Source organism: Cnephaeus nilssonii (genome assembly GCF_951640355.1).
Source record: "Cnephaeus nilssonii genome assembly, chromosome: 17".
In the NCBI taxonomy this organism is placed as follows: Eukaryota; Metazoa; Chordata; class Mammalia; order Chiroptera; family Vespertilionidae; genus Cnephaeus; species Cnephaeus nilssonii.
This window is the reverse complement of record NC_137088.1, coordinates 56,351,689-56,640,046: the sequence shown is the minus strand read 5'-3', so window position 1 is coordinate 56,640,046 and position 288,358 is coordinate 56,351,689. Positions and strand designations below refer to the sequence as shown.

The 288,358-nt window shown below is 42.0% G+C and overlaps 1 protein-coding gene across 2 annotated transcripts; it reads left to right on the top strand.

Moving 5' to 3' along the window:
• Positions 1-133,061: 133,061 nt before the first annotated feature.
• On the top strand, positions 133,062-253,867 carry MDFIC2 (MyoD family inhibitor domain containing 2; the record flags this gene model as incomplete). 2 transcript variants are annotated; one of them, XM_079794965.1, is made up of 3 exons in its annotated part: positions 133,062-133,149; positions 246,045-246,266; positions 253,608-253,867. In XM_079794965.1, 3 exons carry the CDS (start codon positions 133,062-133,064, stop codon positions 253,865-253,867), a joined length of 570 nt encoding a protein of 189 aa, XP_079651091.1. The 2 variants fall into 2 exon arrangements, with proteins under 2 accessions (XP_079651091.1, XP_079651090.1); XM_079794964.1 differs by having other exon boundaries at positions 246,012-246,266.
• Positions 253,868-288,358: the final 34,491 nt, after the last annotated feature.

Below are 288,358 nucleotides of genomic sequence, written 5' to 3'. Positions count from 1 at the left end.
AATTGAGGATATACTATGATCCAAGCACTGTGCATGGCCTTTAGCTGGTCACACACTTGAACTTTAAACAGAAACACTCCCTTTTCTTTAACGAGTATTGTTACCCTGCTTCACCCCGGAGGACCTTAGACCCAGACCCTTCCTTTGCAGCACGAGCCCTTCCAATCCCACACAAAGCATTTCTCAATCACTTGCACCTTGAAACAAGTTGTAACAGAAAACAAAGGGTGTTCTGTCCTTGGACCCTAGAGCAGCAAGAACGCCACGCATGTCTCATCATCAGCTAAGCAGGGGCCACGGCCAAGGCCGGTCCTGGCAGCACTGGGCAGGTTTTAAGCATGAGCAGGACTTCAGGAAACAGGATGAGAGGAAGATAACTGTCTCCTCCCACGCCCTCAACACGGAGTGCTGAGACATACGTGCTGAATCACCCACCCCTCTCCTTTCTCCCTCCTGGTAATTTCTGCTGTGTTAGGTTTGAGTTATGTTTGGGAAATAGCTTCTTCATGGGTGGAACTAAATATATCAGTTACCCTCCAATGCAACTTAGATGTTCTTAAAAATCCCTACTTTGTGCAAATAAATCCACACAATAAAAACCACAAGGTTTATGGGGGAAATAGGGTGAGGGGTACAACACTCAAAAACACAAATAAAGAAAATAAAAATACAACGAAACCCAATAAAAGGGATGGCCTAGTTTTACAGGTTTAACGAATGCATAGCTATGACTGTAAATAGGGTACCTTACAATGGAAACAACCCTGAATTTTGCTCGTGAGAGTGGGCATGAGGAGGGCTGCAGCCTGGGAGTTACTGGGGGTGGCGGGAAGAGGGCTATCTGGAACTGGCTGCGATGCTGTCACAGCAGATGTGAACGGAAAGGTGCTCAGCCCATGTGGTGAACTGATGTGGCTGACTGGGGAAGCGTGTGCACCTTGCACGTACCTCATGTGACTCTGCTTAGCTAGGTGCATTCCCTGCATTTCCCTGGTAGTTCTGGAAGATAAACGCATACATATGCCAGTGCAATATCCACGCTTTGCTCAAATTGCTGCCCAGTGAATCATTCATGTTGTAACATATCACGTTTTCAAAACTAGTGTTCTAGCAGCATTGCTGTGGGTTGGATTGGCTTTGAACTTAGGGTTTAGACAAGCCTTACCCAGACAATTGGTTTGTTGAAGTCTTGACTAAACCCCTTCGCAGCTGATGCGCTGTCACCAGCAGGCTTATGTGAGGGATGGTGCCTTTCGCGGATTAGAAAACAGTGCCCTCTCTCCAGGAGCTGCCTGCAAGGGAGGGCGGCTGAATTTCAGGCATCTTCCGACTCGGCCAGGTTGATATTATGCTAAACCAAGGTGAACTTTAAAGGGTTTATTAGCCAAAGAGTCACCAAATGCTTTGCCAGAGCTTCTCTAGTTTAACGTCAAAGTTCTGCTCCTTTTCAGTTGCTATAGTTGTTTGTTACAATGGCTTACAAAAGATTGATGCTGCCTAATTTTTATGGCTCCAAAACACGATTGTTAAAAAGCCCTCACCTACTTAATGTTATTTTATCTTCTACTAATGAAAAGGAATCCCGTTAAAAGGAAGCATTGATACAAAACAAAAAGCAAAACCAGAAAGAAAAACTGATCAATGAAACTTGATCAAAAATACAATTTCAGCTCATAAAAAGACAGTTTTGCTTGAAAATCTATTATTGTCCAAAGCATCGCATCAACAGACTAAAAAAGAAAAACTATATAATATCAGTGGAATCAGAAAAAACCTTTGACAAAATCTGAAACCTGTTCCTGATAAGAACCTCAAACAAACCAGGAATGGGGGGACTGCCTCATTGAAAAAACTGCTATAAAGTACTCACAGTTGACATTGTACTTAATAGTGAGAAACTAAATCTCTTCTGCTAATAGATGTCCTGTCTTACCACTCCTATTAACATCATAGTGGAAGTCCCAACTAATGCAAAAAGACAGGAAAAGGAGATAGAAGGATCACATATTGGAAAGGAAAATGTAAAACTTTGTACCCAGAGACATAATTGTCGCTGTGGAAAATCCCAGTCACCAAAAAATCTCCTATAATTAATAAGTGATTATAGCAACATTGCAGGATATAAGATTAATAGGTAAAAAAAAAATCAATCACTTTCTCATATGCCAGCAATATACAATTGAATTTTAAAATTGAAAACATAATACCACTTACATTAGTACCAAAAAAGTGAAAGACTTGGGTATAAATCTAACAAATTACAAGATGTACATGAGAAAAACTGCAAATCTTTGATGAAAGAAATCAAAGAAGAGCTAAGTAAATGGAAAATATTTCATGTAATGGATAGGAAGACTCAAAATAGTCAAGATATCAATCCTTTCCAACTTTGTCTATACATTTAACACAATCCTAATCAATCAAACTCCCAGCAAATTATTTTGTGGATATCTATAAGCTGATTCTAAGGTTCATATGAAAAAGGAGAAGACCTGGAATACTCAACACAACAATGAGAGAGAAAAACAAAGCTGGAGGATTGACACGACCTGGTTCTAAGACTTACTCTCAGCTCTGATGATCAAAACCGTGGGGTGCTGGTGAAAACATACATCAACAGAGCAAAAGGGAGAGCCTAGAACAGACCAAGAAAATGTAGTCAACTTGTATTTAACCAAAGAGAAAAAGAAAACAAAAAAGCCTGTTCATTTTTCCACTGTTAAATACATTTTAAATTGAATATATTGGGGTGACATTGGTAATAAGATTATATAAGTTTCAAATGTACATTTCTATGATACACCATCTGAATATTATATTGTGGGTCCACCCCCCAAAGACAAATCTTCTCCCATCACTGTATATTTGACCCCTTTACTACCTCCATCTGGTAACCACCGTACTGTTGTCTGTCTGTGTGCCTGAGTTTCAGTTTTATATCCCACATATGAGTGAAATCATACGGTTCTTAACTTTTTCTCTATGACTTATTTTGCTTAGCATGATATTCGCAAGGTCCGTCTATGTTGTCACAAATGGCAATATTTCATATTTTCTTATGGCTGGGTAGTATTTCGTTGTATATATGTACCATGGCTTCTTGATCCAATCATCTAGTGAAGTACACTTCCGCTGTTTCTATGCTTGGCCACTGTGATAATGCTGCAGAGAACACAAGGGTGCATATATCTTTGTGAATAAATGTTTTCAAAATTTTGAGGTAGAGGAATTGTTGGGTCATATGGTAACTCTATCCATACTTTTTTGAGAAGCCGCCATACTGTTTCCCATGGTGGCTGTGCCAGTTTACACCCCACCAGCCATGAATGAGGGCTCCTTTTTCTCCACAACCTCTCCAACACTTGTTATTACTTGTCTTTTTGAAAATAGCCAATCTAACAATTGTGAGGTGGTATTTCATTGTACTTTTGATTTGCATTTCCCTAGTAGCTAACGAAGTTGAACATTTTTTCATGTCTTTTGGCCATTTTTTATTTTATTATTATTATTATTATTATTATTATTATTTTGTCTTCTTGGAAGCAGTGTCTGTTCGGGCCATCAGCCCATTTTTAAATTGGGTTGTTTGTTTGGTGTTGAGTTATATGAGTTATTTATTTTGAATATTAACCCCTTGTCAGAACTGTTGTTTGCAAATGCCTTCTCCCATTCTGTTGGTTGCCTTTTTCTTTGGTTGGCGGTTTCTTTTGCTGTGCAGACGCTTTTTAGCTTGATGTAGTCTCATTCATGTATTTTTGCCTTTACTTCCCTTGCCTAGGGGGTTATATTCACAAAATGTCCTCTACGACCAAGGTCCATATGTTTAGTGCCTATGTTTTCTTCTATGTACTTCATTTATTTCTTTTGTTATTTTATTTTATATTTTTATCAATCCTCACCTGAGGATATTTTTCCCACTGATTTTTAGAGAGAGTGGAAAGGAGTGGGAGGGGGAGAGAAAAAGATGTGAGGCCACTGCCAGCGTGGCCTGGGTTCAAAGACCTGGAGAAAGGGCTGACACACAAATTAATACACAAGACAAGAAATATAAATTTGGAAATTATGGGGAAGCCAGTTATGAACTTGGTACAAGGGACCAAGTTCCACTGAGTCTCCATTCCCTTCTGCCTTTTATTTACTAGAATACACAATTGCCTTTTAGGAATGCAAGCAGACATATCAAAGGTGATGTTTAGTAAACAGTAAAGAGATCACCAGGTTTGGGGGTTGCCTTTGGCTATTGAGTCAGCAGCAGGTAATAAAATGCAGATATTCAGCCCTGTGAATATCAAAGCCCCATTCAGCCTTCTCACTGGACTTCTCCCATTTATATTAATTACTGTTGATCTTGGCTTCCAGCAGAAGGAGAGAGAAACATCAATGTGAGAGAGACACATGGATTGGTTGCCTCCTGCATGCTCCCCGACTGGGGCCAAAAATTTAACCTGCAACCCAGGTACCTACCCTTGACTGGAAATCGAAACAGAAACTCTTTGGTGTGCAGACACTCTAACCACTGCCCCATGCCGGCCAGGGCTGTGTAATTTATTGTTTCAGATTTTATATTTAGGTCTTTGATCCATTTTGAGTTACTTTTTTTTTTGTATCTAGGAACAAACAGTAATCTAGTTTCATTCCTTTGCATGTGGCTTTCCAATTTTCCTGGTACCATTTATTGAAGAGGCTTTCTTTTCTCCTTGTATGTCATTGGCTCCTTCATCGAAAAGTATTCGCCCACATACATGTCGGTTTATGTTTGGACTCTCAGTTCTGTGCATTGGTCTGTGCATCTGTTTTTCTGCCAATACCATGCTGTTTTGATTACTCTCACTTTGTAGCATAATTTGAAGTCAGGGAGTGTGATACTTTGGGATCCATTCTTTTTTTCTCATGATTGCTTTGGCTATTTGTCATCTCTATGGTTCCATACAAATCTGATTATTTTTTGTTTTATTTCTTTAAAACATGTCATTGGTATATTGATAAGGATTGCATTATATCTGTATATTGCTTTGGGTAATATTTGCATTTTAATTATGTTGATTCTTTTAACCCATGAACATGGAAGATCTTTCCATTTCATCATGTCTTTTCAATCTCTTTTGATAATGCTCTGTAGTTTTCAGCATATATAGGTCCTTCACATTCTTTAAGTTTATTCCTAGGCTTTTTATTCTTTTTGTTGCAATTACAAAAGGAATTATTTTAGCCATTTCTTTTTCTGAAATTTTATCATTATTATATGGAATTCAGTGGATTTTTGCACATTAATTTTGTATCCTGCAACTTCACTGTATTTGTTTACTGTATCTAAGAGTTTTTGGTGAAGTATTAAGGGTTTTCTTTTTAAAGAATCATGTCATCTGCAACAAATGACGCTTTTACTTCTTCCTTCCCAATGTGGGTGCCTTTTCCTTCTCTCTCTTGCATGATTGCTCTGGCTAAGACTTTCAGTACCATGTTGAAATGGAGTGGTGAGAGTGGACATCCTTCTCTTGGTCCTGACCTTAGAGGAAATGCTTTCAAGTTTTCACCATTGGATATGGTATTACCTGAGGGTTTTTCATATATGGCCATAATTATATTGAGATGCTTTCATCTTAAACCCATTTTATTGTATTCTAATCACAAATGGATGTTATAGCTTATCAAATGCCTTTTCTACATCTATTGATATGGTCATATGATTTTTATCCTTTATTTTGCTAATGTGGTGTATCACATTGTTGGATTTGTGTGTGTTGAAGCATCCTTGTGCCTCTGGAATGCACCCCACTTGATCATGACATAATATTTTTAAAAGCCCTTTCAACAACTGGTGCTGGAATAACAACATCCATGTGCGAAATGAAAGTAATCTAGATACTGATCTTACACCTTCACAAAATTAACCCAGAAGTGATTATTGACTAAAATGCAAAACTATACAACTCCTAGAAGACAAAACTGGAGATGATCTAGTGGCCTTGGAATTGGCAATAGCTTTTAGATACAATACTAACAGTGTTGCCCATGAAGTAAAAAATTGGTAAGTTGGATTTCACTAAAACTAAAAAGTTCTCCTCTGCAAAGGACAGTTAAGATAATGAAAATACAAGCCACAGTCATAAAGAAAATGAAGAAAATCTTTGCAAAAAAAAAAAAAATATATATATATATATATATATATATATATATATATATATATATATATATATATAAAAGCCTAAGCGACTGAACGACAGGTCAACTGGTTGCTATGATGCACACTGACCACCAGGGGGCAGATGCTCAATGCAGGAATTCCCCCAGGTGGTCAGTGTGCTCCCACAGTGGGGGTGCAGCTCAGCCAGAAGCCAGGCTCACAGCGAGCTGCCGTGGCACTAGCCTCTCCTGCCTCCACTGCAGGGCTACCGAGTGGCAGCAGCAGCAGGCACAGCGGGGCTGAGATGAGCGGAGCGGCACCTGTCCCAGGCTCGGGCTCCTCCCCAGCCACCTGCTGCTTCACACACCACTACATCCCCCGAGAGGTCCTGGATTGCGAGAGGGCGCAGGCCAGGCTGAGGGACCCCACCAGTGCACGGATCTGTGCACTGGGCCTCTAGTATTTAATAAAGAAATGATATTCAAAATATATAAAGAATTCTTAAAACAAAGTAAGAAAAAAAGCAACCCTACTTAAAAATTGGGGAAAGATCTGAACAGACACCTCACCAAACATGCAAATGCAGATGTCAAATAAGCTTATGAAAAGATGTTCCACATCATATGTCATCAAGGAAATGCAAATAAAATAACAAAACACCACCGCACACCTATTGTGATGGCCGAAATCCAAAACACTGACAATACCAAATGCTGACAAGGACATGGAACATCAGGAACTCTCATTGCTGGTGGAAATGCAAAATAAAACAATGACTTTGGAAGACAGCTTGGTAGTTTCATGTAAAAATAAACATACTCTTACCATATGATCCAGAAATTGTCTTTCTTTTTGTTTACCCAAAGAAGCTGAAAACATATCCACACAAAAACCTTCACACAGATATTTATAGCAACTTTATTACTAATTGAAAGCAATTAAGAAGTTCTTCAATAGATAAATGAATAAACTGGCAATAATATACAATGGAATATTATTCAGTGATAAAAAGAAGTGAACTATCAAGCCACAAGAAGACAGAGAGAAATCCAACTTAAATGCATATCACTAAGTGCAAGAAACCAATCTGAAAGGCTATATACTGTATGATTCCAACTCTATGACAATATGGAAAAGCCAAAACTATGAAGATGTTAAAAACAACAGTTGTCAGGGTTTGAGGTGAGGGAGGGATAAATAAATGGAGCACAAAGAATTTTAAGACAATGAAAGTATTCTGTATGCTACTGTACTGATGGATATGCAATTACTCATTTGTCAAAAGCCATAGGATGTACAAATGTGACCATAGGATGTACAAATGTGAACCTAATGTAAACTATGGGCTTTAGTTAATAATATTTTATCATGGAGTCATCAATTGTACAATTGTACCACATGAATGCTGGATGTTAATAAGAAGAGAAACTGTGAGAGGCTGAGGAGTATATAGGAAGTCTTTGTTCTTCCCACTCACATTTTCTGTAAATCTCAAACTACTCTAAAAAATACAGCCTATTAATTAAAAAGAGATAACTTAAGAAAAATGAATAAACAAGCTACAGATTGGAATATATATGTACATATTCCTTTGTTAAGTACTTGGCAATTCCTGTGCATATACATATTCTCAGTACTTTGCGTATGTACTGTGAATACAAATATACACATGTATATGTGAATTCATATATATATGAGTATAGAAATGAATATATACATTCACAGTACATATATTTGAAAAAGGAATTATATCTAGATATATAAATAACTCCTAAAGATCAACAATAAGAGATTAGCTTAATGCACAATGAGCAAAAATGTTTTAACAGATACCTCATAAAAGAAAATATTTTAAGGGCCAATTGGCATATGAAAAAATGCATAATAAGTTAAGAATTAACATCCACTAGAAAAACTAAAATAAAAAGCTGATAAAACCAATTGTTAAGAATATGGAGAAATTGAAACCCTCAGACATTGCTGCCAGGAATATAAAACAATACAACCTATTTGGCAAACTGTTTTTTGGCTGCTTCTTGTAAATATTTTCAATTCTTGACTACCATGACCAAGTATTCTGCTCCTTGGTATTTATGCAAAGAAATAACAATGTTTATACAAAGACATATCTGACTCTTCTGAGCGGCACTATTCATAACAGTGAAAAGTGGAAGACACACTGGTTATCTATATAATAAATAACCACTTCCCAATATAGGATGAATAAACTACTTACACGTGCAAAAATATCAAAAACAGTCTGTTAAGCAAAAGAAGCCAGAACCTAAAGAACACATGTTGTATGATCCATTTATATGAAATCCAAATGTAAGTAAAACTAATCCATTGTGATAGAAATTAGATAACAGTTGTAAGGGAAATTGCCTGGAAAGAAGCATACGATAAATTTCTGAAAAAAAAAAAAAAAAAAAAAAAAGCTTATCTTGTTTGGGGTGACCTTTGAATACAATTTAAACTTTTGGTGCCGAAAGTGTCAGAGACAAGCGTGTGCTCTACCTGAGGAGGTGTCTCACAGACTGTTCCCATCAAGTAGACAAAGCAATGAGCTTTTGTAATTAGTGATGCCGCATTCTGACCAATATTATCTTAACATTTGAAATTTAAAACTCATAAAAATTAGCAGGTTAGTGAGGGCTTTATTTCACTGAGAAGGAAAACTTTTTAAAAATTTAAAGTATTTTGAGTTCTTCTGAGTACCTTACATATTTTTGTAAGTATTTTTCAGTCCTTGCCCCCCCCTCCACCCAGCTCCTGCCCCATCTCAGGTCTTCATCACACTATTGTCTATGTCCATGGGCAATGCATATCCTAATATATAAAAAGCCCGGGGCCGACATGACCGAAACAACTGGACAGATGACCAAACAGCAGACTGCGTGGGGCGACAAGGCTGGCAGGGGGGTTAGTGAGGGACAACCAAATGACTGAACAGCAGGCTGCATGGGGCGAACAGGATGGCAGGTGGGGCAGTTGGGGGTGACCAGGACAGCGAGGGGGGGTTATTTGGGGGTAGCAGGCTGGCAGGGGCTCAGGTAGGGGTGATGAGGCAGGCAGGCAGGTGAGCAGTTAGGAGCCAGCGGACCCGGATTGTGAGAGGGATGTCTGACTGGCGGTTTAGGCCCGATCCCTAGGATCGAGCCTAAACCGCCAGTCGGATATCCCCCGAGGGGTCCCGGATTGCAGAGTGTGCAGCCTGGGCTGAGGGGACCCCTCCCCATGCATGAATTTTGTGCACCAGGCCTCTAGTATGCATATAAGTTGATTGGTTAATCTCTTCCTCCCTGCCTCCCCACTTCCCTCTAAAACTTATCAGTTTGTTCTAAGCTTCCATGCCTCTGGATCTATTTTGTTCTTCAGTTTATTTTATTCATTAGATTTCACATGTAAGTGAAATCATGTGATACTTATCTTTTTCTGCCTGGCTTATTTTGCTTAGCATAATACTCTCCAGGTCCCTGCATGCTGTCTCAAAGGGTAAGAGATCCTTTTGTTTTACAACTGCATAGTATTTCATTGTGTAAATGTACCATAGCTTTTTTTAATCCACTCATCTACTGATGGACACTTGGGTGGTTTCCAGATGTTAGCTATTATAAATAACTAGAAGCCCGATGCATGAAGATTCATGCTAGAATGGGCTTTCCTTTCCCTGGCTGCCGGCACCGCCTTGCCACTCCGGCACAGTCCCTTTCCACTCAGGCCCTGGAGCCGCCTCTTGCTGCTCCAGGAGCCACTTCTTTCCACTCTGGCCCTGCCTTCCCACACTGCCCAGAGGCCCTGAGAGACCGAGGATGGGACAGAACGCCTGCGTCGTCACCATGGCGATGATACAAGAGTCCCGCCCCCATCACTGGGCGCCTGTGTATGCAAATTAACCTCCATATTTGTTCGGTTAATTTACATACCACTCCTGATTGGCTGGTGGCGTAGCGGAGGCATGGTCAATTTATATATTTGTCTATTATTAGGTAAGATGCTGCTATGACATAGGGGCACATACATTCTTTCTGACTGGTGTTTCAGGTTCCTTAGGATATATTTCTAAAAGTGAGATCGCTAGGTCAAATAGGAGTTCCATTTTTAATTTTTTGAGGAAACTCCACACTATTTTCCACAGTGGCTGCACCATTCTGCATTCCACCAGCAGTGTACTAGGGTTCCCTTTTCTCCACATCCTCCACAGCACTTGTTGTTTATTGATTTACTAGAGGCCTGGTGCACGAAATTCGTGCACGGTGGGGGTTTGTCCCTCAGCCCAGCCTGCATCCTCTCCAATCTGGGACCCCTCAAGGGATATCCAACTGCCCGTTTAGGTCCGATCCAGGTAGGATCGGGCCTAAACGGGCAGTTGGACATCCCTCTCACAATCCAGGACTGCTGGCTCCCAACTGCTCGCCTGTCTGCCTTCCTGATTGCCCCTAACCGCTTCTGCCTGCCAGCCTGACCACCCCCTAACCACTTCCCTGCCAGCCTGATTGATGCCTAACTGCTCCCTTGCCAGCCTGTTTGCCCCTAACTGCCCTCCCCTGCAGGCCTGGGTCCCGCCCAACTGCTCTTCCCTGCAGGCCCAATCACCCCCAACTTCCCTCCTCTGCCGGCCTGTTCACCCTTAAATGCCCTCCCCTGCAGGCCTTGTCCTTCCCAACTGCCCTCCCCTGCTGGCCTGATCACCCACAACTGCCCTCCCCTGCTGGCCATCTTGTGGTGGCCATCTTGTGTCCACATGGGGTTGGTCATCTTTGACCACATGGGGGCAGCCATCTTGTGTTTGGAGTGACAGTCAATTTGCATATTATTCTTTTATTAGATAGGAGGATTAGATAGGATAGAGGCCTAGTGCATGGGTGGGGGCCAGCTGGTTTTCCCTGAAGGGTGTCCCCGATCAGGGTGGGGGTTCCCTTTGGGGCGTGGGGTGGCCAGGGCAAGGGGCCTGTGGTGGTTTGCAGGCCAACCATGCCCCCCGGCGACCCAAGCAGAGGCCCTGGTATCTGGGATTTATTTATCTTCTATAATTGAAACTTTGTAGCCTTGAGCGAAGCCAAGCCTCCTGCTTGCTCTGTGGCTGCAGCCATTTTTGTTGGGATTTATTGAAACTTTGTAGACTTCAGCAGAGGCCAAGGCAGGCCAAGGCTACAGGAGCTTGGCTTCCTCCATCGCTGGGGGCAACTCAAGCTTCCTGCTCTCTCCAGCTCCATGGCTGCCGCCATTTTTGTTGAGATTTATTTATCTTCTATAATTGAAACTTTGTAGTTTTAAGTGGAGGCCAAGGCAGGCCAGGGTGTGCATAAAACTTGGCTTCCTCCATTGCCAGGGAAACCCAAGCCTCCTGTTCTCTGTCTGTGGCCACAGCCATCTTGGTTGGGTTAATTTGCATACTCACTCCTGATTGGCTGATGGGTATAGCTTGTGGGTGTAGTGGAGGTATGGTCAACTTGCATATTACTCTTTTATTAGACAGGATTGATTGTATCCATTCTGGAAGGTGTTAGGTGATACCTCATTATAGTTTTAATGTGCATCTCTCTGATGATTAGTGATGTTGACCATTTTTCATATGTCTGTTGGCCATTTGTATGTCCTCTTTGGAGAAGTGTTTATTTAGGTCCTTTGCCCATTTTTCAATTGGATTGCTTGTTTGTTTGCTGTTGCATTGTATGAGTTCTTTATTTATTTTGGAGATTAACCCCTTATCAGATGTAACATTGGCAAATATGTTCTCCCATACAGTGGGTTCCGTTTTCATTTTGATGATGGTTTCTTTAACTGTGCAGAAGTTTTTTAAGTTTGATGTAGTCCTATCTGTTTGTTTCCCTTGTCCTAGAAGATGTATCAGTGAAAATTCTGCTACCTAAGATGTTTGAAAATTTTCTGTCTATGTTTTCTTCTAGTTTTTTTATATATACTTACATTTAAGTCTTTTATTCATTTTAATTTATTCTTGGTGTAATTTAGTGGTCTAGTTTCTTTTTTTCCCCATGTACTTGTCCAATTTTCCAAAGACCATTTATTGAAGAGACTATCTTTACTCCTTTGTATGCTCTTGCATCCTTTGTTAAATATTAACTGAGCATAATAGCATGGGTCAATTTCTGCGGTCTCTGTTCTGTTCCATTGATCTACATGTCTGTAGTTGTGCAGTGCTAGGCTGTTTTGATTATAATGGCTTTGTGGTATAATTTGGTATCTGAAACTTTGTTCCTCCAACTTTGTTCTTCTTTCTCAAGATTACTGAGGCTTTCTGAGGTGTTTTTGGTTCCATATGAATTTTTGGAATAATTGTTCTAGATCTATGAAATATGATGTTGGTATTTTAATAGGATTTGCATTGAATCTGTAGATTTCTTTGGTTAGTATGGACATTTTAATGATGTTAATTTAATTTTTCCAATCCATGAACACTGTATATGCTTCCTCTATTTCATTTTTCAATGTCCTATTGTTTTCTGAGTATAGGTCTTTACCTCTTTGTTTATACCTTCCTCTATTTCATTTGTTTATACCTTCCTCTATTTCATTTTTCAATGTTTATACCTTCCTCTATTTCATTTTTCAATGTCCTATTGTTTTCTGAGTATAGGTCTTTACCTCTTTGGTTAAGCTTATTCCTAGATATCTTAATTTTTTTGTTGTAATGGTAAATGGACTTTTTTTTTTTTTTAGTTTTTCTTTCTGAGAGTTCAGTATTGGTGTGTAAAAATGCCATCAATTTCTGGATGTTAATTTTGTATCAGGCTACTTTGCTGAATTCATTTATTAAATCGAGTAGTATTTTGGTGGAGAAACCACATAGTTTTAAGCCTTCAACTTTTTCTTCCTCAAAATATTGTTGGCTTTCTGGGCCCTATGCATTTCCATATGAAGTTTAGAGTAAATTTCTATACAAGCCAGCTAACATTTGAATAGATTGTATGAAATCTATAGATAAATCAAGGATAATGATCATGACAATATCGAGTCTTTTGACCCATAAAAAGTATATATTTCCATTCTCTTAGGTTTTCTTTAATTTTACTCAGCAGCATTTTATAGTGTTCAATGTGATGAATTCTCATATATTTTGTCAGATTTATCCCTGCGTATTTCATGTATATACCACTGTAAATAGTATACAATTCTTTATTTTAAATTTTATTTTCTGATTGTTCATTGCTAGTATGTAGAAACACAATTTATTTTAAATTTTGACATTATATCCTTCCACCTTGAAAAAAAATTAAAGGATCTACATTGATTGATAAAGATGTCCTTGAAGTTCACATAAAATCAATACATTCTACAGTATTTCCAAAGCCAGGACTTTATAATTCACACAAATCATAGAGGCATTTTTATGATAATTAATGTCTAGGCATTACTACACTTGTATCAAAATAACATTTCGTTCAGTGCTTTTTCTTAAGTGAGAGAATAGAAGTTGTGTACATTTAAACTTCAAAACTTTATATAAATACCAATTAGTAGAAGCTATTTCCAAATTCCATGTGAACAAATGAATGAACGGATAACCACCACAATGAGTGCTTGAAAGATCAACTCTGACACAGAAAATCCTGAACTGTCTGCCACCACAGGCTTCACATGTGCCTGCCATCTCAGTGAGAACTCAGAATGTGCAGAGGCTGGTCACATTTTATGATCAACAAAATGAATCATGTGATTTCTGTTTGTTTTAAACTGAGTATAGATAGAGTGAACATTGGAGTAACTTTCTGAAGTATGTAAACTGTTCACAAATTGTAATGTCTTTATTGTATATACTTTTTAAGTAATAGTATGAACTTCACTCATAATTTCCTTAGACAATCTGAATATAACCTATTTTGAATGTGGAGGTTATGGGAAGTAAGATCACTTACCCAGTTAATGTGTGTTCTGGATGGTCCCTCCCGTCAGGCAGTGTCAGCATTTTTCCCTTAGTTTCCCATTCATCCTTTCTGCATTTGAGCTCTCAAAGATGGCAGGAACCTGAGACAACGGACTTATGTGTGTCAGGACATACAAATAACTCCACCGTCTATGAGAACTTCGGTCTGGGAATGGCTAAAACCTCTGTCTACCGGCATGGATGTGAATCTGATACAGGAAGATTGCTTTGTCAGGGAGGGAGGAATTCACACCGTTTCTTGCCACACTTGCAGAAGGGGAGGGATTTTAACAAAACCCCTGCCTTTTCATTTTGTGTCTAATCTTAATAGAATCGGAAGCCTCAACCCAGGAATCTTTGTTGAAAATCAGATTTTCAAGTATATTTCACACAAGAGAACCTCTTGACCAGGGTAGGTTTCCACTTCACAAAGGTTTAGTGTTTGCATTTCTCCTCAAAATCTCTGCTCCAGTCAGCACTCACACCAATTGTTTGCAACACACAATTGTTCCTAATAGATTTGCTCCGCTGGATTTAAGGAATTTGGGGACAGGAACTTCATTCAAGCTGTCACATTTGGTGTCTTCATTGTCAGGCAGTTCTCAAATGGCCAGCCTCGAGAAAAAGCCTTTGGATGGCATAGAACAAGAGGCTTGCCAAGTTTCTCACTATTTGTTGTGTTATCCCATGTTTAATAGAAAGGATCAAATGCTACTGAATTAGTAAGTGATGTATGAAGGTTTAAGCAAGCAGTTACCAAACAACAGAAATTTCTAGAAGCTACATTTCTGAACATTTTCAATCAATCAATATTTCTTCTGTTACATTTTCAGCAGGAACTATACATTCAGACAAACATAGGTTCTTGAAAATGTCACTGAGTTTAAAGAATCCTGGCAGTAGATGGTACAAAAATAACTTCAAAAATACTTATCTTTTTTTAACTTAATTAGCCCCAATAAAATTATTAGAAATGTTTTCTTTCAAATAATGTATAAATTAGTGTTCCTAGATATTTCTGCCCTTTAATGTAGGAGATAGACAATTTGAAGTAGCCCTCAGTCTACTTGTGAAGAGAGTACATTAGCAAAATTTGAAACTATGTTGAGGAGCTTCTTGGTTCAATTTCTTTTGTGCTCCTAACAGAGAATGGTAGTGCTAAAGGTGATGCTGGAATCACTGAGTTAACATTTTTATTTGACAAATGAAGAAGCTGAGAATCAAGGAAATTAAATGTATGTGACCATATTGTCATTGCTTATTCCAAACAGGGCAGTAGTAGAACACTAATCTCTTGACACATGGTCTAGTTCCTGTCACATCGAAGTGCCTCCTGCAAATATTCTTTGTTCTCCTCCTCCTCCTTCTTTTTCTTTTCATTCCTTCAGCTCAGTGGTTCTCAACTGGGGCCACTTTGTTGTTTAGGGGTCAATGTCCGGAGACAGTTTTTGGTTGTTGGAATTGGGGAGTGGGATGCTATTAGCATAGTAAATAGAACCCAGGGATGCTGTTGAATATCCTACAATGTAAGGGAGTAGACAGCTTCCCCCCAACAAAGGATTATCCCAATCAGAATTCCCATAGTGCTGGAATTCATAAAGCTTGCTCTAGTTACATTCTGCAGTTATTAAAAGTGGATATAATCTAGAATCGTTTTTTTAGAGTAGAATCTTTTATATTCTTAATGACCTAATATGCATAACTCCATATGCAAATAGAAGCAGTAGTTTATATATTTATTTTATGAGCTCAAATCCATAATTTTTACATAAAATGAAGCCATTCAATGGAAACGAAAGTTAATGTGTCAGTGACAGCCAGTGTGAGAAAACTTGGTATTTAACACATTTTAGTACATTTTGTTGTTTTTCATTATCATTTTAAAAAATGGAAAATGTGTTTAAAAGTGAACAAACAAAACATTAGGGATTACCTTTACAGAACACCGAGTTCTGTGGACCACATTTTGACTGATATATTCATTATAACTCCAAAATAATATATTCAAGGCATTAATATATGAGTTTCTAAAAAATTAAACACATACCTTTATACAAATATAAAATTAACATTTGTAAAAAAGTATTTTATCATTTAATGAGGGAAACCATGAAACATTAAAATTGGTTCAGAGGAGATTATGAGTAACAAGCACACACACACACACACACACACACACACACACACACACGGATGTTGACAAAGCAAAGCTTGGTACTGTTCTATAGGGCAATAAAGTGTAACATTTGGGGTCATCTTTCAAAAGGATGGAAATTAATTATATCTCTACTGAACAAAATTAATTTACTTTCCTATGAACAAAATTATTGCAGCTTAACCTCTACCCCAATAGACTTGTGAAATAGCTTACATAATAGACTGTCGAAGGTACATGCCCCTCAATAATCCTAGGCCAGGAAGGCTGGCTAAGCAGTGCCCAGCAGTCCACTGAAAGATGCCTACTAATCTCTTTGCCCATTTCCAAGTCATTAACAATTTTCTCTGACACAGGTCAGTCCTAAAATTTCTATGATACGAAAAGCACTGATCAAAATTCATTCATTTCCAGGTTTTACTTGTAGATCTCACTCCTCCATTCTGCCCACCTAACCCCCAAAGACACACCGAGTTGTGTCTCTAAGAAGTCCTACATAGTTAGGTCAGCTGAGCCTGTACTTTATAGACCTCACTTTATAGTTAGAAAGGAAAATGTTAATTACCTAATGTAAAAATAAACCAGGAGAACACGTTTTTCTCACTGATTGCCTGACTGTTTTCTGGTACTTACAGCTGAGGGGAAATTAAATGATCATCCCTGATTAGAAGTTCAGTGCTTGTTTTTATTTGGGGAGCAATCTGGAAGGGAGACGCCATCAGCGGGTGTAGATGTGATCCCCATGCTGAGTGCGCGTGCTCCCGGGAAGGTGCAGCAGCGTTTCTAGAAGAGAAATTCCTGCAGAAATAAAACCACGTTGGTCCTCTTTCTCCCCGGAAAGGCAAAGAAAGGGAGCATTTTATAATATATTACCTGACTCAAAGAGAAACACATTTATTCCCCAAAGCTTGTAAAATACAGGAGAGTACAAAGAAGAACACAATATGTACCTTTAACCCCCAGACCTACAGGGAAACTTAATACATTAGTATGTTTCTTTCCTTCTGTTTCTCTGTCTTTCGTACAATTTATCTCTGTCTTCCTCTCTTTCTCAGCCCACTGCTCTTCCTCTTTTTATATACATATTTACTTATTTAAATAATTTTTAGTTTATACCACATACGTAATTTTTAGTAACTTACTTTTTCATGTAATGATACACACACACACACACACACACACACACACACACACATATATATATATATATATATATATATATATATATATATATATATATATCCTTCCCATATACTTAAAATTTTTTGGCAACTCCTAAGTGGGTATGTGAATTTTATTATAACTACATAAAACAAATGTTACTAAACATTTTAATAAAATAATTATGATTGCTTACTTTATGTCTAATTTTGGAATCTATGAAAAGTGGGATGATTTTTTTGTATTTTAATTATTGTTTATTCAGATAGGTGCCAAATGAAGGGGAAAAAACATACTTTATTAATCAAATTTCAAACATCATTTTTTGTTGTAAACTTTCTTAAGTAACTGGCTTCATTATCACACTTGTTAAAGTTTTCATAGGTGAATCTAAGGGCAATGAAATGAAAAAGTCTTAAGTTTGTTAGATAATTGACAAAAAATGTTATGTAAGCTACACAGTACAATATGACAGTATTTAATTTTCTAAATTCCAATGGTATCACACAAATTTGTGCCAGATAACTGAAATTGTACTTCTAGTTCAAATTCCATTACCTGAAAGATTGTTCTATATCAGAGGTCACTAAATAATGTTACTTATAATAAAGTATTTATTAATAAAAAAGGAAAGGAATTACATAATGTGTTAAAGTTAATGGAGATAAAAACAATTCTGACTCTAAAAACACCATATTTGGTGCTGATAATCACTTTGTTAGAGGTAAACCTGAAGGTGGGGGCTTAGGGATGAAGCAAATGGGAACTGGGGAAAAAAATAACCTAAGAATAACAAACAACACTTTTCTTTTTTTCCTTTGCTACCTTTATAGTATGAATTTTGCCTTACATAGACTTTATTAAATACACAGACTGTCTCTGACTTTTTTTAAACCATTTCAATTGAACCTCATACTCATCTAACATAATATTGGAAAATTACAGCTTTATAATTCTTAGCATATTAAATACAAGGTTTTTCTTAATTTGCTCACACTGACTTTCTCCTTTATGATGTTTGTGGGTTGCATTTTTTAAGGAACCTGGAGGAGGCATGAGTCAATCCATCTACATTTTTTCTGGTGTAAAATACCGGCATAATTTATTTTAATCAATGTAGCCCTCAGCCATTTCAAATATCTTAAGGGAAAGGAATGAAAACCTCTAGAGAACAAGAAAACTGAAAAGTGTGAATCACCTACATTTCTCATTTACCCATGCTAATTAAGACCAAGCATTTGAAAGTTACCATCTGAAGGAAAATTAAGCCAATTAACCCACTGATGAAGATAATTTTCAATATTCTATCAAGAGGCAAAAATCTTCACCAGCCCCTCTTATTCCTACTGTGGAAATAATTTGCGTGCAGTCTCTCAGCACTAAGAACTTAAACGAGTGTCACGCCAGTTCTGTGGGTTCTAATTGCAACTTTTATTTAAATTCTGATTTTCTGCCCCACAGCTTGATTTCTCATTGGTGGAACCTGATTGCTTTCAGATCTGATTAGATTTTATTTGTAGGGCCTTGGAAACGTGCATGGGTAACATTCTCCCAGTTTAGGAGGAAACCCTCCAATATCCAGCTTGTCTATGTCAACTGGAGCATGAGAACCGCTGGAGGTTCTTGAGGGAACGGATTAATTTGGGAGCATTAATTACCAAGTAATTACATCCTATGTGTAAGTTACTCATAAAGATGTATCTCAGGATCTAAAGCTGTTTCTCAGATGAGTATATTTCCCTTTAATTTCATCATATGCAGCATTTTGTCTTTTATTGTTTTTCCTATGCGTAGAGTCAGCTAGCATTTTACAGTAAAAATGCTTTTACTAACTGAAATAAGCATTTTACTTTGTAAGATCTTTCCTTGCTCTGGGGAGGGAAGATTGAATGGACCAAAGAAGATAAATATGTATTTTAAAAAGCACCTGGAGTATTTTTAGACATAAATTTCAGTTGTAATTATTGTCTATCTAAATATCTAACTATTTTTAGTATTTCAAACAGTAATGACCTGGCTTGCACAGAGAGAAATGAAGTAAAGTGAGTTATCTGCAGGGCAACTCTAGGTGTTTGAATTTACACGCCTTGCTCTAGGTCTCTGGTCAGCAAACTGCTGCTCGCGAGCCACATGCAGCTCTTTGGCCCCTTGAGTGTGGCTCTTCCACAAAATACCACGGCCTGGGCGAGTCTATTTTGAAGAAGTGGTGTTAGAAGAAGTTTAAGTTTAAAAAATTTGGCTCTTAAAAGAAATTTCAGTCGTTGTACTGTTGGTATTTGGCTCTGTGGACTAATGAGTTTGCCGACCACTGGTCTAGGTTCTCCCTCACTTCTTCATAGGCTGGCCTGTTTCCAGCTCAAATACTCTTGGAAAATGCTAGTACCTTTCCCTAATGAGGAAAATAAACCAACAAGAGTCTCCTTGGACATAGAGCTAGAACATTTCAGGATGATGTTTTTTTTACACAACAAAAATCTGCTTTGTATTCATTTAACATTTCGATAATATAGAAATATTATACCGTTAAAAGTAAAAAGCATAAGCAATTTGATTATAATACTACTATATTAGAGATGTTCAAGTAGATTTTAGAATAACTGTTTTCCTATTTAATCATCATGATCATATGTCAATGGAAATAACTATATTTCGTCCAGCTATATTTACCATTGATGATAATTTATGAAAATAGTGTCTCTCATTGTACATTGATTCATGGAAAATATGCACTAAAAGGCAGGCACACTCTCCACTTCAGCGGGATCAGGGCCGCACATGCGCCAGCACACTTCTGGGAACGAATGGTTTCTTCTCCTCGAAGCGTGCTGTGCTGCGTGTGGAAATGCCTGCGTGGGTGTCTTTCTTGCTTGGGGCTATTGTAATGAAATCTGTGACACTCGGTAGAAATAATTGTGAAAGCACAACAAAAGCCACCAGGTCGGTAAGAGAACACATGAGACAACTTAACTGTTCTGTTACTAGTTTATTACCAGTCAGCTTGCTGAACTACCTGGGACATGGACAATGAGCCATACAACCCAGAATCCAGAGGTCGCTCATCAGTGAAGCTCTTCGCACAAGACATGTGCCTTTCTTCTGTCTCTCTGGCTTCTCTCTCAGTGAATCTTTAGAAAACTGTTAGACCCTTGTTTTTTAATCTTCACCCATGGATATGTTTTTATTGAATATATATATATATATATATATATATATATATATATATATATATATCAAACAAACCAAGAAATTGTTCCCACTGAAATTACTGTGCAAGATATGAAATTAATTTTACATATTATATATACACTAGAGGCCCAGTGCACGGATTTGTGCACCAGTGGGGTCCCTCAGACTGGCCTGTGGGATCAGACCAAAATAGGCTCTCCAACATCCCCCGAGGGGTCCTGGATTGCAAGAGGGCACAGGCCAGGCCAAGGGACCCCACTGGTGCACAATCAGGGCCGGAGAGGGACGCAGGAGGTTGGCCAGCTGTGGAGGGACTGCAGGAGGGCTCCAGGGCATGTCTAGCCCATCTCGTTTAGTCACAATCGGCCGGACCCCAGCAGCAAGCTAACCTACCAGTCGGAGCGTCTGCTCTCTGATGGTCAGTGCACATCATAGCAAGTGGTTGAGCAGCCATAGCATATCATTAGCATATTACACTTTGATTGGTTGAATGGCTAATCAGCCAGCTAGACACTTAGCATATTAGGCTTTTATTATATAGGATAAAATTAAATATATATATATATATTTATATAATTACATATATGTATACATATATATACATATATAGTGTGTGTGTGTGTGAGAGAGAGAGAGAGAGAGAGAGAGAGAGAGAGAAACATCCATCAGTTGCCTCATGTATGCTCCCTGACCGGGAATTGAACCCACAACCTGGGTATGTACTCTCGGAATCAACCCATAACCTTTGGGTGCACAGGATGATGCTCCAACCAATTGAGCCACTGGCCAGGGCTAGTTCCTTTCTTTAATGAGGACTCTGACAATAAACCAAGTCTATAGGACAAGTGGTATTTACGCATAATAAAGTTTCATAGAGAGAATAATTGTGGTTGGGTTTCTACATGTTGAGGAATCTGTTTTTATTTCCTACACTAGAGGCCCAGTGCACAAAATTTGTGCACAGGTAGGGTCCCTAGCAGCTGCCAACCGGGGCCTCCCTTCCCTGGCTGCCAGCTGCTGGTTGGGGCCTTCCTTCATTCTGCACCACCCCCTGGTGGTCAGCGCACGTCATAATGAGCGAGCCAACTCCTGGTCAGTCGAACTCCTGAGGAGACACTTTGCATATTAGGCTTTTATATGTATATAGATAATCTATATCCTGGAACTGACTTTTTAAAATTTATTTTATCCTCACCCAAGGATAATTTCCCATTGATTTTCAGAGAGAGTGGAAGAGAAAGGGAAAGACAGAGAAAAATTTGATGTGAGAGAAACACATCAATTGGTTGCCTCCTGCACACTCCCTCAACAGGCCCCCTCCCTGGGGAGGAGCCTGCAACCGAGGTACGTGCCCTTGACCTGAATCAAACCCGGGAACCTTCGCTCTGCAGGCCAGTGCTCTACCCACTGAGCAATAATGGCTAGGGCTGGAGCTGACTTCTTAAACCCCATCTTCTCATCAGCGCCAGATTGGCAAACACAGAAACATCTCGTCATAGTGCTGACCCAAAGGGCTGATCAGACAGAAAGGACAATAGTGGTGCAGCAGGATAAAACAGGTCTCAAGTGACGCCTAGCCTCATGCATTACCTCATTGATTTAATGGAGAAGATAAACAGACCAAAGAAAACAGAATCCAGCTCTTGTGCTGTGAGCTGTCATTATTTTTTGATATTCAAAAGAAAGAGGATACTTTTGACTTTTAAGAAGAGCCTGGCTATGTGAGAGACCAAAAATGTGTTATGTTACAGAAATCTCGTGTTGAATATCAAAAGTATGCTCAGAAAAACCCAAGCATGCCTTGTATTAGCTTCCCTAGCCATAGACTCCCATCCAGATGTTGCCTGCGAAGGTTTGTTAGGGAGCGCTGGGGAGACGCAGCCTCGGGCAGTGCGGAGGGGGCTGGCCTGAGGGGCTGACCGCAGGGGCTGCGGCCGAGGCCTGGCTCCCCTGCGGCCGAGGGTCTCCCCCTGAGTCCAGTCCGAGGAGAGGGTTTGGTCTGTTTGCATCCCTTTGTTGGTCAGTCACAGGCTAGCATTGCAACTAAAAGACTTAACCCTTGGTTCATAACTTGCTTATGGGACATTATTATTATGAATTTTACTACATGGAAAGGGGCTCTTCTTGTGATATGTATTCCTTTAAGCAATTTAAAATGAGGGTGTGGGGTGTGGAGGATGAGTAGCAATTCTATTTAAAACAACCAGAGAATTGTGTGGCTGGTTAAAAAAACAACTGATCAAGGTCTGCACAATACGTGCAGAAAAACCACTTCATATTGTATTTAGATTGATTTGGATGACAACAGAAGGAGAAATGTAATGTAAATACCATAACTTTCCCAGCCATTCGTGAGAAATGCACTGCTATATATAGCGTATTTACAGTAGAAAAAGGAGTCCAGATTTGTCCCAATTAACCTTGTAGCTAGATGTCCTCCAGTGCTTACAAATGACAGTAATGAGATGCAGACAAGACAATGCATTAAACATCATTGGCATATAAATTAAATTCACATACAGCCTAAAAGGAATAGATACCTTTATGTACTGGACACGCAGGGAAATTATTAAGAAGCTATTTCATAAGAAAAAGCTAATTAGAAAGAAAATTCAATACTTTCTCTAGTGCTCATCTCCATCAATGTTGGAAACAAGTTTGACCACGAACTAAGAAATTGTTCCCACTGAAATTACTGTGCGAGGTATGAAATTAATTTTATGATTGTCCCAATGGAAGCTACAGTAGCTACAAATACTTATATGCCCATTATCATTTTCCTCTATATTGGCCTACATTTTAATTTGCTTAGGTTTCTATCTAAAGCTTATGAATATTTTAAAATAGATCCATCTTTACAGCAAAATAATGATAGATAAAAGAACGAGATAGACATTTTGCTGTGCACAGAATCCAAACTCAACAGCAAAAAATGTGAACTCTATACAAGAAGATGGCTTTTAAAGGCCATTTGTGAGAGTATATTATTAAAAGGTAGCTCGGGGCCCAACATGTGATAACATGTGATAACATGACTCCTGTCAGGAGCTTGGCAAGGAGCTCGGAGGGTCGGGCAGGGCGGGGTGCTCTCTGATAGAAGACAGTGGCCGCATCTGAGAAGGAGCATCTGCAAGGTTTCAGCACTGAAGACAGTTGAACTTTGCTGAGGACAATGGCCTTTCCTGACAGTTTCTAGAAAATATTACCATCGTGAAGGCTGAACACAAAACTGGGTCTTCCCAGTTGTCACAGGCTAATAACTGCTGCTTTGTTCTGCCACTTCTGACTCAAAGCCACATCCAGGCTTATAACAATAGCAGCACCAGGAGGGAGGGGGCGCTCCTCCCACCCACCCATGTTCCAAACATCAGCCCATCAGGCTGGCTCCGACGTTCAGTACAATAGTGTCGGAGCCACCATCAGAAATCAATCAAAGACATGTTTCTTTTGTGAGTTTTTTTTTTTTTAAATCACAACAACTCTGAGAACCAAGGAGGAAAAGCAAGCTTCTAAACAAAAACGAAATTAGTAACAGCAGACCCATTGCCAAGGGCAACATGCATTTGACAGGAGATGCGAGGATGACAGATGAGCCCGCGTTCTCAGTCTGAATTTTGTCTGAGAACGACTTCCCGGCATCTCAGGGCTGATCGGCCTGCGCTCACCTCTGTGGTGCGGAGTGAAGGGACTGTGCTGGCAGTCACAGAGGTGTGATCCCCTCCCCCGCGACCCTCCCGTGTGCACTTGACAGCCATTGTTCCAGGCTGTCCCCCACCCCGTCTCCTCGGCGTGCCTCCGCATTCGTGGATCTCTTCTCCTTCCCTCTTCTCCTCTAACGTGGCAGTTGTCTGTTTTCTGCCACTGGGACCATGAATTTTTTTTTAACTGATTTGAAATACTCTTCGATAAAAATCATGTTTTAAATTTTTTTCCTTTGGAAAATATTTCTTTTCATGGAATTCAATTTAAATAAGTTTATTTTTTAGCACTCCAATCTTTCTATGTTTATCCAGTGCAACCTTCTCATTTTATAAACGAGAAAACTAAGATCCAGAAAGCTATGTGGCTTAGCCACGGTGACATTAAACACCTGTTATTGACATGGTTTCTGGAACTATCTAGCAAGCTGTTCTCAGTTGTCTTTTGCACTCTAACTTTGATTCTCTCCAAACCTCCTGGGAAAACCAGGCATTCCTCACCACCGCTTCCGCAATAAGGAAAGGCGGCTGGGCTCAGAGATCAGCAGTTCAGCTAAGACCATGCAGCAAGTTGCAGCCATGCTGACTGCAGGGAGAGCCACCTGCCTCCGGGGCCCCCCTATTGTGAGAACGTGAGGGTAGGTTATGTATAGAAACAGAAATCCCCGTTTTGTATTTAATTTTAGCGGCCTTCCTTTCATTTTCAGTAATTTCCTCCTAATGCACAAGGTGATAAACTGATCACTTTGATGAAGACTATTTATGAGCTCTCTGAATTTAGTAAGAACCGAGCCAGAGGCTGCTCCTCAGTGCTGTCAGGAGGCCAGTGGCCCCGGGCTGGCGGGCTGGCACATGTGACAGAGCAGAGCAAGCCCGCTGCCAGCTGGTCAGCCATGCCCCTCGCACAGACTGGCACGTGGTCTCACGAGCCGGCACTAGAGATTTTCAGAGAGCTCTCACAGCTCACAATCATCTAGGACCAATATGGGACAGAGATCAAGAATTAGCCTGGTATTCTGTTTATTAAGCTCGTTTCTACAAAAGGCTGGGACTTCCTTCCCTCGCCTTGTCTCTGCCTGAGGAGCTTCCCGCAGCTTCTCCCGGCCAGGCCCGTGTTTAGACAGACTGTCCAGGTGACACGAGGTACAATGAACAGAAGCCACCGAAAACCATCAGTGGCAGAGCTACTTATTATTGAACCATCTTCCTCTAATTTTAGAAACTGAAGGAGCTTCGTTCTCTATTGTCCATGTTTTAATTAATGCCTATTATTTCCCCTAAATAGTGCCCTCCTTTGACATGCTATTTATACACACAGTTTCTGCAAATACACAGGATTTGCACGGCAAGCAGAATCCCCACAGAGGGATTTTGTAAGAAGTATTTGGGTCCCTTTTGTCTCAGGAATGTCTTGAGGACAAATCTGTAGCGTGCCTCCTCCGGGATATTCCAGCTTTCAGTGTCTTTTTATGTGATGTTCATACATTTGATGTTGTGTTTGATTACTCTGCTAACATTTTCTCTCCTACAGTTAATTTGGCGTCCGCAGGACAGGGGACCGGCACTTCGCTGGGTGCTGACGGGGCTCTTTCGGGCCCTCCGGGCCTCCGCACAGCAAGCCCCGCACCGCAGGCCCGGGTTTTCCCAGGAGAGTTCCCGGGGAGCCGCCAGCTGCTCCCCACTGAGGCAGGGGCTCAAAGGCCTCTGCATGGAGGCAGCTGCACAGCCGCTGGGGCCGAGGGGCCTGAGCCCCAGGGACAGGGCGGGGCAGAGCTGGGAGGTGACTGAGCTGGGAGGTGACTGAGCTGGGAGGTGACAGGGCTGGGAGGTGACAGGGCTGGGAGGTGACTGGGCTGGGAGGTGACAGAGCTGGGAGGTGACAGGGCTGGGAGGTGACTGGGCTGGGAGGTGACAGGGCTGGGAAGTGACTGAGCTGGGAGGTGACAGGGCTGGGAGGTGACAGAGCTGGGAGGTGACTGGGCTGGGAGGTGACTGGGGTGGGAGGTGACAGAGCTGGGAGGTGACAGGGCTGGGAGGTGACAGGGCTGGGAGGTGACTGGGCTGGGAGGTGACAGGGCTGGGAAGTGACTGAGCTGGGAGGTGACAGGGCTGGGAGGTGACAGGGCTGGGAGGTGACTGGGCTGGGAGGTGACAGAGCTGGGAGGTGACAGGGCTGGGAGGTGACTGAGCTGGGAGGTGACAGAGCTGGGAGGTGACAGGGCTGGGAGGTGACTGAGCTGGGAGGTGACAGAGCTGGGAGGTGACAGGGCTGGGAGGTGACTGAGCTGGGAGGTGACAGAGCTGGGAGGTGACAGGGCTAGGAGGTGACTGAGCTGGGAGGTGACAGGGCTGGGAGGTGACAGGGCTGGGAGGTGACAGAGCTGGGAGGTGACTGGGCTGGGAGGTGACTGGGGTGGGAGGTGACAGAGCTGGGAGGTGACAGGGCTGGGAGGTGACAGGGCTGGGAGGTGACTGGGCTGGGAGGTGACAGGGCTGGGAAGTGACTGAGCTGGGAGGTGACAGGGCTGGGAGGTGACAGGGCTGGGAGGTGACTGGGCTGGGAGGTGACAGAGCTGGGAGGTGACAGGGCTGGGAGGTGACTGAGCTGGGAGGTGACAGAGCTGGGAGGTGACAGGGCTGGGAGGTGACTGAGCTGGGAGGTGACAGAGCTGGGAGGTGACAGGGCTGGGAGGTGACTGAGCTGGGAGGTGACAGAGCTGGGAGGTGACAGGGCTAGGAGGTGACTGAGCTGGGAGGTGACAGGGCTGGGAGGTGACAGGGCTGGGAGGTGACAGAGCTGGGAGGTGACAGAGCTGGGAGGTGACTGGGCTGGGAGGTGACTGAGCTGGGAGGTGACAGGGCTGGGAGGTGACAGGGCTGGGAGGTGACTGGGCTGGGAGGTGACTGGGCTGGGAGGTGACTGGGCTGGGAGGTGACAGAGCTGGGAGGTGACAGGGCTGGAAGTTGACAGGGCTGGGAGGTGACAGAGCTGGGAGGTGACAGGGCTGGGAGGTGACTGAGCTGGGAGGTGACAGGGCTGGGAGGTGACTGAGCTGGGAGGTGACAGGGCTGGGAGGTGACTGAGCTGGGGGGTGACAGGGCTGGGAGGTGACAGAGCTGGGAGGTGACTGAGCTGGGAGGTGACTGGGCTGGGAGGTGACTGAGCTGGGAGGTGACTGAGCTGGGAGGTGACAGAGCTGGGAGGTGACAGGGCTGGGAGGTGACAGGGCTGGGAGGTGACAGGGCTGGGAGGTGACAGGGGTGGGAGGTGACAGGGCTGGGAGGTGACAGAGCTGGGAGGTGACTGGGCTGGGAGGTGACTGAGCTGGGAGGTGACTGGGCTGGGAGGTGACAGAGCTGGGAGGTGACAGAGCTGGAAGGTGACTGGGCTGGGAGGTGACAGAGCTGGGAGGTGACTGGGCTGGGAGGTGACTGAGCTGGGAGGTGACAGAGCTGGGAGGTGACAGAGCTGGGAGGTGACTGGGCTGGGAGGTGACTGAGCTGGGAGGTGACTGGGCTGGGAGGTGACAGAGCTGGGAGGTGACAGAGCTGGGAGGTGACTGGGCTGGGAGGTGACTGGGCTGGGAGGTGACAGAGCTGGGAGGTGACTGGGCTGGGAAGGGACTGAGCTGGGAGGTGACTGGGCTGGGAGGTGACTGGGCTGGGAGGTGACAGAGCTGGAAGGTGACTGGGCTGGGAGGTGACAGAGCTGGGAGGTGACAGAGCTGGGAGGTGACAGGCCTGGGAGGTGACAGGGCTGGAAGGTGACAGAGCTGGGAGGTGACTGGGCTGGGAGGTGACAGAGCTGGGAGGTGACAGGGCTGGGAGGTGACTGGGCTGGGAGGTGACAGGGCTGGGAGGTGACAGAGCTGGGAGGTGACAGAGCTGGGAGGTGACTGGGCTGGGAGGTGACAGAGCTGGGAGGTGACTGGGCTGGGAAGTGACTGAGCTGGGAGGTGACTGGGGTGGGAGGTGACTGGGGTGGGAGGTGACAGAGCTGGGAGGTGACAGAGCTGGGAGGTGACAGGGCTGGGAGGTGACAGGGCTGGGAGGTGACAGGGCTGGGAGGTGACTGGGGTGGGAGGTGACAGGGCTGGGAGGTGACTGAGCTGGGAGGTGACAGGGCTGGGAGGTGACAGGGTTGGGAGGTGACTGAGCTGGGAGGTGACAGAGCTGGGAGGTGACTGAGCTGGGAGGTGACTGAGCTGGGAGGTGACAGGGCTGGGAGGTGACAGGGCTGGGAGGTGACTGGGCTGGGAGGTGACTGGGCTGGGAGGTGACAGAGCTGGGAGGTGACTGAGCTGGGAGGTGACAGAGCTGGGAGGTGACAGGGCTGGGAGGTGACAGGGCTGGGAGGTGACTGGGCTGGGAGGTGACTGGGCTGGGAGGTGACAGAGCTGGGAGGTGACTGAGCTGGGAGGTGACAGAGCTGGGAGGTGACAGAGCTGGGAGGTGACTGAGCTGGGAGGTGACAGGGCTGGGATGTGACAGGGCTGGGAGGTGACTGGGCTGGGAGGTGACTGGGCTGGGAGGTGACAGAGCTGGGAGGTGACTGAGCTGGGAGGTGACAGGGCTGGGAGGTGACAGGGCTGGGAGGTGACTGGGCTGGGAGGTGACTGGGCTGGGAGGTGACAGAGCTGGGAGGTGACTGAGCTGGGAGGTGACAGAGCTGGGAGGTGACAGGGCTGGGAGGTGACAGGGCTGGGAGGTGACTGGGCTGGGAGGTGACTGGGCTGGGAGGTGACAGAGCTGGGAGGTGACAGAGCTGGGAGGTGACAGAGCTGGGAGGTGACAGAGCTGGGAGGTGACTGAGCTGGGAGGTGACTGGGCTGGGAGGTGACTGGGGTGGGAGGTGACAGGGCTGGGAGGTGACTGGGGTGGGAGGTGACAGGGTTGGGAGGTGACAGGGCTGGGAGGTGACAGGGCTGGGAGGTGACAGGGCTGGGAGGTGACTGGGCTGGGAGGTGACAGAGCTGGGAGGTGACAGAGCTGGGAGGTGACAGGGCTGGGAGGTGACAGGGCTGGGAGGTGACAGGGCTGGGAGGTGACTGGGCTGGGAGGTGACAGGGCTGGGAGGTGACTGGGCTGGGAGGTGACTGGGCTGGGAGGTGACAGGGCTGGGAGGTGACTGGGCTGGGAGGTGACAGGGCTGGGAGGTGACTGGGCTGGGAGGTGACTGGGCTGGGAGGTGACAGGGCTGGGAGGTGACAGGGCTGGGAGGTGACTGGGCTGGGAGGTGACTGGGCTGGGAGGTGACTGGGCTGGGAGGTGACAGGGCTGGGAGGTGACAGGGCTGGGAGGTGACTGAGCTGGGAGGTGACAGGGCTGGGAGGTGACTGGGCTGGGAGGTGACTGAGCTGGGAGGTGACAGAGCTGGGAGGTGACTGAGCTGGGAGGTGACTGGGCTGGGAGGTGACTGAGCTGGGAGGTGACAGAGCTGGGAGGTGACTGGGCTGGGAGGTGACTGGGCTGGGAGGTGACAGGGCTGGGAGGTGACTGGGCTGGGAGGTGACTGGGGTGGGAGGTGACTGGGCTGGGAGGTGACTGGGCTGGGAGGTGACAAGGCTGGGAGGTGACTGGGGTGGGAGGTGACAGGGCTGGGAGGTGACAGGGCTGGGAGGTGACAGGGCTGGGAGGTGACTGGGCTGGGAGGTGACTGGGCTGGGAGGTGACTGGGCTGGGAGGTGACTGGGGTGGGAGGTGACAGGGCTGGGAGGTGACAGGGCTGGGAGGTGACTGGGGTGGGAGGTGACAGGGCTGGGAGGTGACAGGGCTGGGAGGTGACTGGGGTGGGAGGTGACAGGCTCCAGGAAGGCTCTCAGGGAGGAGCGTCAAGCACACCACAGGTTTCCATCACCATTTGTGTGATGTTCTCATTGCTTTCTGGCCAGTTTTCTTAAGTAATGAAAAAAATAGGTTTAAAGGACTTATTGTTAGGATGTTTTAAGATTGCGGATCTGTGTTTAAACAATAATAATAAGCTGCGCAGTGGAAGATGCTGCCATTCCCACGGCGGCTTTCCAGGCCTCAGTTTTGACTTGAAATGTCTTCGCTTGTGGTTGGTCAAACTAAGACCCTCCCCTGGTTTCCAGACGTGAGACCGGAGATACTGAGGACAGTTAGCAACAAGCGCCTTCATTCAGCTGCCGCTTCAGGGTTATTTCATTCAGGGTGTCGCCCACTGCGCAACTGGGGTGCATAACTGAGGCCTCGCCTGGCGGGTCTGAGTCTCAGACCTCTCAGCTGGTGCAGCGGCCTTGCCCTCCCACAGGCCACCCCGCGGGCCGCGGAGCCCGACTGGCTAGACCGTGCGCTCAATTCCCATTGGAACCCAGCAAGCTATCTCCTCACACCTTATTTTACAGCAACAGTCCTGCACCTTCTTTACTGCATGAGCACAGGGGCCATTTAGTAGACTACCCACACGTACACATTTGAATATTCTTTTGCCTCTATCACTGTGCATACATCAAAACTTTTTCAAATGTTCAAAAATAGCATTTCACTTTTGCATTTGTTTTAAAACTACAGTAATGATCAAGTGTTTTGCTAATATACCAGGTATTATATATTCAACATATAATCACAGGAAGGCTGTCTGTCCAATAGGGTTGAACCAGAATGGGTGTGATATAATGTGGGTCTGACCCGTCCGCTACATCCCATTCAAAGACATGTCAGGTCACTTTGGTGAGATCAGTCTAGAATGGATAATATGTTTTTACATATTCAATTCATGCAGTTTAACTACTTCTTTTAATTGCTTCAGTGTTGAATTAGTCTTTTAAAAGCTTCCCCTCATTAACGTGAAAGGAAATTGAAAGGGAAAGTGAATAGAATGGGTTCTGAGACCATTAAAATTATTCAAAACCAGGAGGAAATGTCTTTTTTTGCTTCCAAACATCCAAAGTACTTTTTGGTACATATTTCATGGGTACATACATTTTCCATCATTATGAAGCATAAGCAGGATCATTCTCATGATTGTACAAAAACTGTCCCATCCTCTTAGCACAAGAACCAAAATTAAATTGTCTAGAAATAAACAATGTTGAAAATGATTGTTGATTTTGTTATAATGAACTTGCTGGATGTTTTTTTTATCTAACAAGGTTACGATGGGTGGACGAAAGCTCTGAACTGAAATATTCAATGAGACTCTTCCATAAAATGAAATTTCTATCACAAATCAAGAACTATTCACTTAAAGACCTTACATCTTGAAAGACTCAGATCTAAGTAACCTAAAACACATTAAATTTGACCACCCTCCCCAAAAAAAGGAAAATGCCCATTTGAAAATGGAGCCTAAATTTCAATAAATCTTACTCGCCTAACCATTCTGCAATATTCCGGCCCTCCTGGGTTCAAAGTGCTACCGGCATCGCCTTTCCAGCCTGCACGTGGGCCACTTTAGGTAGATCCACCGCAGCCGCCACAGGAATGGAATCCAATCGGGAGGTGGAACAGAGGGAAATTCAATGCCACAAACAGTCCCCATGGTCCCTGCATCGTGGATGTAACAGTGAATGAGAGTGTTTGGGCCTCAGGAGGTACACAGCCTAGTGAGTGCTTATAATACAAAGACTTGAGGCAGACAATGAACTCCGCGAGTTCTCCGGAGCTCTGAGAAAAGGAACATTATATAAGTCATTCCTAGGCCTTGGCCTTCCAAAAAGAGCCCTTCAATGGTTTCATGGCAACTACTTTCATCTTTTCATGGCAGTATGGACAGGGTTAATTATAATTGCATAAATTAAATTTGTGGCTTTGTTTTAAGCTACAGTTTCACCAAACTGAAATAAGAGTACAAATTATAAAATTGTGGAGCTTGAATTTTATTTTATTGCCCCTTCACAATCCTCATTACCATATGAAAGGTTCTGAAAGTCCTGCAGTCAGGAAATCTGTTTTGCCTTAATTAGTCCAATGTCCCTCTATCTCGTTTGCTCCTTTTTTCTTCCTAAGTACCTTATATCTGGACTTTCTGGAGTCCTGTTTGAAGCACATTTTAGAAAACAGATGAGATACTTGCTTTCTCTGTTCCTAGTGCTGACGGTCAATGTCTATACCTGCTTTCTCAAAACTATCTTCATGGATGAGCAGCCCAGGAAAACGATGAGAGAGCAGGGTGCTTGCCAGTCACAGCATCAGGACGGAGGGTGACAGCACCTTCCTTTCTGCAGGTGTAGACAAACAGGCCGCCCGGGTCACTAGAATAGGCGTCCAGCTTGGTGGAAGGCAGGTTGGGGCACAGATCCACGGGCAGGACCTAGAAACCAGGCCAAACATGGCTGCCAATAGCACAAGGCAAATGGAGACGCGCAGAGACATTTGAAAATCCCATGGCGAGTAGTTCAGGGAGAAAAGCCTGATGCTTGGTATCAAAAGTCAGGTCTCTGAAGGACGTGGCAACACCAGGGTTACCTATATCTCAGCTCACCGTGGCAGACTTTACCGTCCCCATTCTTGAAGCCAGACATGTTAACAGAAGCAGAGATCCATTTTAAAAACAAGGTCGTCACTGATATATTGTGCATTCACTTGATCTTTGGTCCCAAAGGTACGTTAACAATACAAAACACCTCCTCATTTCACAGAAGAGGAAACCAAACGTCACAGAGGTTAAATGACAAGTTACTTGGGGACACCGGGTGACTCCACCTTACATGATCAGCACTTAAATGTTTAAATTTTTCTTTCAATTTTTTCTTATAGGAAAAGAAGCTTAGTCTTTTGAAACCTTTATTCTCTGTCTTCTGTGAATTTTTTATGCATAATAAATTTTGTGATGATTTTTAAAATGTAATCGTATTTCATGAAATTGATCTCCAAGAAAATTAAAACTTACTTCCCAAATCATTGTGTCCTCATGTTTTACCATTAGTGTAATACAATGACATGTATTTGGGGGAAATGTCACAGAGGAAAACAATGTTTGCCAACAACCGTTATGCGGGCTCATCAGAGGCTTGCTGCCAGCATCTGAGTCACTTGACCTTTGTGGCTACTGTTACAATGCTGCTCTCAGTTTGTCACCTGCCATTATTTTCTACTTGTCGCATCTGTTCTTTATCCTGTTTTTCCTCTCTTCCTGCCTTCTTTTGATTTTCTCTTTTTAAGGTTTCAGTTAAGCTTCTCCATCAGCCTACTACCTTCCTCAGTGCACTCAGTGATGGCTCCAGGGTCACAGGCGCATCTGTAACTTCTCACCAGCTACCTCCTACCCAGGTAATGGCTATTCCTAAAAGCAGAAGTCCTCTTTGATTTTTCAGTTAGCAAAAGCAGGTACTACTAATTAGGCTTTTGTAAAAGGGAAGTGGTATAACAAAACAGAAGTATCATCTTTGCTTTACGCTGCCTCCGCTTACAAAGGTTTCTTACGCAGCCTCTACTCCTGTAATATTGCATCAGCTCACATACAAGTACAATGTAAAATCTCTCCTTTCTCTCCTATCTCCGTTTGTGCTCATTGTTGTCATAAATTTGACTTCTACACATGTTATAAACCTCTGAATGCATTATTGTTATTTTTACTTTAAGCAATTAATTTGTAAGACATTTTACAAACCAAGAAAGCAGTCTTAAATGTGCCCCGCATGAATACCGCCAGGGAGCTCCTTCAACATGTCTTCACATACAAGTCTGTTGGCAACAAATTCTCTCATATTTCATCTTTCTAAAAATTGCAGGACTTTTATTTTTTAGGAATATCTTCACTGGATATAGAATTCTGGGTTACCTGTGTAATTTTCCTTTTGGCACTTTTAATTATGTTGTTCCATTGTCTTCTGGTTAGAATTGGTTGAGATAAGAAGTTACAAATTCTATCTTTGCTCCCCTGTATTTAATATGCCTTTTCTTCTGGCTGCTTTTGAGATTTTCATCTTTATTAGTGGTTTCTAAAATTTTATTATGAGATGCCTTGTTACAGCTTTCTTTGTGTTAATCCTGCCTGTAGTTTGTTGAGCTTCTATGCAATTTGGGTTAAACTTCTCATTAAATGTGGACAAGTTTCGGCCATTATGTCTTCAAATATTTCCCTGCCTTCTCCTCAGCGCTTTCCTTCTGAACCCCATTACGTGCATGTTAGACTGCTTGGGGTTGTTTTACAAATTACTGTCTCCACTTATTATATATATATATTTTTTTGTGCTTAAGCTTGGCTAGTTTCTGTTATATTGCATGTATTCAAACTTGCTGATTTTTTTCTGCAGTGTCTAACCTGCTCTTAAATACATCCAGTAAATTTTTTACATTAGTTATTGTATTTTCATCTCTAGAAGTTACATTTGTTTGTCTTTTCATAAATTCCATTTATCTACTTTTATGTTCATGTTTTCCTGGAAATCATTTAACATATTCATAAGAGCTATCTCCAAATCCTATCATTTCTGCCATTTCTGGCTCTGTTTTTATGAAATAATTTTTCTTCTGGTCATGGGTCACATTTTCCTACACTTTGTATGTGTAATAATTTTTATTGGATTTTGATAATTTTAAATGCTGTTGAGTGAATGGACTTTTTTTTAAGTGTCAAGAATTTTAAACTTTTTTCTGGCTAGCCGTTAAGCTTTATCCTTTGAGTCTTATTTTAAAATTTTGCTACGGCAGGTCTGGAACAGCCTTTACTTCAGGGTTTGTTTGGCTTACCTACCGGCATCATGTGACCTTCTTTGCTATCTACCAAACGCCCCCTTGCTGAGTGAGGCTGTGTCACGTTCCCAGGTTGACACTGGAATGTCCCGCCTGGGAGAGCTCGGGGCGCTGGCTCTCTGACAGGTACTCTTTCCCTGGGTGCTCTCTTTGCCAGCCTCATGGATCCTCACCCTCCGCGTGGATGTTAGCTACCGTGCCAAAGACTCAAGGTGACCCTTGGCAGTTTCTGGAGCTCTTTCCGGCACAGCTCCCTTTTCCCTGTACTCTGCCCACCCACTCCAGCTGCTTCCGCTCACCGACCTCTGACCTCTGTAACCTCGGGAGGCTGTTGTGCTGGGCGGAGGTTCCCCTCCCTCATGCAGAAATCCCAGGCAACATAGGCTTGCTTCTTTGTTTCCCTTCTCCTAGGGATCACAGTCTTGCACTGAATTTTATCTAATTTCGTTTCTTATATTTTGTTCAGATTCTGCTTGTTTATGACAGGAGTGCAAATCTGGTCCCACCACCCCATCATACACAGAAGCCGAAGAGAATCATACATATTTAAAAAGAGAACATCTAAACCAACTCAAACTATACAATCCTTACTATGATTTGCATTCTTATGCTTGAATCCCAAGAAGATTAATTATATCTAGTCAGTTCAGCTCCTTCCCATCTGGTCTTCTGCGTCTACCGGGTATCTCTGAATCTTGACAAGATCAAAACTGCCATATGGAAGGCTATCTACACGGGTCCAGGTCAATATCAGGTTCAATCATGTCTTATATGGGTTACATGTCATGCACAACATACCTTTGTCTCAAAGTCATAGATAATGAATTATTTCTTGATTGCATGACCTTAAATATCAACAAATTCCCCCCAAAATATAAGCAAACATTGTGATGACTGTATTGATGCCAGAAAAATAAGAAATCATGTAATATCCATAGTAATTACATGCTAAATTAACTTAAATGTAATAGCAATAAAATGTTTTAATCACTGGATATTTTAGATAGAACCAAAAAAAAAGATCCATTCACAACTCATTTGAATGTTTCAATATAATCACTATTTTAAATATTATTTAAAAATTACCTCAGACTGCTTTCAAGTAAGTACCTTGTAGTTTGAAAACTGTAAGCTATAGGTCAAAACAGGGAAATTTTCTATAGATCCTAAAAGTGAAATTTGATAAAAAGCATCACATCTGTTTTTTTATCAAGGATAATTTTTAGCAAATAAAAGGAAGTTTCTACCAAAATACTACACACACGTATACATGAATCTGTATACCTATATCTGTGATCAGAAGAGCGAACTGAGGACATTTGGTATCCTTTTACGAGGTTTCTTTGCAGTGGGAGTCAGCAAATATTTTATGAAAAGAACTCCATCATGAATTATTTTAGACTTTGTGGGCCACAGAGTCTGTCACAGTGCTCAGCTCTGCCACTGCCGCGTGAAAGCAGCACAGGAAATGAGTCAGTAAGTGGGTGTGGCTGTGCTCCAATCAAACGGGATTCACAGGAAGCCAGGAAGCCAGATTGGGCCTGTGAGTCATCGTTTGCCAATCTGTGACCTGCAGCACAAGATTACAAGGTCCTAACGCCACCCGAAGAAAGATGAATTATCTAGAGTCAGCCTGGAACCAATTAGACAGTCAACTTGTGTACTCACCTCTTGTGTGTGTTCCAACAACAGGGTACCGGAACACTCAAGGACTACAAACAACCCAGATACTTTCCTGTCTGTTCTCATTCCAGTCCATTTTTGTGCTTGTTTCCATCTTCATTTCTGGCCCCCACTCCTGGCTTTAGAAATTCTCCAGGGAAAAATTGACTGGACTTCTAGCCCCTGGCTTCTCTGCTTTGGTCTGCTTGAGGAAGGATAATCAAACATGAGGTCGTGTCTCTCCCAAACCAGAGCAAGGTGAAGAGTGGGTACATGAACTCTCAAGATCATCATTTGAATTTCGCAGGTCATTATGCGGAATAACACTATTCAAACCATCTCTGTTGTCTGTACCTCCCTAAACTAACTTCAGAGGCAAAATTGAAATGATTTATGAACTGAGCATCTGTGACTATAAATCAGAAGTCTTGGCTAATACCATGTGATTAATGAAAAATGTCCATCATACACATAGTTTATAATTTTTAAATAAATTATCCTAAGAGACTATTCTAGACACCACCAATTTTGTTAAAGTATTTATTAAAGCTTTCAGAAAAATATGCTAACTTAATCTATGTATGATGAACTTCATCAAACAACATTGAGTTGTTTTGAGATTTTAATTAGAAGAACATATATAAAACACCATGGCAGTACATGGCCTATGGTAGGCATCCAAACATTAATTCTTTTACATATCAAACAGAGAAAAAAACACCAACTGAACAAAATCAACTTATGAACAGGTATGCATATTTCAGATGATGTTTCAGTAAGAAATATGTGTTTTATTATTCCTCAAATTTAGTTCTATTGCTCCAAAATGAATAACAACTGAAATTATAAAGCAATCAAAACTATGTCAATAGCCACACATACCCGAAGAAGGCACTCTATGTAAATATGCACATTACCCCTGTAGAACAGATTTGAGATGATGGATAATATTGAAAGACAAGGACAGAATAGAGCAGGATTTTTGCAGAGTGTACAGGGTCATTCTTTTATGTAACCTGGAAAAATGAGAAGGGTAATTATCTGTTGAGTTTTAAGCATTAAAGACATACTAAAGAAACATGATTAGGAAGAAGAGAACAAGAAGTGCTTTAACAGAGGTTTATAAAAATAAACTTCAGTATGAAGAAGAACCTTGTAAATGTTTGCTCATGGCTTGCAAAAAAGCAAAATAAAATATTTAATAATCTCTTTCATATGGCATAATTTCACTAGGCTTTGCCTCAGGCAAAAGGGAGATTTTTGCCAATAAATGTGCTTTGAGCTTTTTCAAAAAGGAAAAATCTAAAAAGGTATATTTCTTTTAGCAAGAAACAAGTCCTCAGACTAAATCTTAGCCACATTTTCAATAATATTTTTGAGTTGCAAAAAGTGAAAATAAATAGGAACATTTTTTTAGAAAATACTAGAACAAAATTATGGAAAATTATAATTCAGGATTAGGAAGAAAAATTTCATTGCCTAAAAACATAAACTGATTTGTACTTTATATTTCATTTTTGTATTATTTTGAGAAAACAATAAACTGATAACTGAATTATTTTATCCAAATTACTAGGGATTATTTTTTATCAAAAGAACATTAATGAGAATTCTTTTTTAAAATATATTTTTATTGATTTCAGAGAGGAAGGGAGAGGGAGAGAGAGATAGAAACATCAATGAGAGAGAATCATTGATCAGCTGCCTCCTGTACAGCCCCCACTGGGGATCGAGCCCACACCCTGGCATGTGCCCTTGACGGGAATCGAACCTAGGACTCTTTAGTCCCCAGGCTGAGACTCTATCCACTGAGCGAAACCAGCTAGGGCAATGAGAATTCTTTAACCCCAAATATTAATGACTGCCTCATGGAAAAGTAAGACAAGGGCCTAAATTGACACTTGCATTCTGGGAGTGTCTAGAATTTCTTTTGTACTGCAAAGTTGAGATTTACCCAAGTTATTGTCTGATCTGGAAATGAGTTTTCACTGTTCATTCTTAGGTTCCTACCTTGGATTAAATAATGACCTGAGCACTACCCAGAAAACCTTTATTCGCCTGTTCTCTGGTGTTTTGTAATGGAAGATAAATCTTTTACCTCTGGGGAGAAAGCAAAATATCTATTATATAATTTACCAGAATAAATAAGAAAAAAAGTAGGCTTTAAGAATAAAGAAAACAAAAGAGCTAAAGAATAAAGTCTAAAAAAAGTTTAAAATACTGGTGGACCACATTCTGACATTAATCCTTAACTATAATATAAGATGATTATATATTCTTCTTTGAGATTCTCAGTGACAATCATATTTAATTCCCTTTAATATCCTCCTAGGTTAATGTTTTCCAAATCAGAGGGACTCATGTACCAAATTCATAATTCTTGCCATTTTTGTATGCAATGTCTACTATTATTTACTAATTAAATTTAATCAACCTTATTTTTTCCTGATTAAATGCATCTTACATATAAAAGGCTAATATGTAAAGTGACCAAATGGTGGAATGACCGGTTGCTATGACACGCACTGACCACCAGGGGTCAGACACTCAATGCAGTAGCTGCCCCCTGGTGGTCAGTGCACTCCGATAGGGGGAGCGCCACTCACCCAGAAGCTGAGCTCATGGCTGGCAAGCACAGCAGTGGTGGCAGGAGCCTCTTCCACCTTTGAGGCAGCGCCAAGGACCAGGCCTAAGCCGACATCCCCCGAGGGGTCCTGGACTGCGAGAGAGCACAGGCTGGGCTAAGGGGACCGCCCCCCCGCCCAGTGTACAAATGTCGTGCACCAGGCCACTAGTTTAAAAAGAAAATTTGATCTCAGAGGTGCTGGGAGAAGGCGGGACCAGCCTGAGGCAACTTCAAGGGTGGGCGGTGCCTCGGGAAAAGGCAGAAGGGAGAAGGTGAAAAGGCCAATGCTGTGCATGAGAAGGCAGAAGAGAGAAGGGAGAAGGTGCCAGTTAGGCAGGGTGATCAGGCTAGGAGGGGAGGCAGATAGGCAGTTAGGGCAATCAGGACAGGATGGGAGAGCAGATAGGCAGTTAGGGAGATCAGGCTGGCAGGGGAGAGCAGTTAGGGCCATCAGGCCAGCAGGGAGCAGTTAGGGGCATCAGGCAGGCAGGCAGGTGAGTGGTTAGGAGCCAGTGGTTCCAGATTATAAGAGGGATTCCGGATTGGAGAGGGTGCAGGCTGGGCTGAGGGACCCCCCCCCCTCCCCACCCCTGTGCACAGATTTCATGCACTGGGCCTCTAGTTATTACATAAAATTACCATATACTCTTTTTACCCCATGTAAAGAAAAACGACCATATATTAGAAATGTTTACTTCACATTAATGAAAAAACTGATATCCATCAAAGTGTTTTTATAATCATAAACATTGTGCTAAAATGATATCAATAAATAAGATACATTTTGGGGGTTTTCTTTTAAATGCATGGACCTTTGTTGGTCTACATCCTAGGGGAAATCTAACAGAAAAGAAGTCAACTTCTTTTATTAACTACCATCACACTTACTAGCATCAGATCAGGCTCTTGACTTAAATGCAGTTTTTTCACATGATACTCAATGACTTTGGTGCTTTTGTCACCACCATCCTCATTTTACAGATGAGGACATGGTTTCAGAAAATTGAACGAGTTTGCTTAGGAGCGTACGGCTGGGATTTCCCACTAGTCTGTCCCACTGCGAAGTCTCCCTCTGAAAGCGAGAGCAGCACGGACGCTGTGGAACCTGAGTGGGGGGCGCGCCAACCAGCAAAGGAGAAAAGACGACGCGAGTGAAAGTGGACTGGCTGCCTAATCCAAGTAAAACATTCTGTCTCTGTGCCCAGCGCACATTTCTCCGAGACGAAAACCTGAAGATTCATACATTATCTTTCAGAGCTTCTCGCTCTAAACCAGAATGAGTCTAAGACTCACATTTATTGGTTGCTAAACGATGAATTAAGGGATACTCCTAATTTGCCCATGTCCATTTTTTTCAGTCTATCAACTGGTGTCTATGGAGGTCCTAGTTTCACAAAGCAATATAAATCAGATTTTGTCACATGCTCATAATTTTGGAATTAGAACATCTTGGCTCCAAAAGCCTCTCGCTGACAAGATAGCTGTAGTCATTCCAACAAATCTCTATTTCTGTGTCTCCGCAGAGCCTGGAGCACTGGCATTTCCTACCGCACACTCCCTGTGTTGTTGAGGAAGTGAAAAGTCAATTTGAAGGGGTGAGTAAAAAATTTACAGGATATCTTTAAGGTTCTAAAAAGTATGAAGAGCGACTTCAGGCCGTTCAAAGCTATTTTATAACGTACTTCTTGAACCTGGAAATTAGTGCTTCAGAAACATCTTCTGTCTACTTAAACTTGTCAAGCAAATAGTTTAGTCTAGGATCCCAAGGTGTGTGCTGTTGAGAAGGAAATTAGTAATAAGAATGTGCTATGTTTACTTGAACTGTTAAAAAAGAATACATTGCTTTAGAAATTACTCTGCTGATTTGCTAAAGAAACCAGTTTTTGTAATTTATGGAAACAGCTAGAAATACATGTTAAGATGTAATCTACAAAATTATTTTAAATTCATTTTGAAAAGACTTTAATTTGATTTAGTCAAAAATATACAGGAAACTTTATTCATTTTCTATTTAGGTTAGAAAAATGGTTTCAGGATAAAACTAATATGAGTAAATATCTCTCTTTTCAAATGATGAACATATTCAAATCATCCAAAGACATGCAATTTTATAGTTTTCTTTTAACATCTACACTAGAATTCATGTAACTTTCCCCCCAATTGCTCTCTTATAATTGTTGTGTACCATATATTTGCTTGCAGAAATTTTGCTCCTGGCCACGGGCCACTATGACCATTGTTATAACTATAAGAAATAAGGAGATAAAATTATAAATATTTGCTAAGATATTAGAAAAGCTAAGAAAACCAGAATCCATAAGCACATTCCATATTATTTATAATAAAAATGCAAAGAAAAGATTGTGATGATGTATTTTGTCTAACAAATTGGCAAGTAATACCCAGACATTCCTTTGTGAGTGCTGTGAGATGAGCTGTTTTCGTGGATGCTGAGAGTGTAAATGGCATCATCTAACTCAGGTATATAGCTAGATCATGCATTTTAGTATATTTATACCTTTTGACCCAGTGATTTTACTTTTAAGATATTTTTCTAAGAAAATTAGTCATACATACATCCACATATATATGTATATACATGTATTTGTTTACACACCTATTGCTAAGTAAAATGTCAAACATTTACCTAACATTAAAAATAATTTTTCTAAAGATGGTTAGAGAACAAATGCTGAAAATTAAAGGATCTTCTGATAGAACAGTAAGCTAAAAATAGAATATTAAACTTAATATATAGCAGCACTCAGGTCTTGGTTAAAATTATAAACATTGCTTATAAGAAAGAGACAAGGAGAAACTATCTTAACCCTGCAATAATGATCTTTCCTGGGGGGATCTCTTACCTTTGGGATCTGTTAGTGATGGGGTTTAGGGTGATTGCTGTTTTCTTCTTTATCATATTATCTACTAAAGACTATTTACATAATAATTTAGAATATTTTAGTTGTTTTATGTTTTTATATAAATGGACCATAGTTCAACTAAATGACTCATTAAACATTAACTAAGTTTATAAAATTTGCTTTTTCACTCAAAGCCCAGAGCAATACCCTCTTCCTTTAATCAGATTATCAACTCACGTGACTTCTTTTTCTCTTCCTCAAATTCTCCCTGCCCCAACATTAAAGGATGAAAACAGGAGATGATCTATTTATTTTCATGTTTCTTGCAAGAGGGAAAAAAAAAATTGGACTTGGGGTTAGAATTACATTTTAGGATAATGCCAAGCTTGGCCTTGTGTAACATATATATTCCGCTTATTTCTCAACTTATATCTCCAAGCCGGCTTCCCTCTTCCTACAACTATGGTTCGTGGACATCTAGACATCTATGCGCTTTTCATAGTCACTATAGCCAAAGCCTAAAATATTCTGCATTTGGTTTATTCACTGCCCCATACTTCTAGAACAATGCCAGACCCTGCTTCATACAGAGTAGATGCTCATTAAATGGATAAATACTACATGGATTGTTGCCCAGTGGGCTTGTGGGCTCCTGCAATAGTCACAGAACAACTCAACATGGCCGAGAATCGTTAAAAGATTTGACTTCTGAATACTCTCCAATTATGGTTATTCGTCACTGAATGATACTTGGAAATCATTGCAAAAGAATCCCTTATATTGGCCTAACCCTTTATAATATATAATACCATTTCTTCATACTTATGACATCACTTCAGTCTTTCAACAAACTATGAATCAGCCAGGGATGATATTTGTTTTTCTGTCATAAATGGAGAAAATAATAGCTGCCATTATTAAACACCGACTCTATGCCAGGCACCATGCCTGATGCTTTGCATGCAGGATCATGTTTGACTCTCAGTGCCAAATATCACATTTTAAGGATGAGGGAATGGTCTCGGGTGAGCTTGGTATTCTTGTGAGCTAGGTGCCTTGTAACCTGGGGATTATAATTATTAGGAAGTGTAAAGAAGAGAACACAGGCTTAGGAAGGTGAAGTAATGCCCCAGTGTCTCCCAGGAGGGGTGAATGCGCTGGGGTTCAGACCCAGGTCATCTGATTCCCACGCTCATGCCTTTAACCAGCGAGAAGGTAACGTCCTAGTGAAGAAACTGCCCTTCCTGTGCTGGTCGCCTGGACACCAGACCCTGGACTCCGGGACCTCAGGGGCATATCTGGCTATCTCTGCCATTCCAGGCTTCTTGAACCCATTATACTCCCCTAACCCTTCAGCTGTTTCAGGGCAGCGGGGAAGGGGGGGTGGTTCATAAAGCCATCACATACATTTCTGAGTGGATTTTGTGAAATTATAGCAGATATAATAACCTAAATGCCCAAGTGCTCTTACTATGCAAAACTAGGTACTTCATGGAGAAAATGAGTTTTGCTTGCATTCTTAAAACTTGGTTTGACTATTAATACCATGATTTCAGAGGCCCTAGAGCACAGAATTCAAACCATAGATAAATGGCATGAAGTTGCCTTCTGGCCACATAGGAAGAGATACATGTTGTTTATTGGCAGGTGGAGGTACATACGTGATGGTGGCAAGAAGGAAGAGAGGGCAGGGAGACAACTGATGTAAACAGTAGTTCCTGCCTCCTCCCACCTTGGCTGTGTCCTGGGGAGAGAGAAGAGTGGAATGGAGGGCAATGACCGGCATCCTTGACAGGATCAGGAAGGCTTCATAGCAACCAGGGACAACATGTCTTGTTCTCCAGGGTGAGCCTGAAAAACAGCATGTTTCTGAGAAACACTTGGTCCGCTCAAGACTGCTCAGATAACACAGACGCAGAGAGGTGAACAGCGATAGTACTTACAGCACAAACAAAGAGGTGAGCCAGTGTGGCCTGGGACACAATAGTTAAGGGGATACCCAAACCACCCAATAGAGAAGAGATAAAGGTAATTTGTAGGCAGGCTAGAGGTAAAGCTTTGTGTTGCCAAACAGTCTCAAGATAAATAATATTTTCATGCATGATTTCAAAAAATCAAAATGAATGCAGAAATCAATGATGCACGAAATATCAAAATATTAACCAAAGACTGACTGTTGCTGGCTGTTTGTTTTACACGCTGCATTATTGCTACTGGTTCAAAGGCCCCGTGCCCAATGCTCTGACAGGCCAAAACTCAGAGTTTGGAGTAAGAAAAGATGTATTGATCAGGAAGGTGCCAACCAAGAAGATGGGGGTTCTAATTCTCAAATCCATCTTAAGAAGTTCAGGCTTCTTTTCTGTCAAGAAAAATGGAGGGGCTGTTATTGGACAAACGCAAGCCCCCGTCAGTCTCTCCAGTGGTTAGCATGTCTGAAGCAGGAGCCGTTAGGCTGAGGCCAGGGCTATGCAGGCTTGAACGAGATGGACTCAGACACAGAGCATTTCACTCTGCCACACTGCTGAGGAGCAGAAATACCATTTTCAATCCGCCTGGGCTCCAACACCTCCGTGCCTCTGACAGGGCTTTCTAAGGATTGGTGTGGGAGTTCGAGACTGTTTGGGAACACAAAGCTTTATATACATATTCATTTCTTTTTTGGCAAAATATATGGAACAAAATTTACCTTTTGAATCACTTTTAAATGTATAGTTCAGTAGCATTAAGTACAATTATGATATTATACAAGCACCATCACCATCCATCTCCGAGAACTGAAACTCCGTACCTATTAAACACTGACTTCCCCATTCTCCCTTTCCACCAGACTCTGGTAAATGCCATATAATAATATTGTTTGGTAAATTAGATTTTTTTTTTTTTTTTTTAGTTCCACTTTCTGAGAGATCACTGTTGGTGTCTAAAAGTGTCATTGATTTCTGGGTGTTCATTTTGTGTCCTTCTACATTGCCAAATTCATTTATTAAATCTAGTAATTTTTTTTGGTGGAGTCCTTAGTTTTCTATGTACAATATCATACTTCCTCCTTTCCAATTTGAATGCCTTTTATGTTTTCTTCTTGTCTGATGGCTGTGGCTAGGATTTTCAGTACTATGTTGAATAAGTGGCGAAAGCAGGCATCCCTGTCTTGTTCCTATTCTTAGGTGTAATGGTTTTAGTTTTTGTCCATTGAGTATGACATTGACTGTATGTTTGCTATATATGGCCTTTATTATATTGAGTTATGATTCCTCTAATTCCATTTTGCTGAGAGCTTTGATTAAAAATGGGTGTTGGATTTTGTTTAATGCTTTTTCTGCATCTATTGATATGATAATGTGACTTTTGTCTTTCAGTTTATTTATGTAATGTATCATGTTTATTGATTTGCAGCTATTGCACCAGCCTTGCATCCATGGAATAAATCCCACTTGGTCATGGTGTATGATCTTTTTAATATATTGCTGGGTAGGATTTGCCAGAATTTTGTTGAGGATTTTAGCATCTATGTTTATCAGGGATATTGGCTTGTAATTCTCTTTCTTTGTAGTGTCTTTATCTGGTTTTAGAATTAGGATAATGCTGGCCTCATAAACATAGGTTGGAAGTGTTCTTTCTTTTTGAATATTTTTCGAATAGTGTGAGGAAGATAGGTGTTAATTGTTCTTTGGAGGTTTGGTAAAACCCCTCTGTGAAGCCATCCCAACCAGGACTTTTATTTGCTGGGAGATTTATTATTATTATTATTATTATTATTATTACGGTTTTAATTTCATCAGTTGTTATTGGCCTATTCAGATTTTCTGATTCTTCCTTATTGAATTTTGGAAGATTGAATTTTCCTAGGAATTTGTCCTTTTTTTTCCAATTTGTCCAGCTTTTTGGCATATACTATAGTTGTTCATACTATTTTCTTGCAATTCTTTGTATTTCTGTGATGTCAGTTGTTACTTCACTGCTTTCATTTCTGATTTTATTTATATGGGTTCTATCTCTTTATTTCTTGATGAATCTGGCTAAAAGTTCATCAATCTTGTTTATCTTTTCAAAGAAAATTAGTTCTTGATTTCATTGACCTTTTATATTGTTTTTCTTTAGCCTCTATATCTTTTATTTCCGCTCTGATCTTTATTATTTCCTTTAGTCTACTTACTCTGAGTTTTTCTTGTTGTTCTCTTTCTAATTCTTTAAGTTATAGGGTTAAATAGTTTATTATTATTTTTTCCTGTTTTATGAGGTAGGCCTGTAGTGCTATGAACTTTCCTCTCAGGGCTGTTTTGCTGTGCCCCATATATTTTAGGTTGTATTAATTTTCATTTGTTTCTAGGAAGTTTCTGATTTCTTTCTTGATCTCATTGGCAACCCATTTATTGTTTAATAACATGCTATTTAGTCTTCATGTGTTTGAATGTTTTTGAGGTTTTAACTGTAGTTGATTTCTAATTTCTTGGCTGTGTGATCTGAGAAGATGCTTGATATGATTTCAATCTTCTTGAACTTGTAGAGACTTGTTTTGGGTCCTAACATGTGGTCTGCCTTTGAGAATGACCCATGTTTACTTGAGAGGAATGTATTTTCTGCAATTTGGGGTGAAATGTTCTGTAAATGTCAATTAAATCCATCTGATCTAGTGTGTCCTTTAGAGTCACTGTTTCCTTGATGATTTTTTGTCTGAAGATCTATCCAGTGAAGTTAGCAGGGTGTTAAAGTCCCCTACTATGACTGTGTAGCTGTTGATCTCTACTTTAAAGTCCTCCAGAAGATTTTTTATATATTTAGGTGTTCCTATATAGCAGTGATTGGCAAACCATGGCTCATGAGCCACATGCGGCTCTTGGGCCCCTTGAGTGTGGCTCGGCGTTAGAACCATTTCTTCAAAATTGACTCGCCCAGGCCAAAAACTGACTTCTGCACATGGGTCACGAAGTTTCAATTGCACTGTACATGCATGCCCACACGTGGTATTTTGTGGAAGAGCCACACTCAAGGGGCCAAAGAGCCGCATGTGGCTCGTGAGCCTCGATTTGCTGACCACTGCTATATAGGATTCATATATGTTTACCAGGCTTATATACTCTTGGTGGATCAACCCCCTTAGTATTATGTAGTGACCTTTATTGTCTCTTGTGATGGCCTTCATTTTGAAATCAACGTTGTCAGATATGAATATTGCTACACCAGCTTTTTTCATTTCCATTTGCATGGAAATTTTTTTTCCCATCCCTTCACTGTCATCCTGTGTGAGGATTGTGCCACTTATCAGCTTAAACTCACAGGTGACTATCCTACATGTGTAACCCTTGCACTGCCTGGTCCCAGCCCATTTCTCTGAGCCCAGCCCCTCCCTCTCTCTTAGGCATTTGTATTGCTCAGAGGCAAATCAGTGAAGCTTTTCCCACCTCCACACCTTTGCACTTGCTGTTCCCTCTGCTCTTTGCCTGGCTCACTCCTTCCCATCCTTCAAACTTCAGCCTGTCTCTTCTCTCTACAGAAGGGCACCAACTTATTCTTTCATGGCATAGTTTTGAAAGAAGCTCTTGTCACAAAAAATCTGCAATTATATCATCTTATTATTGGCTTATATAGTTATTTGTGTTTATCTCTAGACAGTAAGTGCTGCTACTTCAGGGACCACTCTCTACCTGTAGCAGGTACCCAAACAATGTAAATGAATGACTAAATAAGTGACAGAGCTTTTATGAAAAACAGTAAAACAGCCACCATTTGTTGCTATCAACTGAGTGCTAAGCATTGCACAAAGAACTTTCCATATACTGTCTCATATTACAGTCCCAATGTAATGTGAGAAAAAAGGTGGCTCATAGCATTTTAAGGACTTTGTGGTGTGAATTAAAAACTGATGTAACAGTTGAGAATGCGTCACTGTGGAGTGAACATCAAAATTTACCAGCGATATTAATAGTACAGGTCATAAAATGTCAAACTACTGAAGAATCTATCAAAATAATATCCAGATAGTTGAGCTTTTTATCAAAAGCATTCCAATCAGTCCCTACCCTATTCCTGCTTGAATCACATTTCTTCAGAAGTACCTTTCTTAAGCAAAATCTTCTTGGAGATACAGAAAGGTAAAAAATTCGTTTTGTGATGCGAAGTAAAATCTGCCTGGCTCCAAAGCCTATGCAGGTGCACCTGGTTTTATTGCGCCTCGCTTTATTGCGTTCCACACAACGCCTATCTCACAAACTGGATGCAAGACCCTCCACTGGCCCAAAGATTAGGACGGGCTCTGGTGGGAGACTGCTCTACTGGTGGTCTGGAACCCAACTGCAATGGCTCCGAGGTGTGCCTGTATTTTTCCTCCATCCCATGCTCCCCTGGCTTCTGCTATTTGAATCCTCAATTAGCTAAATATTACAGAAACATCACCTACTAACCAGAGTCAAAATTATCAAGTTTGATCTCATTTCATACCTCAGCAACCCGATGAGGTATAAAGATCATCGTTATTTCCACTCTCCAGGTGGGGTAATAGGAGTCAATTCTTTTAGTCACGATCTTGAAGCTGGTGGTAGAAACAAACTCAGACAGATGTGACTACTCCAGAACCCCCACTTTGAATTCCTTGGTCCCTGTCTGACATTCTTCAGAGAGCTCTGGGGACTGCCTCAGGACTGCCCTGGCCTTCGGGAGATGCACGGCCGGGGATCTCAGGGGCTGCAATCCCAGATGTCTGTGCCATCAGTGGATCCTTTCTCAAGGGTGGCCATTTGCACATTACTTACTTGCAGGGGCTTTACGGTCACGTAAACCTAGGTTTGTGTCTTCTGCCACTTCCCATCTGTGTGACCCTGGATAAGTTACGTAACCTCTCAAATTCATGGAGACAAGACAGTACCTACCCACCCCCTATGGAATAGTGAGACAATGAGATAAAGAATGCAAAACACTTTGATGGTGTTTGTCACAAGTTAGTGTTAAAAAAGATCAGAGCCATTGTTATGGTTAAGATCATACACATCTTTTAGTCCTCTATTTAATTTTTCCAAAAGAAGAAGGTTTCAAAGGCAAAATTTTTATCTATTTCCAACCTTTTAAGCTAGTAACCTAGGTGGTGATGTACCCACTGTGTCTATTGCTTGACGAAGGAAGCTTGGCATTTGTGAGCAGGTGAGCTTATCACTCATGGAGATAAATAACAGGCTTCTCATGCTGTAGTGGAATATTTGGAATCTACTAAGAACTAGCCATTAAATCTTATAACTGTTGTTTCACAGACCTATTCAAAAGTCAGAAGACACTATTATTTTATAAAAAAATTATCCAATTTTTGCCATAGATATTTGCCTTTGTGTAACAAAAAACAAAGAGAAATTTTGATTGATATCATTATAAGTCCCATTCTTTTTAATCGAATACATTTTAACTTAACACCAGGAAATTGAATCAAGTGGGCTTGGAAAAATATTAAACATGAAACTATTCCAAATCCCCTTTATTAGAAGGAAATGTAGTTAATTATTGAAATACAAGGGAACCAAAACATACCACTCAACACTGCTGACAATCACCTAGGCTATCATGAGCACAGACAGTTACGCATATACCCTTGGACTCCTGACTTGCAATTATAAGAAGATGTTCCCTACAAAAACCTCCAAAGACACCATATAAACACATGACTGGCACTAGCCTAAAACACATGTTATGCTATTAAGAACCCAGAAAACAGTTGCCAACATAAGATGAACCTGAACTTGCACACAAAATATTAGGGCATAGTTCTAAAGAATGTGTCAACATGATTACAAATATTTATTTAGTTAATTTGAATTATTTAGTCTAAAACATCATACTCACTTATCCATTCCTGCTTTAATTACATTTTTGTCAAAAGAGTAATAGGGATTTATTTCCCAAAACTACTGTTTTCACAGGTGATCTCAAACAAAAAAGAAACAGACACATACCTGAAATTCCCAGGACATTGGCTTCCACGGCATAGCTAAGTAAGGAGAGTCTTTCCTGATGGCTCTTGCTTGACCAGTGTAGATTACCTCCAGTCACTCTACCCAAAATGTGGCCTAACCATGATAAAACATACTAACACATTTTTTTACAAATTGTAATGACACAACATGTCAACTTAATACAAATTTGTTAACCGACTATCTTGCTGGAATATAATAAGCAAGAAAAACTCTTATAGTTTTGTTTATATATTTTCATCTCTCACATATAATCCTCCAATATTTTAACATTTTTTCTACAAAAATTTGGGGAAATCACAGAACAGATATTTTTTTAATTTGATATCTTATTCCACTATAAGGAGAAAAATTCTTATTTATTAAATTAATATTTCTTGACATAATTTTTTATATTTTGTTCCAAGTTCAAATAGAACAATCTGGAACAATAACTATCAAATTTCAAATGACAAATGATGAAATTTTATCTAGGCAATTACTCTATAAAATAATCATTTTTATTCATGTTAAAAATGAAGACTGAAATACAAGGAAGATAATTTGCAAAGATACTATGTGCCAAGCATTAACCTTGCTTTTAGAAATCCTGTTTCACAATAAGATCATACTATCTTTAAAATTGTAGGTTAAACCTTACAATTTACTTGGGATTTAGATAACACTATTTTTGCTATCTTAAAAAATTGCTCTTGCCATATATCATCATCCTTCCTTCAGCTGCTCTTAGATTTTCAGGAAGAGATGAAAGAGTTACTTGTACTCATTTGTACTCATTTCTTCCCATTTTCCTTGAGTGCACTTTAATCAGGACTTGGCTCCAAACACTCCACAGAGATTGCTGTAACCCAGGTCATGACTGCCACCCACCGCTGCATCCAAGGATGAGTCCTGGTCCTCATCCTACTTGAGCTATCAGCAGCATTTGACACAACTGATTACTCCTTCCTCCTTTAATCACTTTTTGCTCTTGGCTTCCAGAAAAATCTTCCAGTCCTCTTAAGATCTGGGCCTCCCTGGCCATTTCTGCAGCATATAATTGGTGATGGCAAGTCAAAAAGAAAAGCCTCGCTTCAAGGGAGGGGACACAGGCTCCACACTGTGAACGCACAGGGAAGAAGGAATTGTGGATATGTCGGTAGCCATCTTCGGAGACTAGAACATAGAGCGGAAAAAAGGGGGGAGGGTTAAACAGGTGAATGAAGGTAAAGGGGATAGGAAGAGAGAAAAGGAATGATGTCTCATTTAGACAGAATAGTCATAACTGAGTACAGTATGTTTACAATTCAGACCACCAATTTTTATTTTAGATTGAATATGTGGCAACTCTCCCTCTGAATTTTATTTCCTGCCCTTCCCCCAATTGAGATTTATAATATTTCAATTTATAATTTTATATTAGATAGGCTTACTTGTTATTGTAATTAACCAAAATCAAAGATATCAAGACCGGCACTTTCTGCTGTTTCCTTGGGTTTTCCCTCATGGACCCACTTCACTGCTCCAACTCAAGGCTTCGTGTTCACGTTCCGGGCAAGAAGGTGAGCATGGGGCGGTGCTCTTCCCGGCTGCTCCTCAGAACCCCGCAGACCTTTGACCATAAAGGCAACTAGAAAGCGTGTGGGTTCCCAGACTATGTTTCAGATTGCAGTTGAAAAGATAGACTAGCTTTTGTATTTGTGACTCTGTGGTGATTACTACATTTGACAGGGAAAAAAAAGGAATAAAAATATATTTTATAGCATGAGGTGGAAGACTTCTGTAAAGAACCAGATAGTAAATATTTAGGATTTGAAGATCATATATCTCTGTTGAAAATACTCAAGTCTGCCCCAAACCGGTATGGCTCAGTGGATAGAGTGTTGGCCTGCGGACTCAAGGGTCCCAGTCAAGGGTCCCGGGTTCGATTCCGGTCAAGGGCGTGTGCCTTGGTTGCGGGCACATCCCCAGTGGGGGGTGTGCAAGAGGCAGCTGATCGATGTTTCTAACTCTCTATCCCTCTCTCTTCCTCTCTGTAAAAAATCAATAAAATATATTTTTAAAAAAAAGGAAAAAAAAGAAAATACTCAAGTCTGCCATTGTAGTGCAAAGGCAGGCATAGATCGTATGTAAACTAAAGGGTCTGATTATGTTCCTATAAAACTTTATTTACAAAAACCAGCAGTGGGCCAGGTTTGTCCCATGTGTCATACTTTGCTCACCCCTGCTTTCGAACAATAATTTGAATACACATATGTGCAATCCATGTGTATCTTCAGAGTCCTCATCTGAAATGGTTTCCACTGACACTAAGAACCGCACTTCCTATTTGTGACCAATGTACTAAAAAAAGTATTTATCACTTCTCAGTTTTGTGGGTAAAAAACTAATAAGCAATAACACAATTAATAAACAAAAATAGGCTCAAATGCAGCAAATGTTTGGTCAGGATTTCATTGTAGTAATAAACTATGTTTTATAATACATTTCTGTCATGTTCTACAACAAAACTTTTGTATGCAGACTTTGAGTAACTCTGTCTTAATAATATTAAGCCATTTGAGAGGTAGAAGAAGCACTTAACACAGTCTGTAGAGTTGTTATGAGGAGGCTTATGTAAGCATAGCCATAACACAAGAAAGAGCATATCTGTAAGAATTATGTCCTCAAACACTTTGCCCTTGACATAAACAATTTTGAATGTTATTGTGAAATTCTTCATGTGACATGATTATTACCTTTTGCCCTTAGGTATTCAGAAACTCTTAAACTCAAGAACATTTTCCCCAAGTATGGTATCATCATACTAGCTGAAAATGAAAATGATTTTAAAAATAACTTAAAGTTGATTGTTCAGGTGAAAAAAAATATCCACCCACAGATTAACCAGTGCTAAATTGTCTGAGTGAAAATATAAAAATCTGAAGAGAGGGCAACTAAGCCTACATTTAAAAATATGCCACAATGTATTTAGAACACTATTTCCTATTACAAGCACCATCATTTCAAGCCTCTACTGAACAATCTCCTTCACAAAAATTACATCAGCAAAGGTATTTTTTAAGTATGCAAAGATGATTTGTGCAGCCTCCTCTAGCTAATAGAGTATTTCCAGGCATTTCCTATATGGCATGAGGCACTCATGAATCTACTTTGTCTTATATCCACCTTCTACACTGTGACAATAACTGCTTAAATATTTTTTAAAGAGTTTAATTCTTATGCTAAAAAGAGCTCTTTTGGTGATCTCCTGAGACCAACTTCTGGCCCAGAGTTAGATACAATCTCTACTATTTCATCTCCTTGCCATGTCTCCCTCCTTGTTTCCAGAAAATCTATAATATGTAATGATTTAGAATTAATATCCCAATTCCCTAGATCTTTTAATGCATTCACTTACACTTGGGGATCTGACCAAGGCATCTGTTCATGAATAGTGGAATGATTACCAAGTCCTGATGGGGAAGGCATGATGCCATCTCTTCCTGAAATACATCCCAACTGAGAAATCAAATGCCTCATGCCTGGGTTTTTTTTGTTTCAATTTTTTTTTCATTAACTATAACAGTCTTTTGGACATTTTCTTCCAAAATACCTCTCTTTACCATATTATATCTTTAAAAGGTAGAGAAAAAGGTCCAATATGTGAAACTTTCCTCATGCATCTATGCCAGGACTTCATATGAGAATTTAGCATCTGAATCAATTAATAGCCATTGCTTTTCCAAATCTAAGAAATAATTTTTAATTACCTTGGGCTTAACTGACACCTTCAAATCCTCCATCTGCCAAAAACTTAATACGAGATTCCTCTAGTATTTCTAGTTAAAGTAGTTGATATCAGAGGACAATATACAATCTCTATTTCACTGGTATGTTCTTCACTTTTCAAATATTCTACGCAATAGAATATTTAAAATTTAAAAACTAAGTTAAGCCCGGCCAAAATTCGTGGCATAGTGGTTGAGCATCGACCTATGAACCAGGAGGTCACAGTTCCATTTCTGATCAGGGCATATGCCTGGGTTGTGTGCTTGATCCCCAGTAGGAAGAATGCAGGAGGCAGCTGATTGATTTTTCTATCTCATCATTGATGTTTCTATCACTATCTCTCCCTCTGAAATCAACCACACACACACACACACACACACACACACACACACACACACACACACACACAGTTAAATCCCTTTGTGAATGGAATATAATCTTGACAACTCCTTTTCTGTCTCCATTGCCTAAAGTAAATCAGCTGCAGAGTAAAGTGACTCCTAACCCAACTCCCCTCTTGAAAGCAGACAGCCAGGCAGAGCTGTTGACTTTGAGATGGGAGAAGAGGGCATGCCAGGGACCTTGACAACCAGTGGAGCTCTGTCATTGTATGTCTGGCTTGAATTTAAATTATTGACCTGATAGCACAAGGCTGAGATTTTCATTCACGTTTTCCAGGCTGCTGCAAACTCTTGCCAACAGTGCTGTGCAGCCTGCTCCCTAAGCATGGAGGCAAGCAGCCAGCCCGAGGCCCACAGCACATACTTTCCCAACACTCAGATTTATGACCCTCAGTCTGGATATGTGTTCAAAAGCTTACCTCATTTGTCCTGGGCATTATAGTGCTAGTTTGAAACCAGTGATGGAAAATCCCTGCTGAAGAAAGACTGTTAATAGTGTACTTCAAGCATTGTTTGACACTTGTTAATCTTTACCATCATCCAAAGGAATCTCTTGAAAACAGAATGTGAGCTCTGCCACTATGTAAATCAAGTTAAGACAACATATCTGTCCTTTAGGGACTTGAAATCAATAATGGACACGACTGAAGGGAAAAGAGCTATATTGAGTTACTGCCACTAAGCGGGTATCTCTGTTTTAGACATTCGTCACTGGGTAGGTCATGCCATTAGTCAAAACTGTCACTGGGACAGACTGCAACCTCCCAACTCAGGTAATCACGGATTGTCCTGGACTACATCCCTGAGAACTCAGAGCTGAGCGTGCTCTTAGTGTCTCCCATCACACTCAGTGCCTCGCAGAATGCTAAATGCAGCCTGTCACTAAAATAAACATGAATGGGATGAATCTAACTTCTGATGAGTTTACACATTTTGGCTGGTTTCCCAGGAGTCCACCCGAACCTATAATGATTAGCTGATGTGCCCAGTTTAGGCCTAGGTCTTCCATCATCAGCATATTTGTAATGATTGTGAGGAAGTGTTAACATTTGATGAGTACTTCTTACATAGAAGGTCTTGCTGGTTGTCCTAAGAACATTTTTCTGTTAATCTTCACAACAAACTAACAAGGTATTATTACTTTTACTAGAGGCCCGGTCTACAAAATTCGTGCATTGGAGTAGGGGGGCGGGCTCCTCAGCCCAGCCTGCACCTTCTCACATTCAGGGACCCCTTGGGGGATGTAGCAGTGTGCCAAGCTGCAGGTGGCCAGGGAGGAGCCCAAATTGGGTCTGGGCGCTGCTCATGTTCATCCTGGCCCACTGCAGAGTTGAGAGAGGCTCCCGCTGTGGCAGTTGCACTTGCCGGCCATGAGCCCGGCTTCTGGCTAGTGGTGCTCCCCGTGTGGGAGCGCTGACCACCAGGATGCAGCTCCTGTGTTTAGCGTCTGCCCCCTGGTGGTCAGTGCGCATCATAGTGACTGGTCGTTCTGGTCATTCTACTGTAATGGACGCTTAGGCTTTTATTATACTAGAGGCCCAGTGCACGGGATTCGTGCACTGGTGGGGGCATGGCCTGTGGGGATTGGCCTGCTGTGGGAGTGTGCTGAACACCAGGGGACAGCTCCTGTGTTGAGCGTCTGCCCCCTGGTGGTCAGTGCACATCATTGTGACTAGTCGACTGATCGTTCTGGTTGTTCGGCCTGTTCGGTTGCTGGGATTTTATTATATAGGATAGGCTAGAGGCCCGGTGCATGAATTCGTACACCAGTGGGGTCCCTTGGCCTGGCCTGCAGGATCAGGCTAAAACCGATTCTTCGATATCCCCTGAGGGGTCCCGGATTGTGAGACGGCACAGGCCAGTCCGAGGGACCCCAACAGTGCACAATCAGGGCTGGGGAGGGACGCAGGAGGTTGATCAGCTGGGGAGGGACTGCAGGAGGGCTCCAGGACGGCCTGACCCCAGCAGCAAACTAACCTACTGGTCAGAGTGTCTGCCCCCTGGTGGTCAGTGCATGTCATGGTGAGCGGTGGTTGAGCGGCCTTAGCATATAATGCTTTGATTGGTTGAACGGCCAACCTGTTGACTGGACACTTAGCATATTAGGCTTTTATTATATAGGATTTTAAGAAGTTTGGCCTTAAAGAAAAACTTGTGCAAAGGGCAGTATGCCAGGACTGGAACCAGACCCTCAGACCCCATCACTCTGCTTCTCCACCACCTTGTCTGTCAGAGTGCATGGGCCCGGCCTTTCCTTAGAAAGAACGGGTACATGCTGGGTGGAGGTGCCTACCGTTTTGGTTAACTCATTCCTTTGATGTCTACACTGTGTTATCACTGGCTACTTGGGGCCATTGAAACTACATAGAATTAATTTCCAAGGGGCTCAGTGGCCCCAGGGGGCTAGTGGCCACCTTATTGGACCACACAGATGTAGGTTATTTCCACCATCATAGAAAGTTTTAAGGGATACACTTGCTTAGAAGACAGAATCCCTTTTCTTCTACCACTCATTAGAAAACCCGAATTCTACCTCCTTTCGAAGGGGTTTCATAATAAGCTTGTTCTTTTTCTGACAGGAGACAGGATACCTCTTCTCTGGCCCAGAGATTGAGGTGCCGGGCCTTGTCTGTAGGTGTGGCCAGCCCCGTCTCATCAGTGGCTTCTCCTTGCCCACTGCACTCCTACTTCAGTCTGAGAGGGAGCTGGCTGGCTTTGTGTTCCCAGGAGAACAAAAGACATCAAAATACCTAACTGAAGGGCTACCCTCAGGTCATCAGAGTGACCCCTATGAATCTCTCTAATTCCACGGAGGTAAGCACCAAAGGTTCCTATAAACATCTAGAACTGCAAACAGGCTGGGATGCAATTACACAATTTGCTCTTACTTTTTCAAGAGGTTTTTAAAGGTATGCTGGGTGCCTTCAGATCATTTCCATTTTCCATTAAGAAAAAAATCCCAAAGTGTTTTATTAAAATTTTCATCATGCATATTACTCTCCAATTTCTATTTTTTAACGGAAAAGGATTGATTAAATCAGCAGGTTGCAACGGGATTGTGTGTAAGGCTCAGTGTGAGTGGAGTAGGTTTTCCCTTTCTCTATCCACGGGCAAGGCTCGGGCTCCGCTCCTTTCCAGTGGTGCTTAAACATGCAGCTTTAACCAAGGGCTTGGTTGGTCATCCCCCTTCCCACCATGGACATCTAGATAAAAAAATACAAATTCAAAATCCCTCCAATTACTTTACGTATTAAAAATTGACAGGTGGTGTTGGTACCAGAGAAACATTGTTAGAGGCAGAGAACTGAGAGCTCAAAGCATGCCCGCTGCAGTGCTGAGGGCAGGTTTGATGGGCCGGCTGTACCTTGTAGCAAAGTGAAAATAATTGCCTGAGTAGTAATAATACCTTACACATCCAGAGTGCTTTTCATCTCCGTCAGCCCAAGGCTCTTTCTCGTCTATATATAGAGGCCGCTGCAGCCTCCGCTGGAACGCAGCCGCCTTTGGGGTGGCACCAAGCATCTTCCCTCTGCAGCGATATTACACAACAATTTTCAGGAGGGCAGAGGGAGAATAATTTCTCCTGTGGAAACTCTAGGAGGAATTTCTAAGTGGGAAGAATGTAATTTCTAAGTTAGAATTGGCACTGACACCAGGACTTAACACCCTCATTCACAGGGACAGTGGGTGTGGGAACTTCAAAGAGCTTGAGGGATGCGCCCTAGCTCTCTGCCTGCAGCGGTTAATTATAGCACTCAGGGAAATTAAAGCTGTTCTCCAGTGTGGCTTCTTGACTTTACCTGTTAGGCTTAAGTTTATCTTTTTTTAAAAAAAGGGAAAACAATTATAAAAATATGCCTATACTTTCACCATGCAGAATGGACAAAAATATAAGAAATGTGTATTAGCTCCTGCTGGCACTGGTGGGGAGAGATGTCTGTTTAGATATACTTAATTATTTTATAAATTTATGATCTCTTTATCAAAGGAGTATAAAAAGTAAATGTAGAAAATAGATCTGAAAACTATTTAAAAACATAGCAGAGACTAATGCCTTGGGATTCCCCAAATCTAATCTCCTATAAAAAATGTTTATCAAGGGAAGTTACCTGTTAGAGAATAAGCTTGAAGTGAATAGAAAAGAAAAAAAAAAGGTAGGAAAAAACAGTATTCATTTACTCCGAAGTAAAGAACAAACAATAACCTTCATTTTCCAAACTAGAGAATGACTGGAATACTCTTTTTCTTCAAATTATTTTTTCTCAAATTAATCCTCCTTTTTAAGGCTTGCAAAGAAAAGGGTTCCAAAATCTACATAATTTAGACCAAGAGCTGTGTATTGGAATTGTACTTGAATGTGTATTATGAATATTTTAAAGATTGGTTCACTATAAATTAAGAATGTCTTTTTATTAAGTTGCTTCATTTGATTCAGGATCCAAACAATATCAATTAATTGGCTCGGTTGTTAATTTCTTTAAAATCCCCCTTTCCTCTCCAAATGCTGTTGATTTGTTAAAGAAACTGGATCTGTTTCCTCCTATTTCTTCAGAATGTCCCACATTCTGGATTCGTCTGATCTCTTTTTTTGTGGAGCCACTGAAATTGTTTCTCTCTCCCCATAATTTCTGCAATCTGTTCAAGTTGTGATTTTTTTTTTAAATTGTACCATTCATCCTACATTTATTAACTGGAATCCTTTCTGAAGAACTGTTTTTCATCAGCCAGTCTTTCATTAGTTACCTTGAAATCCGGTTCATGGGGGAAAGGCAGGATCAATGCTTTACCTTCATGTATTCAGAGTCAGAATTTTGCCTCTACATTCTCTCCCACAGCCGCATTGGTATTTGAAAAGCACCTTGCTTTCTCATACAACAGGTTCTTGAGGGAGCTCACATTCCTTTTAGAACAGAATGGTATTTAGAGACCATAATATAGGCAGTTAGCGCTCAGGACAAGTAGTAAGCTGTCATTGTGTTTGGTGCTTTCTAGTGCACAATGATGGAAAATATTTGTTTTTTGTTTTTTTTTAATGAGTCATTCTAATATTTCCATTTTAAATATAATGTTGATGTTTTTCATTTTAAATATAATGTTGATTTTTACTTAACTTATTTGATTTTTATATTTGTACCTCTATTTCCTTGCATTGAAAATTCAGATTTTCAACAATATTAGCATAATTTATTTATCTTACAATATACATACTATAGACTCAAAACAATGTCAGTAATAATGAAGTTTAAAATATTTTGTAATTAAAACCCTGTTCTAGCATTGCTTGGTGTAATATTTTTTTGAGTTGTTACATCATCAACCTTTGATATGGGTTTACTTATTTCGGTTTAATCGTAGGGCTTTTTTTTTTTTCCATGTTGGGTTTAAATTATTTTGTAATATAAAACTTACATCCAAAGTCAAAACTATTGAACAAAATGTATTCAGAAATATCTCACCTCCATTGCCCTATTCCCTCTTTTGTCATTAACCATTTTTATTAACTTGAATTTATTTGTTTTTATAAATAGAAGAAGTACACCATACATTGTGTTTTATGCATTTGAAAATCAAAGGTTGGATATATTACACACTTTTTGGCTCTTTGCTCCCTCCATTGGGAGGGATATAGAGATCAGTCACCCAGCCCCCCCACCCCTCTGGGCTGCTGGGATGGCATCAACAGTTAGTGCTCAGCTCTTAGCCCCTCAGGGGTGCTTGCAGCACAACCTCTCTCTGCCCAGCTTTGTCCTGCAGCAATGGGTGTTGGCACCAGGCGCACTGCTATGACATCTTGTGCACTAACCTCCACCTCAGAGTCTTCTTCGCCAAGAGGGCTATTTGATCTAGCAATAAAAAGAAAGGGTGCCCAGTTAAATTTGACTTTCAAATGAACAGTGAATATATTTTAAGTGTAATGTGTGCCCTGCAATATTTACATTAAGATATATTTATCCTAAAGAATACAACATTCACTTAACAAGATATACTACAAATCACTCTGCATTTGTGTACATATCTTTTCTTCATTTCTTTTTTACTGATTAGTATAAGAATCTACTAGTAGATATTTAGGTTTTTAGAAAACTTTGCCATTACATAGTGTCACAATGCATATATCATTTTATACTTGTACCAATGTACTTTGGGGTACATTCTTAAAAATAAGATTGCCAGATTAAAAGTAAGAGCACCTGTAATTTTGGTAGATATCACCAGCACCCCAGGGTAAAAAATGTATAGGGTGGTATTTACGGGAAAGATAGAGACCAAAAAGTTAGCAATGCTTTTTCTGGGTCGGAAGACTATTGATTAATCTCACTACAGCTCATCTTGTTTTATTTTTAAAAAGGTATTGCATATTTGAAATTCTTACAGTTGTGTTTAAGTGTGTATACACTGTAATTTGAATTTTGAAAATGAGAAACAAAAAAAATAAGAATGAGCATGAGCAAATCAGAAGTTAATAGTAGAATCAGGCAGAAGATGGAAGAATTATTCTCTTCAAACCCTAATAATCTGTAAAAAGCATTTGGCAACAGATATTAGGAACTTTCAACATATTTATATATTTTAGTCTTATAACTAAGCTTTTGAAACCTTTTCTAAGAAAATATTCTGAAATGTAAGTGGTTTATATACCAAGTTGTTCATAGCCCAAATTGTTCACACTTATGCATACCTAGAGGCCCAATGCACAAAATTTGTGCACAGGTAGGGTCCCTAGGCCTGGCCAGTGATCAGAGCCAATCTGTGGGGCAACTGGCAGGGTGGTCGGGGGCCTCTGCTGGCACCCACCTTGGCCAGCCTGGCGCCGCCCACTCACCTGCCCCGCCCCCCCCACCATTGCCACAGGTCGCTTCCCTCTGCGGGGCAAGCAGCAGGGAGATTGGGGGGGGGGGTCACTGGCACCTGCCTTGGCTGGCCTGGGGCCTGTGGGCTGGGGGCAGCTACTGCATTGAGTGTCTGCCCCCTGGTGGTCAGTGCACATCATGGTGACCAGTCGTTCCACTCTTTGGTCGATTTGCATATTAGGCTTTTATTATATAGGATACTGTGTGGTTATAAGAATGAATGTTATTTTAAATGAATTTACTCAAACCTACTATCAAAGTAACTGATAATCCAAAGGAAAAATCTCTGGAATTTCATCACCAATTCATTTTTCTATTTATACAAAAAACCCTTCAGTACTTCTGCATGTATGTGTAACTTGTGCAAAATTATAACAAAATAGAATTTGATAGTCTACATCTGATAAAACATACCATCAGTATGTTTCCACTTGGCTACTGCCTTGGTATTTTTTACCTCATCCTTACCTCACTAAGATTAACCTCTTTACAAATGGGATTCTATCTTTCTTCACCTTTCTTCATGCTCATATAAGTTATATGCATATACATATACTAGTACATTTATTGTTTTATCATTGCTTATTTTCATATAAATGTGATCATTCTATAGACATTTCTCAGTGACTGGCTTTTCTCACTTAATAGCATACATCATGGACTCCATTGTGAGTCACCAGGTGTGGATCTAAATTATTCTTTCATATTAACTTAAGATATTTCCTAATATGGGTGAAACATACTATGTTTTTACCATTCTCCTATATATTTAGCATTCAGGGTAGTTACAGTTTTTTGGGTTTGTTTTGTCATTATAGGCTAAAATAAACATCCTGTACATATTAGTACATTTGAGGGCTTTTATTTTGATAGAAAAGATTCCCAGGAGTGGAGTTGCTAAGTAAAGGGGATATACTTTTAAATTTGAAATGCATATTTCCATATTACTTTTCTGAGGTCTATACCAATAAACATTCCCCACCTGCAGTAGAAGAGTACCCTCCCCCCATGAACTCACCAGCATTTTATTAAAATTTTTCTCATCTCATTGGTAAAAGCTAGTATCTCATTGCTACTAATAAAATAAAACATTCTTTCATGTTTATTGACCTTTGAATTTGCTCTTCTGTCAATTGCTTATTCATATTCTATAAACATGTGTTCCTTGGGACACTTGCCTTTTGTTTACATAATTGTAGGTATTATACAATTTATAATATTACTAGTGGCTTGGCACATGAAATTTGTACAAGGAGGGGGGGTTCCCTAAGCCCAGCCTGCACCCTCTCCAATCGGGAACCAATTGGGGGATGTCCGACTGCTGGTTTAGGCCCGATCCCAATCTGGGACTGCTGGCTCCTAACCACTCACCTGCCTGCCTGCCTGATTGCCCCTAACCCCTCTGCCTGCCTGCCTGATTGCCCCTAACTGCCTCTGCCTGCCTGCTTGATTGCCCCTAACTTCCCTCCCCTGCCAGCCTGATCTCGCCCCCAACTGCCCTCCTCTGCTGGCCAATTTGGTTCTGATTGGTTAGTTTTTATGCCACTCAGCATCAAAAGGTCCACCTCCTAGGCAGCCATTGGATCCTCACAGTTGACCCAGATTTGGTTCTGATTGGTCAGTTTCTATGCCAGTCAGTGTCAAAAGCTCCACCTCCTAGGCAGCCATTGGCTCCTCACACTTCACCCAGATTTGGTACTGATTGGTCGGTTTCTATGCCAGTCAACGTCTCTGGGCCTATCAACGGGGCCTGATCAGAAAGGCGGGGCTGATTGGCAGCCCCTGTGGAGGCCTGGAGAGAAATGGAGGCATGACTGGTGGCCAGGCTGGGAGAGAAAGAGAGAGGCAAGTGCTGATCTAAAGCTGTCACAGAGGAAACAGATCAGTCCCTGCTTCTCTCTTCAGGCCTCTCTCTGGCCCTGATTCGCAGCCCCCTCAGCAGTCAGTGCTGGGGCACCACGCCTGCAGCGGAAGCAGCGCTGACTGCAGAAATGGCTTCCAGTTGGTTGAGCCTTGGCTGTTACCAGTCGTAACAACCCAGGGTTTTTATGTATTAGGATGGGTAATATTTTTTTTCTGTCATATGTGGTGCAACATTTTCTTCCAGCTTATCATTTATCTTTTTACTTGGTTTTTGGTATACATTCACATATAACACTATCTTTATGAATTTAAATGTCTTTTCCTTTATGGCTCTGAGTTTCTGTCTTGTTTAAATTGCTTTCCTTTACCTTAAAGGTATAAAAACATTCTCCTAAATTTTCTTATCAGGTTTTTGGTTTTATAACAAAAATTCACCTTTGTATCCATACAGAATTCCTTTTGCTTATTGTGTGATAGAGTGGATTAAGACTGTTTTTCTGATGGATAGCCAGTTGTGAAAGCACATTCAGTAAAGAAGCCAGTCTTTCTCCACTGAATCAAAGTACCACCTTAATTATATTTTAATTTTCTGAGCATACACAGACAGATTTGCCTGTTTCTATACTAATGCCTTACTATTTTGATTAACAAATTATCTACTATTAAAATATAGTTGGTTTTAATTTCTAGGAATTAATCACCTCATGCAATTTTTCTCTTTATATAATTTTTAGATATTTTGAACATTTATTCTTCTTCATAGATATTAAGATCATTTCACCTTTTCCTTCCACTCTTTCCAAAATAGTTTAAGAGAAAGTTGAACTTCTAAGGTTATATTTTACTTATATACTAATATATTAATTTTTGGATGATTGAGACTTTTATGATACATCTTGCTACCCAAGAATGGTATGCCTTTGCTTTCTTGTGGTTTACTTTTATGAATATCAACAAGACTGAATAAGAATATTCAATGGTTAGAATGATATTTGGGAAAATTTTTAATGACATTGAATAACATTTAATTAAACTAAATAATAGCAAATTAAATTACAGGGACAGCATGATGCCAATTAAGTTAAATTGCACAGGAAAAGATTCACAGTAAACATTTTAAAACATTAATAATGAGACCTGTTTGAGTGGAAAATTTGTAGATAATCTTTATTTACCTTGTATAATTTTTTCTATAATTTTCAAATTTTTAATAGTGGGCTGGACTCAGAGCATGGCTGTGGATGAAGAAAACATATAAACTCTCTGATTTTGTCTGCTGAAGTAGGAATCCTAGAATCAACAGTGAAAAACAAGAGACACCACTTTCTGTGTGCCATTGTCGCATTTTGTCACAGAAAGACCTAAGAAAATCTTCTATAATGTGTCTGATGGAGTCAATCAAATAACATAGTACCATTATATATGTGGAATTTTTCTTTCCTCATAAAGCAGAAACTCTAAAATAAGCATACAAGTTTAGTCTTCCAACATAAGCATTATGTTGTAGTTCATGGGAAGTAATAGCAATTAGTCTGCATTTATAACTTTATTCCAACATATAATAAATGCTTCACATAGAAATTTGAAAGCACTTTACCTGAAATCACCAACTAGTCAAAGAATGAACTTGAGAAAAACACTTAGTTAACTCAAAGGAAATTTTTTTTAATTTCCCTAGAAAGTATTTGGATGAAGGCTAAATTGCCAATTGAAAATTATTACCCCTGAACAAACTCTATCAACGCGTTCTTTGTTTTCTCATCTTCCAACGTATGTCTTCTTTTGATTTATTTAAAGTATGAAAATAAAAGATTGAAACATTAGGTACTCAATAAATGCAGGTTAAAAATGTTCACTATAGAAATGTCTCCCTAAGTCAGCAGTTTTTCACCTTCTTCTCTTGGAAATCATGTAATAACAACAAGAAGACAGGAAAAAGTCTAAAAACTCCATTTACAATGAATATAAGGTATAGATATAACCCAGTTACATGTATATGATCTGTCAAAAACCGCCACGATTGGGAAAAAGTAAGGAGAATTTTTTAAAAAGCTTTTTGAACTGGCTCACCAACAGTGGATATCAGAATCAAAAATAATATACTCTCTGAAGGTGAGAGCCATACACTGGTTAGATAATTATGTCCATTGTTAGCAATAAGGGGGAGAAAGTGAAGTAGACCAGGCTGCCAACAGAAAGACTCATTGATCTGGTTTGGTTCAGAGAAGTGGATGAGGTGGGTATACACAAATAACTACATGATGCGCCATATGTGTTAGAATGCCTTTCTGTGTCCCTGTGGCAGCAGAGAAGGAGAGAGCTTTCAGCTTGTGAACCTGGAGGACTTCCCAAACTCTTCCCTGTTCTGAACTCCCTCACCAAAACAAACCTCCTTCAGATAGCTGACTAACACACTGATGGGCAGTAAGAAAGATTCTAGAACAACATCACACAAAGATATAACCTGACTGCCGTGCTAAAGGACAGCAAACTGTTCAATAGATTAAAAAATGTTTACCATAAAATATCACTGTGAAGCAGAAAAAAAATACAACTCAAAATATAACTGTTCTGAAAATATGAAGTAACAGTTACCTCTGAGAAGGTCACAAAGGGAAATGCAAGAACACCTGCATAAATAAGAGAACATCATGCGAAGCATAAATGCAAGAATGAGGGGAAACACTGAGAGATAAAAAGAGGTTGTAAAATACAATGTGCATGGATGGGACATAGAATGAAGTAGAATGTAAAAACAAAAATTTGGGAGGGACTTCCACTTATGACAAGATGAAGTGGATGTACTTTTCACTATTCCTCCCACTAAGTACAACCAAAGCCTCTGGGATTTGTACATATGAAGTCATAGGAAGACTCAGATCATCTGAGAGAAGATAGACTCATCAGGGAACTAAGGACCCAAGGAATAACGTAGTGGTGAGTTCCCAGGTTGGTTTCTATTTTGTTTTGTTGTGTTGTAGTGTGCTTTTTGTTTCTGTTTTGTTTTGGGCTATAATTTATTTTATTTTTTGCCTCATGAAAATCAGACTACATATTGGGGAAGCCAGCAACCCAGAAAATGCCAAAGGGTATAGGCAAAATGAGACCCAACAAAAGCCTGTTCTCTGTAGTCAAACAATGAGAAAAAGGGACAAATTAGCAAGACAGAAATATTTAAGCAATAGCCAATATGTTTCAGCCAAATAACAGGGGAAAACTGTGGTCCTAGCACTAGCCCTGGGAGGAAAGGCCAAGTGAGAAGCCTGGGCCTCCATCTTCACGGGACAACACCATGTCCCTGAGGAGGGGCAGCAGAATAGACACCAGGACTGAAAACTCCTTCATGGCACAGGAGGCTCCTTCCCATGTTGAGGTGTCGGTTGAGGCTACATGGATGATGATGGACACCCTCCCAACAAGTGTCTTACCATCTGAGGTCTAGTGAAGAACTGGTAATCCTACAACCTCCCAGCAGCAATGAGAAGTTCTCCTCAGACTGAAGGTCAAAGAAGCTTAGTAAACCTCCTGAGGAAAAACCCAAGAAATACATACCAACACCATCATACCCAAACTTTTAAAAAGAAAAAAGTTGAAAGCAGCAGAAGATAAACAATATCTTCTTTACGGAGAACAATTCAAATGACAGATTTTATCACCAGAAATTATGAGAGCCAGAAAGATGTGGCACAACATTTATAAGAACTGAAAGAAAAACACCATTGACCCAGAATCCTATTAAAGATCCCTAATGAAAATATCCTTAGGAAGGGGAAAACCTAAATATACATTCATGCAACAAATAACAGGGCTGCAAAATATATGAAGAAAAAAAATTAATCAAATTGAAAGAAGAAATAGATGTATACAAAATAATAGTTTGGATTTCAACATCTCTTTCTTTTTCTCAACAATTGATAGAATAAGACAGAAAATTAGCAAGGTTATTGAACTAATCAACAACACTATCAATCTACAAAAACTAATTGACATGTATTGAACACTCAATCTAATCATAGATGAATACCTAGGTTTTTTAAGTACCAATGAAACACATAAATATACCATAATAGACCACATCCTTGGTCATGAAGCAAATATTAATAAATTTTAAAGAATTTAAACTGTACATAGTATGTTTTATGACTAAAAAGGAATCAAAATAGCCTGGCTGGCATGCTTCAGTGGTTGAGTGTCGACCTATGAACCAGGAAGTCATGGCTCAATTTCCCGGTCAGGGCGCATGCCCAGGTTGTGGGCATGATCCCCAATGTGGGGTGTCCCAGGAGGCAGCCAATCAATGATTCTCTCTCATCATTGATGTTTCTATCTCTCTATCACTATTTTTCTCTAAAATCAATAAAAATATTTTTAAAAAGGAATCAAAATAGAAATAAATAATAGAAAGGTAGCAGAAAAATCGGAAAACACTTGGAAACTAAAACTACACCATTTGATAAAATTGAACACCAATGCATAATTTAAAAAAAAATCTCAGCATTACAGCAAACTGGGAATAGAAAGGAACTTCCTCAACTTGGTAAAGAGCATCTACAAAAAATCTACAGATAACCTACAGTATACCAACTGAAGGAAGAAATAAAACTGTTTGTTGGTATATGAAGTGAATATTTGTACAGAAAGCCCCAATGAATCGTCATCAACAAAAATACCATCTTGGAACTAATAAGAGTGAACCCTAATGTTATGGGATACAAAGTGAATATACAAAAGCCAATAGTTTTCCTATACATTAGAAATGAATAATTGGGATATAAATTTTAAAAAAAGTACTAAAGCTCAAAAAAATTAACAAACAGTTATAAACCTAACAAAATAAGTACAAGATCGATATGTGGAAAACTACAAAACTGTGATGAAAGGAATCCAAGAAGTCCTAAATAAAAGAAGAGATATTTTTGTATTCATAGATAGCAAGATGCAAAATTGTTAAGATGTCATTCTTCTCAGCTTGATTTACAGATTTAATACAACTGCACTCAAAATTCTAGTAATATATTTTGTAAGTATTAACAAACTGATTCTAAAATTTATATGAAAAGAAAAAAACATAGAAAACCCAATAAAATATTGAAAAACAACAACGGTAATGAACTCATATTACCCAATTTTAATTCTTAGTATAAAACTATAATGCTCAAGACAGTGAAAGAACAATGAGACTACAGAAATAGACCCCACAAATATAGCCAATTGATACTTGACAAATGAATAAAGACAATTCAATGCAGAAAAAAATAATGTTTTCAACAAATGGCATTAGAAAAAGGGAGCTCCATATGCAAATAATAAGGGCAGATACAGAGTTTAACTGTATAAAAAAAAAAAAAATCAGTTTCTAGATCCCGGGTTCAGGCGAGGCCGTGTGCCCCTGGATCCGGGTGAGGCTGGGTCCCAGGCCTGGGAGAGGCCACGCCCCCCTGGATCCGGGTGAGGCCATGCGCCCCTGGGTCCAGGTAAAGCTGAATCCTGGGTCTGGGCGAGGCCGTGTGCCCCTGGATCCGGGTGAGGCTGGGTCCCGGGTCCGGGTGAGGCCGTGGGTCCCTGGATCCGGGTGAGCCTGGTCCCGGGTCCGGGTGAGGCCGTGGGCCCCTGGGTCCGGGTGAAGCTGAATCCTGGGTCTGGGCGAGGCCGTGTGCCCCTGGATCTGGGTGAAACTGGGTCCCGGGTCCGGGTGAGGCCGTGGGCCCCTGGATCCGGGTGAAGCCGTGCCCCTGGGTCCGGCCGAGACCAAACCAGAGGAAGTCAGACCTGCATTACCACCATTTGTCCACCATCCAGAGCTGAGGGGTCAGTGCCGACATGTACTCTTAAGGAACTGGTGGACATTGATATTGGGTCTCAAAAGAACTGTTGGTCCAGATAGAAACTCACTACAGACTGATTCATTTGCCTGTCAGCATAACTATTATTGCTCATCTCACATTCAGTTCATATAAGTATATCTCTAGTGACACATGATCTCGCTCATCTAGGGGAAATGATGAACAACATAGACTGATGAACAAGAACAGAACCAGAAACAAGGAGGCATCGATCGGACTATCGGGCCTCAGAGGGAGGATAGGGGAGGGTGGGGGGAGGGGGGAGAGATCAACCAAAGATCTTGTGTGCATGCATATGAGCCTAACCAATGGTTAAGTTCAACAGGGGGTTGGGGCATCCATGGGGGAGGGGTGTGGGATGGGAATGGGGGGATGAGGACAAATATGTGACACCTTAATCAATAAAGAAATTAAAAAAAAAATCAAAATTTCTCAAGTACATAAATGTAAAATGCAAAACTATTAAACTTCTAATGGAAGAAAATTTATGTGACCTTGAGTTTGGTGATAATTTTTTTGATACAACACCAAAAGCACAATCCATTAAAAATGTTAATTATTATTATTAAAATTTCAAACTTCTGCTCAGAAAAATACATGGTTAAGAAAATTAAATGGGAGGTTACCAAGGGCCAGGCAGGGACAGCGCATGACATTGGCTGGCACCAGAGAACTTCCCAGGAGTCCCAGAACAGACACACTAAGTGGCGAGATTCAAACAATAACAGATCAAAATCCAGTGAGCTACACAAATAGCTGATCCAAAAATTTTTGTTTTTTCTTTATTTCTTCTTTCATATGTCTTATTTCTCTCTTTCCTTTAACTCTATTATATCTTTCTTTCTTTTATTTTATTTACTTTATGTTTTGCTTTCTTTCCATTTTTCTTTTCCCATTCAATATTTTATTTTATTCATTTTTATTACTTTTAAAATTATTTTTATTTTATTTATAGTTTTGTTTTCTTTTTATTGTTATACTTTTTTTTCTCTTCCTTCTTTACTTTCATATTCTCTTTTTAGTTACTTTTATTTGTCTCTAATTCTTTTGATCTCTTGCATTTTAGTATTCTTTTTTTAATTCTTCTTTATTGTTGTTTTTGTTGGTGTTGTTGGTTTATTTTTGTGTTATTATCAGTTTGGTCTTATTTTTTTCTTCTTTTGTTCTGTCAGCACCCGTATAACAGTTGGCAGGATGATGTCAGGGTTGAGCCTCACAGTCAGCCAGCCCAAGACTGAGTCCACCCAAGAATGAAACAACAGCAATCAGACCCAAATAAAACAGGAGGACCAACATAACCCACACAAGGGACATTCCTAGACCACCACGCTCAGAAGATTAAGGAGACTACAACACTGGGCCCCACAAGACACCCACTATAGAAGGCTCATGAGACTGTGAGTCATAGATGTCCTAGCCAATACACAGAAATAAACACAAAGAAACAGCAAAAAATGGGGAAACTGAAAACAGGCCACATATGAAAGAACAGGAGGAATCTCCAGGAAAAAAAAGTCAAATGAAATGGAAGCAAGCAATTTACTAGAAACAGAGTTCAAAGTAGTAGATTTAAGAATGCTCAACAGCATGGAAAGGAAAATAGAAACCATGGAAAACAACTAGTCAGAATTGAAGAATGGCATAGGTGAAATAAAGAATACACTGGAAGGAATAAACAGTAGTTTGAGAAAACAAAGGACCAAATCAGCAAATTTGAGGACAAGGTAAATAAACTCACTCAATCAGAGCAGTAAAAAAATAATATTAATAACAAAAAGCAGGAGGATAGTTGAAGAGAATTTGGGACAATATAAAATGTAACAACATCTGCATCTTAGACAAAAAATGAACAAGGAAACAGTGACCTTATATGACACACTGGATCAGATGGATTTAGTTGATATTTACAGAACATTTCATCAGAGGGAGAAGGTGAGCCAGGGATAGAGAACCCATTTGAAGAAATGACAGAAAACTTCCCTAACCTGGTGAAGGAAAAATCACACACAAGTTCAGGAAGCACAGAGTCCCAAATAAGATGAACCCAATGAGACCCACACCAGAACACATCATAGTTAGGATGGCAAACATTAAAGACAACAAAAGAATCTGAAGGGCAGCAAGAGAGAGAGAGATAGTGACCTACAAGAGAGCTCCTCTTAGGCTGTCAGCTAATTGCTCAGCAGAAACAGCAAAGGCCAGAAAGAAATGGCATGAAGTATTCAAAGCAATGGAAAGCAAGGATCTGAAACAAAGACTATTCTATCCAGCAATGCAATCATTCAAAATTGAAGTTGAAATAAAGAGCTTCCCAGACAAAAATGGGCTAAAGGAATTTATTACCACCATACCAGCATTGCAAGAAATGTTAAAGGGACTGCTGTAAGAAGAAGAAATGAAAGAGAGAGAGAGAGAGAGAGAGAGAGAGAGAGAGAGAGAGAGAGAGGAACATAGGCATAAAGAATAAAAATGGCAATAATTATGTACTTATCAATAATTACATTAAATGTAAATGGATTAAATGCTCTAATCAAAAGTCATAGGGCAACTGTAAGGATGAGAAAACATGACCCATATAGTATATAATGACTATAAAACACCCACCTCAGAACAAAAGAATCACACAGGATGAAAATGAAGGATGGAAAAAATTTTCTATGCAAATGGAAATGAAAAAAAGCCAGGGTAGCAATACTTATATCTGACAAAATAGACTTCAAGTCAAAGGTCATAAAAAGAGACAAATAAGGTCATTTCAGAATACCACAGGGATCAATACAACAAGAGGATATAACACTGGTAAACATATATGCACCCAATATAGGAGCACATAAACATATTTAAAATAACTCCTGGAGGACTTTAAGAGAGAGGTCGACAGAAATACAGTCATAGTAGGGGACTTTAACACCTTACTGACATCACTGGATAGACCCTCTAGACAAAAAATGAACAAGGAAACAATGACCTTATATGCCTTATATGACACACTGGATCAGATGGATTTAGTTGATATTTACAGAACATTTCACCCCAGCAATAGAATATACATTCTCCTCAAGTGCACCTGGGTCATTCTCAAAGACATTTTATGATACAAAATAACTCTCTACAAGTTCAAGGGCACTGAAATCATATCAAGCATCTTCTCAGATCACAATGGCATGGAACTAGAAATCAATTACAATAAAAACACTCAAAAACATTCACAAATATGGAAACTAAATAGCATGTTATGAAATAATAAATGGGTTACCAATGAGATTAAGCACAATATCAAAAACTTCCTAGAAACAAATGAAATTGAACACACAAAAACCCAAAATGTATGGACACAGCAAAAGTGGTCCTGAGATGGAAGTTCAGAACATTACAGGCCTATCTTAAAAACAATAAAAATCTCAAATGAGCAATCTTACCCTACAACTAAAAGAATTAGAAAAAGAACAAGAAGTAAAGCCCACACTTTGTAGAAGGAATTAAATAATAAAGATCAGAGCAGAAATAAATGACATAGAAACTAAAAACAATACAAAAGATCAATGAAACCAAGAACTGATTCCTTGAAAAGATAAAGAAAATTGAAGAACCTTTAGCCAGACTCATTAAGAAACAAAGAGAGAGGAGACAAATAAATAATATCAGAAATGAAGGAGGAGAAGTAACAACTGACATCACAGAAATACTAAGAATTATAAGAAAATACTCTGAACAACTATATACCAACAAATTGGACAACCTGGGTGAAATGGACAAATTCCTAGAAACATACAATCTTCCAAAATTCAATAAGGAATAATCAGAAAACCAAAATAAACCAATAACAACTAATGAAATTAAAACAATAATCAAAATACATGCAGCAAAAAAAAGTCCCATATTGGATGGCTTCACTGGAGAGTTTTACCATACATTCAGAAAAGAACTAACACCTAGCATTCAAAAACTATTTCACAAAATTCAAGAGGAGAGAAGATTCCCAAGATCATTTTATGCGGCAAGCATTATCTTAATTCCAAATCCAGATAAAGACACTACAAAGATTGAAAATTACAGGTCAATATTCCTGATGAATATAGATGCTAAAATCCTCAACAAAATATTAGCAAATTGGATCCAGCAATACATTAAAAAAATCATACAATATGACCAAGTGGGATTTATTCCAGGGATGCCAGGCTGATATAATATTGAAAAATCAATAGATGTGATACATGATAAATAAAATGAAGAATAAAAATCTCATGATCATATCAATAGATGCAGAAAAAGCATTCAGCAAAATCCAGCACCCGTTTATAATAAAAATTCTCAGTAAAGTGGCAATAGAGGGATCATATCTCAACCTAATACAGGCCAGACATGACAAACCAATAGCCAACATCATACTCAAAGGGCAAAAATTAAAGCATTTCTCTTAAGATCAGAAACAAGACAGGGATGTGAGTTTTCACTACTCTTATTCAACATAGTACTGGAAGTCCTAGCCACAGCAATCAGACAATCCTATCTAATAAGAGAGTAATATGCAAATTGACCATACCTCTGTTACACCCACAAGCCATGCCCACCAGCCAATCAGGAGCGAGTATGCAAATTAACCCAACCAAGATAGCTGCGGCCTAAACGGGCAGTCTCATCCCACGGAGAGAGCAGGAGGCTTGGGTTTCCCCCGCAATGGAGGAAGCCAAGTTTTCAGCCTGCCCTGGCCTGCCTTGGCCTCCACTCAAGGCTACAAAGTTTCAATTATGGAGGATAAATATATCCCAACAAAAATGGCTGTGACCAGGGAGCAAGCAGGAGGCTTGGCTCCGCTGAAGGCTACAAAGTTTCAATTATAGAAGATAAATAAATCCCAGATACCAGGGCCTCCTCTTGGGTCACCGGGGGGTGTGGACAGCCTGCAAACCACCACAGGCCCCTCGCCCAGGCCGCCCCACGCCCCAAGGGAACCCCCACCCTAATCCGGGACACCCTTCAGGGCAAACCAGCCAGCCCCCACCCATGCACCAGGCCTCTATCCTATCTAATCCTGTCTAATCAAAGAATAATATGCAAATTGACCATCACTCCAACACACAAGATGGCTGCCCCCATGTGGTCAAAGATGACTGCCCCCATGTGGACACCAGATGGCTGTCACAAGATGGCCAGCAGGGAAGATCAGTTGGGAGGGACCAGGTCTGCAAGGGAGGGCAGTTGGGAGCAATCAAGCCTGCAGGGGAGGGCAGTTAGGAGTGACCAGGCCAGCAGAGGAGGGAAGTTGGGGGCGTCCAGGCCTGCAGGGAAGGGCAGTTGGGGGGACCCAGGCCTGCAGGGTAGAGCAGTTGGGGGGACCCAGGCCTGCAGGGTAGAGCAGTTGGGGGGGACCAGGCCTGCAGGGGAGGGCAGTTAGGGGCAATCAGGCTGCCAGGGGAGCAGTTAGGCATCAATCAGGCTGGCAGGGGAGTGGTTAGGGGATGATCAGGCTGGCAGGCAGAAGCAGTTAGTGGCAATCAGGAAGGCAGGCAGGCGAGCAGCTGGGAGCCAACAGTCCTGGATTGTGAGAGGGATGTCCGACTGCCCGTTTAGGCCCGATCCCGGTCAGATAGGCCCTAAACGGGCAGTCGGACATCCCTCAAGGGGTTCCAGATTGGAGAGGGTGCAGGCTGGACTGAGGGACACACACCCCCGTGCACAAACTTCATGCACCAGGCCTCTGGTTCTATATAATAAAAGGGTAATATGTAAATAGACTGAATTGCAGAACAACTGAACAACCAATCAAAGTGTAATATACTAAGGATATGCTAGGGCTGCTCAATGGCTCTCTATGATGTGCACTGACCACCAGGGGGCAGACAGTGGGCTGGTCGACCAGTAGCTATGACATGCACTGACCACCAGGGGGCAGATGTTCAGACAGGTAGGTTAGCTTGCTGCTGGGGTCCGGCTGATCGAGACTGAGTGAGATGGTCCGGACACACCCTGTAGCCCTCCCACGGTCCCTCCCCTGCCCGATAGTGTACCGTTGGGGTCCCTCAGCCTGGCCTGTGCCCTCTTGCAATCCAGGACCCCTCAGGGGATGTCAGAGAGCTGGTTTCAGCCTGGTCCCACAGGCCATTCCCCCTGTGGGGGTGCCAGACGCAGGGCTCATGGCTGGCAAGCACTGCTGTGGTAGCTCAAGCCTCTCCCGATCAGGACTGATTGGGTGCAAGCCTGTGGTAGGCACAGTGAGGCCAGGATGAGTGGGAGTGGCAGGTAGGAGCTGCAGGCAGTGTTGGACTGTGGGCTTTGGCCAGATCCCTGCAGGCCACCCAGAGGGACCCCACCCATGCACGAATTCGTGCACTGGGCCTCTAGTAAGAAAATATAAAAGGCATTCAAAATGGAAAGGAAAGAAGTAAAACTATCATTATTCACAGATAACATGATATTGTACATAGAAAATGCTTCAAAATCCACCGAACACTACTAGAATTCATAAATGAGTTAAGCAAAGTTTCAGATACAAAATAAACATCCAGAAATCCATGGCACTTTCATACACCAATAATAAACTTTCAGAAAGAGAAAAAAATACCATTGCTACAACAAAAATAAGACACCTAGGTGTAAATTTAACCAAGGAGGTAAAAGACCTGTACTCAGAAAACTATGGGATATTGAAAAAGGAAATAGAGAAAGATACAAACAAGTGGAAACATTTACCATATTCATGGATTGGAAGAATTGACATCATTTAAATGTCCATACTACCTAGAGCAATCTATAGATTCAACACATTCTCTATTAAAATACCAATGGCATATTTCCTAGATCTAGAATAAATATTCCAAAAATTAGTATGGAACCAAACAATATCCTGAATAGACACAAGAATATTGATAAAGAAGAACAAAGTTGGAGGGATCACAATACCAGATATCAAAGCCATTGTAATCAAAACAGCCTGGTAATGGCACAATAACAGTCATATAGATCAATGGAAAAGAAGAAAAATCAACCCTACCTTTATGGCCAATTACATTTTTACAAAGGAGGCAAGAGCATACAATGGGGTATTTTTTATTGTTTTTGGGAAAATTGGAGATGTATATGCAAAAAAATAAAACTAGACCACTAACTTACACACAAGAATAAACTCAAAATGGATAGAAGACTTAAATGTAAGGCATGACATGTAAGGCAGTAAAATCTCAGACATCTCTGATAGTAGTATTTTTTTTTTTTGCTATTGTTATTCTTCACTTGAGGATATTTTTCCATTAATTTTTAGAGAAAGTAGAAAGGAGGGTGAGAGACAGAGTGAGAGAAACATTGATGTGAGGGAGACATATCAATTGGATGGATGCCACTTGGGCTGGGGATCAAGCCTGCAACCAAGGTACTGCCCTTGACATAAATCAAACCTGCCACCTTTCAGTCCAAGGGCTGATGCTCTAATCACTGAGCAAAGCCATCTAAGGCAAATGTACCAGTGTTTTCACAGATACATCTCCTAGGGCAAGAGAGACAAAGGGAAGAATAAACAAACAGGACTGCATCAAACTAAAAAGTTTCTTCACAGCAAAAGAAATTGTAAACAAAATGATAAAGGAACCCACTGTTTGGGAGAACATATTCACTAATGATACATCTGATAAGGGATTAATTTCCAAAGCATATAAAGAACTCATACAACTCAATACCAGGAACATAAACAAACCAATTTAAAAAATGGGCAAAGGACCTAAATAGACACTTCTCCAAAGACAATATAGAGATGGCTGAGAAACATAAAAAACTAGAGGCCAGGTGCATGAAATTTGTGCTCGGGAGAGGGGAGGGGGCCTCAGCCCAGCCTGCACCCTCTCGCAATCCAGGACCGCTGGCTCCTAACCGCTCGCCTGCCTATCTGCCTGATTGCCCCTAACCATTCGCCTGCCTGCCTGATCGCCCCTAACTGCTCACTTGCCTGTCTGTTTGCCCCTAACCACTATGCCTGCCTGCCTGATCACCCCTAACTGCTCACTTGCCTGCCTAATCGCCCCTAACCACCTCTGCCTTTGCCCCTGCCACTGTGGCTTCGTCCGGAAGGACGTCCGGAATGACGTCTGGAAGGTTGTTCAGCTGTCCAGTCTAATTAGCATACTACGCTTTTTAAATATAGGTTGCTGAAGTCACTAATCATCAGAGAGATGCAAATTAAAATTACAATGAGGTACTACCTCACACATGTCAGAATGCCATCAATAAATCGACAAACTAGTACTAGCCAGGATTTGGAGAAAAGGGAATCCTGGTATCCTCCTGGTGGGAATGCAGACTGGTGCAGTCACTGTGGAAAACAGTATGGAGTTTCCTCAAAAATAAAAATGGAACTGCTGTTTGACCCTGTGACCCCTGCTTCTGGATATATATCCTAAAAATCCCAAAACACCAATCAGATAGAATGTATGCACCCCTATGTTCATAGCCTCACAATTTACAATAGCTAAGATGTGGAAACAGCCCAAGTGCCCATCAGTCTGTGAGTGGATAAAAAAGCTTGGTACATTTTTACACCATGGAATACTATGCAGATGTAGAAAAGTAGGATCTCTTACACTTTGAGGCAGCATGGATGGGCCTGGAGAGTGTTATGGAATAAGCCAGTCAGAGAAAGACAAATATCACATGATCTCAGTTATTAGTGGAATCTAATGAATATAAAAATTTGATAAACAAAATAGGTCCAGTGGTATGGATGCATGGAACAGACTGACAAATCTCAGAGGGGAGGGATGGAAGATGGGAAGAGATTAACAAAAGAACTTATATGCACACTAGAGGCCCGGGGCATGAAAATTCATGCACTGGAGGGGGGTCCTTCAGCCTGGCCTGCCCCCTCTCACAGTCTGGGGGCCCGCAGGGGCGGGAGGCGACCAGGCGATCAGGGGAAGGCGACGCACCATCACACCTCTGCTGCTGCCACTGCCGGCAGCGCAAGCCTCGGCCAGCCCTGGTTACCTGAGCCTTGGGTGGCTCTGGGCGGCTGGGCAGCCACCATCCGAGGCTTGCCTGTGCCTCGGGCCGGCTCTGGGCCGCTGGGTGGCTGAGGGGACTGGGGGACTCTGGAGGCAGGTACATGGCAAGGCCGGGCCCACCTGAGGATTAGGGTTAGGGTTAGGGTTAGGGTTAGGGCCCGGCCTTGCCATATGCCTGCCGCCCTAGCGGGGTTAAGGGGACTGGGCGCTGCCATCTTGTGTCTGTGGGCACTGCCATCTTGGTGGCCGTGACAGTCAATTAGCATATTCCCTCCTTATTGTCTGTGGGCGCCACCTTCTTTAAGGGTGGGGCAGTCAATTAGCATATTCCCTCTTTATTGGCTGTGGGTGCCGCCATCTTTGCAATGGTGTGAGGGTCAATTAGCATATTCCCTCTTTATTAGATAAGATATGCAGACCCAATGGACACAGACAATAGTATAGTGAAGACTGAGGTGGGGCAGGCGCTGGAGAAGGGGGGAAAGAGGGCATCTGTAATACTGTCAATAAATAAATAAATAAATAAATAAATAAATAAATAAATAAAAGATAAGTTATGTCCACACAAAAACTTGCAAGTGAATATTTTTGGTAGATTTGTTCATAATTCCTAAAGAGAGGAAGCAGCCAAGAAGTCCTCCCATAGGTAAGTGGATGAACTCCCTGAGGTACGTCCATACTGTAGAATATTATTCAGTGATTAGGAGAAATGAGCCACAAGCCCTACCCTCACCCTCACTCCTCCCACCCCCGCAGCCCCCCACACACAAGACAGACATGGAAGATTCCTACGTATATGCTCTTTAATGAACCAAGGCGATGTGAAGATGCTGCATAGGTCATGATTCCATGGAAAAAGGAAAACCTTGGAAAGATCAGGCCTCCCAGGTATTCAGGGCAGCGGGGTGCTGGAAAGCACAGGGACCTTCAGGCTGGCCAGACTGGCCTGTACTGCACTGTAATGGCAGATGTATGACACACTGTGCTTTTCAAAACACAGAGAAATTTACAGCATGAAGAATGAAACTTGATATGTGCTAATAAAGAAAACACTTAGGAGGTCAGGACAGCACAGACTAGAATGAAGAATGTAACAGAACAATCTGGGTGCATTATAAATGTTTAAAAAACTTCCTGAGGAGGTTGGGGGAAGGTGCTGATTTAGGTAACAGGAAATGAGTAAGCTCTTCAAGATGAAAGACGAGAGAAACCTTACATAGGCACTATAATAGTCTATTTGATTCAGTGATTTTCTACAGGGTGTGGCAAACAATTCTGGTACTTTCCCTTTGCTAGAGTTATCAATAAAGTAAATTAAATGGATTGTAAGTGGCAGGTGGCAGGTATCTGTTGAGTGGGATTTTAGAGATAAGAGAGGGGAGGAGGCTGTAATGATACGCACAGCAATGAATTAGAGTGTACACATTAGTAGGAATTTGTGTTAGTCTGATATCAATACAGGTAGTCACATGTGGAAATACTTTATGTTTTTATACACACAGGTGTTAGTATACACACATATGAAGCAATGCCCAGGACCACTGACCACAGCTAGCACCTCCATCTTGGTTTTTAATGCCATTCTCCAGTGGAAGGAACCAGGGATTCTTGGAGGAATGGCTGGCTCTAGCACTTGGGTGGTAAATATACAAAAATACAACCTGGATGTAATGTTAGAAAATAAAAAAGTGCTAAAAATTAAAACAAAACCCCACATTGGTGGAGGCATGTCAAAGGAATACAGGAGCCCACTGAAAGCTCCCCATGGCCGAAGCAACAGCGTAAGTGAAGTCTCATTGGATTGTAGCCCAAAATGTAAAAGGAATATTCTTGAGTCCACAGTGTTATAAATAAATCATTCAATCCATAAATAAATGCATAAATAAGGGAGACGAGCTAGAGAACAACATGGGAAGGACGTAAATAGGAGTGTCTTTTCAGCAGAGTAAACAGTCACTACGTCAGCCAGGTGAGCAAGGTCAACACCACTCTGTTGATCATATGTACCTTGACATGATGTGACAAAAATAGCATTTTGCCCCTGAAATCATCCTCTCTAAATCCACAACCCTAGTCTAGTCATGAAGAAATTATCAGACAAATTCCAACTGTGGAACTTTCCATGAAATACTTGACCAAGTACTCTTTAAAACTGTCAAAGTCGTTAAAAATGAGAAAAGTCTGAGAAATTGTCATGCTCAAGAGATGCCCAAGGAGACACAAGGACTAAACATGTCATCCTGGGTTAAATTCTGGAATATCAGGGACATACATACAAGCCAAAGAGATCTTAGTAAAGTGAGCATTTAAGTTAATAACAATGTATCAAATTTGTTCATCAACTGTGACAAATGTACTGAGTGTGGATATCTGGGAACTCTCTGTAACATCGTTGCAATTTTTTTCATAAATTTAAAGCTATTCTAAAGTAAAAGTTTATCTAACATTATTGTAAAGGAAAAATAATCAAGTAGAATTTTTAAAATGGGCAAAAGACATGAACAGACATTACACTGAAGATGATGTACAAATGGCAAATAAGCACATAAAAAGATGTTCAATCTCATCTATTTGGGAAATGCAAAATAAACTACACACTTATCAGAATGGCTAAGACAACACTCAATGCTAGTGAGGATGCAGAGAAACTGCATCGCTAGTGGGAATGTAAAATGGTACACAGCCACTTTGCTAGATAGTTTGACAGCTTCTTAAAAACTAAACATGCAATGACCATAAGACCCAGCAATTGCACTCTTGGGCATTGATTTATCTGGGAAAAATGAAATTTATGTTCACACAAAAACTGTATGTGAATGTTTTTAGCAGCTTTATTTATGATAGCTGAAACCTGGAAATAACTCAGATGTCCTTCAGCAGGCAAATGGTTAAACAAACTGTGGTATGTCTATATCACTAACCGCTACGGAGCAATAAAAATCTATCGATGCCTGCAACAACTTGGATGACTTCCCAAAGAATAATGCTGAGGCAAAAAAAGCCAATTTTAATAGGTTACATGCCATATAGTTTTATTTATATAACATTGTACTAATGGCAAGATGATGGAGGACAATAGCAGATCAGTGACTGGCAGGGTTAACGTTGATTGGGTGGACGTAGGTCAAGAATGAGGGGGGTGCAGCTATGAAAGGGCAGCAGGAGGCATCTTTGTGGTGACAGACACTTTCTGTATCTTGGCTGCATTGGTGGCTGTGGTGTTGTGTTATGGTGTGCAAGGCTTTATCGTAGGGAGAGCTGGGTAAAGGGCACAGGGGCTCTCTGTATTATTTCTAACAGCTCCATGTGAACCTACAATTATCTCAAAATGAAAGGTTTAGTTCAATACCGAAAACCACACAAAATGACAGGAGAAATAAATATAAAGTTGGAAGAATTACAAGGGAGATAGCTACTGTGGAAAACATGGTAAGATATGTAAAGGAGAGAGAAAATAAACAAAACTAAGGAAAAATGGAGCTTACGTTTAAAAATAATAGCTGTAGAATGTAGGGAAAGGAGATGTAACATCTGTATTTTTAGAGTCCCCGAAAGAAGATCAGAACTGAGGAGTTAACATATTCCAAGGTTCGATTCAAGAAAAATGCCCTGGGTAGAATGAGACTTGGCTCTCCTAAAAAAAGGATATACCATGAAAAACTCACCACAGTCAACACCAAGACACGTCTTTGGAAATTTTGTGAATTTTAAAGGTCGAATTTAGCCCTGGCTGGTTTGGCTCAGTGGATAGAGCCTGGGGACTGAAGGGTCCTGGGTTAGATTCTGGTCAAGGGCACATGTCTGGGTTGCAGGCTCGATCCCCCAGTAGGGGGCGTGCAGGAGGCAGCCGATCAATGATTCCCTCTCATCTTTGATGTTTCTGTCTTTCTCTCCCTCTCCCTTCCTCTCTGAACTCAATAAAAATATATTAAAGGTAGAATTTTAAAAAGAAAAGAATCTTTGGGGCAGTAAGACAAAAAGATCAAGCCACCTGGTAAAGGGGGAAGAAAGTGGGCCTCAAATTTCTTTGCATTGACATTTTTTAACATCAGAAGAGGGCTGAGCAACATCTTTTAAAAATAAGGATAGTAAACCAATACACACGCCAATATATATTCAGTTTGAACATTCAAGAACTCAGAGGTGACTTTCCCATGAGCCCTTATTGATGAAACTACCAGGGGACAAACTTCCTCTAACAAAGAGACAATTGTGGAAATTACAGCAAAAAGCAATTGGTGGGGACTACATATGTTTAACAGCATACATTAAGTGGAAACAAATGCAGAAATTAAACATAAAAGTTGTATGTTCTGCAATGTAAGAATGATAGAAATAAAGGAAGGAAAGGGGAAGGGAGGATGGAGAATATCAACAAATAGGATTTCAAGAAAATTAAAATTATCCATACATTTTTTAACAACCCATAGCCAAACTAAACAGAAAAAAAGCTAGAAATGTGTTTGCAGCTCATACTATATTGAATGTTTTTAAATTTTTTAGTTGAATTTATTGGGGTAACATTGGTTAATAAAATTACATAGGTTTCAGGTGTACAAGTCTATAACACATCATCTGTATGTTGTATTGTGTGTTCACCACCCCAAGTCAAGTCTCCTCCCATCACCTTTTATCCCCACTTTACCCTCTTCTACCTCCCCACCCCCATCCCGCTGGTGATCAGCATACTGTTGTCCGAGTCTATGGGGTTTTTCCTTGTTTAATCCTTTCTTCACCTTTTTCATCCAGTCCCTGACAGCTGTCAGTCTGTTCTCCGTATCTGTGAGTCTGTCTCTGTTGTGATCATTACATTCCACATATAAGTGAAATCATATGGTACTTGTTTTTCTCTGCCTGGCTTACTTTACTTAACATAAATACTCTCCAAGTCCACCCATGCTGTTGAAAAAGGTAAGATTTCCTTATTTCTATGACTGAGTACCATTCCATTGTGTAAATGTACCACAGCTTTTTAACTACTCATCTACTGATAGGCAATAGGGCTGCTTCCAAATCTGGCTATCCTATATAATAAAGGGCTAAGAAGCAAATCGTCCCCTTGGGAGTTCAACCAACCAGGAGTTCAACCACTCGCTATGATGTGCGCTGACCACCAGGGGGCGACGCATAACGAAGGAAGGCCCTGGCCAGCAGCCGGCAGCCAGCAGCCGGGGGAAGGAAGGCCCCGATTGGCCCTGATCAAAGGCCAGGCCTACGGACCCTACCCGTGCACGAATTTCATGCAGCGGGCCACTAGTTGTAAATAATGCTGCAATGAACATGGGGAAATGCATACAATCTTTCAAATTAATGTTTCGGGATTTTTTGGATATATTCTCAGAAGTGGAATCACGGTCAGTTCCAGTTTTAATTTTTGAGGTAACTCCATCCTGCTTTCCACAGTGGCTGCACCAGTCTGCACTCCCACCAACAGTGCACAAGGGTAAGAAAACATTAAATTTCAACAAATATGTGAGACAAGCTCACAAACAGACAATCCCTCCATCCACATACAAGTACACAATGCAATAATGCAGTTTTAAAATGCCAGCTTTTAAAAAATGATAAATTATACATGTCAATGAAACGGATACTCCCAAACAGTGCTCGTGGTGTGGCAAATTGAAATTACTATTTGAAAATCAATGTATCAAATTAAAAAAGAATAAATCTTGTACTAAGATCTTTGAATGTTCATACAAAAAGACCCAAACTGTTCACACACATGGACTAGCCACTCTTCTTCTGGGCATCTATGCACGATAGCGCCACGCTGGGGAAAGACATAGAGGATGCTATGATTTATTGCATATTGTGCCATTCACTCTATTGAGTTTTACTAAATGTTTTAATTGTCACTCCTCTATGGTACTATAATAAGTACTACAGGTAAAAAGGTATGCAACAATGAAGAAATTCCTATGGAAGAAAATGTAAGGGACAAAGCAGAATATAGTGAACATGTACAGATATATTCTATGATTGCTGCTACATAAAAACATCTAACAAAAGACCATGTAGTACCACAACTCTGGAATATATTTATCAAAAACCTTGCAGAGTTTTCTTTATAAAACTCCAATAATGTCTTTTAAAAGATAGTAGGGGGGAGAGGGAGAGAGGAAGAAAGAGATAAGCAGACAGCTTGACTAAACGCTTGTCATTCAGAAAAAAGACCTCAGAACCTTTATAGGTTTCTTTGAATTACTGTTCTAAAGCAGAAGTAGAGCCCTAGCCTGTTTGGCTCAGTGGATAGAGTGTTGGCCCATGGACTGAAGGGTCTCAGGTTCGATACCAGACAAGGGCATGTACCTGGGCTGCAGGTTCAGTCCCCAGTCCTGGTCTGGACACATGCGGGAGACAACCAATCCATGTGTCTCTCTCTGTGTCTCTCCCTCTCCCTTCCAGTCTCCCTAAAAATCAATGGAAAAATGTCCTCCAGTGAAGATTAGCAATAAATAAATAAATAAATAAATAAATAAATAAATCAAACCAGCAGAAGTAGAAAGCGAGTGTGAATTTTGTTGGCATTCTGCTGCTAACATGCTCTCCTTTTTCTCTTTTCCACTCCTTTTCTTCTTTCAATTTAAAATGTTCTTCTTTCCATCCTGCCTGTCTCCTGCGTGGCCCACATTGTAGCCCGCACATGTGACGGACCACTGCGGCAGAATGCCCGGCAGTGCCATGGCCCCCAGAGACGCCTGGCCCGCTCCGGAGCTATTGGTATCGATGTGATGGGAGACGGTGCAGCATCGGCAGCTAGCATGTTTCCTAGGTGATTGTTGCTCACATTACGCTTTGAGAGCAACTGTTGAACCTAACACGTAACACTTGCTACTGAAGTAGCCACTGCAAGAAAGAGATTAAGGACGGGCAGGACAGATCGCTCCTGGCTCTCCATCTCCAAATTTATTCCATGGCTCAGGGTAAGCACCCTGGGTCAGACACAGAGCCCTTCAGACACCATCTGCGGGTTAAAGCAATTCAGGAGCTCAGGGAAATCACACACACACACACACACACACACACACACACACACACACACACTTTACCAAGTCCAGAGTTTTAAACATTGCCAGGTAAATGGTCTTTTTTCCCTGTTCCTCACCAGTTTAGCTTTTCTGCCTTTATCTCTTTCTCACTTAGCATTCCATAACTATTTCATTTAATAACATTTTCTGCATCTCAAGGAATAGGGTTAAAAAACTCCGTATGGTGCTACCATGAACCTCTTAGGCTGCCTTGCCATATCCACAGTGTGCAGAAACGTGAGCTCAAAGGAACACACGTTAGGGACTCAGTTAGGGCAGGGAAGGCAAATGCCTGCCTACTTCTAGTTTTTTGAAATTTTAGATCGATCCTTGTTGAGAAATCCAAACATCTTGGACCTTATGTGTTAGATTAATTAATTTCTAATATTTGATCTTTGACTTGATCTGTTAAGTCACCTGATGTCTACCTTTTCTAATGTTTGATACAAAAGAAAATTCAAACCCCTACTTATCCTCCAAGAGTCAATCCAAATATTATATCCCCAAGTGAGGATCACTTGATTTCTTAGTTAAAGAATCCTGTCCCTTTTGCTGCTATACACAACAGGCACTTAACACAGATTCATACATGGCGGTTTGCATATCTGTATCTCCTCCAGGCAACGGCTGCAGCGTAATCATTCATCTCGCGAAATCCTGGCATAATAGGGACATTAAAATGATTGCACGGATCTAATTATAGAGTGAAATATTTAGTCCTCTGTTCTAGATTATTCCATAGTGTCTTCAAACATATTAGTGAGTGTTTCCCATTTTAAGTTTGTCTTCTATTTTTGGCCGTATTTTCTTGCTTTTTGATCTTCATTTCTGGTGAAAATGTTAGAAGAAGGATGCTGCCTGCTGCCGAGTCCATGCTGAGAAAGGCACTCTCCCGAGGTGCGGTTTGAAACGTGAGATCATCCAGTACATATGCTGGTGACGCAAAAAATACAGAAATAAATGACCCATGACATCCCAGGACATGCCCGCTTTGTAGGTGTATACTACCTGCCTGTAGACGTTAGGATTCTACGTATGCCTTTGCCAAAAAGGGGAATCCTACATAAGCCCCTGGGATGGGTCCAGGCTGTGCCCGGCGGGGGGGGGGGGGGGGGTGCTGGGGGAGGGGGGTGCTGGGGGAGGGCGGCAGGCGCGTGCTGCACGGGCCAGGCTGGTCTCTGGGACATCAACAAAGATGCCCGCAGACAATGGAATTGGCCCACAGGGAATGGGCGCTTTTCCAGGAGTTCCAGTACCCTGTGTAACTTATTGTTCTTTGAGAACTGGGGAGCTGGAAATGTTGCACTCAGTTGCTCTCAGTTAAAAGAACCCGAGCACCCGCACCCACCAAGTGCACGAAGGCCGGCGCAGCTTCCTCCCGCCGGCCGGCAGGACAGGGGCGCCCAGGAGCCCGGCGCAGGCCATGGCTGGTGCTGTGACTGCCTTGTCCGGAGCCGGGAAAGCCGGACGCAGCGGCCTGCCTTTAGCCCTTCCTGCCCGGCTCGGTGACTGAGCCCACGCTGTGTTCTATCCGTGACGCGGCCACGAGCACATCCCCACCTCACAGTGGAGCGTTTCAAGCCTACAAGGTCCGGTGCTGGTAACAGGCTCAGCACAGGGACAGGCATTTTCAAACGCAATGCATTAGAGCTGGTCCTTCTGTTTATACTCAACTAATATTTCTCCTTTCAATAGAATCGGGTTTACTTCTTCATTCAGAATGAAATCAGACTAAATATATTTAACTAGAGGCCTGGTGCACAAAATTTGTGCAGGGGGGAGACTCAGTCCAGCCTGCACCCTCTCCAATCCAGGACCCCTTGGGGGATGTCCAACTGCTGAATCTGGAACCGCTGGATCCTAACTGCTCGCCTGCCTGCCTGATTGCCCCTAACCACCTCTACTTTGGCCCCTGCCACCGTGGCTTTGTCTGGAAGACGTCTGGTCTATTTAGCATATTACCCTTTTATTAGTATAAATGTTCTCACTCTGAAGTATTTGTATAATTCCAAAAAGCTTAGCACAGCCATACTTTACCAAAAACCTGGATTCCCCCCATGTATGTCATGAAGCTTTATAATATCTTAGTATGAGGAGTCTCAGATGGTGTAGGCCCATTCAAAACTTCAATGATGAAGACTTCATCTCATGGCACTTAAAAGTGAAATAAAATTTCACCATCCAACTCACTCTGCCTTCATATTTTCCTTTCAAATTAGCACCAAAAATGTGCTCGCTGTGTGATTGCTGGTGGCGTTTAGTTTGGCGAAATGAAAATGTTTCTATAATCTCTTTACTTCCCTCAGCTCCCTCAGTTTAAAGCACAAACTGTCAAGAGGAAAATGAGTTATTTACAGAGTTATCAACTTTTACTGCAAATAAACCAACATCCATATCGACTTAATTAGCATTGCTTCCAAAGAGGTCCTCTCCTCATTGCATAGCTAAGTCGGAATGCTCAGTGGTGACGAATCCATGCCTTGAATTTGGAAAACTTGGCTTTTTACAAGCTTGATGTTGCAGACTCTCATCCAGGGGAGGGACGAGAATGACAGGAAAATGGAGTGGGGAGAGAAAGGATATTTTGCTCTTTTTTTTCCTATTATTAATCCTTCGACTTTTTATCATTCTCTGTTCTCTCTCCCTTTCCTTCTAGTCTCCTTGTTCATTTCCTATATGGACAATGACATAAAGGAAATGGAGAAAGAAATAAAGGATCAGACTTTGAAGAGCAAATGTATGCCTCATTTACTAGCTCAAATTCCTCAGATGAAGGATTTGATCTTTAGAGCAAAAATATTCCCTGGAAATACTGTTCAGGTGTGAGTCCCACAGTGCCGATTCAACACCACCTCAATCTGCTGACAGTTGTTCTCTGTGCTCCAAACCCTGGAAGGCCTTAGAAATATAGAGGTGGGCATATGCTAAACTAGTACATAGTAAGGTCGATATGTGCCATCACTATTCTCCGTAAATATCCCAAGAAATATATTCTCATTAGGTACAGGAAAGCTATATCTTTGTACCAGAATTAGTAATAAGTGAAAATCCTAAATATTTCAAACAATTAAATGAATATCCTTAAATGTGGTGGTTTAGCTTACAGAACAAAGAAAAGTCTCACTATAGTTTTAAATAATAGCAATATAATTTTAATAAGGTTGCATTTTTTATTAGGTGCATTTAAATACTCTTCTGGTCTCTCATAGCATACTCAGCAGTTAAACAGCTTTACTCGTGGAGCTTTTGTAACCACCTAATTTAACATCAGGTATATCTTTTAGTTTAATTAAAGCATTCCTCTCTTTCAGTAATAGCCTATTGTTTTCAGTTCACCCATTATGTATAATTGTGGGGGTTTTTTGATCCATTCAAAACTCAGCTATTTTTCATGGGTAATTAAATCAACACTGGACCACTACATTTAATGCTTACCTCAGTTTTATTACTAATCTTACATACCTGGATTTCTGCACAAAATTTACCTTGGAAAAAACTTGCACACATTATTAAGTTACATACCACTTACAACTTGTAGTAGAGGCTAAGTGTATATTTCAGGAATTCCAGCAGAGGGCAGTCAAGCAAGAATAATCACGTTAGTAAGAGGAGAAATTGATGATGATGTTTCCTGATATTTTTTCAAATCAAATTAACATCAGTGTATGTGTATGTGAGTGAATATGTGTGTTGGGGGTTGGGGGCGGGTGGAACAAATGTATCCTTGGTGAGCCAACTCGTTTCTCACTTAACCTCTCTCTCGGCTGAATAAGAGCCACTGTGTGCACAAGATAAGAGACACGATATTTTCAAAACACTCCCAGTATTAAAACCAAAGCCATCAATTCTGCTACAACAACTGACATTTTTATCACTCTACTTTGGCTTCTTTTACATTTTATGGATTTAAGAATAAGTTCGCATCATTGAGAAAATTAATCAAACTTAGGAAGAATACTATTTCTTCCCAAGAAATTATTGAAAAACACATTTAATTAAAAAGTAATATTAGTTAAGTTGGCTTCAGTTTTCACAAGAAAAAAATTAAAGGAGATGGAAGGTAGAATTTTCTCACCCACAAAACACTCAGTTATAACAGGATTGACAAACAACTCTTACCTACCATTCCTGGCCAGTGCATTCTCAAGTACTTCCCATTCTACCTTGTCAGGGAGGCCTCCCACTACAAACCAGTAGCACCACACCAGGACTCCTGTGGCCAGAGATATGGAAGTTCCGTTGCTTTTATTCTTACGTGCAGTGTTGTGCTGGTAAATGTTTAACAACCACCTCTCCAGGAAGAAAAAGCCCTCATTTGTAGTTTTGCCAATTTCCATAGTGTAAATATTCTCACCTGATTGATTTCAAACTACCACGGTGAAGTCACTGGACATGGAGCTGGGAAGAGATGCATAGTAGCAACCATTAGATCATTTCCAAACTAGAGCTACAACAGACAGATACCTCAAGGGTAATTGCAATAAAGTTATTGGGAAGTGATGAGTTTTGAATATTTACTACATTTGTTTTTAATATAATCTATTTAATTGTAAGTTTGGGAAATTTAATTTTTAATAATGGCTATGTTTAACAACTGGCTCACAAAATGACTGAAAATCTAACCGTCAGCTCTTAGGAGCTGGTAGGCTCTGACTCCAGCACGCCATGAACACAGCAGGCCTTCTGGCTCTTAGAACTAAGAGGGAAGGCAAGGGAGCTTAACGCAGTCAGGAGTGAGAATCAGTGTCCTTCCTAGTCAGTTTCATTGTTCCCTACACTCACGTTCTTCAGGAATGGAAATCCTATCCCCTTAATGGATCATACTCTAATTTTAGTTTTTCTCCTACTACATACATATTTTCTTATTTAATAATTTATATGCCACCTTTGGCGTTTTTTCTGCTGTATCTGTGAACATCTACTATTACTTAATAAAATTAACTCAACTTTTAAAATGTAAATAATTTCATTTAAAAAGAAAAGCAACACATCCCTAAAAGAAAATCATTATAATGTTTATAAATAGACATTAACCCTACAAATAAATGATGAAAGCAAACTATTTGTAGTCTACCTACATACTACTACTTAGTGAGGACTCTGTATCCCTAGGACTGCTCTCTTTTTGTCAAAAAGATATTCTAGCAAGTTTTAATAAGGTGCTAAAAACATACTAGTACTCATTGAGACTTTTTCCTTGACATAATCAAAAAAATTGAAAGTAAATTAAGCTCACTATGTAATTCAAGGTTGTTCATTTTCAGGGTCAGATCCTTGTGCATAAAATCCTAGAGCGTACCCTCAAATTATTTTGCCTTCCACTAAAGGGTGCATATTCCTAGTTCTGAAAAGCATAATCATCCTACCAGAAAGTAATTTTTATTCTCCAGATTTCAGGCTCTTTCAATTCTGCTTCAAAAAATCAGTGTCTTTGTGTAATTTAAGCAAATTACTTAATCTCTGCTAATCCTGAATTTCCTACTTGGTTATTATAAAAATTAAAAGCACTTGCCTGGAATGAAGTAAAATGCGCAAAAAACAATAGCTACACTTTCTGCTCTGGGTGGAGTTATGATTTATTGTAAGCTTAGCTGTGTGGTTTCCAGTCCACAGCAATTAGAGGTTTTAAATTAGAAACAGATAAACACTACCCAGGATTAGTACGTTTAGGGCACAAAGAAATATCAGCTAATTAATCATCATTCATAAAAAAATAAAACACTCATTAAAAAACAAACAAACATGAACCAGTGATTTAAAAGTAAAGAGTAATGAGGAGCTATGGAGAGTGGAGGAAGGGGCGACCTCTCTCAGTAGATCCTGAGAATGTCATTTAAACGTTGGGACTGTGACCAGGACTCGGAGTATCAGGGAAGTTGACAGTATGTTCAATTATCTGTATTTGGCAGACTGTTATATAGCACGTTTTGGAAATCTTATTAACATATTTATTTTTATTAAAGTTGGTTTATGTATAATAAAGTTATTTTATATATAAGAAATTGGATGATTTTGTTTTGTACACTAAAAAAGACTGGAAAAATATACACTAAAGTTTAATATTTATTTATGGATTTGGAATTATGGGTGCTGTTTATGTTCTTTTGTGTGATAATTTTGAAATTTTCTAAAAAGAACATGCTTTTGTTGCACTCCTTGAAAAAAAAAGTATATTATGAACAAAATTTGTTTAAAATGGAAAACTTCAGTTCAGGAACTTTTGTTCAAAATTATATCTACTTCCATTAAGGTCATTGGTAGAGTCGTTATTCTTAGATTTCATTCAAGTGTTTGTAATCCAGATCATATAAATATTAGGAACACATCATTTCAGAACTATTCCCTTTGAAAAATGAAATGAAAATTAAAACTACAATGAGGTACCACTTCACACCTACCAGAATGGCTATCATCAATAAATCAACAAACAACAAGTGCTGGCGAGGATATGGAGAAAAGGGAACCCTTGTGCACTGTTGGTGGGAATGCAGACTGGTACAGTCATTATGGAAACATTATGGAGTTTTCTCAAAAAATTAAAAATGAGCCCTGACTGGTTTGGCTCAGTGGATAGAGCGTCGGCCTGCGGACTGAAAGGTCCTAGGTTCGATTCCAGTCAAGGGCATGTACCTTGGTGGTGGGCACATCCCCAGTAGGGGTTGTGCTGGAGGCAGCTGATCGATGTTTCTCTCCCATCGATGTTTCTGACTCTCTATCCCTCTCCCTTCCTCTCTGTAAAAAATCAATAAAATATATTTTAAAAAATTAAAAATGAAATTACCATTTGATCCAGTGATCTCACTTCTAGGAATATATCCCAAGAAGCCTGAAACATCAATCAGAAAGAATATATGCACCCCTAGCAGCATTATTTTCAATATCTAAAATCTGGAAACAGCCCAAGTGCCCATCAGTAGATGAGTGGATAAAAGAGCTGTGGTACATTCACACAATGGAATACTATGCAGCTGTAAAAAAGAAGCATCTCTTACCCTTTGAGACAGCATGGAAGACCTGGAGAGTATTATGCTGAGTGGAATAAGTTAGTTAGAGCAAAATAAGTTTCACATTATCTCACATATGTGGACTCTAATGAACAAAATAAACTGACAAACAAAATGGACCCAGAGATATTGAAGCATGCAACAGACTGACATATTTCAGAGGGAAGGGGAGGGGGCAGAAAGAGATTAACCAAAAAAATTATATGCATAACCCATGGACACAGACAATAATGGGTGAAGGCCTGGTGAGGAGATGGGAGTAGGGTAGAGGGGGTCAATGGGAGAAATGGGGCGATGTCTGTAATACTTTCAACGATAATAATGATGAATTTTAAAAAATAATAAGAAGGCAAAAGCCAAGTTCAGTTATTTCTGTATTTCAACCACCTTCCCTTGTTTTGTCACAGTGCCTTGCATACAATGGATATGTCTATATTAAATGAATAAATGCAACTCTGCTTAAATGACATCTAACCTGCTGAGCTTTTTGCCCCACAAAGGAAACTCGGTATTGCCATCACTTCCAGTTAGGAATTCAGAGTGATGAAGTTCTTACTTGCCTATATTATCTTATTCTGGTTTGCTATTAAATTAATTTCTGTACATTGCAGATCAGTGTTTGTGGGTCTTATTTCAGTGTGTTGCTATCCACCTTATGGCCCAATTCATGTTTGGGGTGGTTTATCTCTATTTTCATTCTGTTTTCTATTCTAGTCTCTATTTCTATCTGTAACCAATATATCAGCAGTGTGTTTCAACACATCTTTGTGTAATGGTTATTAATCAATTTCATTGCAAGATCTGCTTGCACATTCCTGAAAGGAATCAGCAACTCAACACTAAAGCGTGACACCTCAGAGATTATTATTTCACCCTTGAAAAGGGATGTTTCACAACTGGATCACAGTTACCCAAAACACTAACAACACATTTATAATGTCCAAATTTGTTCTTGAAAACAAAGACTGTAATACCTATTCTGGAAGAATTTTAGAATTAAAAACCCTATATAATAAAGATGTAATATGCACATGGTCGTTATGCCATGAAGCAAAACGACTGACCGCATAACGACCGGATCATGGATCAGCAGGAGGGTGGGGCAGCGAGCTACGAGCGGGTGGCCGAGAGCTACAGGAAGGGGCAGGGCAGCAAGCTGGGGGGGGGGGGGGGCGCAGAGGGAGCTACGGGAGGGCGGGGTAGTGGGCAGAGAGCTACAGGAGGGCGGCAGCGAGCTATTAAGGCAGTGGTGGAGAGCTACAGGAGGGTCAGGGCAGCAAGCTATGGGGGGGGTGGAGGGGAGGGGGAGAGGGGGGCAAGGGGAGCTACAGGAGGGCGGCAGTGAGCTACTGGCGAGCTACTGGTGCACGGATTCATGCGCAAGACTACTAGTTATATTATAAAAAGATGGTTGTTACTTAATCCATCAAAAAGGAGAACTTGGAATACTGAACCAATTTTCATTTCCTCCCTAGAAATTCCTGTTGGAGAAAAGTTTTCCCCTTAAATAAATATATAAGACAAAGTTTCCTCTTTTTGCAATGTTCCTTGTACAGAGAAAAGTTTAATTATTTTGTGTGTGTGTTAGTTTGTTGTGTAAGTAACAACCCTGTAGTTGTGCGGATAGTCTTTAAATAAAAAAAGACTCCAGAAAAACCCTAAGAGAGAATGTTTAAAATATCTTTTGTGTTTTTCTGTTATATTCTAGGACTTTTTTAGTTTCTTTTGTTTTCTTTTTTAGTTTTATCTTTATTGTTTAAAGTATACTTTTTGATTTTTTAATGTTAAAAAACCATAAGGAAGAAATAATACCATCTTTATTCACAGATGACATGACAGCCTACCTAGAAAATCCCAGATTCTACCAAAACACTTCTGGAATGAATAAGTGAGGATAACCAGGTTGTAGAATATAAGATTATTATAAAACTCAGTTGCTTTCATAGAAAAAGCAATGATTTTGAAAAATAGAAATTGGGAATTATTAAAACACTAAAATTTATATTTGTAATACTACCAAAATTAAAATACTGAGGTACATCTAACAACATGTACAGCCCTCTATATGTGGAAAATTACAATGAAAGAAATAAAAAATCTAAATAAATTGATTCTATGTCATTGATTAGGAGACACAAAGTTAATCCTTCCAACTTGATGTGAAGATGTAACATAATTCCTATAAAAATTACAAGGTATTTTATAGTTATTGACACTAACTCTAAAGTTTATATGGAAAGACAAAATACCTAGAATAGCTAACACAATATTGAAGAAGAAGAAAATTGGAGGTCTCACTCTACCCAATTCAAGACAGTGTAAAACTACAATAATCAAGACATGGTGGTGTTGATGAAAGAACAGACACATAGACCTATAAAACAGAACAGAGAACCCAGAAGTAGATTCATACAAATATAGTCAGTTGATATGGACAATGGAGAAAAGATGGTCTTCTCAGCAAATGGTCCTGGGAAAACTGGACATCCATATGCAAATAAATAAATCTAGGTACAACCCTTAATCATAATTAACTCAAAATGTATTAAAAATATAAAACTTATAGAAGAGAACATAGGAAAAAGCCTGTTGCCCTGGGTTTGATGATGAATTTTTATATACTAGTATAACCGCAAAAGCTAAAAACCCTGTTTAAAAATGAGCAAAGGATTGGAAAAAAAATTTCACCACAGAAAATATACAGATGAAAAATAAGCATATGAAAATATGCACATCACTTTTATTATGGATATACAAATTAAGACAACAGTAAAAAACCTCACACCTATTAGAATAGCTAAAACCTGAAAAACAGACAATAACTGTCTGTGAGGATGCAGAGCCAATAGACTCTATGTCATTGGTGGTAAGAATACAAAATGGTACAACCCTGCTTGAGTAGCTTGGCAGTGTATTCAAAGCTAAACAAAGTTTTATCACAAAATCCAGTAACTGTGCTCCTTGGTATTTATCTAATTTGAAATAGGTGCCCACATAAACTTACACAACAAAACCTTTCAATATTTTTGGAAGTTTTAGTCATTATCATCAAAACCAAAATGTCCTTCAATTGGTGAATGGAAAATCAAACTGTGGTACATCCATGTAATGGAATGCCAATTGTTATAAAAAGAACTATCCAGCCATGCAAAGATGTGGGTTGATAGTACATTCTATTGCTAATTGAAAGAAGCCAATCTGAAAAGACTACATATTGCATGATCCCAATGATATGACATTGTGGAATAACCAAAACAATTGAGAAGGTGAACTGATCAATGATTGCCAGGGTTCTAAAGTAGATGGAAGGTTGGTTAAACAGGTAAAGCACAGAAGATTTTTAGCACAGAGGAACTATTCTGTATGATACTGTAATGATGAATACATGACACTACCTACTTATCAAAATCCAAGAAATTTACACCGCAAAGAGTAAATTTTAATGTGTGGAAATTTTAAAAAATCTAGGAGTTTAGAGAACCAAAGGATGAAGTGCAAAATGTGATAAAACTATTTGACTGCAGTACATACGTATGAAACAGTTTCACTGGAAGAGTTAGGAATAAAGGTCATGACTTAAGCAACACTAGAAACAGCTGGAGTCTGTCAGACTAGCGGCGAAAAGGACTGCACATAAGCCCTGGATAACACTGTTTCCTTTGGGAATATGATTTGTAACTGTGAAAACCACAATACACGCACCGCACTCTGCAAACAGACAATGAAAGGAAAATGGGTGACACGTCGGGAGCCAGACTCCTCACTGTTCAAAAGGCAGGTTACAGATAAGCAAGGGTAGAAAGTTAATATGATCCTTGTGATAATGGATTAGAGTTGGAGACATGAGTATGAACTGAAGTTTAATTTAATAGAGATATAGCTTGCTACATGTAGAAATATTTATAAACATAGGTGCATACCACAGTTAGTATTTGCACATATTTTCTCCCCGTGTCCAATGAGAAGGCCGAGAAACAAACAAACAAAAAAAACCTCAGTAACAAGCACACCTAGCACCCAGGCCTTGGTTTCTGATGCCATTCTCTAAAAGACAGAGATCTTTGAAAAGTGGTGCATTCTAGGGCTGGGTGAGCAAATATCATAGATGAGCCCGGGGCATCTTGTAGTGCCAGAAAGTAAAGAAGTGCTCAATAACACCCACAGTGATGGAGTGTGTCACAGAGGCATAGGAACCAGCTCGTAGCCAACCATGGGACAGTTTGAGCAACAAAATAAAATTAAAAAAGTAGAACTGGCTTATAATCTAAAGAATTGAATAAATATTCATGGGTATGAATAAATAAATAAATAAATAAATGATAGATAGATAGATAGATAGATAGATAGATAGATAGATAGGGAGAATATAGAAATCTCATGTGCAGGAGGTGGAGTATTTCTACTCTTTAAGTGTGAGTTGGGTATAGTGACTTCCTTTCAGAAAGTACAGTAAGGGATGTTGGTTAAAAAGAATAAATTTAGTGGAAACTTGACAAACATTACCTAAATCAGGTAATCAAGGTTAACATAATCATGATGAGCCATTTGGGGAGTGTACACCCTTGATGTAATGTGATGAGAATCACACTTCATCTCTACAGTCTTCCTCCCCCAAACCCACAACCTCAATCTATTCATGAGAAACACATCAAAGAAATCTCAGTTGAAGGACATATTACAATACTAGTGGCCCGGTGCATGAAATTCATGCATGGGGGGTGTCCCTCAGCCCGGCCTGCACACTCTCCAATCTGGGACATTCCTCTCGCAATCCGGGACTGCTGGCTCCTAACTGCTCACCTGCCTGCCTGCTTGATCGCCCTAAACCACTCTGCCTGCCAGCCTGTTTGCCCCCAACTGCCCCCCCGCACTGGCCTGTTCGCCCCCAACTGCCCTCCCCTCCTGGCCTGATCACCCCTAACTACCTCTGCCTCGGCCCTGCCACCATGGCTTTGTCCGGAAGGACATCCGGAAGGTCTCCCGGAAGGGCTCCCGGTCTAATTAGCATATTACCCTTTTATTAGTATAGATACCCAACCAGTGCTCCTGAGACTTGTCAAGGTCATGAAAAGCAAGTTTTAGAAACAGTCCCAGCCAAGCGGACCCTAAGGAAACATGACAACTAAATGCAAAGTGGCAGCCTGGATGGAATCCTGAAACATTGGAGAGAACATTGGATTGTTTGTCTTTGTTTTGTTAAGTTGTATGAGTTCTTCATATATTTTGGAAATTAACCCCTTATCAAATATATCATTGGCAAATATATTCTCTCCAACAGTAGGTTACCTTTTCATTTGGTTGATGGTTTCTTTTGCTGTACAGAAGTGTTTTATTTGGATACTAGTGGTCCGTTGCACAAAATTTGTGCATGGGGGAGGGGGATCCCCTCAGCCCAGCCTGCACCCTCTCCAATCTGGGACCCCTCAGACATTTCTCTCACAATCCAGGACCATTGGCTCCTAACTGCTCACCTGCCTACCTTCCTGATTGCCCCAACTGCCACCCCTGCTGGCCTGGTTGCCCCTAACTGCCCCCCCCCCATGCCGGCCTGGTCACCCCCAACTGTCCCCTCTGATGGCCTGGTTGCCCCCAACTTCCCCCCCTGCCAGCTTGGTCACCCCACACAGCCTGCTGTTCAGTCATTTGGTCATCCCTCACTAACCGGCCTGCCAGCCTAATCACCCCACGCAGCCTGCTATTTGGCCGTTACTGTTACTGTGATGGTGTCCTGGAAAATTTGCACATTCCTCTATTATTAGTATAGACTAGAGGCCTGGTGCATGAAATTCATGCATGGTGGGGGTTCCCTCAGCCCAGCCTGCACCCTCTCCAATCGTAGACCCCATAGGGGATGTCCCTCTTGCAATCTGAGACTGCTGGCTCCTAATTGCTCACCTGCCTGCCTGCCTGATCTCACCTAATCATTCTGCTTGCCTGCCTGATTGCCCCTAACCCCCTCTGCCTGCCTGCCTGATTGCCGCTAATCACCTCTGCCTGCCTACTTGATCACTCCTAACTGCTTCCCTGCTGGCCTAATTGCCCCTAACTGCTCTCCCCTGCCGACCTGATTGCCCCTAACTGTCTCTACATCGGCCCCCACTACCATGGCTTTGTCCAGAAGGAAGTTGGATATCCAGAAGAGGGCCGGTCGACCTGGTCTAATTAGCATATTACACTTTTATTAGTATAGATAGATTATATAGGACTAGAAGCCCGGTGCACGAAATTCGTGCACGGCGGGGGGTTGTCCCTCAACCCAGCCTGTACCCTCTCCAATCTGGGACTCCTGGAGGGATGTCCGACTGCCCGTTTAGGCCCGATCCACCAGGATCGGGCCTAAACGGGCAGTCGGACATCCCTCTCACAATCCAGGACTGCTGGCTCCCAACTGCTTGCCTGCCTGCCTTCCTGATTGCCCCTAACTGCTTCTGCCTGCCAGCCTGATCACCCCCTAACCACTCCGCTGCCAGCCTGGTTGATACTTAACTGCTCCCCTGCCAGCCTGTTTGCCCCCAACTTCCCTCCTCTGCCAGCCTGGTCACCCCTAACTGCCCTCTCCTGCAGGGTTGATCACCTCCAATTGCCCTCCCTTGCAAGCCTGGTCCCTCTCAACTGCCCTCCCTTGCAGGCCGGGTGCCTCCCAACTGCCCTCCCCTGCTGGCCATCTTGTGGTGGCCATCTTGTGTCCACATGGGGGCAGGATCTTTGACCACATGGGAGCAGCTATATTGTGTGTTGCAGTGATGATCAATCTGTATATTACTCTTTTATTAGATAAGATAGAGGCCTGGTGCACGGGTGGGGGCCAGCTGGTTTGCCCTGAAGGGTGTCCCGGAGCAGGTTGGGGTTCTCTTGGGGCGTGGGGTGGCCTGAGCAAGGGGCCTGTGGTGGTTTGCAGGTGGGCCAAGCCCCCTGGCAATCTAAGCGGAGGCCCTGGTATCTGGGATTTATTTTGCTTCTACAATTGAAACTTTGTAGCCTGGAGCAGAGCCAAGCCTTCTGTTCCCTCCGGGGTGGCAGCCATCTCTGTGGCAGTTAATTCACCTTCTACAGTTGAAACTTTGTTGCCTTAAGCGGGTGGGCCCGGCCAGGGTGTGTTTTAAAGCTTTGCTTCCCCTGTTGCCGCCGGCAACCCTGGCCTGCTCTCTCAAGCTCCATTCTGTTGCCATTTGTTTGAATTTGTTTACCTTCTATAATTGAAACTTTGTAGCTTGAGTGGAGGCTTAGGCCTGCAACGGCTATGGAAAGCTTGGCTTGCTCTGTTACCTGGGAAACCTTGCTCTCTGTGGCTGTAGCCATCTTGGTTTGGGTTAATTTGCATACTCGCCCTGATTGGCTGGTGGGCGTGGCTTGGCTGGTGGGTGTGGCTTATGTAGCAGAGTGATGGTTAATTTGCATATTACCAGTTTATTAGAGAAGATAGGATTGCTTAAATGGGGTGGGGAAAGCCTTTTTCAGCAGGAGGAGATGCTCTTGGCAGACAAAAATACATAATCCCTATAACTGAACTGATAGCCAGCCATATGCACTATACTGCCAAACTGGTCATTAAAAAATTGAACTGCTTTCTTACACCTTACACCAAGCAGCTGTTGCCTTTAAAACCCCTCCTCAGCCCCCACCTTAGGTTCTGCCTTCATAGTTTACCCAGATTAGGTTTTGACTGGTTGGTTTCTATGACAATCAGTGTCAAAAGCTCCGCCTCCTAGGCAGCCATTGGCTCCTTGCAGTTCACCCAGATTTGGTTCTGATTGGTCAATTTCTATGCCAGTCAGCATCTCCAGGCCTATCTCTGGGCCTCTCTCCGGGCCTGATCTGCAGCCACCATGCCCGCCTCACCCTGCCCATCCCCTGTCACCCCACCCACCTGCTGGCTGCCAACCTTGCTGTGATAGGAGCCTGTGGGCCATGGGGGAGGTACCAAGAGGTGCTCCATGCACTTCCTGGTGACCAGTCATCCGTCTGGTCATTTAGGTCATGATGGTCCCTGGCCTTTTATAATGTAGATAGTCCCATTTATTTACTTGTTCTTTTGTTCCTCTTGCCCTAGAAGATACATTGTCAAAAATATTGTTATGAGAGGTGCCTGAGATTTTGCTGCCTATGGTTTCTTCCAGGATTTTATGAAAAAATGCTCAGTCACTAATCATCAGAGAGATGCAAATTAAAATGACAACAAGCTATCACCTCACACCTGCCAGAATGACTACCATCAATAAATCAACAAATGACAAGTGTTGGTGAAGATGTGGAGAAAAGGGAACTCTACTATACTGCTGGTGAGAATGCAGACTGGTGCAGCCACTATGGAAAACAGTACGGAGTTTCCTCAAAAAATTAAATATGAAACTGCTATTTGACCCAATGATCTCACTTCTAGGAATATATCCTAAGAAATCAGAAAAACAATCAGAAAGAATATATGCACAACTATAAATTGTTCATAGCAGCACAATTTACAATAGCCAAGATCCAGAAACAGTCCAAGTGTCCATCAGTGGATAAAAACACTATGGTACATTTACACAATGGAATACTACGCAACTGTAAAGAAGAAGACTATCTTACCCTTTGAGACAGCATGGAGGGAGCTGGAGAGTATTATGCTGAGTAGAATAAGACAGTTAGAGAAAAACAAGTTTCACATGATCTCACATAAATGGAATCTAGTGATTCCATATATGTGAGACATGGATGCATGGAACGGACAGCAGAATCTCAGGGGGAAGGGGGGAAGGAACAGTCGGGAGAGATTAACCAAAGAACTTATGTGCATACTAGTTTAAACATAACCCATGGACACAGTTCGGTAGGTCTGGGAGAAATGGGATGGAGGCAGTCAATGGCAGGGGGAAGGGGGACATATGTAATACTTTCAACAATAAAGATAATTTTTTAATAAAGAAAAGTCCATTGGATAAAAACTAAGAAATTTGAATGAAGTATGAATGTTAGTTAATAATAATGTAATGATATAGGTACATTAATTGTGATAATATTAAAGACCATACTATTATAAAGTATTTCCAGTAGAGAAAACTACTATCTACACTAATAAAAGAGAAAGATGCAAATTGACCGTACCTTCATGATGCCCACCAGCCAATCAGGAGTGAGTATGCAAATTAACCCAACAAAGATGGTGGGTTAATTTTCATACACAGGCACCCCAGCCACTCCGGGCCTCTGGGAAGCATGGGAAGGCGGAAAGGCGGCTCCATGCCAGAGCAAAGGCAGGTGCTGGCAGCCAGGGGAAGGAAGGCCTGTTCTTGCACGAATCTTCGTGCATCGGGCCTCTAGTTCTAAAATAAAAAGCTTTTTTTCTAAAAGTAATAAGGAATTGGCTTCAAGTGCAAAACTGTTTTTCCTTAAAAGAGTATCATACCCAGTTCTTTCTTGCTTGGCACTTGTAACTCTTCAGAGCATTCTACACCCATTGCTAACTTGCAGTACCTACTGCTCATGTTTGCCAAATGCTGCATAGTTTGAACTTCAGTGTAACAGGAATGAGCCACCTTTTATGCCTAACTGCCACAATACACACACTCCGGCCAAAGAAAAAGGGAAAGGAAGAAAAATTTGAAGATGAATGAGGCAGAGAAAAAAAGAAATTCATTACATTTGTGTTGGAAGTTTAAGGGTTGCCAACAGGGACCTCATGCAATGGCTAACTGGCCCTCAGCCATACCTACACCTAAAGATGGCATTTCTGGAAAGGGTATACATCTCATCAACTCCCTGCTATACTCCTCAGCAGCATTCTTAAAAGACCACAGGACACTTGGGATTCCTTTGGAAAATGTAGCTTGCATATATCCATTAATCAATCAATTTAGTGAAAGGAAAGTGGCTGTGGGTTCCTTGGAAGTTAATCAGACACTAAGATGAATACTTTGGAAAGAGGATAGTGTAAAGTCCACCTCGCCTGTGTGCACCATGGCTATATCTCAACTCAAAATTGCCATCCATTATTCACGAATTCTGAGCTAGCTAAGCAGCTTTGCCGGGATATTTTTAAACCCTCCAGTGTCTAATGTGACAGCAGTGGTTACTGCAGCTACTGAAGATGTGACTTTGAAGTGAATCACCTGAAGTTTCTTATTATAGACACACATGATCTTCTCCTCAGTTTTTGCAAAAAAAAAAACAAAAAAAAACAAAACTTGCTTTCTGTCATCACCCTATCTGCCTCAAATAAACTGACCCCAAACCCAATGGCAATAGTATTTTAAACCCAGAAATGGTGCAAACAGAATAAAGCATTTCTATTACGTGGTATATTTCAGAATATACTTTGTTGCTATGGCTCTAAAAGTGCTTGTTTTCCCTGTAATAATCCAACAAAACGTCTCTCTGGGATTTAGAGCAAGGACAGTTTTACAGCAAGTTTCCAATAACCAGGTATGCAAATGTTTGCTTTGGAGTTGACACTTTTATTAATGTACAGGGATCTCTATCTGCAGCTTTATATATGACTGATATATTATAAATATTGTATGTATCAATAAAGCAGTGGTTTAAAGGTGTGTCATTGGGCGCCTACCACACGGAGGCACGGGGTCTCAGCAAGGAGACGCTGGGAGGCTCCAAGACGCCCTTAAAGGCAAAGCTCTTTCTGTCCTGCTCTGACACCCTTTGTTAGCTAATGCCCCATGGACCCACCGTGGCATCGCGCCTCCAGGCGTCACATTCATGTTCTTGGCAGGAAACAGTCAAGGAGGGAAGGGCTTTTGCCCCTGAGGCTGCTCTCCCTCCTCCTCCATCTCTGCAGCAGGTCCTTGCCTCAGGCCAGCCAGCCGTCAGGGGCTGCGGTTACTTTGTCTTAAAAGTGGTGACCAGCCAGCACCCATCCTCGGGCCTAGGAATCTCCCTCCACTGAGATGAGGCAGCTTCTCTCCCATGAGAACCTCGGCTCTGCGAGGTGGAAGGCCGGAGGGCGGCGGCTGCCTGTCAGGCAGGCAGAGTTGAACCAGGTCTGCCTCGGGGTCCCAGGCTACCGAGAGGCTGCGGGGCGGTGCATGGCGCTGCGGCCCGGCACCTGCGGGCTAAGCCAGCAGGCCAGGCCGGCCAGGAGCGAGGTGGCTGCCTCTCCCTCCTCTCGGTCCGCTTCAGGAGCTGTGTCCCAGGCAGCAGGGGCGGTCTAACATAGAGGGCACATGGCCATGGCAGGAAGGACAGCAAACAAGTCACATCTGGCCCTTGGCAAATGCACAGTCACAGTCACCGCAGTCACCTGAAAGGGACGTTGGCCAGCAGAGGAGACAGCCGCGGAGAGTGGTGAGCGTGGGCGATCACTGCCCACCCAGACCCTGCAGGCTCGGAGATTGGCCAGGAGGACTCCCGGGACTCGCCCTGGAGTCGTCACAGTGAAGGAACACAGCAGAACCAGCTAAGGCGATGCACCAAGTGAGGCGGGAGGAGGCCGGGCCCGCTTGGAAGAGCCATGCGGCGTGAAACCACCGGTGGGGGCTCACCCTCCAGGGACCCAGGACCGCGCCCGGGAAACGCTGGCTCCCGGGGCTCAGAGATCCACGCCCAGGCCTTCCCTGCCCAGCACACACCAGGATGCCAGACCCCCTGCAGGAGAGCCTGCTCAGGTCAATGCAGGGCTTCTGTAAACAACCGCCCCCACAGGACACAGGGAGGTGGAGGGAAGCTCCCCAAACCCCAGGCCCCAGGCCCCGTCACCTCCCAAGGACGGCTGGGCCGGGCTTGCTGTCAGCGCCCCTCTGCACACTCAGCCCCCGGACTGTGGAGAATTCGGACTCCAACTCCGGCCTCCCTGCATGTAACTCCTAGACTATGGGAAACTCAGACTGCATCCCAGGCCTCTGATTCCATATCCCACCATCCCCCTTTTTTCCTTTTCAAATACAACAAAGGGGATTTTAACATTAAAAAGTAAAGAAGATGTAAGAATATGTGTTTAATTATGACTATGGAAAGGAGGGGACCAGAGAGTTCCCCAGGATCAAAAAGTAACCTTGGTGAGGGAGTTGAGAGCTGGGATCTAACACAGACTTGATCAAACAAAGTCGAATTTCCCCCATTAAAACCATTGCTTTATGAAAGTGATCATGTGATAAATATATTTTAAATATATCATAAATTTTTATTAATAAGTATAAAAATTCATGAATGTAATGTTCACATATTGGAAATATATAAGCAAAATAGTTTTACACTTTAATTTTTTGGTATATACAAATTATAATTCAAAAGAGTTAGAGAAATAAAATAAAATTGAATTTTAAATTAAAAAAGGCAAAAAGATTAATTTAAAGCTAGAGTATGCAATGTGATATATGGAGAAAAACATAAGAATAAAAGTGATTACTAAATAAAAGATATGGTAAATATTACTGTTTTGAATTTTATTTGTGTAAATTTTCATTGAGTACATGATGAGTGGAATTCCATTTAAAGAATCATATTTTTAAGATCAGTTATAAGCTTAACAATCATTATTTAAGTTACCATGCAAATCCATATCCTAGCAAGAATAGGGGCACCTTCAAATATCAGCTATGGCATATGGTTATGCCAAGAGATGACAAAATCTCCCTCAACAAAGCTTGCAAAATGTCCATCATCATTGCAAGAAAGCACAATAAAGTGTGGACATGAAGGAGGCTGAGCACTGATTTATGTGTATTCTTTGCTTGCTGCTTTTTCCTTGGAGAAAACTAACAGCTGGAATGTGGCCGCGGTGCAGAATACACAACAGGGAGACGGGCGCTCACCCGGGAGCTGCAGCCAAAGCCGCTGGCGCTCTCAGAGCAGGGAGCTCTGACCAGAGGAATTAACATTCCCTTAGGCTTCTAAATCCTGGGGCACCAGAACAATTATTTTTAAATTAGACACCTAAGAGCAAGGACATAAAACTCCCTATAAGTTTAGATATTATTATTAAGTTATTCTAATTTTTTGTAACATGAAGAAGATCACTAGTGGTGGTCCGAGAATAGTGAGCAATAGATGAAGTATTATCTCTTGGTAAGGACTCTACTCTTCAATGAAATCTCTCTCTCTCTCTCTCTCTCTCTCTTTCTCTCTGTCATGCACACACCCAACAACAACAACAAAATGAACAACAAACTGTGCATTATGTGTAATTCCTGCAACAAAACATTTTATAGGAGAGATGATGAGGCTCTCTAGAGAAAGGATTTGTTAGGTGTGAGCACTGAAGAAAATAAAATGTTGTGCATAAACTCAACCTGTGAATTTTTCTACCAAGTCCCACCTCAGGCATCACAATGCTGTGGTTCATTTATGTTTTACAAGACTAATGAAGAGCAAAAGCTGTTCTTAAGTAGATGTCCAGACCAGTCAGAAGAATCAGAAAATGTTAGTTTCCTGAAGATGAACAGTTTCTAACTCCCACAAGTTTCTCCCACAAGCCTCCATGATTGACAGATATGTCTTTGAGTAGGGAAGGGAAACTCTTATAACATAAAAAAAAACTCCGGAAAGAAAATAAATTCTTGTTGAACTTTAGAGATACCCATCCTACACAGGTTACCTTTACCTTACAATTGTGAGCATCAGGGTGCTTGCAAAGCACTTGGTTTCCAAAGAAACTAAATAAAATTGTAGAAAGCCATTAAATTGGTCTTGCTTTCAAAAACTCAGACTCTACTTCCTTTTTCCTTCATATAATTTCCCATGCAGATCTTAGATAGTCAAAGCAGTTTATCACAACTCTCAATTTAAAGCCACTATATATATACTGTATATATCAATGGATCAAGATATCCGAGCTCACATGTTTTCTGGGTGCTGAGTGCTATTTGTATGATTCTTTTCAATACAAATGACCAGGATTGGAGTCCATTAACTTCAGATTTGTGGCTCACTTCCAGGAAGCTCTTTCCCTCTCCTGGTAATGTCGGTTTCGAACACCAGCCTGAACTCCTCTGGAAGAATGAGTCTTCAGTCCCCTCTAGTCATTAAATTCTTCCAAGATGGAGTTCCCTGTTTTGATACAACTGTAATAACATAATCGGAAAGTTTAATGTGAGACTTATAGCATTTTTCAAATCTATTATTTGAGGAGTTTGAAGACTGAGTTATTCAATCTCATAATGGTCCATTCTAAGTGAACTCTTTCTCTCAGAAATACTGTGTGGTATCAATAAAACTTGGATAAAATTTTGATGAAAACCTTAAACATAATCATGTGCTGGTCAAAGAGGCAAAAGCTGAGCATATATATTTTGTTGTGTTTCACAACCAATCACAAGAAAAGTAAAACAATGGTTAGAGACTAGAGGAATCCGGGAGCTAGTCACAGTGTTGCACCAGCAGGTGTTGGGTATGTACTACACACATAATATCGTGAGTGAAACAAAACACTAAAACATTCACACTGCAATCTCAAGGGACTCACAGTCCAGCTGGAGACTAGACTCCGGTGAGAATATAACATTTACGGAACATGTGTTTTCACTGTGCTTGGAGTTTTATTCCCTTAAGAATGTCTCAAGCCCTAACTGGTTTGGCTCAGTGGATAGAGCGTCGGCCTGTGGACTGAAAGGTCCCAGGTTCAATTTTGGTCAAGGGCATGTACCTTGGTTGTAGGCACATCTCCAGTAGGGGGTGTGCAGAAGGCATCCAATCAATGATTCTCTCTCATTGATGTTTCTAACTCTCTATTCCTCTCCCTTCCTCTCTGTAAAAAATCAATAAAATATATATATTTTTAAAAGAATATCTCAATGTCCATTCTACATATGAGTAAACTGGTTTCTTACCCAAAATGACTTATTTATGTGCGAGGCACTGAGAGTAGATTCCAGGTTGGCCTGGAACCAAATCTGTTTCCCCTCTTTACATCACACCGGCTCTGATGAGTAAAGCCAGGCTCATTTAGGTCCTCAATGTCATCGTTGGTAGGTTCTTGAAAACTGTGACTTTAAGGAAAATGATACCTTAAGGAAACCAATTTCACCCTAGGCTAATTGATATAAACAAGAGTTAAGTTCTTACAGCACATTCCTGGTCACAAAACATCATCAAACTTTTGAATAAAGACCCAAAAAACATCTACTATTAAACATTGAAATAAATATATAAAAACTGGATAAAAGAATTATTGCCCCACCTGCTTCTTCCTCTTCAGGGTTGTGGGTGGCCGGAGCCTGTCCAAGCAGCTAGGGCAACAGGTGGGACTCAAGGGACAGGACGCCCCTCCAGCGCAGCCCTCACTCACCCGACTGGACAGGGAGACACGCCATTCACCTCACCTGCACAGCTTCGGGGTGTGGGAGGAAACCGGAGTATCTTCAAAACACGTGGGAGAGCCCTGGCCAGGAGGCTCAGTTGGTTGGAGCACTGTCCTGTATACCAGAAGGTCCCACCCCAGTCAGGGCACATACCTAGGTTGAGGGTTCAATCCCCAGTTGGGGTGTGTACAGGAGGCAACACGATGTCTCTCTCACCTTAATGTGTCTCTCTGTCTTTTCAGTCCTCTCTCTAAAAAATAAAAATAAAATAAAAAATAATATAAAACACAGGAGACCCTGCAAACTCTACATAGACTGAGCCTCTCAACCCAGCTGGGAATGGCTTTTTTCTTCATCAGCATTTTAATGAAAAGATGTTTAATGAAACGATGTTAGTTGAGAACCTGCTATCCTAAATTTATGTCACAAGAAAGGATACAATTAAGTGACAAACAAATGGTAGATGCTGTATACAAATTTCAGAAGGGATGATTACAGTGGGACAGAAGGCATTGTTGTTTTATCCAACCAGAAATCAATGGGAGAACTGGGCCACTGAAAAGGTTAAATTAGAATGTGTTTAAAACACTTACGCTCTTAGCGCAGAGTATATGCTTAGTTTTATTTAGTTAGTTCTGATATTTTGTTTGTCGCCTCTCCCGGGGTTTGTATGAGTTAAGAAAAGATAAAGAGGTCAAGGTTACATCCTATTTCTTTAACTTATTAGAAGGGTAGCTCTGGAAAAGTTTTCCAAATCTCAGTTTATTTATCTATAAATAGGAGAACAATATTTCGTTTACAAGGTGGTTACAGAAAATAATGATAAAATAAAGTCATCATGCATAGTGCTTAGCACAATGCTAGGCACACAATTACACATTCAATATATGGGAGAACTTATTAATAACTAGATGCCCGGTGCACGAAATTCGTGCACGGGGTGGGGGGGCGTGTCCCTCAGCCCAACCTGCACCCTCTCCAATCTGGGACCTAAACAGGCAGTCAGACATCCCTTTCACAATCCGGGACTGCTGGCTCCCAACTGCTCGCCTGCCTGCCTGATTGCCCCTAACCGCTTCTGCCTGCCAGCCTGATCACCCCCTAACCACTCCCCTGCCAGCCTGATCGATGCCTAACTGCTCCCCTGCCGGCCTGATCGTTCCCAACTGCCCTCCCCTGGCAACCCGGTTACCCCCAAATGCCCTCCCCTGCATATTCCCTCTTTATTAGATAGGGTTTTTTTCTTTAACATGTTGGACAGCCCTAACTGGTTTGGCTAGGTGGATGGAGCATTGGCCTGCAAACTCAAGGGTCCCAGGTTCGATTCCGGTCAAGGCCATGTATCTTGGTTGGGGGCACATACACAGTGGGGAGTGTGCAGGAGGCAGCTGATAGATGTTTCTCTCTCATAGATGTTTCCAGCTCTCTATCCCTTTCCCTTCCTCTCTGTAAAAAATCAATAAAATATATATTTAAAAAAAAAAAAACATTTAAGATTCCTCCATATCTGCCTGGCTGATGTGACTCAGTGGTTGAGACCCCAGGCTAGGGCTGGGAGGGGTTCGCTCCCTGGGGCCACGTCCCCTCCCAGGCTGAGGCCCCAGGCTGGGGCTTGGAGGGGTTCGCTCCCTGGGGCTGTGCCCCTTCCCAGGCTGAGACCCCAGGCTAGGGCTGGGAGAGGATCACTCCATGGGGAGTGAATTTGTTTTTGTTTTTTATAAAGGGTCAGGAGGGCCTCTGGGCAGCATTTTGCCAGGCCGCTTACACTGCTGGCTCTCAGTGGCAGCCCTCCCTGGGACTGGGGGACTCCTGTGGGGCTTAGAGGACTGGGCACCGCCATCTTGTGGCTATGGGCACTGCCATTTTGTCATGGAGTGATGGTTAATTTGCATATTACTCTTTTATTAGGTAGGATATTTTGTAATATTGAAGAAGGAGCATGATTTAGCTAAACAGTGAAAGGGAGACAGCAGTCCAATGTGCTTTCACTGAAATCTGTGCTGGTAAACACTGCCTTGAGCTTAGCCTCCTGATTACATAGATTTACTTACATATTGCATCCATGATCACTTATCATCAGCTAATATTTCAAGGCATTCTATCCCCAAGAGGTAGTACTATCATTAATAAAAGTGAATATTAATCGTATTTTAAGTTGTCTTCTTGATAATTCTGAATCTGTCTGGCGGATCCATGTTGAATATGCTTACTATATAGTGTTTGTGCCTACAGTGAGGCTGAAAGGGCTCATGTACTGACTAGCTTGTGTAACTACACCATCTTCAAGGACTGTGGCTTAACAGAAACAGGTCTAGGCCAGTGGTCGGCAAACTCATTAGTTAACAGAGCCAAATATCACCAGTACAATGATTGAAATTTCTTTTTGAGAGCCAAATATTTTAAACTTAAACTTCTTCTAACACCACTTCTTCAAAATAGACTCTCCCAGGCCATGGTATTTTGTGGAATAGCCACACTCAAGGGGCCAAAGAGCCACATGTGGCTCTCGAGCCACAGTTTGCCGACCACGGGTCTAGGACACTTTTTAGAGTTAGCTTCAAAAATTAATTTGTATAAAATATAAATCCACTTAATCAAGATCAGGTAACCTTCAATCTCTCCAGTTTCTGAAAGCAATTGACCCAATGAGGCCCTGTCTATACATCTAATCCCCAGTATAGAATTCCCACCATCAGATGAATGAACCAGCCATTGTCAATCAACATATAAAATATTAGCCAATTTTAAATTCTCTGATTTATATATCATTTCTGACAGTTTCTCCCCATTCCCCACTGGCCTAACCTGCCCACCCCACTCCATGTGGATACTCCTCTGGAAACCCAAACTTTTCAAGGAGATGTATTGGAACTGAGGCATGATAACAAGGGGTTTGCAGGGTGCTAGAGAGCTGCGATGTGTAGGGAGTTTGGATGAAAGAATAAACAAGCAGATGAGTTAGAAGACCAACTTATAGCCTAGGTTCCATATAAAAATTTGTATACAAAATTTGAAAGGAATAAGATAAAGTCAAGACCCAGGTGCTTTTCACCCATCCCCAGTCACCCTGTGTGAAGGTGATATTTTCCTGCATAATATCAGGGTGACTGCAGCAGTTCCAGGCTGACATGTGATGTGGACATGACAACTTTCAGTGAAGAAAATAGTGGAAGTTTCCACGTGTAACTCTCCTAAAAACAGGTTTCCACACAGAAGTTTTTTCTACACAGTTTTTTATTACATAGGTATTTTAAATTATTTTATTATTATTTATTTTAATTATTTATTTTTAAATTCATTTTTTAAAGAAAATAAAACCTTTCCTGGATGTCTCCTTCACATGTTATTGGCATATTGGGTCACATGACTCTGTTGGGTGCAAAGGGGAATGGGAATGGGAATGGGAATATATGGCATTTCAGTCTCCAAAACAGGAAACAGGCTCTGTGAACAAGGAAGGAGGAGTGGGGACTGGCAACTGGTTGGGCAATATCTGAGCAAGAAGTTACAGGGCGATGGCCACGGTTCCAAGAGGAAAAAATGTCAATTTCCCAGCAAGTAGGATGTGGAGGAATTGTGACCAGGTAGGATAACCGGGCTGAGAATGACAAGGGAATGAAAATTACTTCAAGTTTTTCAAGCTGAATGGTCAAGGAAATATACTAACACTGATACAGCAGAGAACTCAGGGAGACACACTATATCTAAGAGTATTATTCATCATAATCACATCTCTTAACAGGTATTAAAAAATTACATAGTGCCAGTTACTGTGCTGAGACCCTAATTGTCTCATTTAATTCTCACTCTTATTCTTTTGGTGATGTATGTTAAGTAACTTCTTCCCGTAGGAGTAATGAGCTCACTTTGGGGGACATCAGGTCTGAGGTGACACCTGGGCACCCACAAGGAAAGTGAGACAGGGACTGTGGCTTGCAGAGAAGGTGAGGGCTGGAGGGAGGTGCCCAGGGGCCATTCAGAAGGGCTTAACTAGATTCAATGCCAAGGAGGGAAACAGAGTAATTTCTACATCAGGAATAAATTCTACCAGAGCCAGACTATTTGTGGGAGAGTTTTAATGAAGAGAAAATAAAACACAGAGCGGAAGTGGGCTTCTGGTAGTATCTTTTATATTTGAACAGTGCCCTTTAAATGAAAGAAAGCCACTCTCCAATGTCTGCTCAGTTGACTTGCATCACTGTGTCCTTCGCTTTGAGTGTTTGCATGTGAACGAGAGCAACACTGAAAAGGTTCACATCCATCTGCACAATGGCGCTTTCATTTCTAGATGCTCCATGAGACCTGGCAATCCTCATTCCCAAACGCCACACTCCCCTCTGTCTGCACACACAGCGGTGGCACAGCAATCTAATTGTGAGCTTACTGAGCCACATCTCATGAGATTTCCTCCAAATCTTACACTAATACTATTTTGTTCCATTAACTTTTATAATCTCCCGGCACTTGCTAAATTCTGAATTGTGCCATTATCTGAATATGAGTCTTTTGTGAGTAGAAGCAAATGGAACTTAGTCCCCTATTACTTCAATAATAGTTTAGATAAAGGGCAGGGATGCAAATTACCTGACAATTTTTAGAAATGAAAACAACTGTGTTTTATTCTATCATTTATGTAAACAAGCTGCTTAGAAAAGTTTAATAAGTAAATTTTATATTTTAAAAATGATTATATGTACTTCTCTGGCAAGATTTGTGTGTGAAGACTTTGTTGTTTTATTTTCACCAACAGTGCCTTAAATTTGCTACCTTATCTATCACAGAGCACCGTGCACTGTGGAGGGCTATGTGGAATGCTTACATCTAGAATAGATTGAATAAATTGGATTTGTGGAGGAGGTAAAATCTAGGGTCTGATATCAGGATGCTCCGAGTCTTGTTCTGATAAGGAGGAAACAGAAAGCACACATTTCTGCGCCTGGAGTCCCACTGGGTGATAAGCTGCATGTAAGCTCCAGTTGTCCACAGTATTAGATCACCCACCAGTACCAATTCCTTCATGACTACCTTTTGATTGGGCCAAGTAGGAGGGTTGTCAGTAGCAGGTAATCATGATGGGAGAGAAAAAATATATAGAAGAGCAGTGGAAATACACATAACGTTATAGAAGTTATTTCTGACGGTGGGGTGAGGTTCGCTGGGCACATCTGAACATTCTTCAGGTCTAATGCTTTGAGGTATTTGTGCTTTAAGAGGAGAAACTTCAATTTTTTAATCATTCCAATAATTCAGATTCTGCACAATAAATGTCTTTTCATACTATTTGTTTTACAAACTTCATTTGTTTATATTACATTTGGAATGTTTTATTGAGGTGTGAGGAGTTACATGATTCAAGTAACCATTAGCTATATTTACTATTATTTTTATATTTAATTAAAAACCCAAAACACTGTCTTCCTTACACTTGGCTTAGTTATACTGCAGAAAAACAATAAATATTGATTTTCCCCTCCTTTGATTATTTCCTGGTATTTTCTCTTATCTATAAAAGGCCTCAGGAAACCTAAATGCTATATTCCATGCATTAAATAAAGACACCTACATATATATCACAACAATAAAGAGGTTTCCTGAACATGCCACTTAATGTTAATTGTTCCTTTCACTTTTCATGTATATCAGATTACTGTTATGATTCTATAACCAACTGGAAAAAGGTATGTGGGTTTCCAAAGATTTAGATCAACTGTCAAATCATCATTAATATTTTTAAATGATTTGACTTTTTAAAAAAATGTAAAAACACATTTATACATATTAATATTAGTTATTCCTTTTATCATTTTTGAAGTTGCTCTTAGTTTTTATATTTTTTTCTGAATTAGACTTGTGTTAAATGAATATAGATTAGGGGATTTATACACTTATTTACACACTACAGGCCTGGTGCATGAAATTCATGCACGGGTAGGGTCCCTAGGCCCAGCCGGCAATTAGGGCCGATCTGTGCGGCGACCAGCAGGGCAATTGGGGCACCCCTGCTGGCACCCGCCTTGGCTGACCCCATCTCCCACCACTGCCTCCCTCTGCAGGGAGACTGTTGGGGTGACTGGAGGGGTGATTGGGTGCCCCCACTAGCATCCACCTTGTCTGGCTTGAGGCCTGCGGGCTAGGGGCAGCTCCTGAGTTGAGCGTCTGCCCCTGGTAGTCAGTGCATGTCATAGCGACCAGTCGTTCCATTGGTAGTTCCACCATTCGGTCGATTTGCATATTAAGCTTTTATCATATAGGATTATTAATTTTCTTTTTTGAGACAGAGTTAGTAGTCCTTTTTCACATTGGAATCAATATATAGCTTTCTTTTTATGTAGGCTTAGGATATGGTTTTTTTCATGAATTTTTAAAATTTGAATGTCTAGTTACTTTTTATTGCATATCAAATTATTTCAGGTTCTACCAATACTTGATCAGTGTATGAATTATATCTAGGTGTTTTTTATAATTTGCAAAGTATAAGGATGAAAGTCTGTAATATAGGTGTTTTTATTATTCAATTAAACCTTTTATTTCTATGATGTTTGAGAAACTTCAAGTAAGCAAACCATGAAACAATGGTTTTATTTGTCCTATCAAAGTTTAAAAATACAGGAAAATGTAAAAATATTTTAACATGTGATTTTCCTTTAACCCCAAATAATGTGTCTACAAATGAGTTTTATGAGGTATGCTAAATTATATATTATCATTTTTCTCTCATAAGCAATGCTTTCTAGTTTTTCTAGCATATCTGAATCACTTATTTTTTTTATTAAAACAGAAATCTTTGTGTGTAAGTTAGATTTTCAATGATATAAGCCCATAGATTTTTCCTATGATGAAGTACTTTAACAATAATTTTGCACAAAATCTTTCTGAGGTTCTCTATGTAGGATCAAGTTACTACTAATTGATTAATGCAACCAGACATAAATTGAGTTTCAAACCTCTCTTACAGTATTTTGAATTCTATAGTGTTTAGAAAAATTGAGTATAGTAACAGTCAAACAGCTTAACTATTAACCAACTCATGGATGGTATTTTTAGAATGTTTTTTTTAAAGAAAAAGTAAGGCAAGTGTTAACAGAGCTTTAACAATCTAATAACTTATCAAATATATTAGGTTAATCCTTCACTTTCATTCAGAAAGTTCCTACTGAAAATATTAAGGAGTTTTATGAGTTTTTCTTTAATTCTAAATACTTCAGAAAGTTTACTTCTATTATCATTTTAATAAGATGAATGATCATGTCTGACTATATACACTAGATGATTGCCTAAAATTTTATGCTCTATCACCAAAAATTTGCACTGTATTTTTACTGTCTAAAATATAACAAAGTAATTAAATATCATTCTTGTAACAAAGGTGATTAGTAAACATGGTAACTCTTTAAAATGATAACATTAATAGCTTAATTGTCAAAAACATTTGTAGGACACCTGATTTCAATTGAAATGGCCTACCTCCTGCCTAGTGCCAAAACATACTAGTTCCTGCCCATCAATTAGATTTTAGACTTGTGAAACAAATATAATGAGAGTAGATTTTCAAAAAAATTAAGACAATTTTTAGAGCAGTTGTAGGTTTACAGAAAGATTGAGAGCAAGGTAAAGAGATTTTCCTGACCTACACATGCACAGCCTCCTCCATGATCAACAGCCCCCACAAGTTTGGTCCATATGTTACAACTGATGAACCACCACTGACACATCACCATCACCCAAAGTCCATCATTTACCGTAGGGCCCGCTCTCAGTGTTCTACGTGATGTGGGTTTAGGCAAATGTGTATAGACATATCTATCATTATAGAATCATACAGAGCATTTTCACTGCTCTGAAAATTCTCTGTGCTCCACTTATTGACCTCCCACCTCAACCCCTGGCAATCGCTGATCTTTTTACTATTTCCACACTTTTTCCTTCTCCAGAATGTCAAGTAGTTTCTCCCGAATGTCAAGTAGTTAGAACCACAGAGTATGGAGCCTTTCAAATTGGCTTGAGATCTGTAACTGCAAGCTCTGCAGTTGGCTGCACCATGTACGCTTGCTTGAGATCTCACAGCGTTAACTCCCTGCCTACTCCATAGTAAGGATTAGGAATGGATTAGATGAAGAAAAGCATGTAAAATACTTAGCTTATTTCTGTCTTGCATATTTGTAATGGTGGTCTGCTGGAGATAAATTCTCTCTGCTTTTTTATGTCTGAAAAAGTCTTTATTTCACCTTTATTTTTGGGAAAAAAAATTTTACTAGGAATAGAATTTGAGGTTGATTTCTTTTTAAAAAAATATATTTTATTGATGTTTTACAGAGAGGAAGGGAGAGGGAAAGAGAGTTAGAAACATCGATGAGAGAGAAACATTGATCAGCTGCCTCCTGCACACCCCCCACTGGGGATGTGCCCACAACCAAGGTGCATGCCCTTGACCAGAATCGAACCCGGACCCCTCAGTCTACAGGCTGACGCTCTATCCTCTGAGCCAAACCGGTCAGGGCTGAGGTTGATTTCTTCTCTTCAAAATTTAAACTAGTTGCACCACTGTTGTCTAATTTGCATTATTTCTGATATCTGTTATCTTCTGTCATTTATGTATTTTACTCTATTTGTAATATTTTATTTTCTCCTAGATAGCCTTAAGATTTTCTTTTAACACTAGTTTTATTTATTTATTTTTCTTTTTTCTTAATATTTATTATTGAAAGTATTACATAGGTCCTCCTTTTCCCCCATTAACCTCTTCCAGCCCTCTCCCATCCTCCCTCCCTGCCAGGGCCTCACCACCTGCATTGTCTGTATCCATGGGTTATACATCTATGCATACAAGTTCATTGGTTGATCTCTTCCCACCCACCCTCCTCTGCCTTTCCTTTGAGGTTCAACAGTCTGTTCAAATAACTAGTTTTAAATAACTTGATGAACTTTGGTGTAGTTCTCCTTCTGTTTCTTGTGCTTGAGACTTATTAATCTTCTTCAACTGGGTGTATAATTGTCATCAAATTTGGAAATTTTATTTCAAAAAATTGTATTTCCAGAGAGATATATTTCTTTGAAATATTTTTTCTGCCTCCCCACTTCTCCGTCTTTTTCTGAGACTCAATTATACATAGATTAAACTGATTAAGTTTGTCAAGAGCTCACTGGTACCCTGTTCTTTTCTTCCCCGAATCAATTATTTCTCCTTGTGTTTTATTTTGGATACTTTCTATTGCTATGTCTTCAGGGACACTAATCTTTTCTTCCTCAATTTTAATGTGTCTTAAACCCATTCAGTGTAAATTTTCTAATCTCTAGAAGTTCAGATTTTTTTTTTATGTGTTCCATGTCACTTCTTAAATGCATGCTTTCTTTTATTTATTTATTTTTATTTTTTGGAACATGGAGTATAGTTCTAATACCTGCCTTGAATTTTTGTCTTCTTATTCTATTATCTGTGGCATTTCTGGTTCCATTCCTAATAGTTTATTTTTTCTTATTAAATATCATGTTTTCTTGCTTCTCTAGTTGCCTGGTAATTTTTTATTGGATCTCTGATATTACTTTTTACATTGTTGACTACTGTAGGATTCTTTATTCTTTTAAGTATTTTTCATCTTTCTTCTGGGACACAATTTATTTGGCAACAATTTGATCCTTTTGAGGCTTGTGTCTACACCTACATGCCGGCTGGTGCATTAAGTCTTCCCACTGTGGCTGCTGGGAATAAATATGCGGTCCTCCAGGCCCTGTGTGAGCTCCAGGTCTTGGTTCCTCTGCCTGGACGCTGGCAGTTTTCTCACATGTAGGCACTAAGGCATATTTAGATGAATACTTGAGAGAATTAATTTTCTCTCTGTGTGGCTTTCTTCTCCCCAGTACTCTGCCATGTGAATTCTATCTGTTTTGGCTTCCCTGACTTTTGATCTCTGTCTCCTCAACTCTGGAAGATTCCTGGGCTCTGTATAGGTCCTCCACCCTGCACTGAACTTGTACAATCCTTCCAGGCAGCAAGCGGGGCAATTAGAGTGCACGTCTTGCTTCTTTTCCCAGTGCCATGGATCACTGTCCTGCACTGCCCACGGTAAGTGTCTGATTGCTGTGGTTTACGTTTGTCTAGAGTTATTTGTCAGTTGTTTAGTGTGGGTGGTATGGTTCTTATTCCATTATTTCTGGAAGTGGAATTGCCCCCACTTGCTGCCTAGAAGAATTTTACAAGTTCAGTGCAGGGTGGAGGACCTATACAGAGCCTAGGAATCTTTCAGAGTCGAGGAGACAGAGATCAAAAGTCAGGGAAGCTAAAACAGATATGCTAAGGCCGCTCAACTGCTTGCTATGACATGCACTGACCACCAGGGATTAGCTTGACTGGTAGGTTAGCTTGCTGCTGGGGTCAGGCTGATTAGGACTGAGCGAGAGGGGCCGGACATGCCCTGGAGCCCTCCTGCAGTCCCTCCCTGGCTGGCCAACTGCCTGCATCCCTCCCAGGCCCCAATCGTGCACCAGTGGGGTCCCTTAGGCTGGCCTGTGCCCTCTCACAATCCAGGACCCCTTGGGGCCGTGGTTGGCAAACTGCGGATCGCGAGCCACATGCAGCTCTTCGGCCCCTTGAGTGTGGCTCTTCCACAAAATAACACGGCCTGGGCAAGTCTATTTTGAAGAAGTGGTGTTAGAAGAAGTTTAAGTTTATAAAATTTGGCTCTCAAAAGAAATTTCAATCATTGTACTGTTGATATTTGTCTCTGTTGACTAATGAGTTTGCAGACCATTGCCTTGGGGGATATCGGAGAGCCAGTTTTGGCCCAATCCTGCAGGCCAGGCCAAGGGACCCCACTGGTGCACGAATTTATGCACCGGGCCTCTAGTATAACTAATAAGTAGCATTACTGGATATCAAACTTATCATTTGGGGACTCTAGTAAGAACCCCCACTAATTTGAAAATGTTATACTCCAAGGGTAGATTTTTTTTAAAAAAAAAAAAAGAATGACAGAAAGAAAAACAATAAAAAATGAAAGGAAGAAAGGATAGAATGAAGTCAGAGAGAAAGACAGAACAGGAAGAAAAAGGGAGGGAGAGAGGGAGGAAGGAAGGAGAGAGAGAGCATTTTAGAAATGAGATTAGAAATTTATAGAATTCAGAAATGCTCTGCAATTGTGCTGATCCCAAGAAGACCAGGGTGTGGTTGAACTCAACTCAGTTTTGCTAGGATTTGGAAAATGGTACTAGGTAAGCAAGTAGGAAAAGATGATATAAAAAAAAAAGTTGTAACAATCAACTGAATTGCCAATATGTGAGGGAAACAGTCCGTTGAAAGGAACGATGTCTATAGACCTAGGAGAAAGTAAATCCCTGTTTTCGAGTACTTGGGCCTATCCAGGCTGTGGCAAGGCAGCAATGGTACCTGCTCTGTCTCTGGATCTCGGAGCTGAAGGCTACCAGAGATGGCTACATGCCCTTAACGGCCTTTCAATTATGTTTGCTAAAGTTACGTGCTCTCCATTCATTTCTTCATTTACTCATCCACCCCCTCTAGATTCTTGTTGCTTAATGCGTGGTCTATGGGGCAGCAGTAAGGCCATTCTACAGAGCTTGCTAGAAATGCAGAAATCCAGGCCCTGTTCCAGAATGCTCGAATGAGAAATTGCATTTTAACAAGATGAGTCAGCAGGCATATAAAATGTGAGGGCCTGGAGAGGAGGGTCGCTGGCCATCCTCTTTACTATTGTACTCTCAGGGCCTGGTCCAGGTCTACACATAACTGATGCTCGTCACACTTTTTCTTTGAATGAATAAATTGTGGTTATTATTAGTCCCACTTCAAGTCTGAAAAACAACCTTGGTTTCTCTCTCATGACTACCTCAACTCATAGCTCTTCCCTGCTAAAATCCTACAGTTATTAAATGTGCATCTCAGCTGGTAGTACCTAATATGATGCCATATTTTTTGGCTACCTTTCCATGTGCATGTGCTATTGTATGGATGCCATCTCTCCAACTAAAGTGAAACCTCCCTGCTGGTAGGGGTTATTTACACTTCCTCTAACGTAGCCTGTTAAATAGGTTGTTGTATTCAGAGCTATCTATAACATGCATACTCAGGCAGGAGAGCTTATATAGGCAAACTAAAAAGCATACTGCAGGGCATAGCAATAAAGCATGAGCTTAAATGCTAAGCTGACCTGGGGTCAATTCTGACTTCCACTATTTCTTAGTGTTCAATGCATTAAGAATTTAAGCCTTCTGAGCTTTGGGTTCCTATCTTTAGAATGGAGATAATAGTAGATGTCAGAGTATAAAGTTTCCATATTCATACACATGCATAAAGCAGCAAAGGGCTACAACTCATCCGTCACTCCTATTCTTCTACCTTTGGAGCTTTCATTCCAAGACATGAAATAATAATGCAGGAAGGTATTAATACCCTATAAGCCAGGAAGGAACATTAAATACTTTTGTTTTGGTCATGTGGAGGCAAGAAAGATAGGAGTCTGCCATTTTGTCTGGTCACCTATTTTTCATAGAGAGTTTAAATGAATCATTCAGACAAGACTTCCTTTACTTTTACAGAGAGTTCATTTTCAAACTAATGTACCTACCAGTTTTCCTCAAATGCTGGCCCTTTGTTTTTATAAAAATGTATTTACAAAGGTTAAAGGTGGATGTTGTGGAGGTATAATATTAGCCACATAAATATGATTCATTGGAAAGGTGGTATTGTGAATAGAAAAATAGTAGAATTTGAAGTGAGCAAATTGCGAAAATAAGGACATGTCTCAAAATTTAAACATTTCAATGTATTTTCCCCTCTTGGAACATCAGTTAGAAACTCTTTGGGTAATTTCCTCTTTTGAAATGTAAATGAACACTTGAAAGTGGAGCCTTATTCAGTCTTTCTACAATAACTTTTATCAGTTAATCAGATCCACACCTCCTTGAGATACACACAGCCCACCTGGTGAGAGGATGGGAATTTAAAGGAAATATGTGGGACCAGTGCAAGTATACTCAGTGTGCTTCAGCAGAAGCAACTCATTTGGGGCAGGTCATCTATTGTGCAGGGTCCTCCTTGCACAGCAGGATTTTAGTACCCTAGCCTCCTGTTCTCTAGATGCCAGTGATGTTTCCCAGCCATTATGGCACCCAAAGGCTCCTTTTGAGAACCATGCTTGCCTCCCCAAGAGAAAACCAGTACATCAAAAATTAACCTTGATGATGAAGACAACAGTTATTATTAACTGGAGGCCCAGTGCACGGAATTCATGCAAGAGTAGGCCTTCCTTCCCCCAGCTGCTAGCACCGGCTTCCCTCTGACACCTGGGACCCGGGCTTCCCTCACAGCCCCGGCTTCATCCAGAAGGTTGTCCGGAAGGACATCTGGTCTAATTAGCATATTACACTTTTATTATTATAGATTATTATTATTTCTGGGTTGTCCCTGCAGCAGCTAGTGTGCCACTGAAATATCTCATCTACATGTGAACACCTGAGTGAAGATACAAATGAAATGCATGTTCTGCTCTGAGCCTCATTTTCCTCCACTTCCCTCAAGGCTGCTGGTTCTCACCCAAAGCCTTTCTTCCTGATTGTGTTCCCTTGGTTGCCATTCACATATTCATCTTCTCACTTAGAGCCAAGAGGGAAAAGGATGGAGAGAGGAGGAAAAACATTTCCTTCATCACCTCATCTTCATGGTACAATACGCTGTGCTTCTCCTAACCGTTATTTCTCTTATAGTTCGGGGTCCTCTGAAAAGCGGGTGAATTACTCTGCACATCAGCAAACATTTTTCTTCATTATATTCTTATTAGCGCATCCCCTGGTTGCATTTAATTCTGACTGTCTAAATGGGTTTTTAAGTTACATTAACTTTGTACTTGGATAGCACTTAGAACTGATGAGAGTCGAATATTAAATGACTGAGCTTATCGGAATATATTGCAGTGTTTTTCAAAGTGTGTTTTGTAAACCACTAGTTCCAGGACTATGTTAACAGGCACTACCTAGAAAATGACTCAGTGGTCACATAAGTGGAGATGGCTGGACTGAACAAATGACTTTAGTGCGTGGCTTTATAGAGCCTTTACTATGTGCCTGTGGTCGGATCTCAGCGCAGTGGTGAGGAATGAATTCAGTGTTTCCTAAATGGATTCCCACCAATTACTAGAGCTATAAGCAAGAAACAAATGGTTCTAGTCTTCATGCCACTTACGTGTTATGAGCCGCTGAGTCAGTGTCAATGGCTGGTGACTCTATGAATGAGTGGCACCTACAGTGTCCGGTCCTCACCGACCCTGCTCAGCTCCTATAGACTCATGCTTGTGGCTGCTTCGAGGGAATCAATTCATCTCATATTGGAGATCTTCCTGTTTGCCTGCTGCCTTCTGTTTTTTTCCAGCATTATTATCTTTTCCAAAGAACCTGCCTCCTCATGATGTGCCGGAAGCAGACAGCTTCAGTTTTGTCATTTTTGCCTCCAGCGATGTTTCAGGCTTAATTTGCTGTGGGACCCACATGTGTATCTTTCTGGTGACCCAGGGTATCCACAGAGCCCTCCAACACCTATTTCAGATGAGTCCTTTTCATACCGGCCTCCTTTCCTGCCCATTGCTGCTCCACACACACAGGAAGTGGGAACGTGAGGCTGCAGATTATTGGTCTCTGATGACTCATTTTGCTCTCAGTGATCTTTCCTAATTCTCCCCTTGCTGCCCTTCTGAGTCTCAGCTTCTTCTTCTTTTTTAAATATATATTTTTATTGACTTCAGAGAGGAAGGGAGAGGGGGAGAGACAGAAACTTCAGTGATGAGAGGGAATCACCCACTGGCCGTCCCCTGCATGCCCCACAATGGGGATCAAGCCCTCAACCCGGGCATGTGCCTTTGAAGGAGAATCAGGCCATGACCTCCTGGTTCATAGGTCTAAGCTCAACCACTGAGCCACACCGGCCGGCCCGAGTCTCAGCTTCTGTTGATGTCTTGATTTCCTGTCACTTAAGCTGCGGGAGTATGGAGTGTCGGGGTTGTTGATTTGGCCCTCACGCAGGCCCTGTGCGGTGGTGACATTTATATGGTGCGAGGTGAAAGGTCCTCCCTGTGAGAGTTCCCTCAGAGGAGCAGAACCACCAGGAGGCCTGGACCCCAAGGGCCCTGCTCAGGGATGAGCCTGCCCTGATGTGGGGACCGGGAGTGTCTGTAAAGCCGCTGTCTCTGCCTCAGCCGCTGGCGCTTCCAGTGGGCAGAGCAGGACCGCAGGGAGGCCGAGCTCTTGGGGAGCGGAGGGTGGCAAGGTGGGCGGTTCTCACACCTCCAGCCCCAGCGTGGGCCGGGGTGTGGGTGCCCTGCAGGAACCGCCGGTCTTCAGCAGGAACAGACCCCCAGAGGGGGGTGAGGGGGCGGGAGCGCGGGGGAGGGGACGCTGTGCAGGGTGCGCAGCGGAGGGGCAGCTGCAGGTAAGGACCCGTGCAGAGCCCAGCCTCTCTAGCCCAGAATCAACACAGCAGCTGCTGCTGCCCTCTGTCTCCTGAGGTCCCACCTTTTGTGCGCAGCCTCACCGGACACCCCGGGAAGGAACTGGGGGAAGTCCTTTAAGAGTCAGCTCAACACCGAGTGCTGCAGCGCTGGAGTGACGCCAGGACGGCCCTTCCCGCCGCGGAGGCTGCGCCCACTGCTCAGGGAGGACGCTGCGCCGCGCCTGGTGACCCCAGCTCTGCCGGTTAGTGTGAAATGAACAATCACAGTGATTTCACTGCGTTCCAGCTGTCTCAATAACATAATATCTTGGGTTAATCTTACTTTTTTCTTAACCCAAAACAAGATTTATAAGAAAATAATGCAAGAAAAATAATGTGGTACTTTTCATTTATCAAAATGGCAAAGAAAATGACATTTTCAACCTTACTTGTGGAATGAGGAATTTCCCCTTTTATTATCAACATATTTAACTCTTAGTTTTTAAAGCTCTACTCACTAAGATTTTCTCATCTCTTCTTCAAAAAACCCATTTTTCCCTTAGAATTTTACACTAATAAGTGTGTGTTCTTAGATCACCATGGCGTTACCTATGTGGGGCTTGTGTGATTTTAACTTTGTTAATTTTATAATTTGGGAATATACTGATATTCTTTTCTAATTAGTCTCTATGGCTCTTCAAAGAATTATTTTATCTCAGATAACATCAAATAAATTAGCTTACAATTTTATTTGCTTTATAGTTCTTTAAAGGCTACAAGGACATCATTTGTGAATAGATGATCAAATGTTAGAATTTCTCTTTGTATCCAAAAGTCTTGCTAAACTAAAATTGTATTTGAAGTTCAAATTATTTCAATGTCCTGCTTTAGGACTAACCCTGAGAGGTGGTCTAGGAAAGACTGGTCAAGATAACACATTTCTTCCATGTCTCTCCTGGCTGTCAAGAAAAGTGTTCTGGTTGATGTGGTAGAAGAACAAGCGCTGTATGAAAGAAATTGTGGTTTTCTGTCCTCCTTGGCAGAGGAGGTCTTGGAACCATAAAAGCAAAGACACAGACAAGGAGATGACAAAAAGCTTGACAATAAGAAAATTAAAATGGGAGAAAAATAACTGCCTGTGGTAAAAAAAAAACACAAAACATCACTCCCCCAAGAGAAACATTTCCAGATGTTAATATTTAGGGTAAATCTACTGCCATAGTTTATTGATTGAAGAGGACTTTGTTTTGAGCATCATGACACTAATCCTATCTAATAAATAGGGAATATGCAAATTGACCATCACACCATCGCAAAGGTGGTGGTGCCCATAGCCACTAGAGAGCAGCGCCCAGTCCCCTCAGCCTCGCTGGAGTCCCCCAGTCCTTTCAGCCTCATCGGGGGGGCAGCAGGTGCACGGTGAAGCTGGACCCGCCCTCAGCCCCACAGCTGCCCAGGGCTGGCCCGACGTGCAGGCAAGCCTTGGATGGCGGCTGCCCAGCTGCCCAGGGCCACCCAAGGCTCAGGCAACCAGGGCCGGCCGAGGCTTGTGCTGCCAGCAGTGGCAGCAGCAGAGGTGTGATGGGGGCATCACCTTCCCCTGATCGCTGGGTCACCTCCCGCCCCTGAGGGCTCCTGGACTGTGAGAGGAGGCAGGCCGGGCTGAGGGAACCCCCTTCCACTGCATGAATTTTCATACCCCAGGCCTCTAGTAGATAATAAAATATATAAGTTTGCATAATTATTTTAAATAATGTTAATAATTTAGCAAAAGGTACTGCACTGTAAGTATTCAATAAATCAATTCCTTCTTATTAATAAGTAATTTTAAAGTAATTTTAATACAAACTCAGTAAATATTCTATATTGCTAAAATCATTATCATACAAACTAGAGGCCTGGTGCACCAATTCGTGCATGGGTGGTGTCTGGCCAGTCCGCCCTGATGGGGGCCCATCAGGACAAGCTAGTGAGGGGCAGGGGCTGTGGGCAGTTGGCATCTGGCCTCACCCCAGATTGTAGTGTTGGGGGCCAATTGGGGACCGGGCCAACCAGGGGGGCAGGTGGGGAGAAGGCCAAGTGAAGCCTGGATCAGGTTGGTTGGCTGCCATAGTGTGCATCATAGCCACTGGTCGTTCTGGTCATTCCACCATTCCGGTCCCTGGGCTTTTATATGTACAGATAGTTCACAATATCTAGGTTTTGATTGAGAAAGCAAGGCTGCTATTTCTGTATTTTATTTTTAAAACAAAATAAATTACACTTGAAAATCTACTAAAAGTTTAATATCTTTAAAAATAGCCCAAATTTACAGGAAGACAATATGCCTCTTCATCTCTAGGGTGGAGTACCTAGTTTGTTGTTTTGAATTTTATAAGCCATCTTTTCCCCCTTTATAGGGTTTTACAGTGGGTGGCCATCTTGTGTCCATTGGGATCGGGCCTACACAGGCAGTCGGACATCCCTCGAGGGGTCCCAGATTGGAGAGGGTGCAGGCTGGGCTGAGGGACACCCCCCCCCCCATGCATGAATTTCGTGCACCAGGCCTTTAGTTTTTTATAATAGCTTCATATATAATAGCCATAATGGGAAACCTTTCCAATATCCACCAACAAGTGACTGGATAAACAAATTGTGGTACTGTTAACCTAAAGATAAAAGGCCTTGCAAGGAGGCAACACGCATTTACTCTCCATCAAAGAATAGCTATTCAGGAAACACTGGTTCCAGTAGAAGCCCAATAATGTTCCAATTAGGAGACAAAGGCAAGGAATATTTAAGAGAAAGGGAAGGGGTCAATTACATCATTAGAAGGAAGGCATTTCTACTGGTGGAGAAAAGCTAACATAGTAAAGCTAATTTTACATAACTAGAGGCCTGGTGCACAAAATTCGTACACAGGGGAATGTGTCCCTCAGCCCAGCCTGCACCCTCTCCAATCTGGAACCCCTTGAGGGATGTCCGACTACCGGGCATCTGTCTCACAATCCAGGACTGCTGGATCCCAACCGCTCGTCTGCCTGCCTGTCTGATTGCCCTAACTGCTTCTGCCTGCCTTCCTGATCACACCCTAACCACTCCCCTGCCAGCCTGATCGACGCTTAACTGCTCCCCTGCCAGCCCGATTGCCCCTAACTACCCTCCCCTGCAGGCCTGGTCCCCCCAACTGCCCTCTCCTGCATGCCTGTTCCCCCGCAACTGCCCTCCCCTGCAGGCCTGGTCCCCCCCAACTGTCTTCCCCTACAGGCCTGGTCCCCCCCAAATGCCCTCCCTTCATGCCTGAATGCCCCCAACTGCCCTCCCTTGCAGGCCTGGTCCCTCCCAACTGCCCTCCCCTGGTGGCCTGATCACCCACAACTGCCATCCCCTTCCGGCCATCTTGTGACGTCCTTCTTGTGTCCACATGGGGGCTGCCATCTTGTGTGTTGGAGTGATGGTCAATTTGCATATTACCTATTTATTATATAGGATGTTTTTGTGAAAATATATTTTTATTGTTTTCAGAGAGGAAGGGAGAGGGAGAGAGAAGTAGAAACATCAATGATGAGATAGAATCTTTGATTGGCTGCCTCCTGCATGCCTCACACTGGGGATTGAGTCTGCCACCCAGGCATGTGCCCTGACTGGGAATCTAACTGTGACCTCCTGGTTCAGAGGTCAACACTCAACCACTGAGTCATGCCGGCTGGGGCGTAATTTTACATAATGTTTTTAACTTTCAGTCTAGTATTCATTAGTCTGGTAGTCATAATATTTGCTTTCTTGTTATTTTGCAAACAGTTCTTTGGGGCACAATGTTGCTTTAGGCCCAGTCCACCAGATATTTGCCCTGTTTAACACTCCAAAGGTTTGACGCATAAGACATGCAAGGCAGCTCCTCTGGCATGGCAGCTCTGGCTCCATTTAAAGTGGCTCCACTTATTGTTCTTTTATAGTATGCACATATAACAGAATGCAAAAGATATGTAAATTATTGACACTACAATATGGATAAATTGCAACATTATTATGCTAAATAAAAGAATTTAGCAAAAAGAATACATCCTATATAATAAAAGGCTAATATGCAAATCGACCGAATGGTGGAATGACCAGTTGCTATGATGCACACTGACCACCAGGGGGCAGACGCTAAACGCAGGAGCTGCCCCCTGGTGGTCAGTGCACTCGCACAGGGGGAGCACTGCTCAGCCAGAAGCCGGGCTCACAGCTGGAGAGCCCGGCGGTGATGGCGGGAACCTCTCCCACCTCCGAGGCAGCACTAAGGAGCAGCGAGCTGGGCTCACAGCTGGTGAGCGCAGTGGCGGTGGCAGGAGCCTCTCCCACCTCCGCTGCAGGCGGGCAGTAAGAAGCAGGGGTCCCAGACTGCTAGAGCCCTGGACTGAGAGAGGGATGTCTGACTGCTGGACATCCCCTGAGGGGTCCCGGACTGCGAGAGGGTGCAGGCCAGGCTGAGGGCACTCTCCCCACCCCCCTTCCCAGTTCATGAATCTCTCGCATTGGGCCTCTAGTACTATATAATTCCTTTTATATTTAATTCTAAAAAATTCAAACTAACCTATATGGAATGACAACAGGATAAGTGTTTTCCTGGAGATGAGGGTGGAGGAAGATTTGGATTACAAAAGAATAAGGAAACTTTTGTGGTTATGGAGGTGTTTGTTATCTTGATTATAGTGACAGTATTATGCATCAAAACTGATCAAATTTCATGCTTTAAATATGTGTCATTCATTGTGTCTAAACTATACCTCAATAAATGTGAAAACAGATCAAACAAACATAATTGTCTTTATTGAGAGTTTGTTATATGCTCAGGGTCTTTTCTAAGCCCTTTACGTTAATTAACATTTAACCCACCCCCTCCCCCAGCAACTCCAAAGTAGATACCATTATTCCATCTCTAGTTTATGGTTGAAGAAACTAGAACTAATAAGTTGCCCACTTTGCTCTCCCTCAACTCCCCAATTCCTCCACTTTCCACAGCTCAAACTAGTCACCCTAGCTGGCTTAAGCTGATAAGTCCTAATGATTGGACAACAATTCAAAATTTGGGGAGAGAGAATGTTGGGTTGGCCAGCTTAAATCACCTATTTCTGATACAACCTGTCATGGACAAGAAACAGGCCCCGGCAGACCTGGAGCAGCCCTAGGAGTGAGGGAGGTGATTCTGCATAGGACTCCCAAAGCAGTGACTGCATTGAACTCCTGCTATGGGTCTTAGGAGAGTTGAGGGAATGAAAATATAGAGAAATAAACTGATGAACAAAATAAACTGATGAACAAAATAGACCCAGAGACAGAAACATAGAACAGACTGGGGAATCTCAGAGGGAAGGCGGGGGTAGGGGGTGCAGAGATTAACCAGGAAATTTATATGCATATATGCATGATCCATGGACATAGACATAGTAGTGCAGTGAAGGCCTGAGGGGCGGGGGCAGGAGTGGGATAGAGGGGGTCAATAGGGGGGTGGTGGAAATAACTGTAATGCTTGCAACAATAAAAATAATTTTTTAAAAAAAAAAGAAATTTCTTTAGGCTGAAAAAGAATGAAATCAAATGATAATCCAAGTCTACCAGAAGGAATTAAAGACAACTAAAAATGGTACGATGGGGCTAAATATTTTTAAAAATTATCATTTTTTTCTTTTCATAATTACTTTAAAAGACAACTGCTATTTAAATACACACAACATACACTGCCTAACAGATTATAACATTTGTAGATATACAACTTTTAAAAATAATAGTACAAAAAAGAGTGTATAAATGGAATGATACAGTTATAAAATTATTACATTTTACATGAAGTGTAACAATATTTACACTTAGTTAATAGTGCACACTGTAATCTGAGAAACCCAAAATCTTCATAATAAACCTCATTCTTATACTAGAGGCCTGGTGCACAAAATTCGTGCATGGGAGGGGTGTCCCTCAGCCCAGCCTGCACCCTCTCCAATCTAAGACCACTCGAGGAATGTCCGACTGCCCATTTAGGCCCAGGCAGTCGGACCACTCGCCTGCCTGCCTTCCTGATTGCCCTTAACCACTTCTGCCTGCCAGCCTGATCACCCCCTAACCACTCCCCTGCCAGCTTGATTGATGCCTAACTGCTCCCTTGCCAGCATGATTATCCCTAACTGCCCTCTCCTGCTGGCCTGGTCACCCCTAACTGCCCTCCCCTGCCAGCCTGGTCACCCCTAATGGCCCCCCCTGCTGGCCCAATTGCCCCTAACTCCCCTCCCCTGCTGGCCTGGTCACCCCTAACTGACCTCCCCTGCTGGCCTGGTTGCCCCCAACTCCCCTTCCCTGCAGGCCTGGTCACCCCCCACTGCCCTCCCCTGAAGGCCAGGTCGCTCCCAACTTCTCTCCCCTGCTGGCCATCTTGTGGCAGCCATCTTGTGTCCACATGGGGGCAGCCATCTTTGACCACACGGGGGCACACATCTTTTGTGTTGGAGTGATGGTCAATTTGCATATTACCTCTTTATTAGATAGGATCTTTATTCAATGCCAGCCAAAGTCTCTCAGTAAAAGCAGCTTTATAAGGTATAAAAATAATTTGAAGGTAAATAGCTTTTTTTTTAATGATCTGACATGAAACAAGTATAAAACTTAATTCATTTTATTTTATTTTATTTATTTATTTTTATTTTTTTATTTTTAAATATATTTTATTGATTTTTTACAGAGAGGAAGGGAGAGGGATAGAGAGTTAGAAACATTGATGAGAGAGAAACATCGATCAGCTGCCTCCTGCACACCCTCTACTGGGGATGTGCCCACAACCAAGGTACATGCCCCTGACTGGAATCGAACCTGGGACCCTTCAGTCCGCAGGCCGACGCTCTATCCACTGAGCCACACAGTCAGGGCCTTAATTCATTTTATATCTCTGAGTATTATATCTTAAAGCTGAACATTTCATGAGTTCTAGCATCTAATGAATCCTGTAATTTGTAGGCCTGTGGGGTTAGTTGTGACCTTCCCCTGGCGAAGCTTGTATGATTTGTTGTATTTGCTTTGCCTCTGATATTTTGGGCCAATGATTATTTATTCCATACGTATTTTTGTATCAAGACCACAAAATCCCCAAAAGAATATTTTAAATGCAAATATTTAATGGCATATATTGGTCATTAGAATAATTAACTATACTAAGTAAACAGGGATTCAGCTCTGTAGCAGTAAACAGACTTTGGAAGGAGTAGTCCACCTTCCCACACCATGTCCATTGACCCCCTCCACCAAGCCCTCTGACAGCTCTGCTCTACGAATTACAGTCATCTGAGTTGATGACTTCTCTACACATTGATTAATATCATATTGCTACATCATGATATAATTTCATTGTTTTATAATCAAGGGCCAGTGACTGTGGTGATTTTGGAGAAAAAAAAGACTAATGACAGCACATAATTATTTGTTTCTTAAAGAAGTCTCTAGCTTCAATCATTCCATTTTATTTTAACAGAAACATAGACTAGATGATGATCTTGCAGGTTTTTCTCTTGGCAAAGGTTGTCTTCCCCTGAAGCTTTTATCTCTGGATCAGATTTTGAGTAGGAACTAGATATATGGATGCATGAGTCAAAATAAAAGGCATAAGGTTATAAAATAAGAGTATATTCAAACTACCTTTATTTATACAAGACAACAAAAACAGAGTTTGTCAAGAAAGATGAGCCTGGAGACTGCACCTCTGGGTCTGCATTGTTTAGCCCGGGACATCAGAGTTTCCTTTTGGACCATCTTTTGTTTCTCAGTCTGCTCTGCCTGGCGTTCATCAGACTTGGTTTCTCCTTACTTCTTATCATCAGCTGTGGTTTAGCTCATTCATTCCAAGGCCCAGTCCAGCTCAAGAAACTAAGATCCAAGTTTAAAGCAGACTTTAGCACCCAGATGGAGAATTTTGTGGCCCAAGTACATCTCTAAGCAAATGAGTAATTGGTTTAAAGGCTGGCATTTGTATGGAATGCACTTAATGCAATGTCCAATAAAGGCACTGGTGGTATATAGTTTATCTTGGTGCCTAGTCTTATCTTTATTGATGAAGTAGATGAAAAAAAACTGAATATAATGCTTAACATCTACAGCTCTCATAAGGAAAGATTACAAAGACAGGAATAGAATTCAAAGTTAATTATCTAAATTTAAAAAAAAGGTGCACTTTAAAATGAAAGAAAATTCCATACAGAAATTTTAAGTAATGTCACATACTCTGTTATAAAAGGAGATAACAGGCCCAAAATGGAGGCACTTGTGTTAAGCTAACATTACTAAGCCAAGACTTAAAATCGAGGTTAATTACAGCTTTACTCTCCCCCAGGAGGGAATTTAAACAGCTCACCTGGACTTGCCTGGTCAGCACTGGCGAGGTCGTCTGCCTGAGGGACTGAGCCGTCCCCATTGGCGGTCCCTGGCCTGGAACCATCTCTCTGCGCCAGTCAGGCATGCCACCACTTTGGGAAAAGGACGGCACCAGTGGTGTTCGATCTTCTGGTTTTGTTTATCTAGACATCATTAATCTTTATGTGGTCGCGCCACACACTGAGCAAGACGCATGAAACGTGGGGGTAGGGCTGAGTCCTCAGGAGTAGAGTCTTGTCATAGAGATGGGGCGGGCTTAAGTAGAGCAAAGTGCAGAGGCTCAGGCCAGGAGTCCCACTTGGGACCAGAGAAGAACCGGATCGCTTCTGGATGAGAGAAGTCCGGAGGGCTTCCCGGAGGGGGTGGAGGTGAGATTTTGAGGAAGCATTTCTGGAATGTTAATAATAGAAGCAGGCAAGTTCAGGGACTGGCAGCATTACAATGAGGTTGGAGAAAAAGAATAGGTACCTCGGAGGAAGCTTTGCTTTTAGCTGCAGTTTGAAAATCTACACTAATAAAAGAATAAGATGCAAATTGACCGTACCTTTATGACACCCACCAGCCAATCAGGAGTGAGTATGCAAAGTAACCCAACAAAGATGGTGGGTTAATTTGCATACGCAGGCGACAAGCAGCTGGGGGTGGGGTGGAACGCTTGAATCGTCGCCATGGTGACGATGCAGGCGTCCTGCACCGCCCCAGCCACTCCAGACCTCTGGGCAGCATAGGAAGGCAGAAAGGCAGCTCTGGCCAGAGCGAAGGCGGTGCCGGCAGCCAGGGAAAGGAAGGCCCATTCTTGCATGAATCTTCGTTCATCGGGCCTCTAGTCATGTTATAAAATCTAACCCTTCAAGGTCTTCCTTAGCTGTCAAAGGAATCTGGAAGTTTATCCTAATGATCATAGGATAAACTGAAAGTCATCTTACCATGGAAATTGGCTGATCAAGGTAGTTTTTAAAACAATGAAATGGAGCAAAGCACAATAAATGAAGTTGGGAAACAAGGTGAAATGGGTGCCAGGTGATGAGAAAACAGACAGCTGCTGGGTGAAGACTCTGGGGAGGGAAACCGCTGTGGGCCCCAACTAGGAATGACACTCCTTGAGGGAAACAGGACATTCAGTGATGTCGACTCCTCGTCAGCACGACGCCCAAGGGCTGGGCTTCTGCGTCAACCTCTGTTGAAAACAGAGTTAGCTTTGACTGAGAATCGAATGACAAAACCTCTTTGAAATGTTATTTCACAGCCTTTTGGAACATCTGCAGACTCTCCAAAAACCCGATCTGTTTTCTTGTTTCCTATACAATGTTAGGAAAACTTGTTTTTCAATTTTTCTGCTGCAGGATGAACTTCTAAAGAATAAAGCTTTAGAGGTTTTATTTCCTTTTCTTGTAACCCAAATCGTCTCTGCATATTCTTCCTCGCCCTCTCATGCTGACCCTAAGGATGAGTGGCGTGTGGGGAAGGAAGGGGTGAAGACACCGGCTGTTTGGGAAGGCTCATTATTTCTCCCACGTTTGCAGAGTGTCGTTGAAATCAGTGCTGGCCCGGAGCGGCTCTCACTGTTGAACCACAGGCTTTACATGACCTTAAAAAAGCTCTCAGCCACAAGTTGGATGCTTTTGGCAGCGTTACAAACGTAGCACCACCGGCAGGGAGTGCTTTGCTTCCCTGCTCATTTCTGGCCGGGAGAGGAATGCTGGGCATCGGGAGGCAAGGAGAAGGCTGCCCAGCGCCTCGCACCCTGCCTGGCCCCTGGGCCTCCTCCCGGATCCCAGGTAAGCACCGCAGGTGCTGGAGCAAGGTCAGCCCAGCTCCCTAGAGAGGCCGGGAAGTGGGGTGCAGTGGGGTCCAGGGCAGATCGCCTCACCTTCCAGAGCTCCAGGCCTGTCTCAGCCCATAGGGTTCTCATTCAACCCAATAAATTGGTGAAAATGTGCTTTTATGTTTTATTATTATGCATATCTCTGTATATCAATTTGCAACATGCTCTTCTATAGATTATTAAAAACATGAAAACAGCAACAGAATGTTTGTTTTTTTACAAATCTATGGCTAGCTGTTAATCTGTTATTCTTTCATATTCATAAATCATAAAATCTTATAGCACTCTATTGCTGGAAAATGAAATATTATATAAAGTTTAGTTTTTAATATTAATATTTTAAAATACTACAAATGGATAAAATGTAAGACAACATTAGGCAGTGAACTGAAAAACTATAGGGAAAACATTTCCTATAATATGGCATTAGTCTCTAAATATAAAGCTCAATGTCACAAATTTGGGTTCTTAAAATTTTTTTTTTATATCACAAATTGTGTTTCCACTTAGATGTCAGAAACTGAGCTGGAAAAGATAAAAGTAAGAGCAGCTGAGCATTTTGAAAATGATAAAAATAATATTTCTTGGTTGAAGGAAGGTAAGTCTTCTTGCTATTGATTTTCTCTGAATGTGAAAATTGTGATTTTGTTTATAAGCAAGAGATCGTGTGGGAGATGGAATGCCGGGCAATTAAAATAATATTTGTGCTTCTGGTTTTTTTAAAGTTTTCTCCTCTCGGCTGGGTGGCGTGTGAAGGTGTTTAGCATTGAGAAGCTTTTGTTCCCTCTGTTGCAGTAAACAGATTATTTTGCTGGGAGAGAATATACATTTTCCGCTCAGACAGATTATCTGTGAGGTTCTTGTTGTGCTGTAGAATTTTCTCCTTTAGCCAAGGAGACTAAATCATTTGAGAACAAGTATTTTCTAAATAATAATCACAGCAAGGAAGGCGTGCTGTAGGAAGTGATGTCTACAAATAGAATCGCCATTCACTGCAATTAAAGGGCCACCTCCCCGGGGAGAGCGGCGGCCGCAGGCACCGTGTGCGTAAGGCGCTGCTGGAAATACACACACAGATCGATACGTTCTCCTAGGACAGTGCAACTTCGTGCGCTTTTGAAAACACGTATAAGCTCATGATTATTTACTAGAAGGTTTCATTCTATCATCTTTTCATTTTACGAACATCTTAATGTTTCTTAAAGTAAATTGACTTGATATTTTATTGAAATAGGTGGATCTTTTACATTATTTTATAAATGTATTCAATCGTAAAGAAACAGCTCCTAAGTAGTTGCCATTCCTCAAAATTGTATTCTAAGGTCACGGGAGACTTTAACATACACGTTAAGGAAGTTCTACAACACCAAAACAATAATAGTAATAACATCGCCCTCATTGCCAATGTGTGCTGATATTATGCCGAGTCATCACAACAACCTGTGCAACAGTAATTATTCCTGATTTTCAGAGGAGAAAACAGAATCACAAAGGGCTGAAGTAACTGGCTAAGATGACAAGATTGTAAGTGTGACAGAGCTGAATTCGATCCCAGAGTGTGTGACTCCACAGCATCTGAATTTAACCACGACCTTACACAATGTTTCAAAGAAAAGATGTTAAATTACTTTCAGGGTGTGGCCTGCCCCATGCCCCACTAATCACAATAATAGCTGGAGATCCTCTCTGCTAGAGATTCTGTTTCAGGATAAAAGTTGGTGCAGACATGAAGTATTCTCAGAATCATTTCCTTCAAAAAGCCACAGGCAAGAAAATTCTCTAGCTTCTCTTTATTAAGAGATTTTTAAATAGAACATTTTAAAAAAAACAGCACTGTGAAATTAAAAATTGAACTTGGATCAAAGATTTCCCTTTGCATTTCCTGTGAACTCCAAATCCATGAAGACAAAGGTGTTGGTCACTACTACTGTTAGTGATGTTTACATTATTTATTTTTGCTATAATTATTCCACTCTACAGTCTCATATAGAAACAATGATGAAATTGATAGACCAGTCAATTGTTTACTGAAGTATTTTCTTTTTTTTTTAAATTGTGTCCATTAAGTACAGTTTCGGCATTAAGATTTTGTGATCTATAAAAGCTAATTTCCCAGGTAACCTGCTTTATTCCTTTGGACACTTCATTTAAGCTACGTTCAAATTATGTTTAACATATTTCATAAAAGGAAATTGAACCAGATTCTAGATGTTTCTTAAAGTTGACTTGATATTTTATTGAAATAGGTGTATCTTTTACATTATTTCATAATTTTATTCAATCGTAAAGAAACAGCTCCTAAATAGTTGTCATTTCTCAAAACTGTATTCTCAGGTCACGGGAGACTTTAACATATACGTCAAGGAAGTTTTACAACACCAAAACAATAATAGTAATAACATCGCCCGCATTGCCAATGTGTGCTGATATTATGCTGAGTCATCACAGCAACCTGTGCAACAGTAACATCTTAATAGGGAATCATCAGAATGAGCTAGTATTCAAACATAAATCTCTTTATTTTAATGTTAGGAAAAAGTATACGCGTTGGCTTATTTATTTATTTTTTTTAAGGCAAACTGGTGCATTGGAAAGAGTAGAGCGTTAGAAGCTAGGCGGGTGTGGTTTTCAAATCTCAGCTCAGCTGCTTGCTAACTGGGCTGTGACTCTGGCGTTTTGCTGAGCCTCCCGAAGCTCAGAGTCCTCAGCGAGGCATGGTGACACCTGCTTTGTGTGATTGTGATGAGATTTCATTATTTCTGTGTGTCCCCCCTTTAAAGCATGATTCAAAATAATATCGTTATATTTTTTGAGATCCTCATTCACATTTGGAGCAATATAGTAAGAGTCATCTATATTTTTAAAGTATTTTATATAAATTTCATCAGTTAGTCCCTACAGCAGCTTGATATGCAATAACATTGTTCACATTTTATAGTTTCAGAAAGACTTTGGATCTTTCTCAGATTTGCAGAGCTGTTAAATGGAAAACTGAATCTGGAACCCAGGTCTTCCAGCTCCAAATTATATTCTTTTCCTTAAACCACTTTATCACATTGATTTTTCGGATGGTTATTAATCAACTTCTCCCCCCTCCTTAAAAGTTAAATAGATGGCTTAAATTTGTTCCAATTTTTTTCATGAATGATGAAAGTAGTTGCTTCTCATATCACAATGTCTCTTTCCTCCCTCTGCGACTCTAGCTGAACACTCCCCATTGTTAAAGGTAGAGAATCATAGCAATGCCTCACTGACTAGAGTTGAAGTAAAAGCACCCACTGGCCGACCAATGAGTCATCACCATCATTGCCAACCTGGATGCTAATGTCCTTTCTAATTTCCATCTTCAGACATTCATCCCATTTATCCAATGCGACTCAGCATTGTGAACCATGTGTTCCTGGAGATGAGGCACGAGAAGGGCAGGAAAAAAGAGAAAGAAACAGTCCTGCACTCGAGAAGTTTACTCTCTTATTGGCTTGCGTTTGCCTGAAAGGCAAGGCGCTGACTGCCTTCCACTTTGCGTCCACTGAGTCATGGGGGCGATGGCCTCAGCAAGGGCGCCCGAGACCTGTTACAGCCACACCCAGAACTATTATCAACAATTAAGGTAAATAGTGTTTGAGAAACACACCGCAGACCTGAAATGCACTCATGTCCACGTAATTGCATCCTGTTTTATAGTCTATCAAGGCATCAGGCAGTCCTCTATCACTATGAGTCATGCTGCCTTTAAATTCTAGATTATCAGACTTTAGATCTATTACATTCCTATGTCCCAATTTAAGGAACTCAGGAGCCCAGGAATAAATGCTTAAGGAGCAAGACATGTGATTCTGAAGTAAGATATCCAAGGATCATGCTCAGAGAAAACCCATTGTAAGACAACCAGAGAAACAAAATATGATTTTGAAATATGTAACAAGCAAGATGAGCTATCTTGTGCAATTGTGGACCAAGGTGGTCTAAAGGCCAGCCTTGAAGGTGGTTCCCATCTATGTGCACAAGTGGCCAGAGGAATGCTGGGAGCAGAGTCATCAGAGGGCATCTGCCTGCTTTGTGCTCTGGTCAGGGCATCCTGGCTAGCTCTTCCTGTAGTTAACACAGAATGAGAGGGACAACAGACTGGGACAGAAAGGGCGGGACCCAGGGCTGAAGCATGCTGAGGGCATATGAATTCCTAACTAGTCTGCAGAATGGCAGGGGCAGGCAGAGGACAGGCTAGGCAGCAGGCATGGTGATGGCTACGACAGAAACAAATTCAGGAACCCCAAGTGAGAAAACATGTCCTGGATAAAAGTCATAACAAGGAGAGGAGAAAAATAGGCCCAAATGTGCAAAACTTTATGAAGGGAAAATTGATATAACAGAGAAATTGGGGGGAAATTACAGGTGGAATAAGATGGCATGTAATGCCCCATTAAGCCAGGGAGCATTCTGGGTAAGCATTTCAGTGCCTACCGCTTCCACCATTTGATACGGAAGAGAAACATCAGGCAGGATGAAGCCTTTAAATTGTTGCTATTTGTAGTTTAAAATCACAGCGTCACCAGTGCTTGAACTGCACACAATTTCTTACAGTGTCTCCTGATTTTTCAGGAGAAACTGGAAATCTGAAATTCCATGTGAAACCTCCTAACTTCTGAAGGTTAAGTAAATAATAACAACAATAATAAAGCACCATGCAGAACAAATTAGGCCGAGTTCTGTGACTATTTCAGCCCATTGGCCAATTTGTAAGAATTTGTACCCCTAAACAAAACCTATTACAATTTCACCCAAACCAGTTTTCCATAAAAATTGCTTCATATGTGCACACACACATATACATGCACAAAAATACACACATATTTATATGTATGTGCAAAGTCAATTCTTTTAAAAAATCTGACGTTACGACTGCTGAAATGAAGCTGTTTTCCTGTAATTACCTGGACTTGTTTCAATGAGGCAATCTCTTCTGGTTGTAGTAAGCAGAGGGAAGAACAAAATAACCCAGGTTACAAGTGTGCCCTCAATGTTTTATCATCGTCTCATCAGGTGTTGACTTTCCAATAACTGCTGAAGCAGGTGGGCCTTCATTGGAAAATTCATACTTCTGAAAGAGGTGTGATTTTAAAAAGAGGAGATGAGGGCAATGAACAAGTTTTTCTCTCACCTTCCAAGAAATGCCAGGAAGAAAAACATGTGGATGTTGAAAATTGTATAGTCATTTTGAACTAAGTACAAGTAGTCATATGGTGACCAGAGTCTTTGGTGATTTCAAGATCATTATTTAAATACATTTTTGAGGAAACTCGCTACATTTATTTAGTATTAACATAGAGAAGTTGGGTCACCAATGACTTGGCATCTTGAATATATTGGTTATCATTTAATCAGAGTTAATACATATTAGGAATTGATATAACAAGATACTGGAAAACAGCGTAGAGGTCCCAAAAGCCATGTCCTAAAAATACTCTTCTTAATAAAATGCAAAACTTCAAATCCATATTACAAGAATCTCATCTCATTCCTGATCATTGTTTGCCAATGAGATGGAGAAAGTGAGAATCCTACTTCTATTGATATTCATAAATTCACTGAACTTTCATAATTCTAAGTGAACAAAAATCTCCTTCCTTTGCTCAAACATAATTTCAGATTATAAGCATTAAAACAATTCTAAAATATATACTTTATTCAATTTAGCAACTATTTGATGAGGTTCCTCTTGAGCTCACAGACAACATGTTAGGCAAAGAAACAAAGATGTCAAACAATGAAAATGCCATTTCTGCCTTTAAGGAACTCATTTACTTAAGTGTTTTATAATAATGACTAAGTATCAATCCAGGCTAATTCTTTCACTCAGATACTTCTCATTTTTAAAAGGGATCATTTTTTTGACTAGCTTAAATATGAAGCCACATTCATGCTTATTTTAAATTGTTAATTTCCACAAACAGCATATCTTGAGATTCCTGTTCTTATGTATACACAGGAAACAGGATAATTAGCTCTTATTTCATTAGTCTTCATTAACTTGTGAAAATGTGTTACCTAATAACCAAAATACAGGTGAGAAAAAGTAACAGCCAAAGAGAACGTTGGTTTTTGTTTAAACATAATTAGAAGGAGAAATTAGATGAGAAAATATGCTTTTGCAAATCATATAAATAAGTAAAATGAGAACAAGATACTTTTACAGGAGTAGTTTTCTGGAAGCTTTGAAACAGGCTGATGTGCTAGAGCATGGGGAACTCTCCTTTAGAATTAGTGATTAAGGAAGTTCAGAGAAAGATTTGAATTGAGAGTTAAATCACAGGAAGAAGCCAGCTGTGCAAAAATTTGCAAAGAACATTCCAACAGGGAGAAGAGCTTGTATACACACAGAGTGGCTCAGGATCCAGAATGGCTGAGTGGAAAAGAAGGAAGGAAGGAAAGGGGGACAGAAGGGAAGGAGGGAGGAAAGGAGGGAGGGAGGGAGGGAGGGACAGAAAAGAAAGTGACGAAGAAAGGGAGGGAGGGAAAGAAAGGTGCTTAAGTTGGCAATCATGTTGGACTACCTTGCTGGCCTCAGTCAGGAATTTGGATATTTTTTCCTTCATAATTGGAGCCACTGGAGATTCTAAGAAAGAGAATTTGAGCGATCACTTATATTGTATGAGCTAAAAAGTATACAGAGCCCTAGCCGGTTTGGGTCCGTGGATAGAGCATTGGCCTGCAGACTGAAGGGTCCTGGGTTCAATTCCAGTCAAGGGCACATGCCCGGGTTGCAGGCTCAATCCCCAGTAAAGGGTGTGCAAGACGCAGCCGATCTCTCATCATTGATGTTTCTATCTCTCTCTCCCTCTACCTTCCTCTCTGAAATCAATAAAAAAAATTTTTAAAGAGTACACAGAAATAAAATAGAAGATATTGCAGTTGAATAAGCAAAAGATGATAACTGAAGTAGGATAAAATTGTGAAAGTGAAACAGAGGAAATAGGTTTGGGGATCTAGTTCAGAGGTAAAGGCAACTGAACTGGCTGGTGCAGCAGTTTGGGGCAACAGAAAGAGATGAGTCAAGGCTGACTTCTGGCTTGAGGCACTGCATGATGGCGATGCTGGATAGAGGGGATGGGGAAAACTGGCTGGAGATGAGAGCATCAGACCTGGGTGAGTCAGATTAAGTGTGAAAGGCCTATGAGGCATCCCACACAAAGATTATCAACTAAGCAAAAGGATATGTGAAATCAGTTGTTGACAAGGAAAATCTGCTCAAGATTTTGCTTCAACATGAAGATTGAGAAAGCATTTGCTGATAGAGAGAGTAAAGGCAATGAAATGAAATTTCACATGGAAGGAATGGGACAGACAAAGGCATGTCATGTTTCAAAAGGTGAATGAAAACAAGAGTGGCTGGAGCATCTCGACCCAAAGGAAGGCTGGCATTCAAAGGTACGGGGAGCTTGCCCAGGAATAGAGCCAAGAACCATTCATAGACTTAGGTCAGCATTTTGGATTCCAACAAACACTTTACCCTGGAAATGCCTACTAAAGATATATTTTACATTGCAGTAAAATATATCCTACTACGTTTTATTTTCAAAAGAATGTAAGGTTAAGGACTATCAAAGGATAATACACTAATATCAAAATGTAATAATTATAAAACAAAGTTTTAATAGTTTGTATTAGGTTCTGAGGAACAACATCAATAGAGATAGAGGACAGATAGATTGGTGATAGATGATAGATGATAATAGATAGATAGATAGATAGATAGATAGATAGATAGATAGATAGATATAGATAGATAGATAGATGATAGATAGATAGATTGGAGACTTATGATGAGCTACTGGCTTACACATTTATGGAACCTGAGAAGTGCCACAGTGTGCTGTCTGCAAGCTGGAAGCTCAAGAAAGCCAGTGGTCTACTTCCAGTCAAGCCCAGCTTCGGAGAGCCGATGCCGTAAGTCTTGCTTCAAGTGAGACATTAAAAAAGCAGAAGTGCTGATGTCCAGGGGCAGGAGACGATGGATGTCTCAGTTCCAGCGGAGGGAGCACATTTGCCCTTCCTCTACCTTTTTGTCCTGTCGAACCCCTAACAGACTGGAGATGCCCACCCACACTGGTGAAAGAGATTTTAACAATCAGACTGCCAATTTAAATGCTAATATATTCCTGAAACACCCTCATGGACACAGTCAGAAATAATGTTTTTGCCAGCGACCTGGGTATCCTTTACTCTAGTCAAGTTGACACATAAAATTAATCTTCACATAGTTCTTGAGAGGAAAGTAACAGACGCCGATTCCAGCTAAATTAATGAAAAGCGGGATGTCTTGGGAGGCTTGGAAGTGGCTCACAGTCCAGAAGCAAAACCCCGGTCCAGAGGGGCAGAAACTAGCTCTGGCTCCAAATAGCAAGACAACAAATGTGTTCAGGTCTCCACTCCTAGAACAAACTAGCTCCACATACTTTTTCTTTCCTCTTATCCTTATAGTCAAGACTCCAAACCCCAAAGGAGAAAGCTTACTAGCTTTGGCCATTTGTCCTGGGTAGACGGCCAGGGAGCCTTGGCCGGCAGCTCCACAGGCCACACGGAGGACGAGAGGTACTTCTTCAGCGGGAATTCGGGCTCTGGCTCCAGATGTAGGGAGAACAGATGTTGTGTGGCCCCCAAGTAATGTCTACTCTAAAAGCCAACGTTCCTGACCCAATTGTCAGTGCTCTTCTCCTAAGGCATGTTTTCTTAAGAACGTGACATATGTTGTGCATGGAGTGCCGGACATTCCAGGAAGGAGAGTACTTAACCTCAATGTATTGTCCTTTTGCTGAAGTTCAAATGTCAGAATCACTATGATTCTCCGATCACTTTATTTTATGTTTAGAAAGTTCAGTAAAATATGAGATTTTCTGTGTTCTCGTAAGTCAACAAATTAAAGTCCAATGGCACAGTCTAAAGCTGACAATTAAAATTTCTTTCCAACCAAGTCTATAAAGTAGTAAGTTCATTTCTTATAAAATGATGACATTGATCCCAGTGGAATGGAAGGCCTAGAAGATGCCATGTCAGCCTTGAGACTATGGCCAGATGAATTAATCAGTGCAAAGTCCCTACAAGTTGTTAACAGCAGATTTAAAGACTCTCTTTCAATGATGATAGAGCAGTGCATCAAATACAGAATGGCCTTAGCTCACCGTTATTAATTGCAGTTTTATGAACTCAGAGTGAGGAATCTGGAGAGTGGCAACCGGTTTCTCCTCTCTCAAACGAGAGAAGAAAACTGTAAAGAATGAGAAACTTCAAGAGATTTGCTCCTTTTAAGTGCGATTTTTCAGTGGACTAATTCATTTGTCTGTATGTCACAACAGCTGTTGATGTGATACACTTAATCAACATTAGTGTAGTGAGAGAAAAAAGCCCCTTATGTTCTATGCCTCAGGAATAAGGACATTCCATTTCTTGTAAATTCTACAGAGATACTTTAATTTTATGTGATGATGGCCCATTTCTTTCAGCTTAGGAACAGCATTTAGAGGGAATATACTCTCTAATAAAATGCACCTACACTAGGTGTTCACCAGACCATTAGTTAAAAAAGGGAATGTGAATAGAGCCAATGAAGACATCCCTCTGCGGGCATGAATCATTTGAGCCATTTGAGCCATTATTTAAGCCTGTCGAAAAGTAAATGTGCGGCAAAGACAAAAAGCAAGGGCAATGACAGTAGTTCTGCCAGAGTATGACTTCAAGGAAAAATAGAGGGGACGCTTCACAGAGGTGCAGTGTTAAACAAGACATCAGGCGGTTCTTCTTCTTGAGTTGGATTTTCTTACCAACATGGATTTGAAAAGAAACAGCTGCATTAAGAAGGTAAGAAAGATGCTTTGTGATGTCTAATCGCAAACAACAGACACTAGGAGAGAAAAATCTTAATTTTCCCTCTTCTTCCACTTACAACTTTCTTTTCTGTATTATATTTAAAATATTCAGCATTATAGGTAGGAAATCATATTCCTACCAGTCACCAAAAGATATAAGTAAGTACCTTGAATATAATTTTCATAAAAATATTAAAAAGTTTATATAAATATACTCTTCTGGAGAATTAAAAAGTACATTAAAAGTTATATTCAGACCACAATTAATAAAAGAAAACATTCCACTCTATACATGTCTTAAAACTAACTTCTTGGACTAATATATAAACATTCAGATTGATATGGTAAACCATTCATAATATAGGAAGCATTTGTTTTACAAAATAATATAAAATCAAGTAAACCAAGTCAGCAAACGTTTGGACTTTGCAAGGCACAGACTTACACAGCGATGTGCGGTGACTCCCATGCCCGAGGGACTTGCGATTAGTTGGGAAACAAATAACAGCAACACATCCTGTTGCCATACGAGGCAGACAAGAGCAAGCTTCCCAGCTGTATTGAAATGCAGTAGAATGTACACAACCAATTTGGATGGAATTGTTTTCAGTATAAATCTCACACACCAAACCATATGGGTACATCCAATTCCTTAGATAGATGCAGATTTCTTTCAAGATTAAAACAGAGCTTGTTGGTTTGTTTTGTTTTTAATGAATTTGGTGGATTTGGGATAAAACTACTATGGTAAGGAGTCACTTGAAAACAGCAGGAATCATTTAAAAATATTAACTTAGATTTCTTACATATCTTAAAAGATTTTTTATGTAAATATTGTTTAAAATGAAAAAAACATATATCATAAAAAGATAGACATTCTTAATAGATGGGAAGGGACTTCACTTTTCCAAGAGAAGTTTTTAAGTAAATAATTTTATTTTTTAATAAAGAGGGAAAATTGCACTAAAGACAAACAAAAAGTAATAATACTTGGAGGCACAGTGTACTTATAGGACTGAATACTTTGGAGTGTCTAAATTCAGTAAAATGTTAACACTTTAAGATCTGTAGGCCAATGCCCATTAATTAAGGAGCCACCCTCGGGCCTCTGAACTCGAGGTGAAGTGATCAAGGCTGAGTTCTGACATGCGCTCTGATAGAAGCATGTACTCCGCTTCAGGTTTACTTAAGGAAGTTAGTCTCGTTTTGGTCTTTCCTGGATATAACAAGCAAAAATAACCTTTTTGGAGACCAATCATTTTGGAGACCAAACTAATAATGCTAATTAGGAATCGATTTCAATTTTCAAGAACACTGAACAGGAAAAAGCCACATGGTTAAATATGCATATTTAAAACACATACATATATTATATATATGACTATGTTGCAGGAATAAAATATGTTATTCAATCCTTCCTTCTGGCCCTCCAACAATACAATACATTTATTAATTATCTCTTATTTGTAAGATAACATAGTTTCTACAAGATAATCACAAATTCAGAAAAATTGAGAATTTAGTTGGGCTATAAATCATAACTAGAGCTTCAATAGGCAGTATCATTACAAACTGATGAAATGTGATGATGAAAAGTAGAGACAGAGAAGCCTGGGGTGTTCAGAACACAGCAGTTATATTTGGCTGCAGAGTAAGAAATAAACCTTGTCTATACTACAAATGGCTTTTAATGCCAGGCCAAATGTCCTAGGACCAAGGGACGCCATCAGACACATCCAGGGTTATGTGGGGAGATAGACAAGTCACCTCTGTGCTTCTGAAAACTTTTGTGATTTGAGAATCTTTATGAAGACGAGCTGGGATGGTAAAACAGAGGTGAAGGGGACACAGAGTGTCTAATTAGAAGCTTTTTGCATGCACAGATGAGAAACAGTGATTTCTGAACTGGGATAATGGTTGGCAGGGCAATGAAAACAAAGAGGCTGGCACCCAAGACGGTGTTGACCCAAGGCCTTGACCATGGGCTGGATATTAAGGGGTAAGAGAGAGAAGGAGTTGCCAGGGATTAAAGAAAGCCTCTGAACTGAAGCAGACAGTGTGTGTGTGTGTGTGTGTGTGTGTGTGTATGTGTCCTTATGTAAGTAATCTGTTTACTTTAGAAAATTTAAAAATGCAGATGGAAAACTTACTCCAAATTCCCACTCTTGGAGATAGCCACTGTACATATCTTCTTATCTGTTTCATACTTGTGTATCAAAGTGTGTATGTATATTTTTATATACACACACATGATTTACTAATTTTAACAAAATCTGTTTATGCAATATACGTATTTAATAATTTGTTTCCCATACTCACATGAATGCAAATACCTTTTCTGGGTAATAAATATAGATTTATAGCATTATTTCAATTGTTATGCACATAGTATTCCACTATTAAACTAATGAAATATATGTAGCCCATTTCCTATTTTTGGATATTCATATTCAGATTGTTTCAAATGTTTTGCCTTTAAATCTCAGAGAAATGGGATTGTCATTTCCTTATAAGCTGACTAACCAGAAGCACAAAAGCACTGTGGTGTCCTGAGAGCTCACTGTGGGCTCTCGGGCCACAGTTTATGATGGATTGCACAGCAGGCTTCAGTTCATTTTCATAAAGGTCATGTGCAGAAGCCTTATCGTGCTAGTTCTACAGATGCAGAAAGTAAAGCTCAGAGAAGTTGAAATAATTGGGTCCAAGTCAATGGGTAATAGACAACAGGGCTAGGTCTCCAGTCAGGTATCCTGTAAACTGTCCACTTCACCGAGACCTCCAGGCTTGCTGTGGTCTGTAGCAATTATCCCGCAGCCTCGACTCCAGCTTTCCCCGGCATATTTAAGTAAACAGGCTCTTTGGATCCGAGACCCAGTGCATTTTTACCAGAGACTCTGCTTTGAAATATACTTGAAGGCAGATAACCAATAACCCCTAATATGCACTCATTCTGGCAATTATAATTAAAGGAGACTGGCAGAATTTTGGGAAGTCATGCAGATGACGCCTCTTTAAACCTGTTATTCCCTTAGTTGGATTCTCTAAACAGTGTCTTCAGCTCAGTCATGGGGAGTTGAATGGGAAAGAGGACAGAGTTATGACATCAGGCAAAGACTCAAAAGCCAATTTATCTACAGATTGTAGTGATCAAATAGTTCAGAATGAATTACAACTTTGTAATATTGCTACATTCATATTCAAGAGATAAAAGTTGGAGTTCAGCTCCCATGCTATCCAGTCATTTAAGACACAGCGAGTTATAAGGATTAATCATTTTAATATCTTCCCGGTGAAGTTGGCTAACTACACAAAAAACAAGGCGGATGGAGCGGGGAGTGGAAATATTATTTTGTTTGCTGATCTTTGTGAAACAAGCCCTTGAAAATAAAACATAATATATCAAAGTGTGGGTGTGGGGATAATTCCAGTGGCAGAGTGAACTATGATCAGATTAAGAAACAGCAATATATTTTTGCATGGCTAATAAACAGATCAAAAACCTGCAAACCTAAGGATATTTGGATGCAAACTCTAAGTTTAATTTTCCCATATCCCTATCTGGTCAGACCATCTCTCCAGCAAGAAAATTACATTATACACAGCCTTGTTTTCCAGTGTTCAGCAAGTAGCACCCACTGTCAACCTCAGATGTGACCTTGATTGTCATTGTTATATTTAGAACTTAAAAAAATGTGTCCCCTTAAATCTTTAAATAGTAGGATTTAGCAAAGAATAAGGACACTCAGTAAAAGCTTTTCTAAAAGCCAGAAACAACATCTTTCAGAGAGCTACTATAGATATTGCATCCACTGTATTTTTCAATCATGAGTTAAATTCATTTATCCTTTGGTGATCAGAAGACTGTGAGTTTATAATAATATTTTAATTAAAATTATAAAGCTATATTTAGGTAATCAAATTATGCTTTACAAATTACCTGATTTATTAACATGTACCCCTCAAAAGGAAAATAACAATCAAAATGCTTAAGGAAGGAGTTTAAGAAACTAAGTCAAATATTTTCCACCATCCAAGAAGAAATTTAGTGCAATTCAAAAATTTCTGATTGCACAAATATACCATTGCTCCATAAGGCATCCAGACCTGTAGAATACTAAGCATTCATATTTCTGTCTAACCAATTGAAACTATAGAGATTATATGAATTTGGCAATAGTAATAAGGGAGACTAAGTAGATAACTTTGGAGTTAAACAGATATATAGTTTAATTACAGCTTTCTAGTGGTTCAAATATCAAATATCGAAACTGCTCATTTTCACCGAGACCTCCAGGCTTGCTGTGGTCTGTAGCAATTATCCCGCAGCTCTACCCCAGCTTCCCCAGCATGTTTAAGTAAACAGGCTCTTTGGTTCTTTTGCATTGTTTTTGTAAGTATTCATTTTATAATAACTAACTAGAGGCCTGATGCACAAAATTCATGCAAGAGTAGGCCTTTGCAGCCCCAGCTGTCTCGGCTGCCCTTGCAGCCCTGGCTTCATCTGGAAGGTCGTCCGGATGGTCCATTCCGCTGTTCAGCCATTTGGTCAATTTGCATATTACACTTTTATTATTATAGACTAGAGGCCTGGTGCATGAAATTCATGCACTCACGTGGGTTCCTCAGCCTGGCCTGCTGTCCTTTTGCAGTCCAGGGGCCTTCGGGGCATGTCTGACTGACAGCAGGCAGTCGGACATCCTTAGCGCTGCTGCAGAGGTGGGAGAGGCTCCCGCCACTGCCACTGTGCTCGCCAGCTGTGAACCCAGCTCGGGGCTTCTGGCTGAGTGGTGCTCACCCTGCGGGAGCACACTGACCACCAGGGGGCAGCTCCTGCATTGAGCGTCTGTCCTCTGGTGGTCAGTGCACATCATAGCGACCAGTCGTTCTGCCTTCAGTCGATTTACATATTAGCCTTTTATTATATAGGATTACCCAGAGTCAGGAAAAAGAACTTGTACAATTATTAAAATTGTCCAATATGAACTTCAACAGAGAATTATGCTTACATATAAATTTATTTGTTCTCTTTTTTATTTTATTTTATTTTTTAAATTTCTTTATTGATTAAGGTATTACATATGTGTCCTCATCCCCCCATTACCCTTCAACCCCCCCATCCATTCCCTCACCCCCCTGTTGTCTGTGTCCATTGGTTATGCTTATATGCATGTATACAAGTCTTTTGGTTGATCTCTTCCCCTTACCTCCACCCTCCCCTAACTTCCCTCTCAGGTTTGACAGTCTGATCGATGCTTCTCTGTCTCTGGTTCTGTTTTTGTTAATCAGTTTATGTTGTTCATTATATTTCATAAATGAGTGAGGACATGTGGTATTTATCTTTCACTGACTGGCTTATTTCACTTAGCATAATGCTCTCCAGCTCCATCCATGCTGTTGCAAATGGTAAACAAGGTTTCTATCATTTCAGAAAAACCTTTTGATAAGAAATAATATATACCCTGTTAGCCAATCAACCAACATTAGCAAAGCCATAATACACGGGGCGGGGGCGGGGGGAGGATACTGGATCAGATCCTCGTATTAGACTAGACCAGAGAGGCAGATCACACAGTACTGATTAGCTTGTGAACAAAGTTACTCTAAGGGCAATGGGGAAATATTAAATGGCATTAATCCCAGAGAAGCTGCTGTTAGGATCTGCCCTTTAAAAAGAACACTCTGGCGGTAGTGGAAGGGAGAGGAGAGAACGTGGTGGTGGAAAGCAGGTAGGAGGGCTTGCAGTATCTGGAGGAAGACTTAAAAGGGTGGCGATGTGAATGAGAAGCGATCTTGAGCGTTCATTGAAAATTGGAATGGTCAGGACTTCCTGGCACATTGGGTAAGGGATACAGGAGACAGAGACTCCAAACACAGCACCCAGCCTGCTGGAAAATGATTAAGCTCTTTGCTCAATTGCAAACACAGGTATTAAACTGTATGCTCCACCTGGTATGAGTTAAAACTAACTGATTTGGAAAAGCATGCTAACTGATGTCAAGGTGTTAGAAGTGATAGGTTCTGGACACTGGAGCTGAGGACTTTGGTTGACTAAAGAGAGGTCCATATTTTCGGGTAGGCAGTAGTCAATAGGGAGAAAGTATCATGTTTTGAGTTTGTTTCAGTGTGGGGAGAAAATAAGCTGAAGATTTAGGAGAAAAATGGAGCATGGCATTTAACTAAGTTTCACAGCATCTCATGTTTTAAACTGTAACCTACTTGGGGGCATATGGAATAAGGAAATCTAAGCTTAGTAGTAGGTCTAAACACTCATGCATCTATCTTCCCCTTTTGTAAAGTGGAGGAAAGCTCTCCCCCTTTCCCCAGCAGTAGAAATGCTGCTGCTCTGTATGGATTATAAGATGTAAAACACATTTAGAATTCTGTTGATGTCTTCAACAGGTTGATCTGCACATTAGACACAATCTTAAGTGGGGTCCAAAGTGGCTGTGAGGTTTTCAAGTCAGCATGGGTTCCATTTTTACACATAGTTTTGCTTTCTCATTTCCATGAAGATGAAGGAAAATAATGAGCAAGTGTAGGAACAAGGAGAAAATAAAGTAGGGAGCCTGGATTTCTATTAAACCCTATTCAATTTTATAAAATAAAGCCTTATATTGACAACAAATGAAACAATTTTTGTATATGCTTCTTTTTAAATTTTTCATTTATTTTTCAGTCACAGTTGACATACAATAAATACTATGTTATCTCAGGATTGCAAGATAGTGATTAGACATTTACGCACCTTACAAAGTGAAGCGATCACCCTGGCACCACACACAGTCATTACAATAACATTGACTACATGCCCTTTGCTGTACTTTACATCCCCCTGGCTGTTTCATAACTGGCAATGTGTACTTCTCAATCTCGTCACCTTTCTCACCCATCCTCCCATCTCCCCTCCTATCTGGCAACTACAAATTTGTTCTCTGAATCTATTACTTTGTTTCTGTTTTACTTATTTATTTTCTTTTTTAGATTCCACACATAAGTGAAATCATATGGTATTTGTCTTTCTCTGTCTGACTTATTTCACTTAGCATAATATTCTCTAGGTCCATCTATGTTGTTGCAAATGGCAAGATTTCATTCTTTTTTAAAGCTAATATTCCATTGTATATATGTATACTTTTTAAAATATTTTATTTTCAATTACAGTTGTCATTGAATATAATATTACTTTCAGGTGTACAGCAGAGTAGTTAGACATTTATATAGCTTATGAAATAAAATCTTATAGATCTAGTTCCCCCCTGGCATCATACATTAGTTACTACAATAGTACTGAATATACTCCCTAAGCTGTACTTTATATCCCTGTGACTATTTTGTGACTACCAATTTGTACTTCCTTTCTGAAATTATTATTATTGATTTCAGAAACTAATGGAGAGGGAGAAATAGAAATATCAATGATGAGAGATAATCATGGATCAGTTGCCACCTGTACACCCCCTACTGGGGATTGAGCCTGCAACCCAGGCATGTGCCTTTGACTGAATCGAATCTGGCTGGACTCTTCAGTCCGCAGGCAGAAGCTCTATCCACTGAACCAAACCAGCTAGGGTCAAATTTGTACTTCTTAATCCCTTCACCTTTTCACCCAACTCCACACTCATCTGGCAACCATCAATTTTTTCTCTGATTTATGAGTTTGTTTCTGATTTATTTATTTATTTTGTTTTTTAGATTCCACATGTGAGTGAAATCTTATGGTATTTATCTGTCCATGTCTGACTTATTTGACTTAGCATAAAACCCTCTAGGTCCATCCATGTTATTGTGAATGGTAAGATTTCATTCTTTTTTATGATCCAGTAATATTCCATTGTACATATGTACTACAATTCCTTTATTCAATCATCTATCAGTGAACATTTAGGATGTGTCCATATCTAGGCTATCTACACTAACAAAAGAGGAATATGCAAATTGACCATACCTCCATGATACCCACCAGCCAATCAGGAGTGACTGTGCAAATTAACCCAACAAAGGTGGCGGGTTAATTTACATACACAGGCATGGAGCAAAGACTGAAGGCTCTGGCCTGAGAAAATACTGAAGACAACTGAAGACTGAAGATTGAAGAGGCTTGACTTCTCCACTGCGACTGGATTGAAGGCCTGGGTCCGGGTGCTGGAGGAAAACTGGTGCTGGCAGCCAGGTGAAGGAAGGCCTATTGCACGAATCTTCGTGCAACGGGCCTCTAGTCCCAACTAATAAAGAGTAATATGCAAATTGACTGTACCTCTACTACACCCACAAGCCACACCCACCAGCCAATCAGGAGCAAGTATGCAAATACCCAACCAAGATGGCTGTGGCCATGAAGTGAGCAGGAGGCTTGGGTTTCCCAGGCAATGGAAGAAGCCAAGCTTTCTGCACATCCTGGCGGGCCCAGGCCTCCACTCAAGGCTACAAAGTTTCAATTATAGAAGATAAATAAATCCCAGATACCAGGGCCTCTGCTTGGGTCACCGGGGAGCATGGCCAGCCTGCAAACCACCACAGGCCCTTCACCCAGGCCACCCCATGTCCCAAGGGAACCCCCACCCTGATCTGGGACACCCTTCAGGCCAAACCAGCTGGCCCCCACCCGTGCACCAAGCCTCTATCTTATCTAATAAAAGAGTAATATGCAAATTAACCATCACTCCAATACACAAGATTGCTGTCCCCATGTGGTCAAAGATGGCTGCCCCCATGTGGATACAAGATGGCTGCCACAAGATGGCCAGCAGGGGAGAGCATTTGGGAGGGACCATGTCTGCAAGGGAGGGCAGTTGTGGGTGATCAGGCCAGCAGGGGAAGGCAGTTGGGAGGGACCAGGCCTGCAAGGGAGGGCAGTTGGGGGCAAACAGGCTGGCAGGGGAGCAGTTAGGCATCAATCAGGCTGGCAGGGGACTGGTTAGGGGGTAATCAGGCTGGCAGGCAGATGGGGTTAGGGGCAATCAGGAAGGCAGGCAGGCGAGCAGTTGGGAGCCAGCAGTCCTGGATTGTGAGAGGGATGTCCGACTGCCTGTTTAGGTAGGATCAGGCCTAAACGGGCAGTTGGAATCCCTCAAGGGGTCCCAGATTGGAGAGGGTGCAAGCTGGGCTGAGGGACACACACACCCCCCATGCACGAATTTCCTGCACTGGGCCTCTAGTTGTAAATAATGCTGCAATTGATGTAAGGGTGCATACATCTTTTTGAATTAGTGTTTTGAATTTCATTGGATAAATACTCAAAATGGGATTTCTGGATCATAGTTTTTAGGGCTTTTTTTGTTTTTTGTTTTTTGAGGAACTTTCATAATGCTTGCACCAATTTGAAATCCCATCAACAGTGTATGAGGGTTCCTTTTTCTCCACATCTTCGCCAATACTTGTTGTTTACTGATGATAGCCATTCTCCAGTGTGAGGTGATATCTCATTGTGGTTTTAATTTGCATTTCTCTGATAATTAGTGACATTTGGCATCTTTTTGTGTATCTTTTGGCCATCTGTATGTCTTCTTTGGAGCAATGTCTACTCAGATCCTCTGGCCATTTTAAATTGCATTGTTTGGGGTATTTTTGGTGTTAAGTTGTAAGAGTTCTTTATAAATTTTGACTATTAACTCCTTATCTGATATAGCATTGGAAAATATCTTCTTTCAATCGGTATGTTGATGGCTTCATTTGCTATGCAAAATTATTTAGTTTGAGGTAGTCTCATTTGTTTATGTTTTCTTTTGTTTTACTTGCCTAAGGAGATATATTAGAAAAAAATAATACTAATTGAAATGTCAGAGAGCTTATGTTTTTTTTTTTTTTCTAGAAGTTTTATGGTTTGGGGTCTTACATTTAAGTCTTTAATTTATTTTAAGTTTAATTTTGTATATGGTGTAAAAATGTGGTCTAGTTTCATTTTTTTGCATGTATCTGTTTAGTTTTCCCAACATCATTTATTTAATAGACTGTCTTTACCCCATTGTATATTCTTGCCTCCTTGGTCATAGATTAATTGACCATATAGGCATGGGTTTATTTCTGGGCTCTCTATTCTGTTCCATTGATCTACGTGTCTGTTTTTATGCCAGTACCATTCTCTTTTGATTATTACAATCTTGTAGTATAGTTTGGTATCAGTAAGCATGATACTTCCAACTTTGTTGTTCTTTCTCAAGATTGCTTTGACTATTTGGGATCTTTTCTGGTTTCATATAAATTTTAAGATTATTTGTTCTAGTTCTCATTGATATTTTGATAGGAATGGCATTGAATCTGTAGATTGCTTTGGGTAGTATGGACATTTTAATGATGTTAATTCTTCCTATCCATGAGCAAGATATATGCTTCCATTTATTTATATCTTCTTCATTTCTTTTTTCAATGACTTATACTTTTCCAAGTACATGTCTTTTATCTCCTTCATTAAATGTATGCCTAGGTATTTTTAATGCAATTATAAATTAGATTTTTTTTAAGTTATCTTTCTGATTGTTTGCTATTGGTGTATAAAAATGCAACCAATTTCTGAACATTAAATTGTATCCTGCTACTTTACTGAATTCATTTTTAGTTTTAATACTTTTTGGTGAAATCTTTAGAGGTATCATGTGATATGAAAATAATAATGCTTTTACCTCTTCCTTTCTAATTTGGATGTTTTTTATTTCTTCTTCTTGTCTTATTGCTGAGGCTAGGACTTCCAGTACCATTTTGAATAAGAGTGATGAAAGCAGCCATCCCTGTATTTTCCTTATCTTAAGAAAGATGCTTTTAGTTTGTGCCCAGTTGGAATGATATTAGCTGTTACTTCTTTCATATATTGTCTTTATGAAGTTATGTTCCCCTTATTCACATTTTGCTGTGAGTTTTTATGATAAATTGGTGCTGGGTTTGGTCAAATTAGTTTTCTACTTCTATTGAAATGATCATTTCATTTTTATCCTTCATTTTGTTTATGTGGTGTATCACATTAATTGATTTGTGGACTTAAACCAACCTTGCATTCCATGAATAAATCCAATTTTATCATGGTGTATAATCTTAATATATTGTTTAATTCAGTTTGCTAATATTTTTTGAGGATTTTTCCATCTTTGTTCAGCAGGAATAGCAAAATGCAACATATTCAGTGTGGATCAAAATATACAGCACTTTACATATTTTTATTGTTGGATTTATGCCATTGAGAATAATGCAATCAAGTACCAAATTTTTGGAACCACAGTGACCTGCATTTAAATTAGGATTCGTTACTAATTAAAAATTGGTCTTAGTCAAATCACTTAACATCATTGAGCTCTGATTACCAAAGCTACAAATCAAACATAATAGAGGCTGCTGCAGCAGACACAATTGATTGCCTACCCATCATCTATTCTTTTCTCCATAGTGAATCTCAATTTTCATCAGAAATCCATCTATTTCAATGCAGCCATGTGTTCCCAGGAAGACTGGCTCTATCATCAGTCCCAGGAGGGGGAAGAATTCTGATTGATTTAACTCAATTCTAGGGGTCCCATTCCCATTGCCAGTGTTCAACGTAGACAATAGTTTGTGAAATAATTCAGGAAAATGTGACAAGAGAGGTTGTCTGCTGGGAGCTTTCAGTAAAGGTTTTTGTTTTGTTTTACTTTGTTTGGGGGAAGGTGGGTTGGTTTGTTTTTGTTTGGTTTGGTGTTGTGTATGTGTGTTTTTTGTGTGTTTGTTTTTGTGTGTGTGTGTGTGTGTGTTTTGGCTTCTAAGAGAGTTCACAAGAAAATGTTCTTTCCTCTTTTGGACATTGTCAAGTATTTACATAATGGCTGATAGTGGGGAAGCCATCATATTATTACAAAGGGAAGCAGATTGATAACAAAGCCACACACCTAACCTAGAACAACACAGAAAAAAAATGGAAAAATTTCTATTTTTATAACCATTGTTGAGCCATTGATTTGATCAATCCTGTACCACTGAAATTGATGTCAGAAATAAATTACCTTATTTTTTAAGCCAGTTTGGGTTCTGTTAATTGAAACTGAAACTATTTTGCAGAATGAGCAATAACAAGTGAAAAGTACTGGACACCCAATAATAGCTATTATTATTAATTTACCTTTTTCTCATAGTCACTTTTTCATTTTCTTTTTACCTGACCATTTGAAACCATCAGGAAAGATGTGGTTTCTTATTTTTTTCTATATTTTTCTACATACCTATAGCAGTGCCTGTCAACAGTAAGTGCTCATAAACATTGTCAAATAGAAACACATTTGAATCTAAGCCTCCTCATACACTGTAAGGTCTGAAATGACCTAGAGTGACCAGATTTCATTAGCAGAGAAAAAGAATGTTTTATAAATAATAGTATGAGCAAAATCAATGTGATTTTCATTTTAAAGAATGATACATTTTTTTCATTTGAAAGGAATAAATATATTTCCATGAACTGAGTTTTAAATGCTAGGTAAAATAATTTTGAAAAACTGACATTTTTAAAGCACTAAGAAAAAGAAACTAAGATGAAAAAAATCTTAAAAGATGACAATGTCTTTGTAAGATCAAACTATGTCCTTAATAAAAGTTGATAAATATTTTTATAAATAAATTTAAAAAAAGCATTCAACTGTTGACTAAAGTACCATCCTTAAGCTTACATGCAAATTTCTGAGTGGGTGCTTAAGCCTTGTATGTTTATATGCTCCCTCTTTCATTAAATAATTTTGCTCTTTCTCTGGCTCCATAAGTCTCTTTGGAGCTCAATATGTAATACAAAAATTTTAAAAAGTGATGTAATAGGAACTGACACAATTATTTTTACCAATTAGCAAATGTGACCAGGCTCATAAAAACTTTTTTTTCAATAAGGCCAAATACCTATTTATCTTTTTTATGTTTAGCTTAAGATTCTTGAATGAATATTAATCCTATCTAATAAGGAGGGAATATGCTAATTGACTGCCCCACCCTCAAAGATGGCGGCGCCCACAGCCAATAAGGAGGGAATATGCTAATTGACTGTCCCACCCTCAAAGATGGCGGTGTCCACAGCCAATAAGAAGGGAATATGAAATTGACTGCCCCTCCCTCAAAGTTGGCGGCTCCCACAGCCACAAGATGGCAGTGCTCAGTCCCCTCAGCCCTTGCCACGCGCCTGCCTCTAGAGTCCCCCAGTCCCTGCAGCCCCACAGCCACTCAGGGCTGCTCCAAGGTGCAGGCAAGCCACGAATGGAGGCTGCCCAGCCACCCAGGGCCACCAGAGGTTCAGGTAACCAGGGCTGGCAGAGGCTTGCGCTGCCGGCAATGGCAGCAGCAGAGGTGTGATGGGGCCTCGCCTTCCCATGATTGCCAGGTTGCCTCCCATCCCTGAGGGCTCCTGAACTGTGAGAGGGGCATGTCGAGCTGAAGGACTCTCCCTCCATTGCATGAATTTTCATGCACTGGGCCTCTAATGTTATATAAAAAAAAAAATCCTGTTACTGTAAAGTTGAATGTTGTGTTGAAAAAAGAAACTTGAAGAAAAGGAGGAGACCTATAAATAGTCTTATTGGGGACAAAAACCAAGCTAATACCATTTTATATCACTGTAGCAGAGAAGTATATGTGTTGTTTTTTTTCACTAATCACTAACTAATATTATATCACAATAATAGTTTTGAAAACAATGTTCTTATAAGAATAACAGAAATCATGATTATTTTCATATGACATTGTTATCATTGCTGATATCTCAAGATATTGTTTATTCTTATCTCATCATCAATTTTTCAATGTCTTGGTATTATTTAATTTATTGATAAAGATGAACATATAACAATTTTAAAAATATTGTGATAAGTGTGTGCAAGTGGTTTCCTTATGATCCTGTAAATTTGATTTTATGCATTTAAAATACTATTTTGAGAAGCGATCCATAGGCTTCACAGGTTTCTGGTGAAGGACCCTTGACCTAAGGAATCCAAATGGGCAGAACACTTCCAGAAATCGAAAAGCAAGGGGCAAGGGCCTGGGTGGCTACCACTGAACTCTGCTCCTACCAACATATAACATGCTACTTACTTCATGTCAAACAACAAAAATTAAAGTATGTGATTGCATTACCAAAAAAAGTTCTTTAGTTCTTTGGGAAAAAAAATGACTACATTTTTAGTAATCAACTTTACATGTTTTGCTTTTTAGACCATTTGAATTTTTTAAAATTAAATATAGTTGGTATACAATAATGTGTTAGTTTCAGGTATACAATATAGTGATCTAAGATTTTTTAAACCTTGCATTATGACCCTAAATATTCTAAGCTTATTTAAAAAAAGTTGATTATGTAGAATTTATATCTACCAAGGTAACTCTACCTTCAAAAAAATTAGAACAAAAGTGCTATGACAAAATTTAAATACTGTTGTATAATCAAGGAAAGGTATTCTTTTCTTTATTTGAAAAATTTTAGATAGATAGATGATAGATAGATAGATAGATAGATAGATAGATAGATAGATAGATAGATGTGTGATATATACCTATATCATCAAGTACATAGTTTTAAATATTTGTACATTATTAAATAAACATTTGATAGGCTATTATACTGGAAATGAATTTTGGTAATTTGTCAAATTCTTAGATGCTTTAAAAGGGTTATTGCTCAAAGAGAAAAATTCATCCCAATACAAAATTTTAATTATAAAAAAATTAAAATACATACAGATACAAAATACTCTCACATAAAAAAAATCACAAGTTGAGACAACCAAGATGGTGTTGTAAGTAAATGCCAGTACTCACCACCTCCCAGAACTACATCAAAATTACAACTGTAATACAGAACAACCATCATTCAGAACCACTTGAAAACTGCCTGAATGGAAGTCCTACAACTAGAGAAGTAAAGAAGAAGGCACACTGAGACTGTTGGAGGGGCAGAGTTGCAGAATAGGCTGGTCTGACATCCACGTGTGGCATGTTTTTAATTGGGAGGGATAGCCTGAATGAGGAGGACTCCCGTGAGGGGCAAGGGGTTCCAGCCCCACACCAGGTCCTCAGCCAGGGATTCCAGAGCTGGGAAGAGAAGTCCCCATAACTTCAGGCTATAAAATCTAGTGGGGATTGTGGCTAAGTGGCACAGAGGCTGCTGGCCTCTTAAAGGGCCTGAGCATGAGCTCAAATAGTCCCACTTGCTCTGAACTCCAGCACTGGGCAGCAGCTTTAGGGAAATCCTGGGACATATGGGGAGGAACTGGACAGTCTGGCATTGGGGTAGGAACTTGGGGGTGGCTTTCTCCCAGACAGGGATGCTCATAAGGGTCCTTATTCCTATGCTGGGACCACCCCTGTTGCAGAGCTGACTGGCAGCCATACCTAAATTTCCATAAACATGGACCACACTATTCCATAATCCCTGGTGATTCTCTGAGACCCCATCCCATCCAATTTGCAGCCACAACCAAGCCGTTTGCCACAACTTTTCCATATGAATGGCCTGTCCAGGCTCAGCTTCAGACTGCTAAAATCTCTAAAACAACCAGAAGCTTGTGTCAGCATGACCCAAACTTATCAATAAAAGACCCAAAACCCAGCACTAGCACCAGTCTGCCTTGCTTCACAGCTGTGCCTCACCTGGGCACTTCTAAAACCAATATAAAAAGTAGCCATCTGCAGATCTCTCTGTAGCTCCTGCAAGGTGTCCCTAGGAAGAGGCTGACTGCAGCTCCCTGGAGTCCCCAGAGCCAGTGCACCCAGTGTACAGCTTCAGACCACAGCAGATTACAACTCTAAGCATCCACAATTGACACACTCATGTAGCTGACTCAGTGAGCATCAAGCTCCTCTGAAGTAAGTCCTGCTGCATAGGGCTGTCTCCTGCACAGGAGCTCTCCCACTGTAGTTGCAGCTGGTCCTCACAGCCAATTGGCCTGGAGGTCAATTCCTCCCAGCGATGCCAACAACAATCAAGGTTCAACTACATGAGGAGTGTGCACACAGCCCACACAGGGGCACAACTGGAGTACCCAGCTCAGGTAACTGGGGAAGCTGAGGCACTGGGCCCTAAAGCACACCTACTACATAAGGCTACTCTACCAACTCCAGAACACATAGCAGATCTACCTAATACATTTTACAAACACAGGGCAGCAGCAAAAATGTGAGACAAAGAAACATGTCACAAATGAAAGAAATGGAAGCAAGCAAACTACTGGATAGAGTTCAAAACAATGGTTATAAAGTTACTCAAGGATCTTAATGAGAGCTTCAAGGGACTTAATGTGACCTTCAAAGGACATAGTGAGACTTTCAAGGATCTTAGTGAGACTGTCAAAGACATGAAAAAGGTCCAGTCAGAAATAAAGGATACACTAACTGAAATAAATAATAATTTACAGGAACTCAACAGCAGAATAGAGGATGCTAAGAAACAAATCTATGATTTGGAATATGAGGAAGCAAAAAACACCCAATCAGAAGAGCAAAAAAAGAATAAAAAAATATGAAGATAGTGTAAGGAGCCTCTGGGACAACATCAAGTGTACTAACATTCTCATTATGGGGTGTCAGAAGGAGAAGAGAGAGAGAAGGTTATTGAAAACCTATTTGAAGAAATAATGACAGGAAAATCCCCTTACCTGTTGAAAGAAATAGACTTACAAGTCCAGGAAGCACAGAGAGTCCCAAACAAGAGGAACCTAAAGAGGCTCACACCAAGACACATCATAATTAAAATGCCAAAGGTTAGAGACAAAGAGAGAATCTTAAAAGAAGCAAGCAAAAGGCAGTTAGTTACCTACAAGGGAGCACCCATATGACTGTCAGCTGATTTCTCAACAGAAACTATGCGGGCCTGAAGGGAGTGGCAAGAATAGCAAGAACCTACAACCAAGATTACTCTATCCAGCAAAAGTATAATTTAGAATTGAAAGTCAGATAAAGAACTTCATAAACAAGAAAAAGCTAAAGGAGTTCAACACCATGAAAACAATATTACATGAAATGTTGAAGGGTATTCTTTAAGAAGAGGAAGAAAAAAGATTTTAAAAAATATGAACAATAAAATGTCAATAAATATCTATAAATAATTGAATCTAAATATATATATATATATATATATATATATATATATACACATACATATATATATATATATATATATATATATATATATATATATATATAACCCTAATATGCAAATAGACCGAATAGTGGAACAACTAAACAACTGAACAACTGGTCGCTATGACATGTGCTGACCACCAGGGGGCGTGCGAGGAACATGGCGGGCGTCAGCAGCAGGCAGCAGAGCATGGAATATGGCAGGCGTTTGCCACAGCGAGATGGTGGAACAGGTAAGTGGGGAGCCAGACCAAGGTGGGGCACTGGTCTCTGTCATCGGGGCGAGCCTCTGGTGGTTACTGAAAATTCTTTGCTCCTGCACGCCACAGTCCCGCCTGGCACTCGCACCTGCTGCCAGCACTGGCCCTGCTCACACCCGCTGCCGGCACTCAGCGCCAGCCCCAATCGCTCAGCGCCATCAGCAGGTGCGAGCGGTGGCTGCCAGCCCCGATCGCCCCTCAGGGCTGCTCCACCTCCCCCTGTTCCTGAGGGGCAATCGGGGCTGGCAGCTGCCTCTCGTACCCACTGCCAGCAACAGCCCTGCTCGCACCTGCAGTCATTGCCGGAGCCACCGCTCGCACCCGCTGATGGTACCCAGTGCTGGTCCTGATCACTTAGCACTGTCAGTGGGTTCAAGTGGCAGCTGCCAGCCTCGATCGCCCCTGAGGGCTTCTCCACCTCCTCCTGCTCCTGAGGGGCAATTAGGGCAGAAGCCGCCACTTGCACCCGCTGCAGGCGCCAGCCCCAATCGCTCTGCGGCATCAGTGGGTGTAAGCAGGGCTGGCACCATCAGCACATGGGAGTGGCAGTGGCGAGAGTGGGGCTGCAGGCAGACAGAGGACCGGGGGCCACGGCGGGAAGGGCCAGGCAGGGGCGTGGGGGATGGGCCAAGACCTGCCCCTGTACCCACCGCAGCCTTGCGGCCCACTGTTCCTTTCAAGGTGCACGAATTCATGCACTGGGCTCCTAGTAAATAAATTAAAAAAAATCTAATTAACAAAATAAACAGATGAATAAAATAGGATCAGAGGCATGAAAACATGGAACAGACTGAGGATTCTCAGAAGGAAGGGGTGAAGGGGTTGCGGGAAGAGATTAACGAAAGTTCTTATGTGCATATATGCATTACCTATGAACACAGACAGCAGGGTGGTGAAGGCCTGGGGCGGGGAGGGAACAGGTGGAGGGGGGCAATGGTTGGAAAAAGGGAGGATATCTGTAATACTTTCAACAATAAAGTGTTTTTCTTAAATCACAAGTTTATGAATTTTTTCTCAATGCTTCTCAAACGGAAGGAGTCAGACACACATACCTTGAATTCACCCTGCAATAGCTTCCAAGTTGACCCTTACTATTGTTAATACTGACTAACAGTAAGTTACAGTAATTGGTCTTACTAAGTGTCTGGCACAGTGTTTAAAGCTCTATCAAGGGGAACAAGGCAAGCAGAATAACAACACTCAGTGGCTCCAGTCTAGTAACGTAGATATGCTTATCACAAATAATTGGTTAAATGCAATTGTTTCCAATATTATGAAAGAAAATCTTAGGGTGTATTATCTCAATTCTTGCAAGTTTATGAGATATGTGCTATTATTTTCATTTTGTAAAAACAACAACAGCAAAAACTTGAATTCAGAGAAGTAGAGTCACATGCCTCTTGTCCTAAGGAGCCCACAGAGTGCTACCAGCATAAAATGAGAGTTTAAAATACACAAAATTAATCATAAAGTAATAACATCTTTAACATTAATGTTTGCCTTCTTTAGATAAGAGCTAAACATTAAATAAATGTTTTTTAACACTTGAAACAATTATGTCTTATATATGATAAGTAAAAGTTAATGAATGACTCAAAATAAAACATCAAATAAAATTTAAGAGATGAAGGGTGGGAGAACAGAAAGTATTGCATTCCTGTGTTCTTCCAGGAAGTCAAAGACAATATCTCAGACTATCCATCTTGGAAGAAGGCCAGGTTCATTCTTGGTTAAAAAAAAAAATAGCACTTTATTGAATGATATTCATAATAGGAAAATCTGTGCATGTGTGCAGGTGGGGTATTTGGAAATCTCTATACCTCCCTCTCAATATTGTTACAAACCTAAATATGCTTTAAAATTGCCTTTAAATTTGTTTAAACAATAAATAATAAATATAAGGGAAATATTATATAGTATTCCATATTTGATGATCATCCACTATATGAATAACAACTACATTGCATCTTTTTTAATATAATAGTTTTATTGAGATATAATTCACATAACATACAATTAACCCATTTAAAGTGTACAACTCAGTGATTTTTACATAGTTTATTGACATAATGACATACAATATCCTATTCATTTCATGTGTACATCATAATGATAGTTATATACATTACAAAATGATCCCCACAATAAGTCTAGTTAGCATATGTGACAGTTATTACAATACTAGAGGCACAGTGCATGAAAATTCATGCACTGAAGGGGGGGTCCCTCAGCCTGGCCCGCCCCTTCTCACAGTCTGGGAGCCCTCAGGGGTGGGAAGCGACCCGACAATCAGGAGAAGGCGACACCCCATCACATTTCTGCTGCTGCCACTGCTGGCAGCGCAAGCCATGGCCGGCCCTGGTTACCTGAGCCTCGGGCGGCCCTGGTGGCTGGGCAGCCTCCATCTGAGGCTTGCCTGCACCTCGGGCTGAACCTGGGTGGCTGGGCAGCTGCCATCTGAAGCTTGCTTGTGCCTTGGTCCAGCCCTGGGCAGCCAGGGGGCTGAGGGGACTGGAGGACTCCAGAGGCAGGTGCACAGAGCGGCTGGACCCACTTGGGGGTGGGCCTGGCTGTGCTGCATGCCTGCCACCCTGGGCGGGGCTGAGGGGACTGGGTACCGCCATCTTGTGACTGTGGGCACTGCCATCTTTGAGGGCATGGCAGTAAATTAGCATATTTCCTCCTTATTGGCTGTGGACGCCGCCATCTTTGTGAGGGCATGAAGGTCAATTAGCATATTCCCTCTTTATTAGATAAGACTAGTAGCCCTGCACACGAATCTGTGCGCCAGTAGCTCACCAGTAGCTCTCTGCCCACTGCCCCCCCTCCTATAGCTCCCTCCGCCCTCCCACCCCCCCTTCATAGCTTGCTGCCCTGCCCTCTCCTGTAGCTCTCCGCTGCCCGCTTGCAGCTCGCTGCTCCACCCTTCTGGTGATCCTTGATCCAGTTGTTACGTGGTCAGTCATTACACTTCACGGCATATTACATCTTTATTATATAGGATTATCGACTACTAGTATATTCCCTCTGGTGTACATCCTCACGACTTATCTCTTCTATAACTGGAAGTATACGTTGCATCTTGAACTATTTGATTCTAATCTGTTTTCGGTGGCTCTTAGGAGTGTTGTGCTAATGAAGATTCGGAGAGGGGTAAGAGTAGCAATGCGGCCATCAGTGCCAGAGGGGATGGCTGTAAGTTTGCCAAAGATTGGCCATTCTTGGCCCCTGAGGTTTCCAGACTGTGCTGAGGGTATTGTCCCTTCCCAGGAGAGTCTCAGAGTATGGTGGAAGATCAGGTCAAAGGAGCAGAAAAAGCATACTACCCTGTGGCAAGTACAGGAACAGAGCTGTGTTCAAGATTTTGTATCAGTCCAGAGAAGCGAGATAGGTATGCTACTCAAAGAAATTAGTAACTCTACTTAGTAGTTATAATAATAAAAATAACATGTACATATATTCCATGCTTACAATTTGCCCAGCACTGTCCTAGGTACTTACACATTTTAAATCACTGAATTTTCTCAAAATTCATGAGATGGTTGCTACTATTAACTTGTGTGCAGATGCCCTAGATGTTAATTATTAAAATACTAGAGGCCTGGGGCACAAAATTCGTGCACTCAATGGGAGGTCCCTCAGCTCTGCCTGCGCCCTCTCACAGTCCAGGAGCCCTCGGGGGACATCCTTAGCACTGCCATAGAGGTGGGAGAGGCTCACGCCACTGCTGCTGCACTCACCAGCCGTGAGCCCGGCTTCTGGCTGAGCAGCTCTCCCTCTGTGGGAGCACACTGACCACCAAGGGGCAGCACCTGGGTTGAGTGTCTTCCCCCTGGTGGTCAGTGCACGTCATAGTGATCAGTCATTCCACCATTCGGTCAATTTCATATTACCCTTTTATTATATAGGATGTGAAAAAATATTCTTTTGCACTGGGTGTGTTTCCTAAAGAGATAAGTAAAATTACTGCAAGTGCCCAGGCTGGTGTTTCTCAGTGGTTAAAGTATCCTCGATTTGATTTGCAGTCAAGGGAACATGCCTAGATTGCAGGTTTGATCCCCGGTTGGGCCACAGGAGGCAACCAATCTGATGTGTCTCTCTCACATAGATGTTTCTCTCTCCTCCTCTCTCCCTCATATGAGGATTAACAACAAAAAATTACTTCAAGAATATTATTTTCCTTAGTGAAAAACAAATAATTTGGAACCACAGTAATTTAAGTTTAACCCACGTAATATTGTCAATGAAACTTCAAAAACATGGCTCAACTGTACCAATTACATTTATTCTTCTTTGTTTATTTATCTGTCTTTATTTTTGAAAGTATTTCAGATGTCTCCTTTTTTCCCCATTGACCCCTTCGCCCCCCACTCCCTCCCAAGGCCTTCACTGCACTATCATCTGTGTCCATGGCTTATGCAGCCCCTCTCTTCCCTCTGAGGCTGGTCAGTCTGTTCTGCTTACTCTTGATGTGTGTCAATCTTCAAGGAATTATTTTTTGTTTTTATTTTTGCTTTTGTTTTTAGAAAAGTTAATAAAGTTTTGCAGAAAATAGATGAAGAGTCAAATACAAATTTTGATAGTTTACAATTTGGAATTAGATTAACTTCATTCTATAAATAATTTCAAGGCAGGATTACAGAGATAAATCATAATAATTAGCAAGTACAAATATCCTGACCTTGTCACTTTTCCTGCTAGTTACTGTTCATCAAGACTGTCCTAATTAGATAACAACTATATATTAACAAGTGACCCTTGCTTTCATGGAACTCTAACTAGAACATGGTAATAGTTTCAAGAGTTATACTCATAAAAAAACAGTCTAAATGGGCTTTAATACCAAGTTTTTGTCAGAAATTTAAAAAGTCTCTAGCCATGCCCAGTTGCTGTGCTCAGTGGTTTGAGTGTGGGCCCCTGCACCGGGAGGTCACCAGTTCAATTCCTGGTCAGGGTACATGCTCCGGTTGCCAGCTCAAATCAATGTTTCTCTCTCATTGATGTTTCTATCTCTCCATCTCACTTTCTCTCTCTAAAATAAATAAAAACATATTCTTTAAAAACAAATTTTAAAGCCACTAGCCAGTATCTCTGTCACCCAAAAATATGTAATGCCCTTTTGTTTGAGGATGGGATGGCGGGAAGACTAAAGATCCGGGATCAGAAGTAGAGTTAATATAGTCTTGTAGGCCGAAACCGGTTTGGCTCAGTGGATAGAGCATCGGCCTGCGGACTGGAAGGTCCTAGGTTTGATTCCGGTCAAGGGCATGTACCTTGGTTGCGGGCACATCCCCAGTGGGGGGTGTGCAGGAGGCAGCTGGTCGATGTTTCTCTCTCATCGACGTTTCTGGCTCTCTCTCCCTTCCTCCCTGTAAAAATCAATAAAATATATTTTAAAAATATATATAGTCTTGTAAGATTATTGATAGCACATATATTGAGTAATTTATTTTTGACATGTTACACATTTAAAAAATACATTATTTACTCCCTACCCAAATATAACAGCTGTTAACATTTGGCCATAGTTGCCTCAGATCCTTTTCTTTTTTTTTTTTTCCTTTTTAAGAAAGTGGCAGATTCATTTACTTTACATACTCTTTATTTTCTCTTTCTCCATTTGAAACTCGGATTTTAACTTGAAATGTAGACATCCAAACCCCAGCACTTACTGTGGTTACAGCTATCAGCGTCTGACCCCGCCTCACTCCCTTCCACCTGTGCAATCAGCACTGGATGGTGATACAGTGGTGCCCTGAGGTACCGGGGAGGAGAGACTGTCAGTGACACATGGGAGATTTGAACTCACCTCTGCCTGTCTTCAAGGTGCTTGTTCTTTGCACATGTCTAGAGTGCCCAGGAAGAATAATGAGAGCCCTCAGTTGCAAGAGTAAACATCCCGTCTTGGCTTCCACCAAATCCAGGCCCTACTCATCCCGCCATTATTGAGGGTTTAGTATCTGCCAGAACGTGCACTGCAAACACAGACCAGCCAAAAGCAAGCAGTCAGAGCGCTGCTTGGTCTGACACGGCTTCTGCAAACCTGCTCCCGTGTCCTCCTCCGAACAAAGCTCTCACAGGCATTCCTGCCACAGCACAACTTATGCTCGAGCCACCCAGTGCTGAGCCAGTGTCAAGATCATGGAGTCTATGGTTTAATTATGAATCATCCCCAAAACCATGGGAGGAGAGAATCCTACTGAGGTTCCCAAGCCAATAATCTAAAACCTTTGGTGACTGGGATGTATTTTTCAACTGCTTCTTCAGCCTCCTGCTCCATTTTGTCTTGTTCCCAGAGCTAACCTTGGTGACAGGCCTCCCTGGGACACCCATGGGTTATAAGATTCATCCTTCCCCCTTTTGTGAATTTCATATTGGTGAGACCACGTTGCAGATTCATTTTCCCTACAAACATTTACTGAGCGTGGCTCTTTCCAGGCACTCTTCTAGGCAATGTGGAAGGACTAAACAAAATAGTCGTAATATCTGCATTTTAGTGGAGAATGGCAGGCAAGAAGCAAACAAATAAGTGTCTAGTATGTCTGGTGATGAACGTGCTAAGGAGTGGAGGAAGCAGGGTGTAAACAGGGCAGTCAAGGAAGGCTTCTCTGGTTAGGTAATGCCCCAGCAGGGACCAGAATGAAATGAGGGCAAGAGCCACGTTTATATCGAGAGGGAGAGAATTTCTGAATGGGAAATAGCCATTGCAAAGTCTGAGTCACAAAGATCCTTGCCATGTTCAAGCCCAGTGAGGTAGAATGAGCCAGCCTGGCTGCTCACTGCTGAGGCCAGAGAGGATCAGAGTCCAGTCACAGAAGGTTTTAAATTTTAGTTAGAGGGGAAAGAGAAATAATAAGCATGAGGAACATGGTATGATTTACATATTTTAGTTTGCATGGATAGGAGATGTGGCCATTGGGGAATGTGGTGGTAAAAGACATCTTCTTGAGTGGGTGTCTGTCCAGGTGGGCTTTCATTCCAAGACAGCACTGGCCATGTGCGATGCATTGGGTGTTAAAGTAGATTAAGGAGCCACCCACACTGGAATCACTCAAAAAGCTATTTATACTGAATATTTAATGAGACCCCCTAAGACATAGTGACCCAGAACATTTGGGATTGAGGCGAAAGGATGTGCATTTCAAACAAGGTGCATATGATGACTTACATATGCAAGAATTTTGAACAACTCCTAGAGTCAGGGAAAGCTTTGCCGAGAAGAGAATTCATGAACTGAGTTCAAAGACAAGAAAGAGCTAGCTTGTGGGTGAGGGACAGAGAGCATGGATAGAGGATCCCTCAGGGAGAGGAGCCATCGTGGATAAACACAGAGAAACAAAAACTATCAGCCAACATGTTGACTCCTGTATTTGGTTTGAAGTAACTGGAACAGCTTTTCTTTTGAACTTTAACCCTGTGCCAGGCATACATATGGTCTCATTTTATCATTCCAGTTACTGTGAGCGAGACTCTGAGGGAGGGAAGGGCCTCTCCAAGCTTCCTCGGCTAGTGAACGGTGAAGGCAGAATTCAGGCAGACATAGTGTAAATCTGAATCCTACAATCTTAACTGTTAGACTGAGGAGAGTCCAATAATGAAGTCCTAGAGACAACAGGACAGAGCAGGAGGTGTTTGAATGCCTTCCTATAAGCCAAAGAGCTTTAATGTTGACACAAAAATCCATGGCGGGGAGGCTCTCTGAAGAAGTTTATACAAGAGAGTGCCAAGACCAGATGTGAGTTCGGGCAGTGACCTCTGGCTGCAGGAATATATGGAAGAAGTGGTAATACAGAGACAATGCCTCCACTCAGCTCCTTTAGAAAGCAGAGCCTGAGGCAATGGTAAAAGTGTCCATAGCACATTTGAGAGGTGCATACCTAGAGAGGTGAAGGTGCAGAAATACGGATAGTGTTATAGGCTCGATAATGGCCCCCCAGAGTTACCAGGTCCTAATCCCTGGGACCTGGGAACGTTACCTTGTAAGAAAAGAGGGTCTTTGCAGATGTGGTTAAGTTAAGGATATTGAGCTGTGGAGATGAACTTGGATTACCTAGGTGGGCCCCACACTCAATCATAAGTGCTCCCCTGTAAGAGAGAGGCAGGAGATGGGACACACACAGAAGGGAAGAAGGTGTTGTGACCATGGAGGCAGGGGTGGGAGTGACGCCGTCATGAGTTGAGAAAAGCTGGAGCCACCCACACTAAGAGAATCAAGAGATGGATGCTCCCCTGGAGCCTCCAGGGGAGTAAAGCCCGGCTAACACCTTGTCATTGTGCCAGTGAAGCTGATTCAGCTCTCAGAACTGTGAGGGAATACATTTATGTCGTTTCAAGGTTGTAATTTTTGGTGGCAGCCGAAGAGGCCATGCACTGGAAAGAAAGGATGCAAAACAACATGATGTAATGCACTATGCTGCCTGACTACGCTGGTCACCACTCCACAAAGGGCAACATCACGACATAGCATGGGTTGGCAGGTGGAGTTGTGCAGCCTGAGGGGCTTCTGAAGAAACAGGACTCTAGAGCAGCCCAAAAAGGAAAAGGGGCGGGACATTTCTCTGCTGATTGCATCACCCAATCCCTGGGAACTACTCAGGAAACTCCATTCCAGACCCTATGCAAATGCAGAAATGGAGGAGCTACTTAGTGGTGCAACTAGAACTCAGCATGTGTTTCAAGAGACCCATGCAAATCTGAACCTTCACTTTGATTCTAAGTGGACTGGGATCTCACCAAGGATGCAGGAAAAGGCGATGGTGGAGTGATGCATTTGGCCAGAACGTTGTCAAGGGAACCTGAGAAGGGGCACAAGAATTGAATGCAAAACAGGGGATAAAGATGAAATTACATATTCAGGAATGTGTAGGAGATAAAGTCAAGAGGACTTTCTGACAAGTTTGCTGTATCAAATGAGCATTGGGAGTCAAACAGATTTCACCTTAAATCTACCACTCATTCTATATGAGATCAAGGATAATTTGATTTCTTAGAGTCTCAGTTTCTCCCCATCTGTGAAATGGAAAGAATAATATGCACTTTTAATGGTTCTAATGAAAGATTATGTGTAAAGCATTTATCACACTGTTTGGCCTGCAGCACAAATAAAAAATCGCAATGGTGCTCATTGCTGTCATTATTGCATAGAGTGAAGAAGCAGAGGAAAGGATGGAAGAGGACGTTCAGGAATCTGGCTTGGGCAACTGAGAGGACATTAGGAAGGGGAGGAAACTTGACAAAGTAAAAAATGAGGCATCTATATAGTGATGAACTTCTCAGAGCAGCATCATTCCTTTGCTTGACCACCCGGACCACTTGGACGAGGAGAAAGGACCTATTTATTGAGCCTCAGCTGTGTGTAAGACACTGGCTTGTTTCTTTACATGTGCCATTTCATTGGTCTTGATAATAACCCTTTTATTTTGGATGTTTTGCTATGTTATACAGAAGCAGAATCTGAGGCATAGGGAACATAAGTAATTTTACTAAGGTCACTCATTTATGAATTGGTAGAGTTAGAGATGTCAACCTAAATCCCTCTTACTCCAAAACTTGTATTCTCACTTTTTTCAGTATTCTCTCTTTTCCTTCCGACACCCCCATGGCCTACCATATTCTCCACACAAGCTTAGGTGTACATAGAAAACACATTCCAAACACAAGTATATTATTCTTGGATTTTCTGTACATGCAACATATAAAGGCATTTACTAAAATGATATTGCAACTGACAATATCAAGTACTGATAACAACACAGAGCAACTGGAAATCTTGCACACTGATAAATGGGTGTACAGATGGGAGTGATTTGAGTAAAGTGATAAGCAGTATCTGATTAAAGCTAAATTATGCCCATTCTACCACCCAGAAATTCTGCTCTTAGGTTTATGCCCCGTAGAAATGAGTGTGTATGTCTCTTTTACAAAACATGCGTAACAGTATTCAAAGCAGCTTTATTCAAAATGGCCAATCATTGGAAACAGCCTCAATGTCACCCAACAATAAAATGGGTAAATATATTGTGCCTTGCAATGGAATACAACACAGAATAAAAAATAATGAATTACTGGTACATATAAAAACATGAATAAATCTTACAGACATGATGTTGAACAAATAAAGTTAAATATAAAAAATATACATTGTATAATCCCACTTATATAAAGTACAAGAAAAAATAATTGTTAGTAATAGCAGTTAGAATAGTAGTTTCTCTTTTTAAAAAAAATATATTTATTGTTGAGAGTATTACACATGTCCTCCTTTATTCCACCTATTGCCCCCCTCCACCAGGTTCACACCCCACCCCAAGCCTTCACCACCCCATTTTCTGTGTCCATAGGTAATGCATATCCTATATAATAAAAGGCTAATATGCAAATCGACTGAACAGCAGAACAGCTGGTTGCTATGACACGCACTGACCACCAGGGGGCAGATGTTCAATGCAGGAGCTGCCTCCTGGTGGTCAGTGCACTCCCACAGGGGGAGCACCGCTCAGCCAGAAGCCCTGAGCCGGGCTCACGGCTGGCAAGCACAGCAGCGGTGGCAGGAGCCTCTCCCACCTCCATGGCAGTGCTAAGAATGTCCAACTGACAGCTTAGGCCCACTCTCCTCAGGCCAAAGCCATCAGTTGGACATCCCCTGAGGGCTCTCAGACAGCAAGAGGGTGCAGGCAGGGATGAGGGAAACCCCCCATCCCCCAGTGCACAAATGTCATGCACTGGTCCTCTAGTATACATATAAATTCTTTGGTTAATCTTTTCCCGACCCCTGCCCCCTTCCCTCTGAGATTTGTCAGTCTGTTCCATGTTTCCATGTCTCTGGTTATATTTTAGTCATCAGTTTATTTTGTTCATTAGGTTCTTTCTTTCTTTCTTTCTTTCTTTATTTTTAGATTCAATTGTTCATAGATATGTATTTCTTAACATTTTATTGTTCATATTTTTAATTTTTTTCTTCTTATTATTATTAACTGCTTTTCTCTTGCTGCTTTAAGATTCTCTCTTTGTCTTTAACCTTTGGGGTTTTAATTATGATGTGTCTTGGTGTGGGCCTCTTTGCATTCCTCTTGTTTGGGATTCTCTGCACTTCCTGGACTTGTAAGTCTATTTCTTTCACCAGGTAGAGTTTTCTGTCATTATTTCTTCAAATAGGTTCTCTCTCTTTTCCTTCTGACACCTCCAAATGCAAATGTTGATACACTTGCAGTTGTCCCTGAGGCTCTTTATACTATCTTCATATTTTGGATTCTTTTTTCTTTTTGCTCTTCTGATTGGGTATTTTTGCTTCCTCAAATTGTTGATTATGTTCTCAGAATTCTATACTCAACTGTTAAATCCTTTTAAATTATTTTTCATTTCAGTTAGTGTATGCTTAATTTCTGACTGGTCCTTTTTCATGTCTTTCACATTCTCATTAAAATCTTTGAAAGTCTCACTAAGATCTTTGATGCTCTCATTAAGATCCTTGAGAAACTTTTTAACCATTGTTTTGAATTTTGTATTTAATAATATGCTTGCTTCCATTTCATTTAGTCCTTTTTTTTTTTTTCTTTTCTTTCATTTGTGACATGTTTCTTTGTCTCTGCATTTTGGCTGTTTCCCTGGATTTGTTTCTATGTATTGGGTAGAATTGCTATGTCTCCTGGAATTTGTAGAGTGGCCTTATGTACTAGGTGTGCTGTAGGGCCCAGTGGCTCAGCCTCCCCAGTCATCAGAGCTGGGCACTCTAGGTTTGCCCCTGTGTGGGCTGTGTGCATACTCTTGGCGTAGTTGAGCCTTGATTGTTGTTGGCATCACTGGGAGGAATTGACCTCCAGGCCAATTGGCTGTGAGGACCAGCTGCAACTACACTGGGAGAACTGCTGTGCAGGAGACATCCCTGTGGAGCAGGACTTGCTTCAGTGGGGCTTTGGTGCTCACTGAATCTGCCCCTTGAATGTGTCCCTGTGGATGTGTAAAGTTATAATCTGGTATGGTCTGAAGCTGTCCACTAAGTGCACTGGCGGTGAGGCCTCCCAGGAAGTGCAAAGTCAGCTTCTGCCTGGGGCTACCTTGCAGGAGCTACAGAGTAATCTGTAGATGGTTGCTACTTGTTTTGGGCTTGGAAGTGCCAGGCGAGGCCAAGCTGTCTTGGACCTCTTATTGATAGATATGGGACATGCTGATGCCAACTGCTGCTTCTTTGAGACATTTTAGAAAGTCTGAAGCCTGAGCCAGAAAAAGCTATTCATATGGAAAATATACTGAAAACAGCTTGGTTGAGGCTAAACATTGGATGGAGTAGGGTCTTAGGGAATCACCAGGGTGGAGCAAACAGTGTGAACCAGGCTGATAGAAACTAAGATATGCCTGCCAATCAGTTCTGAGACAGGGGAGGTCTCAGCATAGGAACAATGACCCCTGTGAGCACCCCTGCCTGAGAGAAACCTACCTCCTGAGTTCTTGCTCTGATGCCAGACAATCCAGTTCCTCCCAGTATGTCCCTGGCTCCCCCCCCCCCGCCAAGCCATTGCCTCAGGGGTGGATCTCAGAGGGAAGAAGTCCATGTAAGTTTGTGTGTTGGCCCTTTTAGAGGAACTGCCTGGGTCTCCAACACCATCTGTGTCACTCAGCCACAATCCCTGCTGGTTTTACAGCCTGAAATTACAGGGGCTTCTCTTCCAAGTTCTGGGATCCTGGGCTGGGCATCTGGTGTAGGACTGTAACCCCTTACTCCTCACAGAAGGCCTCCACAGTCGAGATATCCCTCCTGATTGAAAAAAAAAAAAACACACACACACACATAGGTGTCAGACCAGCCTGTTCCTTGACTCTGCCCTCCTATTAGTCTCTATATGCTTTCTTCTTTTTTTAAAAAAAAAATATTTTTTTATTTATTTCAGAGAGGAATGGAGAGGGAGAGAGAGATAGAAACATCAGTGATGAGGAGGAACCATCAAATGGCTGCCTCCTGCACACCCCACACTAGGGATCGAGCCTGCAATCTGGGCATGTGACCTGACTGGGAATCAAACCATGGCCTCCTAGTTCATAGGTCAACACTCAACTACTGAGCCATGCCAGCTGGGCTGCTTCTTTCTTTACTTCTCTAGTTACAGGACTTCCATTCAGCCAGCTTGTAGGTGGTTCTGAATGATGGTTGTTCTGTATTTTAGTTGTAATTTTGATGTGGTTGTGGGAGGTAGAAAGTACCAGCAGTTACCTATGCTGCCATCTTGGTTGTCCTGGAATAGTAGTTACTCTTGGGCAAAGGTCCCCTGGAGGTTGGGGGAGGGGCACAAAGGAGTTGTCTGGGATGCTGAAAGTATTCTATGTCATGGGTAGTTGTTACATGGGTTAAACACAAAAATTTAAATCCATCTTTACACTGAAGAGTTGTATATTTTATACTATATAAGTTATATCTCAATTATATATGAGGGAGCCAATAAAATCTGCCCAGCAGGTGCTTGATTGTCAACCTACAACTCTCATTCTTTCATCCTCCGCACTGGCACATAGTAGGACTTGAAGTATGTATGCAAAAAATGAGCACATGTCTAAGACACTAAGCAATTTTCCACCCATCTTTAAGTATATCTCTTCTCTTTCCTCAGTGCCTCTCAGGTACATAGTGGAACATCCTCATACCTGAGCACATGTTCATTAGAAGGAATAAACTATTGAACCAAGCAGCAGCTTTGTAGTATGACATAGCAGTATCACTTGCATTAGGCCAATTTCCTACTTATGACAGCAGTAGTAGCACTAAAAGCCAATGAAAGTGGTCTGTTCATTCAGAGATCGGCTTTTATGGCTTATTTTAAATATTATCAGCAGAATCAAGAGCCACCATTACAGTGTCTAAAAAGCCTTCCTATCTTGTAAGCAAACTGTGATTTTGACAAATACTTATTACTAGGCCTGTGCAAGGCCAGTGCTGGGAGAGAAAAGCCAGATAACTGGTTTCCGATTTCTGGTTACACAGTCATTAAGGTAATGTTGGTTAGTTTCAGAATAAGCAAAATGGATTCATATGTCAAATGATATAAAATTACTTTCAACAATCCCAGCATTTTTAAAGTCTTATTCCCAGACAGTAGAAGACGTGAACAACTTAGTTATCCAACTTAGTTATTCTGGGCCTTATGGACATGTAAGGAAAGTTCAGTAAAACCCCTGCGGGCTCAGTCATGCCCACAGGCTCAGCTACTGTTTCTCCTGTCTCATTTAAAGTACATTTCAATAACTTTTATTCCACTAATTTCAGACGTGGTGGTTACTCATGCAGGCTCAAAATGACTTGTTTAGTACAAAGTTTCTTAAGAAGAAAATAAATCCAATGAAATCCAAGACATGCTTGTCCTGCTGATGTGAAGATGTCTCTGGGTTACAGTTGAGAACAGAAGGTTTCTGGAGGGTCATTGGACAAAATTACAACCTGCTCCTGAGGTCAGGAGTGCGACCTTTTTCTGTAAGAGACAGCTAGTCAATATTTTGGGCTTCACAGGTGGTCCAGTCTCTGTCAAAACTCCGCCACTGCAGTGTGAGACCATAGGCAATAAGTAGACTAGCAGTGTGGCCATGTTCCAACAAAACTTCATTCATGAATAAAAACAAATGAAAGGCATTGGGCTGTATTTGACCATGGCCGTAGACTAGAGGATTCACTGCATAGGACTGCCCCTGCTTTTTGCCTTATGGTATCCTCAGGGCATAGGTTAGGTACTCAATAAATACTGGTTGGGGGCAAAAGTAGGTTTGCAATATTCCTGTGGAAAATAACACAGTAATTAGTAATTATACAAGAAAAACCTCTGTTTCACATACTCACACTACATTTGCATTTGCCCTCCCCTGTATTTACTAAATAAATAGTGAATAAATCATAATCCTTAGAATCCCATATAATTAATTAGCCATCCACCTCTAGGCTTTTCCCTAAGAAAATAATCAGAGGTAAATGCAAATATTTTCTGTGAGTACTCGTCACAATATTTGTTTATAAATGTAAGACAATACAAGAAGCATAAATGTCCAACAATAGGGGAGTGGATAAAGAAAGTGTATATTAACATGATGGAATGTTAATCACTCATTAAAAATGATACTATGTAATGTTGGAAGAATAATATTTACCGTACTTTCCGGCGTATAAGACGACTGGGCGTATAAGATTTTCCTGGGTTAAAAAGTCGTTTTATACGCCAGAAAATACAGTAGTCCAATATATCTAATCCATTATATCTAATCCCATCACTATAGTCCAATATACCGTATTTTCCGGCGTATAAAACGACTTTTTAACCCAGGAAAATCTTATACGCCCAGTCGTCTTATATGCCGGAAAGTACGGTAACACTTTTAAAATATCTTCAAATATATCAAGTAAAAATTTGTATTAGAAACAAGTATTTTCCATTGAACAAATATGTATTCGACATTTACTACATACCAAACACTATCCTAGACACTGAAATTCAGCAGGAAGAGAATTGGCAAAAATTCCATCAAGAGTTTATATCACACTATGTTAAGTATTATTGTATCTTTGTTAAAAAGAGGACTATATATAAATGTGCTTTTTTTTTTAATTTGAAATGTTCTTCACCATAATATATCTTTAAATTTATTGTGTGGGAATGAAATCATGGGTAATTTTACCTGTTGTCATTTTAATTAAGAATATTAAAGCTGATTAGTTAACATGAATTGCATCAATAATGAATAATCTGATTTTAAGTAATTAATACATAATTAAGCACAAAGTAAAAAACAGGTTTTAGGATCTTTTAACAGAAAAATTTTTATTTCAAATAAAATTTATATTATGTAACAGGTTCTCAAATAACACTTATTATATCATATTTTATAATACATACTAGAGGCCCGGTGCATGAAATTTGTGCACAGGGGTGGCGGTGTCCCTCAGCCCAGCCTGCACCCTCTCCAATCTGGGACCCTTCAAGGGATGTCCGACTGCCCATTTAGGCCTGATCCTAAACGGGCAGTCGGACATCCCTCTCACAATCCAGGACTGCTGGCTCCCAACTACTCACTTGCCTGACTTCCTGATTGCCCCTAACCACTCCCCTGCCAGCCTAATTGATGCCTAACTGCTTCCCTGCCAGCCTGTTTGCCCCTAACTGCCCTCCCCTGCAGGCCTGGACACCCCTAACTGCTCTTCCCTGCAAGTCTGGTCACCCCTAACTACCCTCCCCTGCAGGCTTGATCGCCCCCAACTGCCTTCCCTTGCAGGCCTGGTCCCTCCCAACTGCCCTACCCTGCTGGCCATCTTGTGACGGCCATCTTGTGTCCATATGGGGGCAGCCATCTTTGACCACATGGGGGCAGCAATCTTGTGTGTTGGAGTGATGGTAAATTTGCATATTACTCTTTTATTAGATAGGTTAGAGGCCTGGTGCACGGGTGGGGGGCAGCTGGTTTGCCCTGAAGGGTGTCCCAGATCAGGGTGGGGGTTCCCGTGGGGCATGGGGCAGCCTGGGTTAGGGGCCTGTGGTGATTTGCAGGCCGGCCATGCCCCTCAGCGACCCAAGCGGAGGCCCTGGTATCTGGGATTTATTTATCTTCTATAATTGAAACTTTGTAGCCTTGAGTGGAGGCCTAGGCCAGCCAAGGTGTATGGAAAGCTTGGCTTCCTCCATTACCAGGGAAAACCAAGCCTCCTGCTCGCTCCGTGGCCACATCCATCTTGGTTGGGTTAATTTGTATACTCGCTCCTGATGCATTGGTGAGCGTGGCTTGTGGGTGTGGCGGAGGTACGGTCAATTTCCATATTACTCTTTTATTAGATACTAGTAGCCCATTTGCAGGAAAATCCTGCAAGCGGCTGTTGCGGCCGCGTGCGCTGCCGCTGCCGCCGCCTTTGCAGCCACCGCGCCTGCACCCACTCACCATTGCCGCCCGCCCCGCTCCACCCCGTTCCACCCCGCTCCGCCCCGCCTGGGCTTTCCCTCTGGCAGCCACCTTGCTTTCTGCTTTTCCTCCCTCTTCCTTCTAAGTTGTCTTCAGTCTTCACTCCTCCCTCTCTCAGCGTATGCAAATTAACTGCCATCTTTGTTGGGTAATTTGCATACTCGCCCTGATTGGCTAGTGGGTGTGGCTTTGGCTGGTGGGCATGGCTTGGGCGTAGCTAAGGTGCGGTCAATTTGCATATTACTATTTTATTAGGTAGGAAGATATATTTATGTAATATGACGTATATCATATGTATGCTATGTTTGTGATATATATACAAATATATACATGCTAGACACTACTTAAGTACTTCACAAATATTAATTTACTAATCCTTGCAACAGCACTATGAGGTAAGTATTATTATTATTATCTCTGATTTACAGATGAAAGAACTGAGGCAAGAGCGATGGGTAAATGACTTGCCTGAGGTCACAAAGCTAACCAAGGGCAAGGCCAGGAGGTAGAGCCCAGCTGGGCAGTTAGTTCCAGGGCCTGTTTTCAATCATTATGAATACTATTTGGGAACACAATATATAAAACAGATAACAATTTATTAATAACTTGTTTGTATGTTAAAATTTCTAACATTTATATAATTACTAGAGGCCCGGTGTACGAATTCGTGCACCAGTGGAGTCCCTCGGCCTGGCTGATGGGATAGGGTCAAAACCTGCTCTCCGACATCATCTGAGGGGTCCTGGATTGCGAGAGGGTGCAGGCTAGTCTGAGGGACCCCACCGATCGGCTGGACCCCAGCAGCAAGCTAACCTACCCCTTGGAGCATCTGCCTCCTGGTGGTCAGTGCATGTCATAGTGACTGGTTGACTGGTTGACTGTCTGCCCCCTGGTTGTCAGTGCACGTCATAGAGAGCGGTTGAGCGGCCTTAGCATATCATTAGCATATTACACTTTGATTGGTTGAACAGATGACCAGATGACAAGACACTTAGCATATTAGGCTTTTATTATATGGGATAAGATCAGAATGATGAAGAGGCATTTCTGATAAGTATAGAAATTTATGAGTGACAGCTGCAGACATATCACCCTAAACAGATAGTTTATTTCTACAGTTTGCTTTGGAAAACAAAGCACTGAGTATCTTCATTCTCACAGATAAGTAGTTTCAAATGGTAATATTTTATTCTCCCTTTTTATTTAACTCACTTTGAAAAACTAGTAAAAATCTTTAATGAAAATAATTCATATCTTTCAGGAGCAATAGTAAGAAATTTGGGTGTTAAAGTTAAGTCACTAGCAATATCTAATGATTTTTATAACATCTCTTAATGCATAAATATGGACACTTCTGACAAAGTCAGTTTAACATTATTTGCAGAAAATATTTTTGAAATGTATCTTGTAACACTAAGCTGATAAACAATGCCATTTAAAAATTATATATCAGTACTCATTTCTGTCAAATCTTTACTCTATATTTCAAGAGAGATACATTTATTTTGTTCAAATGATTATTTCAAACCTTGTTTCATTTTCATCAATTATAATTTATCTGTAATTAAAACCACCAAAATATTATAATCTGAATTGCCTAATTAAATGCCCTGAGAGTAAAATAAATCAGGTCTCACTCTCTCTTCTCTCACTCTCACTCTCTGTAAGGGCCAATACATTTTATCAATAGCAGATTCTGGCCCTCAATGGAAAAGTAACCCTTTAAAAACTATGATCAATTAGTAGTGCCTGCAATTGGCACAGTCCAGGGAGAATGACAGTGTATATGTGTGCCAGGTATTTCTATGCCTTGCTTTTTTTCCCCTCTGACACTATCAAAATGCTCATATAAAGCAAAAACAAGATCCTGAGTTACAATATTCTCATAACTCAGACATTAAACAAGGATTGACTTTTTCCAAATTAGATGATATTACTGAACTATCTGCAGTTTCCTGTGTTTTGGAGGATTATTCTGGAGCATCTCCCAGGTGATGACTATCATCCTAAAATACTCCTGGAGAGAAACAATTCTATGATCTCATCCTGAAGCTTTTAAGACTTCCCTTTGGATTAAAGGTCTTAGCATCTCAATTTGAAGAAGAAAAAAAGAGGTGATAAGTATTATATAAACACATTTTCTTTAGCATAATCTTCAGAGAAATTGTTGAGCCGAGTGAGTTTTCATGAACTATCTGGGCTTAGCACACTTGTGATTCTACCTCTGGGACCAGCAGGAAACCTCATGCATGCCTTTCATGTCTCACTGATCACTGGGATGAATCTGAGGTTTGGCAGTCCATTCGGGATCTTACTCATCTTCCTTGTACAGACAGCTTTTTTTTTTCAGACAAAATTCAGCTCTCTAGGTAGACTTCCAGGAGCAACAGGTAGGCTGGAGTGTGAGAATACTTGGATGTAGCATGAGGAGGGAGGATACTGTTTGACCTGGATTGAGGCCTTAGGCACCAGTTAGGAGGCACCTGCCCATGAAGGGCTCTTCGGAGTGTTTCTGTAGAATGTTACTTGCTAGTTGTCTCTGCAGTTATTTATTTCCATGATCTTCTCTGCTCCCTTTCATTTCCTTTTCTCCCCAAAATCTTGCCAAAAGAAAATTCTAACTCGGTGACATGGGGGTTATTAATTTATGCTTTTCAACAAGAATTTGGAGGAAAGATAATAGGGTTTCTGCATTCCAGAAGTCACATATTCTCCCTAATCTCATAATTTAAAAAATTCTGAGCACTTACCATATCTGACTCAGCAATTACATCCCCAGGTATTTACCCAAGAGAGGTATGGGGCATGCTGAGGCCAGATACTGCTTGTTTGAGAGATTTGAGAAAAGGCTGAAGCCTGAGCCAAGAGAGGCTGTTTGTATGGAAAAGCCATTGGAAACAGCTTAGGTGGTCCTGCAAATTGGGTGGGGTGGGGCCTCAGGGGATCACCAGGGCAGGGTGAACAGTGTTAGGAGGCCTAGTGGGGGAAGGGCTGAGAAAAGGGACAATGGCTTCTGCCAGCACTTCTTTCTGAGAGAAAGCTGCCTCTCCAGCTCTCACTCCCACACCAGACAATTCAACTCCTCCCCATATATCGCTGGTACCTTTTGAGCTACTGTTCCAGTGCTACCACTCAGAGACAGTGCGTCTGTGCATGGGCCCTTTAAGAGGAACTGCCTGGGACTCTAGTAGCCTTGGTCTCACTCAGCCACAATCTCTGCTGGTTTTTACAGCCAGAAGGTATGGGGATTTCTCTTCCTGGCCCTGGAACCCTGGGCTGGGGAGCCTGCTATGAGGCTTGGACTCCTGGATACTCAGGGGGGACCTCCACAGCTGAGATATCCCTCTTGATTTTTATATACCACATGAGGATGTGGGACCAGCCTGTTATGCATCTCTGCCTTCTTACCAGTCTCAATGTGGTTTCTTCTTTATACCAGTACCCTTAGTTGTAGAACTTCCATTCATCTAGATTTCAGGTGGTTTTTGAACAATGTTTGTTTTGTAGTTTAGTTGTAATTTTGATGTGCTTATGAGAGGATGTGAGTACTGAATTTACCTATGCCACTATCTTGACCAGAAACTTTAATTACCAATATTTAAAAATCAGAAAATTTTCATAGAAATGCCAAACTTCTGATGTATCTTGGAAAGCAAATATCTGATGATACTTAATCTGCATCCCAAATGGCATCAATTAGCTGGAACCAATTAGCCACAACCCATTTGTTCATGCATAATAAGTATTCTCCAGTTCCCCTTGCTTCCTACCAAGCACTTTCAACATTTATATACCTACATGGTCATTTTCAGTTTGGAAACCGTAAGCTAGATCAATGGATCAATAACTTGGATCCTCAAGATGTAAACAACTTTTCAGCTTTGATAAATGACCTATAATCTCATTAGGAATGAAATTTTTATGTGCTAAAAATCCGTCCTGCGAAGTCACTCCCTCATGTATATACATAGAGAAGGCACCTGCGAGCTGTGAAATTCCAGTCAGCCTTTGCAAACATTGGAGTGGACTAAGGAAACAGTCACACCTGCTGTAGAGAAAGCTTCAGTAATTGAAGTAACCCAGACTTAACCTATGGCAGCCACTGATCGACACGTGAATGAAACATACAGCTTGTTTATTTATATTTTTATATTTGTGTGTGATTGCTATGTGTTCTTTTTTTGTTTATCATTTGGGGGTCAGGATTACCTATTGTTTATAAAAAGTTGGAAGTAGCTATATCTTAGAAGTTTGAAAGGACTCATGGATAAAATCAGTTGCTTTTTCCAAAGTTGTTAGTGTATTCTGCTTGTTTTTGTATTCCAAATTTAAATATAATCTAAAATTTCTAATTTATTTGCATATTCTGTGGTTTTTATTATTCAATTACTGAGAACTCTGAATCTATTTTTAATATTTTTCCTTCCCTAGAGAAAAAATAAATTCTTGGATTTATCTTTGTATTCTTGCTTAATTCTTATTTCTGCTTTAACCTATTTTTTCTTCCTTTTCTTTTTCTTAAGATCATTTTCTTTTTCAATTTTCTTGAGTTGAGTACTATTTCAGTTGTTGTCACTTAAGAATAGAATTTTCCTAAGTTTATATTTGACTCATACTTTAAGTTTGTATATTTTAGTACTACTGTATTTGTTTTCTAACTACAATATAATTTTTGTTTGATTTCTCCTTTCTCTTATTAGGATTTTAGAGAATAATCAATTGGCTAAGCATTTCATTTTAAAGTTATCATTAAGTTCTAAATTTATTTCATCATAGTAAAATATGGTCTGTACATTTTCTGCTGTTTGGCATTTGTTGGTATTTTCTTATGACCTAGCATGCTATAGTTAATGTTTAATGTTTGTGAATATTGAATGTGGATATTTCAGATAAATATTCCAAAGATGTTTTAAAAGAATATGTATTTTCCATTATAATGTTGCCTGTTGATTTTGTTATTCCAATCTTTATTGCTTTATTTATAAATATATGCTTTTTTAAACATTTGATAGCTGGATAAAGGGATATCAAGTTATCTTCCACCATAACAGTACTTTCTCAATTTCTCTTTATGTTTGATCTTTGTAGTATACAGGGAGCTGAAGCCTCTCTCTGCTTCAAAGGACAAGACTCTATATCCATCGCTAACTATTAATCAGAGGCAAACTTAGTATGTGCTTCAGCAAAATAATTCTCATAAATTGGGAGTTTATAATGCTATGGATACTAAATCTTTTGTAATAATAGTTTAAGTTCTGTTATAAGTGAAAGAAAAATACTTTGAAGCAAATAATCCCATTAAAGAGGATACATCATTGAGCTACTTCTCTAAAGGAGTAACCAGAATCAATAGCTTTTATTCATCAGCTGAAAAAAAAAGGGGGGGGGGGGGAGTGAGAGGGTACTGAGTTTAATGTTTTGAAAAAGAATGCTCAAAAATGAGAGCTAATACCCAAATTCCCAACTCTACTTTTGGAAGGTGAACTAATCTTTTGACTGGATTGGTACTCATGTCAGATTCCCATTTTTACTTAACAGAACTCGTTTCCTAAAAAACAAGTTAGCTTTCACCTAGGGAGGCTCTTTATCTTAAACTAGGGGCCCAGTGCAGGAATTCGTGCACCTTGAAAGGCTGTGAGGCGGCAGTAGGCACAGGGGCGGGTCTCAGCCCATCCTCTGTGCCCCTGCCCGGCCCCGCCCATTGCAGCCCCCAGGTCCCCTGTCTGCCGGCAACCCCGCTCCCACCGCCTCCACTCCCACATGCTGACGGTGCCAACCCTGCCCACACCTGCTGATGGCATGGAGTGATTGGGGCTGGTGCCATCAGCGGGTGGGAGTGGCAGCGGCTGCCCCGATCGCCCCTCAGGAGCACAGGGAGGTGGAGAAGCCCTCAGGGGTGATCGGAGCCAGCAGCTGCCGCTCCCACCCACTGATGGTGCTGAGTGATCAGGACCGGTGCCGGGCACTGGCAGCGGGTGCGAGTGACAGCTCTGGTGCTGGCTATGGGTGCAAGTGGGGCTGGCACTGTCAGTGGGTGTGAGCAGTGGCTCTGGCACCGGCAGCGGGTGTGAGCGCCAGGCAGGACCACGGCGCACAGGAGCAAAGAATTTTCAGTAACCACCCGATTAGAGTGACTGGCGCCCCGCCTTGGTCTGGCACCTCCGCTCACCTGCTCCACCATCCCACCATGGTCAATGCCCACCATGTCCTGCACACGCCCTCTGGTGGCCAATGCACGTCATAGCGACCGGTTGTTCAGTTGTTTCAGGAGTTCTGCCGTTTGGTCTATTTGCATATCAGCCTTTTATTATATAGGATTGCTTGCTATGCAGCTGTCATAAAAATATTACTTAAAAAAGTGTGGCTCAGTGGTTGAGTGTGGACTTATGCATCAAGAGATCACTGGTTCAATTCCTGGTCAGGGCACATGCCCTGGTTTCATGTTCATTCCCCAGTAGGAGGTTTACAGAAGGCAGCCAGCTGATGTTTCTCTCTCTCCCTTTCCTCTTCCCCTCCTCTCTCTAAAAATCAATTTTTTTAAAAGTCTGTATGACAGAGTAGAGTCCACAATCCTATAAGTTAGTATTATTTTAGAACATGATAGAAATACCTTCACAATACTTAGATGTATGCATTATTTCTTAGTTTTCTTTCCACCACTGATAAAAATGAAGCTTCCTTCCCTTCTGCAAAATAAGGAAACATTAGGTATAAAAACCATTGTATAATTTATCTATACATTTTATAAAATTTTAACACTCCCTTCTCTACTGTCCAATCCCCCAGGCAGCAATTTTAGGGGGTAACTCAACTTAATTCATTGACACAACATTGCTCAAAAGGAAGCTGGAATTGCTCATTCATGAGAACTTGGGTAAGGAAAACTATGAGAGGCAAAAGCTGGCAGTGTCCATTCTGTATGTCCTTATGTGAAAGTTCTTCAGCCAGCAAAGCTCCAGGGATCTGAGCCCTTTGCCAGACCTTGCCTCTTGTGAAGGCGGACACATGGGCTCAATGTTCTCAAACTTCTACTTTAATGATTTTTGACATTTTCATATACCATCTGGGCTGATATTTACTAATTTGCTTGAAAACTAATTCATGTTTCAAAAATTAACTAAATGTATGTTAAAGAAAATTATATATCTCCAAGATTGGTAAAACAGCATGTGTAGTTGCCATAAAATGTTTAGATTAAAAAAACAATTACCAGTTAAACAAAACATCATTCAACTTTACAAATTAAATATTTGACAGTAAATATAAACAATTAAGTAATAAATTATTGAATCCATTAATAAAGATGTATAGTTAAAAATGCCTTCCTTAATGAAAAAAAAGGTATGTTTATAAATGCTTTGTAATGAAGAGACCTTTTGTTTAAGATCACTTAATTGAAAAAAATATATAAAAACCAAAATAATGTAAGAAGCTTTGGTTCAATAAACTTTTGGTTCAAAAGACAGAGACATCAATGTGAGAGAGAAACATCAATCTATTGCCTCCCGATGGCTCCTCAACCGGGGATCAAACGTGCCCTGACTAGAATCAAACGTGCAGCCTTTTGGTGCATGGGATGATGCTCCCACCAACCGAGCACCTGGCCAGGGCTCTGTCCACTTTTGACAGCCCAGCCCCACCCCCAAAAGTCACAAAATTGGGAAGGTTGGACATGAGTATTAGTGTGCAGTGTGTTGAGAAGGGATGGCATTAGGTAGGACTGGGGTTGGGGGGGGGTCATAAAAGTCCCCAAATCAAAAGAGATTCCTCTTCATTTCTCCCTTCAATATGTTCTAGAGCCTACACCCTACCTTTGTCTTGCCTACTATCAGTGAAAAGAATGTCACATCTTGGAGAATACTTTACTAGTTCGTTTTCCTGCCTTTTTGTATGTGTATAATTCTTATTAATCATATATATCTGACTTAAATATGACTTTCCCTGAGAGCCTTGCCTGAGTCCCAGCCTGCTTTATTTTAGCCACAGTGCCCAAGAGCTCCTATGGCTCCTTGCCTTTTCTTTGTCATAAGGTTCATCACACTGCTATTGCTCCTGCGTACCGTTTGCCCAAGAACTCTAACAGCACGGGACTCCATTTGATTGTTCACTGCATTTAGCAAAATGAGTTTTTAACCGTAGGGCTCAGGAAATATTTGTTCCATAGATTAATGACAGAATGTTTGGCCTGATGCTAGCTAATGCACTCTGTTCAATTCCATGGTCACCAATGAGTCAGGTTGTATCTCCTACAGCCAGAGAAGCACCGGTCACATGAGCTCAGGCTCTGTGATCTTTGTGGCTATTCTGTAAATTAGCAAAATGATATTCAGTTCTTAGACATATATTTTATAAACCCAGTTGCTGTGAGTTAGTCCCTGAAAAATTAATCCACTCTTAGAAGGTTAAACAAAAGCAGATTTTTAAGAATGTAAAGATGATGAAGTTCTGCATTATGGAAAATTACCAAAATAAGCTCAACCAAGGAGACATCTAGTATTCCCCTAATAATACCACAGCCTTTTAAAGGTCCAGGGATGTCAAGAGAAGCTCAAGCCATTTTCCTGAGGCAAGCTGTATATATTTTTCATAAAATGAAGAAATACCAAGACCTTGGTGCAAAAATCTATGCTATATTTTAAATATTTATATTTTAATCATTTCCAAATAATGATTTTTGCAAAAAAGATAAAATGCAAAATGGTTTGGCTCATGACAAGATAATTATAGAATATAAAAAGTAATAACACTTCCTGGTAAACACTGCTTCCAGCCATCAGGGCACAGGAAGATCCGAGTCGTCCTTCTATCTAACATCACCAGCTAGAAAACTGGAAACACTTTTGAAAGTAACTGTTCTAGAAACTGGATTACAGGACTTGCAGGGCTGTGTTTCCTGAGAGAAAGGAAGCAAACAAGGTGAGTCCTACCATGACCCAAGCCTCCTGCCTGAAGTCAGCTCCGAGCTGGGATATAAACAGAGGAACCCGAAGGGAGCCAGGCGATGTCACCGAGAGGGCCATGGGAAGACACAGAGATGCTACTTCTGACCCTACGCAGACCTGAGTGAAATTCATCCTGGAGACTGGTGCCTGTAAATGCTGGTTTTCTTGAAGGATAATGTGAAGTTCCAACCCTAACGCTTTCCTTTAGGTTTCCAGCACTGACTACAAATAGAGTGCATTCTGGGAAAGGACTAGAGCTGAGGCCGTGACCTGCACAAAGCACCACGTGAGAGAGGCCTGTGCACCAGCCTCAGGCATGTAGAGCCTGAATTGAGAACTCCCGGGAGCCACGGTGTAATTTCATGGAGGGACTTACCTCATAAGTACATTATCTTGATCTAGTTAGTACTAACTTCAGGATCTTTCTCTGTTATATTACTTACCACTTTCTTTACCTTTGTAGTTGTTCCCGATTTTACATTTAAATTTTAATTATTAAATAATAGGTTCATTGTTGGAATAAGCCTAACATTTTTTAAAGAAAAAAGTCAACTATAACCATCACCCACTCTTACCATTTTTGTGTGCTTCTTTCCAGTCTTAAATTTTATAGGATAAATACCATTTTATTGTAAGGTTCCATTTCTCTTTGATAACTATTTATATCATATTAAAGTTTTCATTATTTAAACATACTTCAATGTGCTCTCTTATACATAAATCTTTGACTGCATCGTTTCTTTTTACTTTCTATAAATTTCCAGTAATGGGAGAGCTGAGTTAGAGCATATGTATATGTTTAAAGATTGTGCCAATCAGCACTATCCATCTGCAATTGATAGAAATTCAGGTCATGCTAACTTAAGAAATGATGCTTTATTTGCCCTTATGACTGGATAGTCTAGGGATTGATCTCATTTATGGCTGAATCCAGAGTTACAAGTGTGTGTGTGTGTGTGTGTGTGTGTGTGTGTGTGTGTTTTCTCAATTTTTCTGTAAGTAATTTCTCCATAGATGTTTTGACTTTTTATTTTCTTAATGTGTCTTTCAAAGAGCATACATTTTAAGTTTGATAAGCTTAATTTATTAAAATTTTTATGGTTTGTGCTTTTGATGTCCTAAGAAATCTTTGACTACCCTAAGGTTCAAGTTGCAAATAATTTCTCCTATGATTTATTATCAAATATTATACTTTTGCATTTGCATTAGCTCTGTGATCCATTTCAAGGTTTCTTTTTGTTTGTGTTTGTTGTTTTTTTTGTATAATATGAGATGAAAGTTGGGTGTGTTTTTTTTTAATTTTCCCATGTGAATATCCAGATGTTCTAGTACCAATTGTTTAAAGAACTATCCATTTCCCTATTGAATGAGTCTGGCACATTTGTCAAAAATCAATTGACATTTATAGATTGCTGGGGTCTTATTGTGTTCCATTGATCTATATATCTATCCTTATACCAATACCACACTGTCATGATTGCTATAGATTTATTGTAAATCTTGAAGTCTGATAGTAAAAGTTTTCCAATTGTATTCTGTTTCAAAATGGTTTGAGCTTTTTAGGCCCATGGCATTTCTGTAAATGTCTGCTGCTGGGGTTTTGATTGGAATTGCATTGACTCTATAGGTCAATTTGAAGAAAATTGCCATCCTAACACTATTGAATCTTCCAATCCATGAACATAGTATATGTCTTTATTTAGATAGTCTTCAATTTATCTCAATGGTGCTTTGTAGGTTTTAGTATACAGGTTTTACACATATTTCCTGAAATTTATTCCACAGTATTTCATGGTTTTTGATGCTATTATTAATGGAATTTTCTTCAAATTTATTTTCCAATTCTTTCCCCATCCACCTTAAAGCTCTGCTTACCTATGATTCTTTTTTGGCCTATAGGCTACATTCTCTTCTGCCACATTTTCCCTCCAAGAGGAAAAATGGCCACTAACATTCCTAAACCTAATTCTTAAAGGTCATGATTTAAAAGAAAGTTTCTTTTCTGTTAGCTCTATTAAGAAATTCCCAACGAAGTCTATCCTTGAACTGCCTTGAGTGAACAGATATTCTAGGTATTAAGGAATTGGGAAAAGTTTGCTAAAGAAACCCCTTCCAGGGAAGGGTACTGGGAAGACAAAAAGCTTAGTTAACCAAGTGCTCTACGATACTCATGACGTATATTATCAAGTTACTCTCTAAAAAAGGTGTGCTGATTTTACCATTCCATACACGGTGCAAATATTCTCTTTCTTTTTTAATAAATGGTGCTCTGAATGTTGATTTTCACCATGAAATCTCTGAATATTTATAACTACTGGATATTCTCCCCACCACTGGCCTTGCCTTCCTCTTATTTGCTGAGCGTACAAAGTCTGGCTTTTCTTAGGCATCACAGTGAGGATGCACTTTAATCCCTTTCCCAGGGAATTGAAATCATCTGCTAAAATCCCAACTATCCATCTAAAGAAGTTTGTTTAAGCTTCTAGTTGCCAACATAGGGAAAATAGCCCATCTACTTTGAATTACAGTGTTAGTATGCTAAGCATGTTTAGAAAGCTCTTAACTTGGAAGGAAATAATTAGTAGTGGAAATTCTCACAGAATAAACTAGAAGACCAATATTATAATTTGACCCTTTCAAATGCTCTTCATACTTATAGAAAAAGAGGGGCATGTCTCATAACTAAGATTTCCTGTATAATGCATTATTTTACTGATAGAACAGAAAGTAGGTTTTCCAATATAATATTAATTTATTTAAGGTCTCTAGGGTTTCAATATATAACACTTAGAAGAACTAATTGTATAAATGGGTCCTGAGACCCTCAAAGATTAGAATTGGGATCATAAGTTTTATTAGGTAAACTTTACAGTCAGTTTTTCATCTTAAAGAAAACCTAGATATTAGTTTATACTAATAAACTAATTGCAAAGAGTGTTGGTAGAAAGGCCAAACCATGTCTCTGTCTCTCAAATAATGAGTACATGAGTACATCTCTCTCTCTTTCCCTTTTCCTCCCCCCCCCCTCTCTCTCTCTCTCTCTCTCTATATATATATATATATATATATACTAGAGGCCCGGTGCACGAAATTCGTGCACGGAGGCGGGTGGTGTCCCTCAGCCCAGCCTGTACCCTGTCCAATCTGGGACCCCTCGAGGGATGTCCGACTGCCCGTTTAGGCCCGATCCCACGGATCGGGCCTAAACGGGCAGTCGGACATCCCTCTCACAATCCAGGACTGCTGGCTCCCAATGGCTTGCCTGCCTGCCTTCCTGATTGCCCCTAACCGCTTCTGCCTGCCAGCCTGATCACCCCCTAACCACTCTGCTGCCAGCCTGATTGATGTTTAATTGCTCCCCTGCCAGCCTGTTTGCCCCCAACTTCCCTCCTCTGCTGGCCCGGTCACCCCTAACTGCCCTCCCCTGCAGGGATGATCGCCTCTAACTTATCTCCCTTGCAGGCTGGGTGCCTCCCAACTGCCCTCCCCTGCTGGCCATCTTGTGGTGGCCATCTTGTGTCCACATGGGGGCAGGATCTTTGACCACATGGGGGCAGACATATTGTGTGTTGGAGTGATGGTCAATCTGAATATTACTCTTTTATTAGATAGGATAGAGGCCTGGTGCAGGAGTGGGGGCCAGCTGGTTTGCCCTGAAGGGTATCCCAGATAAGGGTGGGGGTTCCCTTGGGGCATGGGGCAGCCTGAGCAAGGGGCCTGTGGTGGTTTGCATGCCAGCCACGCCCCCTGGTGACCCAAGCAGAGGCACTGGTATCTGGAATTTATTTACCTTCTACAATTGAAACTTTGTAGCCTGGAGCGGAGCCAAGCCTCCTGCATGCTCCACCGGCAGCCATTTCTGTTTGAGTTAATTCACCTTCTATAATTGAAACTTTGTAGCCTTAAGCAGAGGCCTGAGCCCGGCCAGGGTGTGCTGAAAGCTTTGCTTTCTCTGTTACCGCGGGCAACCCTGCCTGGTCTCTCCAGCTCCGTGGCTGCCGCCATTTGTTTGAATTTGTTTACCTTCTATAATTGAAACTTTGTAGCTTGAGTGGAGGCTTAGGCCTGTCAAGGGCAGGCGGAAAGCTTGTTTCCCTCTGTTGCCTGGGAAACCTTGCTCTCGGTGGCTGTAGCCATCTTGGTTCGGTTTATTTGCATACTCGCCCTGATTGTTTGGTGGGTGTGGCTTGGGCTGGTGGGCGTAGCTTGGGTGTAGTGGAGGTATGGTCAATTTGCATATTTGTCTATTATTAGGTAGGATATATATATAGATATATATATATATATATACACACACACACACATACACACACACACACACACACACACACACACTAATAATGGAAATACGTAAATTGACTGTACCTCTGTGACACCCACAGACAATCAGGAGTGAGTATGCAAATTAACCCGACAAAGATGGCAGGCCTGTGGGCAGCGCACATGTGCGCAGGCGCCGAGTGGTCGAGGGTGGGGTGGGACGCCCGCCCACCCACCGCATAGCCAGGGTGACATGGCGGGTGTCCCTGAGAACCCGCCCGCTCTGAGCCTGTGGCCAGCACTGAGTGGCCGGGGTCCCAGGGACGCCACTGGAGTGTCCGGTCCTGTCAGCCCAGCCTAGGGGTGGCTGGAGTTCCAAGTCCTTTTGGTTTCCGCAGCCCCTGGACTGGAAGTGAAAACCAAGAGCGCGGGGAGCACCAGGAATTCTGGGAATCATAGTTCTGGTGGCAGACATGTTGCGGGATCTCCTAGACACTAGAGCAAAGTGAGCCTGGAGCAAGTTACTGTTGCGGGTGGGGGATGGAGGGAAAGCAAAGGTGAGAGACATAAGTAAAGTCAGAGTGTCGAGGACAAATTAAAGGGAAGATATCCTGCAACTTCTAGGAAATCTCCACCAATGGAGCAAAGAAAAAAATAGACCTCTATTATTCTGTGAGCACCAAACCAAACTGGGTTGGGGGTCTCAGACAATTTGCTCATATGATTGCAAAGACAGACACAAACTCCCGGATTGGAGAGGGCTCCCCTGAGGGCTCCCAGATTGGAGAGGTGCAGGTTGGGCTGAGGGACTCACCCGCTGTGCATGAATTTCATGTACCAGGCCCCTAGTGTGTGTGTGTGTGTGTGTGTGTGTGTGTGTGTGTGTGTGTGTGTGTGTATACATACATATATATATATATTTGATTCAGAGAACCTGTAACATAGATACAGATTCCCAGAAAAGTGGCTTCATTTTTACTAGCAACAAATGGCTTGTAATATAATTAAGGTTTTAACATTTCTATCTGAATTAAGAGGATTATTCTTTGGGAGTGTATTTATTAATGCTTGGGACAGTGAAACAAGGAGGGGCCTAGGATAGAGGCAGCAGCAGGAGAGGGACTAGGCGGGCTGCCTTGGCGCTCTGGAAATGTCATAGGAATATGAGCTGAGGAGGGCTGCTTTAGCTCACTGGGAAGTCGGAGAAGAGGGGCCTTAGACTCAGGTTCAGGAGGCAGCCCTGGGATGAGCTGTCGCTACCCATTGCTCCCTGGTTGCAAATCTTGTGGGGTCCCTTAGCGTTTAGGAGATGCATGCCTATGGGGGAAGTAAGGGGGGTGGGAAATGTGCAGGAATGCTCCCAGGAGGAAGAGCACATCCTGGGATCTTCATTTAGAGGGTTTTTAAAGGCTGGTACTTTAGGGGAGGTCTTAGGGGAGGATCTCAATAGAATATTCATCAGCTTTCCAGGTTTATCCTTCCAGAATCATGGTCTCCACTCCTCCTGGTTCTGCTGCTTTTCTGGGCCCAGGACTAACATACAACTGAGGTCTAGATGTTATCTCCAGGCAGGTGAACTTCTGTATCTGGCTTTAAATTGTTTGGTCAGTTTGCTCAGCTGTCTCAGTTTCCCTGGAACACTTGTCCTGGCTTATTAGCCTGTCTCACTCCCTGCTCAGAGACTTTCATCCCTGAAATCTTTTAGGGATGATAAGAAGGAACAGTCTGTCTTCAGTAGCTGCTTCCTGCTGACAAGGGCCATCGTCTCTGCCTCCATAGGGTGTGGAAGTCTGTCTCTGCCTGACCTAAGGGGGTCAAAGGAATGAGATCTGAGACTGGAACAGAGGCTGTCAGCTGATTCTTCCAAATTAGGGATAGGCTGGAATCCCCAAAGCATCATCGTCTTGATATGGAATTTTATCATTCCAGAAATGAAGTTGGTGGATTGCTTCATATTTCATTGACTCTATTATGTTGTGTGGGATCCCTTGTCACGTCCCGCGTGTTTCAGAGATCCGGTTCAGGTCCGGTTTCTAGAGAAGGCCACAATCAAAATGAAAAGAGACTGGAAAAGAATTAATTTGGGAAAATGGGGGGCCAGGCAGGAGTCCACCTCTAGTGGAAGGACTGCTCACTGCTCTGGCCTTTGCCATCCCTTTTATTGGGGTTCTGAGATACACCCATATCCTTTAGGCAGGAAATTCCAATAATAGACAATCAGCAAAAATTTACATATGATTAACAGGTGAGAGTTGCTTTAACTACCAATGTCTCAACTAAACAATGAGTGACTAGCTCTGACCATTCAGAGCGATTAAGGTTGACCAAAGCATTCCGGATTCCCTTTTCACATTTAACTTCCAATATCTCAATGTTCGGTTTCTGGCAATGTTGTCCTAAAATTAATCAGTTCAGCAAAATTTTTGAGTCTTATTTCAGGAGGCAGTGATGCAGACAGTGTTCCAAAGTGAGACCTCTATTGTGTAAACAAGCAATAAGTTATTTAATAATGAGTATGCCTATGAAAACAGAAGAAAAAACAAAGGTTAATGATCAGAGAGAATTATAAACTAGTTTCTGAGTTTGTGAGGCTGTCAGTCAAGAACAGTTTTAGATATAAGACAAAGTTTCTCTTGTTAGAATGAAAGCGAGTGCTGACATTCTGATACATCCACTTTATTTGTAGTTTAAATATCTCAGGTGGTGTCATCAGGTGCTCAGATAAATTCTTTATGGCTTACACTGCATCATTAGTTCTCTATAATTCCAAGGCAAAGAATGGGAGAAAAAGAAAACATTAGTTTGGAAGAAAACTAGAAACATTGAGGATCCAATTCAATTTGAAAAATAAAACTTCAACTAGAGGCTAGTAGCCACAACTGTGTATTAAAATTCTTTTGAAACACAATTTTCACCCTCATTTTTATCAAAGAGCCAAATCAAGACTATTTACTGTATTGTCAGTTTCAATTTGTCCTGATTATTTGCATAAACACAAGAATTGTAATTGATCATATAGGCTCTTTTAACTCTGCTTTGCTAGAATCTCTAAGGAATCTCCAGACTGAGCTATCATTAGCCCTACAAGGCAAAGAAGCCAATCCATCTAATAGCCATCAGATTTTCCCTGCAATACCTATAGATTTGGATGAATTCCTTAAGTTCTCAAGGATCCCAAAAATGTCCTGAGGTTCTTTCTTTGCCATCTCCTAGGATAGAAACCTTTATTCCTTACCTGGAAAGACTGCCATGAACCATGTGAATAAGCAAGGTACCAGGCTTTCTCCAAGGGGCTCTTATCAGCCTCAAAGACAATCTTCATTCCTTAAAGCTTTCTGGTGACATCCAGAGTCCAGGCATGTCTCTCTTAATCATTATATTCCAGTCACGGTCTTGGTTAATAAAACCACAATTGGAAACTGGTTTTATGTGTCCTATTATAAAGATAACAGATTCTAATTGGATTCATGCAAACAAGCATATCACCATGAAAAGAATAATATTCACTCATTAAGAGTTGCCAAATTCTGTAGGGATTGGGTAGGGAGAAAATAGAAAAGCTTCAATATTGCTTGCAAATATGTCTTTAGAAAGATCCGTGAAAAGGACTCTAACTTACTCTAAATTACAGGTTTCTAAGAAGGTCACATCTTTGAACTAGATGAAGGTTTATAGAACTCTAAGGAATAACTGGATTCATGGAAATACTGACAAATAACCAGGATAAACAAAACTTGATTATATGGGACTGAATGAACTGAGGATAATTATTATTCTTATGACTATTCAAAATATTGCTGAGTTTTAAATATTTTTTTTCCTGCTCCATTATCTAAAACCATGAATTCTTAGTATTATTAGTATTTAAATTTAAAAAAGAGTAGGTTGTATTATTACACCTGTAAATTGATTCAATTCTAAAGGGGGGGGGGGGGGTACTAATTTAAATTACACATTTTAACATTTGTACTAATTCTCCATGTAATTAAGTTTTTTCATAAAATGTTCAGCATCCACAATTCACATATAACCAAGGAGTTAAAGCATTTTCCAAAGTGACAGAAGCTTCTATCAATTGGTATGCATTGCTCCCAGTTCCTAATGTTCAGAGGGTCCATGAGGCATATTTGACCAATAGGCTTGTTTACATACTTCTGAATGATAGAACCAACATGCTCATTGCATATCTGCCTATAATGAACTAAAATATATAGAGCAGCCCAGACTCATCTTTGGCCCTTTAATTTGTGTATTTATAATGCCCATAAAATTGTAAAATATTTTTCATAGTAGTTTTATTTTACAAAAGAATTTATCAGTTATTCGTACAATTTACCTTTTATTCTGTAGTTTGCTACTACTTTAAATTCCTTTTACATTTGTTTTTAAAACTTACCTCAAAATAATGACATTGGTACCAAAGGATTGGCCTTATTGAAGAATTTTACTTGTTTCCTGCTTTCATTAAGTGAAGAATGTACTTTTAATTGGTTCATTACTTTCACCTACCCTTCTCTCTTCCTCAGGCTGGATCCCCACTCATTTCAAAAAACTATTGTAAAATTACAGAAAACAACCTTGATACCCACCAGATTATTACTGATCAAATGCATAAGCATGTTATAAAAGCACTGAAGACAGATGTTAACGTGGGAAAAAAATAACGACCATTGCATATAATAAACTCTCACTTTTAAAATAAAAATGGGGATGCTATCTATGCATAAATCAGGTATAGAAGAATACAAAGAAGCTGTCCACAACTTAACTACTATGGGAAGGTTATTGAGGGTATCCATTGAGGTGGAGTTGGTGAGTGATGATAGGACTTCTCACTTTCATTTTTTTTAAATTTTCCCCTCTCCTCTCTCTTTAAAAAAAATGTTTTTATTACTTTTAGAAAGAGAGGAAGGGGGAGAGAGAGAGAAACATCAATCACATACCCCCTACTGGGGATCGAGCAACCTTGGCATGTGCCCTCACCAGGAATCGAACCAGTGACCTCTTGGTGCATGGGACAACACCAACTCAACTGAGCCATTCTGGCTGGGCATCATTTTCAATTTATCACCTCAAGAAAAGACTAGCCTTTTCTATAACTGTGATAAACTTAAGTAATGAACTTCTTTTTTTCTATGTCCATGAATTCTCTCTCTCTCTCTCTCTCTCTCTCTCTCTCTCTCTCTCTCTCTCTCTCTCTCTCTTTACTTTTTTGCTCAGTGCCTCCACTCTGACTACCTCCCCGCACCACCACCATCACCAGAGCTGTCTGCCTGCTCTCTAGCGATGAGTCTGTCTCTATTTTCTTGGTAGTTCAGTTTGTTCATTAAATTCCACATATGAGTGAAATCATATGTTACTTGTCTTTCTCTTACTGGCTTCTTTCACTTAATATTATGTTCTCCAGGTCCATCCATGCTGTTGCAAAGGGTAAAATTTTCTTCCTTTATACGGCAAAGTGGCACTGCATAAATGTATCACAGGTTGGGCTGCTTCCAAATCTTCACTATTGTAAATAATGCTGCAGTGGACATAGAGGTACATATATTCTTTCAAATTAGTGTTTCAGGTTTTTCAGATAAATTCCCAGAAATGGAATTGTTGGGTCATAAGGCTGTTGCATTTTTAATATTTTGAGGTAACTCTGTACTGCTTTCCAGAGTGGCTGCACCAGTCTGCATTCCCACCAGCAGTGCACAAGGGTTCCTCTTCTCCACAACCTCATCCAACACTTGATGTTTGTTGATTTGTTGATGGTAGCCATTCTGACAGGTATGAGGTGATACCTCATTTTGGAATTAATTTGCATCTCTCTGATGATTAGTGACATTGAGCATCTTTTCCTACGTGTATTGGCCATCTGTATGTGCTCTTTGGAGAAGTGTCTATTCAGGTCTTTAGCCCATTTTTTTATTGAATTGTTTGGATTTTTTTTTTTTTTTTTTTGGTGTTGAGTTTTATACATTCTTTATAAATTTTGAATATCAATCCTTTATCAGAGATATAATTGGCAAGTATGTTCTCCCATTCAATGGGTTGTCTTTTCATTTTGTTGATGGTTTCCTTTGCTGTGCAAAAACTCTTTAGTTTGATGTAGTCCCATTTGTTTATTTTTTCTTTTGTTTCCCTTGTCCTAAGAGATAGATCAGAAAAAATATTGCTACCAGAAATGTCTGAGATTTTACTACCTGTGTTTTCTTCTAGAATCTTTCTGGTTTTGAGTCTAACATTTAAGTCTTTAATCTACTTTTAGTTTATTCTTGTGTGCAGTGTAAGAAGGTGCTTAATTTCTTTTTTGCATGTATCTGCCCAATTTCCCAACACCATTTATTGAATAGACTATCTTTAGTCCATTGTATGTTTTTGCATCCTTGTCAAATATTAATTGGCTATAAAGGTATGGGTTTATTTCTGGTTCTGTATTCTGCTGCATTGACCTGTATGTCAGATTTTATGCCAGTACCACAGTGTTTTAATTGATATGGCCTTGATATCAAATATTGTGATTCCTCCAACTTTGTTCTTCTTTCCCAAGATCACTCTTGCTATTTAGGGTCTTTTGAACTTCTTGATAATCCTGATTTCATGAAGAAAATTGCTTCCCACTTTTCTGCAACTACCTCTGTCACCTCATCAGTAGGGAAAATAGACGTATTTATTGTTCTAAACCCTTCTAAGTAAAACTTAATTTACTTAATGTTTAGTGGGGAAAAAAGCACACAAAAGTCTCTTTTTGCTTTTATGTCCTTTGTATCTAAGATCGTTCATGCTACTAATATAAAACTTGTATAAAACAATAATTGGCAATAATTGCACAGGTGAATAAAAATAAGCAATTTTAGATTGTTTTAGGTTGAACTTTTAAAAATATTCTTTTAGGTAGTCTTAAAATGAAAGTGACTTTAATATGCTCATTAAATTCAACAAAGTTCAAATACAGACTTATAGCTGTTAAGATCAAGAAATTGACACTAATGTTTTATCATCACTATTTAGCATTTATTTTATAATAGGAATTAGGTTTTGTTATGTACAATTACCAAAAACATTTAATGTTCAGAAAAGAATATTAATAATGTAAATATGCCTACTAAATACCTGATATTCAAATCAAACTATCAAGATTTATAATTAATCTTATCGTTGCATTTGTTAATGCTCTTTAAAAATTTGGCTGAACCAGCCATATTACAACAATGAGCATAATAGAAAAGCTTCTGGATTTATTTTTGTTTTGTTTTTAGATGTGATTGTATGGCTTTATTATATTTAATTTTTTTATCTCCTGGAGCAGACTTTTTTCTTTTAAGTTTATTTGATGCAAGAATTTCAACCTTCTCTAAATGGGTCATGGTCTTGGATGTTTTATGTTATCTTGATTTTCTGTTTTGTTTCCTCCTTAGCTCTTCTTATTACAATCTAATTGTACTTATTTGGGTTTCTATGGTCTGTCTCGTGAACTAGAATGTTAATTCCATGAAGATTCGTTTGTTTGTTTATTCTTGTGTCTACAGAAACTAGAACAGGCCCTGGCATGTAGTATGTGCTCAAATGTTTTTTTTAATAAATAAAAGGCAATGAATGCAGTGCCTGAATGACAAAGCCAGTTGGAGCTACTTCCTGTAAGCGGGTCACGTGTTCCCTAGTTTACAGTGGGTGCCTCGTTCCTGTTACCTGGCCCACTTTATGGATTTATGTTCTCTGACTGGCTCTGCCTACCTTTTGAGATTGTAACCCTTGAAACATGCTTCCAATGTATTACTCTCTAACATACCTTAAGTGAAACACATAGATCAATAATCCATTTGACAGATATTACCATAATAGATTGGATCCTCAGTTGAAACTCGTGAGCCCTCCCACCCATTAAAAGAAGGGCATGCACTGATGCAAATGAAGTCGCACCTGTAAGAGGTTTATAGGATATTGGTATGCTCCACCATACCCAGGGGAAAACCACAGCATATAATTCATCTACTATAAGCCTAAGTAAGATATAGGGTAAGAATTCCACCCAAACTAGGTGTATTTCCATGTCAGAATTATTTTGTTTGCAAAAATCTATTTTGTTCTATTTCACCACTTATCAGGTTAGTGCATTGATCAATTACACATAACTCATAGTTTTATCAACACTTTTACAATGTATATGAGCTGAAGCTGCAGCATCAAAAACTTAAATCAGGACAAAGGAGATGTTGTCCTCGGGATCAGCACCCCCCACCTCTGCAGATTGTTGTTTTGAAGACACCGGGTTAGGGTAAAGAAATGGGCACACTGTATTGCCATAACAACAGTCTGGGAAAAACCACCTTGAACTTCAGTGGCAAACGACAATGAGCATTTGTGTCTTGCTTGCTCATCTATGAGTCAGCTGCAGTTTAGCTCATTTAGGTTGGGTGCAGCAGGGCTTGAGTGCAAAAGGCAGAAGCCCATATTTTCAAGTACGTTCTTCTCCTCAGATTGTTTATGTGGTCAAGTCACAGCACGAAACTCTCCGAAATGAACAGGGATATACATGCCACTCTTCCTGAGCCAGAGCAAGGGTGCACTTATCAAATGGTATTCAGGGAAATAAAAGTTTTAGAGCAATGAAGCAACCTGATATATACCCACATTACATGTAGACAGAGACTCTGTTATCAATGATCTTAGACCTCAGTATGCATAGTCAGATTTTAAAAATTCAGGTGGTGCCCTTTTTATGGCCAAGATGAACTACCAACATAGACTATGAAGAGTGAAGACTGGTCAAGCACTTTAGCCTCTGGACATGAAGCTCTAAGAACATGGATATGAGAATTGGAACTGCAAAGCACTGGCATCTCAAAAGCTTGAGACAGCAATAACCACAGAACCTGAGGAGTCACTGTGTCTCCAAAGATGTGGGCAGGAACCACCTTTTTGCAATTTCTCTAATGGAATTACAATCAACCACAGGCTTGTTGTGGAATACGGCTCCACTGGGTATTACAAGTTTGGCTTAATGAAAACAATGCAGTATGTACAGCGTTCTCTCTCTCTCTCTCTCTCTCTCTCTCTCTCTCTCTCTCTCTCTCTCTCTGGAAAGGTATTTAAATGGTGATTTCACAAAATATTACTTTTAATCAAATCACATGGGGAAATGTCATTATTTTATCGTTTTTCTCTAAATAGATGACATTTTATCAAAGATCATTTTTTTTCAGCCAAACGTGCTATATAGTTTTGATGACGTTTTCTTATTATTTGACAAACTTTCCGTTAAACCTGGCTTCCACTAAAAAGAACAGTGTGCTGAAGAAGAAACACACATGTTTATGTCTCTAAATCCAAAGGGAACACACTATTTTCTTGGTCCCAAATTGAAAGATTCTTCCAGGACAAACAAAGGATTGCCAGTGGAAACTCTGGATACTAGTATTTCAAGTGAGCTGGGGAAGCTGGAAATTTTTGTGAAACAAAAACATACAATAATTTCAAGTTACACACATTCACAGAACAAACCTTGGCCAAACTGGCTGCTCAGATATTATTTTTCCACCTAAATAGTTTAATGGCTTTTCTTTTAAGTATTAGTTGAAAATATTTACCTACAAGCTCAAAGGAATGTCCTGGAGTTGATTAAATTTGGTTGGAAATATTCTAAGTTTTTAAAAAATGATTCATTATGAAGAAAAGTACAGAATGTTTTCTTGTCACTAACAATAAAATCTGAAACATAAAATGTGGCCTCTTCTCAATTACATGCAAAATGTCATTGACAACAATAAAGTTACAAGTAATTTACAAATTATGTACTAAGAGTAGAATTAATAAATACAATGAGAGAGATTAGTGACTTTAGCTGCACAAGATGAAAGAATTAAGAAGCCCAGCTCAATAAGTTGCGTGAAAATGTTAAAACTCCAAATTCTTCAAAATACTTATTAAACAGACAAAAATAATTAGCAACAAATTGCAAAGAAATCCCTTGGCTTAAACCACTAAGTAAAAGAGAGGATATAAAATTTGCACAACCTGACCACTCCCTTTGTTTAAAAACAATCATTTAATAAACAGCTAGAAGCAAGAAACTCTCTCTTGATTTTCAACCAAAACAGCTCAACATCGGCTGGACTAGTGGGTCTAATTATGTGCTAGAACATAGGCCACTTGGCGCACTGTTCATTTTTTTTTGCCAGAAAACTCCCTCACCCCCTCAAGAATGTTTTTTATTAGAGTTAGCAAATAAAGGAATTTTAGTTTTTATTTTATGGTCACTGGCATCAGCGGTTACAATTTGAAATAACTACCGTATCTTAGCAACTCCAATCTTAACAAAATAAATACAGCAAGGAGCAAGCAGGCTTCATGCCACAATAGCATCTCATCAGCATCCAGAGAAGAAAGGGGAAGGAACACAGGACCACTCTCCTGTGGTGTGCTGGACCTGACAGCTCTCCCAGGGCCAAAATCATGACATGGCTTTCCATTTCACAGCAGGAGCATCTGCAATGATATATTTTAGGGAAAAAATTCATTCACTTAGTCCTACAAGAGCAGACATGAGGGAGGAAGGAAAAAGGATGATGTTTTGAAAAAAGAAAGATGTGAGGGGGGAGATAAATTTAAGTATTATTTTGCTCTTTTTTTTTTTTTTCCTCCTGGGACATGGTGGCCACAATGGGGCTTTTCTCTAAATTGCATCGAAACCAATGTTCATACTTGCACAGCCTGATAAGTTCCCTCCCTTAGATGCTATTGCCTGGTGTAGCTCCAATTTATGACTAAAATAAGAAAGAAAGTACTAAATAAATCTTTAGTGAATAAATTAACAAATCCACTTCTGTCCTTTCAAACGGGTTAGAAAATATTGAAGACAAAAATCTACTGAACCTATTTCATTCCCTGGATAGATTGCTCACAGGTTCCTGATTAGAATTAACCTGGATAGATTGCTTACAGTGTTTCTGGTGTAGAATTAAATTCTCATTCAACATGGTCCAAACACCCACATCTGTCTGAAGTCAACCTGAGGCTATGCAATTGCAAAGAAAGATCAGGGACTTTGTGGTTAGATAGACTTCACTAGGGACCATTATGTCATCATTTCCAGCTCTGTGAACTTATAATATTACATTTAACATCTCTGATCTTCAGTTTCTTTTCAGCCAAATGGGATAAAACTCCCTAAGGAAAAAGATGGCGGTAAAGTTGTCAATTGGAATAATGTATGTAAAGCTCCCTAGCTCATTTCCTTGTAAGTACATTTACCATCAACAAAGTTAATTCACTTCCCTTTTCTTGATTTCCTTTCATCTGAGTCATATAGGCCACCATCAACAAACACATCACATCTGACAGCCTACTCAACACTATCCCGTTGTATACTAACCAGGTTTACCACCACTCCCCGGGATATTTCGCTGTTGAGTTCTTTGGTTCATTAACTCTTGAATCTGTTTTATCCTGTCCATCTCCAATTATAAATTCATATCTTGTTTAAGGCTTCATTAACTCTTGCTTGATTGCAAGAGCCCAGCATTGCTCATCTAACCTAATTTTGGCCTTCCAATCTTCTGCCAGAATTCTCTTTCTGATTTTGACCAGGTATTTTTCTGCTTTAAATTCTCCTTTCTATGTATATAAGACCTCTAATTTCTAGGCTATCCCTATTTCTCAAGTCTCATTTCCTGGAATTCTTCTTCCCATGAACCCTATACTCCAGTCAAATCAGTCTGCTTCTATTGCTGCTTCATGACTTAACACTTTGACAATTCTTAAACCATGTATATAAAATGATTTTTTTGCTCAGTTGATAAACTCCATCTGCACTCAACTAAAGTATTGTCTCCCCAGTGAAGATATTCCTGTAATCTCTTTAGAAGGCTGATAACATTTTACACAGGACCATGTCAGTACAATATACTATGCCTTCATAGCACTTAATTACAATGCATTGTAATAATTTATTTCCTGTGTGACCCTTTTATTAAACCACTAGAGGCCCAGTGCACGAATTCATGCACGGGTGGGGTCCGGCCAGCCCGCCCCAATGGGGACGGATCGGGCCAGGCTGGCAGCGGGGAGGGGCTGAGGGAGGTTGGCTGCAGGCCCCACCCCCAATCAGGGTTGGGGGCCGATCAAGGGTGGGGTTGGATGGGGGGAGGAGCCATGGGAGGTTGGGGGGTGGTCACAATTGGGGCCCCGATGGGGCCACTTGGCCACTGCAGTGCGTGTCATAGTGACCGGTCATTCCAGCTATTCCATCATTCCAGTCACTTAGCTTTTATATATATAGATGAGTCAGAGAGTAGAAGACCTGACATTACAAATTATGTTTTAGTATTCCCATTGACTAGCGCAGTACCTGAAGGTAATAGGTGCTCAATAAATGTTAGCCCATCCACTTTACCACTCTCCTTCCTACCCTCCAAATAATAAAAGATGAATTAAATTGACCTGTTTTGACTTGTATTTTGATCATGTTAACTGAATACTTTACTTCATTTGTTAAGGTAATCCTATCTAATAAAAGAGTAATATGCAAATTGACCATCACTCCAAGACACAAGATGGCTGCCCCCATGTGGTCAAAGATCTTTGCCCCCATGTGGACACAGATGGCCGCCACAAGTTAGCTGGCAGGAGAGGGGCAGTTGTGGGGAGTTGGGGGTGACCAGGTCAGCAGAAGAGGGCAGTTAGGGGCGACCAGGCTGGCAGGGGAAGGCAGTTAGGGGCCATCGGGCCGGCCAGGGAGCAGTTAGGTGTCCATCAGGCTGGCAGTGGAGTGGTTAGGGGGTGATCAGGCTGGCAGGCAGAAGTGGTTAGGGGCAATCAGGCAGAGGCAGGTGAGCGGTTGGGAGCTAGCAGTCCTGGATTGTGAGAGGGATGTCCAACTGCCCGTTTAGACCCAGTGGGATCCGGCCTAAACGGGCGGTCGGACCTTCCTCAAGGGGTCCCAGATTGGAGAGGGTGCAGGCTGGGCTGAGGGACACCCCCTGCCCCATGCACGAATTTTGTGCACTGGGCCTTTAGTGTTTTATATAATCTAAAATAAGACTGAGCATCTCTTTACCCCAGAAACTTATACTTAAGTAGAAAAATAATTTGATGTTATTTTTGTGCTTCATGAATACTTCTGATTTCTGTTTCCTTGATTAGCAAAATCTTATTTTGTGGTTTGTAACCTTAAATCTCCATTAAGGCTCTATATTATTCTGCTTCTTTCTACTCTCACCCCACACACATCTCACTTTATATTTCCTTAGAAAATGCCCATAATATGCATAAAATAAAAACATAATCAATCGTAATGATGATGGAGAGAAAAAGGTTTATAGAAGAAGCCACAGGACCTGTAAGAGTTGCAGAGATGGAAAATGAGCTGCACCCCATCCACGTGTGGTAATTGAGAATCTGGAGGGATATCTTAGCTATAGAGTTCCTCCCCAGCCCAGAGCACCAGTGCCAGAGAGAGGAGCCCCACAACATCTGGCTATAAAAATCATCAGGAATTCTGTCCATCTGGGTGAGACAGAGGGCTGATGGCAACCCAGGCATCCTCTTAAAGAGCCCATGCACAGACTCACTCACTTGCAGGCACTTGCCTGGCCTCCAGTGGAAAAACTGCAGTTGGAGGTTGAAGGGGGAACAGAGACATACAGAGAGAAACTGAGTTGTATGGATGCAGGCCACGGGTTGGAAGGACAGCCTCCATTGTCCCTATGTTGATCCCTGCCCCCACAGGGCCAAATCTGAATCTGTCCTAGTCTAGTGAATACCTCTCACCCCATCACTCAGATGACTTCCTGAGACCCCACCTTTCACTATTGCCTTATAGGTAGCCAGCACCAGGCCTCAGCAGGCCCTTTTTCTGAATGGTTCTGGGCCCAGTACTGGTGTCAGGCAGGCTCAGTTCACAGTGGGGTCATTCCCACACACCTCCAGGCCAAGCACAGGCAACTACCAACTGTGGATCACTTTGTAGCTCCTACCAGGTAGCCAGGGCTGGTCACACTCAGCTGTTTACCTGACCCTTCACTGAAACCCCTCCCAGGAAGACCCAGACCAATGCACTCAGTGGCCTGCTTCAGACCACAAAAGAGCACGACTCAATTAGCTTTATAAGTGGCACACCCAAGATGTGGTCTCAGCAGGCACCAGAGCCCACTGAGGAAAACCCTGTCCGTCGGGTCAGGCCTGTACAGCAGCTTATAGGACGTGGTTACAGCCTGTCTTCACAACCAGTCAGCCTGAGGGTCAACCCCAGCCACTGATATGCTAACAGCAACAATGCTCACACACAACCAGCACAAGGGACACTCCTGGAGCATCCAGTTTGGGAGACTGTGCCCCTGGGCCCACAGGTTGCCGGCTACCTAAGTTCACCCTGCCAAGACTGGGAGATGTAGGACATTTACCTAATACATAGAAACAAACAAAGAGAGGCAGCCAAAAGGAAGAGACAAAGAAACATGTCCCAAATTAAAAAAAAAAAAAAAAAAAAAAAAAAAAAAAAACAGGACAAACTACAGAAAAAGAACTAAATGAAACAGGGGCAAGTAATCTATCAGATGCAAAGTTCAAAACACTTATAAGGATTCTCAAAAAATACTCAGTGAGAACTTCAACAACAAAATAGTAAGCATAAAAAAGGACATCAAAATCATAACAAAGAATCAGTCAGAAATGAAGAACACAATAACTGAAATAAAGACTACACCAGAAGGAATCAATAGCAGATTAGATGAAGTAGAGGATTGAATCAATGATTTGGAAGACAAGATAACAGAAACACCCAATTAAAACAGCAAAAAGAATATTTTAAAAAATGAGGATAGTTTAAGGGATCTCTGGGACAACATCAAATATAACAACATCTGCATCATAGGTGTACCAGAACCAGAAGAGGAAGAGCCAGGGATTAAGAATCTATTTGAAAAAATGACTAAAACTTCCTTAATCCAGTGAAGGAAATACAAGTCCAGAAAGCATAGAGTCCTAAAAAAGATAAATCCAAAGAGGCCCACACCAGGACAGGTCATAATAAAAATGCCAAAGGCTAAAGAAAGAATCTTAAAAACAGCAAGAGAAAAGCAGTTTGTTACCTATAAGGTAGCTCCCAGAAGACTGTCAGTTGATTTCTCAACAGAAGCTTTGCAGGCCAGAAGGGATTGGCATGAAATACTCAAAGTGATGAAAAACAAGGACCTGCAACCAAAACTACTCTACCCAACAAGATGATCATTTAAAATGGAGAGATAAAGAGCTTCCAAGGCAAGAAAAAGCTAAAGGAGTTCAACACCACCAAACCAACATGACAAGAAATGTTAAAGGGACTTTTTTAAGAAGAAAAAAATAAAAGAACATAAATATGAATTAAAGTATGACAATACCTACATACCTATCAATAATCACTTTAAATGTAAATAGATTAAATGCTCTAATCAAAAGACATAAAGTTGTTCAATGAATAATAAAATAAGACCCATGCAGATGCTATCTACAAGAGACCCACTTCAGATCCAAAGACCAATCTAGATTGAAAGTAAAGGAATGTAAAAAGGTATTTCATGCAAATGGAAACAAAAAAAGCTAGGGTAGCAATACGTATAGCAGACAAAATAGATTTAAAACAAAGGCTATAATAAAAGACAAAGAAGAACATTTCATAATGACAAAGAGATCAACCCAAAAAGAGGATATAAACATCTATGCATCCAACCTAAGAGCAACTAAAGATGTAAAGCAAATATTGACAGACATAACGGAAAAAATTGACAGTGATGCACTCTTAGTTGGGGACTTTAACACCCCATTGTCATTAATCAATGGATAGATCCTCCAAACAAAAAACCAACAAGGAAACAGGGCCTTAAATGACACATTAGAACACCTGCTATTTATTTTATTATTTATTTCATTATTTTATTTTTTCTTGATTTGAGATAGAGATAGAGATACAGAGAGAGAGAGAGAGAGAGAGAAAGAGAGGGAGAGAGAGAGAGAGAGAGAGAGAGAGAGAGAGAGAGAGAGAAACATTGCTCCCTTGCCTCCCACATGTGCCCCAACCAGGGATTGAACCCACAACCTGGGTATGCACCATGACTGGGAATTAAACCTGCTACCTATTGGTGTATGAGACAATACTCCAACTAACTGAGTCACACTGGCCAGGGCTAGACCAGGTAGACTTAATTGATATTTTTAGATCATTTCACCCCAAACAACACAATATACATTCTTTTCAAATACACATGAAACCAGCATTATTTACAATAGCCAAAATATAGTAGCAACCTAAGTGCCCATCAATGGACAATTGAATAAAACATGGTACATATACAATGGAACATTACACGGCCATAACAAAGAATACACTCTTACAATTTGCAACAACCTGGATGGACTTAGAGAGTATTAAGCTAAGTGAAATAAGTCAGACAGAGAATGACAAATACCATATAATTTAACTTATATGTGGAATCTAAGGATGAAAGAAATGAACAAACAAAACAGAAACTGACTTACACTAGTAGACACAGAGAACAAAATGATGGTTACCATAGAAGAGGATTTGGGCAGCTGCGTGAAAACAGTGAAGGGATTAAAAAGTACAGATTTGTAGTTATAAAATAGACATGGGGATATAAAGTGCAGCATATGGAAAATAGTCACTAATACTTTAATAACTACGTATGGTGCCAGGTGGGTAGTAGACTTATTGGAGATAAGTCTATTTGTAAAGTATATAAATGTCTGACTACTATGCTGTATACCCAAACTAATATAAAATAACATTGAATGTCAACTGTAATTAAAACATATTTTTAAAGAGATAGAAAAAACAGAATACATGTGAGGTGCTCAAGAGTACAGTTAAATATTTTAGGTTCAATATTTCTATAACAACTTTCCTGGTGGGCTTAAAGAAAAATACTTCACTAATTGCCCCATCTTTAGGAAAGTCACCCTCAACCATCAGATTTAATCTAGTCCCATTTTTATTAGAAGTACTGCCTCTAAAAATAAACAAATGAGACTACATCCAAATAAAAAGCTTCTGCACAGCAAAAGAAACCATCAGCAAAACAAAAAGGGAGCCCACTGTATGGGAGAACATATTTGTTAATGACACATCTGATAAAGGGTTAATATCCAAACTATATAAGGAACTCATATAACTTAGCAGAAGGAAGACAAACAATCCAAGTAAAAAATGGGCAGAGGACCTAAATAGATACTTCTCCAAAGAGGACATACAGATGGCCAAGAGGCATATGAAAAAATGCTCAAAGTCACTGATCATCAGAGAGATGCAAATTAAAACGACAATGAAGTATCACCTCACCCCTGTCAGAATGGCTACCATCAATAAACCAACAAACGACAGGTGCTGGTGAGGATGTGGAGAAAAGGGAACCCTCGTGCACTGCTGGTGGGAATGCAGACCGGTGCAGCCACTGTGGAAAACAGAACGGAGTTTCCTCAAAAAATTAAATATGGAACTGCCATTTGACCCAGTGACCCCACTTCTAGGAATATATCCTAAGAACCATGAAACACCAATCAGAAAGAATGTATGCCCCCCTATGTTCATAGCAGCACAATATACAATAGCTAAGATCTGAAAACAGCCCAAGTGCCCATCAGTAGATGAGTGGATAAAAAGGCTGTGGTACATTTACACCATGGAATACTAGGCAGCAGTAAAAAAAAAAAAAAAAAAAAGGTTATCGTACCCTTTGAGGCAGCATGGAGGGACTGGAGAGTATCATGCTGAGTGAAGTAAGTCAGTCACAGAAGGACAAGTATCACATGACCGCACTCACATGTGGAATCTAATGAACAAAATAAACTGATGAACGGAGTGGACCCAGAGGCTGGAAGCACGGAACAGAGTGCGGAATCTCAGAGGGAAAGCGGGGGAGGGTGTCTGCGGGGGAGATAATCAACCAAAGACCTTGTATGCATAACCCTTGGATGCAAACAGTGGGGTGGTGAGGGCCTGGCGTGGGGGGAGGGGGGACGGGTGTAGGAGGAATGGAGGGGGCCAACGGCGGAGGGGGGAAGGGGACATATGTAATACTTTCAACATTAAAGTTTTTAAAAAAACAAAAAAGAAAGAAATACTCCCTCTACTTTATTGACAAGATGGTGTAAAAATTTTTTCTGTACACACCAAAGATTATCTCAAAATAGAAAGAAACTATAGGGGGAACATCATCATTATGTCTGAAAAAGAAGTGAAATGACAAAAAGTTAGAAAAAGGGAGAGAAAATAAGTTCAATGGTCAGAGATTAAAGTCATTCAAGCGATGTGAACGGAGTTCCTACCATCTACTTGGCACTGTATCTGGCACTCAGGAGAATAAACTTTAAAAACTTCCCCGTCCTTCCAGGGGAGTCAGGGAGAGAGACAGACAGCCACCAGTTATTATGATATGACTTGAGCCTTATATTGTTCAAGAATATTCTGTTAAGGACCTATAATGATTAATTATTGAGCAAAAGTCATGATTAAATATAATATTATTAATTACTGTCCTGTGGGGAGGAAAAATGATTTACCAATTTTTAAGATGGTGAGTTTAAGGATAACACAAATTAAAATTATATTGCTTTTCTTTATAAACTTTCTACATCCTAATTATAATCTACTTTCTAAATAGTACACAGCGCCATGCTTTTATCATTAAATACAGATGCCCAGTTAAATTTAAATGTCAGACAAATAATGCATACTTTTTGGTATGAAGTATTCCCATATATTACAGGGACATACTCATACAAAAATGTACGCGTCATTTTAGCTGAGATTCAAATTGAACTGAACATGCTGTATTTGTATTTGCCAGACCTGGCAATCCTCTTCAGAGGGCGCCTGGCCGGTCAGCAGACGCCCGCCTGCCACGTTCCCCGCATGTGGCCTCAGGGGACGCCCGGGCGGCTCGAGGACAGGCACTGCGGCCCGCGTGGCTGTGTGGACAGCAGCACGGGTGTCCAGCAGAGACTTCGCAGCTGTGTTCCCGCTTACGTTCCCAAACTGCTTCTGGTTCATCACACAAGTAACAAAATGTGACCTTTCCCCTTTCATCCTCCTGAGAAAACACACTTTCTAAATGGGTGAAATCTCAAAAATTAAAAATGACGGTGAACTCTTCCAGAAGCTGGAGGCTGTCAATACTTCACGCTTTTAAGTAGTTGCCGTAATTCACCCCAGAAGCATCTGCATATTTTGCGGAGTTGTTCATGGTGTGTAGTGAACTTTGATGTCTTTGGGGAATGAAAGAGCTCTCTGTCTGTCTATCTACACATATATACCTAACAATGCAAGTTATTGTTACAAAATGTGGGCTGTTGTCAATTTCAGTTCCCTGTCAGAGCGGAAGAGCAGGCAGGCAGGCAGGGGCGGCTGATCTCAGAGCCCACGCTAATAACGAGCCGGCCGGGCGGCAGAGGCAGCGCCCGCAGAGACGGTTTTGAACACCGTAGCAGACAGTTAAAACCTGCACGGTGACAGGAAGAGTACATTTTAAATTGTCAACCTTCACGATGTCCTTTTGAAGAATAGCAATTACGTAACCGGGAGCTTTATTCTGCATTTGAAATATATATACATAAAGCACGTTGCTGTGTTTTACACGACTCCATATCTGAATTCTTTATAGAAATTATTTATTTTTTACTATTACCTTTTTTCCCTTTATTACCAAGGAACTAGTTGAAGTTGCCATCAATATTAAGTAAGTGGTACAGAATTACAACTGTTTTCTATTTAAATTATTAACAAATGTATTTAATCAGGCCATTGACCATATGCCATTTTTTAGTCACATTCAAAGTCCAGTTTGTAATGTTGCAAGGGTCACGCTTTTTGTCATCTTTATAGCATTAAAAGAGTTTGTTAATATTCTAACAATTTGTTAAAGTTTAAGTCATTTCCTATTAGGCAATGAGAGAAGAAAATGCTATCCAAAAAGTAATTTTATATCACCAAAACATCATTTAGTCTTTTTTTTTCTAATTCTCATCTCCTTTTGAAATAATTTTAGGAAAAGCTCTTTAAAAATGCAGACAATGCCAAGAGAAATGCATTGCAAGTACCTTAAATAGTTAATGTATTTTCTAAATGAATGATTTAAAATAGCTATTAAAGGAGAGGAAATGAGCTTAGGTTTCTAGTAATGACTTCTCCTCTTCAAAATGAAATCTGTAAATCCCTGATCACAATTCCAAATCCCCAAAGGGCGTGACGTTCTGGGACCGGGGCACACGGACTTCATGTCTAACAGCCCCCAATGAGTACCATGATTTTTATAGATGTAATTTGGGAGAATATTCAAAATTTATAATCCTGGGGACAGTTTATGAATGAATTTCCTTTTTAAAGTACATTGTTCTAGAAATCAACTTTTCCACCCAAATTGTAACCAGAGCATATAGGAATGTGAGCGGAGCACAGATATGTACCTACAGAGACATGTGCATATGTGTTTATATATGCATGCACACACATGCACAAAATATAAGTACCATTTTATTCGTAGCAGCATAATGACTCAGCCTGTGATTGTTAATAAAAGTGCATTTCTAACCATCGAATTGGAGTCTATTATTCTAAGTTAATTGCTTTGCCCTAAAGAGACTTACAGCGGGCTGGCAGCCTGTTTGTGTCAGTTTCATTTTATTCACCAGTCAATCTTGTCTCCTCTTCTTTGTAAAGCCCATATATTGATCAAATAGATTTTTTAGCATACCTCCGCAGCTTTCACGGCATCTTAAAACATAAAAATAATCTTACTATCATCAGATACATTTTGATTACTTCATTCATTTGCCTGTTATCTTCATTGCTATTTCAGGAGCAAATAGATGTCCCTCTGATAGGCCCGTAATTCTGCCTTTGAATAGAATAGATGTAATTCGCTTAAAGAGACATTTGGCAAAAGTTAAGGCAAGGAGGTGCGCACTGTGGTGGGGGTGCCCGGCTGCTGGTGGCGAGGGCAGAGGACGCTCGTCACAGTAGGCATGCTTCTTTCCCGAGTGCCTTGCCGAGGAGAGAGCATCTTGTTAAAATGTGGCCTCTGAGGAGAGGGTATTATTAAGTGGTAAAGTGGCTTAAAGAAATAAATGGGCACCATGTTCCCATTTGAGCCAAAGAAGAACAGGAGAGCAGGGACAGAAGAGCAGGGGGTGAGGGTAGAAAAGCAGTTAAGCTAGAAAATCTGAACAGAATTAGAATCTTCCTTATGTGAGTCAAGTTGCGAAGAGGGGGATAAAAGCATCACAGGGTGAGGAGGTAATTAGCAGATCAGAAGCAAAGCAGTTAAAAGGTGACCCTTGCCTCCTCCACCTCCTCCGTTACTCAGTCTGGGAAACTATGGACAATTATGTCAGTGTTTTCTCCAGGGACGTGGGGTACATACAGGTCCTCCCAGCATCTGCCAAGCATTGTCACTGTCCCGGGAGCCAGGTGCTTTGTATGGAAATTCCTTTACATCACGCCAGCCTTGCCTTTCACCCTGGCTTTTGATCAGTGATTCTCTAATGGCTGGTTTCCGTCCCGGGACCTTGGGGATACCTGGAGACACTGGGGGGGGGGGGGTGGGCTCCTACAGCACAGCCCCCTGGATGAGGGCTTGCCCAAACGACAAAGTGCTGAAAGGGGAGCCCTGCTCTCCGGGGTGACTGGCACACACTTAGGCTGGAAAACAAAGCCTGCAGCACAGGCGGCGGGAGGAGGGTTTCCACAGCTCAGAGACGGGGAGCAGGAGCTGCAGAAACTCTCCCACTGCCTGGGAAATAGCCTGCACCCCAGGAACAGTTGAGCAAAACACAACCCCATTTCGAGGGAAACAAAGAAAAATGAAAATCATTGCTTGAGAGAAGATGTTTCAAAGGCCTCCAAGACAAACCAACTGAAAAATCCCAATAAAAAGACTCAGTAAGAAAAATTGTGTCACGGTCCCTAATCCTCAACAGACCTTAACAAGAGGTTCATGAGCCAAAGGCTCATGTCTGCAGAAGACAAAAGACATAGGAGATAGTATCGTCTAGAGAAGGATTATTGTTAAGCGGCGGCAGAAAGATGAAACAGACCTGCACCTTACAATTAGGACTCCTACAAAGAAAAACCAGAAATGTGCTAAAAACCGTGTCACGATGACTGCGACATCTCTCTGCGCTGGGAAATTAATATTTAGTTTAGGCCTGGGGCAATATTTTTAAAACCTTTTTTTTGTTTGGACGGATGCTTCATACCCCACCTAACTAGATACCCCCGCCACCAAACCACTCCCCAGCACAGATGGCCAAGACATTTGCTTTTTCAAATACTCCATATTTCCACAGCCGCCCACCAGACAAGAATTAGATTACCAATGCTGTGTAAACTCTCCCATCCCTGACACAATGAGATTCCAGAACATGTACGTGTGCAGCTAAAAGCAGCATTATACATAATGTACTGTAATTCCAACAGACAAGTTGCTATCTTCCGTAGATATACACATTTTCCATGCCAAACACATGAACGTCAATACATTTTTCTCAAGTTAAAATGGAAACCATTTAACAGATATAATGGGCACCATGACTTTCATTTTGCATTACTAATGCAGCAGAGGAGGGAAGCTTTGGCAGGGATTGCACTGAGACCAAAAATTTAAAAAAACAGGAAACAACTTAGAGTTATCACTGCTGTCAAGCTATTGTCCCAAAGCCTGGTCAAGGAACCCAAGGGCACTGAGATTTTACATGATCAGAAGTCTAAGTCCTTACTCACATTTCTACAGATGAGAATGTAAAAAATGGACAAAATAGGAATTGGGTTTTTACAGGAAAATCAGAGGGGTGTCAGCATCCATTTCCCCCATTCCTGAGGAGAAGGTGCCATAGACAGCTTGATTTTAGGGGAGATTAATTAAATGATAAGTAAAAGAGAGTTAGGAAGATTATCCATAAACCCAAACCCTGAGCCTCTAATTTCACTGCAGGAAAAACGTATTTGTCAAGTCTCCTTTCCCTTACCCTTGTAAAATGTCAGAAACAATAATACACGTCATTAGCTCTTGCCCTATCTCAAGTCTTTCCAGCATCTACGATCCTTACTACAGTGGTTACAGTCTGAAGAACTTTTTCTTTGGTGCTATTAGATTTAAGTAATACATTTAAAGCCCTAAAAATGTTATATTTTGTTTTGTTTTTTGAACACAGGGTTATTGGAATCAATTCTAAGCTTATCTCTGCTACTTACAAACTGAGTGAGCTTGGGCAAATAATTTTATCAGACTTTCAGTTTCTCCATCTGTACGATGGGTATAATAAATATAAAGAACCTAAATTCCTGATATAGAGCCCATTGCATGTTAGCCATAGTCTTCTCTCCATTGCACTTACAAAGGGGATATAAACATGCGTGGCGCTAGGCTCCAAAGTGCGGAGACAGACTCCCGAAGCCGCTTGGAGGAAGAGTGGGAGGCTGACTCGTTATGCTCATCGTGAGTTCCAGCAGTGACTTGCCTTTGTTTGATTTTATTTTTCCCCTTAGGAAAAAAACACATCTCTCCCTAGTGAAATGTTAAGAGTGAAAATGTGACAATATTCAGGAAGATCAAACTGCCTATTCTTTCAAAATATCACCCCCCCACCCCACCCCCCAGCAACCAAAGCCCTCTGGCTGCTGTGCCCTGTGTGGTGCCTGTCCCCCAGCGGCAGGCCTCCAGGCGTCCCACCTGCAAACGCTGTGACTGCAATTGGGTTACCAGGTGGAAAATGGTGGAAAATGGTGGAAAATGGTGGAAAATTGTGGGCGTAGGAAATGAAAAATATCTCTGACTGTGAAAGGTCCAGATGAGTTAGTAAGCTATTAACTTGGATAATTTTTCAAATGATGAATCAACTTTTATGAGAAATATTCAACGTTTTCAAACTGCTTATCAGTATCTTAACTCTGTCATTGTCTAGGCCTGTATTACTGAAATTTTAAGAACACCGCTTAATATTTTGTTAGATTCCAGTGATGTGCCCTAGAGTATAAAAACATCTCAAAAATTTAGCTTGTTTCTGTCTTCTCAAGGGGAATAAACGTTTCAAAATGAAGGTCTTCTAGGTGTACCATGTTTAGCCAGATGAAAACTAAACCGGATCAGCACGACAGTCAGCAATAGAAAGAGAAACAGATTAAGTACTTATAATTAAAGCTTGAGGAATGGAAGAATTCACACTTTCTTAGAGCTATTATTTCAGACAGTCTGGTGTCAGAATTAAAAGCCAACCAGTGCATCTGTTTATATTGCCAAGGATTTTCACAGAAGAAGGGCTAGGAAACACATATTTTTTAATTAGGGTCCAAATTCCAAAGAGCACACAAAAATAGTACTTCAAAAATATATGTTCTTGTGGTTTGTATTGTCCAATGTCTAAACAAAGACAAAAAATCACGTTCCTTACTTCTCCTTCACAAACACAAGTGAAAAGATTTTTTTTTTAATGTAATTCTGTTGCTTTGGCCACAGACTCCTTTTTGTTTTCCTGCTTGCTTCTGGCTGAGCTCCTGCTTCTCTTTCCCAGGATGGAATCACAGAGGAAAAGCCGATTAAGGAAGGCTTCATTCACAGAAGGTTCATCACACTGGCTCCGCTCTCGGGCCTTAAGAGCTGGTTTACAATGGCCACCGAAAATTACCATTTTACCCTTTAAAAGTACACCTCCTATATTTAAAGTCTGAGTTAACTCTTTGCTTAAGCTTTGAATTAAAGGAAAGTCTTTTTTAAAATCCATGCTGATAATATAGAACATTGTAGTACTCAAATCTATTACCAATCCTATTTGTACTCTTCACCTGCAAAGTTAGAGGTAGTTTCTGCAGTTTCAAAGATTATTTTTTTTTTGTTCAGTTGAAATAACATCACAAAATAAAAATATAGTTTTCCCTACACAAAAGTTGATAGACTTTATTCAATATTTATTGATTACCTATTTGCCAGCCAGTGGGCTTGCTGTTGGGGAATACGGAGTTGAGTAAGTCATCCTGCATCTTGTAATCTCTCCTAAGGGAAGTCAGGGTTCTAGCACAGCATCTGCAGAGAGGAGAGTGGTGGGTGGACTGAGAGATGATCGGTCCTCATGCCTCTCATTCGGTGGAGGAGGAAGTAGGATCCTGAACGCCTGAGCCTGTGGTCACAGAGCTCCTCACAGGACTCGAGTTCACGTCTCCAAATTAAAAGCTCGTGTGTCTAAATAGCAATAGGTATACTTCTCCCCAGAAAATGATTGCTTGTTTTTCCCAAAAACAATAATCCCAAGCCTTGAAAGTCAAGAGAGTTGACTAAGAGTTGAGAACAGAGCACAGAAGCAATATTCATCTCAATTACCCAGAGTGATGGATGGTGGGGAGGGAGGCTTTAGAGCTGAGACCCAACTGAATGCTCACCTGAATCTACTATACCACTGGTCGGCAAACCCATTAGTCAACAGAGCGGTAAACCGCAGCTCGCCAGCCGTATGTGGCTCGCGAGCCGCAGTTTGCCGACCACTGTACTATACCTAACCAGCTGGGTGATGTTGGCAAAAATGGAACTCTGAAAATCATTCATATTATTAAATACTTTTAATTAAGATAGCAATATCTATATGACAGGTATACATTTCACAAAATAATGTAATTGAGTAGGTACTGAATAGTTATACAAGTTCCTGTTTCTTCTTCTCTCTGATAGAAATTGAATAGAACTGAAGAAAGACCAGGTCAGCAGAAATCACATCTCAGCTTTTCTGTTTCTTAGCAGTCATTTCAGCGTGAGATCCACCCTCCAACTTTAAGCCATTTTTATAGATCATTTTTGGCACCTTCACAAGATTAAACATTTCCACACTGAACATTTTGGGAGTTAGAAACCAGAGACTAAACAATTGCATTTAGAGATATTTTTTTTTTTCTCAGAGAATTCCATCAGTATACACCCTCTAAGAAAATATGGGGAGTATACAGAATCGAAGAAGTATTTAAAATAAATTATACCTCCTATATAATTTTGCGAGCCTCATTCCATTATAAAGCATAGCTAACATAGGTAAAGGGAATTTGTAGGTCCCCGTATCTAGGATGTCCAGGAGACAAGCTTTAGCAGCAGGGAAAGCCAGGTCCCTAGGCCGTAATTCAGTGCCTGCCTTTACGTTCTCTACTCAGCGGGTTGGCCCCCAGTTTTGCTTTATTCTCAGGCTTTTTACACACACCAAGAAAGATGGCTTCTGTCAGTCACAAGCTTATCTCACCTTCCCAAAGGAAAAGAACGCTCATCCCAGCATGCTAGTCTCAGGGCCCAGGCCCCTGCCTGCTGCACCTGGCTCTCAGAACCATCCAGCAGAGAGGCCTGGCTGGGGAGCCCAGGGCTCAGGGCCGTCTCCATGCATGGAGCAGGGCTGGGTGAGGCCACTCCACCCAGCCAAGGGAATAGGCCCTCCACTGGAAAGTGGAGCTCTCCTTCCTGAAACAGTCTGTGGGAAGATCACAAAGGATGCTTATAAATTCCCCAAATGCTGCAAAGTAGATATATGTGCATCCGTTATTATAACCATTAGCTGTACAAAGTCAGGATCTTATCAGTCTTGTTCACTTTTGTAATTCCAATCCCATGAAAGTCCATGGTAAAGACATTGTAAAGTTAGCAAATGTTCAATAAACATTTGTCGAATACATAACTTAATAAATGAACAAATGCATGAGTTGTATGTCTAAGATCCTTGAGAAAAGTGGGATTGTCTCATACCTGATCCCAAGTCACTCACTGCAAATACTTCTCCACATCTTCCTCAGATCTACCGGGGCCTCAGCTGGCTTCACTGGATATGACTTCAGTCTCTTTTTACTTAGGACCAGCAACAATAGATTGTGCATGTAATACATTTTTACTAAAATTTGACAAAAGTCAGACAACAACACGGAGAAGGGCTTTACCATCCAAGTACTAGTTAGCAAGTGATCAATTAACTATTAGAGGCCTTGGCTGCATATTTCAATTGGTCAGAGTGTTGTCCAGATACGTCAAGGTTGCAGGTTCGATCCTGTCAGGGCACAGACAAGAATCAGCCAACGAGTGCATAAGTAAGGAGAACAACAAATAAATCTCTCTCTCTCTCTCTCTCTCTCTCTCTCTCTCTCTCTCTCTCTTTCTGAAAATCAATCAATAAGTTTTTTAAATGAAATATTAGATAGCCATATTGTTAACGGTGTTACTTAGCCGTTCTCATTGATCATTATTCCATGGCAAGACCTTGCTCCCTGCCAATCGCTATATTTCTATTTCCCTCCAGCCTCACCAGTACGATCCAAACCACAAGTTTCAGCTTTTCCTTACGTAGAGCCATTTAACTATGACTATCTCCTATGCCAGGGCTCCGGAACACTCAAACTTTCTCAGGAAAGAGTCCCATCCCCTTCATAGCTCCAAACATTTATAGCCAATTATGATTGTAAGTGTCAATTTTTTCTCTGTCTCTACACAAAAGAATGAGTCACTCAGGGAGACAAGTGGGAAACCTCTGACCCAATAGTCACAAGTGAGGCCCCACTAGGGAATAAGCATTCATTATTAGAAATCCACAAACAATACGTATTCACATGATTGTTGTATGTAACCTATACCCTCTATACCCGTTAGGAACTCACATAATCAATACTGTTGTCTTAGCATGTCTTCCCTGAGTCCAGTCACATGCTGGTGTGAAGACAGTGGACGTTCACTGATCATGAGGATGAAGTTGACAAGTAGATGCTCTCTGAGATTTTATATCGTATAATAATAGGGGTGATAATAGCTACTTGGCGTGTCCAAAGATGTTTAAAAGCATTAACATTTCACATGGTGCACATTCTCAGAAAGCAGATCAATGTTTATTCTTCCCAGAGTGGCGACTCCATGCAGTCGGGCACCTCTGGGTGAAGGCATCGCCCGCCAGTGTCAGCCTGGGACCCTGGGGGCCGCAGCCCCCAGTTCATTATGTCAGAATAGGGCGGGTGTGGGGTGGAGGGGTCAAGGGGGTACGTCTGTAATACTTTCAACAATAAAGATAAACCTTAAAAACGAAATAAACAGTGACCCTGGCCAGTTGAAGGTATTATTAATGGTTAGGGAGCAGGGAGGAAGGAGCAGACAGGAAGGCGCTGGGGTCCACAGTGCTAAGTAGCTGTCAAGGGAGCAGGGCTATTATTTGGTGCGGCATCAGTTTGGGAAGGAAAGAAACACACCGACACGCACACACATGCCCGCACACCGCAGCAGGCCTGTGTGGTCCTTCCAGAGGAGGAGAATTTATTTTACTTTTGTGACTTCTGGTCCAAATCGGCAAGTGAGAGTAGTGGGAACCTCTCTCTCTCTCTCTCTCTCTCTCTCTCTCTCTAGTGTGTGTTTCACTGATTAAGCACAAATCAGCCTTAATTCACGACCAACCAGAAAAGGATCTGCAAGGTCTAGCTCAGCAGCATCCAAAGGGCCACAGTCTGTCCTCAGAGCCACCGAGAGGGGCTCCCCACCGCTCGGGGAGTCCGGAGCCTGTGCTCTGTGGCCTGGGGCATGGGTGGGATGCGCTGGGGAAGGGGGCGTCTAGAGCTCTCACTGGGGAAGGCACGGCGCTGGGAGCGCTGGGGCAGAGCTGAGCTCACACAAAGGGGAAGGAAGTGAGGTTGCCTTGACAGCTGGATCCCAGACAGAGGCTGGGCTGCCCCTCTAGCAGGCCCTCTGGGTGCGGATGAGGGAGGGGCAGGAGGCTTCGCCCCCTTAAAGGAGCAGTGCGCCTGTGCAGCTCGCTGTGGGCACTGCTGTTTCCTTCAGTGAAACCTCTCACTTGCCAATTTGGAGCTTGTCGGGCAGTGATATTTTCCATGCATGATACACTTACTTAAAAGCCCCTGTGTGTTTTAATACATGTGCAGTTGATAACAATGAGACTGTTTTGTCAGAAATGGTAAAAAAAGAAAGAAAAAAAAGAGTAGTTGTTCCAAATGCAAGGCAATGGCAAGATCCCCAACCCAGTGTTCCTGTGCCCTTGGCTGATACTCCTCCGAAGGCTCACCCCAGCTCCCAGGAGCAGGGAACAGCAGGGAAATGGGGTCAGGTTGTAGACTTTTATGAGAATCGGTGTTCAGAACCCCTCCTCCGACCTGGGAGGAGGATGATAACCCAGCAAGGTGAGGTGGCCACAAAGCGTCCTCATATTTAAGTAGATATTTGGCCCCTGGGTTCATCATTCTCTTCACATTTTAAGTAGGTGGAAAGAATGGGGTGCATTGTTTCATAGATAAACCAGTACTGAGAGGAGGTATCCAACTGAAAACTAGAATCCTTGACTCATGAAGTACAGTATGCTGTTACCACAGGTCAACTTCTATCAGCCAATGTCAAGAGAGATTTCTGTTGCTATTTCAAATGTCCATTTGGCTGGAGGTTTTTTTTAAAGTGTGTGTATACATGAGGCATCTATTATTGACCTAATGGTAACAATGAGTTGATAGAAGTTTTGAGAAGCAACTACTAGTTCTAATGGTCAAAAATAAGGGTTTGATATCAGCCCACAAAAAAATACATATTGTTATGAAAGCACATCCTGGTGACAAAAATTTCTGCTGTTCTATACTGAGGGGAAAATGGATCTCCTACATTCTCCTGCATAATAAAGCGAACTATACTGGGTGATTTTTAACTATGCTTACCTTTTTGAAAGAAATAATATGAGATATTAGTTGTTTGACATATACTATAGAATCTATCAGGCCTAACAGCATGGATTCAAATCCTGGCCTGCGATCTTAAGTAAATATTTCCAACTCTCTGAGCCTGGATTTCTTAACCATTATAGTAGAGATGGCAGTAATAGTGTCTACCTCATGGCATTTCTTATAGGATTAAATTAGATTCTAAATATATTGTACTTTGTACAAATTCTAGAATTCAAAAATATTCTTACTTTTCTATAATAAATACTGGAATGTATTTATTGGTTAATTCAAATATAAAATATATTCCATATTATCATATTATTAGCCAGATTTATTAACAGTAGCTGCTTTTAAAAAAACAACCCTCCGTTTTCAATGGCCTAACTTAATAGAAGTTCATTCTTGGCCTCGTAAAGCTCAATGCACACAGGTATTTCTAGATTGCTCTCCATCATGTGGTGACTCAGAGATCCAGCTTTTTGTTTAATTGATTTTCTTTTTTTTGAGAGTCAGAGAGAGAGAAACATTGATTTGTTGGCTAGAATGATGTCCTAGCCCAATGGTCGGCAAACTCATTAGTCAACAGAGCCAAATATCAACAGTACAACGATTGAAATTTCTTTTGAGAGCCAAAAACCGACTTCTGCGCATGGGCCACGAAGTTTCAATCACACTGTATGTGCGAGCCCACACGTGGTATTTTGTGGAAGAGCCACACTCAAGGGGCCAAAGAGCCGCATGTGGCTCACGAGCCGCAGTTTGCCGACCACGGTCCTAACCAATTGAGCTATCCAGCCGGGAGGGATAAAGCTTGTTTTCATCCTGTACCTCTGTCACCCAGGGGCTCCTTAGAAGTTTCTACTGCATTCTTTGCTCAAAGCTGTCGGTTAAGTAAAGAGCAATATGAGGAGATTTGTGTGGCAGATTTTAGGTGAAAAACCCAGAAGTAAGGCACATCACGTTTCTGTCTGAGTCCCTTGGGCCAGAGCCATTTGGTGACCCCACCTTGACGCAAGGAGGAGTGAAACGCAGAGGCCTGTGGTCCAGAGAGAAGGAGTCGGACTGGCTCAGCTGCATCCGGCCAGCCTCTGTCACCAACGTGCATCTTTGTGAGCTGAAGATGGTGCAAATGTTCCTCAGGCAAATTTGAAGGAGTGGGTACACCAATATGTGCCAATACGGAGCATTCTGGATGTCTAATGTTCCTGTCACGCGCGTGGAATTCTTCTACACACGCGCCTTCCTTGGCTGTCTTCAGGTTTTCCGTCCGTGTCCTAGCTATTGCTCCTCACCCTCCTCCAGCTCCTCTTCTCACATGCATACCAGGTGCTATACTTGAAAACAATTTTTCACAGAAAGTTTTCTACTTTTCACAAAAGAAAATGTGCATCTTTCCTGCTCTGCCTCTAATCCAGCTCTGAAGGATCTGCTCTGAGAAGACCTTGGAGCTGAGCTCCCTGCTGTCCCCACAGCTTCGGCCACAGCACGTGCTGGGGGCGTCCTGTGTCTCCTCACTGGACTCTGCTCTTAGACTAGAAGCTACTAGAAAACGGACTTTTATTCGAGTTTCTCCTTACCTAGTACAGTGTCTGACGCAGAGTAGACACTCACTACCATTCACTGAATGAGTTCCGGAATCTCAAGGTAAAATCTAAGTGTACATTTTAATCAGTAAAGAAAACCAAAATACAAATGTAAGGTGGATGCTGTCTGTCAAAGAATAAATGGTTCATTAAAAAATTAATGGGAGGATTATATATTTTCCATTATAAAAGTACAAAACTTTTAAATTTTCAACATTTAACATCATCTTTAAAAAAATAAGCAACCTGGCTATTTCCTGAAACAGTTTCCTTTCCAAGCTGTGCTCGCTTCCTAGGAGTAGGAGAGCAAAGGCACCGGGTCCCTTCCCACGAGCTGCGCTGCCCTGAGCAGAGACCTGCTCCGGACCGCGGGGAGGCGGGCAGCTCTGCTCGGGCGGGCGGTCTGGCATCGGTGACCAGGCAGTGTCTTCTGAGAAGCGGGAAAGAAAACTTCTGCTGAAAACGGATTACTTTTCAAATTCAATTTTGATTAGAAAAAATACATTGTTGTCAACTTTTTCATTTACAGCAAAACAAAAATGATATAATATGTTACATTTTAGTCAGTATTTTTACATTATTATAATATTTTAGATATTATTGTACATATTGACTTCTAAAAAAATCTTTATTCATATCAGAATTTCTAAAACTTAGAAATAGTAAAGACTATTAGCACCTTATCCAGTTCAAAATATTGAGATATTAGCACGCATTATTGTAATAATAGTGGTGGCTAATTCAAACTGGTATCATTAAAGTGTCTTCTTTGCATATAATTCATATTGGTTACTATATTACTGTTATAATGCTACAATATTATCAATATTACCTATTATATTACATGCACTGGGAATGTTACTATTCAGCTATTTTATCAGAAGCCATGCACAATATTAGTTAAAAGCCCATCTTCCTTTTTAGAACCAGACTTCCTGAGGTTAAGTCCCAGCTCTGCCACTCACTATCTGTCATTAGCGGGGGGTCCCTCAGTCGGGCCTGCCCCCTCTCACAGTCTGGGAGCCCTCAGGGATGGGTGGCGACCCAGCGATCAGGGGAAGGCGATGCCCCATCACACCTCTGCTGCTGCCACTGCCAGCAGTGCAAGCCTTGGCCGGCCCTGGTTACCTGAGCCTCGGGCGGCCCTGGGCAGCTGGGCAGCCGCCATCTGAGGCTTGCCTGCCCCTCAGGCCGGCCAGGTGGCTGGGGGGCTGAGGGGACTGGAGGATTCCTGAGGCAGGCACGTGGAGTGGCTGAGGGGACTGGGCGCCGCCATCTTGTGGCTGTGGGCGCCGCCATCTTTGAGGATGTGGCAGTCAATTAGCATATTCCCTCCTTATTGGCTGTGGACGCCGCCATCTTTGTGAGGATGGGATGGTCAATTAGCATAGTCCCTCTTTATGAGATAGGATTTTTGTGCCTCAGTCTCCTCATATTTTTAATAAATGTGGATAATAGTTGTGTTTAGCCCATAGGGTAATGGTATGGATTTATGTAAGCTTATGCACTAAAGGTTTTATAGAACACTTTGCACGTATATGTTCAACTTTACTTTCTTACTTCTGCTCCCTCCCTTCAATCTGTCTCCTAGCCTTACCATCTATTGAAAGTTTTCTAGCAAATGTTAACAAATTGCCAAACTAAATGGTTGTTTCCTATCCTGAAGTATCCTTGCCTTCTTTGTAGCAAGGATACTTTTCATCCATTTAATTATACCCTCCCTTTATTTTAATGCTCTCATCTCTTGGAAAGGAGAAGAGGTGCAAATTCAGAGAAACTGGTAACATAGCAGCCCAAGGTTAAACACAAGCAAACAGTGGCAACAGTGTAAGGAGAAGGCCATAATTGCTTTACAGGTTAATCTGAAGGAGACCAGATATAGTGTAAGAATAATTAGTATCCAGTCTATTTTCCCTGTAATTCTTCCTCCATATTGGAATTTCTAACACAAAAATATGATCTTGCTTTATTCCTGCTTTAACCCTTTATTTCAGGGCCTCAAACAGGCGTTCAGGGAACTTAGATATAGTTTGTGTCTGGGGTGGGGCATGTGTATCATATGTGTGATATGGTTCATTTTCCCAAGGAGAGAAGCCATATGTTTCCTTGGGGTCCTTTCCCCTACAATCAAGAGCTGGTGCTCCAGAGGCTCCGGTTGGAAATCCATAGTAAAGTCAAAGCTTCCGCTCAGCCCCTGGTCCCTCCGCCCTCCTCTCCCTGTCCACCAGGCTCTCACTATGCTCTGCTAACGGCTGTCTTCCCACTTCCATATTTTACAAGCTTTTTTCTTCTTCCTGGAATATTCTTGCTTTTAATTTCTACCTGGCAATTGAATACTAATTATTTGAGATCCTGTGAAAATTGTCTCTCTCCTTAGATATCTTTCTTCATTACACCAAACATAATTGGAAATTCCTAAATTTTACACCCACAGAGCTGTGTGCATCACCTCTGTTATCCGTTTATCATATGCTATTCAAGTTGTGTGAGTGCCTGTCACCCTACCGAAGAGTAAACCCTGAAGGCAGGGGCCATGTCTGATTCATTACTGTGTACCTACCAGTAGTTAGCATACTGCTGGGTATATATACAGAGCTCATAAATGTTTCCTGACTGAGTGAGGAATTACTGATTATTGTCTTGCTTCGAATTCATCCGTTTGCGGGGGAGGTATTGTATGGTGTTTTCTGAGGAATCTTTTTTTAAAACATAAATGTTGGTGAATCCACATGACTACTATATACTCTTTCATACAGAGATGAATTCAGAAATAATGTGCTGTTTCATACCTTTTCTAAATTGTTTTAAGTCATGTAGGCATCAAATCAAAATACAATTTGATAGTTGGCGTTAGAACAAAGATTTGATTCCATGATTTTAAGTCCTAGGAGACCAGCACTCTCTCCACTAACCTTTTGTCTAAATGGGACTCATTGCAGAGTTACCTCAACAGGAAGACCACCATACACCTTGCACTGAAACATGGCATTACTGCAGGAACAGCCACATAAAGAGGGGAAACTGAGGCAGAAACACATTGTGCTTTTTAAAAGGCATAAATCTAAAGTACTTATTACTAAATATATTTTCAATCCATGGTTTTGTTTTTGTGGATTTAAGAAACACAAAACCTCTTTTGACCCAAAATAGAAACAAAATTTCCTCACAATTGTGTATAAAGAAGTTGGAATTAGGCATGCGTCTGGCATCTTCACTTTATAAAGAGAAAAGAGTTTGAAGCAGGAAGAATATATAAACAGTATACATTGACTCTTGACACACCATTGCTCTTTTAAACTAGAATAATAAAAATTTGCAAATGAACAAAAGAGTGGGAGGTAGATATCTGATTTACAATGTTTTTGAGATAAAGAACACTATAAAAAAGATCAGCATGAATAATAAAGCATTGTTAACTGAGTCATGACATTTCTATTCCAGCTATGACTTGAACAGAAGAACTGAAAATGAGCACTTTGTGCCACGTTCAAGTGGGAGGGAGACATATAATTATAATTCTTACACTGATGAGGATTCAAGAAAACCTGGGGAAAAGTTTATTGAAAAACATATTGATGTATCAAATTATAAATTACTTTTTCTTATTAAACCAAAAAAGTATTCTTTGTTGGCTATCTCATCATGGCACAAAAGGTGTGTCATGAAAAGACATACTTGCCATAAATTCCTTCTCTTACATTGAGAAATATCTGCCATATATTTATTCTGTAACTTTCTCAACACGTAGATGTATTAGAGAAATATATTTTCAAAATAGTCTTAACTTTCATTGTCTTGACCACACATATCAACATTGTCATATCATTTATCAAAAAGCCTCATGGAAATCTAGTATTTAGTCAAAACTAAGGAGTCTATTTTAACAGCCTGTGTGAAAGTAAAAGAAGATATAATATTATGCTCTCATTTAACATACATTTTCATCCATTTCCTTTGTTGGATGGTTAAGGGGGAAAAAACTTCAAAAATATAGTGGTGTGACCAAGTGCAATGTTTTAATGAAGAACAGAATTGGAAATGGCATATGCTGAGTAAAATTCGTAGTGAATGAAAATACCCACCCACAACAAAGGGGTGAAATCTCAGAAGGTCAACTCGCCAGTGTAGCAGGAGGCTCTCTGAGTGACCCTCTCCTGCCTGGCAGCTGTGAAGGCAGAGGGGGGCTGTGAGGCGGGGGCGAGCGCTGTGGAGGTTGTAGTGCTGTGATAATGCAGCCTCGCAGGGAGCTCGCCCAGTTCAGGGAACACGCTCATTAAGTGCCTCCAACAAGGAAACAAAGAGTTTTCCTTTAGAAAAAGGGCCACCTTTTAAGGAACATCTGGGACCCTTCCTCCAGAATAGGTGATAGAACATTATAAAGCGACTTGGTCAGCCATTCAAAGTCAGCTGACCCATGGAGTCCTCTGTACACACGCACCAAGGTTACTCATCGACCACTGTGATGAGCTTCGAAGACTGAGGCAGAACGCAATGTGTCTGGTCTATGCAGAGTCTTTAACCAGGACTTTGAGCCAATATGCAATAGGCCTACACACAAACTTAGAAGAAGATATACTTTGGCTCTTTCTTGCAGTTTACTAATTCAGTTTCATCTACAACCATTTCTCTCTGTCTATTAGTGATAAAGATACACATGGGGATTCGGTTTCTACACTAACCTGGTGTTTCCTACTATGTCAGTTGTGATAAAGAGTAAAGACCAAGACATGTGGGGAAATATATAAAGACTATAGCACTCTTGTGTATATTGATGCATATAGCATATTAGGTTACAGTCGAGAAAGAAAGAAAACCACAAGGTTAGGGGTGAAAGCACAATACAAAAGTCAGATTGATGAGGTGGTATCAGAAAAAGAGCACAATAAAGGATCAACGATTAGAGCTAAAGGAATGATAACACATTCACCTCAGAGGAAAGAAACTCTGAAGAACCTAAACAACACAGGTCTCATTTGCATGTGAATTGAACTGACTGTATGCAGCCTTGTTGTTGATGGATTTTGATGTAGAATGCCCTTAAAATTGGGTAGCATGTTGGGGAAAGTAATTTCTCAAGCTTAAGTTTTGGAGATGAGCCTCACACAGGGCACCACGAACCAGGCCTTAAGACTCATTATGACAGCTCGGAGTACAAGAAATTGTCAACCAATTTTCTAGCAGGAGAGAACTTCAATCTCTGAATTGAGGCACTCATTTGCTTGAAATCTAGTAAAATAACTTTTGCTTGGAAATGAAAATGTGGAATCATTTCCAAATTCTAACTCAAACTTCCTTTAAGCATATACGCACCCTGAGTCCTGGACACCAGTGTTTTATACTGCTCCTCACTTACAAACTGGGTTTGCGTCTTGGCTGTGTGACCAGGGCAAGTTGCTTCATCTCTCTGAATTTCAGTTGTCCCATGTTTCATAATCGGTGCAAAATAAATAAAAACTTTGAACAAAGTGTTGTTTTCACATATTGCCATCCTGCTGCGAATATTCAGATTAAAAGGATAGTATAGAATAATGAGAATCATTTGAAGTAGGTGGCAGAAATTTGGCCATAAAATATGCCAGTTTTTCCATCACTCTCTGATTAATGCACGTATTTTCAACCCCAGATAAGAATCCATGGATGCAGAGTACTGACTTATGCTATTCAGATTTTTTACTATGTGGGGGTTGGCATCCTTAACCCCCACGTTGTCCAAAGGTCAACTGTAATGCATTTGATATTAGAAGTCTGCCTGTGACTCAGACTTAAAGGACCAGAGACCCTGGGAGCATAACACAGCAGCCTGGGTTCAAACAATTACTCCAGGTGACTCCGATGAATGCTAGCATTTGAGAGCCACTGTCCTGAGTATCACAAAACAAAATCTATGGGCTCATGCCAACATGACCTATAAACTAGACCAGTTGGATGCAACAAGCAGATCACCTGTAAAGGTATATCTCTCAGAGAGACCTTGACAATAGAAAGCGTGCTTTTTTTAAAAAACATCAGCAGTACTTCTGATGACTTACGCAGCTCTGCTAAAGAGAGGGGGAAATACTCTTTCTGGTCTTCCACCATAATTGAATTGGAATCACCTGGCTTATTTATACTTGTTAGTATCACCAAGGGAGAACTTCAAGCACAGTGTGGTTGACTCATTTCAGGCTTAAATATTCCATTAGCTAAGTGGTAAGGAAGTTCACATAACCCAGGAGGCCCCATGGTTCCATCTTAAGTATTATTCCTTTGGAGTTTCTGTCACTGTTTTCAACCTTTTCAGTTTCTGCAAATGTATTTGGCATTCAATTAAATTGAGATTAATCCAAAACAGATGCCACTATAGTAAAGAAGTGCATTGCTGAAATCCTACCATCAGAAGTACTAAATTATCAGTACATAGACACAAACAAATCCATAAATATAAATTATTTAAAATGACTTAAAATGCATAGTTATTTATATAATTCATTTGAAAAATATAAATGCCAATGGACTCTTAACAATGAGCTAAAATGACTTTCTCTTCATGGCAACATAAAATCATAAGCTGAGGACCTAGAATTTCAAAGAACATTCATCTCCAGTTGACAAGTACAACTCAAATTTTTGCCCAAACCTCTGACTCTCTTTTTGTTGAGTGTTCGCCTACCTAAAATCTTAGGTGTTCAGAGAAAGAGACCAGCAGAACTTCTTTGTCCTATAAGCTTGGAGGGAAAATGTGAAGGACATGAAAAGCACCTTGAAAAGTCTAAATCATAAAGGGTGAATGCAATAACGGTTACTATTGTTGTTTATTGACTAAGTGGGACAGAGCCAGATTTTAGCCAGGCACCGTTGTTCTTTTTCTAGGACAACCTAACTGATAGAGTCTCTTAAAGGGGAATCAGGTGACTAGACTACCCAACTGATGTATATGAATCAAACATTCATCATCATCTAATTCAGCAATGCCCTTTAAATACCAAAAAAGAAAACAACAACAACAACAACAAACACCTCAACAATGATGGCTGGACACAATCATATGCTTTAGAGTCCCAGGGAGTGGAACAACAATCAAGTTGACTTATCTCCTATCATATAAGGTCCATCTCATTGTCCTTCCTCTCCCTTCATTTATTTAATTCTTACCTGCCTCACCTGAGGACATGCTTAGAGAGAGGAAGGGATGAGAGAGAGACATCTATGTGAGAGAGAAACCCACAACCCAGCCATGTGCCCCAACCAAGAATCAAAGGACACTCAACCAACTGAGTCACTCCAGCCAAGCCTCCTCTCCCTTCATTTGACTTCGGCCTCATGGCGGATGCCTGACCAGCCGTTAGTCATGAAGGAGAATCACACTGGTGCCGAAATCGGGTTACAGACCCATAGAAGGGTTGCCTGTAGGCCAGTGATGGGCAACCTTTTGAGCTTGGTGTGTCAAACTTCGCCAAAAAACTGAGCATAACTCGGGTAGTGTGTCACTTTGAGGAAAAAACATTATTTCGCAAATGTTTCATCCTCGGTATGCGGCCGCCTCAGCGGCCACGTGTCATCAGAAATGGCTACGCGTGTCAGTGCTGACACGCGTGTCATAGGTTCGCCATCACTGCGTGTAGGCAATCTATCTGTTGACATGTTTGTCTCCTTTAAAGAGACCATAAGGTCCTCAAAGGCACAAATATACCTCACTTGCCTTCGTATCTCTTGCACATATTAAAGTGGTTAAGAGAAAGAACGATAGCCTTCAAATGCCTGAATTCAAATTCTTACTCCAACCTTTGCTAGCTTAGGAATGCAACAATGAGTAAGGCACAGCTCCTTCCATGCCGAGCTGCATTTTCTCACTAGGAAAACTGAACTTATAATAACTTTCTCATTTGGTTATTGTGAGAATTAAATGACAATTCATTTAAAGCACTTAGCCTAAGATTCTCATAGTGTGAAGAGAATGTTAGCTATCATTATTTTCATTATTATAGCAGGTGCTAAACAAATGAATACATGGGGGAATTGTGTGGGAGATGAAACTGACATCTGTGGTTATTCCACATCTAAAATTCTATTCAGTTACAAGAGAGGTTCATATCTGAAAATTTCATACCTGAAAACATTTCAGCAGTGCTAGATATTTGTGTTTTGGGTGCAATGTAATATAGCAGGAAGTGCATAGGACTAGAAGCTGGAGAACCAGAATTGAAACATTTCCTTATCTACCGCATAGGTTGATACATATCTGCATTTTATCTTTATGCCAAGCACTGTGTTAAGCTCAGGAATACCAAAGCGTGTCAGGGAAGCGCAGTCAAGGAAGGCTCCAGAGAAGCTGAAATGTCCATGAGGGTGCAAATGGGTTTCATTCATCTCCATTTTCCCAGGACCTTGCAGGGTTTCCCAGTACAGTAAGTAGCAGTTGACAAGTGTCTGTTGAACAGATGAAGTATCACTTCTGCCAAGTCTTGAGTGATGGTTAGGAGCCCAGTAAAGTAAGACAAGAAGAAAGGAACCAAAGCAGAAAGAATGGCACTTGCAAAGGCACTCACAAAATCGAGAGATGCAAACGTGTGTGTGTGTGTGCATGTGCGTGTGTGTGTGTGTGTGTGTGTGTGTGTGTAGAGTGCTGTGTTGGGGGGAGGGAAAGCAGATTGAACAAGGTGGTGGCTATGAGAACCTTGTGTGAACTGAGAGCTCTGTGCAGCTTGGTCATTTCCGTGGTGATCTCCACCCTGGCCTGATCCCTTTGCATCGCACATAGTATTGACATGGGCTCCTCTAGCCCAGGGTCTTCACAGAGCCCCAATTCTCTCTTCCTCCTCTCTTTCTGAAAATGTTTTAGAAAGCCATTAAAGAATAAAGACATACAATGCTTGCCTTCATCATTCCTTTTATTAAACAAAAGAAATACAATAATTTGCAAAGAATAAAATTATGAGTGCAGGCACACTAACCACCAACATTTCCATTTTTCTGGCTTTCTAATCTTTAATGAGTACTTTATGGCACTCCATTTTAAAGATTTCTATTTTTAATTTGTCATTTTTGAAAAGGAATATTTCTTCACTGAAGAAACATATTTTATTAACTTTATGAAGGCCTTTTGTATTGAAGGCCTTTCAGGTTTTCCCTTAAGAAAACCTGAAAGATTCGGGAAATTTGGGAAACTCGTGTTCATTACTAACATTTGGGACATTCAGAGAACTCTTTTGTGAGCAAGTTTTTAGCAGAGAATTTTCTTTACATGGAGGAATTGTGTGGGAGATGTGATTTCCAGGTTATTGCCATAATGAGAAGCAAAAATTAATAATGAAAGGTTTCCTTATACATTACACCCAGATGCTATCCTTAAAGGACACCCAACATTTGCACAGACTTCCTGGTTTCTAGCCGGTGGTTCTGAGCACCGGACTCACCTCGGCACGTCGTCGTCCGTTTGTTCCAGTCGGTGTCCCTCGGGACCATCAGTCTTTCCTGCCACAGCTGCCAAAACTTGAGTTTCTAATTTGGTTTTGCTTTTTTAATAAGTGAAATATGTCTTTATATATTTTGTCAAGAACGGATACGTTTAAGGGTAGTATATTTCCTCCTGACAATGTAGGATAAAAATACCTTATTGCAGCCTCACACAGAAAGGCTGATTGAGTATAACATTATCAAGGAGCATGCTTAAGCGCCACTGCTTCTGGCACTCGGTTTGCCTGGGAACAATTTGAGGACAGCTCTTTCTTACATCATCCAATTGTGCTCCTCGGAGTGCTTGAAAAGAGCTTTATTCTTATAATTCAGAATACTTTCCAGGGTTGCCATCTCCTTTTACTAAATTTCAGACTGAGTTTCACACTCAAAAACCTTTCTACCCAGGTCTCTGCTTCAGGCTTGTCTTCCAGCAAAGCTTACTTGTGCGCACATTGTCTCCATTTCTTCTTTAGAAACGCCATCTCTCGGATCAAGTCTGTGTGCCTGATCTCTGTAGCTATAACCTGAGTCTCGTTATAACCTGAGTCCTTTGTCCTTGACTTTTTAACACGGGGAGCTTTTAGTATTCGCTCTCCTATCAGGATGCTGCTGCTGCAGCGCCACTTCTGTGCGTTCCCTCGTGCAGCCCCGTGTGACCGCTGCAGCCTCCCCATCCTCTCCCTTCCCATCCAGCCTGCAGGCTTTCCATCTCACCTTCTCCTTTCCGCACAGAGTTCTTCATGCAGCAGAATTAAACCTCAAACAAGTCTTGAAAAGGTTCTTCTGTTTTTATAACAGTCGTATCTTGTTGGTTAGAGTGGCAAAAAGAAACCTATATCTTCCTGGTCAGATCCAAGAGCACGCTCCACGGGAGATGCAGCCCAGTGTCCTGGTCGACAGAAAAGGCTGGGTTTTGTTTGTTTGTTTGTTTTAAATTTTATTTTCTTTCTTTATTTATTTTGGTTTTTGAACCAGGAAGAGGGGAGACAAAGGCTGTTCGTTCCCTCTCAGCAGAGCGGGCGTAGGTCTAGATGGACTGGACTCTTCTGTTCAACTCTAATGGGTTGATATAGATGCAGAGTTTCCTCGGGACTACCAAACCCATGTTTTCTGGATCATGAACATATTTCTTTCTTTCTTTCTTTCTTTTTTTTTTTTTTTGGTCAGAGGTGTTTTAGAAGGAAGCTAGAAGAAAGTATAACAAGGATTACTATAAAGAATATAGGTTTAAGTTTGGAAACGTTGACTACAATGACTGTTTGGCTTTGAAAATAATTTCTATAACTTATCATTATTAACATATGGAATAAATTAATAGTCTTTTTCAAAGGAGACTTTTATCTTCTTAAAATGGCCCAAATACTTCATAGAATTGTCCTGTTATTTTAAGAGCTGAAAATCTAACCTAACTTTGTGCTGGCCGGCTTTAACGCTGAAATCTATTCAGAGCAGCCCACCTTGCCGTGCTCAGGTGCTGAATATTCTGTGCTTGGACAAATGATCTGCAGGTCTCTCGCCAAGCACAGCCAATGCACTGGAGTATGGTTACCAAAACTGCGGGAGGATTTTTTTCTATTTATTGTTATAGCTCAAATCCTTGTGTCCCTGGTAGGCTTTAAGTGACATAAATATGCATTTCCATCTGCACATCCTTGTCAGGAATAGTTCTGCTGGGAGGTGTTATGCCGCCCGAGTGCTTCCCGAATGGAGTCTGTTAATCCTGTTACCACTATAGGAACTCAGGACAAGTCTCCTCAGGCCACCACTGCAGCTGCTGTGGCTGGAGCTGTGCCAGCAGCCACACCCTGGGGAACCAAGAAGAAGCACAAGAAAGTTGAATTTCCCTCAGATGGGGAGAGAGGTAGAGAGTTGGCCTCAGTCTATTACTTAGACGAGTGGTCCCACAGTTTTTATTGTAAATCGTCACCAGTCAAAAAGGGGGAAATAGCCAGCCCACCTTATGTATCTACATACGTGTAGACACACATATACACACACAGTGGATACCTATGCTGCCATATTAACTGAAATGTAATTATAAAATGTACAAAAATAGCTATAATAGCATTTTAAGAGAATAACTATAAATAGCTGTTCTAACCCCATTAAATAGACTTGTACCCAAATGACACGTGCTAGCAAGGATGTGGAGAAAGGGGAACCCTCGTGCACTGCTGCTGGGAATGCAGACTGGTGCAGCCACTGTGGAGAACAGTATGGAGTTTCCTCAAAAAATTAAAATTGATACTGCCTTATGACCTAGCAATTCCACTTCTGGGAATTTATCAGAAGAAATTGAAACACTAATTTGAAAGAATATATGCACCCCTATGTTCACTGCAGCATTATTTACAATAGCCAAGATTTAGAAGCAGCCCAAGTGTCTATCGGTAGATGAGTGGATAAAACAGCTATGGCACATTTATACAATGGAATACTACTTGACTATAAAAGAGAGAGAGCGAGAGAGAGAGCGAGAGTGAGAGAGAGAGAGAGAGAGAGAAAGAAGAAGAAGAAGAAGAAGAAGAAGAAGAAGAAGAAGAAGAAGAAGAAGAAGAAGATCTTATCCTTTGTGACAGCATGGATGGACCAGAGAAATTATGCTAAGTAAAATAAACCAGTCAGAGAAAAAGGAGTACCATATAATTTCACTCAGATGTGGGATCTAATAAACAAACTAAGCTACCAAACAAAATAGAGACAGACTCATAGATAGGAAGTAGGCAGACAGCTCAGGTGGGTGGTGGGGTGAGGAGGGGTTGGGAGTGGAGGAATTGAGCAAAAGAGAAAAAAGAGAAAGAATTCATGGACATGAACAAAAATAAATAAACAAACAAACAAATATAAATAAAAGGGCATGGACCTCCCTAAGTATATGAATGTAAGCCAATTTGAAGATCATTGGGCTAAACTCCCACCAGGTGGGCCACCAGGAAAACAGATCTTAAATCACCAGTCAGGTTCCATGATACGCTGGTGCACACACTGGGCCAACAGGAGTTGTGAATAAGCATGTGATTTGCTTCTTCGTGCACTTCCTCCTATTCCCTCTTGCCCTTCCTTAGAGTGTGTCTTGATTCGTGGCGTCTGCAGGACCTCTGCAGAGATGATAGCCCGTCCTACATTTAGACAGTTGTCATGCCTGACACTCACCTGTCAAGGCCCACAAGCTGGCAGGCAGCCTCCAGTCTGCCAGTGCACTCCTGAAACCAAGGCCAGACCCAGCTCAATAAACCCCCGTCCAATCATCAGTCCTCCAATAATAAAATTAAAATATATCAATAAGCACAGAATACAAGTCTTTAACTGCTTAATTTTATATAATACAGGAGATCATAGAATTACCCATCCTATCTAATAAAAGAGTAATATGCAAATTGACCATCACTCCAACACACAAGATGGCTGCCCCCATGTGGACACTAGATGGCTGCCACAAGATGGCCACAGGGGAGGGACCAGGCCTGCAAGGGAGGGCAGTTGAGGGTGATCAAGCCTGCAGGGGAGGGCAGTTAGGGGTGACCAGGCCAGCAGAGGAGGGAAGTTGAGGGCAAACAGGCTGGCAGGGGAGCAGTTAGGCATCAATCAGGCTGGCAGGGGAGTGGTTAGGGGGTGATCAGGCTGGCAGGCAGAAGCAGTTAGGGGCAATCAGGAAGGCAGGCAGGCGAGCAGTTGGGAGCCAGCAGTCCTGGCTTGTGAGAGGGATGTCCGATTGTGAGAGGGATGTCCAATAGGATCGGGCCTAAACCGGCAGTCGGACATCCCTTGAGGGGTCCCAGATTGGAGAGGGTGCAGGCTGGGCTGAGGGACACACACCCCCGTGCACGAATTTCGTGCACCAGGTCTCTAGTCCTATATAATAAAAGGCTAATATGCACATTGACTGAACAGTGGAATGACTGGTCACTATGATGCGCACTGACCACCAGGGGGCAGACGCTCAATGCAGGAGCTGCTCCCTGGTGGTCAGTGCTCTCCCACAGGGGAAGTGCCGCTCAGCCAAAAGCCAGGCTCACGGCTGGTGAGCGCAGTGGCAGTAGCAGGAGCCTCTCCTGCCTCTGCGGCAGTGCTAAGGATGTCCTACTGCCAACTTAGGGAGCAGGCCTAAGCTGGCAGTAGGACATCCCCCAAGGGCTCAAGGACTGCAAGAAGGCATAGGCTGGGCTGAGGGACACCCCCCAAGTGCACGAGTTTCATGCACCAGGCCTCTAGTTAACCTATAAGTATGAATAAACACCTCTGCCTCTATGATAGTGTAAGATTATTTTCAGATATAGAAAATTAAAGACTTGAATCAAAGCTCTTTTCAAATTGATAAAAATAAAATATTTTATTGGTAAAAGCTAGACTTGGCCAGAAAACAGCAAATAGACTTCTCCCAGGAACTCTCTGACATGTGGATGTGAGTATTCACTGGCACTTCCTGGAGGCGGGTAGTAAATTATAGGAAGAGCTTTAGGAATTTGGCCATTAACTCAGTAAGTTCTTCCCTATGAAGTCAAACTATAAAGCAAATAGATATATGAAAAGATTCATGAAAATAATGTTTAAAATCATTGATAACAGCAACATTTGGAAGCAGTCTAAATTTTTATTGAATGGTGGAATTGTTAAATAATTTATGATACACTATGCAAAAAGTATTATTTTTATTCATTCTTTGATTTCTTATTTATTAAGTATCTACTATGTCCAGTTACTCTTCATAAATTAATTAATACAAACAAAGCTTTCATAAAGGTGATATTTTAGTCAAGGGTAAAAGAGACACATACTCCATAATCAAGTAAACAAATACATGAAGAAAGCGTTTCAGAATGCTGACAGTTGTAAGAGGCAATGAAACAGTGGCGCAATGGAAGTGGCTGATGACGAGAGCTTGGGATTACTTTACTTAAGGATTTGTCAACCTTACTTTATTGACATTTGAAGCCATATTGTCTTTCTGGTGGTGGTGGGGAGGGGCTCCTGTGCACTAAAGGATGCTTAGCAGCATTCCTGGCCTCCATTCACTAATCATACCCACCCAAGTCATGAAAATAAAAATGGCACCAGCCATTGCCAATGTCCTCTGGGGGAAAACCTGCCCTCCCTGAGAAGTAGGGCTTTAGATTTAGTGTAAGGGAAAGTTTCTTTGAAAAGGTGAAATTTGAGCTGAGACCTGAGTATGTTTTTTAATAAACTTTAGGATGCAGGGAAATGCTCGTGATATAATAACAACATTAAAATACTAGAGGCCCAGTGCATGAAATTCATGCATGGAGGGGGGGTCGCCTCAGCCCAGCCTGCACCCTCTCCAATCTGGGACCCCTCGGGGGATGTCTCGGACATCCCTCTCACAATCCAGAACCGCTGGTTCCTAATTGCTCACCTGCCTGCCAGCCTGATCACCCTAACCACCTCCGCCTGCTGGCCTGATTGCCCATAACTGCCCCCTATGCCGGCCTGGTCACCCCTAACTGACCCCCTGCTGACCTGGTCACCCTCAACGGCCCCCTACTGCCGGCCTGGTTGCCATTAACTGCCCCCCCCTGCTGGCCTGGTCACCCCTAACTGCCCCCCCCAGCTGGCCTGGTTGTCCCTTATTGCCCACTCTGCCAGCCTGGTCGCCCCCAACTGTTCTCCCCTCGCTGGCCTGGTCACCCCTCAATGTCCCCCTTTGCTAGCCTGGTTGCCCCTCACTGCCCCCCTGATGGCCTGGTCACCCCATGCAGCCTGCTGTTCAGTCGTTTGGTCGCCCCTCACTGCCCCCGCTGCCGGCCTAGGCGCCCTACGCAGCCTGCTGTTTGGTCGTGTGAGAGCGTCCCGACCACTTTGCATATTCCTCTATTATTAGTATAGATAATATATTCAATTAAATCCCAATATTGCTTTTCTTTTTAAAATCTCTGTCTAGACAAATATGATAGCTTTATAGTTAGGGGCATGAACCTGAAGCCAGGCTTCCTTAGTTAAACCCCAGCTTCCCGGCTTGTGGCCTTGGGTATAATGCTTCACATCTCTGTGCTCTTGTTTCCTCATCCACGAAATGGGGATGACACAAGTGGTACCTCACAGGTAGGGTCCCTGGGAGGACTAAATGACCTAATACATGCCAAGGTCATAAAAGAGTGAGTAAGATGTCTTGGGAGCACTGTATATGTCATATATATAGTGCATATGTTCATGTACATACTAGAGGCCCGGTGCACACAATTCTTGCACTTGGGGGAGGTCTCTCAGCCTGGCCTGCACCCTCTCACAGTCCAGGAGCCCTTGGGGTATGTCCAACTGACAGCTTAGGCCTGCTCCCTGCTGCCAGTAGGACAACCTTAGCGCTGCTGTGGAGGCAGAAGAGGCTCCTGCCACCGCCGTTGCACTCACCAGCCGTGAACCCAACTTCTGGCTGAGCAGCGCTCCCCCTGTGGGAGCGCACTGACCACCAGGGAGCAGCTCCTGTGTTGAGCATCTGCCCCCTTGTGGTCAGTGCATGTCATAGCAACTGGTCATTCCACCATCGGGCCGACACCGGCTCTCCAACATCCCCCGAGGGATCCCGGATTTCAAGAGGGCACTGGCCAGGCAGAGGGACCCCACCAGTGTACAATCGGGGTCCGGGAAGGACACAAGGGCATGTCTGACCTGTCTCACTCAGTCCCAATCAGCTGGACCCCAGCAGCAAGCTAACCTACCAGTTGGAGCATTTGCCCCCTGGTGGTCAGTGCACATCATAGTGAGTGGTTGAGAGGTTGACTGTGTGCCCCCTGGTGGTCAGTGCACATCATAGTGACTGGTCGACTGTCTGCCCCCCGGTGGTAAGTGCATGTTATAGCAAGCAGTTGAGTGGCCTTAGCATATTATTAGCATAAGCATACTAAAAGGCCCAGTGCATGATTGAATCATGCACGTGTAGGGTCCCCTACACGCTTTCGCTTTCGATCGCAGGGGAGCTGGGTGCCTGTCTACTGGTGCACCAGGCCTTTCAGAAGCCTCTGGCTCAGAGGCTTCTGAAAGGCCTGGTGCCGGAGCAGACAGGCACCCAGCTCCCCCGCTTTTGATGGTCCGCGGCAGGACGTGAGCTCGCTGCCCCAGAGGCCCCTTCTGTTCCGCAGCACAGCCATGGCGCAGACGCTGGCCCAATCGGCCACCCCGGCCACCCTGAGTCCCGCCCCCTGCGCCTCCTGCTGGCCCAATCGTGGGCGTTGCGGAGTGATGGTAATTTACATATTACCATTTTATTAGGTAGGATTACGCTTTGATTGGTTGAATAGCCAACTGGACAACCGGACACTTAGCATATTAGGCTTTTATTATATAGGGTAATATATAATAGAATTGGAATAAGTGACATCTTAGAAGTAATGTATATATAATATGTTACATATGATATATATTATATATAAATAATATAATATGTTCTAATTTTAATATATGCATAATATGTATGCATATATATATACATAATATATATGTGTACCAGATATTTCCATTTTCTTTTGTGACACAAATACAATACTGTGTTAATAATGGTGGATTTATAGGGGATTTTCTTTTCTTTTTTTTTTATATTCTTCAGTTTTACAGATTCAAATGCAAATGTTGCTTTCAAATCAAAATAAACATCAATGTGTATATTAGCACAATAGAGATAATTTTAGACTTACCAGGGTAAACTGGCATATCAAGAGTGAGGGAGGAAGACCCTGGAAGATGTGTGCAAAAACTGGTCCCAGGGAAGATGAGTCAATTGTCAACTATCAGCCAAAATATCCCACATTCAATCGGCCAGTCAGCTTCAGTCTCTTAAAAAATTTTTAACACTTGCTTTCTGCCAGACACTGAGCTAGGTGCTGGGGAATCAAAGCTGAATAGAGCATGCATTTCCTCAAGGAGCTCAGAACAGGGAGGAGAGAAATGCAGCCACAAATAACCACCGTACAACAAACTGAAGCGGGACTGCAGGTGGGTGTCGCCCCAGGCCCCCGGAGCTCCCATTCATTTCTGTTGGAGTAGGGGGCATTGCGGGAAGCGTCACAAAGGAGGTGACTCGCTCTGGCCTCGGAGGGGTGAGTGTGGAAAATGCAATCAGTACGAGTTGTGGTTTTGAGCAGACATGTAAATTGCCTCCTAATCAAATACCAGCAAGAGCAATCAACCAGGAGTAAGGAAAGTCAAAAGGGACAAAGGAGTTCTACTTCAGAAGAGTATCTTGATCTTAGATCAGAGTGCCTGGTTTCATAAAGCAATTTGTGAATGTAAAGTTTGACGGTCATAGGAATTAGGAGACATAAGTTCAAGTACTAGCTCTGCCCCTTACCAGCTGGGTAATCTTGGGCAAACCACTAAAATGTCTGACCCTCCATTCACTTTCTCATTCATCTAATAGTTATAATAATACTTTGCAAAACTGTTGCGAGCCTAAAATGAGATAATGCAAGTAAGAGACTTTAAGTGACATTAAAATAGTCGGGATGAATAAATTGTCATGGTTTTAACATAATAGAGAATATTTTGAATAATTATAGTTTAGTTTTTAACATTTATATTTAAACACTGATCGTTTAAAAATCAACTGTATATGTAACACCAATTCTGCATGAGTTCATAACTTGATTGGCTTCATTTATTTTTTCAGAGCCCTAAACGTATTACTAATGCAAGTGCATCAAGCTATAAAAAGAGCTAACCAATTTTTTCTGAAATAACATGATCTTTATTTCTTGAGACACTTTGTACAAACATTAAACTGAAGATAACTGCATAAAAATGAAATGGAGGCTCATAATTGCAAACTGTTTCCATGTCCGAAGAAGATTTAACCACCTCCCAGGGCTGAATTGCTCCTGGTTACAGCTCTGGATTGAGCTATAAAAGTATATCACTTAGCCTCCGCCTGTCTGCAGGTGCAGCGCCCGCGGAGAGCAGACAGCTGCGGCCCTTCTCCGGGAGAGCGAGGCCAAAACCGCTGCGGCCCAGACTGAGGTGGCTTTGAGTGTGGAGGAAGCTGGGGAGGGGCTCAACCTTCTTCTCTTCCTTCTTTCTTCCGGCTTCACCCTTTCCATCTCGAGCACGCACTGCTCCTATTTCTGGAGAAATTACATTTTTTGCTTTTTCTCTCTTTTTTTAAAGGAGGGATTTCTCAGGCTAACCTAGAGGCTGAAATGTCCTCTTGTCATGGCTCTGGATAAACATTCCGTTTAGCTTGTGGAGGGCGGTTTTAGCTGCATCACCACCAGCAATGAGGAAGGCCTGCTGTAACCTGGAGGCCTTCGAAGGACCTCTTCTCACCAGAGCTGCCCCCGGAAACCAAGGCCAGACGCCCAGCCATCCGCTTAGCCCTCTCCCCCCGCAAACGCAGACTTGATGAACCCAAAGTTTGTTTTGTCCAATCGAACTAACAGCATATAGCAATGGAACACGCATGACTGAGTTATTTCCATTTGTTCTAAAAGGTCGGAATATTTTAGGAAGACTTCATCCCTCAGCTTGAGAAAATGAGCCCACTCAGCTTTGAAAAAAGAAAGGGCTGGTGGCTGTTGTTTTTGAAGACACGGCATCCTTGTGGTGCTTTGGTCTGGACCGAGGAGGCCTTACTTGCTACTTTCGTTCTGTCTTTAAGCAGCGCCAGTTCTCACTTTACTCAACACCAGATAATAGTGTTCCACATCAAGAAAACGTGATTCTAGCTCCTTCTAGTAAGTTTCAGCATGTTCAATGATATCAACTGCTCTCTTCTATGTCATGTATGTTGTATGTATTGTGTTATTCCTGCCAAGCTGGGGACAGTACAGTCTATGTACCCTGACAATAAAAACAAAAATTCATGTCTGACATTTGTGTGAACTTTACAAACAAAAAACCCACGCACCTTTTATCCTCTCCAGTGTCCCTTCAACTAACTACTTTTACTAGCCATACTTATTAGTTAATTGGTTGGTAGCATATTCCTTGAAATGTCACCTATCTGCTTTGATCTGATTTCAATCACAGATAATTACAGCATTAAATTCTAAACCAAAGAATAGTTGAGATCCAAGAGAAAATATAATTCACCATACAGTTCTAAAATTGGCCTATACATTTGAAATACTAACTCATCTTAACATTAAAATCATCCTTTCTTAAAAGCTTATCTAATCATATTTATATAGGCTTTTGGAGTTCACCATTCACAAGAAAATCATAACAAAAAGTTACCTCTTCTATTTTTAAGGCTTACTGGAAGATATGTTTATTGATTTTAGAGAGAGGGGAAGGGAGAGAATGAGAGAGAAACATCAATGTGAGAAACATTGATTGGTTGCCTCCTGTACGCTCCCTGACCAGGAATCAAACCCGAAACCTTTTGTTGCAAGGCATGACACTCCCACTCACTGAGCCACACTTACCAGGGCTTACCTTTTCAGTAGACAATTTGGCAATAGATTTGGTATGTTAATTGAGAACAAGAGAATGGGAAGATATTCCGGTAATAATGAGCTTTTAACATGTTGTGTGTGTGCATGGTGTGTGTGTTTTGTTTGGCTTTTTTAAATGAGTAATCCAACCAGAAGACTATTGCTGAAAGCATCGTTTTGATTGCAGTGCAGAAGATGTCTAGGGCGGGTTGTCAGTGACTGCTGACACAGTCCAGATCTGAGAACACAGATGCTTAGACCTGAGTGGTAGTTTGGGGAATGAAAAAGCAGAGATGGACTGATGAGATATTTAGAAGGAAGGATAAATAAGACTTTGTAAAGAGCTGAATGGAGGGATGGGGCAAACCAAAGAGTATTTTTAAGCTTAGGAAACTGGAACTGCTCAATGTGGGGAAAGAACAAGGGACTTAGTAGAAAGAGACATAATAATTGCAAGGGTTTAACTAGTAAGTCAAATAAAATACCCAATGGTCAGTTACAAGTGGGGGGCTGCAGTCTGTGATGATCGTGGCCTCCTGCGGACCAAGTCTGTTGGAACTCTCCGAATTCTCAGCACCAGGCACGGGCCAGCGCACAGCTGTGCTCCCTGTGGGGCCTGGCTACTGGCTGACCGACTGATAGAGATTTGGGGTCAACTTTACAAAGGAAATACAGCTGTGAGTTCGAACAAGTAACAAGGGTAGGGTGCAAAGAAAGAAACTAAGGAGACAAAGTCTTGAGAAATAAATACATTGAAGAGCTGGAGGGGAAAAAAACAACCAATAACAGAGATAAGGCAGGTTAGCAAAAAAAATTAAACCAAAACAGAGAGAAAGGAAAAGAAGGGAAGGGATAAACAAGAACAGAATGAGAGGAGTAGGGAGGAGAGATGCTACATATTATTAATTTGACTGTGTGTATAGATATATACACTCAGTGAACAGGTGTATGCAAAAATTAAAAAGTCACATTTAGTGAACAAAAATAAAAAGGATTAAAATGTTTCCTTAATAACTTAAAGTAAATAAATGAATCATTCCTGTCCCATTGATTCATCTATTGCATGTGGCAACTCAATAAATGTTAATTGAATTAAATTAATAGCATTTGCTCAATGGTAATAAAAAATTAATTAACTGTCTGTCTTTCCTGATATTTAAGTGCATGCCCATTGGTTCTGAAATTGCTTCTAGCCCAAACATAAATTTTCTATTTTACTGACTTTTAAGATACACTTAATTTTTTTTTCCCTAAGAAACACAGTTGAGCTTCTAATTTTTGTCCTAACATTGGTGTTTTTTTCTGTTGAGAAAAATTATTTTTCCTACATTAATGTCAAGATCTATCTATAACATCCCAAATATAGTTTCACATGTTCCTTATTTAATGTCAAAAGTTTTCTCTGCAGAGATGTGATACCATTTTGATGTGATTCTCCTTTTAGCTTATGCTACTTTATAATACTTTGTTACAATGTCAAATACCGTCATGAAAGACGAAATCTGGGGAAATTACAGTTAGCGTTGCATCTATAGAGACAGAGGATGTCATTTACATCCACCCAGAAACGGCGCTTCCTTCAGTTGTCAGATTCCAGGCTGAACAGACTGGGGTGTGTGTCAGATGACTTTCTAATGAGCAACAGATAGTTCCCACTAGGAAATAAAAAATAAAAATATAAGCAGAGATATAGAATTAAAATAACTTTATGAATGGCAGTTTAAGTTCTCCATAAAATTCTCTCAGTACAAGCCCAGTACCTCCAAATGGTTGCTGTACTTAAAATTGTCACAAAATTAAAAAGAGAACCGTGTACCACTTGGCTATATACCGTCTTCTCTGTATGTTCTTATATTTCAGTAACCTCTATCCAACTTTTTTTTGTTACTGAATTACTTTGTGCGAAAGCAATTTGAATTCCATGCAGCCTGACTACGTGTGATCATTTGAACTGATTGTTAATTATATCTGTAAGTACAGAGCTGCTGCACTCTCCATACTTACCAAGTTCCGTTACTATTAGCTCTTTCTGAGCTGCCCTCCTCCCCCCACCCCGCCCCCCTGCGCCTTGGAAAGCTGCTGTGCCTGACCAGCCGGACCCCTGCGTGCCCGGAGGCAGCCTGGCGTGGCTAAGGCTGTTCCGGGAGAGGCGTGTCAGTAGGCTGTTTTCAAGGGCTTCATTTTGGGTCGTGACACATCATTGGACTCAGGGTGAGGAGGGTTTTGCTGATGTGCAGTCTTTACAGCTAGGAAGCAGGACAAAAGCTACAAACAAATCAGAGCAAAGCTTTTGGAATCCACCAGGCCTGGGTTCAAATCCCAGTTCCACCATTCGCTAAGGAAGAATCTTTAGGCAACTTATAAACTATCTGAGCCTTAGTTACACTCATTCAGCCGTTAACTGGAGACACCAATTCATACTTTTGCTATCTGTTCAGAGAGGCCGACAATATCGACCTCTTAGAGTTTTTGTTAAGTAAGGTATACAGGGTGAGGCAAAAGTAGGTTTATAGTTGTTCATATGGAAAATACTACAATAAGTGATAAATAATAATACAAGAATAAACTGTTTCACATACTCACAACTGTAAACCTACTTTTGCCCCACTCTGTAGAAGTGATTTGGCTTGCGACCTGGGTGATTTGCCCCCCAGGGAATATTTGGCAATATCTAGAGACGTTTTGTACCTCACAACCTAGGGTGATGGTGCCGCTGGCATCGAGCAGGGAGAGGACAGGAATGCTGCTAAACTTCCGGCCATCCCCGTCATGAACAGTTATCTGGCCCAACATAGCAAGTGTTCTAAGTGCTCTAAGGACTGATTACAAGGCTGTGCTTGTGATATTAGCTGGTTACTGGGCATTTTGGTACCCAAGTAAGAGAAATAAATTATTTTTAGCATCATTGTCCTTGTATCATTAATTTGGTGAATCTCTCTTGGGTTATAGGAAGCCAAGAGGTTCTCAATCTGTTGAGCTAATTCTATCTCTTCAATATTTCATTAATTACTATCAACAATAGTTGTTTTTCCTGAACACTTATTTCTGCCAATCCTTTTTAGGATGAATCAAACTGCCACTAAGAGATATAAAGCCAGCAGCATAAGGGTTGGGAATAAAAATTAAATATTGTTGAAAGCCAACGCTATTTGGAGGATCAGAAGGAAATAAAAATGGCCTAAGACAATTGTGTGTGCCTACTGTTAGCTCCCATTCTGTTATGAGACCTTGGAGAGCAACCGGTCACGACTGGTTTCTGATCATCACTCATGCACACAACAGTGGCTTGTTCTCTCCCCTTCTCCACTCTCAAACGCAAAGGGCCCCGTGGCAGTGGGTCTCACGTTTGTCTGCATGTTGGAATCAACTGAGGAGCTTCAAAAATCCCGCAGGGACCGAGATCTAATCTGTTGGTGGAGTGAAGAGGAGGGTGGCCTGAGCTTTAAAAACAATGCCCAATTTTAAAAGGGTTTCCGTGTGAATTCTGCTCTGAAGACTAGTCTGGGAATCCCTGCCTGAGGAGGCAGGGCGAGCAGAGGCTTCTCTGTGCCCCACACACAGTAAGAAGTCGCTTTGGACAGGGTGGGGACGATGGACTCTGCCCGAATACAGTTCTTGCGCTGAGCTGTGTGAGCATGGCAGTCACACCCGATTGCCCAGCCTACTATTCGTTCAGTCACTCAGTGAGCACTGCTAAATCAAGCAGCCTTGGGCCCCCAATGGGATGCGGCTCTCCAGAGTTAATCGTCACCTCCCCAAAGCACCGTCAAATGGCCAGCACCACTGCTTGTTGAGCTCTCAAACTGTCCCCAGGAGTCCGCCTGGCCACATGTGTGAGAATTCTTACGTTAATTCCTTTCCAAGTCTTAGGGCTCCCCTGTTTAACGAGTGTAGCTAAATAATTAACTCACTGCACCATTCCCCAGTCTGGCTCTCTCTATAACATGGCTTCATTCATGGCTCCTTTCTCATACTCCCCTCAATACTACAACTTCTTAGTTGTCTTTGCTAACTTGGTGGAGGCTGTGAAAGCCAGGAGCGATGCCTGTCATAGTCACCACTGCATCCCCAGGGCCCAGCCACTTCTTGTCGCATTGCTGACCCTCACTCAGGATGTGGTAATGAATGAACAAATACAGGCGTTGACATCCATGAAGCACCTGGCCTTCTTAGCATTCTCTCTGCCTCTGCAAGTCACATTCTCAATCAAGGACTCTGCTGAAGGTTCTCTGAACATCACCAATAACTGTGCAGGTGACTGTGTGAAAATACGGCCTGTGCTCAAGCAGCACCTGCCAGAGCCATACAGGCCAAACCTGAGCAGAGGCCTAGCAAGACCTTCCAGCAAAGGACAGGGTGGAAATGTAGCATGTGTGAGGGCAGAGAGAATCGAGTTATAGACTATTGATTTTTAACAGTATCCTCACACAGCATTTGTAGAAACAAAGGAAGGAAGCCACTTGGTTGAGGTCACGTGCTCTCCCTGGGAAGTATTGCCCAGCACCGAAGACCCCTGGCTACTTCTCAGACCCATAAGACGCTGACAGCACTCCGGCCACATACTGCAAGATATGGTTGATCCAAGTGAATGAATTCCTTGCTTCTTCCCACCCATCAGTAAAAACCCACAGTAGAAATGTTACAAATGACGACGATAGCTAAAACTTGCAATGTGTGTGAAATTTTATAATTATTGCACTCTTTTATTCTTACTTGTGTTTTCATACAAAATTTCCTGCTCCAAAACGCTTCATTCTTTTTTATTGTTTGTTTTGTTTATCAAAAAATGTTCAGTTACAGTTTATATTCAATATTATTTTGCATTCATTTCAGATGTACAGCATAATGGTTAGACAATCATGTATTGTACAGAGTGGTCCCCCCCCACCAATATTTCCAGCACCCACCTGGCATCATAGGTAGTTATTACATTATTGACTATATTCCCTATGCTGTATTTTACAACCCTGTGACTATTTTATAACTACCGACTGTTTTTAAAAAGACTTTTTTCTTAGAAAAGTCTAGAATGTGAAATTTTCTGCAAATGTCCATTCTTAGGATCACTAAATTGTGTCTGCTATAGTGAGTTTGTGTGTGTTTTTCTTTTTTCATCTAGATATGCAACTCACAAATGAAAAACATGCAGAAGAGAAACCCATTAATGCTATCGTTATAAATTCAGTATCCGAGTTCAACATCACAGATGGACCAGCCAAGGAAACTTCCACCGAGAAAAAGCTGTCAGAATCCACCACATCACTGTCCTCCCTTGAAGAATGTCAAACGAGATTTTCTTACCTCCAAACCGATACGTCAGTTCATCAGAGAGACACTGATGGTATGTTTCTCAGAATCACCCATCTCTAAATAAAGCTCCCAGCCCCCAGCCCCTGTACAATCATCACATATGCTGTTAGGGGAAAATGCTGCATGAATATTAAACAGGAAGACTTTCACTTGAAAGCCCTGGTGAATGACACATGTCAAGGTCACTTTGCAATGATGAGGTGCTTGGCAGATGGGCTGCTCTCAAGGCTGGGAGTCAGAGGCACACTGTTTTGGAAGAGTTGGGGTGAGGTGCACTCATTTTTGCTGTGGGGCTATGAAGTGGTAAAGAAAAATGGCACCCTTTCTTTTCTCAGATCTGGGACTGTTGAGGTGGGGAGGAGAAGAAGGAAGGGTGGAATGGTATTGAAATGCTGGGACAGTATAAATATAGACTGCATGGAATACCGAGATGCTTACAGCAGCAACTTGCATAAAAAGGTTGGTTCCTCTAGGCAATATCACTTCCTACGCATGCTGATCAGTGCAAACCTACACCAAGCCATCCCTGCACGTGACAAAGCACATTCCGTCTGCAAAGCCAATTTCCAATTGATTTGGAGCTAAATGATCAGGATAGTCAAGTTCAAAGTCACGGACTGCACCAAGAAGCGTGAACTTCACTCAGGATAACCGTGCAGTGGCCTTTACAGGAGACATAAACCATTTAAGAATTTTGTGTTTAAAGAAAGCTAGAAGGAGTTTACATTTGTGTTTAGAGAAAGCTAGAAGGAGTTTCTCAAAGGAAAATTCAAACGGGTATAGTTTCTGATCTGTATTTAAATTCATATTTACTTTATACAAATAAGAAAAAAATTTAAAACAAAGTCTGTGTAAGAGGAACTTGGAATCACATCAGTTTAACTCCTGGCTCTGAAATTTTTAACTGCAAAACTGTTTGTTTGTTTGTTTGTTTGTTTGTTGCCAACTCTGAATCTCGGTCTCCGGGTGACGTAATGGGGCCGGCAGCACCCCACAGAGCACTTTGAAGATGAACTGAATAACGTGTATACAGTAGCCAGTGCAGAACCTGTCACACCACAGATTCCGTGTTTGCTTTTATGATGATTACGGTTTTAGAAAATACGGGAAGAGAAGATTCTAACATGTCATATATGTGGTGTCTTGTACAAACATTGTCATGGATGCTTTAGACCAGAAGCCACAGACCCAGCTGCCTGGTCAGCAGGAGACGCTGGGAACGATGGTGTAAACTGGAAGGAGGTGACAGGCGGGCGAGGCAGGGGAGGCGAGGCTGCCGGAGGAGGGAGAGGCGCAGCGCCGCCAGCTTAGCGTCCCTGGAACCTGTTCCCTCACCAAGCTCCACACCGCCCAGCAGCTTGGGCCAACGTTGGCCTGCGGACCGCCAGGTCATGACCTCAAGTCCAAGGTGATGCCTAGGTTTCTGGCTTTTTTAGTTCGATGCCAAGCAAGGAAACAGGCAATACGGGAGAGGCCTCTGCATTTTGTCAGCTCGCCTCAGGGATGCCAGGATCTCCCTGTAACGGGCCTTGGCCGTGTGATCCCAGAATGAGAGCCCGCCCTGGTGCACACGCTCACGGGGCAGCAGGGCGCGGGCCTCGCCGGTCTGCCCCATCGGGGGCGGGAGGAGGAGAAGGCCGAGGGCTAGCACGGTGCCCAGCACTCCCATTCTCAGGAAGGACCCCACGGACTGCTCCATGAACTAGCCGCCGTGCGGGAACACCCTGCGTCCTCTCTCTTTAAAGCGTGAAGGGGAGCCACGGGGACGGCACCAGACCGCTGCTTAGGCCTGGGCTCAGGCCAGCGCGACCAGGACATTCTGGTTTACGGCCACCGCAAGAGCTGCTAACCCAGCCCCCCTTTCCACGGTGGCAAACCCTCCCAAGGCGAGAGATTGTGGAACCCGGGTGAGAAAGAGTAGAAAACCCAGGCCAAGGCCCACAGACGGTGACTGAAAAACACTCCCATTACCTGAAGGACAAGCTCAAGGAAGTCAAGAGTTAAGTCAGACTCGCCTCACTGCAGAGAATTTTCGAAGTAATTAATTTAAGGAGGTAGCCGGTGGGAGCTGGGGTCACTGTCGCACTGAGACAAACACAGGACCCTCTTTCAGAAACAGCAGGGGCACAGAAGGGGAAGAGGAGATTGCATCCACTTCCATGCCGCGTGCGGTTCGTTTCTTTTCAAATGCATAAATGAGTGCGGAGGAACGGGTGCTTAATTGCTAATGTCTATTATTTATATACATCGCCCCGTTTAAACAAGATGGAAAGCCTCCCACGTGCAGGTTTGTAAAGCACCTCCCGCGCCAGCGGGTCCCGGGTGCACGATGGGGCTTTCGGGGGGCCGCGCTGCGCATTGCCCACTGCTCCCCAAGCATCACATCAGTCAACAGAGGCTCAGCCCCGTCCCTCCCGGATAAAAGGGGAGAAGGCCCGGCACCGCCCACACCTCCGTAGCGTTTCTGCGTTCTGATTGCAAAAGCATCCCCGCGGGTAAGAAAAGCAGGGATACGCGTGGTGTGAGAACACAGGCTCCTGAAAGGAATCCTGGGAGTACACCTAATTGGTGTATAATTTTGAATTTGAGACGTCTCATCCAGGTGGAAGAGAAGATCATAAATACAAGATACCTCAAAAGAATAGTCTTAATTACACCATGGACTGCTGAATAAAATGATTACGTTTTCTCCCCAGCAAATTTCATACAATTAAATGCAGTGGTGTCACCTTATAAAATGTTTCAATTTTATAATTATTTCAGTTCATTTGCTCAGAAAAAAACATAAGCACAAATTTACTAAGTATCACCCAAATCTAGTCATTACAGCTCTAAAGAACTGACTTGAATGTTAGTTGTGCTTGTCTGAACTTAAATGGATCCTGACATGTTTAAGTAGCTGTTAACATGGATAACGTCAGGGATGATACCGGCTGGAAGGAGGCATTCAGTCATACTTACTCACATTCTACATTACAGACATTGTAAAAACACACAAAACTAAATGTGAGGGAGTGGGAACCAATTTGTGTACTTTCTGACCAAAACCTTTTAGTAATCGGTCAGACTGCTGAGACCCGAGTTTTGTGGTTACGCCAGATCCCAGGCACTAGCACTCCGGATCTGAGCAGGCTCCCCGTGCCTTCTCTCCGCCTCTGTTTTGGGGGAGAAGAAGGGTGATTGCTGTTTATCTGGGGTCACTTCCGGAAGAACCATCATCTTGCTGTTTGGGATAATGATTCTCAAAGCAGCAGGTGGCAGCTTCTGGAGCTGAGTGCTACCAGCAGGGCCCCGCTCCTGCCACCCCACACCCACCCCTCATCCCAGCACCAGGGGGAGGCACCAGGGGGCAGGGGGAGGTCCCAGGGGGAAGGGGGCAGGGGGAGGTCCCAGGGGTCAGGGGTCAGGGGGAGGCCCCAGGGGTCAGGGGACAGGGCAGGCCCCAGGGCCAGGCTGGAAGCTGGAGGCGTTCTCAGGGAGGACAGGGTGTGGCCATGAGACTAGCATTTGTGGAAACTCCTGGTAGTGGTACCTTTTCCACCATGATCACATGTGACTCTTTCTAACGGGGACGCCCCCCCCACCACCACCACCACCTTAGTCGGCTGCACCCGTGGAGCCCACATCCGTGCTCCGTGTTGTCAGGGTGCCACCCAGCCTCCTGGGGATGGTTGAGAGGGCAGGTGGCCATCAAGGACTACGACTCGGAATGCCACGCTTATTCAGCACTGAAGCCCCTGGCGTCGTGTCGGCAAAGAAAATACATCCATGGGAAGGGCGAGTCCAGCTGCTTCCGAACAGTCAGCTGCAAATGTTCACGTGGACAGCTCACGCTACGCTTGTGCAAAAAAGACTGAAGGCAAAGCAGTGTGCGCTGCTCGTGAACAATGATTTCCGAGGTCTTTAGGAAAAGTGTGAGCACACTTGGAAGTTGGGGAAGATCTGTTTTCAATTCATTAATGTTGCCACGTTCTTTGTTAAAGGCTCTGCCTTTTATAATCAAACTAGAAGCCCGGTGCACGAAATTCGTGCACGGCAGGGGGTTGTCCCTCAGCCCAGCCTGTACCCTCTCCAATCTGGGACTCCTGGTAGGATCGGGCCTAAACAGGCAGTCGGACATCCCTCTCACAATCCAGGACTGCTGGCTCCCAACTGCTTGCCTGCCTGCCTTCCTGATTGCCCCTAACCGCTTCTGCCTGCCAGCCTGATCACCCCCTAACCACTCTGCTACCAGCCTGGTTGATGCTTAACTGCTCCCCTGCCAGCCTGTTTGCCCCCAACTTTCCTCCTCTGCCAGCCTGGTCACCCCTAACTGTCCTCTCCTGCAGGGTTGATCACCTCCAACTGTCCTCCCTTGCAAGCCTGGTCCCTCTCAACTGCCCTCCCTTACAGGCCTGGTCCCTCACAACTGCCCTCCCTTGCAGGCCGGGTGCCTCCCAACTGCCCTCTCCTGCTGGCCATCTTGTGGTGGCCATCTTGTGTCCACATGGGGGCAGGATCTTTGACCACATGGGGGCAGCTATATTGTGTGTTGCAGTGATGATCAATCTGTATATTATTCTTTTATTAGATAGGATAGAGGCCTGGTGCACGGGTGGGGGCCAGCTGGTTTGCCCTGAAGGGTGTCACAGATAAGGGTGGGGGTTCCCTTGGGGCATGGGGCGGCCTGAGCGAGGGGCCTGTGGTGGTTTGCAGGCCGACCACGCCCCCTGGCAACCCAAGTGGAGGCCCTGGTATCTGGAATTTATTTTCCTTCTACAATTGAAACTTTGTAGCCTGGAGTGGAGCCAAGCCTGGGGCTCCGGCAGCCATTTCTGTGGCAGTTAATTCACCTTCTACAATTGAAACTTTGTAGCCTTAAGCGGGTGAGCCCGGCCAGGGTGTGCAGAAAGCTTTGCTTCCCCTGTTGCTGCCAGCAACCCTGGCCTGCTCTCTCAAGCTCCATTCTGCCACCATTTGTTTGAATTTGTTTACCTTCTATAATTGAAACTTTGTAGCTTGAGTGGAGGCTTAGGCCTGCAACGGCTATGGAAAGCTTGGCTTGCTCTGTTACCTGGGAAACCTTGCTCTCTGTGGCTGTAGCCATCTTGGATTGGGGTTAATTTGCATGCCCGCCCTGATTGGCTGGTGGGCGTGGCTTGGCTGGTGGGCGTGGCTTGGCTGGTGGGCGTGGCTATTGTAGCGGAGTGAATTTGCATATTACCATTTTATTAGAGAGGATAAAAAGGGCTGAGAACAAACACGCTCTATTCTCAAGTGCAAAGTAGAAGGGAGAGGAAAGAAATGCTAATTTGGCCCAAGAGTTGGGTGAAAACTTCTTTTTTTTTAATAAAATTGATGGCAGTCGTCAGAAGCAGGTCTCCAGCACCTGCCATCTTGCAGAGACCTGGCACTCAGAACTGAGCCCACGGTTCCGTGCCGCAGGGAATTGTAAGGTCACTTCACAAACAAGTTCCTATCCTTTCCCAGGAAACACGAACCCCCGCTCCTGTGCAGGCACGCGCCCCTGCACCCCGCCCACTTACCGCCAAACTAACTCCGAACGTCTCCTCCACAAAGGACGGGGCGCAGTGGGGTCACTGTCACATGGTCATGCCCCGAGGACGTCTCGTGAGCCTCCGGCCTGAGGGGTCGTGGGGCGTTTGCTGGGGTTATTTCCTACGGGGAACCTCCTCTTTGCGGGGCTGCCGCAGTAGCAGGCTTGGCACTGGTGACACTTGGTAAGGTGTTAAGCCCCAGATCTTTGACCGCCAACACGGCCTGGTCAGAAATGCATACGCAAAACAGAGTCTTTGCTCTGTGCTCACTCCTGAAGTTTTGTGGGTGCTTTGCGGTGACTTACGAGATATGGGTGAGTTGATCACATGCTAGAAACTGGCTCTCGGTGAATAAAAATGCACCATTCTGGCAAAGAGAGGAGAAGGTACTGTAGAGGTGTCATGGAGTGCTGCCTGCACTAGAAGTACTGAGCAATGCCACAGCACCTGCAACAACACCTGGCAATTAAAGTGGCCCTGAGGCCCTGGGGTGGCCTCCGCCGCCGTGCCACTGGGGAAAGGAGGGGCCGGGCCGGGGGCAGGGCGCACAGGAAGGCAGGTTCTGTCCACCCAGGCAGGACTCGCACTGGGCAGTGAATCAGCGTGTGCAGTGTCTTGTAAAAGAAATTAGAATGGCTTTCTTTAAAACATTTGTTCCTTTTTAGAAAAGTTCCCATGCTCTTCTCTCTTAAAGATTAACAAGTATATGAAAAATGAAAGAAAACATTTTTCTGGGGAATTTGTTGAGACTGAATGAGTGGGGCTCAGTGCTGTAGCTCTGGCAGATGGCTCGGACAGCGACCTTCCTCTGGGCTGCACCGTCTCCGTCAACTAAAGTCTGAAAAGCAAAAGCTGTTAGCATTCTTCTGGGAAAGTCCTTACTTTCAACCATCAGCAATTTTCAGGGCACTGATTTTAATCAACAAGATATGTCATACGAACACTTAACGTAGGTTTCTACAAAACACCCCCATGTTTTTGAGAAATTTCTAACTAAAAAGAAAAGTTATAATTTTAACAAGAGAACCGCTACATCTTCTAACTAATTCCCTTTATGAAAACAAAAAATATAATAACCTATAACCCATCACAGCTGTTTGGCTAGAATTACCAATTACCTTCAAGGCCTTAGAGATACTTTTCAGATTTTTACAAGTCTGCATAGTAAATCTTTAAACCAATTTTCTTAAAAGGGATTGATCAGATTTATACCCTTTTAGGTATATAATGACGTATTCTTCTAACCAAGGTTTTATATAACTGGAGGAAAACAAGAGAAAAGGATTAAAAATAGAATACAATAAAAAAAAAAAAACTATGGTTAGTTCAAAGTTATTGACATTGGGTTTTGAAACGTGCTTTTCGCTTGGATTTGAGTATAGGTGTGGAGAGTTTATGGGAATCCACATCAAACAAATAAGAAAGCCTTGTGACAAAATTCTAGAAGTTTGTAGTCTTTCCCGGTCCCAACTCTAACTGCTCCTGAACCGTCCCTGCTCCGGGAGGACCTGCTGGTTTTCAGACAGTTGCAGGGTCTCCAGTTGTGTGACTCCCAGCAGCTCTGCAAGCCAAGGGAACAGAGGAGTTTAGAGGTGACAGCACTTTAAATGACCTGATTCTGTGGGATCAATAGGAAGCGCTCAGGAAGTTAATAAGCCATCCCTTAAGGAGCGTGAGCCCTGTGTGGAGGAGGGAGAGCCTGGGAGAGCGCGGTGCCCACTGGCCAGCTGAGGACAGTAGCTAAGAAGGGCGGTGAGTTACCAAGTCCAGCCCACGCCAGCCCTCCACGGACGCTGCCCCGTGCCCCTGCTCACTGTCTTTCTTCTTCTTTGCAGAGGAGTGTGCCTCCCTCATCCTCACCTGCCTCTTTTGCCAGTTTTGGGATTGTCTCCTGATGCTCCCGGACACGTGTGAGACGGTGTGCACCAACACGTGCTGCCCCTCCTACCGGTACCACCACACCTCGGACGAAGGCCACTCTCGGAATGACTGCAACTGCAACTGTGACATGGACTGCAGCCTGTTTGAATCTTGTCACGAGACCGGCGAGTGTCTGGAGCTGGCCATGGAGATTTCGGAGATCTGTTACCGCTAGGCCCGAGGGGCCTGCCCGCAGAGCCGGCGGGGAGGCCGCTGCGGGACGCCCGCTCCCGCGCCGGAGGAAGGGCTGTGTGTGTTGCTTGAACGCTGCCGGCCGTTTATTCTGCACCTGCCTGGGAAATCAGTAGTGTCACTCAAAGGTCTTCTTCCAAATTTCACAACCGCATGGCTCGCTGAAAAATAAGATGTTGATCACATGCGATGAACAAGCCCTAAGTACCTCTTCCATGCCATGGGCAAGAGATGTTTCCCAACCACACAGCATGCTGAACCCACTGTGCTAGCGCGCTCGCTGATTGCCGCATGAATGTGACTTCATTCACAGATTCAGGACAAATTAGTGCATTCTTCATCATTGACACATATTAGCTCATCTTTCTAATGGACTCATGCATAAACATTATGCATTGTTGGTTATTATTAATAATGTATTGCATAACATCATTTTGTAATTAAAAATTTATTTATACGATCTCTTAAAATTCACTTATCTGTACAGTTTAGGTAGGAAGGGGAATTAAATAAATTAGAAACCATGTCCCTGTAATTACAACAGATGTCTTTAAGACACCTGCAGTGAATTTCGAATACGATGTCCTTTGGGGGAGCCGGTGACTCTAGACCATGTGACTCCATGGCCGTGGCCCTGGCACCGCCCGTTAGCGTGTTCTTCACGGGTCGTGGAAGGCCCTTCTTTAGCTAACGAGCGGAAATGGGAATTACGTGCAAGTTCCAAGAAAATGGCCCCAGATCATCAATCCCGCGTTTGCCTCCTTTCTGTTTGTCAGGTCCCGCAGGCAACAGGACATTGAAACAGAATCAGTTCGCTTTGCTGACCCGCCATTTGCGCAGGCGCCGAGGGACTGACGCCCTGGGGGTCCGCTCAGCACGGTTTCCCAGTTCAGCATGTGCTTTCAGAACCATCGTTTTTTCTCCTGATGAGGATTAACGTAAGAAAGAATTACGCTGAGCACCTGCTCACACTTTCAGATTTCCAGAGAGGATTGTGTGGGCCCTGCCCGGGCGGCTGGGGGTGCGCGCCGCCCTGAAAGGTGTCAGCTCAACTCCCGCCGGCACACGCGCAGGCCGCTGCCGGGTCCCCGGTCGGGGGCGCGCCGGAGGCAGCGCTTCTGTGCTCTCCCATCCACGTTTCCTTCTCTCCCGCTCCCGGCCTCTTTCTCTAAAATATCAATTAAAAATGTTTAAAGGAGATTTTATATAAATTAGAAGGTACTTTTCAACTCAACCAAATTATTTTGGGGGGGAAACACATCCAGGCTGAAGTTACATTGGACTCGTTCTGTTTCCTGCAGGCATGGCATTGCTCATTCCTGTGTTCTTATATATTCCAGGGAGACACTGCAATGTATTTACTGACTATAAAAAGCACAACGTATCAATAACCAAACGAAGAGGGCAACAGTGAGGCGGAGAGTCAAGGGAACTTTTTGCAATCGAGGCAAACAGCAAAAACTGCAAAGGACCTGCTTTTGCTTGACTAGGTAATTTCAAGCAAAAGCAACGTGTATTTGGTTTCTGTAGTAAACTGACACGATTTTCTACTCTGCAGTGAATTCCTCCAAACACTGAACACTCTTCACCGTTAAAAGGTGTGCCTAGGCCGCCTCGGGGAAGGTGCCACTGGCCCCAGTCTTGCTCCCCGGCACCCGCGGTGCGGTCCCTGCTGCCTGGCCCGTGGCTCACAGGGCCTGGCGGCCTCGGCCCCGGCGGCGCCATTGCTGCTTTCAGAAGCTGGGGAAGGCCTCCGCTCTAGGGGCACAGGACACAGGACCCGCAGGTCGGTGTGGGGGAGGAGTAGCTTCTTACATGGGACGGAACATTCTCATCCAATATCCTCACTTTGCACAAGAGGAAAGAGAGGCCCCGGGAACTGACTTACCCCAGACTATGCAGTGAGTGAGCGGCAGCGGCAGGGGCCTAACTAGTGTCTAACCTTCTAACCCCTGCGCCCTCCACAGCTCCTACTGTCCAGGTCCTCAGTACAGATGCTCCAACCTCCACAGGCTGCCGCCTAAACCGCTGCTCCCTTAGTGCTGGCCCTGCCCCAGCTCTCCTGGCCCCTCCCCATGGTCCCGTCACTGAGAGCAGCAGACCCTGCCCTGGGGAGGTCTTGGGGATCCTGTCCCAATAACGTGGTCCTTGGATCGTGTCATGCCGCATTGTTGTTAAGGATTTTGACCATCATCGCCTTATTCTTTCCAGACCCTCAAATCGCACAAAGCTTATGCATTTCAAGTGGGAATTGAATGCTTGTCAGTTAGAGACATACAAATCACCAGGTCTTATTTTATGATGTGGTCAGAATACCAGGAGCTTTCTGTGGCCTCTTTCCAAGGCCTGTTCACCCGTCCCTCGCTTTCAGAACCCACTGTGCTGGAGCAGGAGGTCGGTTATACAAAGTGTGCCATTTCTTTTCTTTCTAACCAATAATAAAACATTATCCTTTTTGCAAACATGAATGGCTCTTTCAATTGCATTCTTACACAATAAAACATACGCAGCTGGGAAAATGCCGTTGCAGAGGTAAGACAGATGAAAAAGAAATGTGGTTATTGATTAAATACAAATATCAGAATCTGAGAAGGATCCGAGCTTTTCCACAATGATGAAGGCCTGTGATTACAAATAAAGACAATGTTATTCTTTAAGGTGGGTCTTCAGGAAAGAGTGTTCCTATTTAAGGAAAACTCTCAGTAAGAGAGATTTGAGAAGGTACAACCGTTATAGAGAATTGAGAACAGAGATTTCCCACAGCAATATGACCAGATAGGTACATTGTCTTTGCTTTGCTCAGTGGGTTTGTATAAAACCGTGCTTCTCTAAAAGCCTACAAAATATGGAAAGTAATGAAGAAACCAGTGACGTTTAACTTGCTGATAAAATTTTCCCACCACGTAAGCTGATAGGCCTACAAAATTAATTGTCAATGCTGGACATTCAAGGTTAATAAAGCAAACGCCACTTCAGTTTTCTCCAAGGGAGTATGAAAGCATATTGAGGTAGAGAAACTTTACAAAAAGGAAATACCACATAAAGGCACATCAGCATTTTTTTCAAGGATAAATTTGTCAGTGGAAATGCTAGAACAGAATTCATGATCCAATTCCCGAAGTTTCTCCTTCTACAAAATGGAGCAAAAGGATGAGATGCACACTTCAGTAAGGTGGTTTGACTGGAAGAGTTTTGCCCATTAAATACTAAATTTAACCCAGACTATTCACAGGGATGATCTCTGATGAAATACAAGTACTTGGCTTATGGCGTATGGAGTATTCTTTATATATATTGATTTCAGAGAGGAAGGAAGAGGGAGAGAGATAGAAACATCAATGGTGAGATTCATTGATCGCTGCCTCCTGCCTCATGTGCCCTGACCAGGAACGGAGCCTGGGGCCTTCTGGGTCATAGATCGATGCTCAAACACTGAGGCACACAGGCGGGGCCTGGGTATTCTTTGAAGAAGATGTCTGAGTTAAACCTAAAGAGTTGCCATATTTAGCCTCATATGAGCTGTGTAGAAAGGCAACAAGAGGAGAGGATGATTTCCTAGTGACTATAATCCACACGGGATTATTGGGCTCCTCTACACAGGTCTAGACAGCTCCTAATGTTACTGGAAAGGAGCCCAGAATGTTGGAGGAGGCGGGAATGCAGGTGGGGCAGAACCTGCATCATGTCTGGATAAAAGGGCCACCTTCTGGTCTACCATCATGACAGTCACAATCCTGCTTTACCACTACCTCTCAAGCTGTGGTTCCCAATTAGAGGTGATTTTGCCTTCCCCAGGGGACAACTGTTAATGTCTGGAAACATATTTGGTTGTCACAGTGGAGAGGGGACAGATCTACTGGCATCCAGTGAGTAGGAGCCAGAAATGCAACAAAACAGCCTTTAGCACACAAGACAATCTCCCATATCAAAGAAGCATCCAGCCCAAATGTCCATAATGCCAAGGCTGCAAAACCGACTCCATCAGTCTTAAGACCTATATGAAACTCACCTTAAAAAACTGCTTGAAATGGGGTTGCCAGATAAAATACAGAATGCCCAGTTAGTTTTGAATTTTAAATAAGCAACAAATAATATCCTATATAATAAAGAGCTAATATGCAAATGGTCATCATACCCTCATGCCATCACACCTTAACAGCTCAGACACTTAACACTGGGGAGAGAGGAATGGGGACGAGCCAAGCACAAATGAGCTCATGAGAGAGGAATGGGGACCAGCCCAGCTGCAGCCAGGAGAGGGACAAGCCACACACCCACGGTCCCAGGTGCCAGCGGCTGCACCTGTGCTGCGGCCCAGCCTGGGAGAGGACAAGCTGCATGCCCTGTGGTCCTGGGCACCAGTGGCTGGGGCTGCAGCCCAGGAGAGGGACAAGTCGCCCGCCCCATTGTTCTGGCACCTGCGGCTGCGGCCCAGGCGAAGTCACCTGCCCACAGTACCCTGTGGCTGTGGCCAGCCCAGGAGAAACTGGCCCGGGTCCTGAGTGCCTGGGGCCGGCCAAAGGGAGGGAAGCCTGGATACCGGGTGCATGTGATCAGCCGGAAGAGGGAATCCTGGGTCCCAGGTGCGGGGCGAGGCAGAGGCGGTTAGGGGTGATCAGGCCAGCGGGGGAGCAGTTAGGGGCAATCAGGCAGGTAGGCAGGCAGGCAAGCGGTTAGGAGCCAGTGGTCCCAGACTGTGAGAGGCAATTGGACATCCCCCGAGGGGTCCCAGATTGGAGAGGGTGCAGGCCGAGCTGAGGGACCGCCCGCCCCCGTGCATGAATTTTGTGCACTGGGCCTCTAGTCCTATATAATAAAAAGGTAATATGCAAATTGACCATCACTCCAACACACAAGATGGCCACCCCCATGTGGTCAAAGATGGCCGCCCCCATGTGGACACAAGATGGCCACCACAGATGGCCAGCAAGGGAGGGCAGTTGTGGGCAATCAGGCCAGCAGGGGAGGGCAGTTGGGGGGGACCAGGCCTGCAGGGGAGGGTAGTTGCGGGGGAACCAGGCCTGCAGGGAAGGGCAGTTGGGGGCAACCAAGCCTGCAGGGGAGGGCAGTTGTGGGGGACCAGGCCTGTAGGGGAGGGCAGTTGGGGGCAACCAGGCCTGCAGGGGAAGGCAGTTAGGAGTGACCAGGCCAGCATGGGAGGGCAGTTAGGGGCAATCAGGCCGGCAGGGGAGCAGTTAGGCGTCGATCAGGCTATTAGAGGAGTGGTTAGGGGGTGATCAGGCTGGCAGGTAGAAGCAGTTAAGGGCAATCAGGTAGGCAGGCAGGCGAGCAGTTGGGAGCTAACAGTCCTGGATTGTGAGAGGGATGTCCCAGATTGGAAAGGGTGCAGCCCAGGCTGAGAGACAAATGCCTCCCATGCACAAAATTTGTGCACCAGGCCTCTAGTCTATATATATATATAAAAGGCTGATAAGCTAAGTGTCCCAACAGAAGTTTGACTGGGAGACCGGGAGTTCTATTGCTCGTTATGACATGCACTGACCACCATGGGGTGGCACGGAAAGAAGGAAGGCCAGACAGCAGCTGGCAGCTGGGGAAGGGAGGCCCCGGCCGGCAGCCGGAAAGCCCCAATTGGCCCTGATAGCCAACCAGGCCTAGAGTCCCTACCTATACACGAAATTCACACACTGAACCTGTAGTTTTAGTATATTTATGTACCGAATATGATGTGTGATATTATATTATAAAAATGATGCCTCGCCTGTCTGAAATTCAAGCTTAACTGGCATCCTGTATTTGTTTGTTAAACCTCGCAGCTCTGGTTCAGACGCCTCCACATCTGAGAGGGGCCTCCTGAAGTGATGATTTCTCTTCCGTCTCGGGCTTCAAGGCAGGACGAGCTGCTTACCTCTTTGGTCAGAGGCCAGGACATATGTTGGGCCACATTTGACAATGAGGGAGAGGGGAGCCTGGCTGGAAGATCAGCTCCAAAGCAGGACTCTGGTATTTCCCTTCCGCCAGGTTTACAGAGGGCCTACTGCCTTGACCTGCACTGGCCCTGCCTCGGTTTCTCTGCTTCACATCTCTACTGGCAACCGACGAGGCACCTCAGCCAAGTGTCTTGATTCAAGAGGTTGGAAGCAGAAGTTCTCACTTAAGCCTAGAGATGGAAACCACATTTTCTAAATCAGTCTTGGCCAGAAAGACCCATCCTGAGAGGTGCCCCCAGCGCCCCCCCTGCACCTGGCACCCGGCCAGCCCCTCGTCCACATTCCGAAAGAGGTTCCAGGAGCAGGAGTTGTTTTTAATCAGTCCACAACACTACAGCATTCTGATACTCAGAACAAATGCATTCTGATACTCAGAACTTTTATCTCAAATGCTCTGTAGAAATCAAGGTCACGGTAACCTCTTTTATGGTTTATTGTTTCTCAAATGTACTTAGAGTGAATTTACAAAGCCACAGCTTGTTTTGTGGGTACAGAGCTTTCACGAGGTTCAGCATTCTCTGACATCCTCTTTGTTTCCTCTTTCAGCACTTTCTGCCTATGGGTCCTCATTTAATATCATTTCCCGTAAATTTCAAAAAAATTAAATAGAAAAGAATATTGAACAAGAGTCCCCGGGTAGCTAAGCTACTCATCATTTGTAATTTGGGCTCTTGAGAGAGCTGCATTAATGTTTCAAATCACTGCTGTGCAGCTTTGCAGTACAAGTGCCGGTCCCCGCAATGGGCCAGCCGGCCAGAAGGTAAGATGGAGCCAAGGCTATCACTTTGTCATTGTTACAATCAAACAACGGCCGATGTGGGCATGGCAGTAAACCACCTAGCTCCAGGGTGAGTGTGTGGAACTACCCCGGAGGTGAGGTGAAGATGGGTTCTAATATGCTGAAGGGCCTCAACAGACCCAGAGACCTCATGAAGTTATCTTTTAGCCAACTTTTTTGATGACTCTCATTCCAAGCATAAATTCATAGCTTTGATCTACTAGTCACAGTTTTACAATATCATATTAGCAATGTATTAGAAATGCTTTTTGAGAATAAAAGTGTCTGTGTAACTCCCAATATCATACTGCCTGCCATCAATGGTACTTGTATAACAGACTGGAAAATACTAGTTCAAATGAGACCTATTAGGTGACCGATTAGTAGGTTATTGCCCAGTTCCAGGTAAGCCTTAAGAGAAGCATGGATGAAGGAGGTGGTTGTGAAACGAGAGGCCATGGGGGAAAAGAAGAGGCAAGAGTCACATCTAGAAAGGGCCTTGAATGCTAGTTAGCAATGTGTTTAGGAGCAGTGAAAGCCACTGAAGACTGGCAGGGGATTACATGAGTAAAGTGGTGTGGGAGCAAGTCTGGCCACGCAGCCGTGTACGGGACAGATTAGAGCAGGGAGAGACTGCGGGCTGACAGGGAGCAATGGCAATAGGGCGTGGGGTGATGAAGGCCCGAAATAGGATGGTGACAGGGAAGACAGAAGGGACGAGATGGATGGGAAAGAAATTAGGAAGGGATCGTTAGTCCTTCCTCAAACACTTCTTATTTTAACATTCCAATACCCCCTCTGTCTATCACTGTATGAGTCATGAAGCCATTATTTTCTTCAGGGAGTGAGGGGCCGGGAAGCGGGGAGCTCTATTCCAAGTGGAAAGGCGAGGCTCAGTTTAGCTACATTAAGCCAGCCTGCTGCTGCTCTGCACACTGATGTAATTCCAACATAAAACATAATCTATAATATTCCAGGGGAACAAATCCAATTCTTGGCCGTATAAATTTTCATATAAGTCCATCACAATTCATTCCCCAAACATCTCATTCTCTTTGAAAGCTGGAGCTGCAGCAAGTGATCAAAAAGAGTAGTTTAAAATTGCTCTGGAATTTCCAGAGATGCTAAATCTAACCTGCCTGTGGAGCAGGACCAATCCCCCGAACTTTAAATCACAGGTAAAGGGTTTTATGTTTTAAAAGATATATTCCTCAAAGTTTATCACAGTGTATTAAAGTCAAATGTGAATTATTGCTTACCAAATCTGGAGTTGATGTCTCCCCTTGATTACCCCAGGTGAGCGAGAATAAGTATCTTCCAACCAACATATTTTTTACCTTTTCATCTGCCTCTTGCTATTTACAATAGTGAAAAATAATAGCCAAGCAGTGACTTTGCAGGGTTGGATGAAGTGCAAATCCCATCTGACTCTAGTCTAAATTGTATTCCAGGCCCCTGGCAAGTTCTGCTGCTGGAGACGAATAATGGAAACTGACTTCTCAATAGCTGGACTGGTCCTGGAGGGATAATCAGTGAAAGCTTATCTGATGAACTTGCCGCACAATGTTGGCTTATAACCCAGTGCGTGCATCCGTGGCCCTGACTGAGCGGTGCGCCCTCTGCCCCCGCTGGGCTCTCTGCGTGAGGGAGACAGCCATGTCCTAAGCAGGGGGCTCCGTAAAACCCCGAGGTGAGCAGAAATTTTATAATTAATGCTATGTACACAGAAATACCTGCCAATCCTTCTGGTTTTATCTGTGTAAACACAGCAATTATTAGTAATTCCAGATCCCTCCTAGAGGCCAGGGAAGGCAGGACAACAAAGGACGCTGTTGGTTAACGCTGTCTCGGGAGGCTTACCCTTTGGTGGTGGGCAGAATATCAGAGGGGCCTGCCAAGGTTCACAACCCCAAACACCCTCCCTGCTGGTCCTTGGGGTGTCTGGGCTCCTAGGGTAGGAAGCTCCTGCTCTTTTATAATATAAGTATATCCCGGGACAAGGCTTTGGGTCAGGCAGGTATTAGTAGATAAGAAGGTTGAGGTCTGAGGAGTTCAAATCCTGCCTCCACTATTTACTAGTTAAATGTATTGAGTCAGTAACTAAATTTCTCTGAGCCTCGGATCCCTCATCCATAAAATGTGGTTAATAATACCTACCCTGTGTGGGGATGAAAGCGATAGTTCAGCAAAGCCCTTAGTGTAGCTTCAGTACACACAGGACACTCACTGCTAGTAAATTGCAGGTGTGCTCATTATGGGTACAACCACCCTGCTCATTTGTTTCCACAACACGAGACTCTCTGCTCCACTTCTGCAATACCCCGTATACCTACCTATCTGTGAGACTTATCTACTAGTATATACCTGCCTTTTCATTATTCCCTGGTTACTCTTCCAGAAAGTGAGCACTTCGAATTCCCATATCTCCTTTTATTTTTCATTTTTCTATTAATCATTTTTAATGTTGACGTTATTGCAAGTGTCTCCGCCCCCCCTCCCCCGCCCCCGCTTTGACCATCTCCACCAACTCCGGCCTTCCCTTCCCTCGGCCTTCCCTCCACTACTGCCCCTGTGCATGGGCACGCATGTGCGTCTTTAGCTGATCCCTTCAGCTTCTGTATCCAGTCATCCCTACCCCCTCTCCTTGGGCCACGGCCAGTCTCTTTCACGCATCCATGCTTCTGGTTCTATTTGTTCCTCGCTTCATTTTGTTCATTATGTTTCACATATGAGTGAGATCATATGGCATTTGTCTTTCTCTAACTGGCTTATTTCGCTTAGCATAGTACTCTCCAGGTCTCTCCACGCTGTTTCAAAGAGTAAGAGTTCCTTCTTTTTTATGGCCGTGAAGTACTCCATGGTGTAAATGTACCACAGCTTTTTTATCCACTCATCTACTGATGGCACTTGAGCTGTTTCCAGGTCTTGGCTATTGTAAATAACACTGCTGTGAACATAAAGGGCCATATATTATTTTGAATTTGTGCTTTGGGATTCTTAGGATATATTCCCAGAGTGGGATCACTGGGTCAAACAGCAGTTCCATTTTTAATTTTTTGAGGAAACACCATACTGTTTTCCACAGTGGCTGCACCAGTCTGCATTCCCACCAACAGTGCACTAGGGTTCCCTTTTCTTCACATCTTCACTAGCACCTGTCATTTGTTAATTTATTGATAGTAACCATTCTAACAGGTGTGAGGTGATACTTCACTGTAGTTTTTAAAATTTGCATCACTCTGATGATGAGTGACCTTGAGCGTCTTTTCCTATGTCTATTGGCCATCTGTGTGTCCTCTCTGGAGAAGTTTCTATTCAGGTCCTTTGCCCGTTTTTTTTTTTTTTTTTTTAATTGGAGTGTTTGTCTTCCTGGTGTTGAGTTGTATAAGTTCTTCATATATTTTAGAAATTAGCCCCTTATCAGATGTTTCATAGTTGAATATGTTCTCCCATACAGTGGGTTCTCTTTTCATTTTGTCCATGGTTTCTTTTGTTGTGCAGAAGGTTTTTATTTTGATGTCATCCCATTTGTTTTTTTCCTGGCCTTCAGACACATAGGCAAAAATATAGCTGGGAGAGATATGTGAGATTTTGCTGCCTATGGTTTCTTCTAGAATTTTAATGATTTCACAACTTACATTTAAGTCTTTTATCCATTTGAGTTTATTCTTGTGTGTGGTGTAAGTTGGTGGTCTGGTTTCATTTTTTTTCACATGTACCTGTGCAATTTTCCCAACATAATTTACTGAAGAAACTACTCTATTTGTGTGCTCCTGCCTCCTTTGTCAAATATTAATTGACCATAAAGTGTGGGTTGATTTCTGGGCTCTCTGCTCTGTTCCATTGGTCTATGTCAGTGGTCGGCAAACCGTGGCTCATGAGCCACATGCGCTCTTTGGCCCCTTGAGTGTTCTAACGCCACTTCAAAATAGACTCGCCCAGGCCAAAAACCGACTTCTGCGCATGGGCCACGAAGTTTCAATCGCACTGTTCGTGCACGCCCGCATGTGGTATTTTGTGGAAGAGCCACGCTCAAGGGGCCAAAGAGCCGCATGTGGCTCGCAAGCCGCAGTTTGCCGACCACTGGTCTATATGCCTGTTATTATGCCAGTACCAGGCTATTTTGATTAAATGGCTTTGTAATACAGTTTGGTATCCTGTATTGTGATCCCTCCAAGTTTGCTCTTTTATATCAAGACTAGAGGCCTGGTGCACGAAATTCGTACACTGGGTAGGGGGAGGGTTCCTCAGCCTGGCCTGCCCCTTCTCACAGTCTGGGAGCCCTCAGGGAAGCAGGCCTAAGCCGCAGTCTGGCCTCCCTCTGCAGGAAGTGACCAGCCAATCAGGGAAAGGCACCGCCCCCATTACCCCCTCACTGCTGCTGCCTCTGGCCTCCCTCTGTGGAAGGCGACCATGCAATCAGGGGAAGGCAATGCCCCCATCACGCCCCTGTTGTTGCTACTGCTGGCCGTGAGGCTGCCTGAGCCTCAGCCATCGCAGCCCCTGCGGCTTGCCTGAGCCTCGCCTGGCCCTCATTGCCTGAGCTTCGGGACCTCACAGCAGCAGCGGCCATTGGCAGCTTGCCAGATCCCTGGGCCGGCCCTGGGCAAGTGGCAGCAGCCATCAGCCGCGAGCTTCCTGTGTTTAACCAATCGGTGCACTCATCTGGTGATGGGCAGACCGTGTCTTCTGGCTGCAGGGGAGGGTCAGGTTTCCCTCCGGCCCTGGGTCACTGGGTCCGGCTGCTAGAGGAAATTCCCTACATTGGTTGCCCAGACACCTGGAGGCCTCCACCGATTCCCGACCCTGACCCGAGGGGCGTTGAGGGGCAATGGAGACGGCCTGGGAGTTTGAGGAGCCGCAGGAAGGAGCTGCCTTTCTCAGAACCCCTGACTGGCAGTGCTGGAGGCCAAGGTGGGGCGTGGCCGGGCCGGGAGCTCTTAGCCGTGGAGCTTGGACTTTCCCTCACCTGCTTTGCTGCTGGGCTGTCCCTCGCTCACCTGCCTTCGCTGCTGGTGCAGAGGTTTCCCAGCAGAGCTGCTCTGCTGCCACTTGGCAGATGGAACCTGTGGTCCTTCCGGGCAAGTGGCAGTGGCCATCGGGAGTGCTCACAGCTGCCGCCGCCATGTGGGGAGTCCAGGCCGCCATCCGCCGGGCCCGCCTCCCCCACCTCCGTCCATGCTGCCACTTACCCAGGGCTGGCCCTGGGCAAGCGGCAGCCACCATCACGTCCCCAATGCTGCAAGTCCCCGCCCCCATCCCTGATGCTGCAAGTCCCCACCCACTCGAGCCTGCTGTGCATGCTGATCGGTCGTTACTGTGATGGCATCCTGACCAATTTGCATATTACCCTTTTATTAGTGTAGATTTCTGTGGCTATTCAGAGTCTTTTTTGGTTCCATATAAATTTTTGGAGTGTTTGCTCTAGATCTGTGAAATATCCCATTGGTATTTTAATAAATATTGCATTGAATCTATAGATTGCTTTGGGTAGTATGGACTTTTTTTTTATTTTTTTAATATATTTTTATTGATTTAAGAGAGGAAGGAGAGAGAGAGGGAGAGCGAGATAGAAACATCAATGATGAGAGAGAATCATTGATTGGTTGCCTCCTGCACACCCCACACTGGAAATCAAACCTGCAACCTGGGCATGTGGCCTGACTGGGAATTGAACCGTGACCTCTTGGTTCATAGGTCAATGTTCAACCACTGAGCAACACCAGTCAAGTTGAGTAGTATGGACATTTTAATGATGTTTCTTCTTCTAATCCATGAACACAGCATATGCTTCCACCTATTTGTATCTTCCTTAATTTATTTCTTCAATATTCTATAGTTTCTCAAGTAGAGGTCTTTTGCCTCCTTGGTTAAGTTTATCCCTAGGTACCTTATTTTGTTGTTGTGGCTGCAATAGCAAATGAGATTGTTTTCCTAGTTCTTCTTTCTGATAGTTCATTATTGGTGTATGAAAATGTCATCAATTTCTGGATATTGAATTTGGTTTCCAAAATCACTTATTAGATCTAGTATTTTTTGGGGCGAAGTCTTTAGGGTTTTCTATGTACAATATCATGTCATCTGCAAATAATGACAGATTTACTTCCTATTTTCCAATTTGGATGCCTTTTATTTCTTCTCCTTGTCTGATCAATGTGGCTGTTACTTCCAGTACTATGTGGAATAAGAGTAGTGAAAGCAGAGATCCCTGTCTTGTTCCTGATCTTAGGGAAAACTATTTTAGTTTGCCCATTGAGTGTTACGTTGGCTATAGATTTTTCATATATGGCCTGTATTATGTTGAGGTATGATCCCTCACATCCCACTTTGCTGAGAGTTTTTATCATAAATGGGTGCTGGATTTTATAGAATGCTTTTTCTTTATCTACTGACTAGAGGCCTGATGCACTGAGATTCGTGCAAGAATGGGCCTTCCTTCCCCTGGCTGCTGGCACTGCCTTTGCTCCGGCCGGAGCCGCCTTTCTGCCTTCCCATGCTGCCCAGAGGCCCAGAGCGGCTGGGGCAGTGTCGAACGCCTGCGTCGTTGCCGTGGTGATGCTTGCCATGGTGATGATGCAAGTGCACCGCCCCCTGACGCCCTGCATATGCAAATTAACCTGCCATCTTTGTTGGGTTAATTTGCATACTCACTCCTGATTGGCTGGTGGGCATCTTGAAGGTACGGTCGATTTGCACCTTTCCCTTTTATTAGTGTAGATATGATCATGTGATTTTTATCTTCATTTTGTTTATGCGATGTACCACATTTATTGATCTCTGAATATTGTACCAAACTTGCATCTCTGGAATAAATCCCACTTGATCATGGTGTATGATTTTTTTAAACTATATTTTTACTGATTTCAGAGGGGGAAGGAGAGAGAGAGAGAGTGAGAGAGAGAGAACATCAATGATGAGAATCATTGATCGACTATCTCCTGCACACCCCCTACTGGGGATGGAGCCCGCAACCTGGGTATGTGCCCTTGACCAGAATCAAACCCAAGACCCTTCAGTCTGAAGGCAGACACTCTATCCACTGAGCCAAACCTGTTAGGGCTGGTGTATGTTTTTTTTAAGGTATTGCTGGATCCGATTTGCTAATATTTTGTTTAGGATTTTAGCATCTATGTTCATCAGGGATATTGGCCTGTAATTCTCTTTCTTTGTTGTATCTTTATCTGGTTTTGGTATTAGAATAATGTTGGCTTCATAAAAAGAGCATCAGGGTTTCCCTCCTCTTTAATTTTTTGGAAGAGTCGAGGAGGATAGATGTTATTTCTTTGAATGTTTAGTAAAATTCACGTGTGAAGCCATCCTGTCCAGGACTTTTTTGTTTGCTGGGAGGTTTTTTTATTACTACTTCAGTTTCATGCTTTGTTATTGCTTCTATGTCATGTACTTCTCCTCTGATCTTTACTATTTCCTTCCTTCTACTTACTCAGAGCTTTTCCTATTGTTCTTTTCCCAATTCTTTTAGGTATAGGTTAGATTGCTTACTAGAGAGTTTCCTTGCTTCTTGGGGTAGGCCTTTAATGCTATGAACTTCACTCTCAGAATGGCTTTCACTGTGCCCAATAGATTTGGGGTCGTTGTGTGTTAATTTCCATTTATTTACACGTAATTTTTATTTTTTCCTTGATCTCATTGGTAACTCATTCATTGTTTAACAACATGCTAGTTAGCCTCCAGTGTTTGGATATTTTTGAGCTTTTTTTTTATCATGGTTGATTTCTAATTTCATTCCCCTGTGATCTGAGAAGATGCTTGATATTATTTTAATCATTTTTAATTTGTTAAGACTTACTGTGTGTCCTAACATGTAGTTTTGTGTGTGTGTTTTTTTCAGAATGTAACATGTATACTTGAGAAGAATGTATATTCTACTGCTTTGGGATAAAATATTCCAATTAAATCCATCTGATCCAGTGTGTTATTTAAGGTCACTATTTCCTTGTTGATTTTTTATCTGGAAGATTTATTCATTGATGATAGTGGGGTGTTAACCTGCCCTACTATGACTGTATTGCTATTGATCACTTCCTTAAAGTCCACCAACAGTTATTTAAATATATTTAGATTCTCCTATATTGGGTACATATATGTTTATAAGAGTTATATCCTCTTGTTGGATCAACTCCTTTATTATTATGTAAACAGAAGCCCTATGCACAAAGATTCGTGCAAGAATAGGCCTTCCTTCCCCTGACTGCCGGCATGCAGCGGGCTCACTCCGGCAGCCTGGGCAGCGGTGGCGGTGGTGGCAAGCCCTGCGCGCTCCGGCTCCGCTTCCTCCTCACCCTCCTTCTCCGGAGAGTTCCTCTGTGCAGCGCTGGTGCTCCCGGAGAGGCGCGGAGGGGAAGAGGTGGGGGGTGCGAGGCAGGTGGGGAGCACTGGAGAGGTTGGGTGCGCTAGTGCGTTTCACTTTACCATTGTGCAAGTGGGATGCAACTGGCCCCCTTCCTCATCCTCTTCCTCCTCTGCCCTCCCCCTCCTGCCTGCCCACCCTCCCTCCACGCCCATCGCCCCTCCCCTCTGGATTTGGCTAGATAAGGAGGAAGGAGCTCTGATAATTTGGGTTACTGTGTAGGTGGCCTCTTTCATCTATTCAAAACAAAGCTGAACCAACTGCTGCTGCCACCACGGCTGCCACCATTGCCCCTTGACTGGCCTGGGGCTCCCAGGGCGCACTAACGGTGGACTGAGCCAGATCCCGTGCACGTCCGCACCCCTGGAGCTGCTCCAACACTAGGGTTTTGTTTACCAGAGCAGCAGGGCAGGGGTGGGGTAGAGAGAGACACCAGACACTAGGAGCTACGACTTCAGGCACCAGAGGGTTGCTTCTGAGGCTGGGGGCAGGGCCACAGGGAGGCTGCAAGGAGGTTGACAGGTGTGGAGCGCAGCAGGGAGGCCTGAGGAGGCACACTGTCCAGAGGCCCAGAGCGGCCAGGGGCAGGGCTGCCACCATCTTTGTCAGGTTAATTTGCATACTCACTCCTCATTGGCTGTGGGTGTCACGAAGTGATGGTCAATTTATATATTTCTCTTTTATTAGTAAGATGACCCTCTTTGTCTCTTTTATGGCCTTTGTTTTGAAGTCTATTTTGTCATATATAAGTATTACTACTCCAGCTTTGTTTTCATTTTTATTTGCCTGGAATATTTTTTCCATTCCTTCACTTTCAGCCTGTGTGTATCTCTTGTTTTGAGGTGTGTTTCTTGTAGACAATATATATATGGGTCATGTTTTCTTATCTATTTGGCTACTCTGTGTCTTTTGATTGGAGCCTTAAGTTCATTTGCCTTTAAGATTATTATTGATAGGTACTTATTTATTACCATTTTTTATTTATGCATATGTTCCTCCCTATATATATTTCTTCTTCTTAGAGCAGTTCCTTTAGCATTTCTTGTGGTGCTGGTTTGGTGGTAATAAACTCCTTTTCTCTTCTTTTGTCCTGGAGGCCCTCTATTTCACTTTCAATTTTAAATGGTAGCCTTGCTGGATAGAGACGTCTTGGACGCATATTCTTGCTTTTCATTACTTTGAATACTTCATGCCAATCCCTTCTGGCCTGACATGTTTCTGTTGAGAAATCAGCTGACAACCTTATGAGAACTGCCTTGTAGGCAACTTTCTGTCTCTCTCTTGCTGCCTTTAAGATCCTCTCTTTGTATTTAATCTTGGCCATTTTAATTATGATGTTTCCTGCTGTAGGTCTCTTTAGTGTCATCTTGATTAGTACTCTCTGTGCCTCCTGAACTTGTGTGGCATTTTCCTTCACCAGGCTAGGAAAGTTTCCTGTCATTATTTCTTCAAATAGGTTCTCTATCCCTTGCTTCCTTTCTTCTCCTTCTGATACTCCTATGATGTGGATGTTGTTGTTTCATGTTGTGCAAAAGTTCTCTTAAATGATCCTCCTGGTTTTTAATTCTTTTTTCTTTTTTCTGTTCTGACTGAGTGATTTTGTCTATCTTGTCTTCTCATTCACTGATTCTGCCCTCAGCTTACTAGCTATTCCTTCCAGTGTATTCTGTATTTCAAATATGGCATTCTTCATTTCTGACTGATTTTCCCCCTATTTTTTCTATGTCCTTTTTCATGCTGTTGTTGTTCTCACCAAGTTCCTTGAGCATCACTATAACTATTACTTTGAAGTATCTATCTGATAAATTGCTTGCTTCCATTTCACTTAGCTCTTTTTCTGAAAATTCTTCTCGTTCTTTCATTTGGAGCCTGTTTCTTTATCTCCCCATTTTGGATCTCATTGTGTTTGTTTCTATAGATTAGATAGAACTGCTATGACTCCCAGTCTTGGTGGAATGGCCTTTTGTAGTAAGGGTCTTCTGGGATCGAGTGGTACAGTCTCCTTGATCTCCTGAGCTGGATACTGTAGAAATATCTCTTGTGTGGCTTGTTTGGGCTCCCCTGTTATCATTGAGTCTTAATTATTTTTGGCCCTTTCATGGGTAGAATTGACCCTCAGGCTATGACTATGTAGTCTTGAGGTGTCTTTATGGGCTCAGTGGCACAATTGTTAGCCCTTTAGACTTGGTATCTATGAGACACTGTGCATGGGCTATCCCCTGATGCAGGGTGTTCCCTGCAGGGTCTGGAGCCTTCCAGGATCCACCTTTTGGTGTGTCTAGTTGGGTTGAGCTCTGGTGTAGTCTGAAGCCCATCCCTGGTTGTGTTGGTTCTGTCCTTTTGGGAGGGTTTCAGATGCAGGTTGCTGTCAGATGTTGTGTATAAGAGGCCTTGGGTTTCATGTGTTTAGTTACCACTCTTTTCGCTGTTTATGTGTGTGTCTACTAGAATCTATGTGTGTAGAAGGGGCCAGTCTGTAAATGGGTCATCTTCTCTAAGCTTAGAACTGGGGGAGCTCTATGGTCAGACCAAGGCTCCCTGAGGTCTTCCTCTAGCTGCCAACTACTCCTCCTCCTCCCTGAGATTGCCTGGTCTTCCTCCAAAGCCTTCCAAAGAGACTTTGTAGGATGGACCCAGGCTAGTCTAGCTCAGGCTAATGGGTTCCCTGCTTGGAAATTAGGTAGGCAGGCACCCAATGGAGAGAAATTAGTCTCTGCTTCAAAGCTAAAATCCTCAGTCTAAGGGGGCTTGCTCTAAGCTCAGGGTGCATCCAGCCTGCAATCTCCTCTGCAGGACCAGGTTCAGCCACCATGGGCTAGGGGAATAGATAAAGAGTCTCTGCTTTTGGATGCTGCCAGCCCAGCCTCAGGAGGAGGCTAAGTGCTTCCTCGCTGTCTCAGACAATAGCCTCTGAGTGTCTCACACTTGCAGTCTCCCACTCCAAGCTGGAGCTGCTCTTCTTCCCTACAGAACTGCGCCCAGCAGGGATATTGGGGACTTCACAAGGCTGAACCCAACACTCTCCTCTCGGGACTAGTGTTTGCAGCCTAAAGGGGGTGGGGGCCCTACCTCTTCTTCTCACTTCTTGGGACTGCTTGGTGGAACTCACAGGGAACTCAGATTAGCCTCCTCACAATGCAGTCAGATCCCAGCACTTGCCCATCTTTCTCCCTAACAGAAGCCTCCCTGGTGGATACAATAAAAAAATCCCAGCTCCGCTTGTACTTGTACCCTTGTGCCACCAGACCACACAGGAGAGGGTCTCAGCAAAGCAGGGGCTAAAATTCCCAGCTCCACCTAGGCTCCAAATTCCACTGTGTGGGCCAAGAATCCCAGACCTGCGCTGCTCCTCCATGCCACCAACTGAGCAGGACGGGCAGTCCAGGAGGCTCTAGAGATGGGGGAAGGGGTTCCGACCATTTGTTGGAGGTGGGAGAGACCTTTCCTCTTTCCCTAAGCCAAGCAGTTCAGTCACTGACAGGCTCTGCAGAAGGCTTTGCAAGACAGGAGAGGGTCCCTCGGAGTCACTGCTGGATGCAGCCCACAGACCTCTCAGCTGGCCCCAAACACGCAGCACAGGGTCTCCCGCAGTCAGAGCCCAAAGCAAACTTCTAGGCTGGGCGCTTCTTCCCTGGGAGGGTGGGTCACAGTTACCTAGGCAGACAGAGACCCCTGGTTCCCTCTTCCTTTCTGTGACTCTACTCTTCTTACCACATGGCTTCTTCAGTGCTCCTTAGATATAATATTTCTAGTCAGCTAATCTTCGCTTGGTTTTCTGAGTTGATTGTGCAGTATTTTAGCTGTAAATCCAGTCCTTGGCTGGGAGCAAGGGCACAAAGCCTCCAGCTACTCTGCAGTCGTCTTGCCTCTCTCATCATATTTCTTTATTTTACCTCTATTAAGATCCTGTACTCTTTTCTCCAAAATTAGAAAAATACTTCTTGTAGTAGGTAATTTCAATAAACTCTTATTGCATGCCAAGCACACTATGAACAGCCTTTCATGTATTATCTCATTGAACTTCCTCAACAAACTGAGGAAAGTATGATTATTCCCCACTTTACTGATGAGAAAGGGAGGCTTGCAGGGTGTAAATAACTTTCTAATGCCAAGGTAACACAGTGACGGAGGAGAGATTTGAACTTAGGAGTTTTTCTGATTCCAACGCCCATGTACTTAGCCACTTAAGCTACAAGATGACCAGGGTTGAAGTCAAGTTGGACAATTCAACCTTTTGAGAATTTAGAAAGTGGGGCAGTGGAAGTGCCTGCTCTCCTCCTTAACCCTTTGCACTCGCTTGCTTTTTTCTCGATTCCTTTATTCTACTCGGGATTTAATTTTTTAAATACCCCAGATTTTACAAAGCGTGACAGTAGAATAAAAAACTGGAGTTTCTTTTCATACAAACTTATTTATTTGGATTTTTTTATATTTCAAATTATTGATACATTCGAAGAGTATAAAAAGAGCTGTTACCGATGCTAACCATGTCGAGTCACACTCGACATCCGAGTGCAAACTGGTGAGAGGGACTTCAACATGACCACTCAGGGAGCTTGACGTGTACCCCTGTTTTGTGGGGAAGAGGGACACTACATCAACTCCATCCAGAAATCAGAGGGGTGAGCTGTGTGGACAAGAATTTGTGTGGGGGCTTCTGAGGGACTGCACGTGGCTGAGGTGCCTGGTAGAGAGCTGCCCAGGAGCTGCCTCAAGCCCTGTCTCCCAGGGTCACCCAAAGTGTCCATGAGATTTCAGCAGAAAGGAAGTTAGGTATGAACACCAAGTCCTGGGGGAATAGGGCTCTTTCTCCCAGGTCAGGGAAACTGCAGACAGGAGAACCTTCTTCATGTTGGGGTCTCTGAAGAACCCACAAAAGAAACCAGGAATGTAACTGTCACCTGAAACGTGTGTGTCTAGAGAAGATGACATGTCTTGTGAGGGTATCAATCAACTTGGGCATTTTTACCCTCCTTCCCCTGAGCCCTTCAGCCTCAGGGAAGTCAGAAACCAAGTGCGGGCACAACTGAGAAGGAAAATGTTGGCTGAAGAAAGAGCAAGGGCCCACAGACCTCTCCTCCAGCAGCAGTCCCCACCTAGAGCAAGAAACGGCATTGGCTGAATAAAAGCAAGAACTACGGTTATTACTGCTCAAAGGAAGTTATGATTGTGACTATGCTTATACTTCCAGGTTGCCTATCGCTGAAGAGTAAACAGAATGCCTGGGCCTCCCTGAGTTCACATCTGAGGGCTGGGAAAGGTCCGCTCTGCTGAGGAAGTGTGGAGGATGATGAGAGACAAATAGAAAGATGCTTTACGGCTATACTCCACCACACTCCTTAGTTGCCAGTGGTGACAGTTGTCTTACAATGCTGTGGAAGCTTCTCTGGTCTTCCGGGTTAAGAATGTCATAACTCAGCCAAGAAAGTTCCGAGAGTTTTGGTTTCTGATTCTCCTCCTAACAACCTTCCAACCCACTGCTGCCAATTAAATCCCTTCCAACTGTTAGGAAACTAGTAAGATTTTTTCAAAATAAACTATTATTTTTATAAATAAAAATTCTATTATTGAATATGAGGACAACATTATCAGGATTTTTCTTTTCCATTGGCTGAATATATGGTCATATGAGATTAGAAAAACCATAGTTTTAACAAATCCTCTGTTACTGGAGTAGCCAAAGCTTTGATAACACCTGGTGATGAGGAAAGGGTCTCTGTGTTTCCGGGGGAGCATTCAGGTGATGATGGAATGAGGGGTCTCTGCAGGTCCCATTGCAAGCTCTGTGCAGCGGCGGGTCAGGACTCTGGCATCACCTATTGGAATGCCTCATGGGAAAGTTTAAAACAGCACTTAGAAGTTGCCTGGCTGCCATGGCTCAGTGGTTGAGCATTGACCTATGAACCAGAAGGTCACGGGTTGATTCCCAGTGAGGGCATATGCCCGGGTTGTGGGCTCAATCCCCAGTGTGGGGCTTGCAGGAGGCAGCCAATCAATGATTCTCTCTCATCAGTGATGTTTCTCTCTCTCTCTCCCTTCCTCCTTGAAATCAATACAAAAATATCTATTTTTTTAAAAAAGTTGAAATCGACATTAGGTAGTATGTTCTGGATCTGCCAAATGTGATTCTTTTACTCACCATGAAAATGAAATTTTCAAAAAGCAAGTGCCAGAGACAACTCAGGGGTTACTCATGCTCTGTTGGCCTATAAGCTGGTACAATATCTGGGCATTCTCTGCAAAGTTTTCAGCCCTCTCCCATAGGTGGGTGGGAAACTCCAGTCATTGGAGAGGTCTAGGCCCCTGTGCGCTATGGCCTAGAGTTATAGGGAGAAAGGGCAGAATGGCACTCCCAGCAACAGCTGAGCACGTGGGAAACTTCCGCGTTCCAGGCAGGGGTTGGGGCCCTGAGCCTTCGTATCACGTTGCCTGCAGTTAGATGTGCGCTGTGAATGGAATTGTCAGATGACCCACTTTTGAAATGAAATCCAGGTAAGGCTTTCTGTAGGACGGGGAAGATCCATATTTTTGTGGTGTTTGATGCTTAAAACTTGAGAAAACCTTTTTAAGAAACAGAATGCAAAAATATCTTACTATATACCAAAGTTTTATAAAAACATATTAACATGTTGAAGGGCTCCAACACAAGAGAGGACCCCGGAAACTTGCATTTCAGTAGTTCTGAGGTAAACCACTTCTGCTTGGGATACAACAGGACAAGTTTTTCTGCCACCTGTTGATGGAGATCTAGACATCCGAAGTCAACCAGTTTTACACCTAATCAGCAAGGGCCTCTGCATGGGCCTGCCCCTGTGTGCGGACAGCCCGTCTTACAGTAAAAGGGCACAGCAAACGTGGCCATCATCTTCAGAACAGTACACACGCATGAGACTCTTGACAACATGAGAAGTAAAAAATGCTATGCCAAGAGTTATCTCAGGTTCCAGTTCAAGATTCTTTCCAAGGATTCCCCATAAAGGTGACATAATTGCATGGAGTTATTCCAGCAAGTGCTTACAACTAAATTATTCAGTGGGAGGTGAGACTCACATTTCAGTTTCCACTTACCCTACTGTTTTCATTTCTTCTTTTACATCTTTAACTTATGGTTCTAAAAATCTAATTAGTTGTTAATCTTTGGGAATTATGTGCAACAAGCATGACGAGAAGAGGACCAAAGAGAAGGAGAAAGAAATAGAGTTAACAGCAAAAAATTCCTTCATGATGAACATCTATGTAAGTGGTGGCTTAGCCACAATTACCCTCCATACAATTGAAAAGTAAGATCCTTCTTTAGCTAAGCAACACCATTCCAGCATTTCCTTAAGGCGGTTTGGCAGCACAGTAGTTTCAAGCAGGTATTTTGTGGAAGAAGCATTCTAAAATCAAATGGCATAACATCATTCCTTCTTGGAAACTCATAGGACACATTAAAGGTGCTGGTAAGTCCTGCAGTAAAATAACCTGTACATATGTGTTTAACCCAGCATTTCCCAAACATACATTAACTAAAGAAACCGCCTATCGATAGGGGCAAATATATTTAAATGATTGGCTTAAGCCCTCATTTAACATTTCAAAGCCTCGTAAATGATGCACTCACTTCATTGGGCATAATTATTTCCTATAGTTGCACAAGACAGTTTTTCAGAGAAAATGGAATGACCCACCCCGTCTTTGCAACTACACTGCTTCAAATAGGAATGTGCACCAACATGGAGCACCCATCTGCTTGAGCTCACAGAGCGAGATTTGGCAATCTTTTCAGCATGGCATCCAAAAGATTTTGATTCTGCCACGGGAGGTAGTGACACATTCCCTTCTTCTCTTTCGCTTTGTTCCATGGCAGGCTCCGTGCTCTCTCTTTCTCCGTCTCTTCATCCCTCTCAATATATATCTATGCTCCTATTGTTTTTCTTTAACGGCTCTCAATTTGAGAACCAAAAAATGCTCCTTTATTAATTGATCATACAGTAGAACAGAATCACAGCTCTGTGGTCCTCGTCCACCCTGTGAGTTCAAGGTGACTCTGCCTTCTTGTCACAATTCTGGTTCCGCAGGAGAGTGTCTGCAGGACTCAGAGAAAGCTGCTCCCAAGATACTAAGAGCCGGTAACTTCCCTATGAACTAATTACTGTGTAGCTACTCAGCGCATATCTGACAGTTCCTCTGGGAAACACCTGCCCTGGGGTCTCTGGATCACCCTTTACTCCAGCGCAGCACAGATCACTCTACACAAGTCTCTGAGAGCAAGCAGTGCGTGGGATCCTTTTTCTTTGTTGTTCCTGAAAACATTTTTAAAAAGAACCAGACAAGTAAGTCCACACTGCACATTCCAACGGTCTCTTTAGGCAAGTCACTGCCGCTTCCTGCGCCTCGCTTTCCTGGCCTGGAGCATGGAGGTCGCCATGGCCACAGTGAAGGTCAGATGGAAACGCGCGGGGCACACACTCAGCCGCTAGTCCACAAATAACAGGCATTCCTTAAGCCCAAAGGCCGGAGGGGACTCAGATACCTTCTCCTCCCTAAACTCTCAGAGTACGAGGGAGCTGTTTCATTCGCATTTCAGTTCTGATTAACTCTTTTGTTAGCATTGTTTGTGTTTGCATTATTAATATATAGTTACCAAAAATCTAGTTAGTCATTAATCTTTTGAACTATGAGCCATAGGAGTGAGAAGGAACCCAAAATGGGTATAGGGGGGTTAACAAATAGGCAAACCTCGTTAAGTAGTTAAATGCTCGTTCAGAAGGAACTTGTTGTAGGTGGGAGCTAAGCCACAGTTGCCCCTAATTAGCGAGAAATTGACATCTCTAAGAATGACTCTGCCGTCTCTGTTACTTAAAACTGTTAGATTTATGTTTGAGTAAAATTGAGCTAAATTGGGCTAAAGTCACATTTGGGGGCTCACTTTAAATTATCCTGTGAAATCATTGCGATTGAGGTGAAATTTCCCAAAGGTTAGTCTGCATTGGGAAAATGAACAGACCAGCAATCCCTTAGCGTTCCCTCCACCCCGCTCCAGTCTGTTACTTTTACATCCAACGTCCAAGGCAAGTTCCCCTCATTCCGCTTGCACCCTGAGCACGCTCCTTCATAAAGCGCGGCTGAAAGGCCAGCTGCAGTGTGGAGCCTGCTCTCGGAGCCACGGTTTCAAACAAACGACTGGGCAGACGCCAGGATCTATATGGGCGCGCGAAGACTGTAAAACATTTGGTGCCGAGTGGAGAAAGACGCCTGTGCGCGTTGCCAGACGTTTTCAGCTTTCTTGCACCTGTGCCAAGTGTTTCTCGGCTCCTCTACCCCTTTCTCCTGAAGGGGCGGGTGAGGGGCTGCGGGAGAGAGAAGCCAGCCTTCTGAGGGCATATCCCACAGGAGCTGAGGCGCTGTTTCCACTACTCCACGCTTGTTTCCTGCCCAGTCCCCTTCCTGAGGCAGAGTGAGGACCGCCAGCCAATGTCGGTACGGGGTTCTGAGCCCCGCACCTCTCTGACATCCATTCCCCCGTCACCTGGGTCCTGCAGACCGCCCTCCCAGCCCAGCCCCGCAGTCTGCCTGCAATCTCCTTCCTGAACTCTCGGTCGAATCCCTGCTGCCCATCACCAGCACCAAACTGAGGATTATTTCAAGGAAATAATTTGCACATTGAGACAGTTTGTAATATGCAAAACTATGTGTGGAAGAGAGTATATGTTTCTTAAAGGAAGAACACCCAAAATGTTTTCAGATGGAAGTGTGAACATGTCTAAACATAGATGACATAATACAGATCATGAGAAAGTCAGTTTCAAATCATCCTGGAACCTTGCGATCATGTTTTCAGGAGAAGAAGAAGTCCGGGGACGGGGGCCTTCGCAGAGCCCACACAATAGCACTGAGCGTGAGAGTTCCACGGGCTGTGTGTTTATTACCAGGCACGATCTCAGTTAATTCTGCAGCCCTGTGGGGTGAGGACTCTTATTTCCCCGTTGACAGGGCAGGAAACGGAGAAACGCAGTCAGGTCCCGCTCCAGGGAAGCAGAGCTTAGCCTCGATCCTCGGTCTCTGAGCTCACAAAGCTGTCAGGCCGGCCACCGCCTTCTCAGGAGACGCCCCTTCTGCTTCACACCTAGAGCTCCGTTCCTTTGGCTTCAAACTTGGATCTCTGTTAAGATGTCAGTGTCCTCACAAGACAGGAGACAGCTTCACCAGCCACTTGACCTGAATGGAAGGGAGAAGTTGGGGTCCGTCGCTGGGCACGCCTCACCAGCACAGCGGCAGCAGCTCTGGCCCCCCAGGGGCCGGGGCAGAGGACAGCGCTGCTGCTGGGGAGGCGGTGCCCACGCAGCCTCTAACCACTGAGCAAACTCCTCAGCCCCCGCGCAGCACCTCAGTGCTCACCGCTGTCCCCTGACAGATCCAGGCGCCCCGGCGTGATTCGCACCCTGCGCTTGCATGAAGCTTCGGGCCGCAGCAGGGACCACGGAGCTCCCTACACCAGGCGCTCTTTCTACCCCAGGCATTTGCTCTTGATGTTCCTTCCTCTGGCTAGCTCAGTCACCTTCACATCACAGATTGTGGTCTCTGTCCCCTTGAAACCCCAGTTTGGGAGGCTAAATGAGGAGGCCTTGTTCCTCTCTGAGTACCTTTCTCTCCGTTCATGGCACTTAATTCAGTTTGCAACTTTATTGCAAGGGCAGGAACCGTCTGCCTTTTACACGCTCATGCCACAGAACTCACAGCTCCTGGCACGGTCGGCGTGGATTCAGTGTTTGGGGGAAGAATGAACGGACTCAGGGCAGCACGTCCCGTGGACGGCCTGGTGGGAAGCAGGAGCAGCGCCTCTGAAAGGCCACGCAGGGGAGCAGGTGCCTGACGGGGCACTAATGTCCTTCAGAGCGCCTCCCGAGGCCGGCTTGGAAAATGCAGGCAAAGGGCCTGCAGCCTGAGCATGCGCAGGCCTCACATAGGCTCGTGTGTATGCAGGTGTTTATATTAATAATTTAGTTCTATCTTCATAAAAACTGTAAAAGGTATTACTACCCTCATTTGACATGTGAAGAATTAAGACTTAGAGCAATGAAGATATCTGACTGAGTTTTCTTAGATCCAGGATTCAAATCTAAGTTTATTTAAAGCCATTTATATTCAAAGACAACTGATTTCTAAATCATTATTGCATCACTCAAAAACCCCAAATACCAAAATATTTAAAAATGCATCTTTTCCCTTCTTACACACACACACACACACACACACACACACACACACACACAACAAGCTTAAGTTAAACAACAAAACTCAGTTTCCCGATGAGAGAAAGAGCGGCGGGAGCTGGGGCCACGGCTCGCAGGCCGGCCGGGACGCCCACGGAGCGCCGTGTCCGGACCGAGCAAGCGTGTCTCCCCGGCTGAGCGCACGCAGCGCCGCGCCCATCCGCCAGCACAGCGGGGGTGAGGTGACCCCGACGCCCCTTCCCGCTCCCACACGCAGCCCCGCAGCCCCGTGTTCACGCGGAGACCCGCGGGGCAGGCCCTGGGCCGGAGGGAAGGTCCTCGTGGCACCGGCGGGCGGTGCGTGGCCGCCGTGGAAAGGGACGGCGCACCACGCGGCGGGGCACGTGGCGTTCTGGTGGGTCGGGGCCAGGGCAGCGGGGGGACCGGGTGCCCGCAGGCCCTGCGCAGCCACGCACCTCGGGGCTCGTCTCGGGAGGGGGTCCCACTGGGACTCCGTGGCTGCGGCGCCATCCACGCAGCACGACCACAGGAGCTGCCGCGCACTGAGCGCCGGCGAGGGCCAAGGCCACCAAGCTCACTGCCAGGACAGGGGCGGCTGAGCTCCGAGGGAGGAAGAAGGGAGGAGACAGCGAGCTCCCGGAGTGAGCCCGGGGTCCTGACGGCCCTCCAGCCTGGGCCCTCCAAGTTCCGGATCCACGGAACCGCGTGTCTCCGTTTCCCCGTCGTTAAAGGGGAGGTCGTTACCCGCCTCCTCCCGGGGGTTGCTGAGATGTGTGATGTCGGAGGGAAATGTCAGAGGAAACTGCTCTGTCCACCGTAAAGTCCTCATTATTGATCCACAAGCAACTCAAAAATCGCCCTTCCTAGGAAGCTCTCGTCCTTTCTCAGGACCGAGCCAGGGGAGCGTGCAGCTGCCCCCCGCGGTCCCCGCTCCATGTAATGCATTTTCTCGGTGGCAGCGGCTCCTCCCGGGCAGGCAGAGGCGCATTAGTGGGAGATTTATGCTAATACCTCCGCAATGGAAATCATGAGCTCTCTATATTCTCATTCGTAAGAGACCAGGAGGCAGGTCTGTCCTTTTAACAGGATTTCCAGGAAGGATCCTGCAGCTTAAGAAACGTTGCTTTGCTGGCACTTCTACATTCCAGGAAGAGGGCTGTCTTAAGTGTAGCAGAGCCCAGAGCAGAAAATTATTTTAATGCCCCTCCTCCCTCTGCATGTCTCCAGCCAAGAGAAGAGCAGAGAGCACCCACTGGCTACAGGAACGCTGGCCTTGGTCGGAGCCGGACCCTCTCTGAAGAGCCTCCTAAGACAATAGGATGGCCGTGGGGGGAGGGGCGTTCTGCATCCCCAGCAGCTGCCTCCAGGAGGCCCTGCCAGCATGTGTCCCGGCCAACTGGTTCATCTTGCTAACTATAACGCTCAGCAGACGGGGAGGGAGTGTTTATAGATATATACACACACCATACATTTTTCTCAGCGAGTACATATAGAGACCTTCCAACTGTATATTTTGCAGACATACAAACACTCACATATATTGTCCATATGTTCAAACAATTTTTTAAGTTATAGCATGAACAAATAAGGATATCTTTACCCTGAAAGTTACTTAAGGCACCATAGTGGACACGTTAGAGTATTATTTCAAAGACAAACAGAAGTGGGTTTGAGTTAACCTTTTCTAGCTATGTGACTTATTCCATAAAAATGAGAATAATACTGGGATCTTCCTCATATGGTAGCAGTGAAGACTAAATAGGATTGTGCATATAAATCACTTAGCATAGCGTCTAGTGCTAGGTAAATTCTCAGTAAATGTTACTTTTATTAATACTAGATACCACCCTGGTTGAGTAGCTCAGTTGTTTAAAGTGTCACCCCAATACACCAAGGATGTAGGTTTGATCCCCATCAGGGCACATACAAGAATCAACCAATGAATGCATACATAAGCAGATCAACACATCAATGTCTCTCTCTTTCTCCCTCTCTCTCAAATCAATCAATGAATAAAAATACTAGATACCATACCAGGTTGTGATCTCCCCAAATCCTTCAGAACAAGAGAGGTCAAAACAAAGGGCTAGATCCTGTCGAGTGATCACCTAGAGACTTAACAACTTAATGTCCTTTTGCTATTTCCACCATACCCTGACACACGTCCATGATTTTCTTTACCCTCTCTCCCTTCATTAAACTGTGACCTCCCAGAAGTCAGAAACAGTGTACCTTTCATCTTTGTTTTCCCAGATCTGGACCAGAAACCAGTTCATTATAGGTGCTCAATAAATATTGATTGAGAAAACTATTATTTATAGATGATGCACCCTATGCAAAAAACACCTGTAAGTGGGAAGCATCAGATTAAAGTATCATAGTAAAAACTGATATTTTAAACAAAGAAGCCCAAATAAAGCAAAAGAGTATTTTTAAAAAGGACATATTTTCTTTCACTAAGACTAGAGATACATATTTCCACTAATCATTTAGGATAACACCAAAGGACACATAGATGTTTGTTAAAGTCCTAAATAATTTTTCTTGCACATACCACATTCTTACGGTAATCTGAAGTTTTCAGCCTGAGCTCTTAAGCAAAGCTTTATAGAGCCTTTAACAAAACTTGTGTGTGATGAATTCTTTTAGATATTTATGACACTCAAACCCCTAGTCTGTTAGTCTTCTTGTCCACTTAATTGGAGAGAAATTTTAAATTAAAGCCCTTATCAAGTCTTTCCATAATATACAACTTAGTTTTCAGAAAAAAAAATATCTTTTCATACTCTTTATTTTATCAGTTTACATAATATTGAATTAGTTATGAATAAAACAAGCACCTTAGGCATTAATAGATTTGGTAATAGAGTCAATTAACTCTTGACTTTTGTTGGTACACAAATCCAATGAAAGATATACTAGAGTTGTTTTGTTATTACACATGAGCACAGTATGTTTTCCAGGAGAAATAGAGAAGGACTAGTTTGGAAGGTTTCCTAAGATGGGGTTCAGATATGAAAGCTTTTGTTGAATTACCTGGAGAATAAGTCATAAGCCATCTCTTTGGGGAGGGTTGGAGAAAGAAGAACTCCAAAGTTCACACTACAAAAATATTTTTAAATCATGTCAGACCAAGACATTGATGAAAACTTATTAAGGCTAAACTCTCTAGTGGTGCTATCATCACACACACTTTGTCCATGTTCCCCACTCAAGCTGCTTCTGCTTTCCTTCCTCCTCTGACGACCTGATACAACCAAGACTTACAGGGTGGGAATTAATAAGGACAGCCTCAACTGAGTCTGCAGTCCAGGAGGCCTGGGAAGGGAGATCTCAAACCCTACCCCGCCACATCAATTACTCCCACCAGGAAGACTAATTAGAGACGAAAGAGGAAGAGGTGGTTGGTTACTGTCTCCAGCAGAAAGGGATGAGCCTTACATTTCTAAACAGGAAGTGCTCCTTGACCACTGCAGCAGGAGGAAGGAAGATTGTCCTCTTGCCCAGCAACAAGCCCCGACAATGCAAATATCACAGCTTGGCCAATGAGGAGCCATTATCGCCTGCACTATTCCTTTCCTGCAATGAACTTGCATTTTTCTCTGATGACTTCTGGGTCCCACCCTCTTTTGTTAAAGCCTTCCATCCCTCTCCCAATCTCTCTGCTTGCTAGATAATATGCTGCCCAATTCATAAATCTTTAATAATGCCAATTAGATTTTCAAATCTATGCCGTTAAATTTTGCTTATTAATACAGCACATCTCCACTGGCCATCTGTATGTGTTCCTTGGAAAAGTTTCTATATAGGTCCTCTGCCCTTCTTTTTATTTATTTATTTATTTGTTTATTTATTTATTTATTAGGGGAAAGCTTTTAATGAGCATCACAAAGGGACTGGGTGTGGGGGACACAAATTTCAAATGCAGCCTTTATTGCCACGCTTCAGAGGCTGAGGAGAAGGGAGAGGGCTCAGCCCTGCTTACCTCTTCCCAGACCCAGAGGCAGCTAGCTGGAGGGCAGTCCCTGAAAGGCGGAGGGGAAGGGGAGATGTATCTGCTGCTTATGCCAGGAGCAGAAAGACCCAGAGCAACGAGCTGAACTCCAGAGGTCCAGAGAGACTCCGAATTAGGCTGGGGCATCAGACGTTGGAAGGGTAGATGGACTGCGGAAACTCTTGGGTTATCAAATAGCATGAGGGCCTGGACGCCCAGGGCCTGCTGGCACCAGGGACTGAGACCCTGGGGTGCCTCTGCCCGTTTTTAATTGGATTGTTTTGTTGTTGTTGTTGAGTTTTACTTTTTTGGATATTAGTCCCTTATTGGATCATTTGCAAATATCTTCTCCCATTCAGTTGAATGTAAATTAGTGCAGCCACTATGGAAAGTAGCATGGATGTTCTTCAAAAAATTAAGACTAGAACCAACATATGATCCAACAACTCCAGTTCTGGGTATTTACATCAAAAATATAAAAACATTTATTCGTAAAGATATATATACTCCTGTGTTCATTGTAGCATTATTTACAATATCCAAGACACAGAAACAATGTAAGTGTCCATCTATAATTGATTGGATAAAGAAGATGTAGTACATATATACAATGGAATAGTACTCAGCCTTTACAAAAGATGATATACTGCCATTTGAGAGAACATGGATCTTGAGAGTATTAAGCTAAGTAATTTTTGTCTGACAGGAAAGGACAAAAACTATATGAATATGTGTGGACTATAAAGCAAAGAGTAACAAATGAACTAACAAAACAAACTCATAAACACAAACACCATGGTGGTTACCATAGGAGAAGGGGGTATAGGGAAGGCAAAGTGGGTAAAGGCGGTCAAATATATGGTAACAAAAAAAATCCCCCTAGATTTTGGGTGGGGAGCACACAATAGAATATGCAGATATCAAATTATAATGTTGTGCACCTGAAAATTATATAATGTTATTAACCCAATGTTACCTCAATAAATTTAGTTTAAAAAAGATATTTCTTTCTCCAATGATTTTGCAATGCCACTTTTTAAATAAATCAAATATCTATTAAAAAAATTATAGCTCACCCAGGCCGGTTAAGTGTCCTCCTGTGCACCGAAAAGTCACTGGTTCAATCCAGGTCAGGGCACATGCCCAGGTTGTGGGTTGGGTCCCTGGATGGGGTGTACACGGGAGACAAGCAATCAATGTTTCTCTCCCTCCCTCTCTAAAATCAATTTTTAAAAATTATAGCTCATCTTTTGAGTTACCCCTGAGCAATCAGAATTCTACCAAATGGTCTCCTGTAAGTATAACCCTATGAAGTGCAAATGGTTTGAAGACCCCTGTGTCCCCAACCTACTTCCCTGATTTGACTAGTGCTAAATTCCACCAAAGGAAACACATTAAGACATGAAGAAAACAACAATAAACATATTTTACATCCCCTTTGTAAATATCTTTTGTCTTGGTGAATTTGGTGAACACCAATTCTTACCTGAAGAATGGAAATAATGCATGGAGATGTTACCTGTATGCCTATTTTGAGTCTTGGGCAGGGACAGAAACATCTCTGGATGAAATGCACTCTTTCATGACAAGCAGTATAAAATTAAGCCTAAATACTATGTGCAAAAGTGTTTGGGGTCCCAACGTAGAGAGCAACCATGAATGGTCAGAACACCCCAACTTCAAACTAGCTTTCTTCAAGGAGTTTTGCCCAGCCAGGGGTGCTCAGCAGCAGAGCGTCGACCCAGGAACCAAGAGGTTGCAGGTTGGATTCCCGGTCAGGGCACATGCTTGGGCTGTAGGCTCACTCCCCAGTAGGGCCATGCAGGAGGCAGCCAATCGATGATGTTCCTCTCTTATCAATGTTTCGATCTCTCTATCACTTTTCATTTCTCTCTCTCTAAAAGTCAATAAGAACATATTTTTTAAAAAGGAGTTTTATGCTAAGAGTTTCTTAATATAATGCAATAACATATTAAGTAATTTCAAGTCATTATTAGGAATTCATTAGTCAGTCATTTGGCAGAGTTTCTGTAGAATATTGCAGAGGGAGTGGGTTAAGAGAAAGGATACTAGTAAATCCAATTCCTTGGATAATAGCTATGAAGTGTCAGCCTTTATTATTAATTTATTTACTAGAGGCCCAGTGCAAGAAATTCACGCACTGGGGGTGGAGGGTTCCTCAGACCGGCCTGCGCCCTCTCAAGTCCAGGACCCCTCCGAGAATGTCCGCTGCCGGGCCTAAACTGGCAGGAGGACATGCCTCTCACAGCCTGGGACCCCTCGCTCCTTACCACCCGCCTGCTCGCTGCTCCTTACCACTCAGCTTGCTGCTCCTTAGCACTGCCGTGGAGGCAGGAGTGGCTCCTGCCTGGCTTCTGGCTGATCAGCGCTCCCGCTGTGGTAGTGCATTGACCACCAGGGGGCAGCTTCTGGGTTGAGCGTCTGCCCCCTGGTGGTCAGTGCGCATCATAGCAACCGGTCATTCTGGTCGTTCCGCCATAATGGCCGCTTATGTTTTTATTATATAGATAGATTATTTATTTAGTATTTATTTATTTATTTATTTTAGCACAGTAGATTTGTGGACTTGAGTCAGCTCCCAAATATTCAGTTCCCTAAGGTGAAGAGTATGAGTTGTCTACCAAGACTTATTCCTTTTGTCTCTTTTCTTAAACCCTAATTTCAATCATGGACCTCATACAATTCACGTGATTCCCTGGGGGGAAGCCTGACAAAAATATATGGATCAGTGTGCGGCATTTCTCTGTAGCTCTAATTGGTCCGAGGGTGACCAGCTAACCTAAATGACCCAATGAACTGAAAGAAAGGACTTACATTTTAGGCTAAACGGAGAGGTAGTCTTTTTCACGTTCATTTGACATGAATAAGTAAGATGTGGTGGTTTGTATTGACAGCCAACTGATTGCCATATTAAATCAATGTCATATCAATTGATAGACGAAATGAAAAGAACTAAGGTCCCAAATATTGTTAAACCACTGAGTCAATCAAGAAACAACTCTGTTCATTTCTAGACTTTCTGGTAAGTGAGATAACAAATGTCTTATACTTAAGCCAATTAAACACCAGCTTTTTGACATAAAAGAAAAACTACTGCCTTTAGTATCCATATTGATTTTAACATGTATTTCAATTCGAAAAAAATTTAAGTGTATATGGGGAGGTGAGAGAAGGTTGTACTTATAAGAATTGGGAAATACGCTATACTATAAAAATGTTACAATTGGCTTGGTTCATGATTTTGAAATTAGAATGTCCACTTAGGATTTATGATCTGTAATTAGAGGTGGTTACAGGTCAGTGTCTACTCCTTCATAGGTGACAGACTAAAAAAACTCAGACCTCATTGATACAATTGAGTAGATAATTGAAAGGATAAAAGATTAACCTTTTCTAGATTTTTCATTTGTAGGTACATGAATACAATAAAACTACATTCTACAAGAAAAATAGATGTGCTATTGTGAAGAGGTGAAAAGATAATTCTGTTTAGATACCATGAAAAATCCCTGACTCACAGAATAATTTTTCTTCTAGTTAATGGCTAGTTACCTAACTGGATAATCATTAAATAGTGTGTCCATTTCCAGGATCCGTCTTCACCACATCATGTCTTGCTTCGCTCTCCTCTAAATGCCTTGCTGGGCATTTTATTCAGTTTTGATTCGGAGCCTGGGTTTCAGATACAACTGCTCCATACAGCAATTAAAACTTTTCTTTCTCTATCCAACCACTTAAACTCTTTAAACCATGCTTTAAAAGATATCAAAATATGATTGAAGTTACCAGTTAGACTTCTTCCAAAAATAAAGGAATGCATTCTCCTAACAAACCATTGTATTCTCACCGTGCACCATCTAGCAAGCACTCGGGTGGAGGGTGCTTGGAAAGCAGTACAATCATCCAAAAATACGAGATTCAATTAAAAATAGCACCTATTTTCTAACCAGGAAAAGTGTGACAAGTTAGACCGGGTGGGATGCTTCATAAGAAGCATCCCAAATAATCAAAGGAAGGATGTTATTTAGGAGTTCTCACCTTGACTAGCTTTCCTGGGGAATTTCAGTTTTTCATACTTTTCATTTGTTGTTGTTTTAACCAGTCATCCTGCATTCCCAGCTACAGAAATGTGACGCCACTGGATTA